This window comes from Rana temporaria, chromosome 3 (assembly GCF_905171775.1).
Source record: "Rana temporaria chromosome 3, aRanTem1.1, whole genome shotgun sequence".
NCBI lineage: Eukaryota > Metazoa > Chordata > Amphibia > Anura > Ranidae > Rana > Rana temporaria.
The window spans coordinates 190,811,211-191,099,568 of record NC_053491.1 but is presented as its reverse complement, the minus strand read 5'-3'; the positions used below and the strand labels follow the sequence as shown (position 1 = coordinate 191,099,568).

The 288,358-nt window shown below is 40.8% G+C and overlaps 1 protein-coding gene across 1 annotated transcript; it reads left to right on the top strand.

Moving 5' to 3' along the window:
• The first annotated feature begins 58,213 nt into the window (after nt 1-58,213).
• On the top strand, nt 58,214-285,559 carry LGR5 (leucine rich repeat containing G protein-coupled receptor 5). The gene is made up of 18 exons (XM_040343997.1): nt 58,214-58,563; nt 164,621-164,692; nt 210,610-210,681; nt 213,348-213,419; nt 227,111-227,326; nt 233,173-233,244; nt 238,174-238,242; nt 239,296-239,367; nt 243,419-243,490; nt 246,499-246,567; nt 246,658-246,729; nt 262,934-262,999; nt 263,186-263,257; nt 263,972-264,043; nt 266,715-266,840; nt 281,288-281,433; nt 282,770-282,853; nt 283,135-285,559. The coding sequence occupies exons 1-18, from the start codon at nt 58,331-58,333 to the stop codon at nt 284,214-284,216; spliced, it is 2,739 nt and encodes a 912-aa protein (XP_040199931.1). The 5' UTR covers nt 58,214-58,330; the 3' UTR covers nt 284,217-285,559.
• Nucleotides 285,560-288,358: the final 2,799 nt, after the last annotated feature.

The window sequence follows — 288,358 nt, the reverse complement described above, 5'->3', positions numbered from 1 at the left end:
TGACAGGATATGGCTATTATTAATGATCCACTTTGTATTTGGGCATCATATTCCAACCATATGGGCTTTCGAAGCAATCGTACTGTTTCAGGTACACCTCTTGCTGTGTTGTTGTTTGTTACTTTCTCACTATAGGTTTATTCTGCATATTATTGTATGATGTAGAAATTGTATGGGACCAGGAATTATCCTTTTCTATCTTTATTTTACAAATTTTTGTAATTTATGTTTCATACACATTTTTATTTGCAATATGTACTGTGGGTAATGGTGATGTTTTTCCATAATAGCGTGTTTCTTCCTACTCTGATGTGTACCTTTCATGGTAATAAAACTGATTTTGAATAGCAGTGTTATGATCTCCTGGGAGCATGAATTGTGAGTGAAGGCAATCTTGGGCTTCTCCACTTCATCACAAATTCATGTTTCTCACTGCTATTGCCCACGTGTACAGGCTTTGCAGATGTTTGTGTATTAGCATTAGCAGCTATTTTGAAGTTTTAATACTTACATTTGATTAGGTTTTGTATGAATTATTGCTCCTTTGAATACTCTCATGATTGTTGTTGGGGGTTACAGCCAGGGCTTTTTTTCAGGGGGAACTTGGGGGAACTCAGTTCCACCACCTCTGGCTCAGACCCTTTGCTCCCTGCTCACCACAATCGCTTGTAAACACAGAAGTCTGGTTTCTGTGTTTACAAGTGACAGCTTTGTGACCCCCTGAACTCTGCACTCTGTATGTAATGCAATTCTGGTATTTAATGCCCCTTTAAGACCCTTCTACTGTTTGTGAAATCTGAACGGGTCGTGGTTGAGTTCCTGCACCTGTTTTCTGAGAAAAAAAGCTCTGGTTACAGCCATAGACATTTGTTTTAAATTTAGACAGCCGGTGTTTTTATTGCATGGGGTGGACCCTCTATTGAGGTCAATGGTATAGTAGACCCTGCTTTTTGTATTGTGAGTCACCTTAAGAAAGTATGAAATGCACACCACAGTTCCTTTTAAGTGCCTCTCTTTTTTCTATACTATTTATTTTTTGCAGTGTTTTCATTTTATCATGTGAAGGAATCAAATATAAAATATATATATATACTGAATATACATGAGCGTCTGCAGGGGGGAAAGTGCTCAGGGATCAGCAAGGTGTCCGCACACGGACACTGCGGTCCATGAGCTGTTCTTCCAGGGTACGCTGTGGCTGCTGCTGACTTACCTTACTGAGACCATCCTTCCCTTACCCCTGATGCGATGGCTCGAGCCTTGGATCGGCTACTCAGCTCCAGTCTCTCCTGTGTACTGTGTAGAGAGAGATATACATCCGGCCAGTGTGGCGCCAGAGCCGGGCACTCAAGTGGAATGGAGGTGAAGTCCTGCCTGTGTGTGGAGTGATCTGTGGGACTGTCTGGAGGAGGGACTGTGCTGTGCAGCAGTCGTCCAGTTTGGGAGAGCGAACTGGAGAATAGGCAGGCAGCCTGAGCCAAAGAGGAAGAGGAAGCAAGGAGGACTCGTGGAGTGGAATATATATATATATATATATATATATATATATATATATATATATATATTCTTTGCAGGGGGAGAGGCTGGAGAGCCTGGAGTGTGGTGCTGCAGGAAAACCTGGGGATTCTATTCTATATACAGGTAAATAAAAGTAAGAGTAAAAAGACTAAGTAAAGGGGGATCTATTATATGAAGGACCTACCCTGGCTTGGCCTGCTCTAAAAAGGGATCATTATGGGTGACCCTGACCTGGCCTGCTCTAAAAGGGGATCTAAGGGGGACCTGTCTTGGCCTGCTCTAAAGGAGGATCTATATGGGGGACCCTGGCCTGCTGTAAAGGGGATCTATGGGGGACCTGCTCTGGCCTGCTCTTAAGGGGGATCTGTATGGGGACCTGCCCTGGCCTGCTCTAAAGGGGATCTATGGGGGACCTGCCCTGGCCTGCTCGAAATTCTACCAACCAAGCCTTCAATTTCACCTAATGTTGCTACAGAAAATAATTTTCGTGGCTGGGAAACTTCTTTACTTTTCTTGCACATGAGCAATTCTTTTTCAATTAAATTTCTCGCACGATTCTCCCATCATTGATTAGAAAATCGTTTTGTTTTCAAAAAAATTCCAACATGTCCAATTACTCAAATTCGATGGCCGCATGAAAATCTGCTGCTGCTATAGCCCACTAATGGTGTGAAATACGAACGAAAATTCTTAGATAAGATTTTCGAAAGACAATTATTTGGAACTTCGACCCATGTATGGCCTGCCTTAAGGGGACATGGCAGGGGGTGTGTCCTATGCCTAAGTACGCTTGCTAATAAGTGTTCCTCGATCCCATCTCAAAAAGTTGGGGGTGGGAGGTATGTACACATAGGTGAGAAACCTAGGTGACATATTTATATTTATTACAAAATCCTGCCAGCCAGTGCCTCTCAATATATTTATTGTAAGGAGGGCAGACCCAACTGGTATTAGTAGTGGTAAATCATACATTAGATAGGGACACCCAGGAACAGTCCAAACAGTTTGCCCTGCACTTTTATTCAGTAAGGCAGCAAGCAAACACACTTTCAATGCAGGAGGGCTTTATACAGCATGTCCATAGTATGAAACAAACAAAACACCAAGCCACAAACTTAAAGGGGTTGTAAAGGTTTGGTTTTATTTTCTAAATATGTTCCTTTAAGCTAGTGCATTGTTGGTTCACTAACCTTTTCCTTTGATTTCCCTTCTAAATGTTTTTTTTCTTTGTTTTCTTTGTCTGAATTTCTCACTTCCTGTTCCTCCTCAGTAAGCTGTTCCGTAAGCTGTTCTGGCTGACTAACCACCGCTCGGAGGATGGTGTGAAGTTAACTGAGGAGAAACAGGAAGTGAGAAATTCAGACAAAGAAAACCATTTAGAAGGGAAATCGAAGGAAAAGGTAAGTGAACCAACAAGGCACTAGCCTAAAGGAACCATAATTAGAAAATAAAAACAAACCTTTACAACCCCTTTAAGTCATATCATATCAAGACTAACATGCCCCTCTTAATGGGTTTCCCAAAACAAACAGACGGCTCTTGTAATTTTTAAGTATTCTGTTAGCACTCAAGCATTTTCCCTCAGCAGTAGGCTCCCACAGCAAAATGAGTGTGAGAGAGAGCGAGCTCTGAGGATCACTTAGTTCACATATGTAAAGGCCTGTGCACAGCTGAGACTAATAATGGGATCTTGCTGCCAGGTAAGATGTAAACCTAAGAATAGAGACTTTATCCCACCCAAAGCTCCTTGAAAGCCTCAGGGCTCCAGGACCTAGTCCAGAACCTTTTAAGATTCTAAGAAAACAAAATGTTTCTTTTCTCCATATAGGCAATAAACCCTGGATCTCCTCACCATATGTATGTGAGAAATTAAGGTGATGCATACACACTGTCCACAATCCTGTCAGCCAGTGCCTAACAATATATAATAATACATATCATAATCATCATTGTCAGTTTTTCTAAAAAATACTACTCATAAAAAATTAACAAGTATAAGAGAAGACTGTATATTCTATATAAATTCTTTAAATATTCAGAACGGTGCAGTTTCAGTTTCATCTGCCAACAGAAATTGATAAAATACTGGTAATAAATTGCAGTTCTCATAGGGAAAAATGTGGCTCATTGTATTTTAAGGGTTGGTGATGCATGAAGGCCACAGTAACAAGCATGTGGTGCATAAACTGAATGGAAATGGATTGGCCCACATTTTTAACAAAGGAGATCTAAGGGTAATTTTTGACTATGGGCCAAATTTGAGAAGATCTTGCCAGATTTGGTTGCTAAGGCTTGTAATGTGCTAGCATGCATTAAATGAGATACATATTGTCAAGTCACAGCAATTTCCCTTCAATGTGCAATGTCAATGGAGCACACTTAAAAATAAAGAATCCTGGAGAATTAGCAATGACACTGTAATAAGAAAAAGATCTTTGTATGGTTTTCATCAAACCACTTTGGTTCATCAGTATTTCATTCATGATAAACAGCCAGGAATTAGAAAAATTGTAAATTCACAACTTCAGCACATTACAGCTGTAGAGGAATTTGTTTTAACTTACCTAGTTTGTTACAGAGGAAAAATGAAAATAATCAGTAAAATGTTCAGCTAATAGAAATGATTACAATCAAACAATTAAATGTTTATTTTGATATTGTTACTATATTGCTTGATTAAAATAAAGATGTTGTATTAGGTATGCCTATTTATCATAATTGTTTTGTAGTTGGCAGTAGAGAATCCACAGACAGTGGCGTAGCGTGGGTTGTCAGCACCCAGGGCAAGGTAAGTAATTTGCGCCCCCTAACCTGTGGACTTTGAGCACCTAAGAATGGGGGCCCAGGGACTGCTCTGCTGCTGCTTACGTGCTGTGGCTGTCGAAACGCAAAGGGTTCCTCCACTCACAGCCTGAGCCTGATTGCCTGCCTGCAGCCTTTTATTATTGGTTAGACCTGAGATATCTCTTTGACTACAGTAGTCAAAGAGATATCTTCTCATTGGCTACCCGCAGCCTTTTATTATTGGTTGATAATCAGATGCTCAGGTTGTAAATAATGAGGAGCATTTACAGGGAGTGCAGAATTATTAGGCAAATGAGTATTTTGATCACATCATCCTCTTTATGCATGTTGTCTTACTCCAAGCTGTATAGGCTCGAAAGCCTACTACCAATTAAGCATATTAGGTGATGTGCATCTCTGTAATGAGAAGGGGTGTGGTCTAATGACATCAACACCCTATATCAGGTGTGCATAATTATTAGGCAACTTCCTTTCCTTTGGCAAAATGGATCAAAAGAAGGACTTGACAGGCTCAGAAAAGTCAAAAATAGTGAGATATCTTGCAGAGGGATGCAGCACTCTTAAAATTGCAAAGCTTCTGAAGCGTGATCATCGAACAATCAAGCGTTCCATTCAAAATAGTCAACAGGGTCGCAAGAAGCGTGTGGAAAAACCAAGGCGCAAAATAACTGCCCATGAACTGAGAAAAGTCAAGCGTGCAGCTGCCAAGATGCCACTTGCCACCAGTTTGGCCATATTTCAGAGCTGCAACATCACTGGAGTGCCCAAAAGCACAAGGTGTGCAATACTCAGAGACATGGCCAAGGTAAGAAGGGCTGAAAGACGACCACCACTGAACAAGACACAAGCTGAAACGTCAAGACTGGGCCAAAAAATATCTCAAGACTGATTTTTCTAAGGTTTTATGGACTGCTGAAATGAGAGTGAGTCTTGATGGGCCAGATGGATGGGCCCGTGGCTGGATTGGTAAAGGGCAGAGAGCTCCAGTCCGACTCAGACGCCAGCAAGGTGGAGGTGGAGTACTGGTTTGGGCTGGTATCATCAAAGATGAGCTTGTGGGGCCTTTTCGGGTTGAGGATGGAGTCAAGCTCAACTCCCAGTCCTACTGCCAGTTTCTGGAAGACACCTTCTTCAAGCAGTGGTACAGGAAGAAGTCTGCATCCTTCAAGAAAAACATGATTTTCATGCAGGACAATGCTCCAGCACACGCGTCCAAGTACTCCACAGCGTGGCTGGCAAGAAAGGGTATACAAGAAGAAAAACTAATGACATGGCCTCCTTGTTCACCTCATCTGAACCCCATTGAGAACCTGTGGTCCATCATCAAATGTGAGATTTACAAGGAGGGAAAACAGTACACCTCTCTGAACAGTGTCTGTGAGGCTGTGGTTGCTGCTGCACGCAATGTTGATGGTGAACAGATCAAAACACTGACAGAATCCATGGATGGCAGGCTTTTGAGTGTCCTTGCAAAGAACGGTGGCTATATTGGTCACTGATTTGTTTTTGTTTTGTTTTTGAATGTCAGAAATGTATATTTGTGAATGTTGAGATGTTATATTGGTTTCACTGGTAAAAATAAATAATTGAAATGGGTATATATTTTTTTTTTGTTAAGTTGCCTAATAATTATGCACAGTAATAGTCACCTGCACACACAGATATCCCCCTAAAATAGCTAAAACTAAAAACAAACTAAAAACTACTTCCAAAAATATTCAGCTTTGATATTAATGAGTTTTTTGGGTTCATTGAGAACATGGTTGTTGTTCAATAATAAAATTAATCCTCAAAAATACAACTTGCCTAATAATTCTGCACTCCCTGTATATACAGCAGAGTAGGCAGCCAATAATAACCCTGACCTAAGGGTTGTGCATAATATTTAGTGCTAGACATGATACAGGAGATGGTCAGAGACTGCAGACATGATACAGAAGATGGTCATAGACTGCAGACATGATACAGGAGATGGTCAGAGACTGCAGACATGATACAGGAGATGGCCAAAGACTGCAGACATGATGCAGGAGATGGTCAGAAACTGCAGACATGATGCAGGAGATGGTCAGAGACTGCAGACATGATACAGGAGATGGTCAGAGACTGAAGATATGATGCAGGAGATGGTCAGAGACTGCAGACATGATACAGGAGATGGTCAGAGACTGCAGACATACTATAAGCAGGGCTGTTTTTCTGAGGCCTTGTACACACGACCAGACATGTCCGATGAAAACGGTCCGCGGACCGTTTTCATCGGACATGTCTGCTGGGAGGTTTTGATCTGATGTGTGTACACACCATCAGACCAAAATCCCTGTGGACAGAGAACGCGGTGACGTATACGACACCGACGTTCTCTGACGCAGAAGTTCAATGCTTCCATGCATGCGTCGAATCAATTCGACGCATGCACGGGATTTTGGGACGCTGGTTATACGTCATAACCAGCGGACATGTCCGATGAGTCATACTAACCATCGGACATGTCCGACGGACGGCTTTCCAGCGGACAAGTTTCTTAGCATGCTAAGAAACTTTTGTCCGCTGGAAACCTGTCCGCTCGGCCGGAAAAATGTCTGCTAGGCACTACACACGTTCGGACATGTCCGCGGAAATTGGTCCGCGGACCAGTTTCAGCGGACATGTTCGGTCGTGAGTACAAGGCCTCAGATAATAGGTGCACGAACTTAACCATTCCACCACCGCCTAACAGTGAGAGAGTCTTAATGGGGCATTGTTAAATACCATTTGTTCATTCTGCACAGGGTGCAGAGTTCAGGAGTTTGCCACATACAGAATGCAAAGATCAGGAGTGTGCTATATACAAAATGCAAAGATCAAAATTGTACTACCTATAGAATGCAGAGTTCATGAGTGTGCTATGCAGAGAGAGCAGAGTTCAGGAGTGCACTGCATACAGAGTGCAGAGTTCATGACTGTGCTACATATAAATTGCACGGCTTAGGAATGCATATCTCACAGGGCAGTTTACAACCCCTCTTACAGTACAGAACTCTCCTCCCACTCCCAAGTCTTCTCTTAGCCACCTACATAGTATCAGAAAGAGGGGCTGCTACAGAAAGGCAACTACGACTTACAGTAGGAGTGCAAAGTTAAGTGCAGAGAGGGGGCATTAGTGCAAAGAGAGGAAATAGGGGATGACATTGGTGCTAAGTTAATGAGGCATTGGTGCTAAATGGGGAGGGGCGGCAATGTGCTATTTTCTAACTTGGGGGAGAGTTGGAATATTAGAATATAAAAGGGGAGTGATGAGCGCAATCTCAAACACACTAAGTGTATTAAATAAACAAAGCACTGCTAATATCAAACAGTGTGTGTACCAATAACGTGCAGGTAACAATATAATGAACCACAGTGAAAAGCAATTGAGCTTTCAAATCTATTCACTTTTAGATTTGAGCAGTACTTTCACTTACGACAACACACAAGTTTTTTCCTTTTAAGATTTTCTCTTTGTAAGATTAATTTGGCTAGCGCAGAAGATCCCCCCTTTTTTTTAGAGTTGGAACATTGTTGCTAAGTTTGGGGAGGGGGCATTGGTTCTAAGTGGGGAGAAATTACTGACATTTGGAATAAGTGGGAGAAGCGGGATATTGGGGATAAGTAGAAGAAGAAGGGGGGATGTTGGGGATAAGTGGGGGATATATGGGAGGAGAGAAGGGGACATTTGGGATAAGTGGTGGGACTAGAGGGGTATTGGAGATTAGTGGGGGAGAGAAGGAACATTTGGGATACATGGGGGGAGAGGAGGGACATTTGGCATAAGTGGGGGGGGAGAGGAGGGACATTTGGGATACGTGGGGGGACAGGAGAAATATTGGGGATAAGTGGGGGAAGAGGAGGGACATTTGGGATAAGTGGGGGCACAGGAGAAATATTAGGGATAAGTGGGGGGAGAGGAGGGACATTTGGGATAAGTGGGGGGACAGGAGAAATATTGGGGATAAATGGGGGCAGAGGAGGGACATTTGGGATAAGTGGGGAAATGGGTAACGCTCTGTGTATGTGTGTAGTGTAGACTGTGTGAGTTTAGTTTGTCCTATGTGACTCTGCTATAAATGCTGAGTGTCACATACCACAGATGTCCATGTCATTACATGTTGGGTACACCAGCACACATGTCTATGGAGCAGAGCTCTGAGCAGTTTGCTGCATGGAATGGAAGCAGCTCAGTGTCCCGAGTCTCACAGCCAATAGGAAGCCAGGAAAGTTTGTGTGCACTTCTTGTGAGGAGAGAGGCAGAACTCACAGTGCTGGCTTTGCCTTGCAGATAATGACTAGTTGCAGTAGCAGCTGCTCCCTAGTCTCACCTGCTTTTTTTCTCCACTATCTATCTGGCCTCTGTCAGATTGAATGGTTGCCTGCCACAACCCACGGGTAGTGATGCGAGTCACAGATGCTGCGCTCAGGAGGAGAGGAGGAGAAGAAGAAGATGGCGGAGGCGGGACTCTAGGAGCATCAAGGACAGGCCAGCCCCGCTGCCTCACATGACCCCATTCGCCCAATCACAGGGCAGCAGCCGCCCTGCTGATATTAACCTTGGCGGCCGGATCGCAGGAGACACAGGAAATAGTAATTAGGACTACAGAGCCAGAGTGGCACACACTGGCACAGGATTTCACCCCCCCAAATGTTACGCCCGGGGCCACGGCACCCCTCGCACCCCCCACGCTACGCCACTGTCCACAGAACACACAAATAAAGTACTGCAAAGACCAATAACTAAAGACGCACAAACAGAACAGCGACCAAACTAATTTCATTTTGCTGAAGCCCAATTATTAAGTGATACTAAACACACACTGTGTTTACATTGTCCTTTCTATTTCTGTATATGGATGATGCCACTGTAATTATTTTAATTAAATAGAAACGTCTTAATACCTTTTTCCTAATCGATATACCGCTGTCACATGATCTAGATCTTTCCCAGCCTGTCTGCAGGGAAACATAAGCAGGAGGAGCTTCTAGTCCTCTGCTACTGGTCATATGTTAAGAATAAAAAAATCTGCCTTTGGAATACAGAGTAAAAATAAATAAATAATATCAAAAACTGTTTTAAATTGGCATTCAAACATATATTTGAAATCAACTTATTATTTTTTGGCAATAACAGGTATGGGCATTTCTGCAAGTCACAGGCTGTGTCACGCCCTTCCAGCATGTGTCTTATAATAAGAGGGAGGTGAAACCACCATGAATCTACATTAAATATCAGACCAATTTTAGTCAGCCACAGTGGGCCAGATCCACATACATTTAGTTCCACGCAGCGTATCAGAGATACGCTACGCCGCCGTACCTTACCTGGCGCATTTTCGAATCTTCAGCGATTTTGCGCCGTAAGTTACGGTGGCGTAGTGTATTTCTGGCGGCGGATTTGAAATTTGGCGGGCTGGGGGGCGGGTTTCATTTAAATTCCCCGCGCCGAATGAACTGCGCATGCGTCGTCCAGAAATTTCCCGCCGTGCTTTGCGCGAAATGACGTCGCAACGACGTCCTTTTTTTAACTTAGACGTGAGTTACATCCATCCCTATTCACGGACGACGATTTACGCAAAAAAAATGCAAATTTCGACGCGGGAAAACGACGGTCATACTTAACATGGCAATTCTATCTATACGCCGCAAAAAAAACAGCTTTAACTATACGCCGGAAAAAGCCGACTACAGACGACGTTAGAAAATGCGACGGCTGCGTGTATGTTCGTGGATCGTCGTAAACCGATAATTTGCATACCCGACGCGGAAAACAACGTGAACGCCACCCAGCAGACGCCAAAGTATTGCATCTTAGATCCGAAGGCGTACGAAGACGTACACCTGTCGGATCTAACCCAGAAGCCATCGTATCTTGTTTTGAGGATTCAAAACAACGATACGACGCGGGAAATTTAAAAGTACGCCGGCGTATCAGTAGATACGCCGGCGTACTTCGTCTGTGGATCTGGCCCAGTGTCTCTAATAATCACACCAGTATAGTGTCTCCAGACCAGTGAAAGCCAGCCACAGTGTTCCTAAGACAATCAATGCTATAGATACTGTAATATTTTTCCTTCTTTCATCCGCAACTTTTCTTTTTTTAGGTTCTGTTTTCTTTTGTGATATGGATAAAATAAATAATATATTAGGGGATTGGATTTTAACTATATATACACTATATGCTGTGTGTGTGTGTGGGGGGGGGGGGGGTAGAGGGGAGGTTGTAGGCAAAAGGCTTTGGGGGGCACAACTGAAATCTAGGGGGGCACCGCCCACCCCAGAACCCCCTAGATCAGCCATGTAGCATTTACTTGCTACTGGGCATTCCCTCAGATGTGCCAGTGTCTGGCTTTTCATTGTCGCTTGCCATGGAAGCTATGCTTGTAGGGCATCCACACATACATGCATTTCTCTAGCTTGTCCCTGTCTACCGTCGTGGCTTCTATGCTTGCACAGTGTCCCTCCAGACATGCCTGGGCCACAGGTTGGACACCCCTGCTGTATACCATAGTTTGTAGACTGTACAGACTATAACTTTTACACAGTTTTGGTGATAAAGAAATCTGTATCTGTCTAAAAAAAAATGACCAAATCATTTTCAAGCATCACAGTGCCAAAAATTGAAAAAAAGTCTGGACAGGAAGAGATTTTAACATGCTGATTAACCACTCAAGGACCGCCGCACGAGGATATACGTCGGCAGAATGGCACGGCTGGGCACATGAACGTTTATATGCATCCCCTTTAAGAGCCCAGCCGTGGGTCACGAGTGCGCCTATTTTGTAAACGCTATAAATTTTGCGCAAACCAATCGATAAACGCTTATTGCAATTTTTTTAACAAAAATATGTAGAAGAATACGTATCGGCCTAAACTGAGGGGGAAAAAATGTATATCTTTTTTGAGTATATTTATTATAGCAAAAAGTAAAAAATATTGATTTTTTTCAAAATTGTCGCTCTATTTTTGTTTATAGCGCAAAAAATAAAAACCGCAGAGATGATCAAATACCACCAAAAGACAGCTCTATTTGTGGGGAAAAAAGAACGACAATTTTGTTTGGGAGTCACGTTGCACGATTGTCAGTTAAAGCGACACAGTGCCGAATCGCCAAAATTTATACTTCTACATATCTTTGGTAAAATTAAGTACAAATTGGTGCATATTATTTGGTCTTTGTGAAAGTTATAGAGTCCACAAGCTATGGTGCCAATCTCTGAAAATTGATCACACCTTAAGTACTGACAGCCTATCTCATTTCTTGAGACCCTAACATGCCAGAAAAGTACAAATACCCCCCAAATGATCCCTTTTTGGAAAGAAGACATTCCAAGGTATTTAGAAAAGGGCATGGTGAGTTTTTTGAAGTTGTCATTTTTTCCCCACAATTGTTTGCAAAATTCTTTGCGGTCATTACAACTTTTTATCTCGCACGGTATTTGCGCAGTAATTTTTCGAACTTGTTTTAAAAAAAAAACTGTTTTGTGATTAAATAAAAACAAAACAGTAAAGTTAGCCCAATGTTTTTTCATAATATGAATGATGAAGTTACGCCGAGTAAATAGATACCCAACATGACGCCCTTCAAAATTGCACACGCTCGTAGAATGGCGCCAAACTTCGCTACTTAAAAATCCCCATAGGCGACGCTTTAAATATTTTTACTGGTTTCATGTTTTGAGTTATGGAGGAGGTCTAGAGCCAAAATTATTGCTCTCGCTCTAACGTTCACAGCGATACCTCACATGTGTAGCTTGAACACCGTTTTCATATGTCGGCGGGAATTACGTATGCGTTCGCTTCTGCATGCGAGCACACGGGGACAGGGGCACTTTACATTTAAAAAAAAAAAAATGATTGTTCATTTTACTTTATTTATTTTAGTTTGACACTTTTTCCCCAAAAATACATTTTTTGATCACTTATATTCCTATTATAAGAAATGTAAACATCCCTTGTAATAGGAATATAGCATGACAGGTCCTCTTTACAGTGAGATGTGGGGTCAATAAGACCCCACATTTTACCTCTAGGCTGGGAAGCCTGAAATAAAAAAAAAAAAAAAAAATGATCCTGGCTTTGATCGTAGCGGTGAGTCAGTAGAAGCACCGGAGGGTAGCGGGAGGGGGGACGTATTGCGGGGTATTGTGGAGTATTGCACAAGGTATTGTGGTGTATTGCCCAGGGTATTGCGGTGTATTGCCCAGGGTATTGTGGTGTATTGCCCAGGGTATTGCGGTGTATTGCACAGGGTATTGCGGAGTATTGCACACGGTATTGCAGAGTATTGCACAGGGTATTGCAGAGTATTGCACAAGGTATTGCGGTGTATTGCCCAGGGTATTGCGGTGTATTGCCCAGGGTATTGTGGTGTATTGCCCAGGGTATTGCGGTGTATTGCACAGGGTATTGCGGAGTATTGCACAGGGTATTGCGGAGTATTGCACAAAGTATTGCAGAGTATTGCACAAAGTATTGCAGAGTATTGCACAGGGTATTGCGGTGTATTGCACAGGGTATTGCAGAGTATTGCACAGGGTATTGTGGTGTATTGCCCAGGGTATTGCAGAGTATTGCACAGGGTATTGCAGAGTATTGCACAGGGTATTGCGGTGTATTGCCCAGGGTATTGCAGAGTATTGCACAGGGTATTGCACAGGGTATTGCACAGGGTATTGCAAAGTATTGCACAGGGTATTGCACAGGGTATTGCAAAGTATTGCACAGGGTATTGCACAGGGTATTGCAGAGTATTGTACAGGGATGGCTGAGCATGGTGGGATCGATGGCTGGATCTGTGACTGCAATTGTCACAGATCCAGCCCACAGCACTGCTGCAGCCATCCGATCCCTCCCCCTCTCCTCTCACACTGTACCGATCGGTACAGAAAGGGGAGGGAAGAACCGCGTCATCACATGACACCAGTTTGTTAACAAGTGATCGCTCCATCATTTGATGGAGCGATCACGTGGTAAACGGCCACTTTCAGCAGCAATTTACCGCGATCCTTGATGCACCCCAGGGGGGTGCGCGGGAGCAAGATTCTGGGAGGACGTCCATAGACATCCTCCCAGAATAACTTGACCGCGATGTAGACGTATTTTGTCTATAGCGCGGTCGTCAAGTGGTTAACCTGCTTATTGGTCCGGGTCTTAACCGGTTAAAGAGTACCAAACATTCCTACTACTAAAAAAAATCTTACCACAGTGTGCACATATACTGTAAATGCAAAAACCACCCAGCTTTACAAACATTACTTTACAATTAATTTTCAGTGATATACATATGTTTATTAGGAAATAAATACTTATTTACTGTGATCAGCAGCTCCATCCACTGGCCAAAATGTGATATGTTTCTGTTTCAGTCTATTCTATATGAAGAATAGCATTCAACCTGGTGAGAAAAAAGCCTAATAACATGCATTTTGCCCCCATTCACACAAAACAAATGTACATGCGGTTTGAAAGATGATTCGCTCTACAAATTTACTAAAAAAATATATCCCATTTTTGTATACCCTTACAGTTTCTCTGAAAATGTCAAGGCAATTTCAATAGCAACTTGGGAAAATGCCACCCAAAGAACCTACATACGATCCCTTCATATGTTTCACTTAATGTAGACAAAGTAGAGTCTACAGACAACCAGGGTTCATGGTGGTATCACGTCAAGAAAAACTATGATGAAAAGGTGCACTATAATAAGAAAGAATAGTGAAGTTTATTTAATGACTGCAGTTGAATGAATAAACTGTTTTAAGATGTTTACTCTCCCCAAGATATTATACATAATTCAAATGTTACCAATCGCACTACCGGGTGCTTACTTCAAAATACTAAAACAGTTATTAAATAGGTTTATATGGCGGAACAAAAAAATGCGCATTAGTATGGAGGTGTTAATTAGAGATAAGGAACATGGTGGTTTGGGGGGTACCTGATATTTACACATATTATATGGCTATTCACATGGCACGGGTGGTTGATTGGGTCAGAGACAAAAGAGAGAAAAGATGGGTGAGATTAGAAAGCTGTTCAAATAACTCACGGTTAGGAAAAGAAATTTGGATACCGCCACATTTTAGACAAATAAATCCGCACATGCACAAAATCACATTGGCATCCATGTCTATTTGGGATAGGGCACATAAAAAACATAGATGGGGTTATAACTCCCCATTAATCCCTCTATTTGACACAAATTTCTTTGCACCAGGGAAAACGGACCTGTTTGGTAAATGGATTAAAAAATCAGATGTTCAATTAAAAGACATATTAAAAGACGGCAAAATTCTTACCTATCAGGAACTAAGTAAAAAAAAAGAATTGTTTGAGTTGAACAGGTGGCGATACCTTCAGCTGACGCATTTTGTGGATTCCCTCCCCTCCCCCCTGAGGTCAGATAGATACTTGCTCCCTTTGGAGCGTGTGTGTTTGGCACCAGGGGGAAGGGGCGCGATATCCGCAATTTATAAAATATTAATGGGATTGAAAGACCCCGGTTTCCCTCCTTATATTAATAAATGGGAAGAGGAATTGGGAACGGGAAAAACCGAGACAGTGGTCAGGAAAATATTAAAAAAGACGCATTCAACTTCATTCAATTGTGCATTGATCGAAATGAACTTTAAGTGTTTAGCACGATGGTATATAACCCCGGCCATAGCACACCGTTACCAAGACGACACTTCCAAATACTGTTGGAGGGGCTGTCTTGAAGTGGGCACTATGTCACATATATGGTGGACTTGCCCAAAAATTAAAATATACTGGCAGGATGTACTATTAATAATTGAGGAGATTACCGGAATTAAAATACCTCCTGATCCATGGGTCTGCTTGTTTCATGGGACAGAAATGTCAACTAAACAGTATATGAGAACCTTACTTCCACACGTACTAGATGCAGCAAAGAGTCTGATCCCCAAACAATGGAAGGACCCTATGAGCCCGACAGTAAAGAGCTGGTTTCGCAGGATTAACGATATATATTATGCTGAACAGCTCAGGTACATGGGAGAGGAAGGAGAATGTGGATTTAAACGGAAATGACAGGATTGGGCTAATTTTAAACTTGCACCAAGGTATAGTGATAGGATGATATAGTGTAGGAAGGTCAACGGGCAAAGAGTGATTCAATAGGAGACAGAACTCCGGAGATAGGGGAGGGTGGGAGGGTGGGTTCAAGGGTTGGGGGTGGCTTGAGGGTGGGATGAGGGTTTGTTCGGCTAGGGGACACTAATGTATTTATTTATGTACTTAAGAATTTTTTTTTCCTTTATCCCCTTTTGTATATTTATTGACATATATTCGGGGGGAAAAGAGAAAAGAAAAGAAAAAAAAAAAAAAAAAGAAAAGGGGGGGAAAAAGAAAAAGAAAGAAATTTCCAACCATGATGCGAACAAAGGAGACTGCAAATTGAACGCTAAAGTGATTGAGTATCCTGATAGTTCTCTGAGGCGGAAAAAAAAAAAAAAAAAAAAGAAAGATGATTCGCTCTACAAATTTACTAAAAAAATATATCCCATTTTTGTATACCCTTACAGTTTCTCTGAAAATGTCAAGGCAATTTCAATAGCAACTTGGGAAAATGCCATCCAAAGAACCTACATACGATCCCTTCATATGTTTCACTTAATGTAGACAAAGTAGAGTCTACAGACAACCAGGGTTCATGGTGGTATCACGTCAAGAAAAACTATGATGAAAAGGTGCACTATAATAAGAAAGAATAGTGAAGTTTATTTAATGACTGCAATGGGACATTATAAAAAAACATAAACCCATCAAAATATTTACAGGAAAATGCACAGTGAAATTTTGCAGCACACCAGTACATCTTCCAATGATATATTGAGCAGACAAAAGTGGGACCACACTGTAAAATGTACATCAAAGCTACAATACAAACAGCACTATAAGTGAACATTAATGTACTGTATCTAATGCTATAAGATGTGAACCACATAGCTTTAACAGCAGAATATAAAAATTGCTAAATAGCTTGCATATTAAGCAATTTAGAATGGACCAGAAGTGCTGGAGGTGGTGTAGTCTTTTACTGAACTGTATGGACATTGACAATGAATTTAGACTCATGTGTTAAAGTGTATATTTGGGGGGGGGGGAATGTAAAAATGTATATATATATATATATATATATATATATATATATATATATAAGAAGGCCAGTATGGTGGCCTGAGTTTATGGGAGGAGCCCGGAGGGTATTTAAGAAGCCCACTCACACATGCTCTTTGTCGGTTCAGTGTGCGGTACTACACGTCACTGGGCCGACTCTTTCCAGCTCACCTCATGTCCGTGAGTCTGCGCATTCAATCGCATTCGACACCCTCCCGCCCTTCCCTTTTTCAGGGCACTTCTCAGCATATCCTTCTTCAATTAACTACCCATTACTTACCTTGGGTATGCCCCCTTTTCTTGGCATACTGACCAGACCACCAAGGCACACTTCAGGTCTATTTATGTTGTAAGTCTTGTCGCGTGTTTATGTGATCCACATCTCTCTCGGTCAGAGGGTAACGACCATAAATATATATATATATATACAGAGGATATGAAAAGTCTACAAATGTCAGGTTTCTGTGATGTAAATAAAATGAGACAAAGATAAATAATTTCAGAACTTTTTCTACCTTTAATGTGACCTATAAACTGTACAACTCAGTTGAACAAAAAAAATGATATATTTTAGGTGGAGGGAAGTGAAAAATAATATATGGTTGCATAAGTGTGCACACCCTCAAACTAATACTTTGTTGAAGCACCTTTTGATTTTATTACAACACTCAGTCTTTTTGGGCATGAGTCTATCAGCATGGCACATCTTGGCTTGGCAATAATTGCCCACTCTTCTTTGCAAAAACACTTCAAATCTGTCAGATTACGAGGGCATCTCCTGTGCACTGCCCTCTTCAAAACTCCCTATAGATTTTCAATTAGATTGAGGTCTGAGCTCTGGCTGGGCCAATCCAAAACTTTAATCTTCTTCTGGCGAAGCCATTCCTTTGTTGATTTGGATGTATGCTTTGGGTTGTTGTCATGCTGAAAGACAAGGTTCCCCTTCATGTTCAGCTTTCTAGTGGAAGCCTGAAGGTTTTGTGCCAATATTGACTGGTATTTGGAACTGTTCATAATTACCTCTACCATGACTAAGGCCTGTGTTCCAGCTGAAGAAAAACAGCCCTAAAGCATGATGTTGCTACCACCATGCTTCACAGTGGGTACAGTGTTCTGTTGGTGTTGTACAGTGTTGTTTTTGCTCCAAATATATCTTTTGGAATTATGGCCAAAAAGTTCAACCTTGATTTCATCAGACCATAACACATTTTCCCACATGCTTTTGGTAGACTTCAGATGTGTTTTTCCAAAATTTAGCCAGGCTTGGATGTTTTTCTTTGTAAAAAAAGGCTTCCATTTTGCCACTCTACCCCATAGCCCAGACATGTGTAGAATACGGGAGATTGTTGTCACATGTACCACACAGCCAGTACTTGCCAGATATTCCTGATGCTCCTTTAATGTTACTGTAGGCCTTTTGGCAGCCTCCCTGACCAGTTTTCTTCTTGAATTCACATTAATTTTGGAGGGACGTGCAGTTCTGGGTAATGTCTCTGTTGTTCCATATTTTCTCCATTTGATGATAACTGTCTTCACTGTGTTCCATGGTATGTCTAATGCCTTGGATATTCTTTTGTACCCTTCTCCTAACTGACATCTTTTAACAATGAGATTTCTCTGATGCTTTGGAAGCTCTCTGCAGGCCATGGCTTTTGCTGTAGGATGCAACTAAGAAAATGTCAGGAAAGACCTACTAGAACAACTGAACTTTATTTGGGGTTAATTAGAAGCACTTTAAATGATGGCAGTTTTGTACGGATTCCTATTTCACATGATTTTGAATGTAATTGCTTTATCCTGAACACAGCTACATACCCAGTTATAAGAGGGTGTGCACACTTATGCAACCACATTGTTTTAGTTTTTAATTTTTACTCCCCCCCCCCTAAAAGATTTCAGTTTGTCTTTCAATTGAGTTATACAAATTTTAGGTCACGTTAACCACTTTCATACCAGGCACTTAAGCCCCTTCCTGCCCAAGCCAATTTTCAACTTTCTGCGCTGTCGCGGTTTAAATGACAATTTCGCGGTCATGCTACACTGTACCCAAGCAGAATTTGTATCATTTTGTTCGCACAAATATAACTTTCTTTTGGTGGTATTTGATCACCTCTGGGGTTTTTATTTTTTGCTATACAAATAAACATAAAAAAAAAAAGTTTTTATTTTTTTCTGTTATAAAATGTTGTAAATAAGAAAGTTTTCTCCTTCACTGATGGGCACTGATAAGGCGGCACTGATGGGCACTGATAAGGCGGCACAGATGAGGTGGCGCCAATGAGGTGGCACTGACAATGGGCACTGATATGTGGCACTGATGGGCACTGGTAGGTGGCACTGATGGGTGGCACTGATATGCAGCACTGATGGGCATTGATAGGCAGCACTGATGGGCACTCATGGGTGGCACTGGTGGGCACTGAAAGGCTGCAATGATGGGTACTTATGGGTGGCACTGATAGGAGGCACTGCTGGGCACTGATGGGCACTGATAGGCAGCACTGCTGGGCACTGATACATGGCACTAATGTGCACTGACATTCGGGCACTGATATGCAGCACTGATAGGTATCCCTGGCAGTACTGGCACTGGCAGGGATTTGAGGTGGGCACTGGTTGGCAGCTGCCTGGGCATTGATTGGCAGCTGCCTTGGCACAAATTGGCATTCCGTGGTGGTCTAGGAGGCATACCTGCTGGTCCAGTGTGGATTCCCATCCCAGGTGGTCCTGGGCGGCATACTGGTGGTCCTGGGCGGGATCCGAGGGTGGGCTGCACTAATAAACTATCAGCACAGACCCCACCTGTCAGGAGAGCAGAGTGAAGAAAAGCCGATAAGTGGCTTTTCCTGTTTACATCGTGATCAGCCATGATTGGACACAGCTGATCACATGGTAAAAAGCCTCCGCCGGTCAGACTGAGACACAGCACCACTGATCACCGTGATGCACACCCCCACGGGAAACCACTTCCCGGACATCAATTTGCTATTGACCGGACAGGGAAGTGGTTAAAGGTGGACAAAGTTCTGAAATCATTTATCTTTGTCTCCATTTTTTTACATCACATAAACCTGACATTTTAGCAGGGGTGTGTACACTTTGTATATCCACTGTATATATATAGTACATGCAATACATATTTGCAATACATGCATTTTTTTTAAGTTTTATCTCTTTAATATTTTGGAATGTTCAGACATATATTTGTGAAAGCCTTCCAGAAATGCTAAATGCTTTGTCTGCCACACTGAAATCTCAGCCACTGATGTCAACCCTGTCCAGCTCTCTTGGACTGTAATACATCCCCACTCTCCTCATCCCCATAACTCAAAGGGAAGGTGTGCTGTAGTCCAGCAGGGGAGAATTCAGGTAGCGTAGCAGATGTCTTGTTGTCAGCTCAAACAAGAAGTTAGGAGCTCACTAGATTTCTGGCAGGACCAACAGGTATATTCTGTACTTTCAGCATTTTTAAAGAGACAAACTTGTGAAAATGTGCATATATTGAGATGCACCAAATATATATTTTTTTTATTTTGTACAAACAGACACTTTAACTCTTGGAACTCCATTATCTGTATTGTTTTGCAACACTATTTCCCAGTGTTTAATTTATAGATATACTGAGTCCCTAATCACCTGGTTTTCTCTGTTCCCAAAATTGCTGGCTGCTGATGAGGTCTAAAATCATAGCTTCGTCCGTTCTCATATACTGATGCTCTAAGTGCTCTCTAATGCCTGATTGGACACTTTGGGGTTAATTTACTAAAGGTAAATAGACTATGCACTTCGCAAGGGTGGTTGATACAAAGCTTAGTAAATGGGTTAAAGCAAAGAATACCCAATCACGTGCAAGGAAAATAACAAAACTTAATTTTTGCTTGCAAATGATTGAATGATGGAAGTCAGCAGAGCGCCTCCTTATTTACTAAGCTCTGGAGCAACTGCTCTTGCAGAGTTTATTTTACTTTAGTAAATCAACCCCTAACTGTCTGTTTTTAAAGAGGATGTAGGTTACTTTATTACTTCAATGGATTGATCAGAAACATCTGTAGGGTTTCCATTTAGCAAACTTTATTTCAAAAGTATTTTTGATTTTCCCTTTGCAATTTAGTACTAGGAGAGAACTACCCTTCATACTTTCAGCTTGTTGTTGCATATAGTATAATTTTCACATATTTTGTTACTTTTGTTATAAAGAAGTAACTTTCTGGCAATGAGTTGCCTTGCACCAGTCCTCTAGATAGATCTAGGGATGTCAGGTTAATATTATGTCACCTAACAAATAATGATAGCCTTCTGGCACCATGCTGCCTGCCACGAACAATACTGAGTTAGGAAACAAAACCATAGGTAACAATTAACTGTGACAGAGATAGATGGGGGACTCCAGAAGCCTTACATTAAAACAAGCTGCGACACAATGAATTCAGCATTGTCCAAGAATGGAAGAATGTGTTCCTATTTTCAGATAACTGAGACAGCTGCTAACAAAAGATAAATTATAATGAATCTTTTGCATTGTATTTTTCAGCATGCTTGTTGCCTACATATTACAGGTGACCATACATTGACCAATATCCCACCAAAAGATGTGCCAATCCATCAAACCATCATACACCATGACGACTTTTCTTGATTCAGCAATCTTTACTATGCAGAGAAAGCACATCGGAGGGAATATTTTCTCTTCTGTGGACAAAAAGGGAATGCTGCAGTGAGAAAAATCCAAATGCTGTATATTTCAATCACAAACAAGCAACAGCAAAAGTAAAAAATGCTTAGCATCACTATTGGATATCTCCAATGATGTTTGGAAATGTCTGAACATGAATGTGAGATGTGAACTACGCTGTATAATAAAATTGATTGCAGAAGGCGTAATTTTTATTCCAGTATCCAGGGTAGCCAATGGACTAAGATGCTGGCTCAGAGATGACATGCAAATCCTTGTGATGGCTTTACACTCTGGGCCAGATTCTCGTACAGCGGCGTAATTTTGTGCGGGCGTAACGTATCCGCTTTATGTTACGCCTCCGCAACTTAGACGGGCAAGTGCTGTGTTCTCAAAGCACTTGCTCCGTAAGTTGCAAGGCGTAGCGTAAATCGGCCGGTGTAAGCCCGCCTAATTCAAATTTGGATCAGGGGGGCGTGTTTTATGTAAATGTACTGTGACCCGACGTGATTGATGTTTTTCCCGAACGGCGCATGCGCCGTCCGTGGAATTTCCCAGTGTGCATTGCTCCAAAGTACGCCGCAAGGACGTCATTGGTTTCGACGTGAACGTAAATGACGTCCAGCCTCATTCACGGACGACTTACGCAAACAATGAAACTTTTTCAAATTTCGACGCGGGAACGACGGCCATACGTAACATTGGTACGCCACAGTTATCCCTCATACAGCAGGGGCAACATTACGCCGGGAAAAGCCTAACGTAAACGGCGTATCTTTTCTGCGTTGGCCGCGCGTACGTTCGGGAATTCGCGTATCTAGCTAATTTACATATTTCAACGCGTAAATCAGCTTACACGTAAAAATGCAGTTAGGCTCCGACGGCGTAAGAGACTTACGCCAGTCGGATGTAATAGAAATCTATGCGTAACTGGTTCTAAGAATCAGGCGCATAGATACGACGGCTAGGATTCGGACTTACGACGGCGTCCGAGAATCCGGGCCTCTGTGTACAAATGTGTGACACAAATTAGCCCCCTTTCTAACAAGTCACAATGTTATCAAATTGATTGGAATCTGGGGGTTTCCATTTTCACTTGCAACTTTGGCAATTATTATTCCTAAAGCATAATAATGACATCATCTTAGCCTAGACGAGTGGTTCTTAACTCCTGTTCTCAGGACTCACTAACAGGTCATATTTTAAGAATTACCTTGGGGGGATGCAGACTAGAATACTGCAATCACTGAGTAGCAAATTATATCACCTGTCATATATTTCAGTAATCTTGCAAACCTGGCCTGTTGGTGGGTCCTGAGAATAGGAGTTTATAACCACCGGCCTAGACTATATCACCTTCCTCTAGCTCAATGATAAAGTTCCAATTGATTGAAATACTATTGCTGTGGGTTGGGAAATGTCAAGAATGCATTTCTACAGACTGGTAAAATTATTAAGAGGTCCACTTTAACCCCATTCATTACCAGGTGCTGAGATAGTTTGACAGGCAATTACTCAATCATGCAATAATGCACCCAATGAATTTTATATACATTTTTTAGATTGTCATTTGGTAATATTAAATAAACCTCCCAAGACAATCCTACAATCGGGGAATTGTCAGTCGCACTTTAACCCCCCCCCCCCCCCATCACCGATAGTCAGTGGCACTGTACACCCCTAAAACAATCCCATAATCATTGTTGGTCAGTGGAACTTTAACCCCCACCATCACCACCACTACTCCCCGAATGCAAAGTAGCCTTCCCTTAAGTAATATTTAATAACCACTCCCCTTCCTCAGTGGTGGTCAGTGGCACTTTAACCCACACCCATCATTGATGGTCAGTGGCACTGTAAAAACAAATCCATTGTCATTGTTGGTCATTGGAACATTAACCCCCAACACCAGCTTGAATGTAAAGTTCCCTTCCCTTCAGTAACATTTAATAACTACCCCCTCGATCAGTGGTGGTCAGGGGCATTTTAAACTCCCCAAAACAACCCCCTAATCAGTGGCAGTCAGTGGCACTTTAAGCCCCTTTGAGGGTCAAAGTCACTGTATACCACCAAAACAATCTCATAGTCATTGTTGGTCAGTGAAACTTTAATCCCTCCCCACAACCAACACCACCTTGAATGAAAAGTAACCTTTCCTGTGCTGCTGCTTTTCTCTTCCTCTCCTTCCTTCCTTCCTCCCATTCTTCTTTTAATCTGTAGTAATGTGAGAAGGAGCTGAATTGCCATTGTGAGAGTAAGGGGAGTGTCAATGTTTGTAAACACAGCCAGTGTTTACATTTGTGATCAATGTGATTGGTTCACAGAGATCACAAAGTACACAGACACTCTGATTGGCTCTTTTCATTCTGCAAGTGATCTGTGCTGTCTACTGACAGCGCAATCACGGGCAAATGTGCACTTTGACAAGCTGTAAACACAATGCTGTGTATAAATGGCGCAAGGATAAGAATGACAGCCCTCCGCATGCACCCACAAAAAAGTCAGCAGTGGCAGCAACCATATCTTTATGTTGATGAATTCCTTTAACCATGCTGCTTCAAGCAATTGCTCTGCATCTGTGCAATATATCAAGTTAAAGCGGGGGTTCACCCTATCGACGGGAAAAATTTTTTTTTTTTTTATTTTACCTTAAAATCAGGCATTGTAGCGCGAGCTACAGTATGCCTGTCACGAATTTTTTACCGCCGTACTCACCTTGTAGTCGTCCATCGAAGATTCCGGGGAATGGGCGTGCCTATGGAGACGGAGGATGATTGACGGCCGGCTCTGGCGCGTCACGCTTCTCCGGAAATAGCCGAAATAGGCTCGGTCTTCACGACGCGTGCGCATAGCCTGTGCGCAGGCGCCGTGAAGAGCCGAGACCTACTCCGGCTGTCTTCGGGGAGAGTGACGTGCCAGGGCCGGCCGTCAATCATCCTCCCTCTCCATAGGCACGCCCATTCCCCGCGGGAGCCGGAATCTACGATGGACGACTACAAGGTGAGTACGGGGTTAAAAAAATCGGGACAGGCATACTGTAGCTCGCGCTACAATGCCTGTCTCGATGGTAAAATGTGTCGGGGGGGGGTGAACTACCGCTTTAAGGTACATTTATGATACAGTGTCACACACATCTTTACCAAATGCCAAACACTTCTGAACTTTGTTACACAGTTTGTAGACTGCCTTCTTAGAATATATACTTAACGTATCTATTTCAGAAGCATTACTATTATTTCCACTGAAGCTAAAGCAAACATTTTAAGGAAAATGTGTCAGGGTTTAATTGGACAGCCTGGGAAGCTGGTTTAAAATGCATTATACTTAATACACAGAAAGGGGTAGTCATAAAAATGTCACATTAGTATATAAGAAGATTAGAAAATGTATACAAATATTCTTTACCATGTGCATATATAACATTCCTTTTCTTATTGCATTGACTGTCTCACCTGCATGTAGCCAATAGTCTGAAATATAATAGCAATAGCTTCAAAAATGGCCTGTCTTACCCATTCTATCAAATATTACCCACTTCAGCCCTGGAAGGATTTGCCTTTTAACCTCCCTGGTGGTATGATTATGTCAGATTTTTGATGCTGAAAGCGGTACAATTGTTTTGTACAATGGAATTTTGGCGTTTTATATTGTAGGCCTGCAATTCTTAGGAATAACACACTTAAATCTGTCCAAACAAGAGACTAGTAGACATCCCGGGTATGATAAATTTTAAAACACGAAATCATAAATTATAATATAATAAATAACTATAAATAATTATAACAAAGAATAATATAATAATAATAAAAATTATTCAATAATGTAATCAAATCAAAAACACTGAAATTTGCTCAGTTGCAGAATTGTCGCTGTCATTACTAGTGATTCTAATTTATTATCGCTGTTTTCTAGCTGGTCTAAAACCACTTTTGACATAAAGGGACATTTTTTGGTTGCTATGGACAATCTCCAGTTTCCAGGCAGAAAAAACTGTATTTATAATATAAAAGTGCATGCAGGACACTGGACAGACCACTAGGGACAAAGGGTGTGTGAAATTATTTTATACAGTACTGTAATCTGTAAAATTACTGTATACTGTATGTGTACTGTGTTTTTACTTTTTTGAATTTGGCGCCGACATCCACCCTGTGCGTCGTAACGTCGCAGGGAACGGAGCTCGGCGGCACTCGGCCACTGTTTGAAGCGAGCGAGGAGACAGCTCGCTCACACAGTGGGGAGACATCGCAGGATCCAGGGGACAATGTTAGTAACTCTGCCTGGAATACTGCAATGCGATCCTGAGTCTGGCTCGGGGTTACTGCTAATGGTACTGAAATCTTACCCCAAGCCAGACTTGGGAATACCGCCAGGGAGGTTAATGACGAGGCCATTTTATGCTGTACAGCACTGCTTTGCTTTAACTGAAAATTGCGCGGTCGTGCGATGCTGTACCCAAACAAAATTGATGTCCTTTTTTTAACCACAAATAGAGATTTCTTTTGATGCTATTTGGTAACCTCTGCGGTTTTTATTTATTACGCTATAAACAAAAACCGACAGGAGTGTCCTCCTGTGCCGCCGATCTCCGTTCCCTGCGACGTTACGACGCACAGGGGCGGAGATCGGCGCCAAATTTAAAAAGGTAAACAAACCCTATACACACAGTATACTGTAATCTTATAGATTACAGTACTGTATGTAAAAAATACACACCCCCCTTGTCCCTAGTGGTCTGCCCAGTGTCCTATATGTTCTTTTATATAATAAAAACTGTTCTTTCTCCCTGCAAACTGTAGATTGTCCATAGCAAACAAAAGTGTCCCTTTATGTCAAAAATGCTTTTAGATCAGCTAGAAAACAGCGATAATAAATTATAATCACTTGCAGAATTGTGCGATATCGATTTGTGGGGAAATTCGTCATAAAAAATAAAAATAATGACAGCAACAATTCTGCAACTGAGCAAATTTCAGTGATTTTGAGTTGATTACATTGAATAATTTTTATTAGAATTATATTATTATTTGTTATAATTATTTATAATTATTTATTATATTATAATTTATAATTTTGTTTTTAAAAAAATGTCATACCCAGGATGCCTATTAGACTCTGGTTTGGTCAGATTTAAGTGAGTTATTCCTAAGAATTACAGGCCTACAGTATAAAACGCCAAATTTCCTTGCAAATAATGGTACCGCTTTTAGCATCTTTTTTCTGAAAGAATCATACCGCCAGGGAGGTTAAAAGCAAAATGGAAGGATGAGGTAAGTGAAGGAGGACTGCACTATGGTAAAGGAAGCTATTTAGGGAAAAAAATAATCCTTTACAACCCCTTTAACAGACAGACTACCGACACGGTGGATTTCCGCAATATCACGGTTGTTGTCATGCATACATATTTATGCTTCATTTCAATGCAATTGTGTAGTAGATTTGATTCTTTTGTAGGTTATATTATCAGATTTGCTTGATTTACCTACCCAAAGTATAAAATGTAATGTGTAAAAAAGCTGTAAACCTGAAAACATTATTGTGCTTTAGCTGTAAAAAAAAAACAAGAATGCAATCTATGACAGCTGGACAATAAATAAAATAGGAATATGGAATTCCCATGAGCACATACACAGCATGTGAACACTTTATCCACTTGAAAATATGATAAAATTTGAAAGAACTCCCCAATGAACCTTCCTAATTCCTGTTGTTTAGAGTCTGATCCAAGAGTTCATAGGCCTGCTGAACTTCTTTCATTGCTCTGACACTCTCAGCCAGAAAGTTTTTTGTTTCAAGGATTTACGTCTATTTGGCATGTAATGTGCATGCAGAGCGTTCCACAATCTTTTAGAAATATGCTTGCTTTTATGTTGTATATAAGCAGAATTTTTTTCAAAATGTTATATAGTTCAACAACAGATCAAATTAGCTTGTTTTATGTTGTTGAGAATGTGTGCACATAATTATTTTCATATTACAATCATTATTTTAACCTAATCTTCAGTTGTCACGTTATTTCAATGCTCTGCTCTATAGGGCACATAAAAAATGATATCTTAATTCACTATGGATTTAACACAAAGCATGCAGAAAAAAGATTACTATAAACACACCCAGCAATACATATCAGCTTTAAAATGTAACTTTTAGAGGAATTTATTGTTAGATATATAAGTTGCCACAGTAGGTTTTCCATAATGTAAAATAGACAGATAATTTGGGGATTAACCGCTTCAGCCCCGGACCATTTTGGTGGTCAAAGACCAGGATACTTTTTGCGATTCAGCACTGCGTCACTTTAAATGACAATTGTGCGATCGTGTGACGTGGCTCCCAAACAAAATTTACGTTCTTTTTTTCCCACAAATAGAGTTTTCTTTTGGTGGTATTTGATCACCTCTGCGATTTTAATTTTTTGCGCTATAAACAAAAGAAGAACGACAATTTTGAAAAAAATTCAATATTTTTTACTATAATAAATATCCCCAAAAAATGTATAAAAAAAATCATTTTTTTTCCTCAGGTTTGGCCGATACGTATTCTTCTACATATTTTTGGTAAAAAAAATCACAATAAGCGTTTATTGGTTGGTTTGTGCGTCCACAAAATAGGGGATAGTTTTATGGCATTTTTATTAATATTTTTTTTTACTAGTTATGGCGGCAGTCAGTGTTTTTTATCGGGACTGCGACATTATGGTGGACACATCGGACACTTTTGACACCATTTTGGGACCATTGTAATTTTTACAACGATCAGTGCTATAAAAATGCACTGATTACTGTAAAAATTACACTGGCAGTGAAGGGGTTAACCACTAGATGGCGCTGCAGGGGTTAAGTGTTCCCTAGAAAGTGATTCTTTTTGTTAGTAAGCGTGGCTACATGTGACACGTCACTGATGACCGTTCCCGATCACGTTAATAGTTAAAGTTCCAGATTCCGATAAGCCCCCCGACCGCAAACCCCCACAACCACCGGGCAAGGGTTGTGGGGATGAGGCCCTTTTACCCATTAACATGGGGACATCCTCCCCATGTCGAGGGCATGTGGCCCTCTTTCACCCCGCTCTTTTCCTGCGGCCTGCCAGGTTGCGTGCTCGGATAAGGGTCTGGTATGGATTTTTGGGGGGAACCCCACGCCATTTATTTTTTCATTTTGGTGCGGGGTTCCCCTTCAAATCCATACCAGACATGACGGGTCTGATATGGAATTTGGGGGGGCCCCCACGTTTTTTTTGTTCGGGGTTCCTCTTAATATTCATACCAGACCCAAAGGGCTGTTTTTTTCAATTACTTTGATCTGTATTTCCGGGACCGACAATTCATTAATAGCTGCAAGTAGTTTTAAATGACTTATTTTTCCTTTAGAAATTACATTTTGCACAATTACAGTTCAAAACATGGGAAACATGTGCTACTTTACAGGCATACTATACACCCCCAGGTACGAAATTTAAAGGAATATTTCACTTTTATTGTTTCACTTTAAGCATTAAAGCATCTGCTCCCGAAAAAACTAAATTTTTTAAAACTTTTTTCTTCATTGATACATGTCCCCTGGGGCAGGACCCGGGTCCCCAAACACTTTTTATGACAATAACTTGCAAATTAACCTTTCAAATTAGCACTTTTGATTTCTCCCATAGACTTTTAAAGGGTGTTCCGCGGGTTTTCAAATTGTTCGCCGAACATAAAGCTCATCTCTATTCATAAGAAAGGTGTGACAATTTTTTTAACTAAATAAGCCTAATGCCCCCCCTCATGTAATGCAAGATTACAGGGGATAATTTACTAAAACTGGAGAGTGTAAAATCGGGTGCAGCTGTGTATGGTAACCAATCAGCTTCTAACATCAGCTTGTTCAATTAAGTTTTGACAAAAAAAAATAACTTGGAAGCTGATTGGTTTCTATGCAGAACTGAACCAGATTTTGCACTTTTTCAGATTTAGTAAATCGACCCCATTGTGTTACTGAGAGAATTAGTGCAATTTCAGATTTACTTTTGTTTAGTTAAATCATGCTTCCTTTCACAAGTTTTCTGTTTAAATTTGCACAGAGTTGGGAGCTCTTGACAATGCTCTAAGACAGAACATTGTAAGTATAAATGCAATTTTGTCACAATTTTGAATTATATTCAAACATGAATTGTATTTGGTGGAAATATTACTTGCGACTGTTGCATATCCAAAAGCTTTCTTCTGAAAGCCAATTCAATTAAAGTCCCTTTGCAATTTAGCACTTTAAAAAAATGCCCTCTGTATTGAATTATCAAGTAGATGCAAATTTATAAAATTATTTAATAATTCATATGTTTTCTTAAAATGTGTCAATCTGAGGATGTAATGCCCGCAGAAATCGTATTTTGGCTTGTGCTATTGGCTTGCTGCTTTCCAGAGGTCTGTGTTGAGATCCAAGTCATATTTCTGGCATCCCCTGCAAGTCAGTTTTATATTTGGTCAGATACACTTGAAGACTTGTCTGCTTCTAAAAAGGATGCAGGCACTGTAGCTCTTATCTTTACAACACCGAGACGGCACCAGTTGGGTATATATAGTAAAGAAAGACCATCCCATGTATAAATAAATTTGTGAACATGGTAAAGCAAACAGCAGTTTATTAAAAACAGAAAAAAAATGTATAAATCAGCATAAATAATTTACTTAAAAACCTTGAAAAGTACAATATATGGTTCACCTCGAATATGTAACTGGAGTTACACTTTAAAGAAAGGAAATTTTTCTCAAAGTATGCCTTTGGCGGAAAAAAAAATCCTGTTTATCTCTGTATAGCTTTTATTCTTAGCATTTGTCTTATTGCCCTATATACACAGAAGAAAGAAAAGAAAGCAGACAAAAAAGATGGTAAAAAAAATACAACTCAAACAAAAGGTATAACATAAAACTCAAACCCTCAAGGCGCATATTTTGGCTTTGTTCTGTTTTGAATTGAAGAAAATCTGTGGTAAAATGTAAGAATATGAAAATGCTTGGTGAAAAAAAAAATCCTCCTACTTCTTTGTTTCACCCTGCATGCAACACTATGCTTTTGCTTCCAACTGTTGCTTGCATAAATGTAAATGTAAATAAACAAATGTAAATTGTGTGTAAATACATCATACGCAAACGCAATAAAATATGCCTTCAAAATATATCCATCATAGTAAACATTTAGAAAAAAAAATGCAAGTAACAAAGGTTTGTGTGTGAGGCCTCGTACACACGACCGAGGAACTCGTTGGAAAAGACACATTGTTTTCCTCGACGAGTTCCTTGTTAGGCTTGTCGAGGAACTTGACAAGCTTGCTTTGCGTACACACTGTCAAGACAAAATCTCCTTGTTCTCAAACGCGGTGACGTACAACACATACAATGGCAGGGGGAGTTTGATTCCACTGGCAAAACCCTTGGGTCTGTTTTTGCTAATCTCATGTTACTGCGTGTTAAGTAAAAGTTTGGTAAGAGGCGATTTGCACTTTTCAGACTGTTACAGCGTAACAAATGTGCTATCTCCATTACAAACCCTACTTTTACCGAAGGTGCGCTCCTGTCTCATACTTTATTCTGAGCATGCGCGGGTTACTTAGCATACACACGATCGTGTTTCTCGTCGAAAATCAGCCCGACGAGAAACACGACGAGGAAATTGAGACTCCCATCGAGGAAAAAGAGAACTTTTTCCTCGTCGCGTTCCTCGACAGTTTCCTCGATGAAAAACATACACACGACCGGTTTCCTCTGCAAAAAAGCCCTGCCACCAAGTTTCTTGATGGATTCTGTCGAGGAAAACGGTCACGTGTATGAGGCCTAAGAGTACTAAGATTTCAAGGAGCAATAACATAAAAAAATGCATTTTTGTTAAATTTTAACATATTAAATTCTTATCCTTTGGTGTAGATTTTTAAAATATATAGTCCAATTTTAGTTATAAAAATAAATCTACATACCTGTGAATTTGTGTAAAGAGAAAGGTGCTTTAACTCAATATATAGTCTGAATAAAATTCGACCGCACTATTTTTTATTTTTTTTAAATAAATGGTTATAACTCTTGCGTACATTTTAATTACAAAATCAAGTTATGGCAAATTTAGTATTCTACAAAAAAAAACTGTTTTATTGAGTACGAAAAGTGAAAAGTGAGTAAAGATTTGGGTAAAAAAAATCACTGTTAAAGTTTTTTTTTTTTTTTTAATCCAGTACTTTTTTTTTATTGTTTTCCATCCATATACATAACAAGGAGTATGAATTCATATTTTACACACAGTGCATTTTATGTGCATACAACAAAAATCTATAATAAACACTAAAAATCTCCAACCATCCCAACCCTCCCCTCCCACCCCCACCCTATCTTACATTTAAAGTGCATACACGTTTTAAAACCTATTCTTGTCCTTAAATTAAATTAAGTTGTTCTTTACTGATCTATACATAATTAAAGTGAGTGGCCCATTTTCACTAACCAGTGCTCCCATATTGCATTACATTTTTTAAGATTGCCGCGTCTAATCCATGTTCCCCTCTCTTTCCCTATTGTGCTGTTCATTACATTAAGCCATTCTGCTACTGTAGGTGGATTTTGTGCTTGCCATTTTAGTGCAATTAGTTTCCTCGCCTGGAACAGACTTCTTGTGGCTGCTACTAATACATCCCTCTGCCCCGTTCTCTCCTCAATGCATCCTAATAGGCATACCCTGGCTTCAAGTTCCAGAGTAATCCCAAAAGTTGCATTTATAATGTCCAAAATCTTAACCCAATATCTATGCAATCTTGGGCATTTCCACATCATGTGGATGAGGTCCCCTGTGTTTTGACATCTGGGACAGTTATCATTTGGCTTCCATCCAAATCTGAATAATTTCTTGGGAGTATAATAAACCCTGTGGAGAAGGAATAAATGGGAGACCCGTTGTGACGGGGCTAGTGAAACCACTGTCCCTAATTCCAGTATCCTGTCCCACTGCTCATTCGTTATTGGGCCAATATCCTCTATCCACCTCTGTTTGTTCCTGCAAAGCCTCTCATTTCCTCCCGACTGATCCATGATTCGTTCGTACAGATCTGAGATAAGACCTTTCAAGACCCCTGTCTCGATTAGTCTTTGAAAATGCGTTAACTTTTGCCATCTTACCGGCTGTAACTTGAATTGAGCTTGTAGTGCATGTCTAACCTGCAAATAAGTAAAGAACATGGAATTTGGAATACCATATTCCCTACTTAGCTCTGAGAAGGGTTTTAATGTGCAACCTGTGTACAGTTGTGCCACTCTGGTTATCCCACGTTTATCCCATTCTTTAAGTTTCCCCATAGCCAAAATGTCTTTTAAGTTCTTATTTTCCCATAATGGGGAGTATTCTGTTAATCCTTGATAGCCCAAAGCTACTTTTCCTGCTTGCCATACTCTTACCATCATTTTTACTGTTGGGCTTCTTACCAAAAACGAGTTGGCCTCTAAGGCCTCTATTATAGAGCTATGTGGGGATCCTCTTAGCATCATTTTCCCGCTTGCATTTCCTCCCCCCTCTGTACCACAGCCCCCCAAATGCTGCAACTGTGCCGCCAAGAAATAACTGTGGGGGTGCGGAACCGCTAACCCTCCCCGGTTTGTTGGTAATTGCAGCGTTTGGAGACTGATCCTTGCTTTTCCCTTTTTCCAAATTAAGGTCCTAAAGAGGGTTTCTATCTTCTTAAACCATTGATTATCGATCCATACTGGGGAGTTGTGAAGTATATACAACAACTGTGGCAACCAAATCATTTTAATGAGGTTGCTACGGCCGGCTACCGACAGTGGCAGATGTCCCCATATATCCGCTTTGCGTTTAAACTTAACCAGGAGTGGTGCTAGATTGTCATTTACAAATTGTTCTGGGTTACGTGCTACCACAATTCCCAAGTATTCCATCTTCTCCCCTATTTTTAATTGAGGGATTCCTATCCCATCAATATTTCTTACCGGGTCCACAGGTAAGAGTGTTGATTTTTCCCAGTTTATTACCAGGCCCGAGAATCGTCCAAACGCTTCTACTGTTTGAACTGCAGTTTTGAGGGAGGTTGTAGAGTTGCCCAAGAAAAGGAGGATATCGTCCGCATAAAGCGCGACTTTCTCCTCCTCTACTCCTCTCTGGAACCCCTGTATTTCCTGCCTAACTCTAATTGCAGTCGCCAAGGGCTCAATTGCCAGGGCAAAGAGGAGGGGGGACAATGGACATCCCTGTCTCGTTCCCCTTTCCAATTCAAACGACTGTGAAACTTCATTATTTATTTTTATTTTGGCCCTTGGGGAATTATACAATAACTTGATCAATTTAATAAAAGATGGGCCAAACCCAAACTTCTCCAGGACATACCAGAGATAGTCCCACTCCAGACTATCAAAGGCCTTAGTGGCGTCTAATGCTAGGATAGATCTATCTCCCGTGTTCTCTACCGGGGTCTGTAGGTTTAAGTACAGCCTTCTTATATTTATACTCGTGGACCGATTTGGAATAAATCCAGATTGATCTGGGTGTATTAATTTCTGAATATATTTATTTATTCTTGTTGCCAATACCTTGGCTAGGATTTTTACATCTGAGCAAAGCAAAGATATCGGTCTATAAGATGATGTGTCTAATTGATCCTTTCCTTCCTTTTGGAGCACTATAATAATTGCTTCTAGCATTGAGGGGGGTAACCTTCCTCCCGCTATCGCCCAGTTTAGTGTTTTTAGTAATTCCGGGAGCAGCACCTCACCATATTGCTTATAAATCTCCGCTGGCAGGCCATCTGGCCCTGGGGACTTTTGATTGGAAAGTGCTTTAACTGCCTGCTGTAGTTCCACTAATGTAATTGGAGATTCCATAGCATTCCTTTCCTCCTCTGATAAAACTGGGATTCCTATTTCGCTGAAGAATTCTTCCATTTGTACTTTGACTACCCCCTTTTTTGACCTATATAGATCTTTATAATATACTGCAAATGTGTCCACTATTTCAGATGTTACGGATGATATCCCACCTCCTACCGTCCTAACTGCAGGCACACTAGAGGGCGCCGCATTCGTTTTCGCTAGGAGGGCCAAAGTATGACTCACACTCTCCCCCTCCGAAAAAGCGCTCTGCTCCTGAAATAGGCGCTTATTTTCAACTTTCTTAATCACCAACTTATATTCCTGTTGCTTCTCCAGCCATAGCCGTTGTTTAGTCGGCGTCGGATTTTCCACATATTGCTTTTCTGCCTCTAGAACCTCACCCCTGATTTTCTCCTCCCATTCCCTAGAGTTCCTCTTGATCTTAGCTACCTGCTGGATCAATATACCCCTAAGAAACGCCTTTAGGGCATCCCACACCACTCCCTCTGGTGCTGTCCCTGTGTTGAAATCCAGGAATTCCCTTAATTTGATATTAATCTCTACTGGCTTCCCTATCACTTCTAGCCAGAAGGGACTAATTTTCCAGTTGCTTGGAGGACATTTTTTCCCTGTATTCAGTGACAACACCAGCGGGGAGTGATCAGATACCCCTCTTGGATAATAGGATATTTTACTGACTGCTTGTAAGCTTGCACAGTTACCCAGGGCCATATCTATTCTTGATAGTGTAGAGTGTGTACTCGAAAAACAGGAATACTGCCGCAGGTCTGGATGTTTCACCCTCCAAATGTCCCACCAGCCAACCTCCTCTAAAAATTGACTTAAATGCCCTTCTCCTGGCCCTGGGCACCGAGTCCCCGGTGGGAACCTATCCATCGTTCTATTTAGTACGTTGTTTAAATCTCCCACCACTAATATTGGAATATTTATCTTATTTACCACAAATTCTGTTAACTTATATAGAACCTCCATCTTGAAGGGGGGGGGGTATATAAATATTGGCCAAAACATACGGTGCATTCTCTATCAAACAGTGCAGAAAGACGTAGCGGCCTAGTTCATCTATCCTTGACTCTATACATGCAAATGATACGCCTGTTTTTACCATTATGCTCACTCCTCTAGAATAAGAGGAGTGAACAGAATGGTACTGGCTTTGATATTTTTTTTTATTGACCAATTTTGCCTTTGTTTCTTTAGTCAAATGGGTTTCTTGAATGCATATCACCTCCACCCCATACCCCTCCAAGGTAGTAAAGATTGCGGCTTTTTTCACTGGGTCCCCCATCCCCCGGACATTCCAGGAACCTATGTTAATCATTTTAGGTCTCATACCCAGCTTTATTGATAAGGTCTACACGAATGTAAAGCTTCCCGATGGGAGCTTCAGTTTCCCAACCTATCCGAGGAACTATGTGGGTAAAACCATAGATGCATTTTGACATTGTAACCGGAGAGAGAGCATGTCGAGCAAAACAAAAAAAAAAAAAAGAAAAGGGGGAAAAAAACCCCTACCAAGGAGCAAAAAAGTAGAGACAGGAGTATATACTATTTTGAATATACCTAAAAGAGAAAAACATTTAAATGTGCATTCAAGTACTTTTCCTTCCCTAGTGCTTAATAAGTGATACGTGATACTCGTGATACTCGTGTACTGATACAACTTTACCTCACCCTCCACCCCCTCCCTACCCCCCCCTTGCCTATCTAGGCCTACCCTTGGGGCTGTGCTTGTGACCTCTCTCACCCATCCTTCCCTTGCATTCCTCTTACCATCCATATCCACTGTGATCTCACAAAGTCCCTTCTCTGACCCCCCCCCCCCCAGAAAAAAAACACATAAACACAAACAGAGGAAGAAAAAGAGAAAGAAAGAAAAGAAAAAAAAGGGGAAAGAAGTGAGAAAAAAAAAAAAAAAGAAAAAGGAGGGAGAGGGACAGAGGAGATTCCCTCCCATCCTCCCCCCCACCCCTTTAATTCCCATCCATATCTGTCCATATCCTGAGTTATACCTTTTAATGACCTGTTTTACTCTTAACCAAATAAGTGTTTCCTTTTCTTTATATCATACTTCCCTAGTGTTTCAATAATAACCTCAATAGTGACCTCAATAGTGACCTCCCATTTCTACCACCCACCCCCCCAAAAAGAGAAAAAAAAATTCCTTTTCTTTATCCTTTCCTCTTCCCCTCTCTCCACCCCTCCACCCTCCCCCCCATAACCCTAGTCCAGTCCAGTCTTTTCCAGATTATCCAGTCCGTCCATTCATAATCTACTCCTGTACTTTATTCTCTTCCAGCCACTGTGCTGCTTTTCCTGGAGAGTCAAAGAGTCGGGGGCCTTCTACTGTCATTACTCTTAAACGTGCAGGGTATAATAGAGCGTATTTAATTTTATTTTTTATGAGATTACGTTTAATAGGTGTAAACTCCGCCCTGCGTTTACTGAGTTCTGGAGAGAAGTCCTGAAATAGTGAAATTCTTGATCCATTGTAAAAAATGTCCCCCTTCTCCCTTGCTTTTTGCATTACTGACACCTTGTCTGTAAAATTAAGAAACTTCAGAAGCAGGGGCCGTGGGTGTGCGTCCTTAACATGTGTTCTGAACGGGACTCTGTGGGCCCTTTCGATTGCAAAGAATGGTGAGAAGGAGTTTTCCCCAAAAACGTCTCCGAGCCATTTCTCAAAGAACGTTATGGGGTTGGTGCCCTCACTGCGTTCCGGGAGACCCACCACCCGGATATTATTTCTACGTAACCTATTTTCAATTTCATCAAGTTTAGATGCCTGCCATCCATTTTGTTCCTTTAATTCTTGCATCTGTTGTTTTAAAGAGTACACCTCGTCTTCAACTTGACTCACTCTCTCTTCCGCTGATGTTATCCTTTGTACTGTCTTTTGCACTTCCTGGCCCATTGTGACTAGTTCTTCCTTTATTTCATTCATCCGTTCGGTTAAATTATTTAATGACCCCTTGCATACATTTATAGCGTTTAATATCTCCTTCAATGTTGGCTCTTCCTCCCGCTTGGGGTCATCTGCTATGCCTGCCAAAGGAATTTCTATCAGGGTTTTTTCCAATGCCGCCCCCCCTTGGGACTCTACCACCGGGTGTTTTTTGCTTTTAGAAACTGATATCCCCTGACCAGTACTTTTCCTGTCCGTTGTCACCCCTATTTGGTTTTTAACCTGTGTTTGTGAGTGCTGGGTTGATTTTCCGGGAGATTTTACTGAAGTGTGTAAGACAGCTTCCGATTTGGCTGCAGCTGCTGCTGCCTGTGCAACTTTTTCCTTGTCTTTAGCGGCTCGCGTTATTTGAGGGCCACCGCTGTCCTGATTCGACTGACCCTTTTTTGTAGCTGCTGCCATTCTTTAAAAAAAATGCAAAAGCAAGTCAATGACCAGCCAAAAAAAAAAAAAAAGAATAGAGAGGTGAGGGGAGTAAGGAGTGTAAAAATACACTACTCTATGGACAGCTAGTTCACATAGCTTGTTCCACCGTACTGCGCTTAAACCTGTCCCGTTATCAAACAGTCCTATAGATTTCAAGCATCAAAGGAACTCCTGATACAGGATTTCAGGATACCTTGAGCACAAGCAAATTCCTGATGATACGTAATCCTTCAAAAGTCTTTTAAAAGAGACATGCATATATTTAATATGAAGGGTATATAATATCCCTGTAATAAGCGTGTAATAACGCTGGGCTTGGCTGCCCACTACCGGTGCACAGGGAGGACAACAAAAAGACAATAAGCGCACACGGAAAAAATAAAGTTTAGCTTGTCCCACTTATTCCGGCACGAGCTCAGTATCAACACAGTCAAATATAGAAAGGCAATTTCTTACCCTCTCACCTCCCTATGCAGAGGGGGGGGAGGAAGAAAGTGTAGTAAAGTGTTTGGTGCAGTTTTTTAGTTCAGTCAGTTAGAATAATACATTGGATTAGTGCACCGTTCCATACATACTGCACCCAGGTGTTAATGTTGTTTTGAGCTACTCACACTGTCCTTGCTTTTTGTACACATCAAATGAAAGCTGCTGCAGTAGCCATCCTTCTCTCCTTACTGCTGCTCCCCGCCGCTTTCAATCGCTTCTCCCTTCCTCTCCTTCACCTGCTCCCTTTTCCCGGGATAGGTGAAGGGCAATGTAATAGCCTAAGGTACCTTTAAGATACGAGGGGGGAGTATAGGGGGGAGCCTCCAGGAATCCCCCGTTTGTCCCCGATGTCTCCTCCTCTAGCCACCGGCCAGGCACGCTGAGATTCGTGGGGGCCGATCACGTGGTCTCTGTCAGCTGACCGCCGTCCGCCAATCACGGACCCGGACCTCAGGGCTGCAGCGCTGGACTTCTCCCCGTCGCCAGCCTCCGTACCGTGGGGACCCTCCGGACAGCTCCCGATCACCCGACCTCCACAGCGCTCTCTGTCAGTAGATATATCAGGTATGTCCTCCAATGTCCGTGGTGTTTGGCGGATCGCGGCGAGGCCCGGCTCAGCAAAATTCCACAGTGTCCACAGTATGTGCACAGCTGGTTTGCATACCGGATCACCAACAGGGCTCAAGCGGGGGGATATGCAGGGGTTTTGAGGTTTTGAGACAAGGCAACATGCTGGGGGTAGTGGGGCCGTAGGAGAAGCGACTTGCTCCTCACCTCATCTCACATGCTGCCTCAATCAACCGACACCACACACCTTCATCCGGCCACGCCCCCACTGTTAAAGTAAATGTTACAAAATAGATGGCAACCTTATCTAACAAGAGACAAAAGATAAGAAATGCAACTAACTTTAATAACATTTCTTTGACATAACTACTTTTAAAAAACAAATATCATATGTCTCTTTTGGACGATCCTGCATCCTAAAACCTAATGCCGTGATCACTCCTGTTTGTTGTTCATTCCTCATGGATGGCCCCCTGGCAGCATGCAATGCTTTGTTTTATAAAATACTTAGGACGGACATGTGATGTGCAGAGCGGTCTTCCTTTTCTTTGGCAGTGGGGGGCCCTCAATGATGCCTTACTACACTGTGAATGCAGGGTGATGTGACACTGGCTGTTAACAACTTACCGACCGCTGTACGCAGATATACGTTGGCACAATGGCAGCGGTGGGCAAATGGACGTACAGGTACGTCCCCTTTAAGAAGCCGCTTGACGATCTCCATGACTGTGCCCGCGGGCCCCGTGAACTCGCCTAGTGACAGAACAGTGATCTACTGCTCCCTGTCATCGGGAGCAGTGATCAGAGTCATGTCACTTGTAGCCCACCCCCGCACAGTTAGAATCACTCCCTAGGACACACTTAACTCCTTTATCGTCCCTTATTGTTTAACCCCCTTTCCTGCCAGTGTCATTTACACAGTAATCAGTGAATTTTTATAGTACTGATCGCTGTATAAATGACAATGGTCGCAAAATAGTGTCAAAAGTGTCCGATGTGTCCGCTGCAATATCGCAGTCGTGATAATAAAAATCTCAGATCGCCACCATTACTAGTCAAAAAAAACATTGACTAATAAAAATACCATAAAACTATCCCCTATTTTGTAGATGCTATAACTTTTGCACAAACCAATCAATCTACGCTTATTACATTTTTTTTTACCAATAATATGTAGAAGAATACATACTAAGGAAAAAATTAGTTTTTTTATATATTTTTGTGGGATATTTATTATAGCAAAAAGTCACAAATATTGTTTTTTTTCAACATTTTCGCTTTTTTTTTTGTGTTTATAGTGCAAAATAAAAACAGCAGAGGTGATTAAATACAACCAAAGGAAACCTCTATGGGAAAACGGACATCAATATTGTTTGGGAGCCACGTCGCACAATTGTCAGTTAAATCGACACACTGTCATATCGCAAAAAGTGATTTGGTCAGGAAGGGGGTAAATTCTTCGAGGGCTGAAGCCCAGAAGACTGAGGACATCTTGTGGTTAGGGATGAGCCGAACACCCCCCCCCCCCCCCCCCCGTTCGGTTCGCACCAGAACCTGCGAACAGAGCAAAAGTTTGTGTGAACTTTAGAACCCTGTTAAAGTCTATGGGACTCGAACGTTTGAAATCTAAAGTGCTAATTTTAAAGGCTTATATGCAAGTTATTGTCCTAAAAAGTATTTGGGGACCCGGGTCCTGCCCCAGGGAACATGTATCAATGCAAAAAAAGTTTTAAAAACTGAAGTTTTTTCGGGAACAGTGGTTTTAATAATGCCTGAAGGGTCTGGAATTGATATTTGGGGGGAACCCCACGTCTTTTTTTTTTTATTTGACGCAGGGTTCCCCTTAATATCCATACTAGACCTGAAAGGCCTGATAATTGAATTTGGGGGGACCCCTATGCATTTTTTTTTTATGAATGACGTGATGGTTTTAAATGACTTTTTTTCCTTCAGAAATGACACTTTGTGCAGGGACAGTTCCAAGCACGGGAAACAAGCGCTACTTTTACAGGCATACTATACACTCCCCCTAGGTACGAAATTTAAAGGAATATTTCACTTTTATTGTTTCACTTTAAGCATTATTAAAAACACTGCTCCCCAAAAAAATGCAGGTTTTAAAAAAAAAATTGCATTGATACATGTCCCCTGGGGCAGGACCCAGGTCCCCAAACACTTTTTATGACAATAACTTGCATATTAGCCTTTAAAATTAGCACTTTAGATTTCAAACGTTCGAGTCCCATAGACTTTAACTGGGTTCTAAAGTACACACGAACTTGCCGTGAACACCCCAAATTGTTCGCTGTTCGGCAAACAGGCAATGTTCGAGTCGAACATGAGTTTGACTCGAACTCTAAGCTCATGCCTACTTGTGGTAATAAAAAATGACACTGAGATACAGTGCCATTTTAAAGGTGAGTATTGCAGTGAGCAATTGCAACTTAGCTTGTTGCCATTTTTCTTAGCTTTTTTTTAAATAAAATATTAATTTTACAAATAACCTTAATACAGGGTGCACCTGCAACTCTCCTAGGGCATTTTCTGTTTTCTATAAATGGAAAACAGCAGCAGCTTCTCTAACGAAAGCTCTATACAGAGTCATAGAAGCACTGAGGATTAGTCATTTAACATTCAGCTGTGTATAATTTGAGCCTCATCTTTGTAAACAAGCGTTTTTAGAAAAGCAATTAGGATTAGCCTGGTATACATGTAAAAAGGAATCCAGAGCTCCACTTTCTGGCTAGAAATAGTACATTAAAAAAACATGCATATATATATATAGATAAACGTATCTATCTAAATCAATATAGATATATATATATATATATATATATATATATATATATATATATATAGATATATATATATAGATATATATCTATCTATATATATATCTATCTATATATATATATAGATATAGATAGATATATACACAGGTGACCCCACAAAGTCACGGTTTAGAGCTTGCAGCCTCAGTCATTCGCAGATTTTTTCCAAGCCTAGCATACCCACACTTTTGGCGCTATTTTGGGACCATTCACATTTATACAGCGATCAGTGCTATAAAAATGCACTGATTACTGTGTAAATGTGACTGCCAGTGAAGGGATTAACCTGTGGGGGGCTGAATGGGTTAAGTGTGACCTAGGGATGTGTTCTAGCTGTGTGGGGGTGGGGCTACGCGTGACACGACACTGATCACTGCTCCCGATGACAGGGAGCTGTGATCAGTGTCCTGTCACTAGGCAGAACGGGGAAATGCTTGTTTCCCCGTTCTTCCTCTACGTGTCCCGCGGTCATACTCACAGAGCTTGTGGCAAGCGCGAGTGCGCCCGCAATCCCGGGACTTAAAGGCGGCGTATATATACGTCGATCTGCCCAGCCGTGCCATTCTGCCAACGTATATAGATGTGCAGCGGTCAGCAAGGGGTTAATGTGGAATGTGTGTAATAGGAGGAATAGAAGCTAGGTCACAAGGTCATTGTCAAGCAGAGGTCAGTCTCTCACTAGTTATGGTGAAATGATATTTTTTTGGGGTTGTTTAAGCATTATCAATTATGCACTAAAATGCAAACCTAAATTGAGACTTTACCCATAACATTTGATAGCAATTTGGTAATGTAGAGGAACATACATCCCACAATGATAATAACGATGCTACCAAAATTAACGTGTGCTGTCAATTGCCTCCAGCAATGTTCCTGTTTCATAAGGTCATAAGTGGAGGCCTCCATGATCCTCTCATGAATGTGTCCGTTTAAAGAGTAACTCCCCTTTTGTTGAGAAAACAATCTCTGTCTGGTTTACCCATGTACATTACAAGGATTTTAACATACGGTACTTTGTTGTAGATTCTTACCTTTTGTTATTCTGAAGAGATAGCTGCTTGTCCCCATGTGCAAAATTATTGTGATTTTATAATAATTAATCAGCTTCTGCACTTGTAGGGTTCTAATGAAAATTACAGGGTCTGCATCCTTTGAGATGCGATTTCCCCTTGGGAGTATCTCACCAAAAATGTAATTTTTGTTGCAGGAGATACCCAAAATTGTACTTTTATCTTAGTGCAGACTTCTGGGAAATAAGTGAGCCAATCACGCAAGAAGGAAATTACATTTCTGGGGGGGGGGGGGGGCATTTCACACACCATATTTGTATAGGATGCCTCCAGGTTGCCATAGTGCATTGCATTTTACAGAAAATTACAGTGCTGAAGACTGAAAAAGAAAGTACATTTTTTATATTGTTCAATGTTCAGAATCATGACTTATGAAGTAATTGTATATGCTATATTATTTTTAATTTACAATTTTTTCCCCATGAAAGAGGAGTTGCCCTTTAATCATTCCATAGTGTAAAGAAGACTATATATATCTATATATTATTATTATTATTTTCTTTTCTTTGAGGCAGTCGGGAGGGATGCAACACATCAGCTGGGAGGAGCCTATGTGACAACATTATGCAGGAATGCCCTTGATCTCCTATCATGTGAGTGCATTTTTAACTTGTTGAATACAAATATTTCTATGGTTTTACACTATGGATGTTTCTCTTTACTTATGGAATGGCCTGCATGAAGTCATGTATAGAGAGAGGTGGGAATCATTATAACTCTTGCTTGATGGATCACTGAAGAGTCTGCAGACTGTCCAAGGGGTGAATCACCTATATCAAAAAGCACTGTTTGAATGAATGAATGAATGAATGAATGAATGAATGAAAAACTTATATAGCCCGGCACATGCGAACTGAATCGCCTCTGGGCGCTTGTTGTTTGTGTCTCATGCCTTTCAGAAAAGCAGGGTTTTGATCTGCCTTCTGAAAGACAGGTGGTCTTGCTCCAACCGAATGCTGGTTGGTAAAGCATTCCAAAGCCTGGGGCCCTGGAAAGCAAACCTTCTTTCTCCTTTGGACTTGCATTTGGTTTTAGGAACCTTGACCAGATTTTGGTCGGTGGATCGCAGCATGCGATTGCAATTGTGCGGTTTGATCTTGTCGCATAGATATCTAGGAGCCTTCCCTTGGATGCACTTATGTGTCAGGCAGAGTGCTTTGAATGCAATTCTGTCTTTCACTGGCAGCCAGTGAAGGGATCTCAGTGAAGGTGAGATTGATTCCCAAGATTTTTTCCCAGTCACCAGTCTAGCGGCCGTATTCTGTACGACTTGAAGACGAGCGATTTGGTACTTGGGTAGCCCGAGGTAAAGGGCATTTGCATAGTCCAGTCTGGAATTCACGATAGTTCCCACCACGACTGCTACGTCTTCTTTGGGGATAAATGGAATTAGTCTGCGTAGAAGGCGCATCAAATGGTGCGCCCCGCTGACTACTGACCCTATTTGTGCGTCCATTGTCATGAAGGTGTCAAACGTGACTCCCAGACTTTTGACTTTGGAGCTAGGGGCGATGATTTGTCCCAGGATGGGAGATGGTGTCCAGTTTGTTGTCGGTGGTTTCTTCCGACTGGCATCGAAGATAAAGAGTTCTGTTTTAGCACTATTGAGTTTGAGATAACTCTTAGTCATCCAGTTTTCTATTGAAGAGAGACATTTCTCTAATCTGAGATGATGATCCTTTTTATGGCAGATGCGAAAATACAACTGCGTGTCGTCTGCATAAGAGTGATAAAGTAGTTCATGGCTACTGATAATATCAAAGAGAGGACGAAGATAGATATTAAACAGCACTGGTGATAGGGGGGATCCTTGGGGGACCCCACATGACACCGTGCGTTTTTCTGACGTGAAGGATCCCAGTTTCACTGTTTGTGATCGGTTTCCAAGAAAAGAGGAGAACCATGGTAAGGTATCTTCTGAGACTCCGGCGACTTCTGTTAGTCGTCTCAGTAGCAATTTATGGTCTACTGTGTCAAAAGCTGCGCTTAGGTCCAGCAGAACCAGGAGACAGGATTCTCCTTCGTCTGCGGCCTCGAGTGCATCGTCCCATATTTTCAGTAAGGCCGTTTCTGTCCCGTGTCCGGGACGGAACCCGGATTGAAATGGATCGAGTAGGTTGTGGGTGTCCAGATGCTGTTGCAGCTGATTTACCACCACTTTCTCCATTATCTTGGACAGAGCATTTAGACCTGTTATGGGACGGCGGTGAGTTGGGTCCATAGGATCCAAATTAGGTTTTTTCAAGATCGGCAAGATTGTGCCCTCTTTCAACAGGGAAGGCACTATGCCTTCCTTAAATGACTGATTTATAAGCTGCGTGATCGGAGGCGCCAGGATGTCGGCACATTCCTTCAGTAGCTTAGTGGGAATGATGTCATTTGGTGCTGTGCTGTTGCGCAGCACACCAATGAATTTTTTTGTTGTATCAATGGAGATGGGTTCCAAAGTGAACTTAGTTGATTGTAGAGGCGTTCTGTCGTTGTTTTGATTGAAGACGGGGCTGAGTGGAGTATTGTTTTGCCGAATACTTACCCGAATTTTTTCAATTTTGTTGATGAAGAAATCCGATAGTTCGTTGCAGAACTCTTGGGTGTCTGAAGTGGGGACTTCTAGACATCCAGGGTTCATGGTCTGGGTGACCATCCTGAAGAGTTCGCGTGGGCGATTCATTGCGCTGTTAATCACCCTGGAGAAGTGAAGTTTTTTGGTTTTGAAAATTTCCTTGTGGTAACGCGTTGTTACTGCTTTGTAGAAGTTGAGGTGCTCTTCTGACGGACTTCTTTTCCAGGCGGCTTCCGCCCTCCTGCGCTCTTGCTTCAATAGCGACAGCTCGTTATTGAACCAGCTGGACTTTTTTTCCCGGCTGCGGAGTTTACGCTTTGGTGCTGCTAAGTCGGCTGACTGTAGCAGAGCTGCATTAATGGCATCCAAAGTATCTGAGGCTGCTAGCTGGGGAGGAATAGCCCCAATTTGGTTTCCCAGGGTAGATCTGAAGAGTTCCGAGTGGAGCTTCTTGTGAGATCTAGCCCAGTGTATTGTCACCGGCTTGGGTACTTTCATGACTAAAGGAGTTCTGGGGATTATGAAGCTAATTGCATGGTGGTCTGTCCATGGCAAAGGTTCATTTCCCAAAATGTTTATTTTCAGATTTTGTCTGAAAATTAGGTCGAGTGTGTGACCTGAAGCATGAGTTGGTCCGCGTATAAGTTGTTGAAGTCCTAATCCTTCCAGGTGGTCGATGCAGGCATCCGCGATGGGATCCTGTGAGGAGTTAGCCCACAAATTGAAATCCCCGAGCAGCAAAAGATGATTGCTGCTAAGGGAGTAAGTGGAAATGAACTCCGTTAATGCTGAAATCAACTGCGATTTGGGCCCAGGGGGCCTATAGCAGAGGAGAATGTGAACGGTCTCCTGAGAATGAGCTTGAAGTTGAAGCGTAAGGGTTTCCATAAAAGGTAGAGGATTTTGAAGGACCGGTTTAGTGATTGCAATATGCGACTTATGAATCACCGCCAGGCCTCCTCCCCTTTGCCCTATTCTATTTTCCGTTAAGATACGATAGTTTGCTGGCACCAATTCTCCAAGAATGGTGTTGCAATCGTCCGACAGCCAACTTTCCGTAATAAAGAGGCAGTCTAGATCGTTTTGTAGTAAGAAATCATGGATTTCTGATCGGTGTTTAACTGCTGATCTAGTATTAAGCAAGGCACAAGATATGTGCCTGAGCTGTATTGAATGATTGAAATTTTTGATGATCGATCGATGATCGAACCTCAAAAGCTGATCTGATTTTAAGGCTATTGTGGTGGCGGCAGGTATTGTAGTTGCGAATTGTCTCAGACCCCAAATGGTTTCTGCAGAGTATCGCAACTTAACCATTGTTGCCCGTCACCGAGGGCTGGAGTGCGGGCGTAAGGTGAGAGAGGATTCGAGAATCCTAGCTCAAGGGGAGTTTAGGTTTTTTGGTCCAGAGGAAGGCAAAAAAAAACTTGGCAAGCTGGCCAATGTGCTGCGGCAGGGAAAAAAATTCCTCCTGATCCCTGAAGGCGATCGGCTCAAAACCCTGGATCAAAAGACAGACGGCTAAGGAGGGGAAAAAAAGGGGGGGGGGATGCTGGGTGTCACTGCTGCTGGGGTAAACCAAAATACTGGCCGCCAGGCAAAGTACAGGACCCGGGCTGGGGGGGGGCTGTCAGCTTGGTAAAAATAATATTTACCGATGAAGTTGCTGAACAGGGGGCCTCTGGGGGTGTGGGGGTTGAAAAACTAGAGCAATCTATACTTAGGAAGTTAATAAAGAGAGAAATGAACGGCGCGCCGGTAGGCCGCGGCTGAAGCCGCGGACTTTCCTAAGGTGCGGCGGCCGCGAGAAGGAGCAGGCTGGCGCGGGGGTGAAAAAGCACCAGAAAATGCCGGAAATACACCCAGGGGGGGTGACTTGGGATCACCACAAGAGCGGGTGGCCGTGCGGGCGATGATGCCGGCGAGAGATTGTATAGAGAGCCGCAGTGTGGGGTCAGAGTGACGGCTGCCCTGATAAGGACGGCCGTCCGTGGATCCCCAGGATGTCGGGCCCTGAGAGACAGGGTCTTACCTGCGGAGGTAAAGAGGAGTCCTTGTGGAGAGCGAGGTGCTGTTTCCTGGTTCCAGGGAGCTGTTTCAAGGAGCGTCTAGCCTAGCAGCTGCCTAGCCTCTGACTGCCAGGTCTGGGTGTTTGACCTCCTATACATATACGAGTAGTTGGGTCAATCTTAAAAGGTAAGAGTACATCTGTTGAGGTATGTGGTGTTTCACAAACATATGAATAGTATAGAACAGAGGTGTCCAAAATGTTTTCAAAGAGGGCCAGATTTGATGAAGCGAACATGCGTGAGGGCAAAACCTTTTAAAAAAAAAGGTAACTTTTAACCTTAGATTGATGCTCATTTTGTCAAGGGGAATCGGGTAGTTTTTTTAAAATCGAAGCCGTACTTACCGTTTTAGAGATGCATCTTCTCCGCCGCTTCCGGGTATGGGCTGTGGGACTGGACGTTCCTACTTGATTGACAGGCTTCCCGACAGGCTTCCGACGGTCGCATCTATCGCGTCACGATTTTCCGAAAGTAGCCGAACGTCGGTGCGCAGGCGCCGTATAGAGCCGCACCGACGTTCGGCTTCTTTCGGCTACTCGTGACGCGATGTATGCGACCGTTGGAAGCCTGTCGGAAGCCTGTCAATCAAATAGGAACGCCCAGTCCCGAAGACCATACCCGGAAGATCGCTCTCTAAAACGGTAAGTACGGCTTCGATTTTAAAAAACTACCTGATTCCCCTTGACAAAATGAGCACCAATCTAAGGTTAAAACATTTTTTTTAGGGTGAATTCCCGCTTTAAGAGGGAAGTATCAGGGGAAAAAAACGAAATTAAAATAATGAACTGATAAGCAATAAGGGTCAGTGCCCATCAATGCAGCCTAATCAGTGCCCATCTGCAGCCTCAATATTACCATGAATGCAGCCTCACTATTGCCATGAATGCAGCCATGCCAGTGCCATGAATGCAGCCTCACTCTTGTCATCAATACAGCCTCACCATTGCCATTAACGCAGCCTCACTATTGACATGAATGCAGCCTCACCATTGCCATGAATACAGCCTCACCAGTGCCATAAATGTAGCCTCACGAGTGCCATGAATGCAGGCTCACCTTTGCCATGAATGCAGCATCACCATTGCCATAAATGTAGCCTTACCATTGCCATGAATGCAGCATCATCATTGCCATGAATGCAGCCTCTCCATTGCCATGAATGCAGCCTCTCCATTGCCATGAATTCAGCCTCACCATTGCCATGAATGCAGCCTTACCATTGCAATCAATGCAGCCTTACCATTGCCATGAATGCAGCCTCACATGTGCCATGAATGCAACCTTACTATTGCAGCCCGATCGATGCACATCTGCAGCCTCGGAGGGGACAAGGAGGGGGTGGGACAAGCGCAGACAGATTACATACAGAAGAATCTCCTGTTTACTCAGCGGCCACTTTAATTCAAAGTCCTGCCTCCTATGATAGACAGAACAGTCTTCCAATGGCAGCCCAGGAGACGGAACTTCCTATTACATATGCAACCGAGTAAACAGGAGATTCTCCTGTATGTAATCTGATAGCACTCGTCCCGATGGCACTCGTTCTTGTCCCTTCCGAGGCAGCACCGATAAAAACTCTTGACACAGTCACAGTATTTTCATTGCTTATATATAAAAAAATAATTGGGTATTTTTTTGCTTTTAAGAACTGTTTTCTGATGAATGGGACTTTCTTTGTTTAAATATTGAAAAATTATACTGATTCACTTATCACTTGCTGTATATAGTTTCAGAACTCATGACACAGTATTATTTATATTATGTTTAGTTTAGTCATATGTTTGTCATGCGTTTCTTAAATGGAGCGCTGCACCTTACTTTTTGGTTCATAGTGTAAAGAACCCTTTCTCAAGCAGGTCCTGTGAACCCCAGGTTTCCTCCGGAGGTTGCTTAGGGTGCTTTGAGCAAAAAGCTATTTCTGGCTCTAACATAAGCAACCACTAACCTTAATGATCTTTTTAGCCTTCCCCCTGGCCACCAGACTTTTCAGGCCCTTCTCTCAATTACCAGCCAACTAGCTACCAATCTTTTGGAGCCTGTATCCACTGAACATCTATGTAATAGAGGTTTCACTGACCACTAATAAAAGGGGTCATGTCTTAAAGTGGATCTTCACTGCATCTAAGAACCACAAACCAAAAACACTATTTAATTTATTTTTAATTTTCAAAGCCAAATCCTCCATCTCTCCATGTCTCTGTGCTTTATTTTATTGCAAAATCCCTTTGAGAAACATGCCCTAGCATTTATGTCTGTGGCCATCTTGAGTAGAGGCAAATTATTCATGTAGCCTATACTCTCTGGAATCTGCCCTTAGCTCAAGCATGCACGCAGGAGAGGGTGTGCTTAACTGAGAAAACCCTCCTCCTCTTTAACCCTCCTGAAGACTCCTGGAATGTTTGACATCATTTGTCTAGGCAAGAAACCAGGAAGTAACTGAAGAAATGTAAAAAAAAAAGAAGCTTAACCACTTAACCCCCGGACCATATTGCTGCCCAAAGACCAGAGCACTTTTTGCGATTCGGGACTGCGCCGCTTTAACTGACAATTGCGCGGTCGTGCGACGTGGCTCCCAAACAAAATTGGCGTCCTTTTTTTTCCACAAATTTTCAGTGCTATCAGCGATCAGTGCTATAAAAATGCATTGGATTACTATAAAAATGCCACTGACAGTGAAGGGGTTAACACTAGGGGGCGGGGAAGGGGTTAAGTATGTCCCTGTGTGTTATCTTACTGTGGGGGTGGACTCACTAGGGGAAACACTGATCCTCTGTTCATACATTGTATGAACAGAAGATCAGCATTTCCCCCGCTGACAGGACCGAGCTGTGTGTTTACACACACAGCTCCCGGTCCCCGCTCTGTAACGAGCAATCGCGGGTGCCCGGCGGCGATCGAGCCCGCCGGGCACACGCACGGGAGTCGGGGCGAGCGGGGGGCGCTCGAAAAGCGCCGGTGGCTGGTCGGCTAGTAGTTAAGACATGTAGATATGATATACTTTGCTATCTATTTAGTAATGCTAACAGCATGAGGATTAACAATAATTAATGTTGATTGGGAGAGTGAAGTTCCACTTTAAATGTCTTTGTTCAGGCTGAAATACCAGATTGCCCGTCTGCAAGTCGTCCAGAACACGGCAGCGCGACTGATAACAGGCAAAAAACCCTGGGAATCAATTTCCCCCTCCCTGAGGTCCCTCCATTGGCTGCCTGTCAAGGACTGAATCACATTCAAGGTCCTCTGCCTGACGCACAAAAGTTTACAAGGCATCGCCCCCCAATATCTATGTGGGAAAATAAAATTCCACAAGCCCAATCGCGTTCTCTGATCAACCAACCAAAATCGACTACAAATCCCCAAGGCCCGTTACAAGAGCAAAGGAGAACGAAGATTTGCAGTCCAAGGACCTCGACTGTGGAACGCATTACCATCTCATTTATGAACGGAAGAGAATCACCAGGCCTTCAGGAAAAAACTCAAGACCCACCTTTACTAAAGGCTAAATAGAAGGAAATGCATACCAAGCGCCTTGAGGCGATTCAGTTCGCATTTGTAGCGCTATACAAGTTATTCACTCACTCACTCGCTAATGTGCCATGAGCTGTAGATACAGAATTTACAAGGGTTCCCTTAAACCTGAAAATTATTTCAAGGGTTCCTTTGTGTTAGAAAGGATGAGAAAGGTTGGCATAGAGCAATGTAGGATACTTGGAAACCTGCATTCAAGTTTCTGCCTTGCAGTCCAACAGACTTACAAGGATGTGCGCCCACATGCACAAACACACGTGAGCACACACACAACACACTCACTCGATTCCTCTCATTAGTATGTTATTTGCACTGTAAAAGACACCTGAAACACTCAGAAAAAAATCTGTGCAAACATTGGGAGAATATACAAACTCTATGGGGAATTGCTCTTAACCAAACAGACATTCAAATCCTTTTCATGTTGACTCAAGGACTGATCCATATATAGGCTGCAGCAACACTGTTAAAGGCTTTGTAAAGCTAAAGTATTTTTTTTAGTTATAGATAGAGTAGGGAAGGGTTACACCCCCAATCAGGGTTTTTATTTTATTTTTATTTTTTTGTTTATTTTTTGCTGGAGATATTTCCCTTCTCTTCTTAACTGGTTAGACAGCAGAAAATGGAGGGAAAATCTCTCTAAAGTGAATACAATTCCCACCTTTGAGAGTTGTTACTGGAACAGGTGTCCCTATTGAAGGATTTGTTCTTACATCTTGCTCTGGTGGCAACACAAAAAATGGCAACACAAAAAAAATGGTCTTCCTGTTACTGTTACAGTCACAATGATCACCATGATAAACAGAACAGTGAATCTTCCCAGCAGGGACACGACATTAAAAACTTGACAGGAAATGTAACCCATCCCCACTTTATCCAAAAGGTAAAAAAAAATGTACTGCTGGACACAGCAATTATTTGAATGTTTTCTATAGACCAGTTTTTCCCAAATTCACAACCCCTGTCAAACTACTTTTTCGAACTTCCTTTATTTTGCATTCATTTAATTTAGGGCTTATTGGCTTCAATGCCTGCCTCCACCCTGCTCAAATGTTGGCTGCGTGACATCATACAGCCTCCTTACTTATGGGTCCGAGTCCTCCTGTGCATGTGGTCTTCATTTATACTCTATTTCCTGTATTTCCTCTCCACCATGGTGCTGAAGTCTTTTCCTCTTAGCCTCTAAAGCTAGTTCAGTCTGTGGAAATTATACATCCCACAATCCTCCACCCTTTTCTCTAGCAGTCCACATCCTCAGTACAGCCCTCAGTGCAGGGGTAGGCAACCTTGGCCTTCCAGCTATTTTGAAACTACAAGTCCCATGAGACATTTCAAGACCCTGACAATCACAGACATGACTCCTAGAGGCAGAGGCATGATGGGAGTTGTAGTTTCACCTCAGCTGGCGGGCCGAGGTTGCCTACCCCTGCCTTAGTGGATGGAGGGTGGTTTAAAACTGATTCGCACCTGAACCGGACCCAAAGACGCACCGCATCCTATTTCAATCCAGACCGTGGCCGCCCTGGACATGTGTGAACCAGCTCCGTTGGGACTTGCCTGTCATCCTGCATTCAATTTGCATATGTTTGAACCCGACCTTAAAGTCTCTTCTGCAGCACAGGTTCCTTTTCCTCCCAAAGCTGCAAACTGAGCTACACGTCCTGTATATCCCTGAAAACGAGTTACTTCTGTTTGTGTCTACAGAAAGAAATTTTAAAAGCATGACCATTTTGGGGTGTTTGAGGAAATGATTAGAAAAGTACTGTTATATGGTCTTTTTACACTACTGAAATTACTTATTTAAAGCTAGACTATAAGTGAAAAAAACTCCCCTTGCAGCAGAGGTTCCTCCCACTGCAAAGGGTAAATGCTTGTGTATGCCTAGGGCAGTGATGGTGAACCTTGGCACCCCAGATGTTTTGGAACTACATTTCCCATGATGCTCATGCACTCTGCAATGTAGTTGAGCATCATGGGAAAATGTAGTTCCAAAACTTCTGGGGTGCCAAGGTTCACCATCACAGCCCTAGGGGAACAATAACAAAGACTTTTACTTACCAAATCCCTGGCTCCTGCAGCCTCCCTTCATGCTGAAACATAGTCAAATACAATGCAGTGCCAATAGCCTTCTGTTTGTGTCTACAAATACATTTTGAAAAAATGACCACTCAGGGCTATATGAGGAAATAATTAGAAAAGCACCATTGTACATTCTGCACATACAACTAAGTTACTTACTTAATGGACAAACTAAAGACTTACTCAAGGGACTGCCCACAAACAGTGCTTTACCGCTCAAAGGGGTTGTAAAGGTACAATTTGTTTCCCCTAAATTGCTTCCTTTACCTTAGTGCAGTCCTCCTTCACTTACCTCATCCTTCGATTTTGCTTTGAAAAATGTCCTTCTTTCTTCTGAGAAATCATCACTTCCTGTTCTTCTGTCTGTAACTACACACAGTAATGCAAGGCTTTCTCCCTGGTGTGGAGTGTCGTGCTCGCCCCCTCCCTTGGACTACAGGAGAGTCAGGATGCTCTCTATGTTGCAGATAGAGAAAGGAGCTGTGTGTTAGTCGGCGTCCTGACTCTCCTGTAGTCCAAGGGAGGGGGCGAGCACGACACTCCACACCAGGGAGAAAGCCTTGCATTACTGTGTGGAGTTACAGACAGAAGAACAGAAAGTGAGAATTTTTCAGAAGAAATAAGGACATTTAAAAGCAAAATGGAAGGATAAGGTAAGTGAAGGAGGACTGCACTAAGGGAAAGGAAGCAATTTAGGAAAAAAAATTGTACCTTTACAAACCCTTTAAAACTGCCCCACGTACATATACTGCGGCAGGGTGGCCCTTAAGCACAAAATCATGTACCTGTACCTGATTTCTTCTTCCTGGTCTTGGTTGCCGCCGAACAGTGTTGCCAACCGTCCATATTTTTACGGACAGTTCGTAAAAACTGGCACTTTTTTCCCCCGTTCGTAAATGTCCGTGGTTGCGGGAATGTGCCAGTAAAGATAGCCGAGATTGGTTCGGCTTGGAACTGCGCATGTAGATTTTAGGCAGGGGGTGATGGTGGCTGCGGTGGCACTGCAGAGGGGGATGGAGGCAGGGGGCAATAAAGGCAAGGGGGAGATTGGAGGCAGGGGGTGTTAGTGGCAGGGGGTGATTGGAGGCAGGGGGTGTTGGTGGTACCGCAGAGGGGGATGGTGGCACCACAGAGGGTGGGGGATGGAGACAGGGGTTGTTGGTGGCACCGCAGAGGGGGATGGAGGCAGGGGACGATGGAGGCAGGGGGTCTGGGGGAGATTGGAGGCAGGGGGAGATTGGAGGCAGAGGGAGATTGGAGGCAGAGGGAGATTGGAGGCAGAGGGAGATTGAAGGCAGGGGGATACTGTGGCACCGCAGAGAGGGGTGAAGGCAGGGGGTGTTGGTGGCAGAGGGGGATGGAGGCAGGGGGTGATGTGACTAAATAATTTGCCCTTATTATATCGAAAATAACAAAAATATGTTTTTTACCTTAATATCTACCTTAAATCACATTGTTATTTGCCTAGCGTACTTTTTGTAGCCTAAATACTGAATTTTGCACCTAAAAATGTAATTTAGTAACTTTTGTGAAATGCCAGTAAAAACTTGGCTGCGCCAGAAAATTTCGGGTGTCTTACCAGTAAATTTCAATCTGGTAGGTTGGCAACACTGCCGCCGAAGACCCGTTCCTGCTGTGATTGGACACAGCAAAAGCCAATCAGCGGGTCCGGCTATAATTCGGAGAGAGGCAGAACGGCAGTCTACCTATGTAAACAAGAAACACGGATCTCTGTTTTCCTTTAGTCAAAGCACATCCCCCACTGTTAGAAAGCACTCATAGGGAACACACTTAACCCGTTGATTGAACCAATGTTAACCCCTTCCTTGCCAGTGTCATTAGTACAGTGGCAGTGCATTTCTTCTTAGCACAGATCACTGTATTGGTGTCACTGGTCCCCAAAAAGTGTCACTTAGTGTCAGATTTGTTTACTGCTACAGGGTGGGACCTCTGCACTGGAATACGTATATATATATATATATATATATATATATATATATATATATATATATATATATATATATATATATATATATATATATATGTATATATATATGTGATCTGGGTAGAGCGGCTTGCTCCTGCTGTGTTCACACACACACACAACGGGAGCCCTGCAACAGGTACCGTGGACTATATGTCCGCCGGTATCTGCCGATCATCGAGCAAAGAGGCAGAACAAAACAAGGCAAATCACCTTTCTGACAGTAGGGTAATCATGAATCCTATGTCAAAAGTGTCAGACTGTCCGCTGCATAACACCCATTACTAGTAAAATAAATACATAAATAAAAATATCCCATAGTTTGTAGACTCTATAACTTTGGCGCAAACCAATAATTATATACTTATTTTAACCAAAAACATGTAGCAGAATACATTTTTGGCCTAAATTTATCAAAAAAAATTGATTATTTACATTTTATTATTGGATATGTTTTACAGCGGAAAGTAAAGTTTTTTTTTTTTCAAAATTGTTATTTTTTTTGTTTTTAGCGCAAAAAATAAAAACGCAGAGGTGATCAAATTCCACCAAAAGAAAGCTCTATTTGTGGTAAAAAAAAGAAACACACATTTTATTTGAGTACAGCTTCGCATGTCTGTGCAATTGTCAGATAAATTAACGTAGTCCCATATCGCAAAAAATGGACTTGTCATGAAAGGGGGTAAGGCCTCGTACACACGACCGAGTTTCTCGGCAAAAACCAGCAAGAAACTTGCTGGGATTCTTTTTTTGCCGAGGAAACCGGTCGTGTGTACACTTTTCGACGAGGAAACTGTTGAGGATCCCATCGAGCCAAAAAGAGAGCATGTCTTCTTTTTCCTCGACGGGAATGGAGAAACTTGCCTTGTCGAGTTCTTTGACAGCCTAACAAGGAACTCGACGAGGAAATCGATGTGTTTCGCCCGTCGAGTTCCTCGGTCGTGTGTACGAGGCTTAAATCTTCTGGAGATCAAGTGGTTAAAGAGTAACTCCACTTTTGTTGAGGAAAAAACTTTCCCCTCTGGTTGATCTATGTACATTGCAGGGATTTTAACAAACTTTGTTGCAGATTCCTACCTTTTGTTATTCTGAATAAATAATGACGTGTTTGTTTGTGTCCATCTGCTAAATCTAATGGGAGTGGTTTTATAATTACCAATCAGCTGTTGCACTTGCAGGATGAGGAAAGTGGTGGGACCTGCATCCCCAAAGCTATATTGCATTGAATTTTACAGAAAATCATAGCACTGCAGGTAATTAGTACTAACAGTTAATTGCAGTGTGACTTTTGTAGCAATTGTATAAGCTAGATTGTTTTCTGTTCATTTGCTATTTGTTTTCCCAAAAAAGTGAAATTACCCTTTAACCACTTCAGTATCGGACACTTTCACCCCCTCCTGCCCAGGTCAGTTTTCAGCTTTCAGCAGTGTTACAATTTAAATAACAATTGCGCGGTCATGCAACACTGTACCAAAATGAAATGTTTACTTTTTCACACAAATAGAGCTTTATTTTGGTGGTATTTAATCACCACAGTTTTTATTTTATTTTTGCTAAACAAAACTTGTGTCCTGGTTTCTGTTATACAATTTTGCAAATAAGTAATTTTTCTCCTTCACTGATGTGTGATGATGAGGCTGCACTGATTGACTGCCCTGCTAGGCATTGATAGGCTGCACTGATGGGCACTGATAGGCATTAATAGGCTGCACTGATGGGCACTGATGAGGTGGCACTGATGGGCACTTATGAGGTGGCACTGACATTTGTCTTAGTTTCTGTTAAACAATTTTGCAAATAAGTAATTTTTCTCCTACACTGATGGGTGATGAAGAGGCTGTACTTATTTGCACTGATTGACTGCACTGATAGGCATTGATAGGCTTCTCTGATGGGCACTGATGAGGCGGCACTGATCGACTGCACTGATAGGCATTGATAGGCTGCACTGATTGGCACTGATGAGGCAGCACTGGTGGGCACTTATGAGGTGGCACTGATTGACTGCACTGATAGGCATTGATAGGCTGCACTGGTGGGCACTGATGAGGCAGCACTGATGGGCACTGATAGATGGCACTGATGAGCACCGATAGGCAGAACTGATGGGGCTGCATTGATTATCAGTGCCCTGATTATCTGTGTAAATGTCCCCTATCACAGTGGCCAGTTACCAACTCTCCTATCCTCACACTGTGACAGGGCATGAGGAAAGGAATGCCAATAACCAGCAAGTTTATTTACATGTGATTGGACACAGCTGATCATACGGTAAGGGGCTGCTGTGATTGGCCCTTTACCTGTATCTGTGAGGACACAGTAATCACAGAGTGTGCCAAATGCACGCCCCAGGGGGCAGTGCCGGCCCAAGACATTGTGCTGCCTGGTACCAAAATGAAATGCTGCCACCCCCAAAAAAAAATTACGCCCACCAAAATGCCCCCACATCTATTATTTTATATCATGATAACTAAAGTGGACCTATCATGGCTCTTTACATGTATATAGGAGTATAAAAAGGACCTGTTCTGGCTCTATTCATGCAATTAACCCCACAGTGGAGCGGAGCGCGTAACGGGAGGAGCGGTCGGGCGGCAATTAGCGCCACAGTGGAGTGGAGAGTGGAGCTGGTGGAATGGGATGGCGTGCAGGCAGGAAATTTGCTGCCCCCCTGAAAGTTCTGCCTGGTACAATGGTACCATCGGGTCCCATGGTAGGGCCGGCCCTGCCAGGGGGTTTGCAGGGAACATGGATCTGGGAGGACATCCATGGACACTCTTCTAGAACAAGAGAGCCGCACTGTAGCCATGTTTTGGCTATAGTGCAGAAATGAAGTGGTTTGGGTCATGATGGACCAAATGATCTATTGACATTACTAATAGTGTACATGTGGCTGCTGTCAGCGCTGTATAAACTGTATGAAGCATCACTATATTCAGTGTTCTGACCTCAGTATGAGGACTTCCCACCTTGCTCCCAGAAGAAGTGCAGCTCAGCCATTCACAGAAGGGTTTGTATTGTATCAGTGAATACATTGCTTCCTCTGATTGGCTGAGGTGGAGAGACAGGTGAATGACATCACATTCCGCTCCTCAGCCAGTCAGAGGATTCCTTGTATCCATTCAAAAAATACAAAGCTTCCTGTGACTGGCTGAGCACGCAGTGATCTTGTTGTGGGATCAGGGTTGGAAGTTATAGATTTTTTCAGCCAGCTTGTCCAAAATGAACTATTTAAAGTGACGGCAATGCTGCAATTAGGCTTTACCTGAAGGTCCATACCTGGAGGAAGAGTCTACAGGATCAAAAGCATTGCACACATAACCATATTTGCAATGCAAACTTCAAAGCAAGAAAAAAAATCTATAAATTCCAATTTTTGCAAATTGGGTGCATTTATTATTGTTTGCAAAAGCCGGAATGGTCTTTTATAATTGTATAGATATCAGCAGTAAAAGCAAATAAAGCACTATAGACGGTATTTATATACAACATGGGACACCTTTCCTACAGCCTGGGTGTGGAGAGCATCCCATGTAGTGTGTAGCGCCCACCTGGTCAGGAGCGGAGCACACAGGTCTCCCCGTGCTGTGAGTGGCTGTGCAGCCCGTTGTGACGTCAGCGAGCGCGCAGTTCAGGCTTGCAGCTCTTTAATAAAGCAGCGTGAGATGGTCGGGGCAGCAAAGTGAGAGGAGAGGAGAGGAGAGCTGTGTCACCTCCGCTCCGACACCGTCTAATATTATTCCAGCCAGGCAGAGAGAGCCATGTATACAAGGCACAGCACCGACACCATGGACACCTCCAGGACCAGTCTGCTCGTCTGTTCTCTTCTCTGTACCGTACATGTTATCAGTGCAGCCAGACCGGGGAAACAGCAACACCGGAGCTGTCCCGACCCGTGTGTGTGTGAGCAGGACGGCCTGATCATGAGAGTGGACTGCTCCGACCGGGGACTCAACACACTGCCCACCAACCTCAGCATCTTCACTACCTACCTGTAAGTCACCCTGGATATACCTACCGCAGGGGGGGCTCTGCTACACGGGAGGGGGTAGGTGACTCCAGGATGTCACTTCTGGGAGGGAGGGAGCTTTTATTACAGGTGACTAGAATGGAGTTATAGGATTACTAGTATTATTATTATTATTATTATTATTATTATTATTATTATTATCTGTGACATCGGTCTTGTCTGCGGACCAATTCATGTCTGCACTGCTAAGGTGTAGCTCGCTCCTTCTTACTTTTTTTCCTCTTTAGTTCTTTCATTATTTTCTTCTCATCTTTAAGATGTCCATTGCCTGCATTGATAATGGGGATCCTTCTTTCTTTCTTTCTTTCTTTCTTTCTTTCTTTCTTTCTTTCTTTCTTTCTTTCTCCCCATTTTATTTATGTTTTCCTTCCTTTCTTTAAGATGTCCATTGCCTTCATTGCTAAGGGTTATCTTTCTTTCTTGCTTGCTTCCTTCCTTCTTTTTCTCTCCTTCATTCCTTCCTTCTTTCCTTCCTTCCTTCCTTCCTTCCTTCTCTCATCTCTTCCTTCCTTCCCTCATCTCTTCCTTCCTTCTCTCTCGCTCTCTCTCTTTCTCTCTCTCTCTCACTTTCTTTTCTCCTCTTCCATCCTTAGTTCATGCTTTCCTTCCTTTCTTTCTATTCTCTTATTCCTTTCTTCCTTCCTTCTCTCCTCTCTTCATTCCTTCTCTCTTGCTCTCTCTCTTTTTCTCACTTTCTTTTCTCCTCTTCCATCCTTAGTTCATGCGTTCCTTCCTTTCTTTCTATTCTCTTATTCCTTCCTTCTTTCGTGCTTTTCTTCCTTCCTTTCTTTTCTCTTCTTCATTCCTTCTTTCATGTGTTCCACCTTGTTTAAGGTGTCCACTGCCTGCATTGCTAAGGTTTATCTTTCTTTTTTTGCTTCCTTCCTTCTCTCTCTTTCTCTTTCCTTTCTTCCTTCTTTTTCTCTCTCTCTTTCTCTCTCATTCCTTTCTGTCTTTATTACTTCTCTCTCTCTCTTTCTCTCTCCATCATTTCTTCCTCCCTTCTCTCTCTCTCTCTTTCTCTCACTTTCTATATTTTCTCTCCTTCCTTCCTTCCTTCTCTCATTCTTTATGGTGTCCTCTGCCTGCAATTACATTTCTTTCTGGCTTCCTTCCTTCTCTCTCTTTCTCCTTCCTTCCTTCCTTCTATCTCTCTCGCTCTCACACACACACACCTTCCTTCCTTCTCTATCTTTTTCTATCTTTTCAATTCTTCATTCCTTATTTCATCCCTTCCTTCATGTTCACTGTCTGCATTGCTAAGGTATATCTTTTTTTACTTTATTTATTCTCTCTTCTTTTTTTCTCTCCCCTTTCCTTTCCTTTTCTTTCCTTTCCTTTCCTATCTTTTTCTTTCTTTTCTTCCTTCCTTCCTTTCTTTACGATGTCTACTGTCTGCATTGCTTTCTGTCTTTTCTTTCTTTATTCTCTCTTTCCTCTCTCTCTCTCTCTCTCTCTTTCTTTTCTTCCTTCCTTTATTTTCTTTAATATGTCTACTGTCTGCATTGCTAAGCCCTATATCTTTCGTGTCCTTCTTTTCTTTTATTTCTTTCTTTCTTTCTCTCTCCCCCTTTCTCCTTTTCTCTCTCTTTCTCTCTCTCTCTCTCTCTCTCTCTCTCTCTCTCTCTCTCTCTCTCTCTCTCTCTCTCTCTCTCTCTCTCTCTCTCTCACTCTATTTATTTTAAAACTTAAATTTAAACAATAGCAGAGACCTCTTTTTTTCTCTTCAAAGGTGGTTATCAGGAGTTTCTTGCTATAAACACATTAGAGAGCTGCTTATATGTATCTAGTCTTTACTGTATATAGGATATATGTATAGTATGCACTGTATATAGCACTATATGTATATGTGTATAGTCTAGATATTTAGTAGAAAAGATACCATGGCTTCTATACATGTGGTATGGGTGATGTTGGTGCCTGCCCATGGCTTGGTTGTAGGAAGCACTTGTCCTGGGTTCTCATAGTGACACTGGGCACTGTCAGGCTGATTGACTAAGGATTTAGAGAATGCTCATCCAGATTCACTTCAATCATCCAATCATGTACAGATGAAATAAGAAAACAGGGATTTTCCTTTTTCCCTTTCATTGAATAAATGAATTGAATCTTAATACAATTTATTTAGTTTAGTGAATCTGCCTCAATATGTCAATGTTGTATATCATGCAGAAACAGTGTGGACAGTAGCTGGTGATTCCTTATTTAAATATGGTAGTGAACTTGTTATATGCTGAGAGCTTATCATTCGATTTTAAGTTGGTTAGTTTGCACATGTCTGTACACTGCAGAAAATGTGTGTGCCCTTACCCATGCAGATCATGGTGTTCAGTGGCACTGACTGCAGTATGTGTTTGTATGGATACAAGTGCATTTGTACGCCACAGTGAGAAAGTGATGGGCATCCAGCAATACTTAGTACTGACACCAAAGGCATTATTATAAATCAAGAGGGCATATTTACTGCACAACAGCTGCCCTGCTCTAAGACAGGGATCACAGACCAGAACCAGGAGAAGTGTGTGATCAAACCAGGAACCACAGAGTGTGACTACAGGAGCAGTCTTGTTGTAAATCAGGGATCAGTCAGTGAGATCAGAAGAATACTGGTGCTCTGGGGATGAGCCAGATAAATCAGATAGTCACATGAAATAGCAGTAACTAGGTAAGTTACTAAACTAGGGTCAAGTTCAGTAGCAGCCCCTGCGTAAATAAACAGCCCATGTCCCAAACCCTGCTGCAAGGAATCTCTTTTTTTTTTTTTTTATCTTTAACATTCTTTGTAAATGTAGCTGGCAAGAATTGAGCACCGAGTTGAGCAGTAGATCTGCCAGCTTATGACTATTTGGCAGCGATTTACTATGTATACTTTAGTTATGTGCCTTTTATCAAATCAAGTTATTGAGATCCCAGACAGATTTCCGAGAAGAGATGTATTATTCTTTAATAGCTTTACCTTTCTTATGCAATCTCACAGTGCATCTGTTAAAAATTACACAGTGGCCTAAAGTAATTGGGAGATTTATCCAGTGAGATTTCTACATTAGAATTAGGAAAGTCAATGTAAAAATAAAAAGAAAAGGAGTATCTGATAATGTAAAGAGCACACATTTCAAATATGTCCTATGTAGTATTTAATACCAACAATGAAAACAATGTGATCGCTCCCCTTTTCTTTTTTTGTCAGCAGGGTCATGGCGTTTTAGTGTACAGTAGCTTCACAACTCCTCCATGGTATAGGGAGTTAAAGCCCAGAGGACTGATATGACAGTGTTTGCTCTAGTAATGTTGATCTAGTGTGAAGTTTCCCGATGAGCCGCGGTCTTTCCTTGTCGGGACTAATAAAAGCGAGGCAAGGGGAAATATTGATTACAGTTGCAAAAAGTTTATCTCTACCTTTGGTTTATGAGACACGTCTTTGAAGTGCGCAAGTAATCTTTAACTGGGGAAGGAAAACAAAGAATAAAATCAAGGCTCTGTGCAAGTGTGCTGTAGTATTTACAAAGTAGAAATGTGGCAGGCAGCCTCATTCATAGAGTACAGGTGTACAGTGTGCAGCCTTGTGAAGTCATTACCAGTGCTGGTCACTCACATTAGTCAGATCACTAATGCCCTGTACACACGATTGGACCTCTGTCCGACCAAATTCACATCGGAATTCTGGCGGAATTCTATCGGAGGAAAAGAGAACATGTTCTCTATGTAAACTCCGATGGAATTCATCGGAATTTCCGATGGGGTATACACACGGTCGGAATTTTCGATGGAAAAAGTCCGTCAGACTTTTTCCATTGGAAATTTCCGATCGTGTGTACGGGACTTTAGATTTGATCTTTCAGATTTCATTCTGTTTATTGGAATCGCACACTACAGGTCAAGGTGCCTAAAAAACCCTCTACTTCTTCATTTAATTAACTTAGGGGAGGATTTACTAAAACTGGAGCGTGCAAAATCTGGTACAGCTCTGCATAGAAACCAATCAGCTTCCGGGTTTTATTGCTTAATTAAAAAAAAAATATGAAATTAGAAGCCGATTCACTATCATGCACAGCAATTGTAGCATGTTTAGCAAAAACAAGCACTTAAGCCTCATACACACGACCTTGGAACTCGATGGGCGAAACACATCGTTTTCCTCGTCGAGTTCCTTGTTAGGCTGTCGAGGAACTCGACAAGGCAAGTTTCTCCATTCCCGTCGAGGAAAAAGAAGACATGCTCTCTTTTTGGCTCGACGGGATCCTCGACAGTTTCCTCGTCGAAAAATGTACACACGACCGGTTTCCTCGGCAAAAAAAAAAATACCAGCAAGTTTCTTGCTGGTTTTTGCCGAGAAACTCGGTCCTGTGTACGAGGCCTGAGCCTAAGACCAAATCCGCACTTGAAGCTCCAAAATGCTCAATGTCCTAAATTCTATGGTTTTCAGTTATGCCTGTTCACACCTGAGTGTATTGTGGCTTAAAGCTTGTAGCTTGAGGATCCGTTAACACCTCAGCATATTGGAATCGCAAGCAGAACAAAATGTGTGATGGCACCCCAAACACAGTGTGATTTTTCCAGGATTGTTGCGTGTCAAAACGCACGAAATTGCAAAAAAGTACACAAGCTTCTTTTGAGCTACAAGCTTCAAGGATTCTTGGCCTCAATAGACTTCAACGGAATCGACTGAAAAAAATGTGTATTTTTTTTCACTAGTAACTGACTTTCCACTGGCTAGAAATGTTTTACAAAGATGCTCAAGCCTGAAATGCCTGCAAAACCATTCAAAAAAAGCCTGTAAAACACCAAAAGACGCTCAGCCTTAAAGTAGTTGTAACCCCACCCAAAAAAAAACCCTGCAAGACAAAGGCATATTGAGCTAGTATGCATAGCATACTAGCTCATTATCAATTACTTTAGATTGAAGCCCCCCGCAGCAGTCCTGGCACACCGCAGTGGCCGGTGACATGTCTCCTGGAGTTATTTCCGGGTATCGTGTCTCCGGCGCTGTGATTGGCCGGAGCCACGATGACGTCACTCCCACGCATGCATGTGGGAGCCGACGGTAACGGAAACGCAGCTGAAAAAAATTGCACGAGCAAGCCGTTCCTTCAGTCCTAAAGACGTTGGCGTATGCTGATACAATGAATATCTCCTAAACGGTGCAAGTTTAGGAGATATTCACGGTACCTACAGGTAAGCTTTACTATAGGCTTACCTGTGGGTAAAAGTGGTGTGTAAGGGTTTACAACCACTTTAAAGTGGCAGCATATTATAAAATTCTATGTTTCTAGTTATGTGTCACATTGACAGATTGGCAGCCAGCTGCTGGGAAACCACAAGTCCCAGCATGCCTTGCTAGCCAAAAGTTTAGTAGTTCGGTTTGGTAGCTGTCAAGGGTTGTGGTCCCAGTTGATTGCCTATCACTGGCTACAGAATGAATTCTAATGTCTAGACAAGGTGGGGGTATATTCCTTGACATTGAGGACTATTTCAGGATCACAGCTTAGACCCAAAAATAAAGTTCATCATTTATAACCATGCTAATATATGAAGTGCATGTACTTTTACCATTGACTAAAAAAATGTAGTAACCCATAGCAACCAATTCTTAGGTCTCTTCCTACAGTAAACCGAAATCTGATTGGCTGCGGGTTTTTTACACTTTCAACGCTCTTTCCTCTGCTTTCCTATGTAAACCCCATAGAGCCAGGTTTCTTCCGTCCAGCACAGTTACAAAAAATGGTGATGTGAGCTTTTACAGATCGTCTGCAGCATTTTGGTGACGAAAATGTGTTCTGTGCAAACCAATAACGAATATGTATGGCTTAGAAATGTGTTGCAAACCATATTTTGGCCCTTGCTCATCAAATATAACAAAACACACATTTACAAACACAAATGTTTTCCCAAAATACTGTTTCTTGTTGTTGTGCTTTGTTACACTCTTGTGCAGATGAATTTGTGGTTTACCAGGCACATTGCTGGGATCATCTGGGAATATCTATTTACATAAGAAAAGTAGAGAAATTGATTTGGTTAGTAAATGAGACTAAATATGATTGTATAAAGAACACATCGGAATAGCACGACCCACCCATGTGTCATCAGCACAGGTAGTTTATATATATGGGATAAGCTAGTTCCTATACTAAACCTTGTATGTGTGTTTACTGTGCATTGCTTGGACCCAAACTAAGTGCAGTACAAGGCTGGGTCACCAACCTTCTACAATTATAGCATAATATAACACAATCTTGGTTTCCTTGAAACCTTCTGTGTGAAAGGGTGATGCAAAAGCAAAATTATAATTTTTTTGCCTTTTTAACCACTTCCCTACCGCCCCATTGTAATATGACGGCCGCGGGAACCCTCTGTCCCTCCAGGCAGCTGTCATATGACATCCTCGGCCTCCCGGAATTGTAGAGAGCGCGTGCTTGCTGCATCACTCAGTAGCCGATGCGCGTGCCCGACGGAGGCAATGTCCGCAGGGCAACCTTGTTTGTTTATCACAGAGCAGGAACGTGGATCTGTGTGTGTAAACACACAGATCCACGTCTTGTCAGGTGAAAGGAGACCGATCGGTGTATTCCTAGTACAGAGGAACAACGATCGGTCTCTTCCCCTTGTAAGTCCCAGCCCCCTAAGTTAGAATCACTCCATAGGTAACACATTTAACCCCTTGATCGCCCCTAGTGTTAACATCCTTCCTTGCTAGTGACATTTATACAGTAATAAGTGCATTTTTATAGCACTGATCGCTCTATAAATGCCAGTGGTCCCAAAATAGTGTCAAAGGTGTCCGATGTGTCCGCCACAATGTGGCACTCCCGATAAAAATCGCAGATCGCCTCCATTACTAGTAAAAAATAAATAAAAATGCCATAAATCAATAATTCTATTTTGTAGATACTATAAGGCCTCGTACACACGGCCGAGTTTCTCGGCAAAAACCAGCAAGAAGCTTGCTGTTTTTCTTTTTTTTGCCGAGGAAACCGGTCGTGTGTACACTTTTCAACGAGGAAACCGCCGAGGATCTCATCGGGCCAAAAAGAAAGCATGTCTTCTTTTTCCTTGACGGCAATGGGAAAATTTGGCTCGCCGAGATCCTCGGTGGCTTTACAAGGAACTCGAAGAGCAAAATGATGTGTTTCACCTGCCGAGTTCCTCGGACGTGTGTACGAGGCTTTAACTTTTGCACAATCCAATCAATATATGCTTATTGTGATTTTTTTTACCAAAAATATGTACAATACGTATCAGCCTAAACTAAGGAAAATTATATAAAAAAAAATTGGGGATATTTATTATAGCAAAAAGTAATAAATATTGTGTTATTTTTTTGTTTATAACGCAAAAAATAAAAACCACAGAGGTGATCAAATGGCACCAAAAAAAAAACTCTATTTGTAAGGATTTTTTTATTTTTTATTATTTGGGTACAACGTTGCAGGATTGCACAATTGTCATTCAAAGTGTGACAGCTAAAAATTGGCCTGGGCAGGAAGGGGGTGAAAATGCCCTGTATTGAAGTGGTTAAACCAAACTCCTGTTGTCTTGGGCAGGTTGTGAACAGGGATGACATGTACTGTTTGTTACATTATGCACACTTTTTGTTAGTTGTATTATTTCATACAGTTCCTGTGGTTTTCTGTGAATACATGTTCTCTTTGGGAAGCTCATTGCTCACATTTAAAGAAGAGCTTTCATCCCTGCCTCTATGCTTGTGTGGTCGCTCCCAACATCCTATTTAAATGTTATGTGTTTATTTTGATGCTCTAATCCCAGAGTCCTGTTTTCTTGTGCGAACAACTTTGAAACCTCCAGATGCACATTGGCTCGCTGTTGACACAAGTTTATTTAATTTCTGCTTTAAATTCTTCGCCACAGATGAGGTGCTATTAAAGCTGTGCAAGGTTTTCATTTGTTAGCAGAGAAACAACAGGGACTTGAGTAAATATGATACCTTTTTGGCTGGTTACTTATATTTAGATCAAAGCATCTAAGGCTACTAAGGTGTCTCCTTAGAAATTCTGCTTCACAATTTTATCCTGTTCAACAATGATTGCATTGTCTAAACGGATCTTGCTGTACTGACACATTTAAAAATAAATGGCCCAAGCTTTTTTTTGCGTGTAATAGAATATATTTATTGCTAATGCGTCCTTCTTGGAGAGTAATCTTTTAGGTGTAATCCTGCAGCTTGTACAAATTAATTTTTGGTGCCCGAAGCAATTTGAGACAAAGTGAATTGCCAAAGATGACAAGAAGCTGACTGGGATTGTAAAGCTTGTTTAAAGTGAAATAATCCTCACAATATACCATCTAGTTTCATGCGTCTTAGTATGATGTGATATTTTTTTTTCGGCTCATGGTTAAAGCCCGTGGACTTCGAAGGTTGTTTATGTTGTAAGAAAACTCTGATGGCTTGATTTGATTTCTTTACCGGGGATTCACTCGTTTCATTCAGAGGATACTGTGGATATTTCTCATACACTACATGCTTTTTTTTTTTTCCAGAAGAGGAACCTTGGAAAAAATGTAGCTGCGCTCTGTAGAATTTAGCAGCAAACCCAATAATTCACAGAGGTGAAATGCAACAGCAGAAATGATTGAGTGCATAGTGTGGCTTTCAAACAAAACAACAAAAACACCAACATTAACCAAAAAAGAAAAAAATCACAAAAGCTTCATCTACTTGCATCTACTTGAAGTATTTGAAGCATTGTGCTATTATGCCTTCTACAAACAAATCATCCATAATATGTGACAGTCAACTATTTGGGAAGGTTACATCAATGTATGTTTCGATGCTTTACTGTCAAGTGTCTGTGAATATTATGAGCACATGACTTCCCATGTAGGTGGAACATTTTGGAAGGATGAAATCACTGATCTTTATAGGCTAAATTATTAAGGCAATGTGCAATGTGCAATAACCTATAGCAACAAATAAGATTAAAGTAAATTATGTCAGCAGGCTGGTTGCCATTATATGTGCTTATCCTCCTAGCCATGATTTTTTTTAACCACTTTAATACCAGGCACTTTTACACCCTTCCTGCCCAGGCCAGTTTTTAGCTTTCAGCGCTGTCGCATGACAATTGTGTGGTCATGCAACATTGTACCCATATTAAACTTTTATCATTTATTTCACACTCATGAGGCTATCTTTTGGTTGTATTTAATCACCACTGAGGTTTTTTTTTTTTTTTTTGCTAAATAAATGAAAAAAAATTATTTTATTTGTTTATGTTTTTTTCACATAATAATCGTTCTTCATAAATGTAGGCCAAAATGAATTCTGCTACATTCCCTTGATGAAAATAACCCAAATTAGTGTATATTATTTAGTCCCTAGGAAAGTCCCTAGGAAAGTTAAAGAGTCCAAGAGTGGTATATATATATATATATATATATATATATATGTGTGTGTGTGTGTGTGTGAAAATCAGTCAATCCTGATGTACTGATTTCTTGAGATCTGAACATACCAGAACAGTATAATTATCTCCCAAATTAACTTTTTGGAACGTAGACAGTCTGAGGTATTTAGTAAGAGGCATGGCATGTTTTTTGAATTTTTGGGAAAAATAAATATAAAAATTCTATTTTTTTTTTTTTACACACTATCACCAGTGCAGTATAGTGTTATTAAATAACTGGTGTGGCGGTGACCAGGGACACTGATTGGTGGCAGCATGTAGAAACAAAATTATAATTTTTTCATTTTTTTGAATATGTTTTCCTTTTTTACATACTGTGGCCATACTGATAAACTGGGTAATTTATCAGGTTTTGTATTTATTTTTTGTACATGCTTTGATTGCTTATAGCAGTGAATTTCACTGCTATAAGCAAATATTTTTACCGAATGACAGTGTGTGAACACTGTGGGGGTTATTTACAAACTGCAAATCCACTTTGCACTTGCAGTGCACTTAGAAGTGCAGTCGCTGTAAATCTGAGGGGTAGATCTGAAATTAGGGGAAGCTCTGCTGATTTTATCATCCAATCATGTGCAAGCAAAAATTCTATTTTTTATTTTCCTTGCATGTCCCCCTCAGATCTACAGCGACTGCACTTCCAAGTGCACTTGCAGTGCAAAGTGGATTTTCCTTTAGTAAATAGCCCCCTGTGTATTGTTGTGATTAGCTATGATTGGCCACAGATAATCACATGGTACAGATGGGCTGTGATTGACCCTGTCTGGACCATCTGATCACTGTGACCAATCACAGCTAGCAACACAATTGTACATAATACATGTTTACAACTGTCATGTGATCTGCTTTGATTGGCCACAGCAATCATGGGTATAGGCAGCGGGCCAGTACAGTGATCAGTGTTTGGTGGACATGGCTGGTGACAGATGGCACCACTGTGTGACCCCACGTTTTGGGCAGACGTCATATGACGTTCTCCCAGAACAATGGGATTCCTGCCCCGAATGTCAGTTTACAATGGCCTAGGCAGGATGCAGTTAAAGCACAATAATAATAAGTTGGAATCTGATATGTCGGGTTTTAATAGATTTTAATATTTTTAAAGATTTATTAAACTTCTAAAATGCTCAATGAATCGTTTTCAAATTGCTGTACACTCTAATACACCTCTTTTTTATTTTGCATTGAAAACAATGACTCTTGGGGGGTTGATTTACTAAAGGCAAATAGTCTGTTCACTTTGCAAATTATCCCCAAAGCTTAGTGAATGTGGTGAAGCTTCAATTTGCAGAGAAAATCCCCAATCACAGTCAGCAGAGTTTCACTCTGTTCACCAAGCTCTGGGGATAATTCCCTTGCAGAGTGCACTTGTACATGCAAAGTGCCCAGTCTATTTGCCTTTAGTAAATCAACTCCTTAATTTGCACTTATTGAATTGAATGTTCGAGATGGGCAGTTACATGAAACCCATAATCAAATCCCACAAAATTTTCTGCCACTTTTCATAGCCTACATGTGAGTTGTCACTAAATCTACAAATATTTGTGAACATTTTGGAATGCTAATCCGTTTTTTTTTACTCTTGAATACACCAGCTCCATCTTGGCTAATTATTATGCTAAACTTTCCTATGTAGTATGAATTTATCCAATATGCACTAAGCCCTAACTTGGGTAATTGAAAATTGAATTGCAGATTTTGCTAACTCAATATTACCAATTTGAATAGAACTGTTTGATTTGAAAGAATGGTCTATTATAAAATGAACCATAATAGGTACAGGCAATACAATGCTGTTTTTTGCTACAAAACTCCCTTTCACATGTGGCTTTAGCAGTCATCCTGCACCTTTAATGTACATAACTCTTGTATTGTAAGTGAGTGCATTTTCTTTTTATAGTAAACATTATTGTAATATATCAATGTCTTCTGTCCACAATGTTCAGTGGATTAACTTACTTACTCTAAATGGACTTGGGTTTAGAGGAGAAAACCTCCACTTTACTTTCTCATACTGTAAGGTGGCAGAAAAGGTTAGAACGTTGCAGGAACAATGAGATCCAACATTAACGAAATGTGATATCACTTCAAAGAGGACAAAATAGGAAGTCTCAGTGTGACAGCTATTGTACTGTGCCCACACCTTTTAGCAGCACTTTTCTTCTTGCTACTACATACAAATGCCATTTTACTAGCTGACTAGGCTGCTCTATTTATTTATTTTTCTGAGCAAGTGTTTGTGCTCATAGTAAGTCTGGTTGCATAATCATTTACTTTGTAGTATTTTCATGTGCCTGTAGGAGAAAGGAGAGGCTCTGCACGGTTAATCATCATACTAGAGCGGTAGAGATTAATGTTAATGAATGACAGTTTATTACTCAGTATTTAGTTTATTTATTTATTTTTTTATACGGTCTGCAATAGTAGGATACAGTTTACTTTCTCCACATGCTGCAGAGAGTCATAGTAATAGAGTAAACATGAGTACACATGGGTGGCACATTCCTAATAACAGGGGTAGAAGGCACACTAGTATTTCTGAGCAAATATGATGACATAAAGGGGGTTATTTACAAAAGGCAAATCCACTTTGCACTACAAGTGCAAACTACAAGTGCAAAGTGCACTTGAAAATGCACTGAAAGTGCACTTGGAAGTGCAGTCACTGTAGATCCGAGGGGAACATGCAAGGATAATAAAAAAACAGCATTTTAGCTTGCACATGATTGGATGATAAAATCAGCAGAGCTTCCCCTCATTTCATATCTTCCCCACAGATTTACAGCGACTGCCCTTCCAAGTGCACTTTGAGTGCAATTTCAAGTGCACTTTGCACTTGTAGTTTGCACTTGTAGTGCAAAGTGGATTTGACTTTCGTAAATAACCCCTATTGTGTCCATAGACACACACGGCGCTGCGTCACCATGCCCCACACTCCATATGGCTATAAGTGACGAGTGTGGGGCTTCAGACAGGACAGCACTGGTTCAGTTTAGGGGTCAGGTAAGTGTTAAGGAGGGGGGTGGGGGAAACAAGTAGTGGTACTTAGACTTTAGAACCACTTTACTAAAAAGGAAGGCATCTAGAGATATCTCACTTTATCAGCCTATCATTGTTATGGGAAGCCTCTATGACCAGTAGGTAGATAGAGAAGGCAGGAGAGGATAGATCAGCTCTCATTTTTACCAGGAAGTGTTGGAACTTGAACATTAATACACCCTTGGATTTCAGAGTTCCTAAGGTGTCTGTAAAGCTATTTGACAGTAAACAAACACTCCTTGTATGTTTTATTCATGTAGTCAGTTTAGCATGCTTTACAAACAGACATCTATGTTTGAAAGTGAAATTAAAATGAAATTTATAAAGGATCCCCTTACCTTTCCACCCTTTTGCTATTCCATTAAAGTTTTTTTAAGCGTATAGAAGATCTAGAATACCTTTGATGCATAAACTCCTGTTCTGGATCCTGTGGTGGTTAAACTGGCTTGATTTTTTTATATTCCACCCAACAGCAGCTGAAGTCAGGTGCCACTGTCAAAATACATTGTCCTGGAGGGGGGGGGGGGGGGTTCCTTCATCTACTTTGTGTGGAAGGAGGTATCTGTAAAACCAGTCATATACAGCCACGTTCGGTCATGTAAACCATATGCCTTGGTATTTGGTAATGTGATCTATGCTGCATCTGCCCCCACTGCTTCTAAGACTAACAGTTGAGTGATCAAAAAACACAAATCGCTCAGTTCTCTGTCTTCATTGAGCAGAGAACCGGTGGCTGTCAAACTCTGGCTCTCTTCTCTGCCCTTCCAGCCCTCACTGGAGTGCTAGGCTGCGGAGGCGGTGGGAACGGATGGCTAAGTCTCCTAGCAGCTCACAGAGAGGCTGAACCAACTGCAGTTTCGGGCATCTGGGTGGATCCTGACTGTAAAGTTGGGATCTTTCCCTAGCCTGGACCGACATGATGCCAGCCAACAACAGACTTTAGCTTTAACAGTTCACAGGAGTGCAGAAAGTCACTAGATTCAATGTGATCACTTTATAAATGTGTTTTAAAAACTGAACTCTGGACATAAATGATGAAGCACATTTCCAAAAGCCATTAGATTACTGTCTACCAAGTACTTCTTTTTTATTAACTGCAGCAACCATTGACAGATTGCTGTGTGATTCTCTCCTTTCCAGGCTCACTGTTTCTTATATTCTGGTAATAGGACTGTGGGATGCTATGTCATTTCCTTCCCAACAGCTCTTTTTTTAGTGTTAGTATATGAGCGATGTCATAATTACAACACTAGAGAACAAGGGCTGCTTAGACTCCCAGGCTGTCACTCCCACCATGACAGAATAATCTGATGAACAGGCCAGGAGACTCCTGGACTGTCTTACACTCCAAAAGTTTAACTAGATAGGCCAGAAGACTCCCGGTCCTCCCACCCATTAACACCTGCTTGAACTGATTGTCAGGTTATGTAAATGAGGCCTAAGAACACTGTTAATGAATAGATAGATGATAGCGCATCAGTAATCCCTTCTTCTGCCCCTGGGCATGCCTGCACTTTACTAAGATAATATTGTCAAAGGCTTTTAGAATGTAATTTCCAATGAAAATAGGTAGGGGAGAAAAATATTGCTAGTTTTTGCTGTTCCTGTGGAAAGAAAGTTTTGATGGGATATTTGAATGAAAGTATTTTGGTGTTGAGCTTTAAAAACGTCAGAGAGAAAGCACCAGTGTTCTCTAGGCATATTATTAGGCCAGGCATTGTTACACTTGGAATTTACAGGTCTTGAGGTATATGAAAAAGGAAAAAAGAACTTACTGTACATATCACATTACAGTTTGAAACACATCCCTAAACATCGAATTATCTTAATAATGAGGAGATATTTAGAATCAACTGCAACCCAGAATTAAAAAAAGTTGGGACGATGTGTTATATCTACATAAAAACAGAATGCAACGATTTGTAAATCTCAAAAACTCTAATTTTATTCACAACAGAAAATAGAAAACAGTTCAGATGTTGAAACTGGGTAAATGTTAAGAAAAAAAACAAGGTAATATTGAAATTGATAACAGCAACATATTTAAAAAAGTGGGGACATGGCAACAAATAGCTGGCAAAGTAAGTGGTACTAACAAAGAAGAGCTGGAATAGTTTTGCAAACTATTTACGTTAATCAGGAACAGGTCAGTGACGGGATTGGGTATAAAAAGAGCATGTTAGAGAATGAGAGCGTCTAAGAAGTAAAGATGGGCAGAGGTCTGTGAGCAATATTCCTCAACGTCAAATTGCAAAGACTTCAAATAAATCATCATCTACAGTACATAATATCATCAAAAAGGGACAAGGCTGAAACATAATATTGGATGCCTGTGATCTTTGAGCTCTCAGATTGCCCTCCATTAAAAACAGGCATGATTCTGATATGGACATCACTGCATGGGCTCGTGAATACTTCCACAAATCACCGTCTGTGAACACAGTTCACCCTACCAGCCAAAAATGCAAGGTAAAGCTATATCATGCAAAGAAGAAGCCATAGCTGAACATGATCCAGAAATGCTGCCATCTTCTCTGGCCCAAAGCTTATATCAAATGTTCTGTGGTCAGATGTATCAAAATTTAAATGTTTCTGCGAATTCAAGAGGAAAGAGACCTTCCATGCTTATTGTTAGTGCTCAGTTCACAAGCCTGCATCTTTAATGGTATGGGGGTGCATTACTGCGTATGGAATGGGCAGCTTGCATATCTGGAAAAGCACCATCAATACTGAAAGATATATCCATCTTTTAGCGCAGCCTATGCTCCCATCCAGATGACATCTTTTTCAGTGAAGGCCTTGCTTATTTTAGCAGGACACTGCTAATCCACATATTGCATCTATGACAATAGCATGACTTTGTAGCAGAAGAGTCCAGGTACTTAACTGGCCTGCCTGCAGTCCAGACCTTTCACCAACTGAAAATATTTTGCGCATCTTGAAATGAAAAATACCACAAAGAAGACTCAGGATTGTTGAACAGTTAGAATCCTATATCAGGCAAAAATGGGACAACATTACTCTGCCAAAAGTTCTGCAGCTGGTATGCTCAGTTCCCAGAAATTTACAGACATTCCCAAAGTGTTGTTAGAAGAAGGATGTGGTAAACATGGCCTTGTCACAGCTTTTGTGGAATTGGGGTTGTACTTTGCCAGCTTTTTTTTGCCAATTTTATTGAGACCTGTTGCTGTCATCAATTTCAAAATTACCTTATTTTTTTCTTAACCACTTATGGACCGCCCACCGTCGTTAAACGTTGGCTATTTGAAGAGGGACATTGTTGTTATGGCAGCAGCTAGCTACCATAACCCCGGTATCCTCTCCTTCAGCGGGAGGTTCACTTTCAGATAAAAGTGGTCTCTGCAGCAGATTCGCCGCAAGATGACTTTTATCGGCGGCGGCAGAGGGCCCCACTGCGCTCTGGTGCTCTCCACCGCTTACCGGAGCCACCGGCTGCAGAGGAGATGATCGCATCTGCTCCCGTGTGAGGGGAAGATGACCATTCTTAAACTTCTGCCCATAGCTCTTAAAGAGACATTTGTCTATTTTATTTTTTTCAAACAACATTTTTATTTTATTTTTTTTATTGCATTTTAGTGTAAATATGAGATCTGAGGTCTTTTTGACCCCAGATCTCATATTTAGGATGTCCTGCTTTTTTTCTATTACAAGGGATGTTTACATTCCTTGTAATAGGAATAAAAGTGACACCGTCCAGCTGAACTCGTGTACAGAAGCGACCGCATACGTGAGTAGCGCCCGCATATGAAAATGGTGTTCAAACCACACATGTGAGGTATCACCGCGATCGGTAGAGTGAGAGCAATAATTCTAGCCCTAGACTCCCTCTGTAACTCAAAACATGCAACCTGTAGAATTTTTTAAATGTTGCATATGGAGATTTTTAAGTGTAAAAGTTTGTCGCCATTCCACGAGGGGGCACAACTTTGAAGCATGACATGTTGGGTATTAATGTACTCGGCATAACATCATCTGTCACAATATAAAAACAATTATTCTAACTTTACAGTTGAAAAAAGTGTGTTTGTAAGACCGCTGCACAAATACGGTGTGACAAAAAGTATTGCAACAACTGCCATTTTATTCTCTAGGGTGTTCAATATCAATATGCTTCCCATCCTATAAGTATACACATACATTCATTCTTCTTTGTTTTCATGATATACTTCATAACCAACAAAGGCTGATTCTCTCTTATTGGCCATTGGTGCATGGGCATGTGCACCCCTGTTTCTTGTCTTTCTAGTATAATTACTTGCCAGCTTAAGATAATTTTGTACATAACAGTAGGCAATTTGTTTAGTAGTAATTTTAGTACAGAAAAATACCTGTTGATCTTTCTAGAAATTCAGTACCTTGTAATTTCCTGTGCATTAAAAAATAAATAAATATCAAATAATATTATCAGTTTCCCCAGCTGTCTTCTGTGAACTACATGTAAAGGAGATGATGTAGGGAGGGGGTGTTTGTAGTGTAAGTCTGGAAAATAGCCTAGGGTAACAATGTTGCTTTGTTCTAGCTACAATACAATGATGCCGCGTACACACGACCGTTTTTAATGTCATGGAAAAAATTAAGTTTTTCTCAACGTGATTCTTGTCAAGCCTGCCTTGCATACACACGATCGTGAAAAAAATGCTCTAGCAAAGCGCGGTGACGTTCAACACGTACGACAACACTATAAAGGGGAAGTTCCATTTGATTGGCTTTTGGGCTGATTATGCAAATGTCCCTTCTCATAACCTGCTTCTGAGCATGCACGTTTTTTTCCCTGTCGTTAAAGCCTACGTGAAAAACGACAAAAAAATAGAGCATGTTCTAAATTTTTAATGGACATTTTTCACATTGAGGAAAATGCTCTGGAGCCTACACACGGTAATTTTTAATGACCAATTAAAAAAATTGCATTTTTCTCGTCATGAAAAACGGTCGTGTGTACGCGGCATGAGTGATTGTTATCGTCCTAAGATGGAAAGTATATTACTGGAAGGAAGAACAGGTAAAAATAAAAGAAAAAAACTAACAAATTCCCTAATGCATCCAGCACATCTAAAGACTGATTAGGCTGCCTGTCCTTAGGTTGGGTAGGCACAGGCTGAAAATCACCTGAAAACTGTAATTTTCCCAGAAACCGGACAATTTTCAGCCCGTGTGTACAGCTGCTCATTGAACAAAAGCCGGTCGAGAAAATGAGCATGCTGGGGGGGCAGAACCAATAGCTCAGCAGGGAGGTCTCCACAGTAACATCGAATGTGTTAGTACAGCAATCTGTACATTATTCTTTTTTTTTTGTTATTCATCTGCTGGGTTGAGCAAAACAAACTCCCCATGTGTAACCAGCATTAGGCTGCATTACATTTTTGTTTTTGGGTTCAAATTTGCCTTCATACATGTTTTAAAAAAATGTGTTTGCAATTAAGACAGAAACACTTTGGCTCTTAATTGTTGTACATTGGCCATTTCATTTACATTGGAAATGACTGACCAGATCACCTGGTGAAATAAGGGAAAGAAAACCTAAAAAAGAAAATGAATGCAGCCACATCTAATGCCTCGTACACACGACCGTTTTCCTCTGCAAAAACCATCAAGAAAACTGCTGGCAGAGCTTTTTTGCCGAGAAAAACGGTCGTCTACATGTTTTTCAACAAGAAAACTGTAGTGGATCTCGACGAGAAAAAAGAGAACATGCTCTCTTTTTTCTCGTCAGGAGTCTCAATTTTCTCGTCGGGCTGGTTTACGACGAGAAACACGTTGGTGTGTATGCTTAGAAACCCGCGCATGCTCAGAATAAAGTATGAGACGGGAGCTCACCTTCGGTAAAAGTAGCGTTCGTAATGGAGATAGCACATTCGTCACGCTGTAACAGACTGAAAAGCGTGAATCGTCTCTCACCAAACTTTTACTTACCACACGGTAAAAATGAGATTAGCAAAAGCAGCCCCAAGGGTGGCGCCAGTGGAATCGAACTTGTCCTTTACGCGTTGAAAACAACAAGATTTTGTCTCGACAGTGTGTATGCAAGGAAAGCTTGACAAGAACCTCGTCGAGGAAAACGACGTGTCTTTTACAACGAGATTCTCGGTCATGTGTACGAGGGATAAGAATCAATAAGCTGCAATATAATAAATGTTTGCCTTTGGGTTTAATACAATTTGAAGTGAAATTGTTTAAAAACTTGGGTGTTACTATGGGTTCATGTTAGATATCTCCTTAGTCATAAAAAATCAACACACTTCATAAATCTACTTTATTTGAATTGGAAACTAGCCAATACATAGACTGTAATATCAATTAAAAGAAAAAATCAATACCATGGGTATATTTGTGATTCTGAACACACCAAAGAGTTGTTGTTTTTCTACGATTTCTTCAATATTCCTATGGAAAGCAATGATAATGGATCCTGTATATTTGATTTAAAAAAATGTCCTTACTGAGTGTTATCTTCATTGTGTTGTTTTTAGGGATCATATCAATACAATGAAAAAAGTTACCAATATAAAAAACGTACTCCGAGACATTGAATTCCAGTTTTGAGAGTTAAAAAGACAAAAGTATCTCCAAGTCAGTTTTGGGGCCTGAAGTGCGGAGGACAATTGTCTTGACATAGGGAGTCTGTTTCCAGCTGCTAACGCGTGCACCAAGCTGACCCTTTCAGTTTGCATGCCAAACTAGATTAAACTCTTTTTTTGAAATGTTCCTCGTTAACCTAGCGTCACTTCCCTATGGTAAGCCTGTCTTTTGACATCTTCACTTCTTTTTCTTGTATGAATGTTCTGCTGGGAATTTACACCTGCTGTGGAAGGATGCTTTGTTTTTTAAGACCTTTCCTTCTCTCTGCTTTTGAAGGAATAACTGCATCAATAGGTTAGAGATTTGATGTTTACAAAGAATTTTTAAGATCACACTATGTAAGAATTAGCTTTTTTTCCCTCTGGAAGAACTGTATTTACTATGTAGGGGTTAAAAAAATGGTACCAAAAAGTTGTGCTATTGCACTGTTAGAGATTCAAAGAAAATTAAAGGTCACATCTGATAGTGGTGGCCCTTAACCACTTAAGGACCGGACCAATATGCTGCTACATGACCCAAGGGGTTTTTACAATTCGGCACTGCGTCGCTTTAACAGACAATTGCGCGGTCGTGCGACGTGGCTCCCAAACAAAATTGGCGTCCTTTTTTCCCCACAAATAGAGCTTTCTTTTGGTGGTATTTGATCACCTCTGCGGTTTTTATTTTTTGCGCTATAAACAAAAATAGAGCGACAATTTTGAAAAAAATGCAATATTTTTTACTTTTTGCTATAATAAATATCCCCCAAAAACATATATCATTTTTTTTTTCCTCAGTTTAGGGCGATACGTATTCTTCTACCTATTTTTGGTAAAAAAAATCGCAATAAGTGTTTATCGGTTGGTTTGCGCAAAATTTATAGCGTTTACAAAATAGGGGATAGTTTTATTGCATTTTTATTAATTTTTTTTTTTTACTACTAATGGCGGCGATCAGCGATTTTTTCCGTGACTGCGACATTATGGCGGACACTTCGGACAATTTTGACACATTTTTGGGACCATTGTCATTTTCACAGCAAAAAATGCATTTAAATTGCATTCTTTATTGTGAAAATGACAGTTGCAGTTTGGGAGTTAACCACAGGGGGCGCTGTAGGATTTAGTGTTCACCTAGTGTGTATTTACAACTGTAGGGGGGTGTGGCTGTAGGAATGACGTCATCGATCGAGTCTCCCTATATAAGGGATCACTCGATCGATGCAGCGCCATAGTGAAGCACGGGGAAGCCGTGTTTACATACGGCTCTCCCTGTTCTTCAGCTCCGGGGAGCGATCGCGACGGAGCGGCTATAAACAAATAGCCGCGCCGTCGTCCCGGATCGCTCCCCGAGGGGATCCGACCGCCGCATGTAGCAGGGGGGTCCCGATCGGACCCCCGACCCACGTCTAGGCAGGCACGTACAGGTACGTTGATGTGCCTGTCCGTGCCATTCTGCCGTTGTATATCTACATGAGGCGGTCGGGAAGTGGTTAATATCCAGGATGTGTGCCGGTGGGGTGTGCCCGAAATCTGGTCATCTGTAGGTAGAATGAACAGAGAAGACTATAGACAGCAGTAATTGAGAGCAAAAAGGAATCAGGCAGCAGAAAATAGCATAACTGAGCCTCAGGCAAGGGTCAGGGCAGACGGCAGTATGAAATTACAGAGGCAGGTAACCGGTCAGAGCTGAGTATCAAATTGGCAAAGTAAAGCATTGGTGTAAAGGTCCAATGACAAACACAAAACCTTGGACCTGTGAGGTTTAAATAATAGCATCCCTGGCTATTCAGTACAGAGGAGGTATTGCTTCAAGATCTAGGCCTGTTTTTGGTACTAGACATGCAGCCTGAGGGTGTGTTGCAGGTGTGTTCATCCAGCTACATTGTAAAGACTATGCTAAAAGGTGCTGGGAGACAGTGACAGGTGCCACGTGATTGCGTTGTAGCAGTAGGTGAGATGTGTTCCTAACAAGCACATAGTAAAGTTACCTTTGTTTAGGGGGCTTGGCCAAACATACATTGCCTAGTTTTATAGTGATTGCTTTGTTTGCACCATTGTTCTCTCTTCATTTTTTCCTTGAGCTTCAGTTGCATGATAACAATCTCTGTGTAATATCAGGCAATCAAAGTTTCTTGTTGCTTAGCACTGAGTTTTAAAGAGCTAATTTTCATTGGAAAATAATTTATGTATTTGTTTAGCCTCCAGGTCAATCACTGGTGCCCTAATGGTGAACAGGGAAGGAGTGTTGCCCCTCAGACCCCAGGTCAATGAATTGCTCAAAATGGTTTGACCTTTCTTATGTAAAGGGAGCTTCTAAATCTGATTGAAAGAAAATCACCCTGAGGTCAGAGCTGTGTCACATAAAAAAAAGCAACCGAGAGAACTCCGGTAGCCTTGGGAACGTCTCTTATACTGTCTTGAAACAACAGGTCAGTGGAGGTCCAAGAAGGGCAATCCTGTTGTTCAGCAACAGAGCACCAATAAAGTTTTTTTTTTTATATGGTTATCGAATTTAAAAAAAAAAATTTAGGGATTAATTATGAGATATTTTATTTGTAGCCCATGTTGTCACCAGTCCTGATAAGGAAATCCAAACATTCCAGATGTACTGTTTAAATTTCCAAAGCTAAATAACAGTTAGAGGGTGATTCTTGACAGAAATTATTTGTACGAAAAATATGAAAAATATAAAAAAAAATGCTTTGTACTTACTACTTGATAATAGAAAAAGTAAATAGGCGTTGTACCAAAATAAATCACTACTCCATAAGCTTAGTGCTTGATCAGTTTTGACAGAGCAGTACGTTATACATGTGGATGTACTATAATGATACAGTATTCTGCTTTTCCATTCTACCATTGAGGGTGGCATGAGGCTTTGTAGAAGCTGACAAGTGTAAAGAGAATATTTTAAGTACAGTGACTTGTAGAAAAATAGTAATTTTCAGCACAAAAATAAATTCACAAATACTATAATTTATCTCCAAATATAACCAGACTTGCTTGACACTGGATACTTTTCGTCCTTGAGTTTCTCCCTAATGCTTTCTAGAAAAACGTTTTTTTTTTCCACTTGACAAAGTATGGTTATACACTTGCTGCTTTCACTTTTTTATGTAGCTGTGTCAAGTTTTATCTTGATCGTCTTGTCATTTTTATTGTTATCTATTAGTATGTAATGCATAGTTTTGGTATCATTGAAATTATCTGTGGTTCACTTATGATTACCTTGTGTTCTTTATATTGATTTATTACATCAAATACTTTGGATAAAAGATAAAAAATTATCTTTCAGAAATACAAAATCAAAGCTGAAGATTGCAGTCAATGTTAGAGGACTGTTGTTTTCTTTGCATACATAGGTAACTGGTGAAGTAAGTTTAGGACTTCAAAGAAAATGAGTCCCACTTACATTTTAATCTTTTAACAAGTCTGCCACTAGAAAATGTGAAATTATCATACCAGGCTCCCAACTCTCTTTCTTTGCACTCAAACATGTTGGAGCTGATTTATTAACGCTACAGAAAATATGAAAAGCACAAAACTGGGATGGTTGTCAATAGCAATCTAATAGATTTCACCTTTTTATTGCGTGGAAAAATATTGCGCCATGTTCTTCTCTCCAGTATTATTGAAATGATGATGAAGACCTGTACCATGGTCTTGTAATTAAATGAACACTGCTGTGAAATTACCATGGAGGGAGCCTTTGCTGACCTCTCTTTCTGAAATCGCTAGTTGCCTGATTGCTATGCAGATGCTTTGTCTTCATTACAGGGTCAGTGACCCAGGAGAAGTATATAGATAAGGACATTTTTACTTTTCTCTCAAAATGTATCTGTTGCATGCTAAAAGATAGACACAGCTAGGCAACTAGCATTTTCAAGTGGAGGCCATCATCAACCGCTTTTATATTTTTTCCAAGGTGTTTGAATGATAAGTCAGTGATAATTTTACACACATGATGAAACTTTTTTCCGACACATTAACCACGTATATAGACATAGCAATAAGAGGATAGATTAATTAAATTATATAAAAGTGTGATGTGTTTGTTCAACCAAAAGTGGCATCAAAAAAATTCAATGCTGCAAATCCCACATGTTCCATCCTGTCACCATATGCTCTCACCTGAAGATATGAACCTATAGGTCTCTCTATGCCTCTTCACCCTACGTGTTTCATCACTCGTCATCGCAGATACCCGGAAGTGGAGGTCTGCATTGAGCTGCCGATCTGAAATCCATTTTGGAGCAACGTACTTTTAAGATGTTTTACACTGTTTTAGTGTTCACTGTCCCAAGTGAGTGTAATTTCATTATTTATATTAAAGAGTTGTTTTAATTAGCAGATAGCACGATGATGGTTTTATTTCCTTGAGTCACGTGTTCGAGAGTCTTCCACTGGGAGGAGGTTAATTGCTCTAGTTGGTCCAATGAGCCTTAAGAGAACAAGGCACATTGTCTATTCCAGAGGTCTGGAAGGTGAAGGACTATTTTTCCATATAGGTCAATATCTCCAGATGAGAGTATATGGTGGCAGTTGGTGGAACACATGGGATTCACAGCATTGGATTTTTTCTCACTGGCACTTTGGTTGAACAAATTGGTTTATAATTTAATTAATCTAACCTCTTATCACTCTGTCTATATACATGATATATGTGTCAAAAACAAGTTTTAGCAGGTGCATTATTATCACATTGATGTGAATGATATTGCATTTATCTTCTAGCACAAAGGTCTTTCATATTTTTTTAATTTTATTTTAATTAAAACAATTGTTTTGGGGTTAATAATTATTTGGTGTGGTTGTGCGGCACTCTCAGAAAATACTAGGGTTGTCACGATACCACTTTTTTAGGACCGAGTACAAGTACCGATACTTTTTTTCATGTAGTCGCCGATACCGAATACCGATACTTTTTTTAAATGTCATGTGACAGTTTTCAAACCACAATACAGACTAAGGATATTTTCTTTAGAATTATGAAGAACTCTAACTCAAGACATTATAAAAGAATAAAAATGAGTAAAAATGAATAAAAATGTTTTATTTGCTTGTCACGCAGTAGTAAAAAACTCAAAGAATTTTCATAGAACATGTTGATAAATACAAAAAAAGTATTCTATTTAGGTATCGGGAGCATTTGCGCGAGTACGAGTACTCCGGCAAATACTCGGTATCGGTCCCGATACCGATACTAGTATCGGTATCTGGACAACCCTAGAAAATACATTTTAGATGTAGCTGTGTAAACACATATCAGTGCAGGCTGCAATCTATAAACATTCAATAATATGGATTTTGTTGGTAATTGCGCAAGAGAGTATTTTGCTTATTAATGGATCCGATTGGAAGCAGGGGCTGTTTGTCTGACAATTTTTCGCCCAGCTCTTTACATTTTTCAATCAAAAGATGTAAAGCATGAGTGGGTGGACAGGGCAAACCGCAAAGTGAATTTTGAATAGTTTGTGAAGTACCAGGCAAAATTCCAATAGTGTTTGGCTAGCTTTACAAAGGCTTGGAGTTTCACACAACATCGGACAAGCCAACTGTCGACTGTCATATGAAATAGATACGACTGTGCTGTCCCTGGATCACTTCCACACATGGAATGTGTTGCCACCCTCTCCTCCCAGCACGTGCCCACGTCATGCCCCACTTGCCCATCAGCATACCCAGGACAGGCATGGCAGATGCTGCTAGCTAGAGGGGGGAAGATCAGTAAACATCCATTTGCTGATCTCTCCTTTCTATTAATGACCTAGGTAGAAGTGTAAAATGGCACTTCCAGGTTCTGGTATCAGGCCAGAGTGAGATTAATAATTCTAGGCCCATTATTCCTAGTTAACTCTAAACTAATGACCTGGTTTAGGGTACTGAAGTTTTTTGTCATTTCACAGCTGCACGCAACTTTAAGGCTTGAATGTTGGGTACGTTTCTACTCTGCACAACCTAATCTTTTATATTTTACCAAAAGATTGTGGTTGTGTGCCATAACATCAATTTTAGTGTATTTTTACTGACATTTTGCATTTCATAATCCGTTGCGTTAATATTATGTGGCATAAAAACGTGTATTTTTACTGACATTTTGCATTTCATAATCCGTTGCGTTAATATTATGTGGCATAAAAACGTGTATTTTTACTGACATTTTGCATTTCATAATCCGTTGCGTTAATATCATGTGGCATAAAAACATTGAAACTGCCAGTGTTTTAATCTCTAGGGCAGGGGGTATCCAAACTATGGTCCTCCAGTTGTTCAGAAACTACCATTTCCATCATGCCTTAGTCATGTCAGAGTTTTACATTGCCACATGGGACGTGTAGTTCTGCAACAGCTGGGGGGGGCGTAGTTTGGAGATGTCTGCTTTCAGAAAACATATAATATTTTGGGGAGTTTACGTAATCTTCAGGCCTAAAATGATAAAATCTTGCTCTGTTCTTGAAAGGGAAGTGATCTCAAGGCTTGAGGGGTACATTATATATTAACGCACTTTCGTAAAAAAAACAACTGTCCCTACATTTGTCCCTCTAATTGCACTTTTAAATTGTTCAGAATAGCTTAGTCCTATGTATATTCCTGCTTCAAAGAAACTATGTAAAATGTAAGAAATGCTTTTTAAAAACAATTTTTAGGAATGGGAACACATAACAAACATAAAGGTTTTCTCAAATTTGACTGCAAAAGTGGAAATACACATTAAGTATTGTTGCATTAATTCAATCGTTGTTCTACTTGTATAGAAAGAAAAAAAAGCTTTTAGTAATAAATATCATGACCAGTTCTTTTTAGCTAATTACCTTCAGTTTGCAAATGCTTTGTCACTAATTCTCTTTTATTGCCATTGTTTACTATTAGAAAGACACAGTGAACTAATGAGGCACAGTGTAACAGAACTAACAAATTGCCTTCATTGTCTATCATGATACAGAGAGTGTGAGTGACACTGTTAATGCTGCTTAGTCAGTCTTACCTGCAGCACATTATATTGGATAACAGAAACCATCAGTTTTTAGTAGGAGTTTTAATCAGTACAGCTAGAACATTTTCACTGTGCACATGTTTTCCGTTTTATTATAATGGTAATGTATTTAGAATAATTATAAAGTGCTTGGAACTTCTTGCTAAAGATGTCATGTCAAGAATTAATGGGAGGAATCTTGCAAGTAATTATTCAGAGTAACATTAATCACAGAATGTGTTTACAATTGCCTTACTAGCGAGTAGAACTTAACAAAAAAAGGATAAATGCATTTCACTTTTTCAGTATGCTTAATATGCTCCTATTTTAGCAAACCTGTGATTATGTTACCCAGTCAGATTAAGTAATCATGTATTTTCATGTGAATACATGAAACAAGCTGCTTATAACTGTTAGTGATTTAAGACCAGGATGTCTCACATTTCTCTGATAACTTTTGTTGTTGTCACCAGAGACCTGGATTTTTCAATAAAAAGGACTAATTTCAGACTGGTGTATGCAACATTTTTAAACTGTAAAAAGCATTGAAAAAAAAACTGCTTTGCATTACATAGCTGTCAATCATGAGAAGGATTAGTATCAGCTGCTACAACACGTTAAGTGCCTACTGTCAAGACCTAGAAGTTATTGCTTTTGGTGTAAAGTGTTACCAATGCTATATATTATATGGATTACCTAAAAGGAAACTATAATGCTTTTGAAAAAGTTTATGTTATAATTTGCTGCGTTTTTTAAACTAGTGCTTTAGAATTATTATAAAAACATATACATAGCTAATTGTGAAACATCTTTTCAAATCAGCATTTAGGTCTCTCTCATACAGGAGTAAAAAAAGTCACATATTTTACTGATCTGGATATAGATGCTTTGTAGTCTGTGGAACCATACACAAAGTTGTTAGAGCGATGAGTAAGTTGTAAAACAAAAAAAAAGAAAATTTTACGTTTGAGTGCAGTAATTGACACACATATGCATGTTTACAAGCCTATACCCATGTATACGAATGTATATACAAGTATATTTCAATACTGGCAATGAAGTAGAATTTTATGCTTGTATACCCTTACCTGCCTTTACGCTCCTTTACTCGCATTTACACAAAGGTCTTTATGAAACATTTTACTCTGGATCTTTTTGTGAACAAGATCATGAGTATAGACAACAGTAAATTCTTACATCCATGTGCAACTGGCCTTATTACAGGGTGCACCCATACCACTAGTTATAAGACCCAGAGTGTTGGGTGATAGCAGAAGGAAGAAAGCAGAAGCTGCTTGCTTTTAGTCTATCTCTCCCTATGAAAGTCTTTATGCAACTGCACAGAACAGAAAAAGAAGGATAAGAGAGGGGGTACAGTTTGCAACCCTGGACAATTTTTTTGCTGGCAATACTGTACATTTAATTTTAACTGACAGTGTATATTTTTTTACCCATAACCTGACATAAACTCCTAATAGAAATTAAAACATTTGATTTAAGCAGTATAAATATGTAAACATTAACAATAAGTACAACAAGTAATTTGTTTGGCTTTACAATTAAGAAAGTCAGCAGATCATGACATAATATGTACAGGCATACCCCACCCTAAGTACACAATGGGGTTTATTTACTAAAGCTGGAAAGTACAAAATCAGGCTCACTACTGCATAAAAACCAACGAGTACAAGGCAATTATAAAAGACTTAAAGGGGTTGTAAAGACAAAAATATTTTCCTCTTAAATTAAAGTCTGACAGTAGCTGATAAAGTAAAAAGTCATGTTTTGCATTTATAACTAGTTTGATACCTGTTGAAATCTAGCTGTTTTATTCACCTCCATCACTCCTGAATCATTATTCTCACTGACTTCCTGGTTTGCGGTGCGCATTTATTGTTGCTACACCACGGCCTAATGGGAACTACAGTTCCCATTAGGCTTAGCCTCCATGCCTGTGAGGGATAAGAGAGCATCTTCACGCAGGGCTGTAGTCATAAGGAGGGGGTGAGCACATTCTGCTTTCCACCATGCAAAACGCCTCAGATGCTGGTGGAAAGCAAGAAGAGGAGAGACAGGAAATGGCATTTTCAAACCTGGATTACGGTATTTTGGAGGTCAAAAGGAAAAACGAGGTAAGTGATATTTAAATGCTCTAGCTTACAGCAATCAATTGATCTAATAAAAAACGAACCTTTAGTGTTCCTTTAAAGCATGGGTGTCCATGATGCAGCCCTCCACCTGTTGCGGAACTACAAGTTGCATCATGCCTTTGTCTTTGGGGGGGTCATGCTTGCAATTGTCAGCCTTGCAATGTCTCATGGAACTTTCCTTGCAATGTCTCATGGGTCCTGTAGTTCCACACAGCTGGGGGACCGCAGGTTGGGCAACCCTTGACCTAAAGCAATTTTGGATACAACAGAGAAAATGCTTGTGCTCCACAAGTAGCCTGCCTTGGCAAACAGTTAAACAGATTTTGCAAGTGAGTGTGAATTAAACTATTAAGCAGAACCCATGCCTATTGATTGTATGGACTGCATCCATATGCCACAGTCCTTGTGCTCACAAAGTACCCCTAATTACTGTGCCACAAGTGACAATTTTTTCAGACACACATAAAACTACATTCAAAGGCTCTTTATTAAAAATGTAACTCTTCAGTTACATAAAGAAAGCAATTAAATCTGTGCCATGGAAGACTAGAAAAAAACTATCAAGTGTAGCAGCTATGAATATTGTATATTGTGTTAAAGTGACACTATAGGTTCATTTTTTTTTTTTTAAATAACAAACATGTCATACTTACCTCCACTGTGCAGCTCGTTTTGCACAGTGTGGCCCCGAATGCTGTTTTCTGGGGTCCCACGGCTCCTCCCCGCATCAGAGAACCCCCTCTGGGAAACGCTCTCCCAAGGGGGTTACCTTGCGGGCACGCTCCTGAGTCCTGCATTCTGCGTCCATAGCTGCATACTGCAGGACTCCACCAATGGCTGCGCTGCTATCAATTTATCCAATGAAGAGCCGAGAACCGCGGGCAAAGATCCAGCACATTCTCAACGTAAAGTAGACCTTGATTAGAAAAAACCTAACCCCCCCCCCCCCCAAAGTTCCCCTTATTCAAAAAATCTAAATATACTATTTTCTACATAGGGTATGGTTCAAATGTTAATTTTTTTAAGGGTAGATTCACGTAGAATGGCGTATCTTTGTTCGGGCGTAACGTATCCTTTTTACGTTACGCCTCCGCAACTTTTACAGGCAAGTGCCATATTCTCAAAAGAAAGTTGCGGCGGCGTAGCGTAAATAGGCCGGCGTAAGCCCGCCTAATTCAAATTGTGAAGAGGTGGGCGTGTGTTATGTAAATTAACCATGACCCGACGTGATTGACGTTTTTCACGAACGGCGCATGCGCCGTCTGTGGAATATCACAGTGTGCATTGCTCCAAAGTACGCCGCAAGGACGTATTGGTTTCGACGTGAACGTAAATGATGTCCAGCCCCATTCACGAACGACTTACGCAAACAACGTAAAATATTCAAAATTCGACGCGGGAACGACATCCATACTTAACATTGGTACGCCGCATGTACGCCACCATATAGCAGGGGTAACTTTACGCCGGGAAAAGCCTAGCGTAAATGGCGTAACTGTACTGTGTCGGCCGGGCGTACGTTCGTGAATTCGTGTATCTAGCTGATTTACATATTTCTAGGCGTAAATCAGCGTACACGCCCCTAGCAGCCAGCGTAAATATGCAGTTACGATCCGACAGCGTAAGAGACTTACGCGGGTCGGATCTAATAGAAATCTATGCGTAACTGATTCTAAGAATCAGGCGCATAGATACGACCGCCCAGACTCAGAGATACGACGGCGTATCTGGAGATACGCCGTCGTATCTCCTCTGAGAATCTGGCCCATAGAATTTACCTTTTTAAATCAGTATTTTAACATTAGGACACCATTTTTTTCAAAGAACTGCTGATAGGAGATTTGGAAACATGAGCATGTTCCAGCCCTCACAACACTACCCATTTTGACCACAGCCATAAAATACAGCCATATCTTTGCCTTTTGTCCCCATTTTAATTTCTCACCCCTGGGGGAACTAGTATAACCACACCCTGACATATGTGATGGTTGTGTAAACCTGTTTATACAGATTAGTGATCTGCATCAAATTTAGCTGGCTGTTAAATAGTGGAAAAATACAACAATTGAAAACATATTGCTGTAGTCTGCCATCATATTTCCTAAAATGAGAAAAAAGACATAAGCCAGACATATTGCTCAGTTCCCAAGTTGGTGTTAACATAAAATTACAAGAACTTGGAAAAACAAGCTTAGCATGTGTGGTCCCTTTCATCTCTCCTTGTGGGTCAGCCAGGGAGTTAACAATGGATCAACAGGTGACAAAAGCAAGGACAGAAGACATGACTGAAAGCAGCTCTGCTTCTCACTGGTGCAGACGATCATTTAAAGGAATGTTACTTCAATTAGCCATTATGATTATTGCACTTATGTTTGTAGAGCTGCAAGAGATTTCTATTTCTAGTGCAATATATTAAAATCACTCGGTTTATGTCTATTCTAACATTGTTTTCAAGTGGGGTGTGGACTAAACAGGCATGTGAGCAGACGTGCTGCACAGAGCTCCCCCTGATGATCCTACACCGATCCTTCCCTCGCCGCTTTTGACGTCTGATTTCACCGCCGAACGGTGCATACTGACCCCCGGGCACCTCCGGAACATATCCCCGCCGGAAACGCGGCATGATGACCGCGGAGAAGCCGCGGAGAAGCCGCGACTGTGGCCTCCCAGGATTTCCAAGATGGTGCCTGGATGTCTCAGCACCAAAGACACCACGAGGCCAGGAGAAGAAAATGGAGCAGGGGGGAAGTCTGCTAAGCCCCCTAAGACCAAGGACCAAGACAGGGACATGCTTTACTATGCCCAGAAGCTTGCAGGCCCCACAGACTCCACGCAGGCCGGAACACAGCAGCGAACAGCACCCACAGTACAACCAGACAATGACAATGCAGGAAGGATGGATGACTGTGAGCCTATGGAGGCAATCCTTGATCCCTTGCAAGCTATGCTGGATACTCAGTCAGAGGACAGTCCCCAACCCACACTCAGTGAAATCCTGCATGCTGTCCATAAGTGCACTGCCTCTGTGAATGACTTAAAGGAGCGCTTTGGGGGGCTGGAGGAGAAATTGTCTCTCCTCCGTCAGGACATACAAAAGATAAGGGAGCGGACCACTGCCGTGGAAGGGAGGGTGGGTGACATTGAAGATCAGATGCCCAATGTAACCCGGGAAGTGTGGGTTGTTACCCAGCAGGCTCGACAAGCCTATGATTAAACTGATGACATCGAGAATCGCATCAGACGCAACAATGTTCGCATAATGGGACTTCCTGAGAAAGTGGAGGGCAGGGACCCCACAGCTTATGTTGAAGGTTGGCTGCAGGAGGTGTTTGGGAAGGAAGCATTCTTCCCTTTGTATGCGATTGAAAGAGCGCATAGGGTGCTACCGCGTCCCCTGCCGCTTGGTAACCCTCCAAGAGCAATGCTGGCAAGACTCCTGAATTACAGGGACCTTGAAGTGGTGCTGCGACTTGCGAGAGAAAAAGGCGCTGTGCTGCATAATGGTACAAAAGTTTCCTTCTATCCAGATTTCTCGGCAGAGGTGCAACACCGACGCTCCAAATTTGCTGAGGTCAAGAAACGACTACAAAAACTACAGCTCCCCTACGCCATGCTATTTCCTGCAAAACTTTGCATAACGGCCAGAGACCAGAACCACTTCTTTGAATCTGCACAGGATGCAGCCGGCTGGTTGGATCACAATGAACAAGCTCTACGCCTTCGAGGCCAGGACGAGGGAGAAGGTTGATGCTGTTTTGACCGACTGCACCGGACATGAAAGGCGCATGCTTTTCCATTTGGCCAGTTGAGGCCCTTTACCTAATTCCTACTTAAGGCAAGTGAAATTTCCACAACATTTTTTGTTCCTTGTTATTTCCCATTCTTTTTCTAAATTTTTTAAGTCCCTGTGATAGGGCGAAATGCGACTGTATACATTGTACAGGGCCTTGTATATGTGATAGTGTGGTTCCAGTGTTGGTGCCCTGTTGGCACGAGTAAGGTTTTTTCATGCCCAGCTTCACAAAATATGGAAGGCCCCTGTTGAATCCCTTTGGTGGCCGCATGTTGCCGTAATACCTAGGGTTGTCCAGATACCGATACCAGTATCGGTATCGGGACCGATACCGAGTATTTGCGGGAGTACTCGTACTCGCGCAAATACCCCCGATACCTAAATAGAATACTTTCCTCCCCCTTTCCCCCCCCCCGCCCCATCGCGCCGCCGCATCGAGGGACATGGCTAGAGGGACATTGCTGCATATGTGAGGGACATGGCTAGAGGGACATTGCTGCATATGTGAGGGACATGGCTGCATATGTGAGGGACATGGCTAGAGGGACATGGCTGCATATGTGAGGGACATGGCTAGAGGGACATTGCTGCATATGTGAGGGACATGGCTAGAGGGACATTGCTGCATATGTGAGGGACATGGCTAGAGGGACATGGCTGCATATGTGAGGGACATGGCTAGAGGGACATGGCTGCATATGTGAGGGACATGGCTAGAGGGACATGGCTGCATATGTGAGGGACATGGCTAGAGGCACATGGCTGCATATGTGAGGGACATGGCTAGAGGGACATGGCTGCATATGTGAGGGACATGGCTGCATATGTGAGGGACATGGCTGCATATGTGAGGGACATGGCTAGAGGGACATGGCTGCATATGTGGGGGACATGGCTGCATATGGGGGGGGGGACATGGCTGCATTTGGGGACACATTTAAAAAAAGTATCTGTATTCGGTATCGGCGACTACTTGAAAAAAAGTATCGGTACTTGTACTCGGTCCTAAAAAAGTGGTATCGGGACAACCCTAGTAATACCTGTTTCCATGTGTTTTTTGATGCGATGTTGAGCGTGCTACACTTCCCCAGTTTTTTTACTTTTATGTGCTGCGCCCCTTGTTGGTTGCCCCGCTCTTCCCACGACTCAGAGGAGGAAGATATTTGGGACTGCTCCCTGGGCATGAGGGTCCCCCCTGTCCTTACGAGTGGATGACTGTATTTACACAATATCAACTGCACCCATAGTGACTTGGAATGTCCGAGGGGTAAATGATTCCCTGAAAAGGACATTGATCTCTGCGGGTTTAAGGAAGTTCCATCCGGCCATAATTGGCTTGCAAGAGACTCATTTACAAAAGGATACAGTGGGATTTTTGCAGTTTGCCTGGGTGGGGCAGGCATATTACTCCACTTACTCTGCGTTTTCGCGCAGAGTGAGTGTATTGATACATAAGACGTTAGCCTATCAGGAGCTGGACTCCCTAATTGACATATGTGTTAGATTCGTGTTCTTGTACTGTAAGATATACATGATAACATTGATTTTAGCTTTTGTATATATCCCCCCCCCCCCCCGTTTTCGAGGGAGGTGTTGCAGTTGCTGCTGTCTTACCTGGCCAATGAACCTGATACCCCGGTTCTAATTATGGGTGACTTTAACTGTTATTTGGACCCCAGACTTGATAGGCACCCTCCGGTGACCCCCCCTGGGGGAGGCCGGGCACTGCTCTTAGCCGGCTGCTGCATGAGGTGGGTTGGACTGACATTTGGCGTATCCGCAACCCCGATAGTAAACAATTCTCGTGTTTCTTCAAAACTCATGGGTCCCTGTCCCGAATTGACTGGCGGACCCGTTGTGTTGCCGTTGTCAGCAGCACAATGGGGACCTTATTCATCTTCTGTGGCGATGCCTGAAGCTGCACAGGTATTGGAATGGGGTGGTGGGCACAATTAACTCTGTATTCCAGACCAAGATCCCTGTTGACCCTATGTGCTGTCTATTGGGGGTGCTGGAAGATGTGGTTCATGAGGAACTGACTAGGGTAGCAATTTCTAGAGCGCTGTGCCAAGCTAGGAAGCTACTTTTAATGGGATGGAAGTCTGCCTCTCCGCCCGCCCTTTCCTCCTGGATTACTCATGTGGGGAATACTCTAGTTATGGAAAAATATATATACCAGCACCAGGGATGTCCGGGCAGGTTTGAGTGGATATGGTCAATGTGGCTGGATACGCAGGGTTTGAGCCCCAGGGAACTTGTCATGACTAGACTTTTACAATGTTTATAGGTGGGTGTAGAATTGGTGCCGTGATGGAACATGAGCTGAATTCACGTGTATGGGGGCAGGTTGGAATAGTACCTGGTGGAGTGGGGAGGTTGATGGTTGTGGGTGGAGTGAAGGGCAACTGTCTATATATGTATGCTGTACATTTCAATGGGTTCATTATTTGTCTGTGCATTGGAAAGTATTGCTGTTTTTATTTCTGTATGTTCAATAAACACCTTTTTGGTTTAAAAAAAAAAATTGTTTTCAAGGCATTTTTATTGTATTCTCAGTAGCCAATGTGATCAGATAAAATAAAAAAATGAACAAGAAAATAAATGCTATACTTAATGTTTTCTGCAAAAAACAGCATTGATACGTTTTCATTTGCTAGTATTTCTTTTTAAGCAGGTGTCTTGTGGACTTACAAGTAAATTCATTTTCCCTTGAAATACAGTACATACATATTACATAAAATATATACACAATTTGCCAAATTGTGGGGTGAAGTGAAATGAACCTGTGTTAATTTCGACAAAAGTGCACGCTGGCTTATTTTACCTCAATATATCTATCGTAAATTAGACCCATTATGTTCAAGTTTTTGTAGCTGCTGCCTTTTAATTTTCTCACAGGAGACTGGGCAATCGCTTTAATGGCAGTGCAGGCTGTCACTTTAAAGGCATTCTGGGGGTTATTTACAAAAGGCAAATCTACTTTGCACTACAAGTGCAAACTACAAGTGCACTTGAAATGAAACTGAAAGTGCACTTGGAAGTGCAGTCGCTGTAGATCCGAGGGACATATGCAAGGAAAATAAAAAACAGCATTTTAGCTTGCCAATGATTGGATGATAAAATCAGCAGAGATTCCCCTCATTTTAGATCTAACCCTCAAATTTACAGCGACTGCACTTCCACGTGTACTTTCAGTGTAATTTCAAGGGCACTTTGCATTTGTAGTTTATACTTGTAGTGCAAAATGGATTTGCCTCTGTCTCTGAGTTAGAAATTAAGCAAAATATCACCTTTAAAAAAGAGACTTGATTTTCTTATTGAGTTTAAAAGAAAGTTTTAATCCTCGGTACTGTTTTGTGAAAATATATTTCTGCTTCTGTATAGGAAATAATCAATACAATAATAAATCAATGTTACAAAGTCACATAGTTACATAGTAGGTGAGGTTGAAAAAAGAAACAAGTCCATTAAAGCGGAGCTCCACCCAAAAATGGAGCATTCCGCTTTTCGGAACCCTCCCCCTCTCCGGTGTCACATTTGGCACCTTTCAGGGAGAGGGGGGTGCAGATACCTGTCTAAGACAGGTATTTGCACCCACTTCCGGGAATACGGTACTTCGGCAGACACGCCTCTACCCGCAGCCCCCGCTGTCTTCTGGGAAACACACTGTTCCCAGGAGAGAGTGGGGACCAGTGATGGCACAATGCGCTACTCGCGCATGCGCAGTAGGAAACCGGGCAGTGAAGCTGCAACGCTTCACTTCCCGATTCCCTAACCGAGGATTGCGGCAGGTGCAGCCGAGGGACGTCATTGCGAGCGAGCTGGACAGGTAAGTGTCCATTTTTTAAAAGTCAGCAGCTGCAGTATTTGTAGCTGCTGGCTTTTAAAAAAAAAAACAAATTCGGCGGAAGTCCAACTCCGCTTTAAGTCCAACCTATTATGTTCTGCGCAAGACACATTTACCTGTTATAATACTCACTTTTGAAATTAGAAAAGAAAGACTTATTTGTTATTACTTTTACAAATTTAGCATTAACAAACAAGACACACAAAAAGATTTAGAAATAAACTTAGCGGAATTACAGGGAAAAGACTATATTATAGCACCATTGAGGAGAGCCGCGTGCAAACAAGAATGTCTCGATTATCAGAAGATCCAATGATTTGAAGAATGCCTAAATTTGCTTTAACCCTGGCCAAGACTCCAGATACTGTATTTAACAGGATCCTGTACTGGAAGGTAAAGATAACATGCCATTGACCACACTTGGCAAACGGTCTTGTCCAGCAAAACCTGTAATTAAATATGTTCATATGGAAAATCCTACACTAGGGGAGGGCAGAAAAACATTTAATTCAATTCAAAGATAATTATTCTGTGTAAACCTCACTCATTCGTCAACAATGCTCTGTCTGTAACAAGAGTAAAAGTGCAGAAATCAGAAATCAGGAAGTCAGCTATTGGTTGATTTTGTGTCAGTAGACATCAATGATGACAGAAATAAATTTGCCTTTACAATGGTACTGTAGTATGATGGATGTGCGTCCTTTGGCATATGATTACCTTTAAGTCTGTCAAGCCCTGAAAAAAAAAAAAATGGATGGAAAGTAAAAGGTTGTGAAAAAATGAATATCTATTTACATATGCCTACCCTTTAGACCTAACATGGGTCTGTTAAGCTCCATTTTCCCCCCATCATAAGATGGAAGGAAAAAAACCTGAATGGACATAGAGGTGTGTTCATGGATCCCCTGCTAATCAAAAGAAAGGCCTCCTGTATAGAAAGACCCTATGGATGCTCAGTGCTTATAAGGTGTAATAGCAAGCAAACATTTCTTTATTTTATACATCTTTAGATCTTTTATGTTTAATATGATTTTATTAAAGGACAAAAATACATGATATAAGAAAAAATTGTCGCTGATAAACATAGCAACTGCAAGTAATTATTTTAAAAAACAATAAAAAGTATACATATTCATTGTAGTTGAGGTCACCTGTTGTATTAAATGGTGAAAAAAATACATATTATTATTAATGACAATTTAAAGACAATTAAAAAAGTAGAAATTTGTACCCGTAACGCTATTCCAGACTAACATTGGAATATGTATATACAGGGTAAAGTTCAGGGGCGGACGTACAGGGGTCGCAGGAGTTGCCCCATGCGGGCCCCTTGTATGCCTAGATAGGAGAAACTGCAAAGACGGCTGAGATCGGTCGCACTGTTTATACCTGAAGTGAAAGCACAGTGTGTGCTGTGCTCTCTGCCTCCCACTATAGTGCAGTACCCGGCAGGAAGGGTTAGACCCCTTTCACGCTGGGGCATTTTTCAAGCTAAAAATAGTGCCTGTAGAGCGCCTGAAAAACACCTCCCCTGCAGCCCCAGTTTATTCCTGACCCCTATATATGTATAATCATTTTTTTTTTTTTACTACTTATTCACAGTACCAGGCAGAAAATGCTGTTCCTCTAAAAAGCGATCCATGCTCAGATCGCTTATTCAGAGTCATTTGACAGGCAGTAAAGAGGCAATATGTTGTCTCCTTACCGCCTGTTTTAACCGCCTAATTTCCTTCATCACTGCATGCAATGCACATAGTTGCGGGGTGGTTGCAGTGCAGCCCCATTCCCCTAGGGGTATACTTCAAGGGTGCCCTGACTGAAAAAAGATTGAGAACACTGGCATAGAGGGATGATCTCTCCATTTTCCTCCTGCAGGAGCAGAATGCCTGCGGGAGGTAGAGGAACAGAAGCAGGGGGGGGGGGGGAATTAAGAGATTGGTTCCTTTATATGCAACCATCCCCACAGCTTCTCCTATGTAGCTTCTTTCTGCTGCCCCCTGTGTTCTTCTTCCTGCCTGCCCCCTCCCCCCTCGCCTTCACAGCTCTTTAGGGGTCTTCCCTCTCCCACCGGCTGCTGCAGGGGATCTGTCAGGGTGAAGCCTTTTCTGAAAAGAGAGTCAGTGATCCATACCGATCACAGACTCTGTCTATTCATAACTTATACATAGTAAACTATGTTTCCTGTGCTTCAGTTTGTGAATGAACAGGAAGCTCTGTACAGAGCTATCCTGTCCATTCAGTCTGTGCAGCTGAGGCTGCCAAGATGGAGATTGAGGGTTGTGTCCTTAATCTCCTTTCTCTGTCTCAAAGTTGAAACATCAAAGGTCTGTTTAGATCCCAGATATCTCACAAAAAAATAAAAATAATAATAATAATATTGTAAAAAAATTATGAACAAGTGGTTGGAAAAAAAACTACTGACACCAGTGGCAGAACTACCACACAAACGTTGCACTTGCGTTTCGCCACTGTGCTCGGAGGGAAGGAGGGGCTACTATTAAAGACTGTGTGTGTAACCAAAGTCTCTGGGGAGAGCAAAAATACTCCCTTGCAGTGGGGCTACCCCCACACTGAGGCCTTGTACTCACGACCGGATCTGTGCGCTGGAAACTGTCTGCCCGACAGTTTCCGGCGTACAAGGCTGATTTGTGTTTTGATCCGCTGGCGTGTACACACCAGCGGACCAAATTCCCGTCGTACCGGAACGCGTGCACGTAAACTACGTACGACGTCACTATAAAGGGGAAGACCAAAGTTAATGGCGCCGCCCTCTGTTCCTCTTTTGCTAGTTACGTGTTTGCTCGTGTTAGTGAAGGTTTGGTTAGAGCTGATTCGCGCTTCTCGGTCTCCAGGCTTTGACAGCGTGTATTCACGGGTTCAGTGCGTGTGCTTGCGGTAACGTAGTTGTCATTCGGCTATAGGCAAGCAGGTTGTTTCTGCTTTAGCAGTTGCATCCTGTGCGCTCGTATCTGTTTGTCACGCGTTTGTCGCAGGTAGTGCTGGATTTGCGAGTGCTTTCTGTTTCAGTGTGTTCTTGACTGACCAGCCGGCCGGTTTGAAGCCATGATGGAGCAGCAGCGTCAATTTTCGCGAGTTGGTGCTGTTTATGGGATGGCTGCTGGATATGTTCATTTGTCCAGTACTTTGGCCAGAAACAGGGGGCGGAGGCGTTTCTGGACCAAGAATTGGTTGCGCCAGCGTGACCAGTTCTCACATATGCCTCTGCTTAGGGAACTCCAGGAGAATAATCCTAATGACTTTAGGAATTTTCTCCGCATGACGGACCCCGTATTCAACCGTCTGCTGGATCTTCTGTCCCCCTATATCACGAGGCAGGACACTGTGATGCGCCAAGCCATCACGGCCGAGCAGAGGCTTATTGCCACGTTGCGGTACCTGGCGACTGGGAGGAGCCTGCAGGACCTCAAGTTCTCGACAGGCATCTCTCCGCAGGCGCTTGGGGTCATCATACCGGACACGTGTGCTGCCATCATCAAAGTTATGCATGAGGAGTATATTAAGGTAAGTTTCCTGGCTCTAATAATGTGGCCAACTAACTTTATTTTTATTTTCCCAGATATGCTGTGTGTTTAACTAACGTTACCTTTTCTCCCTATGCATGTTGATATCAGCTTTACATGTTTTATTCTTGGCCTACCTGCATATTTGTCCCTTACCCAATATTAACCTGTCCAGCATGCTATCCTAGGGACAAACCCACCTTGCCATTTTTTCAAACAGGACTTTTTGGTTTTTGTGTCCCCCCCTTCAAACTTTTATTGTCCCCATCAGAGGGCTGTGGAGTCTCTTAATGAAGTGGCCCTATATATTTCATTTCCCAAATTCTCCATGCACATTTTTCTAATGCAATTTTAATACTGTGAACTGTCACAAGGATGCTTGTAGGATGTATTTGTTACAAAGTACTAAATCTCTAATTTTGTTTGTCCCCACAGCTACCCTCCACACCACAGGAATGGCAGTCTGTGGCTTCCCAATTTGCCCAGCGGTGTGATTTTCCAAACTGCGGTGGAGCAATAGATGGGAAACACGTCCGCATTGTGCCCCCACCCCGCTCGGGGTCCTACTATTATAATTACAAGGGTTATCATAGTATTGTGTTGATGGCGGTGGTGTCGGCACAGTATGAGTTTCTATATGTGGACGTGGGGAAGAACGGCCGGATGTCTGATGGGGGAGTGTTCGCACGGACTGATTTCTATGATCGTCTCCAAGCTGGTGGTCTGGCATTGCCACCAGATGAAGATAATGTGGAAGGACTTCCGTTTGTGTTCCTAGCGGACGAGGCTTTCGGGCTTGGTCCTCACCTCATGCGGCCTTTTCCCCAGAGGACCCTCACCTCAGAGAGGAGTGTGTTTAATTTTCGGTTGGCCAGGGCTCGGAGGGTAGTCGAGAATGCCTTTGGGATACTCACCAACCGGTTCCGCCTGTTCAGGACATCGATACATCTGGCGGAATATAAATTGGACACCGTTGTATTTGCCTGCTGCATTTTGCACAACTTTTTACGCAGGCACTCCCAGACGTACCTACCCGACATCGGTTCTGAGGCAAGACTACCCTCAGATCCCCTTCCCGGGCTGGACACTGGTCGCGCTGGCTTGGCCCCCCAATCAGCTCGTGAGGTACGCGACAAATATGTTGAGTACTTCATGGGTCGGGGGGCCATTGCTATGCCAGATCATATTTCTTTCTAATTCGGCCCCCAAAGAAAGGAATATTCTAAAAAATAATAAATAATTAGACCATTGGACTTTATACAGTTGTTTGTCATTAATGCTTTTTCTCTTTTTCTGTCTTCCTGGTTCTCTAACTAACTTCTTCAATTGTAATGCATAATTGATTTCTCCACTTTTAGTAACTAACCACATTTTGCACAGTATTCACTCATCTACAAACAGGGTATTGAGTCTAGAAATAAGAAGCAACTCCATTTGTAAATGTTGAGGTCAAGTTTTTTTAATTTTTGCTTGTTCATGACCCCAAAAATAATTTTATATTTTTTTCATTACTCCCTGCTTTTGTACTTAGGAGTCTTCAAAAATTTTTTAAACTTTTTTTTTTTTTTCAGGTAATTCAACCAAAAATATTATGCAGATTATACATTTATTAACAAGTTCACTTTTTTTTTACTCAAATATAGTTAGATTTATTGTTTACATATATATATATATATAGATTATATTTGGTGGGGTGTTTACCGCCTTAAATTTTTTTTTGGCCATATTTTTTAGGCACAAAAAACAATAATTTTTTAACCATTTTTTTTGTTTTTGGTGTGTTTTTCTAAAAGAAAATTTTTAGGTGAGAATTTGGAGTCAAATCTCTACTTCACTAAATTCAGTGATTAGAGAGATTTATAATTCTATATATATATTTTTTAAAATTTTTGGCGTTGTTTATTCTTTATGGTCTAAACTTTATAGTATCCCAAAATGTTCAACATGGTCAAAAAGTAACAAAATCCAATTCCAAAAATATAAAAACTCACAACAGCAGTCAGTCATGGTGTGCTTTCACACTGGAACACGCCAAAATTGGAAGATACACACATTCAGTGCAAACTCGCCAAATGTCATTGGTTCAACAGACAAATGGCCACATGTGCTATCTGACATCATGGGTGATCAATGTCTGTGTTTTGTGGGAGCAAACCCTTCCTCTCAACTACTTGAGGATGGAGGAGGGGGTTGGACCCACAAAGCACAGACATTAGATATTCTGTGATGGCAGATAGCACATGTTGGCACACTGTGTGTGTATCTTCAAATTTTGGCGTATTCATTATTCAAACTGTAAAAATGTTTGTGGGGGCGGGGGATGGGCGGGGGGTGTTTCAGTCTTTGACACGGCCCATCATGTCAATAATGTTCTTAAAATTAGATTCGATGACCATCATTCTTTGCCGCATATTGTCCATTTCCGTGCTGCATTCCAAAAGGACATTTGTTACATTCTGTTCCATGAGAAACATCCTTTCACGCATATTGTGCATTTCAGTGCTGCACTCCATTACCTGCTGAATAATTATAGCAGCACTTGCACGTGAAAATATTGGCACACCATCCTCCTCCCCTAAAACAAAAAAAAAAATGGCATTTACAATATTATTTTTCAATGAGGCCTATCTACATATGTTTTTTTGAATCAAGCTAGGGTGACACTGACCTGATGGGCTTCTCCTTTCCACCTCTTCGACATCTTCTATCACTCCTCCTTCTTCCACCACCTCCCCATCATCTTCAATCACTCCTCCTTCTTCCACCACTTCCCCATCATCTTGGACTCCTCCTTCATCCATCAATCCACCTTCTTTCAATTCGCCAAATTGTTCTTCCGCCACTTGCCCTTCATCTGCTATGACTTCTAAGTCCAAAATTACTTCTTCCTCCTCTCTTCCTTCCTCCTTTCTTCCTTCCTCCTCTCCTTCCACATCCTCCTCTCCTTCCACATCCTCCTCTCCTTCCACATCCTCTTCTCCTTCCACATTCTCCTCTCCTTCCACATCCTCCTCTCCTTCCACATCCTCCTCTCCTTCCACATCCTCCTCTCCTTCCACATCCTCTTCTCCTTCCACATCCTCCTCCTCCTCCACATGTTGAGATGGCAGATTTTGGCCTTGTCTGGCCCTCTCTGCCTCCTCCAAATGCTGGCGACTTCTTTCCCCTGAAATAAACCAAAAAAAATGTAGACTCATCAGCACACAGATATTGGAGAGCATAAATCGCACACATTGCTTAGAAGATGCTTTCATTTAGTTACTTTTATCTTTCACCAAACCTACATTTTGCAATTACTTCTATATGGCAAGCTCTGATCCTGCCCCTTTTTAGCAAAGTGACACACATGGATGTCCCCCCTAAACTGTATTTCTGGGAGACCCTACCAAAACCCATTTTTGATTTGGGGAGACACAGGTGCTCTGCATTGCAGATGTGAAAACATCTGCTTTATTACCATATTATTTCTAGAACTAGCTTTTACACAATGTTTACAAACAAAGTTTTTGGCCAGTGAGCCATGTCCAGGTGTGTTGTTCCTGGAATAACCGAGCCTTTCTGATAAACTATGTGATGTTACGTTGTTTACTAAGAACACTGTTTGTAAATATGTAGTTATTTATGTTCTAAAAAATAAAGAACAACATGTCTTTAAAATTACAAGCAGGCCAAGGAGGCAGATGGTGAAATATACATGGCAACACATTATTGCAGACAATCACCACCCCCCCCCCCCCCCAACCCCAATATATATTTACTTACTTTTACGCAGAATTTTAAGTATTTTCTTCATCTGATGTGGCTCCCTCAATTTTAAGTCTGACCAGCGTTTCCTCAGCTGTTCCTTGGACCTGGTGATCCCAAACATCCTCTGCATTCTCCTCGCCACCTTGTCCATAATATGTGCCTTTCGGCGGTTAGGGGTCTTGTATGGCCCTAATTCACCATCATAGTCCTTTTTTCGCATGATGTAAACTAACTCCACCATTTCCTGGAACCGCATATTAGTGGCTTTATATCTTCTTTTCCTTGATCGGGACGTCCCTGCCTCTGTCCCTTCACTTGTGGCATGAGAGCATCGTGCCCGCTCGTGTGACATCGCCATCTTTCCTTTCCCACAGAGATTATGGGCGTGGAAAAGATGAATTCTTACGCCATGGGCGGAGAAGAGGGCGGCGTTTAATACATACGCGGAGTGTAGAGAATGCAAACAACGTGTTTACGTCCGTTACGCGGAGAATCTTCGAGCGCATCCAGAACATACACAGTTAACGCCATATTTCCTAAACTCATTGATTAGGGGCCTCGCAAAGGTGACGAGGGCGGGGTTTCATAAATACGCGGAGTGTTTAAAAGGTTTACGCCGTGATTACGCATCTTACGCGGTAATTAGGCGAGCGTGAGAAACGAGGAGCGAGAGACAGGAAGGTAAGGAAATTAAAAATGTGATCAGCAGAGGCCTTGAAAATGTAGACACATGGGATGGGGGTTTGGGCTGTTGGTTGCACCCTTTTTAAGCTATTCTGTCTATGGGGTACCACAATGTTATTTTGGTATCCAAATGCTTTTGGACACCTCACAAAATAGAGATGTGAACAATGCTGTACCTCATTGACAAGTTTTTGAATGGTGTATTCAGATCAGGCAAAGTATTGTTCAAGTGTTGGTTGTACAGAGGTCATTAGGAAGTGTCTTTTATGTCATCCATTGTCAGGGGTATGAGATTTACACATGAAAGAGTGCCTAGATGAAAACTGTCATTTGTAAGCATTGTTTAATTTAATATATTTAAAATATTTACTGCAATGTGAACAATGGCTCTGCATCTAGCAAATCAATGTTTGGTACAAGCAATGCGGCCGAGCTGCCAATCATTGTTTAAACAAGAGAGACTGTGTTTGGAATTAGATATAGGTAATAAATTTGAAGACACATATTAGATCAAGGTCAACGCTGATCCTTTGGAATATTTATTTTTCTGTGGTTTATGTTTTTGTAATCTAGACTCAAAAAGAAATATAATTTTGCAAAAATTGCAATGGACCTCCTACAAAGCAAGGAATCTATAGAGGCCTTACTTCAAAAATACCAGGACACGCCCATCCTGTGGAATTCAAAACACTCGTTATATTGCAATAAAGAGGTACGAGCGGCAGCACTAGAAGAGCTAGCAAATTATATGCAAACTTGGGTGCCAGGATGCACTGCCAACATGGTGAAGGATAAACTTGCCAACCTCAGAAGCACATACAGGAGAGCATACAAAGCTAATAAAATCAAAAAATCGGGAGCAGCAGCAAGACAAGCAAAGGAACCCAAACTGTGGTATTATAAACAGATGGCTTTTTTGCGGGACGAAATGGAAGGCAGGAAAACGATGTCCAGTCTTTCTTCCAACCTTTCCTCCATGCTACCTTCCAGCGGACATTCCCCAGATGACCACAGCCCTGCAGAGTCGGAGGAAGAGGGCCTGGCTGACAGAGATGCAGATCTGCCACCCTTCGATGAGGAGGTATAGTAGTTTCCTCTATATTTATGGCGTAAATAATTCTTGGTGGATTAATGATTAGATATTGTAAAAAAAAAACCAAGCTGGAAAAAAGCAAACAAAAAGGTGTACAGACAAATAGGTGTCAGGGATGACAACTGCAGGGGTCAGAAGTAGAGTGTATTCAAGTAATAATGAACAGAAAATACTGAACGAAAAACATGAAAATGAGTGTGGTTTTATTTAGCGAAATTGTAAAAAAAATCTTTTTTTTTCCACACAGGAAGAAGAGATCAGCCAGGAGGTGGCAGATCCTCAGGTGTCTGTCAGCCAGGAGGAGGCCGGGGTCAGTGGCAGCCAGGAGGAGGCCGGGGTCAGTGGCAGCCAGGAGGAGGCTGGGGTCAGTGGCAGCCAGGAGGAGGCCGGGGTCAGTGGCAGCCAGGAGGAGGCTGGGCCCAGTGGCCTGCAGCAGGTCCACCCGGCCAGGAGAACCACCACCAGCCAGTCTTCTCCCCCCCAGGTGAGGCCATCAGGCCGAAGGAGGCAGTTGAGGCCTGTGGAGGAGGCAAGCCTCCGCATGATCCAGGAGGCAAGCGCCATCATGAGGGCCCCCCTCAACCCCACAGAGGCCTTCAGTGCCTCATTGGCCCATGATTTAAATGAAGGGGAGGAGGACCAGAGAAGACTGGCAAAGGCCCTGATGAACCAGGTCCTTTGGTGGATGCAGAGGGGCCTGCTGACCCCAGACACTGGGCTATGTGACCCGGCCCGGCTTGCGGAACACCATCCTCCTGCTGCCACATCAACCCCACCTGCAAGACCCCGTGTTCGATCCGCTGGAAGGCTGCCTGGAGGGAAGGCTGGAAAGAGGAGGAAACGTTGATTTTCTGCCTTCCATTTCCTTCCACATAAAGGACATCTTGTTTGTACTACCACAGTTTGGGTTCCTTTGTTTGTGTGCTGCTGCTTCATATTTTTGTGTTTGGCTCCTGAGGCTTGGAAGTTTATCCTTCACCATGTTGGAAATGCAAGTTTGCATATAGTTTGCTATCTATTCTAGTGCTGCTGTTCTTTTTATTTTTTGTGATGACATTTGCCTGAATAAAAGGCCTTTTGCTTTCATTTGAAAACATGTCTATTGTTTGATATACTGTGGGGATTATTAGGCAGCAAACCTTTAATAAATATACAATGGGTAATTTACAAAGGACACACTCCTTGGGGGGGGGGGGGACATTTGGTGTGCCAACATGGTTTAATATTCTCTAATGAAACACCAACAAAAAAAAAAAAAATTTAAAAAAACATGTAAAAAAAAAAAAGTTTAAATGGTGACATAACTAGAAACAAAAAAAGAAATTAAAAAAATGCACATTCCTTTACAAAAATGACTACTCTAAATTATGGAGGACCACCAACCAAAACACACGTCTGGCATAGAAAACATTATTAAAGGATTACATCACAAGCAAGAAATGTGACATTTCAGTATGGGACAACTCTATTGAAATTGCATCAGCAAGAGAACGGGGTTATTCTAGCAAGAGAAGAATTAATAAAACGAGGCTTTAAAATGTGGTTTAGTGCGCCTTTTTAAGACATTGTTCTCTTGCTAGAATAAAAGGTTTCTAATGACGAATGTGCCATATCCCAAAGAAACGCGAGTTTTACCTGAACGAGCGCTCCCGTCTCCTCATTTGGACTGAGCATGCGCGGGGTTTTTGTACGCTGCTTTTGTGTACAGACGACCGAACATGTCTGACGGACACGATTCCAGCAGACTGTTTTAAAGCAAGACCAGGAAACAGTTGTTCGTTGGAAAACGGTCTGGCCGACGATTGTTTGCTGGAATTCTGTACGTTACTGCCTACACACGAACGAACATGTCCGCTGAAACTGGTCCGCGGACCAGTTTCAGCAGACATGTTTGGTCGTGAGTACGAGGCCTGAAATGGTAAATGCTTTTTTATGTCTAGGGGCACAAAAAGTGGTTTTACCTACCAGACCCACTGTTCTCCTGGCAGCCAGTATTCTCCTCTGCTATCATATAGTCCAACAGTGGACTGTCCCTCTGCGTCTATATGTCCAGTGCAGTGTTACAGACTCTGCAATGAACTTGATGATGTACGAGAACATGCAACCACTGGAGCAGAGTAAGTACATAAAACTGGTGAAAGCCTTTATAGTGCTCAATGTGACTGATGCCAATTATGCCATCTTGAGGTGGATCGCTGTGTTACAGTATATAGCAAATATGTCATAAAACATTCTATTACTTCTATTTACCAGGATAAATATTATAATCTGAAAAATTTGTGCTAATTTCTCCTTTTATCGGATACTTTGTTTTCTTATGTGTTATTTACATTTTGACAGTTATTCAGAGGGACTAAATGTGTTTTTTTCATTTTGAATACTCTGCGGGTAGCTTCAGATGTCTACTTGGTTTGTTAACATTAAATCAACAATTTGAGCTCCTTACAGGCTGGAGTAATAGGCTTTGGCAGCACCGTTGCAGTGTGCAGTACAACCACTCACTGTGAAAGCGAGCAAGCTTGACTAATTCCCAGCGGTGATAACTTCATAACTTTATCTTCTGCTTTCAAGTTTAAAGGTAATGGCTTCATGCTGTTACCTTTGGTTGTGTGATACTATGAAGAGGGATCAAATATTACTTATGTATGCATAAATAAACAGATCCGATTAAAAGTGTTCTTTCAGCAAGACTTTCATCAGAAGAAGCCCGTCTTTTTGAGGATGTGAAAACTTGGAATATATTACCTAGAAATAGGAATACAGAATAGCTCTATTGTACATTTAATTAATACATTTATACAATATTTACATTTTAAAGCATTTGTTAGCTTGGTTGGCTTTAAGTAACACTCAAAACATCTAACAAATATTCAGTTCAATTGTAAATGTATTTATTGCATAATGGCTGTACCAATAGATATAGGATCACCTAAGAGACCTAACCAATGGATTATCTCAATTACGCCTTTTGAAATTAAGGTTATTAAAAGTTTCTATAAATTACTAATTATAAACAATGTGCACAAGTTCTGTTATTTAAAATTCAGCTCTACTGGTAACTGTTCTTGACAGGAATGTCAGTTTTATGTCAGAAATTAATAGAGAATACAAATAGAAAATTAATTTAAACCACTTCAGTTAAATACGAAAATCCACCCTTGCATTAGGAACAACCCTCCCTGCAAAGATTAATTGCTTGTTGTGTCTAGAGAGGATTATAGAACAGCATCTTTCACTCTTTTCAGTATTTGGCTGGCTCTAGCAGTCTTCTCCTCCACCCAAAGCTCAATTCTGTGATGGAGCCTCAGCATCATCACATACCATACAAGGACATTAATATCACCCCCCCCCCCAGCAGAACACTCCGGTTAGGGCTTTTAGCCACCAGGAGTCGGTCAAAATACCCTTTTTGGTTGTGACTTTTCTACAAAAGCCAGATAAACCAGCCCATGCATACTAGACTTAATTTTCTGCCTTTACACTAAACAAGCCTTGAAACAAGTTCAACTTTGTTCACGTCTTTTGTTGAGTGTCCGTCCCTGCTCCCGCTTCCTTCTTCCTCCCGACAATTTGACTGATGGCAGCAGGAACCTATTGCCGATTGCTCTGCTGTCCCCAGTTCCAAAACTGTACTCAGAGCATGGACCAGAGGTAACTGTTTGGGGATGGGGCACACAGAATGGTATGCTAGTGGTTTTTGCCTTAATGCAGTAAATGCATAAAGGTAAAACAAGTCTAGCATTTAACAAGACTTTTCCTGGTTCCAGCATCGGAGTGAGTGAGTGAGTGAAAAACTTATATAGCACAACACATGCGAACCGAATCGGCTCTGGGCGCTTAGTATGTATTCCCGAAGTGAACTTTTATCCCTCAGAAGAGATGGGTCTTGATCTTTCTTCTGAAGGCCAAGTGGTTCACCTCCAATCGGATGCTGGTTGGTAGAGCGTTCCACAGTCTAGGTCCTTGGACTGCGAATCTTCGTTCTCCTTTGGACTTTGTAGCTTTGTATCTGGAGTAGAAGTTCTGTTTTTGAACCGTTGAGTTTGAGGTAACTCTTCGTCATCCAGTTTTCTATCAAGGTAAGGCATTTCTCTAGTCCGAGATAATGATCCTTTTTATTGCAGATGCAAAAATACAGTTGTGTGTCATCTGCATAAGAGTGGTAAAGTAAATTCTGGTTACTGATGATTTCAAAAAGAGGGCGGAGATAGATGTTGAACAGAACGAGAGACAAAGGGGAACCCTGAAGGACTCCACAAGACACTGTGCGATCTGAAGGACCTTACACTGTAATAACCCTATCCTGTTAAGAGATTTATGTCCGTCCATGACACAAAGCTAAAGCAACCCTGTTGCTAGTCTAACAGAACTCAATGAGTGACATCTTGTAAAAGGAAAATTTAATATTTACCTGCTTGGCAGGCAACAAGGGAAATCGTTCCTGTCTTTCAGATCCTTGGACAACACTCCTATCTGACACTTATGGGTTTGTCAGAAGGTGTGCCCCCCATGGGTAATGTGGTTCTTCCTGCCAACACCTACTTTATTACATGGTAGTGACATAAGGGTTGTAAGTAGGAAGCACAGCACCCAGCGGTATCCAACAAACCCAAAAGTCCCAGATAATAGCTGCATCTGGGGTTTTTAAACAGTATGAAAATTTCCTTCACCACCCACAGAACAGGTACATTTTTACAGGGTGACATTCACTGGGTCCTGTTAGGGTAGCAACTTCTCGGAAACCACCTTTACTGGGTAACAAAGTGCATTTTAAAATTATTTTTAGTCCCTGCGGCTATGCTGTTGTGGTCTTTAAATATTATTTGTGATGATGACCATGTTGTACAGGACTTTTCCTGGCAACTAGTCAGGTCATCTAAAAAAAAACAACTGGAACATAGCATTTTGAACCCTTTTGTCAATAAAAACACATGTGTCTGGGATCTTGAAAATATCCACTGCTTCATAAATTGGACTTGCAGCTTCTACATTTAACAGCTATCCAGCCATCTCCATAATAAAAGCAAATTTCTAGGAAAGATTTGAAATACTGGAAATACTTTTATGTGAAGAGTTTATTTTATTCAGACAGGATCGTCATCCATCTACCCTTGATGACCAGCATATCCAGGCAGGTAACCTCAATTTTCGCAGTTAGGCCTAGTCTCTGCCCCCCCCCCCCCTCCCCCAACTTGCTGATGGGACAATGAAGGCACATCACACAACACTGATAAGGCTGTTGCCCTGCTCAGTCTGCAGATATGCTTTTCTTTGGCTATAGTAGGTTACTAGCTGGAAATAGATTTTTTTTCAAGGAGAAGGGTTGCAACAATATATATATATATATTTATACTTTTTTCTACGAATAAAAAACTATAGATCAGAGTGTGGCGACAAATAACATTTTTTTTATCCCTTTGTCAAGAAAACCTTCCCTGTAAAAACCTGCAGAAGCTAGTGAAAAAAAGCTTGGCAGGGCTCTATTCTTTGATTCCTAATTAACACCTTCAGTGTAGGAAGAAGACTAACAGAAATACCATAAAATGTTGCAGCTGCATTGTTATTCCGCTTGGTTGGTTTGTTAAAAGTCAGCAGTAGAAAAGAACTCTCAATAGATGTTTTGTGTTGTGCCCAAGGAGGTGGAAAAAGGCAACCATTTTATTTCCAAATAGGCAGCTGGCAAGATTGTGTTAAGTACAGCTAAATGTAAGATTTACTATTAATTTCTAGTAATTGATTATAAATAAAGAGTGGGTAACCTAGCTCACTTCCTCACAGTTACTGCACGCATTCTTTGGCTAAGTGATTTCTGGGGAGGGCAAATTTTTTTTGTGGTTGGTTTTATGGCATGAAATTCTGATGGCATAAGGAAAAATTTTCTCCTATAAAATTGTAATGATCCCATGAGTCTCACATAGTAAAAACAATCATTACAAATGCATAGCTTAGAAAAGTACGGCTAAATATTTATTCTTTCCAGTCTCGTGCCTGAACACCTCACACAAAATTTTTTAGGTGAATAAGAAATAGAATGACTCTGACTCTGCTTCTTACATTTGTAGATTTGTAGGGAGATTCTATGAAAAGTTACAAACTCTTTCAGCTAGTGTTCTTGGGTGAGAGAAGAAAGGGAGCTTTTAACTCTGAGCAGATAAATCTTACTCACATTCAAAAAATGCAATTAGAGAAATATGTAAATCTAGATGGCTCATGAAATGCTGGCTAAGGGGTTACCAGTTCTTTGCTCATACAATGACTGAACTATAGAACCTTAGTGTCTGTGTAAGCACCATTGTCTCAAAGGCAGGGCTTGCTGGAAGCAGAGTCCGCTTTGGCCGTGGGAAATACCTATATATTTGACACAAGGCCTGTTACTAAAAGAAAAGCCAGCAGAGCCAAAAAAAAGTATGGAGATTTTACTGTTGCATTCTAATCAGCCATGATCTGTGTCATTTGCTTTGATCAGGAGGATAAACTAATTTTTCCATGTACAAGATCAAAGTAATTAGCAATCCAATGCTTTATGCAGCCTGAAGAAAGTGCAGAAAAAGAGAAGAGAGATTGAACTGACAGGAGCAATGTAAGTGGTTTCTGGTGCATCTGGGACCGTAATTTATAATGTTTAAAATGATGCCAAAATTATAATTCTGGTACTAAGCATACCAAAGTTACTTATAAATTAAATCAATAACTTTTTTTTTTCAATGTTGCACTTTTTTTGAGGTGACACTCAAAATTATTAAATATAATGAATAAAAATAAAATTTAAATATTATTGGATAAAAAATATCAGAATGTCCTTCTTTTTTCTTGTTTTTGTAATATTTAAAATGTCATTAAATACGTTTAAAAAAAATATATAAATAGACATAAAAGCATCAGCCGCAAAATAATAGTTATGGGGAAAAGTGTTAAATATGTCTGATTTGGGTAAACTAAGGGGTTAAATAGGGTTAATAAGAACAAATGTTATTTATTATAACTTGACAGGATGATTTAACTCACATCATATGCAGATGGAAGCCCTCGTCCCTTTCATTTGCAGATGAATTTAAAAAGTGTTATTTTGTACAGTATCTTTCTGTCTTCTGGTAACAGTGTTTTCAAACATTGTGTCAGATGGTCCTTTCTGACAGCAGAGGTCTCCACAACTGTAGTATTTACAGAGCAACCCCGACTGTTAAAATGAATTGCTGGCAAGTTCAAGGAGGAGTGGCAGCAGAGGGACAGGGTGAACAACACACATCCAGTGTACTTTGATTACATTTTGTTTGGCCAGTAGAATGCCCAGTGTGCACAACTGGTTAAATTGTTAGTAACATTAAAGTGTATCTAAAGCCAAAACTTTTTTAGGCTTTTGCAGCGTTGTCAGTCTACCATGTGAGCACCTTTAGTTTAATGTTGGTCTGTCTATCAGGTCTACCAGGTAGCCATCTTAACATCCAACTAAAGGAGTGCACTCGGGCAGGCTGACAATGCTGCTGCTAACTGCAAGGTAGGCATTTAGCCATCCAAGTGGAAGTGCTGAATACAGTGTGGTCTGTATGTGTTTAAACACATTTTTTGTTTGTTTTTTATTTTTTACTTTATTTTTTGTAGGAATAATAAATAGAGAACGGTATGTACAAAATCACGATACATTCAATGTAAAATAGATATATACAGTACTGTAATAAATTCCCTCTATTCTGAACTTCCTTCCCAAGTATACATACAGAATGTAGATTTGCAGAAAACTCAACTTAACTTTCAGTTTAAATTAGGTAAACACATTCTAAGTGCAATAAAACTAAATATATGAAAGGTTTTACAGTTTGTTTCTTTAAAAAACAGCCACAGCCTAAGTAGAAAAGCTTGCCCCTTGCCAGCTATAGAGTGGGACTTTTGTTTCCTGGATCGAAGCAGTGGTACCTTTGCTGATGTCAGACAAACCCCTTGCTGAGTCAGAGCTAGGGCTCGCCAACTGGCAGGGAGCAGAAGCTTTGCAGATTGAAGAGCTGTAGGTTTGATTCATCAGGAGGATGGTTGGACTCCTGAAGAGATACCACCACTTCAACAGAGAACAAGGGTCTTTCTCTTCAGCATGGTCACAGTAAACAGACTTTTCTAATTACTCTGGCTTTTTCTACTGAAAACAAACTGTGACATTTCATGCACCTTTTTGATGCACCTGAAATGTATTTAATTGATTTAAACTGGAAGTTTAATTTGGCTTTAAAGGCTCATCTCTTGTGAACAATCCACTGTTCCTAAATTTCTCCAACACTAGTTTTGGAACAAATGCCAAGTCATTGGTAATACGATCAGGCCATAATATAAACGGGTCTTGAACGTGACCTAGTGGACTGGTGTTCAGACAAAGTCAAACCATCTGTGTCACAGCTTTAAAGTATAACTAAAGGCAGAGAAGAGAGGGATTAGAACCCCTGCCAGTTTTTATTGATGTTGGTGTCCCTGTTTACCATCTCTATGTGTCCTGTTTACCATTATCCTTGGAAGTAAAAGTAAATGAAAATCACAAATTTTGGTTTGTCCCCAGAAAAGTATTAGAGGGTAAATCTTCCAACGGGGACATGAGTTCTAGTGACCTGGGAGGCCCCAAGAAATTCCCTTAATTTGCAGGGATTTCTTCTCACTTCCTGTTTTGGCTATGGGACAGGAAGTGGAGATAAATCAACCCAATAGGAAACAAATGGCAAAAATAAACCTTACAGGTGTTAAAATCTTCCCTTACTCTATCCAAAATAATATAAAAAAAAGGTTTACATGTCCAAGGTTTTCACATTTAGGTTCCTTTTGCACCTAGCTGTTCCAATGTGATACATTAATGCATGAGCATTAATACGCAAGTCACCTGGAAATGTGCCTTTGCATCACGGCAGCACATTCATTTGCATGGGTTCTCAGTGTACCACCACTGACCTAAAATTGGTGCGTTGAAAGTGCGTTGCTGCAGTATGTTGGGGTGGAATGTCTAAATGGCACCAATCCACAGTACATGCATTGCTCTAACGTCAAGGGTGGCTGCTTCTGTTTTCTTTTATTAGTGTGCCATGGCTGCACAGACCAAATAGGAGCAAAGGGAGCCCTGGAATTAGGCAAAATTCATCTTTGCAACAGGGATCCTCTGCACTGTGAGGGTTACCTGCTTATTAAGCCTTGAGAGCATTTCTTACCCTACTCCCTACTCCAGTAGGCTCCGTCAATGTGTTTGCGACCAGTTGCACACTGCCTCCTCTCTAAGGTGCTTTGGTCATGTACAGTGCAGCTGACTGGAGCTTTGGGGAGAAGAGGAGTGTACCAGAGGCGACTAGAGCTGTAATCAAGGTAGGTAATACTGTCTGTTCATCTCCCCCTAGGCTTAACAGAAATGTAATTCTTGCAGTGGGGGGGGGGGGATTCCAAGGGTACATTTCACCTAGTCCCAGAGTTCAGCTTTAATGCATAGCTCATCAATGTCTCCTTTTTTTAAAAGGGGGCTTGCTGCATTAAGGTAGACCTATATCTTCCCACAAGATGAAGTAACTTTTTTTGTATTATTTCTTTATTTGTATTATTTAATCCACTAAGCCAAAACTTTTCATTTGCTTTTTATTTTTATTTTTTCATTTTGGATGGACTGTGAAAGAGTTAGCAAGCATGTTTATTTCTTTATTGTTGTCTGTGACCCTATTGGGGAAACCACCCTCTCTATTTAAAAATTTGAAATCCCAAATTTGTCATCAGAATGATATTAGAGGTAAAATCTTAAGACCCCATGTACACTGCTGTTGCTAAACTAAAGTTTTGGAGCATTTTTTTTAACTGCTCCTGAACTCTCCTCTGTGTTATCTTATCAGTACATCAGTACACAGGGTCGTTTACAATCGTTTCTAGGCAGTTGAGTTTAGAGGCTTTTTGAAACGCAAAAAAATGGGTTCAGAAGCTGAGTTGAGAGGCATTTCAAGTGTCAAACGCTGCTAAAAACGGTAACTCTCATTTAGCCGTGTTTCGTTTACAGGCATTTTTCATTTTTGAATATTTTGAAAAAAAACTATATATATATTTTTTTAAACGCTTCTAAACGCAAACGTGGCAAAACGCGGCAAAATGGACGTTTTAAATGTGGGTTTACTATCTGTCAAGTTAAATCATTCAGGAGAAGTTGTAAAAACGTTCCGTGTACATGAAGCCTAACACTTATGGTGGCAGCAGCTGTCTGAGAGAATATTTTCTCTTGTCTTTTGTTATAAAATAAGGACTAAAGAGAAATCTTGCTTATGGAACGCAGATGGCAAGGGGTTTAAACATTTTTGATATACCTTAAATGCAGTCTTATACGGTACTGAACCTTCTGATACATCCCAACCATTTTCCTTCCAGCTGGGTTTTGTACTTATAATCTTGGTGGGCCCATTCACTGTTCCAATGTGCTTTTTTCATTTTTTAAATGTTTAATAGTAATTGTGGCCAGATTAATAGATTCTTGGGAAAATGGTATTTTCATCTTATCTAAGTTGTTCTAAAACAGTGACTCTCAGCCTTTTACACAATTTAACATTTGTTATGATTAAACACGAATAATAAATGTTACTGGACCATAAGGTCTTTTTATTGCTTTTCTGAAAATGCACATCTTAAGTGCAAATTCATTTTTACTTTGAAGGATGGAAAATCCAGGTGTTGGAGGAGGGTTGACAAATGTAACTTGATTGGGTGAATGGTGGACAAATGGGGCAATAATTGTATATTAAAAACTACTATTTTCTGTTTAAAAATATGCCTCTTAGTTCAAAGCTGAGCTGCTTGTGTCCCACACATACTTGATGAAATAGGATAAATGTCTTGAATGAGTATATAAGACAAACTTAAATGAGGCATGTAAAATATTGGTGAGTTATTATACCACAAGCACTAGTTGTTTTGTGTGTCGGAGACACACCAATGCACAAATACTAAAAAATAAACATAGTAAAACCATATGTGCATAAAAAATAGATGTTAGATGTGGTGTTAATAGTGGAGTACAGTAGTTACATTAGGAGCAATGTGCATATAACTATTTAAGGTTTTGATGCTCACCTTATGTAGTCACATGAACAGCAGCAATACTATAAACAGTGCATTTGTAAACTTTGCAGATTTATGAATGCACTTAAAAATCAAAATGTCCTACTCAATTTGAAGGCTCTTTAAGGCCGGGTTCACACCGTCCCCGCATGCGGCTCACAGCAGGGGTCTGGTGTGTGCTGGTTCACTGGTTCAGGTCCGATTTCAGCCCGAATTTTTGGCTGAAATAGAACCTGAAATGCACCAAAAAAAGGCACGCCTTTTCCGACACACCGCACCAGACCCGCTGCGAACATATGTGAACCGGCTCGATAGAGAGCCAGTCACATTCTCCTGCTATGCAAATTGAATTCAGGGAAACGCGCATTCAATTCGCATGGGTGTGAACCCGGCCTAATACATAGAATGCCAGCCTAAGCAAACCCTATGATTTTAATGGCTGAGCTGTTGCTCTGAGTATAAAACATTAACAATTACGGTCTGAATATAAATGTTGACAAAAGAACATGACCACAAAACTGGCATTGCCCTTAGTGAAAGATCAGATTTTTTTTTTTAGATTTGTGTTTCTTTAAAGGAAAGGGGGAAGTTGATTGGTTGCTTTTGACAACAACACTAATGTTGTTTTGTTGATGAGTTTTGAAAAATAAAGAAAACTCAAGCTGTCTTACAAACTAAGCAGACAACAGTGACATTTAGTGAAACAAGTTGCAAGCTCTTACATTTGTATCTGCTCTTAAACCTGTTCAGTGTGGAGGATCCTTTAAGGCTTTGTTCAAAAATACACTCTCGGGTCATGCCATTACACAAATGGTCATTGTCCTTCACCACTATCTGACATTGAGATGTCCATCAACTGTTAAATCCCCACTGGGCCAAGTGTGGCTGAATCTTCATTTGGCTGTTAGTGACAGATAAAATGAACCATGGTAAACTAGTATTTATTTTAACATGTTTTTTTATTTATCTCCATTTTAATCAGTTGTTATTATGTTTCAAATAGTTAAGATCTTGTGCCTTGCATACGCTACTGCATGTAAGGCTAACCATTGCAGTACCAGGTTTTCACTGGCACTAGCAACATTGCCACTGATATTTGGGTATAGACATCATGGCATGGTAAGACTTGTTGGGATTGATTTACTAAAACTGGAGAATGCTAAATCTTGTGCAGCTGTGCATGGAAACCAATCAGCTTCTAACTTCAGCTTGTTCAATTGAGCTTTGATGAAAAAAAAATGGAAGCCGATTGGTTTCTATGCAGAGCTGCACCAGATTTTGCACTCTCCAGTTTTAGCAAATCAACCCCACAGGGACAATCTAGCCATGTGAATCACATGTCATTCAACACAACTTAAGACATTAAAGTGGAAGTCCATGCAAAAATGAAAATCCCTGCATCTATAGACACAACGGATCTAACACTAACCTCTCTACCCCAGTAAAGAAACAATTTGTATACATACCTTTTTGGAAGCCAATTTGACCTGCTCCAAGCGGAACCCACGCTGAGCTGTCAGCCAGGGCTTCACTGTAGAGGCGGTGCAGAGGAGACCGACGTCAATGGAAGCCCCATAGTAACTCTATGGGTAACATCACTTGCCATTCATTTCACAGGTGTTGTCAGCCGTGTCCATTGCAGAGCTTCCGCCACTGGAGATGTGGTCAGAGCGGGTCATATCGGCTTCCAAATAGGTATGTATACTCATTTGTTATTTACAGGGATAGAAAGGTTAGTGTTAGATCCGTGGTGTCTACAGATGCAAGGATTTTAGTTTTTGCATGGACTTCCACTTTAATGTGAACATAAAAAGTAGATGAAAGATGGATAGCCGCACTCCAAAAAAACGTCCAGGTTGTCTTTTATTCAAATAAACAGCAAATACATCACCAAATCATAAAAACAGGAACAGGGGAACAGCCGACGTTTCGCACAAGATCAGTGCTTATTCATGGCTAACATGCAATGAAAACTGTTTAGTATATATAGAAAACAAAAAGGGAGACATGTGACCTCTATTGGTAATTGGCTAGGTGTGGCCCATGATAACAGGACACACCTGAAGACAATTAGGAGTCACAGCCTACCTGTGCATACCAAAAAGTGTACAAGTGAAAAAATACAAGTGAAAAAACTACATATATATAATTTTTCCTGAAATCCAGAAAGCATCAAAAATAACAGTGAATGTATGTGAGCTCAATGTGTGTACATATGAATAAAACAATAAAGAAACATACAATCATACAATGAAAAACTATCAAATGCTTATACCAATGGTCATAATAAGCACTGATCTTGTGCGAAACGTCGGCTGTTCCCCTGTTCCTGTTTTTATGATTTGGTGATGTATTTGCTGTTTATTTGAATAAAAGACAACCTGGGCGTTTTTTTGGAGTGTGGTTATTCATCTTTCATCTACTTTTTATGCTTGCCTAGTGCACTGCCAGCACCCTTGGTATCCTGTCCTACACGTGTGGCCATATAGTAGACCCACCTGGAGCGGTGACTCTCTTTCTTTTAATGTGAACATGTTTTAGGCATACATTCAGGTCAGACTCCTGAACACTAAACACTTTTGGCCAGTGGATGGCTGTGGACCAATAATGAAGTGAAGGAGACAGGAAAGGGGGGACCTTAAATAATGAGACACAGTTTGTATAAAAGATTGCTCCAGGATTCAAGATGCTAAGGTGCCCAATAGCAAAACAAAAGTGACCTTTGTTTCCCTAGAAATGCAGGGATGGTTGCTATTCCATGACAGCAGTATATTAGCAACCTTGTTAGAATTTCAGGTAATCCTTAATTATTACATTGAAAGCATTGAAAGCATTTGCTAATACTAACTTACTTTGGAATTAACTAACTTTCTAGGTTTTTCTACAAACTCCTGAAATGGTATTGTAGCAGTTGGTCCTTTTCAAATATTTTTTAATTGCTAATTAGTTAATGGGGAGAACAGTGCAAATGATATGGAGAGAAAATTAATATGGCCCAGATTCACGTAGGACTTGCGCCGACGTATCTTCTGATACGCCGCGTAAGTTCTCGGATGCGCCGTCGTATCTGTGCGCCTAATTATCAATACAAGATACGCCTGAATTTTGGCTTAATCCGACCGACGTAAGTCTCCTACGCCGTCGTATCTTGGGCGCATATTTACGCTCGCCGCAAGGGGCGCTTTCATTGATTTACGCGTCGAATATGTAAATGACCTAGATACGCCGATTCACGAACGTACTTACGCCTGTTGCAGTAGTCTACGCCATTTACGTAAGGCGTACGTCCGGCGTGAAGTTATTCCACATAAAGCAGGGGTAAGTCATGTTAGGGTATGGACCAGGGAACAGCCGTCGTATTTTACGTCGTTTACGTAAGTCGTATGTGAATGGGGCTGGGCGTAGGTTGCGTTCACGTCGTAGGCATTGAGCTGTCGTATCTTAGGGAGTATATGCAAAGTGATTCTGAGCATGCGCGTGCATGCGCCGTTCGTTCGGCCCTTCATTTACATGGGGTCACCGTTAATTTAAATGATTCACGCTCACTACCTTCCTACTTTGAATTAGGCGGGCTTACGCCGGCCAATTTACGTTACGCCGGCGCAAGTTTGGGAGCAAGTGCTTTGTGAATACTGTTCTAGCCTCACTGATTTACGTTGGCGTAGCGCATATGAGATGCACTACGCCGGTCTGAAGATGCACCGCTCTACGTGAATCCGGGCCTATGTATTTAAATATGATTTTAATCATGAGACACAGTCCGTAAGGTGAGTATGTAAACCTGGTGGACATCGGCTCAGAAGAAAGATAAATGTTACTGCAGCACAGCAGTATCAATTCACTGCTAGGGTTTTAAGAATATCCTTTCCTTCCTCTAGATTAATTGTGGTTTAGGGTTCAAGGGATGCAGGTTTTTTTTTTATTATTATTCTTGTCTGTTGGTAGAAGTCAATAGGTATGTCTTTGTTTCAACCTACCAATGTAACTACTGTATGCAAATTTAAATTAATATGGGCTTACTATTTCAATAGAAAGAATAAATCTAGATAGGGATACCATACCCTAAGGCACCCGGTAGGAGAGTACCGTAATTTATTTTTGTTTAACAAGTGGGTTGATCAAACACTCAATGTGGATAGGAGAATCCTCATACTTAGCTATTTTATTCTGACAATGGGGAGATTTCTCTGCCATCAGAACACACTTGTCAGCACTGTCGGGTATAGCTGGTGGTGCTGATCGAGTGGTGAAAATCAGACAGGGTTGTTTCGACTTCTGTACAACCTCCCTGTCCATACATGGATCAAAATTCAGCCGGTCCCCAGCTTAATGTAGACGGCATCCAGCGAGTCAGAGCACATTTTGGACTTCAGTTTTCTCTTTATGATACATAACATTTTTTATAATTTTTTAGAGCAGCTGTGGTAGTATCGTGTAGCATGTAGTTTTCTTTACTAAGCTGCATAGTTTACCAATTTGGAAAAAGACTGCCAGAATGCCACATTTCTCATCACATCACATCATCTCATCAAGAATCTGAAATATCTTTCTCAAACTCCTACATTTCTATCCTGCTGTCATCTCAAATCTTATCTCTCCTTTGCCTCACATATTCCCTTGCTTTCTCTATTGCCCACTATCGCATGCTACTTCTTGTACTTTCTGTTTACCACTACATGCTGCATCTCCCACGTTCTGTCTGCTGCTGGCTTTTCCACCTCCTGCCTTCTGCTAATCAGTTTACCATACTATCTGCCCTGTGTCTGCTTTTGCATGCAGATACTCCTTGTGATTGATGCTGAATTCTGCCTTGTGCCCACTAACCCTAGTGGATTCTGAGCTTTCTGCCTTCTTCACATGCTCAGTGTCCTCCTCTATTTACAACCCTGCTTGAACTGCTAGATTCTAAGTGCACCATATTAACCAGTGCTCTACCTATCATTAAAATTAAAACCTTGGACATGAATCCATTGGGTAAAGTTCAGTGTTAACAAACCTGGTTATTATTTTGATTAAAATGTGTTTGAACCACTGTAAATAGATCTGTCACCACCAGTAGGTTAGGGCATGGCAAATGCACTGCTGACTAGTGGTGTAAAGTTCACCCCTTTCCCCTGAAAGGGTCAAGCCCTATTCTGGTCATTGCATTTTGATGGTAATTTTTGGTGAAGATCTAATGTTGTACAGCGCTGTTTTTGTTCTACTTTGATATGAGTTTTTAATCCTTTTAAACAAATTGGTTATACGGATTCACACTATGTGTTGGCTTCTATATATCTTTACATGGATCCATTGAATTAAAGTCTGGTCTATGTGTATTGGGCCTGGCCTCAGTGGACAGCCTAGATGAGTACACCTGCTCCATGTCCAGCTAATGTGAGATCTCTCCAGTGATCTGTTCTCACACAGGTCTGTTTTGTCTCCCTGCCTAACAGGTACTGGAGTCCACTTGTTCTGGTAAGCATAAACTGATGTCTTTGGGTGTGTGAAGTCTTTGGGCACTGGTGACATGTGGTACTATTTGGAGTCATGATTCTGGAGTCACATTTAGAGTACTTATGAACTGTTGTCATTTGCAGTGACACTTTTGGAAGCACTTCGCACTTTATTCTTTATATACACTGACAACTTGTTGTTTATTTTTTTTATGTACCATATTTGCCGGCGTATAAGGCGACTGGGCGTATAAGACGACCCCCTAATTTTCCAGCTAAAAATTTGGTTTTGTGATATACTCGCCGTATAAGACGACCCCCTTCCGACACTGTACTCATTGCATATCTCACTGTGTCCATTGCATACCTTACTGTGCTCATTGCATACCTCACTGTGCTCATTGCACACCTCACTGTGCCCACTGCATACCTCACTGTGCCCATTGCCTACCTCACTGTGCCGATCTCCAGATCTCCCTGTATGCAGAGTCAGACTTCGGGGCGTCCATTGTTGAAAAGCCGCGCCGCCTCCTCGTCCTGTCCCGTGAAAGGCGGAACACTCAGTTTCCCAGCAGAGCCTGTGTTTGGTGTTCTGCCTATAATGGAGGTCCTCTCGTCCGAGGCCGAGGATGAGAGGACCTCCGTGATAGGCGGAACACTGAACACAGACTCTGTTTGGAAACTGAGTGTTCTGCCTATCACGGTCAGGACGAGGAGGAAGCGTGGCTTTTGAACAATGGACGCCCGCAATCTGACTGACTCTGCATTACAGGTACCGGCGTATAAGACGACCCCCGACTTTTGGGGGATATTTTTAAGTACAAAAGGTCATCTTATACACCGGAAAATATGGTAAGCACTATTTATGCCTATATATAGGCTCTTATGTTTGCACATAATCATTTATTATGGGTGGCATTTCATACTTTTTACTTCTAATTAGTCATCATGTATATAAGTCAGATAGGAGTGTTGTCCTATGTATTTTGGGTCCAATAAAATTGGCAGTGCACCAATAAAATAGCACAGGATGCAACATTTATACTAGTGCTTCAAATAAAGTACATCTCAATGATGTTCCTGTGGGATGTGACATGTTAGAAATAGGGAAATCTATATTTGCAACACTGCAAAAATATTGCTAATTAAAAAAGATTGCATATACTTTATGTACATAGAACAAACACATTAGTGTGTCAAGCAGTTGGCGGTGCAGGACCCACAGTTACAGTATGTACTGCTATAAATGATATACTCTATAATGATATATTAATGATGTATAATGGTGTATTTGTGCTGCTTTCGGATTTAATTAATTGGTACTAATATGGTAATAGAACTTCACATACATCCTTCTTATTTGCTATTCCACTGACACCTAGCTCTTCTTCTAAACCTTGCACTGGGTTCTCTAACTGCTGGCTTTTCATGAATTCCTCACAATTCCATTGTTGATTTTTCTGTCATTAGCTAACAATCATAATTGTGTCTGTGGAAAAACAATTGCAATTTACAACAATGTTGCACAAAATTTGCTTGTCACAGTTTCTCAATCTACACTGTCCATAGTGTACCAGGCCCTTTGTATTCATATTCATATCAGAACATCATTTGAAATACATAAAGAAAAACAATAATTAATTCAAGTTGAAGCAATTCAAGCTGAAGCAATTAATTTAATGTTGTTTCGGCTGATTGCCTCTGAAAAAATAAAAACAAGAAATAACAAATTCCTAATTCACAAAGGAAATGGCCCATCCATGCTTTTGTAGCAGAATGTCTTGTTTGCAGCCAGGCCTTCAGTTGAAATAACAGTCCATGGATGCCACTGGTGAAATGGCTATGTACACAAGAGGAATGCTAAAGTGCTCTTGCTGAATGGTCCTATTAATCCGGGTATTATTCTGGCTTTGAAAAACTTCTCAGTGGCCCTATGTACAGATTAATGGAAAACGCCAAAGCTCAAAGTTAAGCTGTTTGCCAAAACAGGTTTAAAAGTCCACTGATGGTTGACGAATGCCGTTGGCTTTCATTGCCATCAATATCCCATTGAAAAGGATTTGAAGGGATGTCCTCCCACTGTTGAGGAAAGAGAAGACCTTGAAGGATCTTTGTGACTTTCTTTTTCACTGGCTACCATCCTAATGTAGGCATTAGAACACGTGGCTCAGGAAGAAGGAAAAGGGGAAGCTTATTTTATTGAGGATTTTTCTACTACATTTAAATTATTAGTATAACTTTTTTTTAGCTCTAGGAAATTGTTATGCAGCTGTGTGAAAAAAAAAAACACATACACTTTCAAATCATTTCATGCAGACATTTGTTTTCTTGTTTAAATACTAGGAAAAGTCATGGCCAAAAGGCAGGCAAAATGTCAAATATGCAAATTAATTATACTACCCGCAGCCCTGGCTAACCCACCCGGAATGCACAGCAAGCATTTAATCATCGTTTCTCACCCTAAACTCCTGCACTTCTTAGGTATCCCAAAGAGGTTTACAGAATAACTTCACTTATCTCTTTGTACCTGAAATAGCTAACTTGCCACTTTTGCACCCTCCAGCTTTTAAAAATGTTGTGCTCTTTTTTTACTTTTCATTCTTTCCCGATTATGTTACCCAATGTTGCCTTCCAAAGACAGACGTACACGTCCAGGTACAGTTTTAAGATGTAATAAATGTCCTTTTATGACTTTTTGTATCTTTGGGCTATCTCCAAAACATATGAGCACATGTTTTTGGACCACTTATGTACTTTCCCAATAATATAAAAAAAACTCTAGTAAAAAATATATATATATTTATACTACTCACTATACTTATATATACTACTATATTTATACTACTTAGAACAACAGGAACAGGACTTTAGAAGCGTCCACATTTCTTCATCTCTATAACATAGGTGAGAGTGGTTCTATAGTCCTCAGAGTTAACTGGGGATAATGTAACTGATAAGAATACAGCACAGGTAGAGAGCTTTCAGAAAATTTTAGGCAACAGGCATTTTTTTCACGTATAAAACAGATATAACAATTTTTTTTAAATTGGTTATCTAACAGACAAAAAGGAACCAAATAAGTAAAGGTTAATATGGTTAGTATTAGAATTTATACACTGAATAATTAAAATGTCAGTGTTTTGGTGGACTATCACAAAAATATGAATATTTTTTTTTTCTCATGAGCATCCTAAATCAATTTTTTCAGTAAATATCTGTAATAGGACTGACTGCAGTTGAACAGGTTTTACTTTTCCTAGTCTTAGTTCCTTTGTGAAGTTCATTAACAACAAAGCAAGTGATGACTGATCAGGTCCAGAAATGGAAATGATAAAGGTACATATTGGGAAGCCGATATTTTGTTGATGAGACATTGCACTGACTTGTATAATCTTTCCCTGAGCTCTCATGCAAGAAAAATGCCTCAAGGGTTTGCATATGTCAGGGATCTAGCAATTTAAAGATAGATGATGTTAGGAAATGGAGTTAGACTGTGTGTGTGTGCCTGATCTGTTCTATGATGAACATTTTGATCTATTACCCTTTGCTGTTTACGGTACACAAAAAACTTCACTTATCCTCTGTGTAACTGTTGAACTTTACAGAAGAAACACAAAAAGACTTTTGTGTGAGTGTTTCATGACAACATAGGAGAAATTGCTGCGGACCAGTCAGCTCATGTCCAAGCTATACATACAGTATAACTACAGCTGACATGCTCTTATTATATCTGCACATGTTATATGACTTCATAATCACATTTGAACATGTTCAAGTACCAGTTTCTCAAGTACTGTGAGGAACACAGAACTCCAGAAAATGTTTTTTGGGGGCATACAGCACCAGTAAAAAAAAATGACACCTAATGAAGAATACCCTATATCCTGGTGGCTGCTGGTTACTTTACAGTTCCTCCCTTCAGTGAAGCCTGATACTACCAACAGCGGTGGTCTACCAGTGCCACATGAAGGAGGGGCAGTAGAGGTGACAGTGAAGCATCCCATCATGTGTTATTCCTTTCCTCTCTTCTCATCCTTTCACAAAACTCCCTTTTTCCTCACAGAATGACAGATGTTCTGTGAATGGACAAGGGTAGAGGAGGGGCAGGTGAATGACAGGATCTCCCCTTAACCATTAACAGAAGGCCTTGTGCCTGTTTTCACAGAAGAGAAGTTTGGTAAATGAATGAGAAAAGGGGGGGGGGCATAAAACGGGATCTCTTCACTGTCACAGTCACAGCTATTCATCCCGCAACACCAAAAGATCACCACTGTGTGCAGTATTCAGCTTCTCTAAAGGAAGGATTTTTACAGTAGCCTAGCCAGCAACTGGCAGGACATAGGGTACTCTATTCGGCTGGTACTGTATCCTAAAAAAAAAATCATTTTTTTTTTACTGGAGTTCAGCTTTAAGACTTTTACGTTAATCTAGTGAAATGATCATGATTTGGGCAGAATTTAAAGCAGAGCTGTACCCAAAAGGGGAAGCCCTGCTTGTTCACACCCTCCACTGCCGCCGCATTTGGCACTTTTTTTGGAGGGGGGGAAGTGGGTACCTGGTTTTGACAGGTACCCGCTCCAACTTCCTGGTAAGATGACCTCACGGCGATCTCCATCATTTCTGGCCCCTCCTCTTTCCCTTTCCCCAGAAGACAGCGGGACCATTCAGAAAGTGCAGCGCGACTCGCACCTGCGCTGTAGGAAACAGGCTATGCAGCCGCAAGGCTTCACTTCCTGTCTCCCTTTCTACATATGCCGGTGCCTGCACCTGAAGTCAAATGATTAATCGGCTAGGGGTGCCGACATTGCGGCATTACAGCATTTGTAGTTGCTGACTTTTTTTTTTACAGACTGGAACTCTGCTTTAAGCATATTTGGGCAGGGCTTTTTTTTATTATTATTATTATACAGGATTTATATAGCGCCAACATTTTGTGCATCGCTTTACAACGTTAGACAAACAGTACAGTTACAATACATTTCAATAGAGGAGGACTCAAATGGCCTTGCTCGTTAGAGCTTACAGTTTAGGATACAAAAGATAATAACTGTGGGGATGAGCTTATGGAGAAAATAAAAATGCAGTTGTTAGGTGGAGGCAAGATAGGCTTCTCTAAAGAGAAAAGATTTCAGGAATCACCTAAAAGTGGATAGAGGCTTCACTTAACCTGTGCCTAGAACATGCACACTAAAGTATTTATATATTCTGAACAAGAAGTAAAAGCACTTTAAAGTAGCCAACTGGGGGGACGAATTGCATATCTGAGTGTCAGGTCACTTGTGGCCAGGTGACAAGTGCACCCCATTGGGGTCAGGGATGCACCCCAGGGTAGTGAACCCTATGACCGACTGCTGCAATCAGAGAGGAAACGTGAACCCAAGATTCCCCAGGGCGCGGAGTCTAAGACCCAGCTTTGTGCTCACCAGAGCCTCTAGTGGTGAGGATGGCCTTCGCTGCAGCTGGATCCAGGTCACGACCCCTGGGATCCCCTAGGTCACGCTCCGCAGGGAGAGAGGGGAAGCAGCAACCAGGACAAGCGATAATGATGGGTAAGCCGAGGTCAGGGCAACAGGCAGACAATGGTAACCGAGGGACAGGCAAAAGGTCAGGGTCACAGGCAAACAGGAGAAGTCAGGGATGAGCCAAAAACGGTACACAGGAAGGTAGATATAGCAGACTGCAGACAGGAACTTAAGCTAACAACAAGGTTGAACAGCACTGCAGACCTGTAGTGCAACAGTTAATATAGACTTCCTGGGATGGCCTGGGTGGGGCCATACAGGAAGGAGAAGTGATTAAAAGGCAACCAGAACAGAGTCAGGCCTCTAATGAACAGATGGAGACAGGTAAGCTGCCAGACTTTATTGCATATTCATGACACTGGGAGACTTGTGCAATTCTGAGTATATTCTTGACCAAAGCAGTTAAAGGGGTTGTAAAGGTAAATGTTTTTTCACCTTAATGCATCCTGTGCATTAAAGTGAACAAACATCCAAAAATACCGGCCCCCGAGCCCCCATTTTACATACCTTGAGCCCTCGAAAGTCCCACACTCGCCCCCGTCATCCTCCTCGTTTCTTAGCCTGGCCGTTGATTGGCTACACTGGATGGATTAAAAGCAGCGCAGCCATAGGGTCGCGCTGCTGTCAATCACATCCAATGATGCGGGGCGCCGGGGGCGGGGCCGAGTGAAACAGTGAGCGGCAATAGCCACCGGCTGTATCACGGGAGCACACCCGCAGGAAATCAACATCATGCAAGCTCGCTCGCATGAAGGTGTTGAGTTCTTGCGGAGAGGAGCCGAGACAGCCACCGAGTGACCCCAGAAGACCAGGTTCAAAACGAACTGCACAGTGGAGGTAAGTATAACATGTTTGTTATTTTTAAAACATTTTTACTTTACAACCCCTTTAAACTTTTGCAAACCTTATCTCTTTAGGAGGTCCCTGGCTTGTGTCAGACAGAGCATAGACACATTTTTCATTAATGGGAAGCTCAATAGTATACTTCTAGATATGCAAGAAATTTTTGACTGTATAGACCCAGTGGATCCAAGATGCACACCCCTCACTCCCGTTACAAAGATTTACTTCTTTGTTAAGCTTTTCTATAGAAGGGACCCAGTGTTTTTGCCCCTTCATGCTGTTCCTTTCCCTGTTCTTCTCTGGACTTCTCATTATTTGCCTTTTTCTCTGCCTCTTATATTACAAAGTTGTTATGGCAAACTAGTTTTCTCTTTTCCCCCTTTTCTTTTTTACATTTTATAAGTTAGCATCTTCGACCACATGTCTTCACCAGAGAGAAATTCCTTCCTCCAACTTGTAAGATGTAGCCCTAATGAGTTAGATTAAGGCCTTGTGCTTTTGCGTACGGCTTTACCCTTTTGCATACTCTATCACCATTCAATAGGTTCAGGGCCTTTAAAGGTCCAGTAATAATGAAGATGTACACTTGGTTTAGTTTGTACTGTTTTTATTGCATGCAGGCTTACAGCCGTTTCATGAAAACACAAACTTTTGGAATTTCATTGTAGTTTGTTCTTTCAAAACTTAAATAGAAATCTTTTGAAAATTAAAAAAAGCTTTCATTCATTTCATTTTCTATAGGCATTGAGGAGAAATCTAAAATTCAAAGTTCACAACATAGGCATTGAAATCTTAGCTCTTGCCCTATTATTTTATTTTACTCCAGAACCTTGTCAGGCTGCCAGTCCTGAAATGTAAACTATCAGCAGGTGTTTCTAAGCTGTTAGAAGCCTACTAAAACCCAACTCCAGATTCTTTGTTATGATCTTTGAGGATATGAAATGAATAACTTCACAATTAAAATGCTTGTTTTAAAGTTCTTTTACTGCTTGTTAAGAATATGTAAATAGTTTAGGCTAGGTTTACATATAAGCGGTTGCTGGAATGCAGCAAACCGAACGTACAGGGGTGCCACCCCCACGCATCTGAAAATGCAGCTAGTTTTTGGGTGCAAAAGCATTGTGTGGCTGTGATTTTAAAAATGGACAGCGACTTTTTTCCGCATTTCCCACAGGTACAGCAGGCCATTGAAATGAATGGGCTCCTGTGCCTGTTCAAACACAAGCATCAATTGCATAGGTGTGAACCTAGCCTTAATTTCCATTGTCTGGACACAGGTGCACTTTAAATAAACCTGTACTGTGAGAATAGGATGGCAAACATTACTGAATTCTTTTGATGACATGCATGATATCTGGCTGTCATGCTGATCCAATGACTGCAATGCAGTATATAAGTACGTATGCTTTCTAATTTATATGTCTGTGCTAAGTCACTGACTTGCAAAACACTAACTCCAGACACAACCAAGCAATTATCATTCTTAGGAGGTTAGCAGTGACAGGTGTTGTGCTTTCTCTCTTCCACAGGTTTCCTTTAAAATTTCCATTTTTATTGTAAGGTATTTATAGATATGCCCTTGTGTGTAATTACAACAATTTTATATGTGTGCAAACAGTGTTTTTGATACACTGGTAATGTGTTAACTTTACCTGCGTTACTTATACACCAGCACTTGCCAACATGCAGCCTAGAAGCTATGCTCACCACTCAGCATGATTATAATAATCTAATATTAATCTACTAGCTATTATTTATAGAATGGTTCCAAATTTGTATATACTTATAGAGCTGTCATTTGAGGAAAGAGTGTTTACAAAGGGTTTTTCTCCATGTATTTTAACCACTTGACACCCGCACGCCGTCATATGACGTCCAAAACGGGGACCTGTTATCCTGGGTGGACGTCATATGACGTCCTGGGCTTTGCGGGGGGATATCTCAATGATGCCTGCACCCGGAGGCATCATTGAGATATCATTTTTTAGCGGCGGCGATCCTGCGCACCGTAAGAACGATCATAGCGGCGGTTCCGCCGCTAGATCGTTCTTACAGGCGGCGGGAGGGGACATCCCCCCCTCCCGCCGCCATCCGGTGCTTCTCCGGGCTCTCCCGTCCCACCGGGGGCCCGGAGAGATGATCGCCGTCCGCCGGATGTTTGCGATAGAGAAGACTGGTGACCATCTGGTCACCAGTCATCTCTATGACCGTCGGAGGCCCGGGCGCGATGTGATGACGTCACGCCCGGGTCCCCGTAAGTAAACAAACCGCAATTGCGGCTAGTTTGAATGAGATCTGTGAATTTTTTTTCACGATCTCATTCTTTCCAGCCTGGAGGAGAGATGTGAGGTCTTATTGACCCCGCATCTCTCCTTAAAGAGGACCTGTCACACACATTCCTATTACAAGGGATGTTTACATTCCTTGTAATAGGAATAAAAGCGATTGAAAAAAAAAAAAGTGTAAAAAAAAGTGTAAAAAATAAAGAAATATGTAAAATAAAAAATAATAATAAAAAAATTAAAATGCCCCTGTCCCCGGTAGCTCGCGCTCAGAAGCGTACGCACACGTAAGTCCCGCCCACGTATGTAAACGTCGTTCAAACCACACATGTGAGGTGTCGCCGCGTGCGTTAGAGCGTGTGCAACAATTCTAGCACTAGACCTCCTCTGTAACTCTAAACTGGCAACTTGTAAAAATTTTAAAGTGTAGCCTATGGAGATTTTTAAGTAACGAAGTTTGACGCCATTCCATGAGTGTACGCAATTTTAAAGCGTGACATGTTAGGTATCTAGTTACTCGGCGTAACATCATCTTTCATATTTTACCAAAAAATTGGGCTAACGTTACTGTTTTGTTATTTTTTAATTTATGAAACCATTTTTTTTACAAAAAAAAGCCGTTTGAAAAATTATTGCGCAAATACGGTGCAAGATAAAAAGTTGCAATGACCGCCATTTTATTCCCTAGGGTGTCTGCTAAAAAAACATATATAATGTTTGGGGGTTCTGAGTAATTTTCTAGCAAAAGAATGATGATTTGTACATGTAGGAGAGAAGTGCCAGAATAGGCCCGGGAAGGAGGTGGGTTTTAAAGCCCGGTATTGAAGTGGTTAATGGATATGTTTTCCAGTGGAATTTGGTTAGGTGCAGGTTCCTTTTGTTTTAATTGTTGAAAAAATATTCTAAATTGCTATTTTTTTTTATTGTCTATGGCATTAAACACCCATTGCAATTTCTGCTACAGTCTACTGCTGTAGAATAGACATCCAAGTTAATTTGCATCTTAGGGGAAGGAAAGTTAAAGGTGGCCATACTCAAGCAAATCAAGGTTTTTATAATTTTTTTAACAGACAGCTTCATCTGCAAATGTTTGCAAACCTATCTGAAATGGCATATAGTATGTGCACCAACTATTAATATGACTACTGGCTATGCAGGCAATAATATTGTTTATTATTGCTGAAGTCTTTATATTTATTGAATATTAATACAAATATGAACACTGCAGAAAGTTTAAAATGAGATGGCAAAGATGTCTTGTTTTTCAATAGTTCCAAATGAAACACCATACCAGCCTCTGATGGTTGTTGTCTGTAAATCCTAATAATGGTATTGGTGCTCTTACTTTATTTCTTTTTTCAGACATAGCAGATATAAGGGCTTAATTTTCCTTTCAAAATATTTTATTTTCAAAGTATATAGAAAAAATGTAATACAATTAATTATTGTTTTAAAGTCTTATTAACAATAAATCCTGGATAATGACAAAATTAAAAGAATAAGTACCGGTACTTAACAGTCATAAAAAATAATATAGAGGAAGGATACATCCCTAAAGCAACCGGCCTGGGGAGGGACACCCAAGGGGTAGAAGTATTCTCGATGCCCAGGCACCCCTAAAGGGATCATACTGTGTCGGCAGAGAGAACCCCCCCCCCCACAATGACCCCAACCCCCGACCGAAAAAGTAATTTTGTCATGAATATCCAGCCCAATAGGTAAAAACATAAGATAAATGTATCTATAACTTATATGATAATAAAAGAACATGGGAGATAAGTTTCCCTAGTGTCATTTCCAGGTATCCCCCAGAGCAGGGGATAGAAAAAGAGAGGGAAAGAAAGGGATAGAAACAGAAGGAGAGGAGAAGAGGAAAGGGAGGGGAGAATACATGTCTATCTTAATGTTGTGGAAGGGTGAGAGCTGGTGAGACACCCTTAGAAATAGAAATCCCTACATATTTAGCCCAGGGTTTCCATTGTTCTTTCAAACTGTAGGGTCATGTCAGCTAAGATGCTGAGTAATTTTTCTTGGACCATTATCCAAGATTTTTTTCTTCTAACTTCCGATAGAAAGGGCTTAGGTTTCTTTCAAGCTTTAGACACAGTGAGCTTGACTCCTGTGAGTATGAAGTGTATCACTTTTTATGTGTACTTGGAAATGAGAGGTATATGGGCATTTTGAAGAGCTACATAAATGGACTTAAAGCGGTGGTTCACCCTGTTTTAACACATTCTGTCTATGCAAATGCTATGCATAGACAGAAACCAAACGATTTTTTTTTTTTTTTTGTCCTCCTTACCCCGTTTCAGCTGCTGTTTCCGACCTGTCAATCAAAATCCCCCGCGGGGAATGGGCGTGTATGTCCATTCTCCCCAGTCCTGTCAATCTTGTTCTCTAACTCCTCCGGAGACGCGCTGTGCTATAATCGCGCGAGATATCTCCGGTCACGTGAGTCGTCAAGCGTGAGCTGCAGCTGATAGGCCAGCATTCGCCGTATCCCGGAAGAAGACCCTGTCGGCTTCACAGTGCCAACAGATAAGATGGAAACGTCCATCGGATTAGAATCAAAAATATAAATTAACGAATTACAGCGCATCGGATGGCTTAAGGAGTGGGACACCCTGTTAGTGCGGGAGTAAAGGTAAGCGCTGTGGATTAGAGGGGGGAAAAAAAACGATATCCCGCGGAACCCCCGCTTTAAGAACCTGACAACCCGTCACCTTAAATATCATTTTAAAGACTTTGTTCTGGAAGGGACGGATCCTAGGACATCCCCACCGAATATGAACCATCTACCCTAATAGTTGACAACCTCTGAAATAAATTGGATCCACAGTTGGGTAAATGGCTGCAAGTTTAGTGGGGGTTAAATACCACCTGGTTAGAACCTTGATATTAGCTTCCATCAGGGAAACATTAAGAATTCCCCTGAAAGACTTTGAGCAGGCTTTATGCCAGGTTTCCAGATCCCAGCTACACTGGAGATCATTTTCCCAAGCTTCCATAAAATAAGATTTTGCTGTAGGGTGAGTGAGACACGAGTAAATCACAGAAATGCCTCCCTTTTGCTCCATGGCTTGTTTACACCATATCTCAAATTTTGTGAATTGGAGCAGAAGCGGCTTGTCCTTTCAAATTTGGTGTAAGAATTTTGAGATTAGATCATAGCGGATTCTTTCAGAGTCTGGAAGTTTCAGCTTTTTGACGCAATAGTTAAGGGTTATGGGCTTCCCAGATCTAAAGAAATGTCCTATATGGTATAGTCCCTTGTCTACCCACCATTGGAATATTTTTCTATCTAAGCCTGGAGGGAAGTCCGGTTTGTTAAATAGGTGTGTTAGGGGCCGTCCTGTGGAAATGAGGGCCGGATGATTTCTGAGGCCGTCCCAGAGTGCACAGGATTGGGACAGAGATGGGGCCAGTATGGACAGTCTTTTTTTTGGTGGACACCATAATAGATAGTCTAGGAGGGTAAAAATTATTCATTTTATTACACTGACTTATTCTAGGATACATGTCCATTTCTGGATGATATATTTAGAAATGCAGGATTCAGAAATGTACAGTAAAAATTATTTGTAATAAACATGTCCTAATCTTCTTCACAGGGTCTTCCACCTTTGCAGAATGGTTATAGGTCAAGGTCACTCAGGGCGTCACCTATAGATATTGGGATATAGATTCTTCTGTTTCTACACTTTTTGAACAAAACCTACACAGAGGCTGTAGTACAGACCCAAGTAAACTGTAACCAACATACAACTGTACATATATGAAATTCGAGTTACCTGTATAGTAAATTAAAGTATAACTAAAAGCAAAACTTAAAAAAAATATAGAGTATAGAGGGATTGTCATGTTTTTATTGCTGTCTGTGGCCCGGATTCAGAAAGCCCGGCGTAACTTTGTGCGGGCGTAGCGTATCTCAGATACGCTACGCCGCCGTAACTTAGTGAGGCAGGTTCTGTATTCAGAAAGAACCTGCGCCCTAAGTTACGGCGGCGTAGCGTATGTGGTCCGGCGTAAGCCCGCGTAATACAAATTATCCAGGCAGTGGGCGTGTTGTATGTTAATGAATGGTGACCCCACGTAAATGACGTTTTTTACTAACGGCGCATGCGCCGTCCGTGGACGTATCCCAGTGCGCATGCTCCAAATTACGCCACAAAGTCTCATTGGTTTCGACCTGAACGTAACTTACGCCCAGCCCCATTCACGGACGACTTACGCAAACGACGCAAAATTCTACGCTGGCCCGACGTCCATACCTAACATTGGCTACGCCTCATATAGCAGGGGTAACTATACACTGGAAAAAGCCTTACGTAAATGACGTAAAAAAATGCGTTCGGCGCACGTACGTTTCTGAATCGGCGTATCTACCTAATTTACATATTCTACGTGTAAATCTACGGAAGCGGCACCTATCGGCAAGCGTAAATATGCAACTAAGATACGACGGCGTAAGAGACTTACGTCAGTCGTATCTTAGCCAAATTTCGGCGTATCTTGCTTTCTGAATACAGAAAGAAGAAACGCCAGCGCATCCTAGAATTTACGCGGCGTATCAATAGATAAGCCAACGTAAATTCTTTCTGAATCCGGGCCTGTGTCTTCATTAGGAAGATTAATAGAGGGGAAATCTTCCAATAGGGAGACTAGTTCTGGTGCCCTGGTGACACACATCTTTGAAGGGATTTTCTTTCCCTTTCTGTTTTGACCTTGGGACAGGAAGTGGAGGAAAATCTCCCCAGATGTGACAGAAAAAAAATATTAGGGCAGTTATAGCCCTACCTTACTCTTTTCAAAATGGCAAAAAATAAATAAAAAATGTGCCTTTAGTTACACTTTCACCACTTCAATACCAGGCACTTATGCACCTTCCTGCCCAAGCCAATTTTCAGCTTTCAGCGCTGTCGCACTTTGAATGACAATTGCGCGGTCATGCTACACTGTACCCAAACAATTTTTTTATAATTTTGTTCCCACAAGTAGAGCTTTCTTTTGGTGGTATTCGATCACCTCTGTGATTTTTTTTTTTTGCGCAACAACTAAAAAAAGACCGAAAATTTGGAAAAAAATAAAGTTTTTATTTTTTTCTGTTCATTTTTTTGTAAATAAGTTTTCTTCTTCAATTACGGGCACTGATATGGCGGCACAGATGGGCACCGATGAGGTGGCACTGATGGGCACTGATGAGGTGGCACGGATGGTCACTGATAGGCAGCACTGATGGGCACTGATAGGCGGCGCTGGTATGCGGCACTGATGGGCACTCATAGGCGGCACTGATGGGCACTCATAGGCCGCACTGATGGGTACTTATGGGTGGCACTGATAGGTACTTATAGGTGGCACTGATGGGTGGCACAGATGGGCACTGATAGGTGGGCACTGGGCATGGATGGGCACTGATGGACACTGAAGGGTGGCATTGCTGGGCATCACTTGTTTATTTATTAATTTTTGCCAGTCAGTGCCAATGTTGCCAGTCAGTGCCCATTTGTGGGCACTGATTGGCATCTATTGTGCTTATTTTTTTACATGTGGATGGCCATGGGGGATGTACCTTACACATGTCGGATCTTCTGCCTATCTATGGTAAACTGATTCTGTGGATCAGTTCCATAGATAGAAACAGGGATACGACGGTGTATCAGTAGATACGCCGGCGTATCCCTTTTGTAAACAAAAACAAAATAAAGTGGCATAATATACATGATTTATGATTTATTACTTTTCTGTTTACAATCACGTTAAGGTTAGTTATGCTTTATAATATGAACCCTGATTGCCATTGTAGTTGCACTGCATTTCCCTGAATGTGCCAAACATTAGTGATCAAACACTAGTTTTACTTTTTACAAGTTAGGCAAAAAAGTGTTCTATTTAACCTATTTTTTTTTTTTTAGATTCTTTCTTTCTTTTCCTTAACTGTTTGCCTGCTCCCTCTGCTGGAGTCTTGGCTTAACTGAAAGAGAAAACTTTCCTAAAGATTAACCAGTTAGGTGGTGTTTGCTTTGCAAACAGATCACACGTCCGCTGAGCCCTACAAGTTCTTTGATGCAAATAGTCTTTCATGTTCAAAGGAAGTGTTTTTTTTTTCTTCCTTTTCTTTATAATGGATTTTACAAAAGGTAACCTGAGCAATCCTCTGCAAAGGCAGACAGTTTTACTAGACGTCTTTGGATATGCCGTTTCTATCAAAGTCTAGAAAACATTAAATATATGCCAAGTGGAAGGAATTTAGGCTCAGTCCAAGAGTCTTATGCTAGAAAAAAGCATTTAGGTGCAGCCACTTGGATTCAGTGTAAAAGTAATCTTTTGTTTCCATTCATAGAGTGGGGATCACATTTTAGGGGCTACTTATTGTTGCCCGTTTGCAAAGAGTAGAAATGTAAGCCCTATTTCATGAATATATATTAATTGTTTACTGTAGGCATACATGTTTCAATGTTAAAATCTGGCTTTGCCCAGAAAAGGCTCTCTGAAAACCATAGTTTGCAACTTGGATGTGGAAGGCACCCAATAGAGTGTGCATGTGGGAATGTCCCAACCTGTCCCAACCCTTTAAGAGCCGAATGGGGGAATGGATGCGTATAGCTGCCCTCTGGTATTGTATGTTATGTCTCATGTCTTTGTATCCTCTTTGGCCAGCCTTAAAGTGTTACTAAGCCCACAACAGTAAAATCAGAGTGTATATGCAGTAAAGCATGCTTGTTATACTCACTGTGGAACCTAAGGGGTTAATCCTGCGCATTGTGTAAAAAGGCTCCTTAATCCTGTCTTCTTAGATCATCTGCTTTTTCCACAGTCCCCAATCCATCTCCTGATAGTACAGAGCCTTGGGGGCACTCTGCACATGCACAGTTCAGTGTGTATTTCTAGAGAGTTTTTTGTTGATTTATAAGGAACTGGCATGAATTCACAGTGTTATGGCCAGCTTTGGACTTGTAGTTATGGTGTCAGTATAGAGCTTTATTCCCATAGTTATAGCCTGTAGTTTATATCTATCCATGAATAAATCTACCCATAGTATTTTTACTATATTTACTTGTACGGCCTAAAGTCCATTTCATTAGCCCAGCTTAATTCCTAGTTACATATTATCGGGACGTTGGTACACTGTTACATTGGCATTCACAGCATTAGTCGCCCTGTGCTTTATGCACTTTTTGGAGCAAGACCCATCTATATATATCTGTCCATAGTCCCAATCTCTTTTCTGCCTACTCATTAACCAGTTCAAATAAAAATGTTGTCCTTTTTTTCCCCACAAATAGAGCTTTCTTTTGGTGGTATTTGATTACCACAGCAATTTTTATTTTTTGCGCAATAAACAAGAAAAAAAAACACAATATTTTTTACTTTCTGCGATAAAACATATCCATTAAAAAATCGAATTTCTTTATTAAATCCAATATGTATTTTGCTAATTTTTTCTTAGTAAAACAAAATCCCAATAAGTGTATATTGTTTGGTTTGCGCAAAAGTTATAGCGTCTACATGGGATATTTTTTATTTATTTAATTCTACTAGTAATGGCGGTGGTCAGGGACTTATAGCAGGGCTGCAATATTGCGACAGACAAATTGGACACTTAATTGGGGACCATTGACACTAATACAGTGATCAGCGCTAAAAAATATGCCCTGTCACTGTACTAATGACACTGGCTGGAAAGGGGTTAACATCAGGGGCGATCAAAGAGTTAACCGTGTGCCTAATCTGTGCTTACTTACTGTAGGGGTGCTTTGCAGAAACACAGGATCAATACCTTTGCTTCTGACAGAGCGGCAATCTGCCTTGTTTACATAGGCAGATTGTTGTTCTGCCTGTGCCCTGTGTAATTGGTGGGTGTCGGCGGACATCAAGTCCACAATACCCTGCTCTGTGTGATCACAGCGGGTAGCACACGTGCCCCAGACCCAGAAGTGTCAGATCAAATACTAGGTACGTGATCTGACGCAGAGTGGCCACCCTGCTGCAGTTTATCTACGGTGGGCACTTGTGAAGCGGTTAAATAAAAATAAATCTGGCCATACACCAATCAAGTTTAGACTGATTCCTGATGAGCTGGATTAAATTGGAGCTGTGGGTGGCCCTGTTCACACCCTCCTGCCCAACGTCCTTCAATCAGAAAATTGTTGACTGAACAATAGCTGCTTCCAATCAGATGCAGCCACTGTTTGTGTATTCCGACAGTCTTGGGTGCTGGCTGTCAAACCTCAATAGCTGGCATTGGAGATACCTCTATCCACACTGGGCATGCTGAGTGGGAGAAGTCTATGGCCAGACAAAACTTAAAATGACTCTAAACCAGGGGTCTCAAACTCAAATTACCTGAGGGCCACAAGACAAGTTTTCATATGCCATGGGGGGCCGCATGCAAACTTTCAAACTTCAAAAACAACAGTACTGGTGTCAGCGAACGCATTATTAACCTCCAGCACTGGTGTCAGCGAGCGCATTATTACCACCAGCACTGGTGTCAGCGAGCGCATTATTACCACCAGCACTGGTGTAAGTCAGGGTTTGACAAATTTGCTTGGAATCTCGGAGCCAGCTAAAAAAGTTAGGAACCAGAAAACGCACCCCGTCCCGACGAGCTTGCGCGCAGAAGCGAACACATACGTGAGCAGTGCCCGCATATGTAAACAGTGTTCAAACCACACATGTGAGGTATCGCCGCGATTGGTAGAGTGAGAGCAATAATTCTAGCTCCTCTGTAACTTAAAACATGCAACCTGTAGATTTTTTTAAACGTCGCCTATGAAGATTTTAAAGGGTAAAAAAGTTTGTCGGCATTCCACAAGCGGACACAATTTTGAAGCGTGACATGTTGGGTATGAATTTACTCGGCGTAACATTATCTTTCATAATATTAAAAAAAATGGGGATAACTTTACTGTTGTCTTATTTTTTAATTAAAAAAAGTGTAATTTTTTCCCAAAAAAGTGCGCTTGTAAGACCGCTGCGCAAATACGGCGTAACAGAAAGTATTGCAACAATCGCTATTTTATTCTCTAGGGTGTTAGGATAAAAAATATATATAATGTTAGGGGGTTCTAATTAGAGGGAAGAAGATGGCAGTGAAAATAGTGTAAAATGACATTAGAATTGCTGTTTAACTTGTAATGCTTAACTTGTAATACCAACGGCCACCACCAGATGGCGCCAGCTCACATCTGGTGGTAATAGCTTGTAATACCAACGGCTCACCACCAGATGGCTCCAGCTCAAAAAAAAAAAATTTTTTTTTTTTTTTTTTGCTCCCCTCACTTCCACCCTGCCTGCGGGCCATTTATAACTGGTCCGCGGGCCGCAAATGGCCCGCGGGCCGGTACTTTGAGACCACTGCTCTAAACCTTTATTTTTTAAATGATAAACATGTTACACTCACCTGCTCTGTGCAATGTTTTTTTGCTGGTTCATAGGAGGAGTTATACAAATATGAAAATACCTTGATTTGTGGCTGTCAGACTGGAGCAGTAGGCATTCCTATAATGAGTGGGATAACAGAAAAATCATAAACCCACTTTCACGGCTCTAAAGAGAGTAAGAATTTAGCCTGTGTGAGGTAGTGGCTGCAGCTAGCACTGAGACTGACAGTGGGAGCCACTTGCACGTGGTTAGCTGTATCATTGTTTTTTCTTATGATGTGGCCCTGACAGCTCTAGTGAGAGGCTATATAGTACTGCCAGGGCCACATGATGACAGTATGACAGTACTGGGTCTTTTTAAATCAAGTACAGTAAGCTGTGTGCATATATTGTGTGTGCCTGAAAAAGATGACCTGTTCTCACGCATGTCACATAATAAAGTGTGGTTTCACTAACCTGGATGGCAGGTGTGTACCTATAGAAGTGTCATCTGAGGATACAGCCCTAATTCTCATCATTCCTTTTGCTGACATTTACTACAAGCTGAATCTGTGCGTCTTCCGGTTTATTGTTTAAATTTCAACTACAGCATAAAGAGCTTGTTACATGAACAGCTCGGCTGCTTTATTTAGCTTTCCTTGACTGAATATAAGGGTGTGAACATTATTGTTTTGTCTTATTAGGGTTTGTGACTTATTTCCCATTATTCTTGAATGAGAATGTGTAGTCTATCTGAAAGCTGCACTAACCTGGTTCTCACAGAACAATAATGTTTCCCTTTGTAAAAGACAAAACGGGGTGGAGATAATGTCCTCTCTACAGGATATACCTATGTATTGCTGTTGTATTAGATTTCTTAATGAAGAAAGACAACTTATATTACTAGCTTGTGAGAGGGCAGTGATATGGTGATCACTTTGTTTGGTTTACAGGGAGACCTAGGGCATTTTGAAGGGCTTAAATTGCATGAAGATCGTCCATTACAGTGAATATGAACTTAAAGAAATAAGCTAAAAGTGTATATATTGTATGACTTTTAGTGTTCAGGGGTATTCTAGTATCAATGACAAGTTTTATTGGTTCTTTAAATTTAAATTGACTCACATTAAAATAAATCTGCTGTACGCTCTGATCTAACCTGTTCTGAAAAAAAAAAAGGTTTGGACTAAGGCCTCGTACACACGACCGAGTTTCTCGGCAAAAACCATCAAGAAACTTGCTGGGAGATAAACTCGACGAGCCAAAAAGTTCTCTATTTCCTCGACGGGAATGGAGAAACTTGCCTTGTCGAGTTCCTCGACAGCCTAACAAGGAACTTGACGAGGAAAACGATGTGTTTCCCCTGTCGAGTTCCTCGGTCGTGTGTATGAGGCCTTACATATATGTTATTCACATTCTAAAACTCGGCTTTCTACTCTCTTTCCCATTATCTCATAGCTGTAAAAATCAATCAATGTCTTAGATGCACCAGAACACCATGATAATATGGATTATAAAATAATGTATCACATATGGAAAATTACACTTAATAACCTTAGAGAACACCTTTTCCATATTCATGTGAATGGTTCACAGTACAGGCGGTCCCCTACTAACAAACATCCGACTTACAAACATCCTATTTATAAACAACTCTTAGGCCCCGTACTCACGACCAAACATGTCTGCTGAAACTGGTCCGCGGACCAGTTTCAGCGGACATGTTCGTTCGTGTGTAGGCAGCAACGTACAGGATTCCAGCAAACAATCGTCGGCCAGACCGTTTTCCAACGAACAACTGTTTCCTGGTCTTGCTTTAAAACAGTCTGCTGGAATCGTGTCCGTCAGACATGTTCGGTCGTCTGTACACAAAAGCAGCGTACAAAAACCCCGCGCATGCTCAGTCCAAATGAGGAGACGGGAGCGCTCGTTCAGGTAAAACTCGCGTTTGTTTGGGATATGGCACATTCGTCATTACAAACCTTTTATTCTAGCAAGAGAACAATGTCTTAAAAAGGCGCACTAAACCACATTTTCTTGCCTCGTTTTATTAATTCTTCTCTTGCTAGAATAACCCCGTTCTCTTGCTGATGCAATTTCAATAGAGTTGTCCCATACTGAAATGTCACATTTCTTGCTTGTGATGTAATCCTTTAATAATGTTTTCTATGCCAGACGTGTGTTTTGGTTGGTGGTCCTCCATAATTAATATTAGTCATTTTTGTAAAGGAATGTGCATATTTTCTATTTTTTTTTGTTGTTTCTAGTTATGTCACCATTTAAAATAGTTTTTTTTTACATGTTTTTTTTATTTTTTAATTTTTTTTTTTTTTTTTTGTGTTTCATTAGAGAATATTAAACCATGTTGGCACACCAAATGTCCCCCCCCCCCCAAGGAGTGTGTCCTTTGTAAATTACCCATTGTATATTTATTAAAGGTTTGCTGCCTAATAATCCCCACAGTATAACAAACAATAGACATGTTTTCAAATGAAAGCAAAAAGCCTTTTATTCAGGCAAATGTCATCACAAAAAATAAAAAGAACGGCAGCACTAGAATAGATAGCAAACTATATGCAAACTTGCATTTCCAACATGGTGAAGGATAAACTTCCAAGCCTCAGGAGCCAAACACAAAAATATGAAGCAGCAGCACACAAACAAAGGAACCCAAACTGTGGTAGTACAAACAAGATGTCCTTTATGTGGAAGGAAATGGAAGGCAGAAAATCAACGTTTCCTCCTCTTTCCAGCCTTCCCTCCAGGCAGCCTTCCAGCGGATCTAACACGGGGTCTTGCAGGTGGGGTCGATGTGGCAGCAGGAGGATGGTGTTCCGCAAGCCGGGCCGGGTCACATAGCCCAGTCTCTGGGGTCAGCAGGCCCCTCTGCATCCACCAAAGGACCTGGTTCATCAGGGCCTTTGCCAGTCTTCTCTGGTCCTCCTCCCCTTCATTTAAATCATGGGCCAATGAGGCACTGAAGGCCTCTGTGGGGTTGAGGGGGGCCCTCATGATGGCGCTTGCCTCCTGTATCATGCGGAGGCTTGCCTCCTCCACAGGCCTCAACTGCCTCCTTCGGCCTGATGGCCTCACCTGGGGGGGAGAAGACTGGCTGGTGGTGGTTCTCCTGGCCGGGGGGACCTGCTGCAGGCCACTGGGCCCAGCCTCCTCCTGGCTGCCACTGACCCCGGCCTCCTCCTGGCTGCCACTGACCCCGGCCTCCTCCTGGCTGCCACTGACCCCGGCCTCCTCCTGGCTGACAGACACCTGAGGATCTGCCACCTCCTGGCTGATCTCTTCTTCCTGTGTGGAAAAAAAAGGACATTTTTTACAATTTCGCTAAATAAAACCACACTCATTTTCATGTTTTTCGTTTAGTATTTTCTGTTCATTATTACTTGAATACACTCTACTTCTGACCCCTGCAGTTGTCATCTCTGACACCTATTTGTCTGAACACCTTTTTTTTTGCTTTTTCCCAGCTTGGCTTTTTTTTTACAATATCTAATCATTAATCCACCAAGAATTATTTACGCAAGAAATATAGAGGAAACTACTATACCTCCTCATCGAAGGGTGGCAGATCTGCATCTCTGTCAGCCAGGCCCTCTTCCTCCGACTCTGCAGGGCTGTGGTCATCTGGGGAAGGTCCGCTGGAAGGTAGCATGGAGGAAAGGTTGGAAGAAAGACTCGACATCGTTTTCCTGCCTTCCATTTCGTCCCGCAAAAAAGCCATCTGTTTATAATACCACAGTTTGGGTTCCTTTGCTTGTCTTGCTGCTGCTCCTGATTTTTTGCTTTTATTAGCTTTGTATGCTCTCCTGTATGTGCTTCTGAGGTTGGCAAGTTTATCCTTCACCATGTTGGCAGTGCATCCTGGCACCCAAGTTTGCATATAGTTTGCTAGCTCTTCTAGTGCTGCCGCTCGTACCTCTTTATTGCAATATAATGCGTGTTTGGAATTCCACAGGATGGGCGTCTCCTGATATTTTTGGAGTAAGGCCTCTATAGCTTCCTTGGTTTGTAGGAGGTCCATTGAATTTTTTGAAAAATTATATTTCTTTTTGAGTCTAGATTCCAAAAACATAAACCACAGAAAAATAAATATTCAAAAGGATCAGCGTTGACCTTGATCTAATATGTGTCTTCAAATTTATTACCTATATCTAATTACAAACACAGTCTCTCTTGTTTAAACAATGATTGGCAGCTCGGCCGCATTGCTTGTACCAAACATTGATTTGCTAGATGCAGAGCCATTGTTAACATTGCAGTAAATATTTTTAATATAGAAAACTAAACAATGCTTACAAATGACAGTATTCATCTAGGCACTCTTTCATGTGTAAATCTCATGCCCCTGACAATGGATGACATAAAAGACACTTCCTAATGACCTCTGTACAACCAACACTTGAACAATACTTTGCCTGATCTGAATACACCATTCAAAAACTTGTCAATGAGGTACAGCATTGTTCACATCTCTATTTTGTGAGGTGTCCAAAAGCATTTGGATACCAAAATAACATTGTGGTACCCCATAGACAGAATAGCTTAAAAAGGGTGCAACCAACAGCCCAAACCCCCATCCCATGTGTCTACATTTTCAAGGCCTCGGCTGATCACATTTTTAATTTCCTTACCTTCCTGTCTCTCGCTCCTCGTTTCTCACGCTCGCCTAATTACCGCGTAAGATGCGTAATCACGGCGTGCACCTTTTAAACACTCCGCGTATTTATTAAACCCTGCCCTCGTCACCTTTGCGAGGCCCCTAATCAATGAGTTTAGGAAATATGGCGTTAACTGTGTATGTTCTGTATGCGCTCGAAGATTCTCCGCGTAACCGACGTAAACACGTTGTTTGCATTCTCTACACTCCGCGTATGTATTAAACGCCGCCCTCTTCTCCGCCCATGGCGTAAGAATTCATCTTTTCCACGCCCATAATCTCTGTGGGAAAGGAAAGATGGCGATGTCACACGAGCGGGCACGATGCTCTCATGCCACAAGTGAAGGGACAGAGGCAGGGACGTCCCGATCAAGGCAAAGAAGATATAAAGCCACTAATATGCGGTTCCAGGAAATGGTGGAGTTAGTTTACATCATGCGAAAGAAGGACTATGATGGTGAATTAGGGCCATACAAGACCCCTAACCGCCGAAAGGCACATATTATGGACAAGGTGGCGAGGAGAATGCAGAGGCTGTTTGGGATCACCAGGTCCAAGGAACAGCTGAGGAAACGATGGTCAGACTTAAAATTGAGGGAGCCACATCAGATGAAGAAAATACTTAAAATTCTGCGTAAAAGTAAGTAAATATATATTGGGGTTGGGGGGGGGGGTGATTGTCTGCAATAATGTGTTGCCATGTATATTTCACCATCTGCCTCCTTGGCCTGCTTGTAATTTTAAAGACATGTTGTCATTTATTTTTTATGACCTAAATACCAACATATTTACAAATAGTGTTCTTAGTAAACAACGTAACATCACATAGTTTCTCAGAAAGGCTCGGTTATTCCAGGAACAACACACGTGGACATGGCTCACTGGCCAAAAACTTTGTTTGTAAACATTGTGTAAAAGCTAGTTCTAGAAAATAAAATTATGAGAATGGGAAAGGCAAACAGGATTCATTCTAAAAACAGTGGTAATAAAGCAGATGTTTTCACATCTGCAATGCAGAGCACCTGTGTCTCCCCAAATCAAAAATGGGTTTTGGTAGGGTCTCCCAGAAATACAGTTTAGGGGGGACATCCATGTGTGTCACTTTGCTAAAAAGGGGCAGGATCAGAGCTTGCCATATAGAAGTAATTGCAAAATGTAGGTTTGGTGAAAGATAAAAGTAACTAAATGAAAGCATCTTCTAAGCAATGTGTGCGATTTATGCTCTCCAATATCTGTGTGCTGATGAGTCTACATTTTTTTTGGTTTATTTCAGGGGAAAGAAGTCGCCAGCATTTGGAGGAGGCAGAGAGGGCCAGACAAGGCCAAAATCTGCCATCTCAACATGTGGAGGAGGAGGAGGATGTGGAAGGAGAAGAGGATGTGGAAGGAGAAGAGGATGTGGAAGGAGAAGAGGATGTGGAAGGAGAAGAGGATGTGGAAGGAGAGGAGGAAGGAAGAAAGGAGGAAGGAAGAGAGGAGGAAGAAGTAATTTTGGACTTAGAAGTTATAGCAGATGAAGGGCAAGTGGCGGAAGAACAATTTGGCGAATTGAAAGAAGGTGGATTGATGGATGAAGGAGGAGTCCAAGATGATGGGGAAGTGGTGGAAGAAGGAGGAGTGATAGAAGATGATGGGGAGGTGGTGGAAGAAGGAGGAGTGATAGAAGATGTCGAAGAGGTGGAAAGGAGAAGCCCATCAGGTCAGTGTCACCCTAGCTTGATTCAAAAAAACATATGTAGATAGGCCTCATCGAAAAATAATGTTGTAAATGCCATTTTTTTTTTTTTTTTTAGGGGAGGAGGATGGTGTGCCAATATTTTCACGTGCAAGTGCTGCTATAATTATTCAGCAGGTAATGGAGTGCAGCACTGAAATGCACAATATGCGTGAAAGGATGGTTGTCATGGAAGAGAATTTAACAAATGTCCTTTTGGAATGCTGCACGGAAATGGACAATATGCGGCAAAGAATGATGGTCATCGAATCTAATTTTAAAAACATTATTGACATGATGGGCCGTGTCAAAGACTGAAACACCCCCCGCCCATCCCCCGCCCCCACAAACATTTTTACAGTTTTAATAATGAATACGCCAAAATTTGAAGATACACACACAGTGTGCCAACATGTGCTATCTGCCATCACAGAATATCTAATGTCTGTGCTTTGTGGGTCCAACCCCCTCCTCCATCCTCAAGTAGTTGAGAGGAAGGGGTTGCTCCCACAGAACACAGACATTGATCACCCATGATGTCAGATAGCACATGTGGCCATTTGTCTGTTGAACCAATGACATTTGGCGAGTTTGCACTGAATGTGTGTATCTTCCAATTTTGGCGTGTTCCAGTGTGAAAGCACACCATGACTGACTGCTGTTGTGAGTTTTTATATTTTTGGAATTGGATTTTGTTACTTTTTGACCATGTTGAACATTTTGGGATACTATAAAGTTTAGACCATAAAGAATAAACAACGCCAAAAAATTTAAAATATATATATATAGAATTATAAATCTCTCTAATCACTGAATTTAGTGAAGTAGAGATTTGACTCCAAAATCTCACCTAAAAATTTACTTTTTGAAAAACACACCAAAAACAAAAAAAATGGTTAAAAAATTATTGTTTTTTGTGCATAAAAAATATGCCCAAAAAAAAAAATTAAGGCGGTAAACACCCCACCAAAAATAGTCTATATATATATATGTAAACAATAAATCTAACTATATTTGATAAAAAAAAATGTGAACTTGTTAATAAATGTATAATCTGCATAATATTTTTGGTTGAATTACCTGAAAAAAAAAAAAATAATAAAAAAAATTTGTAGACTCCTAAGTACAAAAGCAGGGAGTAATGAAAAAAATATAAAATAATTTTTGGGGTCATGAACAAGCAAAAATTAAAATACTTGACCTCAAAATTTACAAATGGAGTTGCTTCTTATTTCTAGACTCAATACCCTGTTTGTAGATGAGTGAATACTGTGCAAAATGTGGTTAGTTACTAAAAGTGGAGAAATCAATTATGCATTACAATTGAAGAAGTTAGTTAGAGAACCAGGAAGACAGAGAAAAAGAGAAAAAGCATTAATGACAAACAACTGTATAAAGTCCAATGGTCTAATTATTTATTATTTTTGAGAATATTCCTTTCTTTGGGGGCCGAATTAGAAAGAAATATGATCTGGCATAGCAATGGCCCCCCGACCCATGAAGTACTCAACATATTTGTCGCGTACCTCACAAGCTGATTGGGGGGCCAAGCCAGCGCGACCAGTGTCCAGCCCGGGAAGGGGATCTGAGGGTAGTCTTGCCTCAGAACCGATGTCGGGTAGGTACGTCTGGGAGTGCCTGCGTAAAAAGTTGTGCAAAATGCAGCAGGCAAATACAACGGTGTCCAATTTATATTCCGCCAGATGTATCGATGTCCTGAACAGGCGGAACCGGTTGGTGAGTATCCCAAAGGCATTCTCGACTACCCTCCGAGCCCTGGCCAACCGAAAATTAAACACACTCCTCTCTGAGGTGAGGGTCCTCTGGGGAAAAGGCCGCATGAGGTGAGGACCAAGCCCGAAAGCCTCGTCCGCTAGGAACACAAACGGAAGTCCTTCCACATTATCTTCATCTGGTGGCAATGCCAGACCACCAGCTTGGAGACGATCATAGAAATCAGTCCGTGCGAACACTCCCCCATCAGACATCCGGCCGTTCTTCCCCACGTCCACATATAGAAACTCATACTGTGCCAACACCACCGCCATCAACACAATACTATGATAACCCTTGTAATTATAATAGTAGGACCCCGAGCGGGGTGGGGGCACAATGCGGACGTGTTTCCCATCTATTGCTCCACCGCAGTTTGGAAAATCCCACCGCTGGGCAAATTGGGAAGCCACAGACTGCCATTCCTGTGGTGTGGAGGGTAGCTGTGGGGACAAACAAAAAAAGAGATTTAGTACTTTGTAACAAAAACATCCTACAAGCATCCTTGTGACAGTTCACAGTATTAAAATTGCATTAGAAAAATGTGCATGGAGAATTTGGGAAATGAAATATATAGGGCCACTACATTAAGAGACTCCACAGCCCTCTGATGGGGACAATAAAAGTTTGAAGGGGGGGGGGGGGGGGGCCAAAAAAAACAAAAAGTCCTGTTTTAAAAAATGGCAAGGTGGGTTTGTCCCTAGGATAGCATGCTGGACAGGTTAATATTGGGTAAGGGACAAATATGCAGGTAGGTCAAGAAAAAAACATGTAAAAGCTGATATCAACATGCATAGGGAGAAAAGGTAACGTTAGTTAAACACACAGCATATCTGGGAAAATAAAAATAAAGTTAGTTGGCCACATTATTACAGCCAGGAAACTTACCTTAATATACTCCTCATGCATAACTTTGATGATGGCAGCACACGTGTCCGGTATGATGACCCCAAGCGCCTGCGGAGAGATGCCTGTCGAGAACTTGAGGTCCTGCAGGCTCCTCCCAGTCGCCAGGTACCGCAACGTGGCAATAAGCCTCTGCTCGGCCGTGATGGCTTGGCGCATCACAGTGTCCTGCCTCGTGATATAGGGGGACAGAAGTTCCAGCAGACTGTTGAATACGGGGTCCGTCATGCGGAGAAAATTCCTAAATTCATTAGGATTATTCTCCTGGAGTTCCCTAAGCAGAGGCATATGTGAGAACTGGTCACGCTGGCGCAACCAATTCTTGGTCCAGAAACGCCTCCGCCCCCTGTTTCTGGCCAAAGTACTGGACAAATGAACATATCCAGCAGCCATCCCATAAACAGCACCAACTCGCGAAAATTGACGCTGCTGCTCCATCATGGCTTCAAACCGGCCGGCTGGTCAGTCAAGAACACACTGAAACAGAAAGCACTCGCAAATCCAGCACTACCTGCGACAAACGCGTGACAAACAGATACGAGCGCACAGGATGCAACTGCTAAAGCAGAAACAACCTGCTAGCCTATAGCCGAATGACAACTACGTTACCGCAAGCACACGCACTGAACCCGTGAATACACGCTGTCAAAGCCTGGAGACCGAGAAGCGCGAATCAGCTCTAACCAAACCTTCACTAACACGAGCAAACCCGTAACTAGCAAAAGAGGAACAGAGGGCGGCGCCATTAAGTTTGGTCTTCCCCTTTATAGTGACGTCGTACGTAGTTTACGTGCACGCGTTCCGGTACGACGGTAATTTGGTCCGCTGGTGTGTACACGCCAGCGGAACCAAACACAAATCAGCCTTGTACGCCGGAAACTGTCGGGCAGACAGTTTCCAGCGCACAGATCCGGTCGTGAGTACAAGGCCTTAGTTACAAACGGAGGAAGACAACAGGAAGTGAGAGGAAATCTACCTCTAGAATAGAGAGATTCATTCCTGTAAGAGTTATTATGGGAAAAAGATGTCTCCACTGATGCTTTATCACCATTCAGTGTTTCCCTAACAACCCAAAATTTTCAAGATCCAATTGTCTTTGGGACAGAAAGTGAGGTGGAATCTTCTGGGGAACAGACAGAAAAACAAATGTATGAAATTCTTGCTAATGTAGTTTTTTAGTAGTACTGGTATATACATTTTTAGTGTAAGTAATTCTAACAGACATCTTCAATGCTCAAAGGCTTTAACATCACATTAAGTACTAATTGCTTAATTGAAATCAGTTATCCTACGGTACACTGGATGGTCAACCAAACATGAAAACGTAAGCCAAGCCAAAGTGCACCCAACAGAGGCAATGATCGGGATTGAAACTGAACAGCTCAATACGGCCTTGCATGTCAAGCAGATGGGAGTCCCTTTTTAGCAACTGTAGACACATACTTTTTTTTGTTTAAGAAGAAGTGGATTAGAGAATGATCACGCATGGAGAGATAGATAGATATACGTTACATTAAGAAACCTGTTTTGAGATAAATAAGGCTTTCCATTTGCTGACCTCCTTTGTAAATACTGATCTCCTGGATGTCTTTAGCTTCAGTATTCTGAGTCAGTGGGGTGATCCACTAAAGACAGATAAAGTCTTCACTTTGTAGGTGAAGTTTCACTTCACATGCAAGGAAAACAAAAACATTTATTTTTTATTTTTGCTTACACATGATTGGATGATGAAAGTCTTCAACATGAGCTTTAACTCATTCACTGAGCTATGGGGCCAATTCCCTTGCTAAGTAAACAGTCAATTTGCCTTTAGTTTATTAACTCAAATAACTCAAAACAAGCATGCAGATTACAAGTAGGAGTGAAGTTATAACTTCTAAACTGCACACTTGTCCTATGTAAGTGATTTAGAAAGTACTAGCATTTTTAAGAGGGTGATATCAGTAATGGTAGCCATTGCATTCTCTCACTACAGTTTTTTTTAAAGGCCAGATTCACATCTTTCCATGTTCACTCCTTTCAGTTTTTAGTGTATTTTTTTGAATGAGCATTGTATCATTTTTATTATTCTGTTGGGCATGACGGCACATGAAGATGCACAAAAAAATATTTGTATGCTTTACTACATATAAATTTGCGAAGGTGTATATGGAGCCTTAAGGCTGACCATTATGTGCATAACCCATATAATGACGCATTATGATGGTTAATATCCTGCTATCAGAGCTAAACATTTTTATTTTCTTCTAAACATTAAAAGTATTAAAAAAAAAAGTCATTAAGGGTCACACACACAGACAGATATATATATATAAAATTAAAGTGAAATTCCAAGCTAATCCCTAACTAATTTTGAAAATACTCATACCCCCTCCTAACACCTACTTTGAGTAACCTGTGTAAGAAAGATCTGTATACTTACCTTTTTTCAGGCCGCTCTGGTCTGGTCATGTGATCTCCCCTGTGTCAGCAGCAACAGATGCAGAGGATCAGTGACATTACCCATCTGTTCCTATGGGCCATCTGTTGTCGGTACACGCTACTCTCCCCTGCAGCTGCTGCTGGCTGACACAGAGAAGCTGGATCATGTGACTGGACCAAAGGGGCCTGCAAATCGGTAAGTATATACATCTTTTTAATACAGGCTAGTCAGCATAGGTGTTAGGAGGGGGAAGGAAGCATTTTGAGGATTAGTTAAGTTTAGCCAGGATTTCGAAGTAAACTTTCAATATTTTTTAAATCTATAGCTTTCATAAAAATAATACCAGGTAATCCTGTCATTTTTCAGACGCTTCCTGAAGATTTACAACTGTAAATTGTGTTTTCAGATTTATGTGCCTTCTTTCTATTTTTCAGGCTGTTTGTTTAAATAGCATAATTATAACATTTTATCATCCCTGTGACATTGTAAAACAGAAGAAGGCTGAATTAAAAGTGTTACAATGGATGGCAACCTACCAAGAACTCTCAATATGTTGTTTCTACCTTTAGGGCACTGAAAACTTTCTATCAACCCCATTAAGTCATTTCAAGACTTTCAAATTTCTCAATTTTCACATATACATAGTGTGTTTAAACTGTTACAAATCAATATGTAGCTCTTAAACTAAGCTGTTTGGAAAGAGAAGTGCATGTACTTGATTTTTTTACAATTTCCTCGAGATAAGGGAATGTGTCTAAGGAAAGATATCTTGAAAATACAATCTGGCATTCCACCATAAAAATCATTTCCTGCAAGAGCTGTGACCAATATAGGAGGATTTGGATTTTTGGCAGGCACTTGTCAGTATACATTATTAGACACAGACACATATCAAACCCTGTACATCAAATTATGCACCTGAAATGTTCAGTATGGTCCTCTTCAGCAAAGCTTACTTATTATTGTACTTGTTTAAAAGAGAAACATTAAAGTAGATCTAAACCTTAACTACGTTGGGTCTGTTTAATAACATGTTCTCAAAAGATTCACAATTTTTTCAAAAATAATCTTATGGTAAAAATATGTGAATCTTGAGTGAAATTTGTATGAATTTTGGGTGTAAACATTGATCAATAAAAATATTAGCTTGCTGAAGCATTATGTATCATAAAACATTTTTTTTCCTTAACCACTTCAGCCCCAGAAGGGTCTACCCCCTTCCTGACCAGGCCATTTTTTGCAATAAGGCACTATGTCACTTTAACTGACAATTGTGCGGTCGTCTGACGTTGTACCAAAACAAAATTGACGTCTTTCTTTTGGTGGTATTTGATCACCTCTGTGGTTTTTATTTTTTGTGCTATAAACAAAAAAAAGGCTGACAATTTTGAAAACAAATGCTATATTTTTTACTTTTTGCTATAATAAATATCCCCAAAATATATATATATATATATATATATATATATATATATATATATATATATATAATTCTTCCTTGGTTTAGAACGATATATATTCTTCAAATATATACAAAAAAGGGGATATATTTATGCCATTTTTATTACATTGTTTTTACTAGTAATGGCAGCAATCTGCGATTTTTCAGGACTGCAACATTGTGGCAGACAAATCAGACACTTTTCACACTATTTTGGGACCATTTATATTTATACAGCGATCAGAGCTAAAAAATAGCCACTGATTACTGTGTAAATGTCACTGGCAGGGGCCGATCAAGGGGTTAAGTGTTCCCTAGGGAAGTGTTTCTAACTGTGGGGGGATAGTACTGAGTGGTGGAGGAGACCGATTGCTGCTCCTAAGTACTAGGAGCAGACGATCTGTCTCTACTCCCCTGCCAGAACAGAGATTTGTCTGTTTATATTGACACATCTCCATTCTGTCCTTCTCAGGAGCAATCACGGATAGCCTTTGGAAGAGATCTGTCTGTTAACATTGACAGATCTCCGTTCTGTCCTTCTCAGAAGCAATCGCGAGTAACCTTTAGACTTCCTATGCTGCTTGCATAACACCACCTACATATTGTTGCAGAAGTAGTTTTTAGTTAATACAGTGTTAGCATCTAGCTACTCATCATTACCTCCCACTGGTAGCTGCTGGTTCTCTGCTCATGCTCAACACTGCTTCCAGCATCTTCCTATTGTGGCCAGGTCTGCTGTTTCAAGCTGTTTGTCTAAACCACCTGCTGGTAACGTTTGAATACAACATGTTGAGGCATGCTTGTGATGTCATATCAGTTCCTGATATTCCATCTACTGGTCCTTTGGCCTTCTTTGGTATTCTGATCTGACATTTTGGCTATGACCTCAACTGCCTTCTAGATTTTGGTGTTTGTCTGCTTTTTATTTAAAAAAATACCTTCCTGTCTGTCAATCCAGTATTTTGCTTTGACTATTATCTTTCACGCCATAATTTGCTAAAGGGACAGCCCTTAAAACCATGGCCAGGGAGAATCAGCAAAAACATACCTTCTTGGAGGAGTTCAGATACAGGGCTTTGGAGGAGTCAATATTACCATTACCCAATGATGACAAATAACACGTGACATACAGTACCTGGTCAGAATACCATGAATTTAGGCTTTTCCATACCAATAAAAGTTTTTTTTTTTTTTTTACAATACAAATTATTTTGTCATAATAATATGGTGTGAAGGACACCATCATATCTGGTATTCTCTGTTGCTGATATTTTTTTTTATTTGAGTCTGCTTGGTTTTCAATTGGAAATATTATTACATAGCAAATGAAAAGCCCAACATGGCCTATGGAAGCTTGTATGAAATTCTGTATATAAGTCCCATTTTGAAATATAAAGATTGGTTCAGTGGTTAGAACTTTTGCCAAATAATTACTTTAATCTTACCATATATGGCAACCTTAACTGGAGGATGCAATTGATTCTTCCCTATTATGTGGGGCATAATAATGACTTGGCTGCCAACTTCTAAATTTGGATCATAAAGGCTTCATAAAGGGTAGCAGTTTGATCTTAGTTACAAATTAACTTTCTTTTGTTTGAGGCTTGCTCATTTCTTACAGTGAAATGTTACCTGGTCGTTTCTTTCCTCTGTCTATTGTAAGAAAAGGTGTTGCTTAAGGAACTTACATTTTTTTAGTTACCTATTAACAAAGTTTTTATGATGTCTGCAGCAAGTGCCCAGGACAGTTTCTGAACATGCACAGCAAGTGTTTAATAAAGGAAGCAGCTTGGTATAAGCAGCATGTTTTAGTGAGGTTTATGACAACGGATTGTGCGTGCCGTAAAGTTATTGCTTATGTTACAAGGCAAACACTGTGGGAAACTTTCCAATAAATCAGGAAAAGACTGCAATCTTTGTTCGTAGAACTAAGTCCAACCCAGAAGTTGATTGAGTCCTATAGTCTCTTGGCTTCCTCTGCCAGGAACTACTGTGCAGTCCCATTAGTGCTCTCCAGTGCAGTATCTCATTACACTGCTATTTTATGGGTCATTTCACATATTTAATGTGTCTAAAAACCTTACGAAAGGTGAAAGTGGAAATATGTTTTATTGTAGTGTTTTTTTTCATGGGCCACTTGAAGGGGCAAAAAAACAAACTGTAAAATATGCAAAGGGAAGCCAGTATGTAGAGTAAAGCCGAGCGTGCTAATAATTTTACAACCACGTTAATGGATAGGCTTCCATTTTTACTAGTGGACTGTAAAAACGTTTAACCTTCTGGCTGCAAGTAGAACTGGACAGTGGGTTTTATTTGTCAAATTAGGGCATGGAATTTCCATCATGAATATTGCACGTGCTGCTGCTCGACTCTGCTGTCACGAATTGAAAATAATATATAAGATCAGTTTCAAGGTTTATTGTTCCCTTCAGAAACAAAGCAGCTATAGATTTTTTAATAGCCTTTGTTTCCACTGTTATGCAAACCTAAGGAAACTCTTGCTGAAATATTCTAGAAAGTGTATTACAGTGATGCCAAATAGGTGCTCCAAAGGCTGCATATGGTTTTGTATTGGTTTTCTCTATTACTAGAGCAGGAGTTGAATAAAATGTTGTTTTGTTAATGCCTGAGAACGCTTAAGAATGGAATGTAGCTACCTTTTTATTGTTCCTGTTGATTGAATAGCTGGTAGGTGTGTGATAGAGCAATGTGGGTAGATGTAAATTCAAACGCATCAAAGAAAGAATGCATATTCTGCACCAGAGCCTGGTTTATGGTAGTAAATGCAGATTTGGGCTTAGGCCTTTCTAATCACGATTCCAACCACGATAGTAAATTTTCTTAATATATAAAGAACTTCTAAGTATGTGGTTAGGAGTGCCTCATACATAGTTTTGTCTTACTTGAAATTCATTTAAAATATTTATTCATTAGGAACAACAGATACTTATATGAAATGTGATATACTTTATAAATCTTTTTTATAAAAAAAATATATATATTTTGTATACTACTTACTACATGCACTATGAGATTTTTCTTTTTTTGTCAATACTAGCGCTAGATGCCAAATGCTCACAATGTGGATCATGTGATACAAGACAGTGTGTTTTTATATGTATGTAAATGTTTGTGTTTATATATGTACAGAGGATATAAAAAGTCTACACACCCCTGTTAAATTGTCAGGTTTCTGTGATATAAAAAAATAAGAAAAAGATAAATCATTTCAGAACTTTTTCCACATTGAATGTGACCTATAAACTACACAACTCAGTACTCTAAAAATCAAAATCTATAATAACGTGGTTGTATAAGTGTGCACACTGTGTTCAAAATTAAGTAATTACATTCAAACTCATGTTAAATAGGAGTCATCATTTAATTATCATCATTAAAGAGGTGCCTCTAATTAACCCCAAATAAAGTTCAGTTGTTCTAGTAGGTCTTTCCTGACATTTTCTTAGTCGCATCTTGCAGCAAAAGCCATGGTCTGCAAAGAGCTTCCAAATCATCAGGGGAATCTCCTTGTTAAAATGTTTCAGTCAGGAGACGAATACAAAAGGTATTCCAAGTCATTAGGTATACAGTGGAACACAGTGAAGACAGTCATCATCAAGTGGAGAAAATTTGGCACTACAGTAACATTACCAAGAACTGGATGTCCCTCCATAATTGAAGAAAAGACGAGAAGAAAACTAGTTAGGGGGGCTGCAAAGAGATCTACAGCAACATTAAAGGAGCTGCAGGAATATCTGGCAAGTACTGGCTGTGTGATACATGTGACAACAATCTTCTGTATTCTTCACATGTCTGGGCTATGGGTAGAGTGGCAAGACAGAAGCCTTTTCTTTCAAAGAAAAACATCCAAGCCCTGCTGAATTTTGCATAAATTAAAGTCCCTCAAATGCATGTGGGAAAATGTGTTAGGGTCTGATGAAACCAAGGTTGAACTTTGTGGACATAATTCCAAAAGATATGTTTGGTGCAAAAACAACACTGCACATAACCAAAAGAACACCATACCCACTGTGAAGCATGGTGATGCCAGAATCATGCTTTGGGGCTATTTCTCTCAGCTGGAACACAGGCCTTAGGCAAGGTAGAGGGTAGGGTTGTCCCGATACCACTTTTTTTACTGATCCTTTTTTTCAAGTACTCGCCGATACCAATTACCGATACTTTTATTTAATCTCATGTGACAGTGGCACATGTGTCAGTATTTATTTATTTATTTTTATCAATCATTTTTTTCAATTTTTTTTGTGTTTTTTTTTACAATGCTTTCAACCCCATGCTGCAATGGGGGTGAACAGTGTCAGTGTGTTTTTTATTTTATTTTTTTATTATTTTTTACAATTGATTTTTTTATTATTTATTGTAATTCTTTTTTTTTTTTATCAGCCCTGTTGGGTTGCTTTGGTGCGATATCAGGGGTCTTAACAGACCTCTGACATCTCCCCTTTGAGACAGGGAAAGTAACTAGGGACACAGATTCCCCAGTCCCTTTCTCAGCAGCCTCAGCTGCACTGAAAATGAATGGAGAGAAGACAGCGGCTCCTCTCCATTCATAAACTGAAACATTGTAAACACAGTTTACAATGTTTTAGTTATGTGAATGGACAGAGTCAGTGATCACTGACTCTAGTCAAACAAAGGATTCGCCTGGGATCACTGACTCTGTACATTCAGAAAAGTAAGGAGCCAGATTTACCAGTTCCTACCTCTGCTTTCCATCCTGACAGATCGAGGGGGACAGCAGCACAGAGGAGGAGGAGAGAGGGGGACAGCAGCAAGGAGGGGGACAGCAGCACGGAGGGGGACACGGAGCAGCATGGAGGGGGACATGGAGCAGCATGGAGGGGGACACGGAAAAACATGGAGGGGGACATGGAGCATCATGGAGGGGGACACGGAGTAGCATGGAGTGGGACATGGAGGAGAACGGAGGGGGGCACAGAGGGGGACAGCAGAAGAACAGCGGGAGCTGGAGGAGTCAGCGGTAAACGTGTGTAGGAGAGCTACAAGCACCGATCACCGCTGATTTCACTAAAGCAGCTGAAAGCTGCGGGGGGGGGGGGGGCGAGAGAAGCGGAGAATCTGACTGTCAGACTTTGAAATCTATACAGGGTGATCAGTGCTTGCAACTTTCCCACCGCACTGATCACCCTGACTGCCCAGGTATCGGGTGAAGCATCGAAGCATTTGCTCGAGTACAAGTACTTGGGTAATGCTCGGTATCGGGACAACCCTAGTATTATCGGTACAAAGCGCCACTGTGAATCATCAAACATTATCTGTATCAAGTACACCATGTTCAATCTTCATATTTTAAGTGCATGGTTAGGTCACCTAGTACAAAATTCAGTCTCACTTGCAACTCAGTAAAAAAACTTTATTTGTTAGGAACAACAGATACAGCCAACCTGTTTTGATGAAAAGGGACTGCCTCGTTTTTAGGGCTACCATGTAAAAAAAAAAAAATATTGTAAAATAGTAGTGATAGCTAAAAGACATTACAGGGGTTGTAAGGGCTCATGTTTTTTCACCTCAATGCATTCTATGCATTAAGGTGAAAAACATTCTGCGCTGCAACTGCCCCCCAGAGCCCCCCTTTTTCTTACCTGAGCCTGTTCGTTCCAACTATGAGCACGAGCCCAGAGGCTCCAGCCACTGTCTCTGTCCTCATTGGATAGATTGATAGCAGCAAGAGCCATTGGCTCCCGCTGCTGTCAATCAAATCCAGTGGCACCAGAGTGGGGACGAGTCCTGCTGTCTGTGTGAATGGAATCATGAGCATGCTCTCACAGGTGCCCCCATGGAAAGCGACCCTCCGTGGGGGCACCCGATAAAGAGGAGGAGCCTGTAGCGCCGCCGGGGAACCCCAGTAGAGGCGGATTTGGTCTGCTCTATGCTAAATCCTTGCACAGAGCAGGAAAGTATAACATGCTTGTTATATATACTGTATTTATTGGCGTATAACACTCACTTTTTTACCCTGAAAATAGAGGGTAAACTGTGCCTGCGTGTTATACGCAGGGGGCTGTGGAAAGATTTTTTCCTGAAGCTTCCCTCTTAAAGTTAGAGTGCATGTTATATGCCTGTGCGTGTTATACGCCGATAAATACGGTATATATATATATATATATATATATATATATATATATATATATATATATATATATATAAAAACAGTGAATATAAAATGTATACAAACCCATGTTAATATGTCAGGTTTCTGTGATGTAACAAAATGAGACAAATATAAATAATTTCAGAACTTCTTCCACCTTTAACGTGACCTATAAACTGTACAACTTAGATCTTTTTGATCGAGGGAAGTAAAAAATAATAATAATAATATGGTTGCATAAGTGTGCACACCTTTAAAATAATATTTTGTTGAAGCACCTTTTGATTTTATTACAGCACTCAGTCTTTTTGGGTATCACCATGGCACATATTGACTTGGCAATATTTGCCCACTCTTCTTTGCAAAACACTCCAAATCTGTCAGATTGCCAGGGTATCTCCTGTGCACAGCCCTCTTCAGATCACCCCCACAGATTTTAAATGGGAGTCAGGACTGGGCTCCGGCTGGGCCATTCCAAAACCTAAATTTTCTTCTGGTGAAGCCATTTTTTGTGGATTTGGATGTATGCTTTGGGTAGTTGTCATGCTGAAAGATGAAGTTCCTCTTCATGTTCAGCTTTCTAGCAGAAGCCTGAAGGTTTTGTGCCAATATTGACTGGTATTTGGAACTGTTCATAATTCCCTCTACTAGGGTTGTCCCGATACCAATACTAGTATCAGTATCAGCACCGATACCAAGCATTTGCCCAAGTACTTGTACTCGAGCAAATGCTTCGATGCTTCACCCAATACCTGGGCAGCCAGGGTGATCAGTGCAGTGGGAGAGTTACAACCACTGATCACCCTGTATAGATTTCAAAGTCTGACAGTCAGTTTCTCCGCTTCTCTCCTTCCCCCCCCCCCCCCCCGCAGCTTTCAGCTGCTTTAGTGAAATCAGCGGTGATCGGTGCTTGTAACTCTCCTACACACGATCACCGCTGACTGTCCTCGTATACTCCTCCAGCTCCCGCCGTTCTGCTGCTGTCCCCCTCCGTTCTCCTCCATGCCCCCCTCCATGCTACTCCGTGTCCCCCTCCATGCTGCTCCGTGTCACCCTCCATGCTTTTTCTTGTCCCCCCCATGCTGCTCCATGTCCCCCTCCATGCTGCTCCGTGTCCCCCTCCGTGCTGCTGTCCCCCTCCATGCTGCTGTCCCCCTCCTTGCTGCTGTCCCCCTCTCTTCTTCTCCTCCTATGTGCTGCTGTCCCCCTTTCTTCTCCCCCTCGATCTGTCAGGATGGAGAGCAGAGGTAGGAGCTGGTAAATCTGGCTCCTTACTTTTCTGAATGTACAGTCAGAAAAGGGCGAATCCTTTGTTTGACTAGAGTGAGTGATCACTGACTCTGTCCATTCACATAACTGAAACATCGTAAACTGTGTTTACAAAGTTTCAGTTTATGAATGGAGAGGAGCCGCTGTCTTCTCTCCATTCCTTTTTTGCGCAATGGAGGCTGCTGAGATAGGGAATGGGGAATCTGTGTCCCTAGTCCCTTTCCCTGTCTCAAAGGGGAGATGTCAAAGGTCTGTTAAGACCCCTGATATCTCACCAAAGCCCCCCAACAGCTGATAAAAAAAAAGAATTGCAATAAATAATAAAAAAATAATTGTAAAAAATTAAATAAAAAACACACTGACACTGTTCACCCCCATTGCAGCATGTGGGTGAAAGTATTGTAAAAATAAACACAAAAAAATTGAAAAAATAAATAAAAAATACTGACACATGTGCCACTGTCACATGAGATGAAACAAAAGTATTGGTAATTGGTATCGAGCGAGTACTTGAAAAAAAGGATCGGTACTTGTACTCGGTCTTAAAAAAGTGGTATCAGGACAACCCTACCTAATTCCCTAGTTTATAATAATGTACATATCCTCTATGTGGTCCACTGCTGTGATGTTTTACTAGTTTTCTTATTGCATTGTCAGGTGTCAGTTCACAGCACTGATGCAGGCAGCATATGCTTTATAATAATAAAACGCTTCTCTTTTACTTTTCATTACTGCTAAGTGCTCCAGAAAGATACCTGTGCAGGTAAGTGCTCCAGAAAGATACCTGTGCAGGTAGCAGCAATACCCTGTGCTAGTGGGAGATAGGAAAGTCTCACGCACAATGCAGCAAATCAGCTCTTCAGAACCAAGAGCTCTGAGGTTTTCCAGCTCGTAAACTACCAGATATTACATTTTGGTTTTCAGTTGAATGGCTGTCATCCTTTGACCTAGAACAAGTACATAGGTCAAGAGTTCTGACTTTTCCCTGACTTTACTGATCCAAATGCTTTTTTTCTTGCACATCATTGCACAACGCGTATTCTTTGCAAAATAAAGCTTTAACTCAATTACTAGAGCACCTGCTCTTGCAAAGTGCACAGTCTATTTGTCTTTAGTAAATCAACCCCTTTGTATTTCATGACTCCAATTTCTTGCTTTTAGGAGAGCAGTAAATCTAGGTGCACTGTTGGTCATCTGACATCTGTGAACTGACACCTGACAATGCAATAAAAAAACTAGTAAAACATCACAGCAGTGGACCACATAGAGGATATGTACATTATTATAAACTGCAGAACAGGGAGAGGTAAGTGTAAACATGCCTCTCCCCGTTCTGCCTAGTGACACTGTCACTGATTGTCTGTTCGCTGTGATCGGGAACAGCGATCAGTGACGTGTCACATGTAGCCACGCCAGTGTCATTTTCACAGTAATCAGTGCATTTGTATAGCACTGATCGCTGTAAAAATGACAATGGTCCCAAAAATGTGTCAAAAGTGTCCGTTGTGTCCGGCATAATGTCGCAGTCACGATAAAAATTTCTGATCGCCGCCATTACTAGTAAAAAAAATAATTATTAATAGAAAATGCCATAAAACTATCCCCTATTTTGTACATGCTATAACTTTGGTGCAAACCAATCAATAAACATTTATTGGATTTTTTTTATACTAAAAATATGTAGAAGAATATGTATCGGCCTAAACTGAGCAAAAAAAAACGTTTTTTTTATATATATTTTTGGGGGATATTTATTATAGCAAAAAGTAAAAAATATTGCTTTTTTTTTTTTTATTGTCGCTCTATTTTTGTTCATAGCGCAAAAAATAAAAACCGCAGAGGTGATCAAATACCACCAAAAGAAAGCTCTATTTGTGGGAAAAAAGGACATCAGTTTTGTTTGGGAATCACATTGCACGACCGCGCAATTCTTAGTTAAAGCGACGAAGTGCCGTATCGCAAAAAATGCTCTGGTCTTTGGCCAGCGAAATGGTCCTGGGCTGAAGTGGTTAAAGACCAGGCCTTTTTCTGACACTTTTTGCTCACAAGTTAGAATCAGAATTTTCTGCTAGAAAATTACTTAGGACCCCCAAACATTATATATATTTTTTTATCAGAGACCCTACAGAATAAAGTGGCAGTCATTGCAATATTTGATGTCACACTGTATTTGCGCAGCAGTCTTTTAAATACAATTTTTGGGGAAAGAATACATTTCAATGAATTAAAAAAAGCTAAACAGTAAAGTTAGCCTATTTTTTTTATAATGTGAAAAATGATGTTACGCTGAGAATCGTGATCATTATTCTAAGCAAAAAAATCACGATTCTAATTTTTTCCAGAATCATGCAGCTCTATTGTACGCATACAGTATACTTTAGTTACAAACCACAACCATGAAAACAAAGTTTTGTTTTTTTAACAGTAACAAACAAGAATCACTTAATTTACATCAATTTTTTTTTTTTTGCATGTACATCTAAAAAATGATTATATTAATGTACTATTGACTGACTGACTATTAGATTGGACTGTCTGGCTCCTGAATTCTACATGAATTTATCCACGTTCGGCTTTAAATGTTAAAACAGAGAGATGAGAGCAGCTTTAAACACTATGGCGTTGTGGGTTAATGTAATGTTATGCATTCTCTTTTTCCTTTTCTTTTTTTTTTTTTTCTGATCCGCTAGCAACCCATATAAATGTTGATGTTGAATTATATTGTGGATTTCTTGTAATGCCCATCACCATGATAGAATTGCTTTAAAACCTGACCTCATTCTTTCTAACCATTTCCAAACACTAATTCCCCATATGTTATATATTCTCTGGTATCTGGGAAAGACATCAGACACAGGAAAACATTTAACTTGTATAGTCAGATAGCTATAATAATAAGAATCTTCCATGGCTATAATAATTTGTTAGCTAAATATCTATGACGTGTTACATTTCAGTGAAAAGCATACATCTCAGAAGGGAGGACGAAAGAGCTTTGTTTGACAGTTCTATTCTTTTTATTATTCTAATTTAGAGCAAACATTGTCCGATATTAAAAGAACACATTTTCATTCATTTAAATGAGGTCTATATGTCAAAATAGATTGTCAACTAAGTACAGGCAAGTGTTTAGATAGCTATATAGAAGTCCAAAGAATTCAGCAGAATGCATTGGATTGTTCTCATCTTGCTATATGTCATTTTTTGCGGGTCTCCATATCATAACTCGCTTCTTTATTGTGAGCCTTGTAAAGTGAACCTGGAATCTGTGTCCTGGTCTCCCACTTGCAACATTTACAATATATTTTTCAAGTAAAAATACCTTTTAGTGTCCATGAACAGGCATCTGTATTTATCAATGCAAATAGCAAAGGCTGGTTCACATATATGGGTAAAGTAGCTATTCCTGCGTTACAGTGGAAACTATGGCCCGGATTCAGGTAGCACTTACGCTGGCGTATCTCGAGATACGCTGTGTAAGTGTCAATGTGCGCCGTCGTATCTATGCGCTGTGCCCATAGAACTAGATACGCCTGAAATTAGGTTTCACCCGACTGACGTAAGTTTCCTACGCCATCGTATCGTGGGCGCATATTTACGCTGGCCGCAAGGGGCGCTTCCATTGATTTACGAATCGAATATGCAAATGAGGGAGATACGCCAATTCACGAACGTACTTTTGCCCGGCGCATTCATATACGCGGTTTACGTAAGTCGTACGTCCGGTGTAAAGTTAAGCCTCATAAAGCAGGAGTAAGTCATGTTAAGGTATGGACCAGGGAACAGCCGTCAGATTTTACGTTGTTTACGTAGTAGTACGTGAATAGGGCTGGGCGTAGGTTACGTCACGTCGTAGGCAGTGATTCGACGTATCTTATGGAGTATTTTAGAAGTGATTCTGAGCATGCACACTGTGATGCGTCCACGGTACGGCGCATGTGCCGTTTGTTCGGCCCATTATTTGCATTGTGTCACGCTTCATTTAAATGGATCACGCCCACCTTCCAGCTACTTTGAATTAGGCGGGCTTAAGCTGACGAAATGACAACGTTGGGAGCGAGTGCTTTGTGAATACTGTGCTCGCCGCTCTGCTATACGTCATACGCTACGCCGGCATAACTATGCGCCGCTCTTCCTGAATCCGGCCCTATGTGTGCAGAGGGTAAAGGTGCTGCAACTACCGTATGGGCCAACCACTACCCACAGTGAGACATGGAAAAAAATCAAGAGATGGTATTGCACTCCAATAACATAGAATGGTGTAAGTGGTAAAATTTATAAATAACCAAAATAATATAATTGAACAAATTGGTAGTAAAGAAAAAGGCCGCCTGCTTAACCAACCCCACTGCGCTCAGCTGGAGAAAAAACTAAGCAATACTAGCTGCTGCTATTAGGTGAATGAATTGAGATAAAGTATATATGCGTATAGTGACACCTATCTGTGAAACAGTGTATCAATAAATATATAAAGCAGCGCTTAAAATAAGTAAATAAATAAAAATGCACATATAACCTAAACTTAAATAAGTAAATTGGTGAATATACACCCTATATGTGAATCCAAAAACATACAGTGATAAATAGGACGGTTATATCTAAAACCAGTGAACTAAATGAATGTTAGTGAAACTAAAGTTCATAAGTGTTGGTTTCTTTTAGGATCTTCAAAAAATCTTCCACCACACCAGAGTGTTTAGTGAATCCTCCACCCTTCAGAAATGCGCACTCACCACAACAATAGGCCTCACTCTCACGTGCTTTGGCATAAAAGCATACACAGGACCACTCGGATCAATTGATAGGAATCCGTTCCAAACAGTGTAATCCAAGAATGTTTCCACATAAATGATGAAGAAAAAGGTGCACAATAGTGTAATACAGTAAAATGCAGTGTCATCTATGGTACAAACCTTTCCCCTGCCTGTACTCTTCCTCTTTGCTTTTTCAATAAAGAAATTCTACTATATTTCATGTGTGGGTATGCTGCCAATCCAAAGTATCCTGTTCCATGATTGCTACTGCAGTGGCATGGCATGCACCCCACCCTACAGCATCATCTTGGAGTAGTAACTGATTGTATCACCTCTGAGCAGTGGTCTTTTTTTTCTAACTTACCTTACCATATTAAAGCTTGTGTGAGATTTTAGTGACTGGATATAGGTATTCTTTAACCGCTTAAGGACCGGTTCACGCATATATACGTCACGACAATGGCTCCTGTGGGCAGATCGACGTATATATATGCGCCCTTTAATATGCCGCAAACTCAGATCGCAGGTCCTGCGATCGTCTCACAGAGGGGAAGAACGGGGAAATGCTGATGTAAACAAGCATTTCCCCATTCTTCCTAGTGACGGGACACTGATCACAGCTCCCTGTAATCGGGAGCGATAATCAGTGTTGTGTCACACACAGCCCATCCCCTCTACAGTTAGAAGCCCTCCCTAGGACACACTTAAACCCCTCAGCGCCCCCCTACTGGTCAATCCCTTCACTGGCAGTGTCATTTTTACAGTAATCAGTGCATTTTTATAGCACTGATCGCTGTATCAATTACAGTGGTCCCAAAATGGCATCAAAAGTGTCCGATGTGTCCGCCATAATGTCGCAGTCACAGTAAAAATTGCTGATCGCTGCCATTAGTAGTAAAAACATATTAATAAAAACGCCATAAAACTATCCCCTATTTTGTAGACGCTATAACTTTTGCGTAAACCAATCAATAAACGCTTATTGCGATTTTTTTTACCAAAAATACGTAGAAGAATACGTATCGGCCTAAACTGAGGAAAAAAAATATTTTTTTAATATATTTTTGGGGGATATTTATTATAGCAAAAATATAGCTTTTTTTTTAAATTGTCACTTTATTTTTGTTTATAGCGCAAAAAGTAAAAACTGCAAAAGTGATCAAATACCACCGAAAGAAAGCTCTATTTGTGGGAAAAAAAGGACGTCAATTTTGTTTGGGAGCCACTTCGCACAATCGCGCAATTGTCAGTTAAAGCGACGCAGTGCGAATCGCAAAAAGTGCTCTGGTCATTGGCCAGCCAAATAGTCTGGGGCTTAAGTGGTTAACATGGAGCAATCTGTCTCTGGACAGCTTTAGGTTCGTACCATAGATGACATGGATATATACACTGCCATAACAACTACAATTATAATCTGCCGAAGATTTTATGTAGTATTTGTGTCCAGGTTTACATTCTGGGGTCCACATCTTGTCCCACACCTTTTTGCTTTTATTGTCACATCGTTGTCTGAGATTATGCATGCCAGTTTTTAAAGATGTTGCCATTTTATATGTTCCAGATGACTGACTATATTTTTTTTTTATGCCTACAGTGATCTCAGCATGAACAACATTACCAAACTTTCCTCCGGTGCCTTACATAACCTGCACTACCTTGAGGAATTGTAAGTATGTTCTCTAAAGTTGCTGGGCAGTGTGAGCCCTTGCTCTTGTCTTTGCTGTGGGAACCAGATAGAACATTTCATAAACTGTCAGCACTAACAGATTTACATGACACATGGGAAACATTCCTTTAAAAATAATCATTTCTGGTGATTTGTAGGGAAAAAGTATGGAAAGGACAAGGATATAGATTTTTTTGCAAAGGGCTCAACGATAGAAATATAAAGTTATACATAAGCTGGAAAGCTTCTTGGAAATACTTATGCAGCAGGATATTAAAAATTTCAGTACTTGGTCATGTTTATTAAAATAGACAGTAAAGTTATAATGAAAAACTGTTGTTTGGGTTTGATTGTGTCAGAAACTATGAAGAAAAAGTTTTATGACAGCATTACTCAAACTAATTGCTTTTAATAAAGACGTTTCTCTCTATAAACATGATTTCTGTAGAGCCCCATGCTAATTTTATATAGACTTGAACACTTTGGTTTGATTTACTAAAACGGAGTGCAAATTCTGGTGTAGCTCTGCATAGAAACCAATCAGCTTCCATTTTTTTGGTCAAAGCCTAACTGAACAATCTGAAGTTAAAAGCTGATTGGCTTCCATGCACAACTGCACCAGATTTTGCACTCTCCAGTTTTAGTGAATTAACCTCTTTGTATTAAATGATAAACTGTATAGCGTATGAATCATAATGAATACCTGCAAATTACCGCATATGTGTGTGTGTGTGTGTATATATATATATACATATATATATATATATATATATATATATATATATATATATATATATATATATATATATATAGTATATGTTGTCATGTACAGTGCCTTGAAAAAGTATTCATACCCCTTGAAATTTTCCACATTTTGTCACGTTACAACCAAAAAAATTTTTTATTCTATTGGGATATTATGTAATAGACCAACACAAAGTGGCACCTAATTGTGAAGTGGAAGGAAAATGTTTTTCAAATTGTTTTACAAATAAATATGTGAAAAGTGTGGCAGGCATTTTCTAAAGCCTCGTACACACGACCGAGGAACTTGACGGGCGAAAAACATAGTTTTCCTCGTCGAGTTCCTTGTTAGGCTGTCGAGGAACTCGACAAGGCAAGTTTCTCCATTCCCGTCGAGGAAATAGAGAACTTGCTCTCTTTTTGGCTCGTCGAGTTTCTCGACATTTTCCTCGACGAAAGTGTACACACGACCGGTTTCCTCAGCAAAAATATATCTCCCAGCAAGTTTCTTGCTGTTTTTTTCCGAGAAACTCGGTCGTGTGTACGAGGGTTTACACATGAATATGCTTTGATCTAAACCATTCCATTGTAGCTCTGGTTTAGGGTAGTTGTCCTGCTGGAAGGTGAACCTCCACCCCAGTCTCAAGTCTTTTACAGACTCTAACAGGTTTTCTTCTAAGGCCTCGTACACACGACCGTTTTCCTCGACAGAATCCATCAAGAAACTTGGTGGCAGAGCTTTTTTGCCGAGGAAAACGGTCGTGTGTATGTTTTTCATCGAGGAAACTGTCAAGGAACTCGACGAGAAAAAAAGAGAACAAGTTCTCTTTTTCCTCGACGGGAGTCTCAATTTCCTCGTCGTGTTTCTCGTCGGGCTGGTTTTCGACGAGAAACACGTTTGTGTGTATGCTAAGAAACCCACGCATGCTCAGAATAAAGTATGAGACGGGAGCGCACCTTCAGTAAAAGTAGCGTTTGTAATGGAGATAGCACATTCGTCACGCTGTAACAGTCTGAAAAGTGCAAATTGTCTCTTACCAAACTTTTACTTAACACGCAGTAACATGATATTAGCAAAAGCAGCCCCAAGGGTGGCGCCAGTGGAATCGAACTTACCCTGCCGTTGTATGTGTTGTACGTCAGCGCGTTTGAGAACAAGGAGATTTGGTCTTGACAGTGCGTACGCAAAGAAAGCTTGTCAAGATTCTCCACAAGCCTGACAAGGAACTCCGTCAAGGAAAATGATGTTTCATTTACGATGAGTTCCTCTGTCGTGTGTACGAGGCCTCAGATTGCCCTGTATTTGGCTACATCCATCTTCCCATCAACTCTGACCAGCTTCCCTGTTCCTACTGAAGAAAAGTATCCCCACAACATGATTCTGCCACCACCATGTTTTACATGGGGATGGTGTGTTTAGGGTGAAGTGCAATGTTAGTTTTCCACCACACATAGTGGTTTTTTTTTTTTGGCCAAAAAGCTAAATTTCGGTCTTATCTGACCAGAGCACCTTCTTTCACATGTTTGCTGTGTCCCCCACATGGCTTCTCAAAAACTGCAAAAAGGACATTGTATGGCTTTATTTCAACAATGGCTTTCTTCTTGCCACTCTTCCCTAAAGACCAGATTTGTGGAGTGCACGACTAATGCCGCGTACACACGGTCGTTTTTTGGCATGAAAAAAAATGACATTTTTAAAAAAGTCATTTAAAATGATCGTGTGTGGGCTTCACATCGTTTTTCAGCTTCTGAAAATCGAACATGCTGCATTTTTTAATGTCGTTTTTTAAAATGAAGTTTTTCCAGTTGTAAAAAATGATCGTGTGGGCTAAAACGATGTTTTAAACCCGCGCATGTCCAGAAGCAAGTTATGAGACGGGAGCGCTCGTTCTGGTAAAACTACCATTCATAATGGAGTAAGCACAATTATCACGCTGTAACAGACAAAAAAACGCAAATCGTCTTTTACTAACACGGAATCAGCTAAAAGCTGCCCAAAGGCAAATAGAACTTCCCCTTCAGAGTGCCATCGTACGTGTTGTACATCACCGCGCTTTGTTCATCATTTTTCAAAAACGATGACGTGTGGGCAACATCGTTTTTAATGATGAAGTTGGAAAAACTTTGTTTTTTGGACATGCTGAAAAACGACCGTGTGTACGTGGCATAATAATAATATTATAATATTTTTTTTTATAATATTTTTTTAAAACCTAACCATGCTTTAAACTTCTCCATAATGTTATCCCTGACCTGTCTGGTGTGTTCCTTGGCCTTTATGATGCTGTTTGTTCCCTAAGGTTCTCTAACAAACCTCTGTGGGCTTCACAGAACATCTGTATTTCTACTGAGATTAAATTACACACACAGGTGGATTCTATTTACTAATTAGGTGACTTCTGAAGGCATTTGGTTCCACAAGATTTTAGTTAGGGGTATCAGAGTAAAGGGAGCTGATTACAAATGCACGCCACACTTTTCAGATATTTATTTGTAAAAAAAAAATTAAAACCATATATCATTTTCCTTCCAATTTACAATCATGTGCCACCTTGTCTTGGTCTATCACATAAAATCCCAATACGTTTTTGGTTGTACCATGACAAAATGTGGAAAATTTCAAGGGGTATGAATACTTTTTCAAGACACTGTATGTAAAATGCTGATGCAAATTTGTGAAGTTTTTTGTTATCACCACTTTTAGCCAAGTATTAAAGGATAAGTTCACCTTTGTTTAACAGCGCCCTGGTAGTTCATTGAGAACTACAAGCCGACAGCTGCAAATAGGATCCCCTGCCTGCTGTCACAGAGGCAACTTGGGGGGGGGGGGGTGCGAGGACAGCTGCAGTGTTGACATGTTACACCCTGAATACAGTTGTAGCATGCAACATGTTATACAATTTAAACCCTTTCCCGCCGAGCGCACGCATATATGCAGCCTCGGCTTTCGGGGGTTATACTGGGAAGATGCCCGCAGCTGCAGGTTACCTGTACTGTTGTTTAGATCCGGCGATTGGCTATCCAGCCATAACAAACGATGCAGCTAGAAGCTGCTCGGTTGTTATGCCGGAGTAGCGGAAGGGGACATCCCCGCCTCCCGCCGATCTGACCGGGCCTCCCATCCCACCGGGAGACCTGATCCATGATCCGCCGCCTCCAGTGTCTCGCCCCAGACTGGAACAAAGCCATAAACAGCTTTGATTCAGTCTCCGCAATGTAAACACGGAAGCAGCGTCATGATGTCACTTCTGGGTTACTCAGCTGCCAATGGCGCCAGATTAAAAAAAATATACAGCATTCAGAATCACAGTTTTTGGCGATCTGAATACTTTGAAGTGCAAAGGAGGGATCGGGGGTCTTTTAGATTCCTGATCCCTCCATAAAGAGTACTTGTCTCCACCTATTACTGTCACAAGGGATGTTTACATTCTTTGTGACAGCAATAAAAGTGATACAAAAAAAACACAATTTAATATTATTAAAATAAATAAGAAAACATTATTTTTTTAAAGCGGCCCCCTCCCCGCGAGCTCGCATAACAAAGAAAATGCATACGTAAGTCGAACCCGCATATGTAAACGGTGTTCAAATCACACATGTGAGGTACTGTATCACCGCGATTGTCAGAGCGAGAGCAATAATTATAGCACTAGACCTCCTCTGTAACTCTAACTTGATAACCGTAAAAAAAGTTTAAACCATCGCCTATGGAGATTTTTAGGTACCGTAGTTTGTCGCCATTCCACGAGTGCATGCAATTATAAAGCATAACATGTTTGGTATCTATTTGCTCGGCGTAACATCATCTTTCACATTATACAAAAAAATTGGGCTAACTTTACATTTTCATTTTTTTTAAATTCATGAAAGTTAATTTTTCGAAAAAAAGTTGCTTTTAAAACACACTGAGCCGGCGGATGACAGGTCTGTCTCTGCTCATCGTGGAGAGACGGACCTGTCAGATCTCTGCTCTCCACTATCAGAAGAAAACTGATCCGTCTGTCCATTTTCATGTGAACCGATCCACCAGACAGATAGAAAATATGGTTTCCATCCGTCTGCATTTAGCGGAGCAGAGCGGGTCGAATGTCAGCCGACATGTCACAGCTGACATCCGTCGCTCCATAGAACTGCATTGATCGTCTGTTCATGTGATTGCACTTAGGCTGGCCATACATTATACAATCTTCTTGTACAATTTTCCTTTACGTTTACCAAAACCATATAATATGAGGTCATATCTAAACACTTTCAATTTGTATGCAACCAGGCAGGACCTAGCACTACATAGTTGTAGATAAATCTAAAGTAACATGAATTGGAAAATTGTATAATGTATATGTGTAATATATGTATGTATGTTTAAGCTGATAAATTAAAAGTATTTACACACATATACTCATAGCAGCTAGAATCACAATATCTATTATGTGGAAATCTCCTGAAGTTTCAAACGTATCCAAGGTTATCATTAGAGTGAATATACAAGCACAATATGAGCTTATGCTGGCATATAAAAATTATTCTACGACTAGTTACAAGAAAAAGTGGTCCACCATAAAGCTTCTAATTACCTAAAGATGTGAAACCTTTAATTTAAAAAAATGGAAAGTTACTTAAAGGTGAAGAGTGAATTATCTTTTCAATAATAAATATAGTAGATTAATAACGGAGCTCCGCTTACTGTTTGAACCCAATTGGGGTAAGCGGGGACTGATATTTTAAGCTTGATATCATCTTGTTACCTTCTCACCTATATATCTTGGTTATGTACTTTTAGATGGATGTATTACCCCCCCTTTTTTTCACCCCCCCCCCTCTTTAATCTTTTAAACATATACTATTAAGGAACTATGTTAATATACTGTCTATTGCTCTGTATTTATGCTTGTGTTATCATAGACATGAATAAATAAAATATTGAAAGTTCAAGTATTTACACAGACTGAGGCCCTGTACACACGATCAGTCCAAACTGATGAAAACGGACTGAAGGTCCGTTTCATCGGTTAACCGATGAAGCTGACTGATGGTCTGATGTGTCTACACACCATCAGTTCAAAACCGATCGAGTGCAACGCGGTGATGTAAAACACAACGACGTGCAGAGAAAAATGAAGTTCAATGCTTCCAAGCATGCGTCGACTTGATTCTGAGCATGCGCGGGTTTGGAACCGATGCTTTTGCATACTAACCATCGGTTTTGACCGATCGGTTAGGCGCCCATCGGTCAAATTTTAAAGCAAGTTCTATTTTTTTTGACATAAGGATAACTGACCGATGGCGCCCACACACGGTCGGTCCGTTTTCATCAGTTTGGACTGATCGTGTGTACAGGGCCTGACAGTCTGACAGACATCTGTGCAGGTTCCTTCACAGATGTCTATACAAATTGCCCCCCAAAGTCGCCAAAAGTAGTACATGAACTACTTTTGGGAATCAGTGTGGCGCTGAAAGTCGGCCGCGCACTGATTCGGACGGTACCATTGCTGGCAATAGCCACTGATTTTGCATGTGATTTGACACCAATGTAAACCTAAATGTGGGTTTTGTGGTAGGGAATGTTATCTGTTAATGCAGGTACTGTGGCCCGGATTCACGTAGAATCGCGTATCTTTGTGCGGGCGTAACGTATCCTATTTACGTTACGCCTCCGCAACTTTTACAGGCAAGTGCCGTATTCTCAAACCAAAGTTTCGGCGGCGTAGCGTAAATAGGCCAGCGTAAGCCCGCCTAATTCAAATGTGGCAGATGTGGGCGTGTGTTATGTAAATTTTATGTGACCCCACGTAAATGACGTGAAAGTATCCCAGTGTGCATGCTCCAAATTAACGTGGGAACGACGTCCATAATTAACATTGGTACACCTCATGTACGCCTCATTTAGCAGGGGTAACTTTACGCTGGGAAAAGCCTAATGTAAACGGCGTATCTGTACTGCGTCGGCCGGGCGTACGTTCGTGAATTGGCGTATCTAGCTGATTTACATATTTCTAGGCGTAAATCAGCGTACACGCCCCTAGCGGCCAGCGTAAATATGCAGTTAAGATACAACGACGTAAGAGACTTACGCCGGTCGGATCTAATACAAATCTATGCGTAACTGATTCTAAGAATCAGGCGCATAGATACGATAGAGTTACGACGGCGTATCTGGAGATACGCCGGCGTAACTCGTACGTGAATCCGGGCCTGTATGTCTTGTATTTCAGCATCATTTCAATGCATTCCAGTATTCTGTTTAAAAAGTTTAAAATGTATGAAACTTCATAAGCGGAACATACTGACTACATATATTAAGTGTGTATATTAAGAGATAGAATTCTTGTTTTAATTTGTTTTAACTATGTAATTCGCTCAACATTTTCCTTCAGGAAAGTAAAAAAAAACACAACAGCTATTGGGTTTAATAGAGCAGTTTAGAACTGCCAGTAAATAACAGTCTGAGAGTGATATTTTTTAGATATAGTTTGTATGATTGTTTTATGTAAGAAATATCCTTGAGACTTGTTCCTCCCCTGTCAAGTTTTTGAGAAATGATAGCACATAAGGTTGAATAAACATACAATTATAGATGAAGCCATGACTTATTTTCTGCTGCACTGATAGAGATAATGTGCTTCTAGCATGTAGATCAACAGATGTGTCCAATTTGGAGTACTTGTAACTTTGCTTTAACTAGGTACAAGAAATAGTGCACATGCTTGTCCTGGCTTAGGAAAATACATTAAAAGCAAGTTGCACATTTTACCACACACCAGTGTTTTAGTTCAAAATCTTTGCTTTACCCAATATAAATTTGACAATTTTTATATATTTTTTTCAATATATATCCCCCTTTCTTTGGACACACTGACACTCGGGCAAAGCTGGGAAAATGTTGTGAATGCTGAAAAAGAAGAAATTGAAAAAAACTCCAGATAGACAGCTGAATTCACATTTGAAAGACAATAATATATACTTATACACTGCATTTGTGATTGTTTTCACACAACTTTCACCAAGGCTTTACACTTTTTTTCCCAATTGAATCCAATAAAAAAAAGTGTGTCTTGGCTAAAAGCTCTGTGAATTTTGTGTGAAAATGTGTGCGAAATCCTAAGCCTGGCTAAAGTGAACTTCTGAGCTATGCAGGTTGACCTACATGTGCAAAATACAAAAATAAGCTGATTGAAATTGCAAATCCCTTTGTGGGTAACAGCATTCACATATGTGTAAAAGTGTATTTATCTAGATGATTAGGGTTTCACTTTAAGAAAACTGTTAAGTCGCGCACACACAACCATTTTTCATGACGAAAAAAATGCAATTTTTTTAATTGGTCAATAAAAACGACCGTGTGTAGGCTCCAGAGTATTTTTCTCGACGTGAAAAATGGCCATTAAAAATTTAGAACATGCTCTAATTTTTCTCGTCGTTTTTCACGTTGTGTTTTTTTCACGTCGTGAAAAACGGTCGTGTGTAGGCTTTAACGACGGGAAAAAAACGCGCATGCTCAGAGGCAAGTTATGAGATGGGAGCACTTGTTCTGCTAAAACTAGCGTTTGTAATGGAGATAGCACATTCGTCACGCTGTAACAGACTGAAAAGCATGAAGACTGAAAAGCGCGAATCGTCTCTCACCAAACTTTTACTAACACGAAATCAGCAAAAGCAGCCCAAAGGGTGGCGCCATCTGAATGGAACTTCCCCTTTATAGTGCTGTTGTACCTGTTGTACGTCACCGCGCTTTGCTCCAGCATTTTTTTTTTCATGGTCGTGTGTATGCAAGGCAGGCTTGACAAGAATCACGTCGAGAAAAACTTTGTTTTTTTTAGGACATTAAAAACGGTCGTGTGTACGCGGCATTTCAATCCGATTGAGCAGTTTTCTGTATACTTTGGTTAATTCTGTGCCATGGAATCTCCCTACTGAAGCCCTGTACACACGGCCCAGAATCTCGTCAGGAAAAAAAACGTTGTTTTTCCTGACAAGATTCTTGGCAAGAATCTCTTGCCGGCCTAGTGTACAGACACTCCATTCAAAAGAACCGCCGTTCTTTTGAATGGCAAGAAAGCGGTGACTGCACCCTACACTGCCCTTGGAAGCTACCGCGCATGCGTCAAAGTCATTTTGAGCATGTGTGGGTTTCCACGGCGACAGGTAAGTATACAGATGCTCGGGTTTCTCGGCAGGAAAACACTGCAGAGAATCGCGACGAGGAAAATAGAGAGCAGGTTCTCTATTTTTCTTGTCGAGATTCTGGGCAGTTTTCTTGACGAGAAACCTGAAAGCCTCATACACACGCACGGTATACTCGGAAAGAAAGCTCGGCCAGCAGTTTTCTTGCTGGTTCTTGCCTAGAAAACCATGCGTGTGTACGAGGCTAGGAATCCTCCCTAAAAACTGAAGAGGTGGATGGACATATAAAGGGTATTCCTGATTTTTGTCTGTAGGGTCCCTTAATCCACACATAACTGGAAAATGGGTGAATTTATAATTATGAGGGTTGGGAGGCTTGGGAAAAAAGTAGTTCCAAAAAAAATAAAAAATTCTAGAATAGGTGGCCACATTCTTGGTGGAGTGAAGAGCAGATACACTGATATTGGCTTCATTCACAAAAAAATCACATGTGACTAAGTCCATGTCCTCTGAAAATATATTTTTTGTTATATTTTTTCCCTTTGTGAATTGAGACGTATGTACTTACTTTGGTGTATCCTAATGAAATGCTCAAGCTTGAATTGTGTGCCAGCCAATGTAGAAAGGTTTTCATTTGGGAACAAAGTGATACAAGGATAGGACCTTTAATCCATAATAGATATTGTAAATATTTTTCCACTAACTTTCCACCTTTTTCAGTGTTAGCACAGTCAAAGGGTGCATGTACTACTGAATCTTTTTTTAGTAGTTAAAAAGGGACAACAAGATAGGATAGTCAGTATGGTCCAACAAGGAGGCAGTTTCTACATTTGAATCTGTACCTAGCCCCGTCTCAGGTTTATTTAGACAACCTTCTTCTTATGGTGAGTTGTTTTGTTCATATTATGAAGACATTTAATTATAGGTATGAGCAGTTACTGTGCCATTTGTACGGAGTTCTGCAGAACTTACTGACCTACATGTTAATGTTGTTGCTCTTCTAGGAAACCCATCTTGCTTTTAGTAGCAACCTTAATTCCTGAACTGACATTTGACAGCAGCGCACAATCAGTCTGCTACTCCAGGTGGCGATTATAGATATCGGCGTTACATGGTTCACGTTACACAAAAGGGAGATGATCTGTTTGATGTTAAACCAAGCAAAATATTTTTTGCTATGGGCTTTTAAAACCCCTTTCATTTAGGGTGTCATCTTACTTTTACTTAATGTATACATTTAGGTAACTCCTTACCGTTGATAGTGTACCTGGCTATCTATATCTGCATACCTGATAGGAAGAGTAGAACAGCCAAAAATACCTTAAGTTATTCTGGCTGTTAGACATAAAAACATGAGTTTACTTTCCGAAAAAACATTGCTATGATGAAATCCTATAATGAATATCATAGGATGTTTTGTACTGAAAGGTCTAGCCACCTGAAGTAATGATTAAATCGTGGTTAGGCACTGTGGTTAAAATCATCTGCTGACTTCCTATATTTCTTGCAAACACCAGTACAGAGATCACCACACTATGCTACATCGCTCTGTCCTTCACCTCAGCAATGATGAGGACAAGCAAGTTTGGCTTCACTCTCTATTGGATTTGTATAACAATGCAGCTGCATATCTTGATAACAGATCAGCAAGGGTGATACTACTCAAAATGGACACAACCGGTAAGTGATTCCACCTGTAAGGATTCTTCAAAAAGTGAACTATGACGTTATGTAACTTTTAATAATAAAAAGGTAGTTCCAGGTAACCGTAATGGTATTATTAAAATAGGATGAGTTAAGGGAGGAAGCCAAACATCTGCGTAAGTTGCCTCTCACTCGAGGATAACAAATTACACTCAATGGCCACTTTATTAGGTACCCCTGGCTATTACCGGGTTGGATCCCCTTTACCTTAAGAACTGCCTTAATTCTTCTTGGCATAGATTCAAGAAGGTGTTGGAAACGTTCCTCAGAGATTTTGATCCATATTGACATGATAGGATCTCGCAGTTGCTGCAGATTTGTCAGCTGCACATCCATGATGCGAATTTCCTGTTCCACCATCCCAAAGGTGCTCTATTGGATTGAGATCTGGTGACTGTGGAGGCCATTGGAGAACAGTGAACTGATTATCATGTGTGGTTGAGATGTTTTGAGCTTTATGACGTGGTGCATTTTCCTGCTGGAAGTAGTCATCAGAAGATGGGTACACTGTAGTCATAAAGAGGTGGACATGGTCAGCAACATTACTAATAAGATAACCTGTGTCATTTAAACAATGCTAAATTGGTACTAAGGCCTCGTACACACGACCAGACATGTCTGATGAAAACGGTCCACGGACCGTTTCCAGCGGACATGTCTGCTGGGTGATTTTGGTCTGATGTGTGTACACACCATCAGACCAAATTCCCCGTGGACAGAATACGCGGTGACGTGGCAGCGACGATGACGTGGCGACGTGCGCGAACCCAGAAGTTCAATGCTTCCACGCATGCGTCGAATCACTTCGACGCAAGCACGGGATTTCGGGCCAGCGGACATGTCCGATGAGTCGTACTGACCATCGGACATGTCCGACGGACAGGCTTCCAGCGGACAAGTTTCTTAGCATGCTAGGAAACTTTTGTCCGCTGGAAACCTGTCCGCTAGGCCGGAAAACTGTCCGGTAGGCCCTACACACGGTCGGACATGTCCGCGGAAACTGGTCCGATGGACCAGTTTCAGCGGACATGTTCGGTCGTGTGTACAAGGCCTCAGAAGCCCAAACTGTGCCAAGAAAATATCCCCTCGCACCATTACACCACCAGCCTGAACCATTGATACAAGGCAGGATGGATCCATGCTTTCATGTTGTTTTTTGCCAAATTCAAGCGGTGTAACTAGATACCAAACATTACTTCAAATTCACTGAAAGCCAGCGAGGTTGAAAGTCCATACTTAAAGAATAACACTTGCTTAATATAGGAGTGAGTGACCCTGCCTGTCCTGATGTAACAATATCTAATAGATAACCCCACCAAAAAGCTCCATCATGACTCCACCCTTGTGATATGATTTTGTTAGTTTAGTCCTGTTTTTATTTGACAGGCGTTTAACCCTAATGGTCTTCTCCTGCTGTTGCCCATCTGTTTCAAATTATGATGTGTTGTGCATTCAGAGATGGTATTCTGCATACCTTGGTTGTAACAATGTTTTTCAGTTACTGTTGCCTTTCTATAATCTCAAACCAGTCTGCCTTGTTCTTCTCTGACCCCTGACATCAGCAAGGCATTTTTGTCCAAACAACTGCTGCTCACTGGATATTTTCTCTTTTTTGGACCATTCTTTGTAAACCCTAGAAAGGGCTGTACATGAAAACTCCAGGAGATCAGCAGTTTTTGAAATACTCTGACCAGCCCGTCTGGCACCAACAACCATGTCACATTCAATGTCACTTAAATCCCCTTTCTTCCCCATTCTGATGCTCGGTTTTAACTTCAGCAAGTCGTCTTCACCACATCTAGATGCCTAAATGCATTGAGTTGATGCCATGGGATTAGCAATGTGGGTTACCAAGCAATTCAACAGGTGTAACTAATAAAGTCGTCTGTGAGTGTAAGTTAGAGGGCAATTAACCTATTCCCTAAGTCACTGCACCAGAACTAGAATGTGGCACATAAACCAAGGAAAGACAACAAGAGTACTCTCTCTGTTGTATTTCTGATAAGTGTAGGCCTGTGTAAGTAGCTTTTAAATGATTATTTCGTTTTTCTACAGGACCAGGTCTGTCTTGGTGGTGTTGCATGAACAAACTATTTTTTTGCACCAATGAAATACTGGACTTATCTGGACATTTTTTTTCCTGAATAATTGTTACTCTATATACAAAACCATCAGGAGCTACCTTACTGTCTTGCCTGTTACATTATGTTATGTACTATGTATGTCACTACCTTTAGAGCAGAGTGGCGCAGGCTCTAGAGCGCAAATAGAGGGTATCTGTGTGGATCTCAGCTTCTATACAAATCTGTGTTTCCTGTGTTTCAACAAAGCACAGATATCCTACCCGATAAGAAAGGCAGTGAAAGAAAATGGCTGTGGAAACAGGCAAGGAGTGTTTCTGATAGTAGTAACTCAAGCTTTCAAACGGTGACTGTGAAAAACTTAACTAAGCGAATAAGAGTATCTGTGAAGCCAGTGAAGAAAGCCAAAAGAATATGCTGCCAAAAACAGTTGATCATTGTTCATAGCGGGACATATCCACTTTCTTTGAGATATTGAAGAGTTTGTTCTGCTCACACAAAGGTAGGGCAGAGCTGGCAGCATACCAAGCCATTCTACGTTCCTCATCTCCATTGTGCAGCCAGTGGGAGCAGGTGCTTTCACAAAACAAGGGAAAAAGTGAAAACACATGCTTGTAGTGGCTTTAATAGGTAGGTGTTATGGATGATCCTAGTACAAATTAGCTTTAGTCCACTTTTAGTCTTCCTCCAAATTAAAGGAGACAGGGGACCTTACACTTAATCTGAACTGAACGCAGGTGCAGAGAAATCAGTTGCTTAAAGACTATAACTCACGTTTTTTATGTATTGGTAAATGCATCATATTGTTTCCAGTGTTTTGGAGATTACGTATATGCTTGTTCTCAAAGATATCAGTTATACACATAATTGCATACTACAATATAGTCAGTCTCTGCAGAATGAAAAAAAAAACATATGGTTCACACATTTCTTATTTTGTTCAAGGATTTGTAGGAACCCATTTACACCTCTACGTGTGCATTAACTCATTGTTTAAAGATAGTTTACTGGCTAAATTCACCCAAAATGTACTTGCTTTGAGTGGATGTATGTAAGTTGAATCACCCACCTACCTAATACGTGTCTAAAAAAACTCTGTGTGATTTATGTGAGGGTCTCATTCTTGCTGCTAGATTATGAGGCATGTATTTAACATTATGAAGAGTGAAACTGGACATATGTGAAGCCTCGTACACACGACCGAGAAACTCGATGGGCGAAACACATCGTTTTGCTCGTCGAGTTCCTTGTTAGGCTGTCGAGGATCTCGGCGAGCCAAATTTCTCCATTCCCATCGAGGAAAAAGAAGACATGCTCTCTTTTTGGCTCGACGAGATCCTCAACAGTTTCCTCATCGAAAAGTGTACACACGACCGGTTTCCTCGGCAAAAAAAAAATACCAGCAACTTTCTTGCTGGTTTTTGCCGAAAAACTTGGTCGTGTGTACAAGGCCTAAGACATTCATAAGTCAGCAGTTTTCTGGCAAACACATTTTTAACATAGATTGTTAGTGGTTAAAATATCTGGTCAGGTATACAAGAAGCTTGTTGATAATAACAGTTTGAGCATCCCAGCAATAATGTGCTGGAATATATTAAAGAATTGATTAACGCCTTGAGTGTGGATAAGATAAAAAACAGATAATTCAGCAGAGGAGTTGTAGCTTACATTAAGTTGGATGTGTCCCTTGTACTGGGGGTTAATACAACTAAAGGGACTGTCACAGGCTCTCATCATGAAAGCTTGACTATGCCTGCCCCTTCCGCCCAGCTCCTCCAGTCAAAGACGCAGTACTACAGCTTCTATGCATGAAACAGGACCTATGAATGGAGAATGGACAGATGGTTTTTAGCATCACCATCTCTGTTTATCCTGTTTCATTCATAGAGGCTGTAGTACAGCTTCTATGAATAGAGGAGTTGGATGGAAAGGGCAGGCATAGTTGGGCACGCTTGATGAGCGCCTGTGACATCCCCTTATTTGTAGTAACCCCCACAACACACGCACCCTACTGACTGTAAAGCCGGCCATACATGGTTTGAAATATGACCTGTTCAGTAGGGACTGGCCAAATTTAGATCCATGTATGAGCACCCTGGTTTTAAAAAAGTCGATCTATTGATCAAATTGTGTACAGCCAGCCTGTCAGAATGTTCCCAAAAGATTAGTGCCACCGGCAGTGGCGGCCCATCCATTAGGGGTGCACAGGTGCCGCCGCCCCTATCCATGCTTCCGGCCCCCTAATCTACATACAGGGTGCCGAATGCATGGATTCCAATAAGGGGGGGTTTGAAGCATGTGATTAGAGCCAGAGGCTCTCATAGGCATTAAAAAAGGGTGGGCTCTAGGGGCGTAGAGCATTGCGCTCTGAGCCGACCCAGTTGTGTCACAATAGCTAATAAATATTTGCTATTGTCACACTGATCCTCCTTCCGGCCAATCAGGAAGTGGGTCATGAGACCCGTTACCCGATTGGCTGAAAAGACATGCAATCCTATTGGACGCCTAGGAGGAGGAGGAGGAAGGAGACGCAAGGTGGAAGCTGACGTTATACAGAGGAGGAGTAGACACCCGGAAACCTAGATGGGGTAAGTGCTGCATGACCGACCGGGGGGGGTTGATGAGTGACGGAACGGGGTGTCATTGGGGGGGATGGTTGTTTTCCAACCCCCCAAAAAGAAAAAAAAACGCAACGTTTATCATTGTGAAATGCTGTCAGGGAAGGCTCTTTACACTCATGCGGGCAGAACAAAAAAGCGCTGCCAGGGGAGAGGAATCAAGCAATTTGTTTTGCTTCCACCGTTGAAGGAAGGAAAGAAAATTGCAAAGCCTGTGGCCTGCCTAGCCTGAAATTTTCCTTAGGCAGTACATCCTTATATGTGCTACTGTCAAAGGGGTACTGGATGTTGCCTTTATTTAATTATTTCCTAGGTTTCATGTTACATTTCACAAAACTGTAGCACAGACTTCCTAAGTGATGCTATAAAGTTAAATCTGGCCACTGCCTGCTACTTCAGCCACCAGTAACTCTGCACACCATGCAGGCATGCAGCTGCACCTCCAAGCAGTGCTGTTCTGAAGGTACACCAATGGGAAGGGTAACAATCTCACCTGTTTTCGATGTAGTGGTCATGATAGAGAGCTCTAAATCCAGATCTACTATCAAATCAGGTGTCCGTTGGAAAATAATATTTTTGCCTTTACTGTTTATGTGACAGGCTGCATGATGTACGGTGATGGTACGTCTGCTTTTAAACTCGTCTTTGACATGAAAGAATATATAAAAATTATTAAATGCACATGATTTTCAGTCAAAAAACAACTTCTAAGTGGGCAGATATTTTTTTACAGGCACTATATTTATAACAGACCTAAAATAAAAATATGATTTTGTTTTTGGGTCTACCTAAGGTCTGGTCAGTTCAGATTTTCTGTGCCTATACTTTCCTAATGCCTCGTACACACGATCGCGATTCCCGAAGAGAAAAGTGTGATGTGAGCTTTTTGTCACAAATTCTGACCGTGTGTATGCTCCATCGCACTTTTTCTCTCAGAATTCCGGCCAAGAAAAGATTGAGAGCAGGATCTCAATTTTCGTGACAGGATATCTGTGTCTGTATGCAATTACGTCACGCAAAAAAATGCGCATGCTCAGAGTCAAGCAGAAGAGCCAAACTGCCTATTGAACTTCATTGACCCCGGCTCGTCGTACGTGTTGTACGTCACCGTGTTCTTGACGTTCGGAATTTCAGACAAGATTAGTGTGACCGTGTGTATGCAAGACAAATTTCAGCTGTTTTCCTGCTGAAAAAAAAATTGGTTTTCTTGTCGGAAATCGCGATCGTTTGTACGAGGGATAAGATGTAAACTCGGCCTTGATCATGGCATTTAGTCTGTGCTATAGGGGAATACTTTAGTATTTAAAAATAGAGAAGAATTTGAAGTTGTTTGCATTTGGTGCTGTTATCTTTAGTTGAGTATGGGAGCAGGTTTCAGTGCTCAGTGGAGTCATGGAAGGACAAACTGGGTGCCCCCACTTAGAAGCCTACGATGATTACTCTACCTATCTCCTAAAACACTCTTGGCTCATTATCTCCTGGGCTATCTTGCTGGCTATAAAAGGCAAATTCTTATATTAAACTGCTTTTCAAAACATACTGAAAAATATGCAACAAATTATAGTCTCATCTTAAACAGTAAATACATTTTCTCTTTCTGAATACTACTTTACCATATTCTTAAATAACCTCTATGACAAACACTGTCAATTTTAGTTGCCAGGTTTTACTGGTCATTATATACAGATTTTTACAGACAGCACTGAAAATCTGCAGATATCTTGAAAAAGTTACTATGAGCATTTGTTGAAATATTTATTTCTTTGGTATTTAATCCAGAGATACACACAAATTGGAGAAATAAATATGGCTTAATATAACATTGTTACTAAAAGTAAACTTCCCTAGACTGGATGGATGGCCTATTAAAGCGGAGTTCCACCCAAAAGTGGAACTTCTGCTTTATCCACTCCTCGCCCCTTACATGCCACATTTGGCATGTCATTTTTTTTGGGGGGGAGTGGGGGCTTCAGGAGGAGTGGGACTTCCTGTCCCACTTCCTCCTTCTGCCGAGGGGCTGCTAAGGCGTGCCTATACTTTCCTAATGCCTCGTACACACGATCGCGATTCCCGAAGAGAAAAGTGTGATGTGAGCTTTTTGTCACAAATTCTGACCGTGTGTATGCTCCATCGCACTTTTTCTCTCAGAATTCCGGCCAAGAAAAGATTGAGAGCAGGATCTCAATTTTCGTGACAGGATATCTGTGTCTGTATGCAATTACGTCACGCAAAAAAATGCGCATGCTCAGAGTCAAGCAGAAGAGCCAAACTGCCTATTGAACTTCATTGACCCCGGCTCGTCGTACGTGTTGTACGTCACCGTGTTCTTGACGTTCGGAATTTCAGACAAGATTAGTGTGACCGTGTGTATGCAAGACAAATTTCAGCTGTTTTCCTGCTGAAAAAAAAATTGGTTTTCTTGTCGGAAATCGCGATCGTTTGTACGAGGGATAAGATGTAAACTCGGCCTTGATCATGGCATTTAGTCTGTGCTATAGGGGAATACTTTAGTATTTAAAAATAGAGAAGAATTTGAAGTTGTTTGCATTTGGTGCTGTTATCTTTAGTTGAGTATGGGAGCAGGTTTCAGTGCTCAGTGGAGTCATGGAAGGACAAACTGGGTGCCCCCACTTAGAAGCCTACGATGATTACTCTACCTATCTCCTAAAACACTCTTGGCTCATTATCTCCTGGGCTATCTTGCTGGCTATAAAAGGCAAATTCTTATATTAAACTGCTTTTCAAAACATACTGAAAAATATGCAACAAATTATAGTCTCATCTTAAACAGTAAATACATTTTCTCTTTCTGAATACTACTTTACCATATTCTTAAATAACCTCTATGACAAACACTGTCAATTTTAGTTGCCAGGTTTTACTGGTCATTATATACAGATTTTTACAGACAGCACTGAAATCTGCAGATATCTTGAAAAAGTTACTATGAGCATTTGTTGAAATATTTATTTCTTTGGTATTTAATCCAGAGATACACACAAATTGGAGAAATAAATATGGCTTAATATAACATTGTTACTAAAAGTAAACTTCCCTAGACTGGATGGATGGCCTATTAAAGCGGAGTTCCACCCAAAAGTGGAACTTCTGCTTTATCCACTCCTCGCCCCTTACATGCCACATTTGGCATGTCATTTTTTTTGGGGGGGAGTGGGGGCTTCAGGAGGAGTGGGACTTCCTGTCCCACTTCCTCCTTCTGCCGAGGGGCTGCTAAGGCGAACAGTCAGATCGCCTTTTGGCAGCCCCTCCCTGTAGGCGATCGCCTGGGACACGTGACAGGTCCCAGGTGATCGCCTGTCCAATCGGAGCGCTGCTCGGGCATGAGCAGTGGGTGCCCGGCCGTGAAGCCGAAAGCTGTCACAGCCGGGTGCCCACACTTAGAATGAAGACGCCGGCCGGAGAGGGGGGAGGAGCGGAGCCCCGACCGGCGCGTCGCTGGAATGTGGAGCAGGTGAGTGTATGTTTATTAAAAGCCAGCAGCTACACTTTTTGTAGCTGCTGACTTTTAATAAACATAAAAAATGACTGGAACACCCCTTTAATGAACACAATGGTGGCACAAAGAAGGATAAGCAGCCTCTTGGCCTTCATAATAACAGTCTTTAAAATGTGATGTGATGAAACACATTGTGCAGGCATGGTCCATCATTGTCATTATCAGCAAGGTGGTCCAGAGCAATGATGTGCAGCCAACACAGAAATAAATGCATGTAGACAGGAAGTGGCTGGAGGAGATCAAAAAGCATAGAAAAAAAGGTGAAAACAGTATTTTATGGAAACAAACAATGGAAAATGTTTGCAATATACAGTGCCCCAACAAGTTAAATATAATTCTTGTTAGGGTTTAGATATACTTGAATTTATTAGCATGTTTTCAATTGCACAGAATTAAGTCCAGGTCCAAAGAAATTTCACAAGTAAAAAGAAAATGTTGTTTTTAATATTGTAAAGTCGCAGGCACAGCTTTACATGGCCTAACTCTTAATACACATTCATATTTTTTTTATACATGATATCGCCTAAGACGATATATGAGGTGTCACAAGAGAAGCCATCATTTTGAAATGACATATCAAGGGCTTTTTATGTCAAGAATCTTGCAGGGCTGTTGGACGCTGAAAAATATGTTCCAGATAGTTGGTGGAAGATGAATGAAGCACTTTGGATTCCAGTGTATGACTTCATCTTTTCTAGCTAGTGAAGAACGAGCAGATAATATCTCACACTTTGTGATGATAAGTGTTGCATTTAGGATGTCCACAGCTTTATCCAGCTGGATGTGACCTTTTTTTCCCATCGCAATTATTCATTGTCAGTTTGTAATGCAATTATGGGGAGATTATTTTCAAGTGCAGCCCTTTTACTATAGAAAGATTAGAGAAACTTGAGGACTACACATCTTACAAGAGGCAATGATCATCTTGTAATAGTTAACATCTTAATTTATTTCAGAGAAGCATCAATTCATAAAAGCACAGAATAAAACCCTGAATGGCTTTAAATCCCACATAACATGATAGGTTTTCTAAAACATTGTGCTGTCAAAGTTGAAATTTACATATACATATCAATACATTTCTAAATTATATTCTTTGAAGTCAACCGTTTTTAATTCAGTTTTGTTTCTCCTCTCCTCTATAAATGATAAATGCTCAGGCAACCTGAACGTTCATGTGTATGCTGTAGGCTTCATCCATGAACTACATGGCTGCGTTTATGTCTGGGCATCTTTAAAAAAAATATACAATAGTCTTGCCCATTAAACTTATTCTAAAGTCTCCTTTTTATAATAAACATGTCTTACTTACCTGCTTTGTGCAATGGTTTTGCACAAAGCAGCATTTAACCTCCTTTTCTGGGGTACCCCGCTGGCATTCCTTGCTCCTCCCTTCCCTTGCTATGGGGGAACTCATATAGGGTCAATTCTGAGCTCCTGCTGCTGCCTCCATGTGAGGAGGGAGAGAGCTGCTGCTATCACGCACAGTGCTGGATTGAGAGTGGGCTCAGATAAGTATAAGGGGGGCTAGGGGCTGCACACAGAAGGTTATCACCCTAACCCCCTTGCGTCTAAGAGTAAAACAAATCTTAATGCCTAAGCACAATTTTACAATTTTGACATGTGTTAGTACAAATTGAGTTTTGCTTGCTAGTAAATAGTTATGGATATCTCCTGATTTTTTTTTTATTATCAAAGGAAAACTATCCCAAAATAGTAAAAAAAAAACAACATATTTTTTTTTTAAGTTAGCTGTATATTTCTTGTTACTAACATAACCTACCACCAAAGAACAACCCAAAATAATAATTGCAGTGATACCGCATATGCAGGTTATTTGTTGTTTGCACCCGTGGTACAGCCCAGAAGCAATAGCGTGCATTTTGCTGGTTTTTTTTTGTTTGTTTTTTGTCCTACATCGACACTGATTCTAATTTAAAAATATACTGACTCTGACCTTGACCTTTGACCCTTACCTGACTCAAAGACTAACCCCTGGCACTGACCTATATCAAACCTTGATCTATGTATTTTTCTTTATATTTTATAATGTATTTATTAAAAACATTTTTGCAAAAATGTTTTACTTTCTGCAAGGAAAGAGAGAAATACATTGCATCTTTCCTCTCGATTCACAGAAATAAACTAAACAGAGACAGGCTTTACAGTGACTGATCACTGTGGTAGCCAATCAGAGGCTACCACAGTGATCAGGTGACCCAGAATAGGGAGATCCGGGTCCCGATCATTAGTACAGGGCCCAGGGCTCTTAGTGAGATCCTGTTCTCTGTGCTTGGAGTGCGCTGTGTGGCGCGCTCCCATCACAAATGGAGATACGCATATATGCGTCCCCATGGAAAAAAGCCCACTTCCGTGAGTCCGCATATGTGTTATGTCAGCATGAAGGGGGTAATGAAGAGAATGCATTTATGTAAAAAACCTTCTATGTTTACAACCAATTTCAGGGCAAACTGGCAGTGTGTGTGTAAAGGGCTTTCTCCTATCCCATTGACACTCACCTTGCCAGTGCTCTCCCCCCACACCATTCCTCCTTTGTTTAATGCAGCTGGCACCAGAATCCCCAATGTCAAGGGGAGTGGTGGTGACACTCTCCCATTAAGTGACAGTGCTCAGGCCTAGTGATGATCACGTGCTCCCTTAACCCAGAACACTGAATAATTTCACTTGCTGTGACAGTGTGGTGGTGGGGAAGCACTAGCAAAGTGAGTATCAGTGGGCTAGGGGGATCCCATTACACAGACATTATCACTTCTCCCTGAATTCACGGCATCTCTTTACGGTGCAGAGAGCCATGACATGATATTTAGATCATGCTATTATTTTATGAACATGTGCACTTGGTCCTGTTTCTTTTTTTTTCTCCAAAATCAGTTGGCCATGGGGGTCTCTAAATAGTTGTAAACAATCATACAATTGTGTCCCCAAGCAACCTTAATTATTCTATAGACATCCCTAAAGTGATACTAAACGCACACTGTTTAGTCTACATTATCCCTTCTTTTTAAGTATATGGATCATTTTTCTGGAGTGTATACACACACGTGTGACTCTATAGTCATGTGGGCTACATAAATAAGGAAAAGGAGAAAATGAACAGCCTAGAAGTAAACTGAAACTGGAGCATGCTCAGTAGATGTGGCAATGTCCGGTCTACACAATTTCAGGCTGCAGTGGGGACACAGACAAGGATGGAGGGACAGTGAACAGCAGGATCAAAAAGGTTTGTGGCAGAATACACAAATTAATCCCATATTGACTGATTGAGTATGAACAGCATGAAATACAGCATGTATTCACAGTTTTTAATGAGAGGGGTTTATTGACACTTTATAAAGCAAATTAAGCATATCTAATAGGTTTTTGCAACAAAGAAGAGTGTTAGTTCTTACGAGCAACCGGTCAGAATTCACTGAAGTCAGATGATAGATCAAGATTCTGATTGTTTGCTATCAATTTTAGCTCCTCAGAATTAGCATTCTATTGCCTTAGGCTGTTGGGTTGCATTAGTTGACCTTTTTAAGCATGCACAACAATGTAAGTGTAATCTTACAGTATAAGCCCTCTTTGGAATATGTGCCTCGATAAGCCACACTGCAGTTACATAGCAGGCAATGTGCCAGGCACACATCGTAAATACTTTCATCATAAGGCAGGGAATGGTGATGCTGCAAGGGCTTCTAGTGCTTGTCTTTGAACAGAGAGCACTATCTAGACATCTGTACCTCCTAAAATACAGCAAGCGTTTTTTTTTAAGACCAAACAGTTCCTACTATTGTAATGAGAGATAAAACTTTAATCATTTCTATCTGACTTTAAGGATTTTGAAGTTTATATGTAAGTATTGTATTTAAAATGGTTTTACTATTGCTAGTACCCCACATGAAATATAACCAAACAACAACAGACTCATGGTTGTTTGTCTTCCGTAGTAATCACAGATATAAAAGGTATGTTGTTTGATAAATGCCATTATACTAGTTTTGAAAGTAAATTCTTCATTATATATTTTGTATCCTACTAAAAGACATAAACTACAGGCATTTGAGCTGTACTTTTTTCCCACGATTCTGAGGAGAAGCAACCCAGTGTAGCTGGCCTTAGACATTCTACTGATCCTGCTGCATTGAACGACATTGTGGGTATGTCCAGCAATCATTACCCAGCTAGATAAAAATCAATAAAAACATTGACTGGTCCTGTTGGAAAACTATTGGCCAAAAATGTATTGCATCATATCAAATGCAGTCACAGTTTGACAGCACCATGGTATTCAGGCAGCTGGGATGCTAGAATACAGTAGGTGACAGTGGAGATTCCTCCATTAATGCTGTTTAGCATGAAAGCGGGAATCAATTGATCTTCTCAACCTCAGCCCATGAGCTAAAAGAAAGAAAATCAAGCCGTGTATGGCTACCTTAAAGCAGAGTTCCACCCAAAAATGGAATTTCCGCTTTTCCGGTTCCTCCTGTGTCACATTTGGCACCTTTCAGGGGGGAGGGGGGAGCAGATTCCGGTCTAATAGTATTTGCTCCCACTTGCGGTAATAGACCCCTCCTCCGTCCACCCCGCTGTCTTCTGGGAGACATACCGGTCCCAGAAGACAGCAGGGACCAGTGAGGACGCGCAGAGCGACTTACACATGTGCAGTAGGGAACCAGGCTTCACTTGCCGATTTCCTTACTGAAGATGCCGGCGCCTGCACCTGGGAGCCGAGGGACAGATCAACTTCGGGTGAGGATATCGTGGGTGCCCTGGACAGGTAAGTGTCCATGTTTTTTCAGCAGCTGCAGTATTTGTAGATGCTGACTTTTATTTTATTTATTTTTTCGGCGGAACTCCGCTTTAAGCAATTAGTTGCTTAAATTGGTTGTAAAGTAATTTTTTTTTTTAAATAACAAACATGTTATACTTATCTCCACTGTGCAGCTCGTTTTGCACATAGTGTCCCCGAACCTGGTCTTCAGTCCCTCAGTGGCTGTTTCGGCTCCTCCCCGCAAGAACTCAACACCTTCATGCGAGCGAACATGGTCTTGAGTTCCTGTGGGCGCGCTCCCGTGATACAGCCGGCGGCTATTGCTGCTCACTGTATCACCCAGCCCCGCCCCCGGCGTGCTGTATCATTGGATGTGATTGACAGCAGCGCGAGTCTATGGCTGCGCTGCTTTCAATCCATCCAGTCTAGCCAATCAACGGCCAGGCTCAGAAACGAGGAGGATGACGGGGGTGAGTGCGATGGGTAGGCTGGTATTGTCGGATGTTTTTTCACCTTAATGCATAGGATGCATTAAGGTGAAAAAACATTTACCTTTACAACCCCTTTAAGCATGGCTGGAATTTATGAAAATCTGCAGATTCTTTCCCTATCCCCATATGGCAGCACAGAATACCTCAGCAGCCAAATGCCAAACACTGGCACTATCACATGGGAGGAAGCAGAGTCAGTCAGATGCAGCCCCATACCTGGAAGTAGCAGGCATGTCACTTAGCTTCTCGGAGAGAAAAGAGCAGTGGGGGAGCAAAAAGAATGTGGCAGTGTTGACTGCAATCTGGATTTGTGGTCTGTGATTTAAAGCAAGACAATCATTTTGTTTATACAGATATTAAAATTTTCTGCAAAACATCAAAGAAATATCCTTGTCTGCCTGTGTGGTTACAGATTCTTGTTGGTCTTTTATGGCACGTCTGGTGTTTTTGTCTCAGTTTATGACCTATCTTTCTTATGGTTTTCATAAGGTCATTATCTTAATTTAACGAGTAGTTAGTAAACTATAGCAGGAGCAGAAAAGATGTATGGCATCAATCATTACTTAGTTCAATAAAAGCCTATCACTTTGATATTTTGTGTTATGAAATCCAAGATGATGGTTGTAAGTTGTCTGGAAGAGGACTGGAATATGTGTGTGTATAAATATGCATGACCGTGAGACATAAATACGTCAAGACATGGAGCAGTATAGGGCAAGGTACTTTAAACATCCAGGCATTTGTAAAACATTTTCTTTAAACATTTCAGTCAAAATGTCTACATTAACAATTCTTGAAGCAGTCAACTATTGATGGATGTGCATAAGTTACCGTATTTATCGGCGTATAACGCGCGCCGGCATATAACGCGCACCCCAATTTTAAGAGGGAATTTTCTGGAATAAACTAATAAGTTTAGCTTGTAGCTTCAATAAGTTTGCCCCATTTAAATCGATAGGTAATGAGCGAAAATAATACAACACTCTAGGTAGCAACAGCAATTTAATAGAAATAACGCTGCCAATTGAGGACAGATCATATACTGACCACATTTGGAGATCAATCTCAAGTTTCTTAGATAAGGGGGAATAATTTGAGTGAACAACACTCTAGGTAGCAACATCAATTTAATAGAAATAACCCTGCCAATTGAGGACAGATCATATACTGACCACATTTGGAGATCAATCTCAAGTTTCTTAGATAAGGGGGAATAATTTGAGTGAACAACACTCTAGGTAGCAACATCAATTTAATAGAAATAACCCTGCCAATTGAGGACAGATCATATACTGACCACATTTGGAGATCAACCTCAAGTTTCTTAGATGAGGGGGAATAATTCGAGTGATATCGAAGAGGTCAAGCGGCTCTCACACATACCTCACATACCTCAGAGTGTGATGAGCGCCCGCTGAGCCGTCATCTCCTCTCACTCGGCTGTCACGTCACACATGCACAGTCCCGCTTCCGCCATCGGCATTGGATCATCTCCTGTGACAGACAGAACACTGGTCCAATGCTAGTGGTGGAGGCAGGACTGTGCATGTGTGACGTGACAGCCGAGTGAGAGCCGAGAGGAGATGACGGCTCGGTGATTTCCGGCGGGCGCACGTCCCCCTCCTTCCCCTCCGAGGTATGCTATCGGAGTATATCACGCACCCACGATTTTCCCCTTATTTTGTGGGGAAAAAAGTGTCCGTATACGCCGATAAATACGGTACATAAGTCCAAACTGCATGTAAAACTATCAATACGCTGGTCAATCAACTTTTAGTGATTCCATTTTAGCAAGCTGAAATGGTAATATCTGTCATTGTTTATTGCATGTGTTTCTGTAGCCATGCCTCTTAATACTGCTTTTCTTAATGGGCAACTTTAGGTATGCAGGTTTTATCAGTTTTCACAGGACCTGCTGATCCTCTAGATCAGCCTTTTTCAACCAGGGTGCAGTGAGGTTTCTTCTTGGGGGGTGCCTTGGCAAAATGACCAAAAAATTGCCAAAATTGCATACAGACCGGCGTGTGGATGAAGCCTGCCTTTTAGTTACACAGGTTTTCATTGTGCACAATTGCAACCTTGTAAAAACTGAGGGAGAAGAGAAACATTGGTATACTAGTCAGCACCAGTTTGCAAAAGTGTATTTGCTTTGGAAGAATAAATCACCTCTAATGTTGGGTGTCCTACTTGTGTGGCTGTTGCTGCATTATGTAAAACTATTAGAATAGTTAGAATGGGGTGCCTCGAGACTGTCCACAATTTTTAAGGGTGCCTTGAGATTGTCCATAATTTGTAAAGGGTGCCTCGAGATTTGCCATAAATTGTAAAGGGTGCCTCGAGATTGTCCATCATTTTTAAGGGTGCCTCGAGATTGTCCATCATTTTTAAAGGGTGCCTCGAGATTGTCTATCATTTTTAAAGGGTGCTTCGAGATTGTCCATAATTTTTAAGGGTGCCTCCAGATTGTCCATAATTTTTAAGGGTGCCTCGATATTGTTCATAATTTTTAAGGGTGCCTTGAGATTGTCCATCATTTTTAAAGGGTGCCTCGAGATTGTCCATCATTTTTAAAGGGTGCCTTGAGATTGTCCATCATTTTTAAGGGTGCCTCGAGATTGTCCATAATTTTTAAGGGTGCCTCGAGATTGTCTATAATTTGTAAAGGGTGCTTTGAGATTGTCCATAAGCTTTTAAGGGTGCCTTGACTGAAAAATGGTTGAGAAACACTGCTCAAGATTACGGTACCCATCATAGACATGTGCAGCTTTTTATCATGATGGCGGTGCTAGGAAAGTATTTGTGCTTCCCTGAATCTAAATCCTCATCTACACAAGCACCTAAAAGAACACTGACAGTACCTGATGTACACCTTTCCTTATTAAACTGAATGATGCAGTGCAGATGTGTACTCAATAAAACATTTTCTTCGTATGGCACTATATAACACTGAGAGGGGCTAACAGCATTGGTCCCGATTGATGCTGCATCCTTTTCTCCTCTCAGTAGCATTACAGTGAAGTAATACATCTGCCTTGTTTTTATGACTACCAGCAGCCATTGCTGAGGTGTGTAGCCTCGTGACAATAAAATTGCAGTACTTTGACGATTTTATATACCCTGTGTGACAGGAAGTCAGGTAAATCTGTGGGTGTTGTCACAGACGGGACATACATTTCTGCCTTGTTTAGACAATACACCAATTGTTATTAGGCGTCAGCTGCAAAAGTAGCCAGAAAAGGTCTAAAGGTGTTGGAAAACTTCAGCTGTTCAGAATGAGGCAATTAAGGCCTCTATAAGTAATCCAGAGGATTACCACTGATTTGCTGCATCCTGTTTTTTTTTTTTTGTTTTTTGTTTTGTTCCGCCTCAGAGAACTATCAGGAGACTTAATCAATCTGCGTTCATTCGCAGTCTCCTAAGTTCACATCATGGTTGGAATAGTTTTGTTATTGCAAAAGTGCATTTAAATGTAATATATCAATAAATATACAAAAAAGAAAAAAAAAATATTTGAATACGTGAATAAATACGTTAATTTCCCCTAGCCGAACACGCCCTCCTCCCACCCACGTCCCACCCCCATCCCATGACCCTACCCTCCCACCCTCCCCTATCTCCGAAATTCCGTCTCATATTGTATCTCCTTTGCTGCATCCTGAGGCTTTGTGAGCAAGGAGAGCAGTGTACTGAAAGTCTTCTGAGGAGGTGAGGAGAGGATTGATTTTTCTGTGTGACAAAAATCAAAAGACTATTGTTTTTCTGCTGTATGACCAGCAGTGTCTGCCCAGCACTAGGCTGTGCCAGACTCCATAGATAGGTTCCTGTGTGGTGAAGATAGACGCCCCAAGTGGCCAGGGTTTATTTTATGTTTGATTTTGTTTATGCTGTTTGGATGCTTGCACTTGTTTCCAGCAAGATGGAAGAATAAACCAAAATCTTTGTTTTCAACCGTCTTCGACTGCCTGTCTGTATAAATTCAGTGTGTAGTGAACCCATCCAAGGGGTCACACACCCTTCTACCAAGCTAACCCCTTACACCTGCTATGAACTGCTAGTCTACAGCAGTTTGAGCATGTACAAATGCAACAACCAGTATGCGTGATCTCTCATCTTTTACCCATTGGAATAGTAAATCCAAGAAGGTAACGCCGCTCCAAGTAATCCCAATGAAATAGATCCGGATATGCTGGGTGCAAGCCACGGCTCACCACGCAAAAGTAATAAGAAAAGAAGAAACTGCACACTGGTAATATCGATCCAACGTAGATTTATACTGGTTAAAGAAGCTCTATTGCAGTGTGAAACACGTCACCTCTCCGTTCTTGTCTTGGTTGGCAGTCATGTGTACCAGTTTTTGCCCAAAAATCTACATTGGATTGATATTGCCAGTGTGCAGCTACCCATTGAAATAGGTTAGGTGTATTTTCAATATTCATATAATCCTGATTATTATGGATAATACCAACAGTCTTCAGCAAGAAGAGAGGTACCAACAGAATCCTAAGATAACCTGTACTTGTAATTAAAACATGTTGCATTCATCTCATTAGAATGCAGAATATACTGTATGCTGTAGTGTTGCATAACTTTGGAACGAACATAAATCACTGTTATTTAAAGAAACATAATCAGACATCTTGATCTTTGACTCCAACCCTTTCTCTGCTGACAATGAAAGGGTTAAACCAGGAAAATTGTCCGTGATTTTTCTTTCTAGTAGAGATTATTATCATTATTGCTGATTACTGTATCGGAGAATGGTTTCTGTCACTACACCATGGATGCACTAAAGTGAGCAGCTGTTTTATCCAGTCTTTCCTCCTATTAGCTAAGGTCATTTTAGGTTGAGAAAAACAATATGTTTGGTCTTGTTCCAAATTTGGACTCTTACCCTGTGTCAAAACCACTGGAATTTCATAAGCAATCCATGTGGCATGAAAGATTTTTTTTCTCCCTTCTGTATTCATCTTTTTTGGTCTATCCCATTTTCAAGCTCAAACTGTCATTCAAAGTGATGAAGAGGGTTTGAGGAGAGTGATAAAGTATGTGGAATAGTGAAATCCCTCAAGTAGCAGTACAGGCGGCTCCTACGCTACTTTCCCACAGTGCTGTGACAATGCACATCAGTAACCGACCAGCAGCACACGAGCAAGGAATGGCCAATACCAGCTGCATGCCTTGCTGAAGTGTACTGAAAAACAACACAAAGCTTGTAAAATGATTTTACTATTTACCAGGGTACTGTTAGGAAGTCAGGGAATGTCCTTTATTCTGCTATCCTCCTCGATGGAAAACTTTCTGCTTACTGGGCTAGATTCAGATAGGTTAGCGGATCTTTAGATCCGCGTAACCTATCTGATTTACATTACGGCGCCGCTATTTTTTTGAAGCAAATTCAAATTCCGCGGCTAGGGGGCGTGTACTATTTAAATCAGGCGCGTCCCTGCGCCGATCGAACAGTGCATGCGCCGTCCGCAAATTTACCCAGCGTGCATTGCTCCAAATGACGTTGCAAGGACGTCATTGGTTTCGACGTTCGTCCGGCCGTATTCGCGAACGACTTACGCAAACAACGTAAAAAATAAAAAACTCGGCGCAGGAACGACGGCCATACTTAACATAGGATACGCCGCACTTACCCCTGCTATAGCAGGGGTAACTTTCCGCCGGAAAAAAACGAACGCAAACGGCGTAAAAAAAAAGCACCGGGCGGTCGTTTGTTTCTGAAATCGGCGTAAATGCTCATTTGCATATCCAACGCGTAAAAGATATGGAAGCGCCACCTAGCGCCTGGCCTGGAATTGCAGCCTAAGATCCGACGGTGTAAGTCACTTACACCTGTCGGATCTTAGGCATATCTATGCGGAACCTGATTCTATGAATCAGGCGCATAGATACGACGGCCGGACTCAGAGATACGACGGTGTGTCAGGAGATACGCCGTCGTATCTTCTTTCTGAATCCGGCCCAATGTTTTTATTTTAAGCTCCTTGAGGGTAGGGACTGATGTAAATGTGCAATATATATGTAAAGCGCTGAGTAAATTGATGGCACTATATAATTACCTAAAATAAATAAAAAAGGGATAATAAAAAAGAACTATTATAAGATTAAAGTGGTATTAACCACTTAACCCCCGGACCATTATGCAGGTAAAGGACCTTTAACTGACAATTGCGCGGTCGTGCGACCTGGCTCCTAAACAAAATTGATGTCCTTTTTTTCCCACAAATAAAAAAAATATATATATTTTTGGGGGGTATTTATTATAGCAAAAAGTAAAAGATATTGCATTTTTTTTTTAATTGTCGCTCTATTTTTGTATATAGCGCAAAAAATAAAAACCGCAGAGGTGATCAAATACCACCAAAATAAAGCTTTATTTTGGTGGTATTTGATCACCTCTGTGTTTTTTATTTCATTTATAAAAAAAATGCAATATCTTTTCCTTTTTGCTATAATAAATATCCCCAAAAAATATCGATTTTTTTGTCTCAGTTTAGGCTGATACATATTCTTCTACGTATTTTTAATTAAAAAAATGTATTAATAATTTTATTTTTACTACTAATGGCGGCGATCAGTGATTTTTTTCATGATTGCGACATTATGGCGGACACATCGGACACTTTTAACACATTTTTGGGACCATTGTCATTTTCACAGCGAAAAGTGCTATAAAAATGCACTGATACTGTAAAAATGACACTGCCAGTTAAGGGGTTAACCAGGAGGGGGCGCTGTAGGGGTTAAGTGTGCCCTAAGGCAGTGTTCTTACTGTGGGGGGGGGGGGGCGTGGCTGTGCGTGTGACGTCACTGATCGTCATTCCCTAACACAGGGAACAGACGATCAGTGACAGACACACTAGGAAGCACGGGGAGAGGTTTGTTTACACTTACACGTTCTTCCTCTTTGTGACCCGATCACGGGACACCGGCGGCGATCGGGTCCCGCGGGCAAGGTCAGGGAGGACAGGACGCCGGCGCGCTCGTGACCCACGACTGGGCATGTTACAGGTGACGTACCTGTACGTCCATATGCCCAGGCGTGCCATTTTGCCGACGTAAATAGTCGCGCGGCGGTCCTTAAGCGGTCAAACCTAAATGGAAAGATTTATTATATCGCAGGTTACCAATTCTTTGTGTTGGTTTCCATTTTTTTTTGCCTTTCTTCTGTTTTCATCTGGTGATCCACCCAGTAAATCTGTTGTTTTTCATCTGAACAAGCTCTCCAGCAGAATGTATTAGTTAGAGTATAGAGACATCCCATTTATCACAGCAGGGGTGCTTACAATAATCAGCTTTATTGTATTTATAAAAAAAACTTTATCTCAAAAGGGAAAAAAAACGGTTTGCTGTACCTGCTTATAAGGTACTAGCTGGAGTTTTGCTTCAATTTGTTAGTGTATTTAAATCTGATTGACAATACAGCTGTCCAAAGGTGCCCTCTGTGCTCATTCATCCAGAGTGGGGGCACTCCAATACAGGACGTGTTACTGGTCATATCACCAGATGAAATCAGAGGGAAAATAGCCTAAAAAAGAAAACTGATGCAGCCACAAATTAATGATTGGTAAGCTGCAATATATTACATTTTTGGTTTTGGGTTTAATACAGCTTTAAGTAAAACCTGCTTAAAAGGAAAGAAGTACAATTAAATGTACTATCCAATTATAATGTGTAAAAGAGAGCGTAATCTTTAGATGTACGTTTTAAAGCTGACCATACACTAGTAGATCTCCAAGTACACATTTGTATGCATTTGTACAAAAATCCTCAGTACATTCAATGAGGATGTACTGAAAGTGAGAAAGTACTTCAAAATGTATTTTTATTTTTTTCATTTTTAATGTAAAGTGAACAGTATAATTTGGCGGTAAAGCGCTGCTATTTTTAGTGGCGCTTTACCGCCGTTTTTGCGGAGGCTTTCGGCTGCTAGCGGGATGCTTTTAATCCCTGCTAGAGGATAAAAAAGGGTTAAAACACCCGCAAAGCGCCCCTGTATTGGCGCTTTGCCGGTGGTATAGCTGCGGTGCCCCATTGATTTCAATGTCCAGGAGGAGCGGTATACACACCGCTCCTTCACCGCACCAAAGATGCTGCTAGCAAGATTTTTTTTACCGTCCTGCTAGCGCACAACTCCAGTGTGAAAGCCACCAGAGCTTTCACACTGAAGAGACAGCAGCGGCTGTTATAGGTCACTATTTTAGCGCTATAGCGCCTGCAAAGCGACCCAGTGTGAAAGGGGTCTAAGAAGATTATTAACATACCGTACAGACAACTAATACAAATATATTAATTACTGAAAACTTTAAAAAAAACATTTGCCATGTTTTGAAAGGACATTGATTCTTTCTTAAAAAAATGGGGGAGGGGGGCGCAGTTTGCCATCTTCGCCCTGGGCACCAAATGGCCCTGTCCCAACACTGAGTATATTGATGTAGTCATACCTTCTTTGTTTTTCTACAAGCAGGGCTCTACAAAGTCAGACCCTTGTAATGGTGTACATAAAGTGCCAACATGCTCCTGATGTGACCTAAATATGTACCCTGTTTCTCCAAAAATAAGACCTACCCTGAAAATAAGACCTAGCGTTATTTTCCAGGAGGGCTGCAATATAAGCCCTACCCTGAAAATAAGCCCTAGTTAAAAATGCTTGTAAAATCCTATAATCTACTATATTACAGTAGTTTATAATGTGCAATGTGTGTGTTTCTGTAATATAATTGCGGGGAAGAGAGCTCTGGCGGGTAACAGAAGTGCAGAGCGGCACTATAACAAAGGTATTTGGCACAATTATATTACAGAAACGCACACATTGTACATTATATACTACTGTAATAGAGGGGATTATAGGATTGTACAAGCATTTTAACTCAGTTTACACTGGGGATTCCTGACAGGCAGGGAGGGAGAGGGGGAGAGAAGACAGCACATTACATGGTAAGACCTACCCCAAAAATAAGCTCTACTGTGTCTTTTGTTGGCATAATTAATATAGGACCCAGGCTTATTTTCGGGGAAACACGGTATGTAGCCTGTGGGGACTGAAAACAGCCCTGAGTTTTTATTGCACAGAATACAGGACTAAAACTGATTACACCTTCAATAATTTGTGTGCTGTTCAATTAACCCTCATTGTATAGTGATGTGACTTTTACCTGTACTCTTCTTTATTCAGTTTAAAGGAAAAAAGGATTACCAGTTTCTTTACACAATAGCTGTATTACCTCAGCATTCCTGAGTTATCTCTTGCAGCTGCGTGTCTCAGTTCTTCTCTGGCTCCATGTCATGGCAATCACTGCGCTAAACGGAGCTCAGAATGAATTGGAGCTGTGCATTATGTGGGTTGTCGCCACCTGGTCTGGTATTAAAGTTCTGCCTAATACAGAATATGGAGGATCTGAGGACACTTAGTAGATTGAACATAAAACTTTGACCACTTTTTTGGCTATGAACCCAGAGAAAATATTTTTACAGACCAAAACAGGCCAATTTTGCTGCAAACAAGCTATGCTATATCTCTAAAACGGGGATGTGTTCATTTCATACCAAAAGAGTTCACTTAACATTAACTTAATACAGATCATGTTCTGGTTGTGCTTTTAATGTCAACCTGGGAATACAGAATAATTTTTCTATTTTTTGGCCCCGATGTGTAAGATATCCCTGCTTTTGGCAGCCCTTTTGCAGTGTTGTAACTAACGGCGTTTAAATAAACGCCGTTAGGTAATGATGGGCCTCCTGAGGGTAACGAGTAATCTATCAGATTACTTTTGCCCTCTCGGCAACGCCGTTCCCATTACTGGGCGGCGTTACCAAAATTACTAAGGGGCTTTCTTTTTCCAGGATTGATTCACTTCATTTGGACTTGATTTGCTTGTATGACTGGAGATTGATTTTCATTTGACCAATCATTATTTCTCTTATCGTCCATGGACGGACACAGCTCCTTAAGTCTTGACAAGTGGGTTATGTTCCCTGTTTACAGGAGAGGACTAGGCAGAAACATGTTAAATAGTTAAATACATGTTACATTAACAGAGTTGAACAGCCCCGCCCAGGGGGCGGTCCCTCCAGACATAACCCTCCTCACTGCAGCTTGCAGCCTCAGTTTCGTTCTGCCTAGCAAAGGAGAAGGACGTATGGCTCCCTTTGGGCCCAGCGCCCTGAGGAGAAATTTTATTTTATTTTACTTTTTCTTGAATCTTCTTTCAACTGTTGGCTGAGAGACAGGCTGGATAATATAGATCCTTGTAGTCTACTCAGTCCGACCAGCAAGCGTGGGCACACCTTTGCAAAGAGGCTTGGTCTGCCACGCCATACCTCATGACTCCTGAGGTGGCCGGTGAGCTTTGCTCCGAGGTCCACATATGACTGGGCTGTGGTGTTGTCTCACTCACAGTGGACCGGGCCGACAGCTACCTCCATTTCGGTTGTAGTTCTGTCAGGAATGCGTCAGCGAGTCCTCGCTTGGACGGGTTAGTACAGTCCCTCCTGCTTCGGTGGGTTGGCACGGCTGGGCATTCCTGGGGTTCGGGGGTCCCTTCCCCTTACTTCCCTGCTCCTTTCCCTTGCTGCATTGCTAACATTGCCGCTGTCAGGGGGCCTTCCTGAGGGGACTGTGTTATCTGGCCTGTGTTTTTTCTTTTTTGTATTGGGCTTTCCTGTGAGGTAAAAAGCCCTGTGATGAGCACAGATGTTTATGATTATACTTCAGCAGACGCTGACTGATTGGTGACACCTGTAACGGTTTTGCTTTTTATGCTGTATCTGTGTCTTATCCTTAAATAAAACAGCCCTAGGGGGCTTTTCCTGTTAAAACACAGGTCCCTGCAAAAGTTACCTCACGGTTCTTTTCCTCACAGGCAGCGCTGGGCAGTCTCCTCCTGAGGGAGTCCCCTGGTTACCCCTGGTCAGCGCAGCAAGTGGGTGAGAGGCCCTGAATAGGGCTCTAGGAGCTTTTGTCAATTTGTATGGACAGGTGTGCATATTATAATACACACTATATGTAAATATTGGAGTCAGTATCTGGGTCCTTCCCCACATGCAAGTGGTGGCAGCAGGTGTTAGCACCTGGGATTCCCACAGAGTTTTTATTGTTAGTCCTGGACACAGTTTGTGCCAGGGTGGGGGTGGACTGCGGGCGGGCGGTAAAAGAGTGCCCCCTTCCCCGTTATCCCCTGGGGAATGCTCTGTTATGGAGCCATGGACCAGGTACCTAGTTAAAAAAAAAAAAGGCAGAATAAGGCATTTATGGGTGCGCTTTTTACTGCTGCAAGGGACTCTCCTAAGCTGCATAGTGCAGCTGGGTTTCCGCCGAGGGCTCGGTCTTTTTTGGATCACACAAATCAGACCGCTGTGTAGGTTTTTTCCTTCTGTGCCCTTCTTTGATCATTTCTGAGATGCGGAATGAGAAAAGCCACTGAGAGCTTTTGTAGTCCCTCACCGCCGGGCGGGAACCCCCGCTTATATGGATCTGACTGATAGAAGATCCGAAGTACTGACCCGTTCCATGTTTACCATGCTGGGGTCTGGCTTGCGGCCTATTGTGGCCACTACACTGGGGTCTCAGTGGTCGCTGGCGCTATTTTTTTGGGAGGTTTTTCAATTACATTGAAAACTCCCATTGGTGCCCATTTTGTCGTAGCCACGCTATGGCGCAGCTTACATTGTGCTGGCCATTTTCCTGTGGCCGCGTTCTGAACGCTCGGCGGCCATCTTGGAGTAGTCCTGACCCCTAGTGCTGTATACAACTCACAGAGTGAGCATTTTGCACCAGACAGTGGAGGAGCACCGACTCTCTCCTGAGGTTATTAGCCTAGCGGACCAGCTGGTCCAGGGCCTCATATAGGTCTGTGATGCTTCATTGAATGCTGCGCCCTTGTTATCCAGGGCGTCTGTTTCAGAATGGTTTTATGCACACGGTGGTGTAGTGCTTAACTCCATTACTTGGCAGCAAAAGAGTCATTGGTTCGAATCTGCACACTGACGCCAATCTGCCTGGAGCTTGCATTGTCGCTCCCTGTGTCTGCGTGGGTTTCCTCCGGGTACTCCGGTTTCCTCCAAAGACATGTGTGCATACACCTACATAATATACATACACACGATGTGTGTGTATTATTTAGGGGCAACCCTCCCAGGCCGTCAAAGGCCCAGCTGGGGGACTAATCTGTCCCTGGGTGCATAAGCCGATCACGCCGGCACCCAAATCCTGCCAATGTATATAGCCTTCCCTCCCTGTCTCTAGGTGGGAGGGGCGGCTTGCAGGTTCACAATTCAGTGAAACCTCCCTGCTCTCCGACTAGTGGGTCTGCGAGGTGGTCTCTTCGGAGTACTAGATAGGGTTTCCTCCTATCCACAGAACAAAGTTCTGTCCTTGTGTCTTCCCCTCCCGGCCCGTCGGTCTGCCTTGGGCAGTGTGGGATTTGCTAAGCTGCAAGGTAATTTTACCTTTCCTGCAGGACGAGAGTTTTGGGGTTTTCTATGGGCCTCAGGCCCTAAATACCTTTGTGAACGTCGGGTAGTTCCGCATGGAATCCATTTGTTCGGTGGTAGCTGCGCTTCATCCGGGGGATGTCCTGACGTCCTCGGACATCAGGGACGCATACATGCATGTCCCGTTTTGCACATGTCACAGTGTTTTTTTTCTGTGCTTCGTGATGAGAGAAGGGTCTCTGTCAGCCTGTGGCCCTCCCTTTTGATCTGGCGTCGGCACCATGGGTTTTCAGCTAGGAGCTCGCACTTATTTGAATTTTGTTGGGACAGCGAGGCTTTGCCTCATTGGCTACTTTGACGACTTTCTTCTGAGAGCAGCTTCTGTCTCCGACCTAGTGGATGGGTTATTCCCATTCAGACCCTCCGAAGATTCGGGTGGATGTTAAACGTTTAGGCCAGAAAGTGTAGCTCAGTGGCAGCAAGCCTGCCCTCCATGTGTGCGACCCAGGGTTCAAATTATGGGCATGCTGGGTTCCGACTCAGCGTTGGAGTATCTAGTGTTGATCCAGACTCCTCAGTGGCAAAGGTCCTTCTTCCCCTGGAGAAATTGCAGACTCTTCAGTCTGCGGAGAAGGAATTGGCATCACGCAATCGGTCTTCTCTCCGGGCGCCTGCTGGTTCGCGGTCTGTGGGTAGCCTCCTTCAAGGTGGTACTGTATGCCCAGTTCCACACCCTGGTTTTCCAGTGGAACTACTGTCCAGGTGGTAAAAATCTCTTGTCTCTGAAATCATTAGATTCCTGTGCGCCACCTAGTCAGAGTCTCTCTGAGTTGGTGACAGAGATTCCCGACTCTTCGGTCCGGGAAGTTGTTCCTTCCTTCCAGTGGTCGGTGTTTACGACGGATGCCAGCTCACGGGTTGTGAACCTGGAGGTTCACAAAACTGGGGGGTCCAGTCGGCCCTGAGTCGCTGGACTTGCGTGGACCTATGACCACACCTCCTTGAATGTGTCTGGTCTCAGTAGCTACCCAGGGTCGGGCCTGGCTAGTGCCTGGTGGGAGACCGCCTGGGAATACCAGGTGCTGTCTACTGTTCATTGTCCTACTATTTTAGGCGATCAGGCTATGCTTCTCCTTGTGGTCGACCGATCTGGTTTCAGCCGGACAACGCCACGGCCGTGGCTTCAGTCTACCATCAGGTATGCCGGCAGGCGGACTACTGGAGTCGCCAGATGCTGGACCAGGGCGACTGGTCTTTGTGCTTGGGGTGTTTCGGCTCCCTTGCAGGAGGTGAGCCTCACATGGCATGGATCTCCTGGCAGCTTGTCTCCGCTGCAAGGGTGTCAGTTAGTGGCCAGGTCTAGTGATCTTGTACAGACGCGTCAGTCACGCTGGTGGCCCTGTGTTGTCTGTATCAGTGATTTTTTGCCATTCCTCCATGGTAGTTGCTTCCTCGGCCGCTCCACAGAGTGGATGCTGAGGAGATCCCGATGATTCTAATCGCTCCAGATTAATCTCGGCGTCCTTGGTACGCTGATATCGGGCGCCTGGTAGCGGAGGCACCCTGGCGATTGCCAGGGCAGGAGGTTCCTGTCTCAAGGTCCCATACTTCCTCCTGTTGTACAGTCACTGACTTGCTTAACATGGTTATTGGAAGCCAGACTTTAGGTGACCAGGGTCTGTCTGACTCGGTCATCTCAACAGGGCACCGTAGTCTTCTTCCGGAGGATCTACCGTCGCACCTCTCTTGGTGCGAAGGGATGGAGTGACGTCCACGGGCGTACTCTCGGTGTCCAGGGTCCTGCTGTTTTTAAAGCTTGGATTGGATCTAAAAATTGCTTAAAGCACCGTTTGGGGGCAGATTTCAGCCTTGGCTGTGTTCTTTTAGTGGCCTTTTTGCGGCCCGTTCCCTGGTGGGTCCCCTTTTTTTGTGTGCAAGGGGTTTGTCATATACTTTCCCCTCTTGGCCCATCTCTTCCCCCATGAGTTTTGACTCTGGTGCTCTCGGTTCTTTAGGAACCTTCCTTTTGGAAACATCAGAGAGATTTTCTCTTGACACTATCTCAGAAGGTGGCCCCTTTAGTGGCCTTTACCTCTGTTAGAAGAGTTTCTGAGTTGGCGGTCTTGTCTTGCAAGCCGCCATGCTTGATCCCCCATAAGGATTAGGTGATGGTGCGCCCGCAAACTTCCCTTCTTCCGAAGGAGGTTTCGGCCTTTTATACTTTAGGCGTGGTACGTGCTTTGCGGGTATACCAGCCTACTACGGCTCCATTTCGGAGCTTCTGACTCTCTTTTGTGTCGGTGTCTGGTCCACAAAAGGGCCTGGCGGTCTCGTCGACCACCATTTCTCGGTGGATCGGTCAGGCCGCCATACAGGCCTATGCTCCTAAGGGTGGGCCCCCCTTTCCGGTCACGGCACTTTCGACCAGGGCAATTGGAGCTTCCTGGGTTTTTTTTTTTTTTTTCCGACATCATGCGTCGGTCTCACAGGTGTGCGAGGCGGCGATTTGCTTGTCCGTTCACGCTTTTTCCAGAATTTACATGGTTGCTGTGAGTGCATCTTATGATGTTTTTTTCAGCCGCTAGTTTTTGCCGGCGGCTGTTTAAAGTTGCACCTCCTCCGTTGAGGAGCTCTGCTTGTTTTGGGGTGAAGTTAAAATTGTTTTTACTGATATATTTCCCACCCCTCGTTTTGACACTGCTTGGGGACGTCCCACTTGTCAAGACTTAAGGAGCTGTGTCCGTCCATGGACGATAAGAGAAAATAGGATTTTTTGTACTCACCGTAAAATCCTTTTCTCTGAAGTCCATGGACGGACACAGCTCCCACCCCTCCTTTTTAGGTTTGTACTGCTTGTTACGAACTGAGGCTGCAAGCTGCAGTGAGGAGGGTTATGTCTGGAGGGACCGCCCCCTGGGCGGGGCTGTTCAACTCTGTTAATGTAACATGTATTTAACTATTTAACATGTTTCTGCCTAGTCCTCTCCTGTAAACAGGGAACATAACCCACTTGTCAAGACTTAAGGAGCTGTGTCCGTCCATGGACTTCAGAGAAAAGGATTTTACGGTGAGTACAAAAAATCCTATTTTTATTTGTATTCATTTGTGTTTACAGCACATCACGTTTAGCGCTATATTCCATCCTCCTTCTTACTTTGAATTTTGTCACATTCTTATGTAGCTGCTCTCATTCTTATTTTACCTCTCAGGTTTTCACTTGTTGGTTAGCGCAATAATTATCCATACACTTTCCAATTCTAGAGAGGGCTAAGCTTGATTCTGGAGAGGGATGAGGATGATTCTGGAGAGGGATAAGGATGATTCTGGAGAGGGATGAGGATGATTCTGGACAGGGATGAGGATGATTCTGGAGAGGGATGAGGATGATTCTGGAGAGGGATGAGGATGATTCTGGAGAGGGATGAGGATGATTCTGGACAGGGATGAGGATGATTCTGGACAGGGATGAGGATGATTCTGGAGAGGGATGAGGATGATTCTGGAGAGGGATGAGGATGATTCTGGACAGGGATGAGGATGATTCTGGAGAGGGATAAGGATAATTCTGGAGAGGGATGAGGATGATTCTGGAGAGGGATGAGGATGATTCTGGAGAAGGATGAGGATGATTCTGTAGAGGGATGAGGATGATTCTGGAGAGGGATGAGGATGACTCTAGAGAGAGATGAGGATGATTCTGTAGAGGGATGAGGATGATTCTGGAGAGGGATGAGGATGACTCTAGAGAGGGATGAGGGTGATTCTGGAGAGGGATGAGGATGATTCTGGAGAGGGATGAGGATGATTCTGGAGAGGGATAAGGATGATTCTGGAGAGGGATGAGGATGATTCTGGAGAGGGATGAGGATGATTTTGGAGAGGGATGAGGATGATTCTGGAGAGGGATGAGGATGACTCTAGAGAGGGATGAGGATGATTCTCAAGAGGGATGGGGATGATTCTGGAGAGGGATGAGGATGACTCTAGAGAGGGATGAGGATGATTCTCAAGAGGGATGAGGATGATTCTGGAGAGGGATGAGGATGATTCTGGAGAGGGACGAGGATGATTCTGGAGAGGGATGAGGATGACTCTAGAGAGGGATGAGGATGATTCTGGAGAGGGATGAGGATGACTCTAGAGAGGGATAGGGATGATTCTAGAGAGGGATGAGGATGTTTTAAAATGTTATTACTAATAACATTTTAAAATATGCATTATTTGTAAAGGAATTTTGTAGTGCAGTTATACAGTATAGTACAGTACAGTATATGGCAGGCCCAGCAAATGCAATACTGTGTACAATTATTAATATCATCATCACACTCCACCTGCCCAGGCAGCAATACTGTACAATATAGATTCAGTGTGCACTGCAGCAGTGTCACTCACACTGCACACTGAATCTATATTGTACAGTATTGCTGGGCAGGTGGAGTGTGATGATGATATTAATAATTGTACACAGTACGAAATGTTCTAAAATACTGTATATAGTGTTTTTATTCTTCAATCAGTTAATATAAACATCTTTGATACTAAAGATGTCATAGAACGTAATTGCATTGTAGAATATTAAAAAAAAAGTCAGTTACTTTGCTGAGTAACTAATTACTTTGCCAATGAAGTAACTGTGTCACTAACTCAATTACTTTTTCGGACAAGTAACTTGTAACTGTAACTAATTACTTTTTTAAAGGAAGATGAGCAACACTGCCCTTTTGTACTGGGGTCTTGCTGTGTCCTTGTCCTGGTGGCACATATGCCATAGTAAAATGTCTTCATTAACTGTGCCTATGTCATTGTTTTCCATACAGGACATTGTGTAAGGTGCCTATCTTACAACAACTAAGCATTTGATTGTTTGTCATGGCAGAATTACTGTTTCTTAGCAGTAACAAGTTTGGGGTGGAGGAATTTGACTGGCCTGCACAGAACAACTTTGGGAGGAATTAGAGCGGAGACTGCGAGCCAGGCCTTCTTGTCCACATCAGTGCCTGACCTCACAAATGCTTCTGGAAGAATGGTCAAACATTCCCATAGACACACTCCTAAACCTTCTGGACAGCCTTCCCAGAAGCGTTGAAGCTGTTATAGCTGCAAAGGGTGGGCCAGCCCAATATTGAACCCTACGGACTATGACTGGGATGCCATTAACCACTTAAGCCCCATACCATTTGGCTGGCCAAAGACCAGGCCACTTTTTGCGATTCGGCACTGTGTCGCTTTTTTGACAATTGCGCGATCGTGCGACATGGCTCCCAAACAAAATTGACGTCCTTTTTCCCACAAATAGAGCTTTCTTTTGGTGGTATTTAATCATCTCTGCGGTTTAAACAAAATCGAGCAACAATTTTGAAAAAAATTCTATATTTTTTCTATAACAAATATGCCCAAAAAATATATAACAAATATTTTTTTCCTCAGATTGGGCGATACGTATTATTCTACATTTTTGGTAAAAAAAAACACGCAATAAGCGTTTATTGATTGGTTTGCGCAAAAGTTATAGCGTCTGCAAAATAGGGGGTAGTTTCATGGCATTTTTTATTAATAATTTATTTTTTACTAGTAATGGCGGTGATCAGCGATTTTTATCGTGACTGTGACATTATGGCGGACACATCGGACACTTTTGACACCATTTTGGGACCATTGTCATTTTTATAGCGATCATTGCTATAAAAATGCACTGATTATTGTAAAAATTACACTGGCAGTGAAGGGGTTAACCTGTAGGGGGCGCTGAAGGGGCTAAGTGGGTCCTAGGAAGTGCTTCTAACTGTTAGGGGGCGTGGCTACGAGTGACACATCACTGATCATTGCTCCTGTTAAGAGGGAGCATTCGATCAGTGACATGTCACTAGGAAGAACGGGGAGATATTGTGTGTACACTGACATCTCTCCATTCTTCAGCGCAGTGACACAATCACGGGACACCGGTGGGCATCGAGTCCTTTATTTTGGTTGCAACGCCAACACACATCTGAAGTCTGTGGAAATCAATGTTTTAATTTTGTCTTTGTAGCATAAGATACACAGAACTTGTATAACTGTAGATACAACAGTCAGGTGTACTTTCTTTAGTATAATTCAACTTGACGCTCTTTAGGAAACTGGATGTTGTTTCCCATCTAATCAAAAGTCCAAACAATCTCAGTTGTACCTGGGGTTTACCCAGCTAGTGTGCTGTGCCCCTCCAGGGTGGGGAAACACCATCTCACCATCACATGGTAGGCTTGATTTATTTATTTTGCCATGTGAAGATTATACTCCTGAACCAGAAAAAGCTTTCCTCATCTGACCTATCCTCTCTCACAAATAGAGGATAACTGAACCAATCAGAAGATAGGCTGTTGAAATGCCATTTACTCTTAAGACCTGTTACAATTACAATCCAGGACACATACTGTATATTCATACCTTTTTTAACTAAGCAAACTTGGGTTTGTAAATTGTTTCTTTTTGACTTTTGGCCTTAAAGTGTACCTTTTGATGATACTGGTAAACAGGACAAAAAGAGAAGTTGAATCTCCCTAATGGGGGCACAGACAGCAATACAAACTGACAGGTGTTCTATTAATCTCCACTCTATCCAAAGCTTAAAAAAAAAATTGCCTTTATTGGCATTTTAACTGGGCTTTCATAGTAAAGCATTACAAAGTGCTACCGCGTTTCCCCGAAAATAAACCCGGGTCGTATATTCATTTGAGCTAAAGGGTAACAGGGTAGGGCTTGTCATGTGCTGTCTTCTCTCCCCATCTCCCTCCCTGCCTATAAGAAATCCCCAGTGGCCAGTGGAACTGAGTAAAAGTGCTTGTAAAATCCTTGCATGCACTGTATTACAAAATTAAATAATGTAAACTGTGTATGTTTCTGTAATCTTTTTGTGATAAATACCCTCTTGCTTCCGTGACTTGCCGGAACTCTCTCCCCCACTCCGAGCACTGCAAAAGGATGAGAGATCCCCCGCTGACAGCTGGAAGAAGAGAAGTAGAGCAGCGTGAGGTCAGCTGAGCGCCGAAACTGCGCTTTAACTAAGGCATTTATCACAAATAGATTACAGAAACATACACAGTTTACATTATATAATACTGCAATACATTCTAGGATTTTACAACCTCTTTAAATTAGGGCTTATTTTTGGGGTAGGGCTTATATTGCAGCCCTTCTTCTGAAAATCAAAGTAGGGCTTATTTTCGGGTAGGTCTTATTTTTGGGGGAAACGGTATGATGACGTACAGGGTGGAGCCAGATAGATTACTTATCAGCATGCCAAAGTCATATCAATGTAAGAATAATTTAGAAACCAATATCTAAAGGTAAGTAGCTATAGGAGCCAATGAGGAGTCATTGTTTACTGACCTCCATACAGGAACCAATCTCATCTAATGATATGGGCTAATGCATTTTGGATATTAATCAGTGATTTATTACTTAACCGTAAGGCAATGCAAAATTACTATTTAGTATTGCATATTGGAAACACTGAAATGCCTTGTTTTGCAAATGTACAGGGAGTGCAGAATTATTAGGCAAGTTGTATTTTTGAGGATTAATTTTATTATTGAACAACAACCATGTTCTCAATGAACTCAAAAAACTAATATCAAAGCTGAATATTTTTGGAAGTAGTTTTTAGTTTGTTTTTAGTTTTAGCTATTTTAGGGGGATATCTGTGTGTGCAGGTGACTATTACTGTGCATAATTATTAGGCAACTTAACAAAAAAAATATATATACCCATTTCAATTATTTATTTTTACCAGTGAAACCAATATAACATCTCAACATTCACAAATATACATTTCTGACATTCAAAAACAAAACAAATCAGTGACCAATATAGCCACCTTTCTTTGCAAGGACACTCAAAAGCCTGCCATCCATGGATTCTGTCAGTGTTTTGATCTGTTCACCATCAACATTGCGTGCAGCAGCAACCACAGCCTCCCAGACACTGTTCAGAGAGGTGTACTGTTTTCCCTCCTTGTAAATCTCACATTTGATGATGGACCACAGGTTCTCAATGGGGTTCAGATCAGGTGAACAAGGAGGCCATGTCATTAGTTTTTCTTCTTTTATACCCTTTCTTGCCAGCCACGCTGTGGAGTACTTGGACGCGTGTGATGGAGCATTGTCCTGCATGAAAATCATGTTTTTCTTGAAGGATGCAGACTTCTTCCTGTACCACTGCTTGAAGAAGGTGTCTTCCAGAAACTGGCAGTAGGACTGGGAGTTGAGCTTGACTCCATCCTCAACCCGAAAAGGCCCCACAAGCTCATCTTTGATGATACCAGCCCAAACCAGTACTCCACCTCCACCTTGCTGGCGTCTGAGTCGGACTGGAGCTCTCTGCCCTTTACCAATCCAGCCACGGGCCCATCCATCTGGCCCATCAAGACTCACTCTCATTTCATCAGTCCATAAAACCTTAGAAAAATCAGTCTTGAGATATTTCTTGGCCCAGTCTTGACGTTTCAGCTTGTGTGTCTTGTTCAGTGGTGGTCGTCTTTCAGCCTTTCTTACCTTGGCCATGTCTCTGAGTATTGCACACCTTGTGCTTTTGGGCACTCCAGTGATGTTGCAGCTCTGAAATAAGGCAAAACTGGTGGCAAGTGGCATCTTGGCAGCTGCACGCTTGACTTTTCTCAGTTCATGGGCAGTTATTTTGCGCCTTGGTTTTTCCACGCGCTTCTTGCGACCCTGTTGACTATTTTGAATGAAACGCTTGATTGTTCGATGATCACGCTTCAGAAGCTTTGCAATTTTAAGAGTGCTGCATCCCTCTGCAAGATATCTCACTATTTTTGACTTTTCTGAGCCTGTCAAGTCCTTCTTTTGACCCATTTTGCCAAAGGAAAGGAAGATGACTAATAATTATGCACACCTGATATAGGGTGTTGATGTCATTAGACCACACACACACACACCTTCTCATTACAGAGATGCACATCCCCTAATATGCTTAATTGGTAGTAGGCTTTCGAGCCTATACAGTTTGGAGTAAGACAACATGCATAAAGAGGATGATGTGGTCAAAATACTCATTTGCCTAATAATTCTGCACTCCCTGTATACTTACTGTGGGATAATATTGACAGGCTGGGTTCTAGTATTGAACATGTATCTGTGAGTTGGTTGTCCCCTATAGGGTTGTTACTGAGTGATACCAACATCTCTGTTAGCAAACAAAATGTGCAAGTTGCAGCATTACCGTAAGATTGAAACATTTACTTTATTGAGTCACTGCTTTTATTAGAGGGGATTATTTGTGTTTTCTTACTTTGTTTTGTAATAAAAAGATGGGGAAACAACTACACTTGGCATGTCTATTTAATCAATAGTTTTTGATGCACCTAGATGAACCTTGATTAAATGTGTTGCATGCAAAGAGAATAGATTTACTTGTATTTTTTTGTCTCTACAGACGTCTTGCAGGAAATGACTTGACATACATCCCCAAGGGAGCTTTTGCTGGACTCGGTAGTCTCAAAGTTCTGTAAGTAGGCTAAGCATTTGGAGTATTCAGTATACTTCTGATTACTGTTCTCAGTTGTTGTCCGTCTCTAATTGCACTACTATAGATAACATTGTTTGACTGTTTCTCCAAAGCTATATATTAAATATACTGTAAATATATTTTATGCTGGTCACAGAGGAGTCCATTTTTGTTAAGATTCATTCCGAAGACTTGTGTGTTTTCTACATTTCCATTACAGTGTTATTAAACCAAAACAATAAAAATAACATCATATAGCACATTTACACGTAAGCTTGTTTGATAATCTATGTTCTTTTATTCAGCTCAGGATAATTTTTTTTAAATTCCCATCAACACTCCTGTTTCTTGCGGAGGCTCAGAGTGCTGTCTATATTGAGCCTGCGTGCTCCCCCTAACCAAAACACTGATGTGTCCATTGGACTTATTACACTTTTAGCTTTGCCACACAAGGAGCACCAGGAGACTGATGCCGCGTACACACGACCGTTTTTCGGGTTCTAAAAAATGACGTTTTTAAGGGTCTAGAAAAAGCGTTTTTTTTTCAACCCGATCATTAAAACGGCCTTGCCTACACACGATCGTGAAAAAAAAATGCTCTAGCAAAGCACGGTGACGTACAACACGTACGACGGCACTATAAAGGGGAAGTTCCATTCGGATGGTGCAACCCTTTGGGCTGCTTTAGCTGATTTCGTGTTAGTAAAAGACGATTCGCGCTTTTCTGTCTGTTACAGCGTGATGAATGTGCTTACTCCATTATGAACGCTAGTTTGGCTCCTGAAGCTCAGCCAATCAGGAGGGAGAGACCCGGGAAAGCCTTGGGTCTTGTGCACATCGCTGGATCGAGATTGGGCTCAGGTAAGTATTAGGGGGGCTAAGGGGGGAGCTGCACACTAAAGTTTCTTTTTATCTTCATGCATAAAATGCACCTTCAGCATTTACAACCACTATAAGACATAAATCCTAAAACTTTTGTTCCTTTTTCTGAAAATAGTTCATAATGCCGTATGCATCCCTAGTTGTGAAAAATCCCCTCATTTCCTGTCCTGGTGACTTTATGGTTAGTCATGGGAAATCTGCTAATGGTGATATATTTCCAAAATTGTGATATAGACAAAGGGCCAGATCTGTAACTTCTAGTTTGCTCCGGCGTATCTTTGTTTTGTATCCACAAAACAAGATACGCCTGAAGCTGGGCTAGATCCGACTGGCGTACGTCGTAGTACGCCGTCGGATCTAAGGTGCATATTTACGCTGGCCGATAGGTGGTGTCTCCGTTGATTTCCGCGTAGAGTATGCAAATTAGCTAGAAACGGCGATCCACGAACGTACGTCCAGCCGGCGAATTTTTTTACGGCGTTTCCGTAAGGCTTTTTTCGGCATATAGTTACCCCTGCTATATGAGGCGTATCCTATGTTAAGTATGGACGTCGTTCCCGCGTCGAATTTTGAAAATGTTACGTTGTTTGCGTAAGTCGTTCGCGAATAGGGCTTTGCGTAGAATGACGTTCACGTCGTAAGCATTGGCTTGTTGCGGGTTAATTTCGAGCATGCGCACTGGGATACCCCCACGGACGCGCATGCGCCGTTCAGAAAAAACGCCATTTACGTCGGGTCAAGACGTATTACCATAAAACATGCCCCCATCTCATCCATTTGAATTGCGCGCCCTTACGCCGACACAGTTACACTACGCCACCGTAACTTTTAGATGTTTCTGATAAACCCATGGAGCATGTAGGCAGTTGCTTACATTAATGCACATCTCCAAAAAAACACTTTTCTTTTGTATTGGATTAGTGGAGAAGAGAACCTTCGTTAATTTTCTCATTTGCTTTCTGTGTCTTCATTGTGGAGGTTTGCTGTCACTTTCTGTTTATGTGACGGATGTCAAAGAGCAGGAAATGAGGGGTAATCCCCTAAACAGGGGCACATGAAGCGATAGAAAGAACATTTCTAACAGTGAGAAAGGTTAAGAAACGCCTTAAAGGTTTAATTGCTTTTTAAGTCCCTGTGAAAGAGATATTCCCTTGTTTCTTGTCCACATGACAGAGATGTCAGACAGAATTGGAAGAAAAGAGAAATCTCCTCTGCGGAGAAAGACAATATTACAAATATGTCATAATGTCATGTTCTGGACTGGGCACTGAGAGTACTGCTATGCAGATCTATGAATACCAAATTTAACAGAGAATTGTTCCGGGCTGTAACCTCAGACATATTAACATTTGTGTAAATAAATCATACAATAACACCGGGACACTGACTGTGAAACTCCTATTATGCAGCAGCTACTGCCACAGTCTTAAGAATATTTTCCTTTGAAAATGCAGCTGAGTAAATATGTCTATATGGTGTGTTGTCTTTGCCATTGTGCTTCTGGCATCAGCTTCTAAACACATCTTCTAAACAGGTGAGTGCCTGCCGACCTACAGGAACATGCATGTTAATGCACCCCCCTATAGTTTATCTTTAGCTCCCAGGACCTTACAGAGAGTTCATAGACTGGTGTTTAAACAATTAAAGCCGAGACTGATCCTATTGTTAGCTGGTCTAAATATCATGGTTTGGATAATGTACAGGAAGAAAGCCACAAAGACTTCTCTCTGCATTATTGTATAGTAATTAAAGAAAAAAATACTTTTTATTTTTATTTTTTACAGGATGTTACAGAATAACCAGTTAAAACAGGTCCCAAGCGATGCATTTCATAATCTCCGTAGTCTCCAGTCTCTGTAAGTATGTTTCATAGTTTGTAAAATGCATAACAATTAAAATATTTCTCATCCTTTCCGTTTTATGTTCTGCACTTTCCTTATCACTGTCATAGAGAGAGAGAGAGATTCTAAAATAAAAGTGCCTATGAAATACCTTATTAGACAAGCAAATCAAATGTCAAAGTCACAAAGAATTTTCATGTAAACTTTGCAAGATCATGAAAATGTGTACTAAAAACAAATACATTATAGTTTCTCTTTGAGGCTGGGTTCACACTACTACACTACTTTCATCCTACTTTGCTCTGTGTTCAATGTTTCCCTATGAGAGCGTCTTGTAGCGTCCTACACAAGTCGGTCCGACTTTGAAAATGCTCCCTGTACTACTTTTGGTCCTACATTGATCCTACTTCAGGCCCATTGAATATCATTGAAGTCGGACCAAAGTAGTATCCTGTTCATGAAAGTAGGATGGATGTAGGACCAATGTAGGATAAATGTAGGACCGATGTAGCAGAGCAAAGTAGGATGAAAGTAGTGTAGTAGTGTGAACCCAGCCTCAAGCAGCTTTGTCACTGTAATGGAACAATCAGACCCGGAGACGCCCACAGATACTTGCAGCAGATCCAGTGTCCTTGCTATTAAATTTAAATATCAGGCTGTTCTGACAAGCAAAGTTCCAGCACTTGAAGTAGAATTAAACGCAGTTATTTTTACGTTACCACTTTCAGATCAAGCACATAACCATTTCCTAGCAGCTCTGGGCATTACAGGTTGCCTGCAGTAAAATACAGGAGAGGGCAGATATGGGGAAGACTGGTCACCCTGCATAAGGAGAGGGGGCAGTCTTCACTACAAGAAATTCCTGCACAGAGGCAAAGTGTAGGAGTTGTTTCATATTGGTTTACTGCAGAGGTTTGTATAAAATACACCAAAGATGCCAAATTCAAATTCATTTGCAGATGCCTCAATAAGTTTGTGTTTTAGAAATATAGGGCCAGATCCACATAGATCGGCACCGGCGCAGCGTATCTAAGATACGCTACGCCGCCGTAACTTACTTGGCTTTGTTTCAAATCCACAACGAATTTGCGCCGTAAGTTACGGCGGCGTAGTGTATCTCTGGCGGCGGAATTCAAATCGGCGATTAGGGGGCGTGATTCATTTAAATGAAGAGCGTCCCCGCGCCGAATGAACTGCGCATGCTCCGTTTCTAAATTTCCCGCCATGCATTGCGCGAAATGACGTCGCAAGGACGTCATTTTTTAAACTTAGACGTGACTTACATCCATCCCGATTCACGGACGACTTACGCAAAAAAAAGTATTGCATCTACGATCCGAAGGTGTACGAAGCCGTACGCCTGTCGGATCGAACCCAGATGCCGTTGTATCTTGGTTTGAGGATTCAAACTAAAGATACGACGCGGGTTATTTGAAAGTACGCCGGCGTATCAGTAGATACGCGGGCGTACTCTCTCTCTGAATCTGGCCCATAGTGTGGTGCTCAGTTTAACCACTTGCCATCCAGTATATATATATATATATATATATATATATATATATATAATCCTGGTGGTATTTTTCTCAGCCAGCGATTGACTTTACTGTAAAAGTGATCCGGGCAGCTCTACAGCCAACTGATCACTTTTTCAGTGCTGCGGAGCCCTTATCTCTCTTCTGTAGCCACCTGGCACCACTGTAAACGGTTAGGTCAGCTGCCCACAGAGGAGACAGAGGAACATTAATTCCCCCATCTCCTCTGTGATGAATGAAAACAGAAGCCACAATATTTTTTCTGCCTTTTAGAGCAGAGGAGAGATCAGGGGTCTAATAGAGTGCCTGGCACTGTCCAAAGCTGTGATAGCAACAAAGCTAAGCGAAAAATTTAAAAAAGGAAATAAAATAAATATAATTATTTTTAAAGCATTCCAGTGCTGACCTGCAAATGTAATTGTATTGCCCCAAACATCAGAGGGAGAGTAATAATTGTATCACCATAGCTCACATTTAACTCTAAACTGCTAATCTGTAAGGACTTTTAAACCGTTGCCTATGGACAATTGTAGGTATCGTAGTTTGTTGCCATTTCACAGGCATGCGCAATTTGACATCTTGACTTGTTTGGTATCTATATTTACTTGATGCGACATCAGCTTTTATATTTTACCAAAAATTGGGTGTTATGTTGTGTTTGTGTGCACTAAAATTAATTTAAGTGTATTTTTTCCTGAACACTTCTAAATGGCTGCATAAATATTGTGCAACATCAAAAAATTAAAACAACCACTGTATGGTTTTCCAGGGCTTCTGCTTTCAGAAAATTTATAACGTTTGAGGGTTCTAAGTAATTTTCTAGCAATAAAACGCTGATTTTAACATGTATATAAAAAAAATTAAATCGCCCCAGACAGCGAGTGGTTAAAACATCTATCAGTATTAAGAAAAAACTGTTAAGCAGTAGTTTATACTATATTTAGTTGCAGATTTTTTACTTTGTTTCATGTTTTAAGATGCAAGCTCTGTTGTTCCTATTTTTCTGTCACCACTGATGCTGCGTACACACGATAGGTTAGTCTGATGAAAACAATCTGATGGACCGTTTTCATCAGACCAAACCGATCGTGTGTGGGCCCCATCGGTTATTTATCCATAGGTTAAAAAAATAGGAACTTGTTTTAAAATGATCTGATGGATAAAAAAACCTATAGAAAAAAACGATCGTCTGTGGGTACGTCCATCGGTTAAAAATCCACGCATGCTCAGAATCAAGTCGACGCATGCTTGGAAGCATTGAACTTCATTTTTTTCAGCACGTCATTGTGTTTTACGTCACCGCGTTCTGACACGATTGTTTTTTTAACTGATGGTGTGTAGGCACGACTGATCATCAGTCAGCTTCATCGGATAACCGATGGAAAAATCCATCAGACCGTTTTCATTAGACTATCCTATCGTGTGTACAGGGCATTAGAGTTACTGAAATGGAACAAGTCTGTGTATATCAGGTGTCCTGGCGTGTTTCAGGCTGTATGCTTGTTCTGGGTCAGTTGCTCAGGAAGAAAACAAGTATAATAATCATCACCCCAAAGTTTGCACTTTTATATACAAGTCATTGGTTGCAGTTTCAGTATTAAAATCCTGATCAGTTCCCTTTAAAGCCCCAGTGACTCCACTCTTGTCTCTGTACAACAAGTCCTAGAACATGTGACTCCTCTTCTGTACCAAGATACCCCTCTAGTGTGTCTCCTCAGTGTGTAGTACTGCAAGTCCCCAATTCTCTACTGGTAATTTTGCGTTGTCCATAGCAAAATTGGTCCCACATGCTCCACTACTCACTGTAGAAATACAAGGCCCATGAATATCCCACTGGCATGCTTCTGTCTCTGTAGCCCACAGGTGTCTGTTCTGTACATACAGATACATAATTCTCAGTTTGCTTGCAGTCTCTGACTTGCTTCTGTGGAAGTACATATCTCACTGAGCATGTCCCATTTGCTGATCTCGCTTCTGTAGAACTAAAAATACCAGAATGCCCTCTTGATATATTTTCTGTGTCTCCCCTTTTAAACTAACAGCTACATCCTTTGCTAAGAACTGGAGACCAAAAACCACTTGTAGAAATCATTTAAATCACATCAATCTTCAAGAAATATATATTTGACTTTTTTTTAAGACCTCTTTCACACTGAAGGTGTTTTTTAGGCGCTTTAGCGCTAAGAATAGTGCCTGAAGTCCCAGCGTGAAGTGCTTTCACATTGTATGCATTAAGGTAAAAAACCTTCTGGGTGCAGCCCCCTCTCCTTATATTTGCCTGAGCTCCAGTGATGTGCACGAGAGCAGCAGCTCTCCTGGGTTTCTCTGTCCTCATTGGCTCACACAGCAGCCAATGTTAATCACAGCCAGTAACCAAATGAGAGAGTGGGGGCATGGTCGAGCCAAGCTCTGTGTGTGAATGGATACACAGAGCACGGGAGCGAGCCTGCTCGAGTGCCCCATAGCAAGAGGCTAGGGGGAGGAGCCATGATGACTGTCAGGAGGCCCAAAAAGAAGGAGATCCGGGCTGCTCTGTGCAAACCTGCTACCACTACCTGCACATAGCAGGTAAATATAACATGATTGTTATTTGTTTTTTAAATCTTTCCTCTAGAAACACTTTATATGCAATTTTGTTTTTTCTAAGGCTATATCTGACATATATAATATAAATAGCCGCGCCAATCTAAATACAAAATAAATGTCAATCAATGAATGAAAATTGGTATAATCTCCTTGAAGACAATAATATCGGATAGAGCCTTTGGTTTGCTTGATGAATGACACTAAGTTCTTAAATTTGGTCAAACCACGAACACCCAGGTGACATGCATGCTTTTAGTGCAAATCCTCCACCGTAAGAATAAGCTGCTTACCAAACGGCAAGCCTTTATTGCATTTGGCTATAGCCCAGCCACGGCCTTTCAATCCTCTGGATACTCAGGGTGGAAACACTTGTATTTAAGCAGCGAGATCCAAGCCTCAGCATTGGGTTGGAAAGGAGTTGCGGTTCACTCTCGTTACCCCCCGCTCAGGACAATAGCAATCAAGCGATCCAGACACATATATCTTTATTTCTTGCTCAGCAAACCTTTTAGAAAAGCAATGATGAACTGGACTGACCTCCAGTGGCTGTCTGGTCACTCAGGAAATGACCCTTGATTTAGCTTTCTGATGGTTTGTATGTGATGTTTCCCTGGAAACATCACATACAAACCATCAGAAAGCTAAATCAAGGGTCATTTCCTGAGTGACCAGACAGCCACTGGAGGTCAGTCCAGTTCATCATTGCTTTTCTAAAAGGTTTGCTGAGCAAGAAATAAAGATATATGTGTCTGGATCGCTTGATTGCTATTGTCCTGAGCGGGGGGTAACGAGAGTGAACCGCAACTCCTTTCCAACCCAATGCTGAGGCTTGGATCTCGCTGCTTAAATACAAGTGTTTCCACCCTGAGTATCCAGAGGATTGAAAGGCCGTGGCTGGGCTATAGCCAAATGCAATAAAGGCTTGCCGTTTGGTAAGCAGCTTATTCTTACGGTGGAGGATTTGCACTAAAAGCATGCATGTCACCTGGGTGTTCGTGGTTTGACCAAATTTAAGAACTTAGTGTCATTCATCAAGCAAACCAAAGGCTCTATCCGATATTATTGTCTTCAAGGAGATTATACCAATTTTCATTCATTGATTGACATTTATTTTGTATTTAGATTGGCGCGGCTATTTATATTATATATTGCTTTGTTTTTCCAACGTCAGCTGCTGCCTATAGACTTTGTGTGTGAAGCGCGGTTTTTTGTTTTTCCATATATCTGACATATTTGTTAAGAATTTTAGAGATAGTATATTTATATTTTTGCATTTTCTCAAACACTGATGGCATGCCGTGCTGAAAATCAGTAGGGATGATAAGGGTCACTTTGTAAAAGTAATTTAATATATGTTTAGCTTAGTGTTGTGAATGGCATAATAATCCCTTTCCTGGAAAACCACACGTCCCAATACTATTTTTCCCGATTTTTTAAACACTGGGGGTTCCTTACACAAGGTTGTATCATATCTTTAAATCACAAAATGAAGACCCACCATTGGTGGTATAAAAAGCATGGTGTCCAATAACTGCATTAGGGAAGAATGACAGTAATCAGTGGGAATGCTAAACAGCTGGGTAGCAGCCGTGAGATGGAATGATAAGGCTTAGAACAGAAAAGGCACTATGGCTAAAGGAGGAATATGGTGGAAAACTAGGATTGCTTTGTTCATTCAAGCTGGACTGTGCCCCTCACATAAAGGTGTGTGATTTTTAGTTTCCTGTTTCATGCTGTTCACCAGGTGTCTCTTGCATTACAGATTTGCACAAGGAATGCAATTTCTGGAACAAGTTAAACAATTAGTAGGATAGTGGATGGGGTTAAGAGCTTTAAGGCAACAAAGTAACCTTCACAAAACTTCCGCCCAAATGGATGCTTTTGTTAGATTGTGCATTTGAAGTTGGCATGGTTTTGTGTTCATTGTGTAGTAGGATATGAGAAGATCAGGTAACTCCCATTTAAAGACAAGAGCAGCTGTGAAATGGTAAATGGTAAACGGCAGTTAACTCACTATCTCCGCTGCTATCTTGTCCTTTGTTACTCCCAGAAATTAGCTGCATTTCTCTGGTATAGAAACATTCTTTAGTGCAAATGAGCTCCAAACTCCCCAAACAGATACAATGTAGCCTGGAGAGAAACAAGTGTAAGTGATATAGGAAGTGCATTTCCCTGTTGCACTTAAATAGATTTGGCATACTACCCAACCTCTTTTTAATTTATGTTAATTGTTAGCAATATTATGTGTGCTGATAATGACGGTAACAATAGAAATATCTTCAGCTCTTTACATCTATGGTAAATATAAACTAGAATAGATGTAGAAGTGATAATGTTAAAAGGTGGGGCTACCCAAAAAGTGCTCCTTCAGTTACATGGAGTATGGAAGATTAGGTCACCCAATGACTTCTCATTACTTTTTCATGTCATAGCTCAGTTCTTGCCCATGCTGTAATCTTGCTTCTTTTTTTTTACTACAAGAGAGGTGGAACACCTCTCCTCTTCTTTCATTATTCTAATTCAATTAAAAATCCAACAGGGGAAATAAGATCCTGATGTAATTGCTGCATAAGGTCTGCAGGTCTGGCAGCTGTATTCCAGAGATCATTCATCATTGGAGTCCATGAGAGACAAATCTGCAGCAACTGAGTGATACTATCATGTTAATATGAATCAAAATCTCTGAGGAATGTTTCCAACACCTTGTTGAATCCATGTCATGAAGATTTAGGGCAGTTCTGAAGGCAAAAGGTGGTCTAACCCGGTACGAGCAAGGTGTTAATGTGTGTATATATATATATATATATATATATATATATATATATATATAAATATATATATACACACTAATTGTACATTTTATTAGGCACACCTGATAAATTGATAGCACCAACCCGGTACTACTAGCAAGGTGTTAGTGTGTGTGTATATATATATATATATACATATATATATATATATATATATATATACATATACATATATATATATATATATATATATATATGTATACACTAATTGTACATTTTATTAGGCACGCCTGATAAGTTGCTTGGTAACACAATTTACTAATCAGCCATCCGCTGATAGCACCAGTCACTGCCAGCCAGCCCCGTCCTGACTAGCACCATCTGAATGAGCATGCAGAATTTTGCTCATTCACAAGCGAGCTCTGACAGGAAACAGCCTTCCAGAAATGACGCTCTGCAGCTCTGCTGTAGCTGTAGCTCTGTACACGCCCACCGGCCACCTTTTATTTCACAATGCACGGGGATCGCTATCGCGTGACGGGGAATGCTTCAATCCGAAAAGGGTAGAAGAACAGAGATTTTTGTATTTTGGGGGATATAGATCCTGTTGTATCCTGTTGTATCTAACAATTTAGGGCAGTAAGAGTTTACAACCACTTCTGTGGACTTTGCTTTTGATGCTGTGGGGTCTCATCTGGATGACCTACATACTCAGGTTTAAAAAGAGAAATATGCTTAGGAACAAGCAATACCAGCAATTTAAGCGCTTTACAAATAAAGAGAGACAATACAATTACAATAGAATTTAAGACTAAAAAGGTTAGGGAGAACCTACTCATGAGAGCTTACAATCTATAGGGAAGAAGAAGTGATACTGTAGATTACTCTGCATCATAGGTGCACAACCTGTGAGCCAAGACGACAAGTAGTCTACATAGTTTTCAGACTGATAGAAATGGAATTCCTTCAATAGCTTTTAATTAAAAAAAAAAGAAATAGCTTAGGGATTCAATAAAAAAAATTAAAAAAAATAGGCTTGATAAAAGCCTATGCCCATCTCACACTGTCTTCAGTTTGAGATGGGACAGGGACACAAATGACAATGAAGACCTAATAGAATACAACTAGTCCATTCTTTAAAGCTTTAGTTGGAGGTCCACTCTAAGTAAATTTATGTAAAATTAGACTTTGTGAACTTTTTTAGCATATACTTCAGACATTCCCGTAATAAGCATTGTTGTCCCAGGTTTCATTGTGTGCAAGGGCTATACTGTCGGCAATTCACATTTCGCATTTTGGTGTCAATGTGAGCTCATATAGGGAGTTCAAAATGATGTGGAAGTACAACAACATTTTGGATATGAGATGTAGCACCTGAATTATGATAAATCCATGAGAATTGTGGTGGATTAAAAAGAGGTATCTTATGATTAATCATTAAAACATTTAGAAACAAATTATTACATTTGTATGTACATATATAGTGTCTATAGTTGTCTATTGTTGGAGCACATAGGGAAATCCTAATCAATTCCAAGGCTTGATACACAGAACACAAGTTTTTTATTGTTAATAGTTTACAAACATAACCTAAAGTGGTTGTGAAGGTAGAAGTTTTTTTTTTTACCTTAGACACAGACCACACACATATATGCGGCCACTCGGCGGCTGGGCATTAATGCTGAGCGGCTGCATACATGCGGCCCTGTTAAAACTAATTACCATGCTTAGAGCGCACTCACAGCAAGGTAGCTGCTGTGTACTGGAAAGCTTCCGATGCATACTAGCGATTGGTAGCTTTCTGATTATGTGACCGATGTGACCGCCAATCACAGCAGTCACATGACCTGAATGCCCGCCTCCCGGCCTTTTAAGGGTTTTAAAGTCCTTTACGGGTCGGCGAGAGGGGGTTAATGCATTCTCTGCGTTAAGGTAAAAACCTTTTGTGTGCACCTCCCCCCCAGCTCCTCCTTTTACTTACCTGAGCTAGATCTTGATCCAGTGCTGTGCCCAAGAGCTCTCTCAATTTTCTCTCTCCTTACTGGCCATAGAGGAGGCAGGGGGAGCCATTAGCTGTTAGAAGAGAGCAGGACAGGGCCGAGTCAAAGGGCCCACAGAGCGCGGCTCAGGATTGAATCTGCTGGAGCGCTCCCATGGCAAGCAGCTTGCTATGGAGCACTGGCGGGGGATCCCAGAAGAGGAGGATCGGGGCTGATCTGTGCAGTGGGTTTGCAGGAATGTATGACATGTTTAGAATTAAAAAAAACAAGAGAGAAAGACTTTAGAATCACTTTAAAACAGAAAATGAAATGCTCACAATGCTCCATGTAGTGATGTAACAGAGATTCCTGCCTTGGGGTACATCTGATGGAAACATTTAAACATTTCGGCCTGTCCTTGACCACTTTGTTGACAGAACATTGACTTGTTTAGATTTATAATCTGCATTTTAACAGCAAACACTTGTCAGATTTTTGACACCTATATTTCAACTGCTACAGAGACCTTGTGAGTTTTCCATAGAGTTGGTGTTACAGGAGCTCTGTTACCAGCTGTGTTTTCTGCATTTCATGAGTGCTTCGACTACAAGATTGAATCAATTAGTTGCTGATTCAGTCCTTTTACAGTTCTCTTTAAGCCTCTATGAATTTTCATTGTATATGTATTGAATACATGCACTATGTATGTTAAATGTTCTAGACACATAAACTACTTATATGCAATGTTTAGTAGGTTTTACAAATTTAAATTAGTTAAATGTGTTGGTATTTGTTACCAGGACGTATAGCGGTTACCGAAACAAATACTCCAAGCTGGAGGTTTAGGAGCACAGGTTACAGCTATAACAGCTGTTCCTTGGTTTGATAGGAACAGTGACCAGAAACACCTTCCCCAAATCCTGTTACCACTTTGCAGCCCATAATCTCTCTGTTGTGTAACCATAAAAACACCAATACATGCTTAAAAGACTTTCATTCTGTTTTATTTAAGTCTCTGAGAAGAGGGAAGGCTCTGTGCAACTCTATTCCAACATTTGGTTCCCTGTTCTTTCAATTAAAGTGTTTGTAAAAAAAAAAATCAGCTTTGGATAAAGTAAGGGGGTTAGACCCTTTACTAAGTTATTATCGATGCCTGTGTCCCCGCTAGGGAAATTCACCCTTTGTCCTGGTGGCCATTGTCCCTGAGACAGATAGTAAGAGATGATCCAATATTTTACAGTTGTCATGAGCACAAGTGGTAAGGAGAAGACTTCCAATGGGGACACATGTCCCAGTGACCGCTGCCTAAGATGATATTTCTTCTAGCTTTGGGGACATTCCCTCTGTCTTCTTGTTGCATCAGCGGACACCATTATAGGCGCTAAAATGGTCACCATCCACCATAACAATAAAAAACCTGCATGAATGTCAATATAAATTATTTTCCTGTGCCCCAAAAAGAGTAGCTCTCTTATGTGTTTACTGAGCAAGGTTAGACCTACAATCTTATGCCTATCTCGGTTTTTCACTTTGGGCCTCTGAGACTAACTAAGCATTCTATTTAACTTTAAATATCCTCATAGTCTTTTGACACCCATATTAAACAATCCGGTCTTTACCCCAGGTCTTACCCCCAACAATTCTAAATTGTGGATAAATAGGGGGGTTCTTAGAATATGCATTTTTTGTATTGGCCAGGGCAAGTTGTCCAAACATACTTTACAAGACAAACATCAGCAGCCAATAGCTGAACACTCATTACAGGCAAATAAAGCATTTAATTCAGACCCTTCATTCAGTCACTCAGATGTGACTAACATTACATCAACGGAACAGCTATGCGAAAATATCTACAAGATTCCAGGACACATTTCTGCAATATACTCTATCCTTACTCTGAGACCAGATAAATTACCATGTTTGGTAAAGTAGGAGCTGGCCCTTTTGGCATCAAAGTGCTTTATAAATTCTTCCCTTCTTGAAGCCAATGACAAAGTGCTTTTAAGATGGCATATGGAATCTACAAAAATTGCTTCTTGTGTCGTAGGTGCCCCCCCCCCCTATGTGCTTCAGGGGATGTAGATAGGAAGGCACAGAATATCATATATGGTGGACATGCCCGAGAGTTAAGAGCTTCTGGATTTGAGTCTGTAACTTTATATACTCCTTGACTCAGACCAACCTCAAAAAATACCCCTAGCAAACCTCATTAGCCAACCAATAGAGGAGGTACTGAAACATGCCAAAAAATAGATTTCCTTTATATTATAAGCTGCTAGCATAGCAATTGCTAGATCATGGGGGTCTTTGCCTGTAACTTTCACACTGCTAAACATGAAGCTATCGTGGATAGTGGTAAATGAAAAATTATCAGCCACTTTGAATGACAAGATGTTTTTATTTGAAAAAATATGGGACCCAGTGGACACAGTGCATTTCAGGAGAACAATGACTAGCACTGTAAGCTGGACCCATGGGATAGATGAAGATGTGGGACAAATCGCTTCACACACTTTTTCTTGTTTTCTCCCCTTTTTTTTCTACCTTTGTTTTTTCTTTTGTTTTTCTCTTCTCATTTTAAGTATATCTAATCATGTATACTGTATACTAAAGTTTATTCCAGTTTATATATTCCATTGTATATACTGCAAATCCTTTTGATATAATGGCTTCCTTTCTACATTAACATGAAGAATGGTTTCCTAATATTGTTATGATCCTGGGACAGGATGTGAGCTTTGACTCAAGAAACCTTGTGTCACACGTGTTTGCAAAATTTAACAACAACAGCAAAGGTATATATGTTATTTTTTTGTTTTTAAACTGCTGTATTCAAAACAATGGAAATTATCGTAAAGGGAAATGTAAACTTCTGAGCAGGGCCTACCTGCTAAGCTGTTTCATTTTTTTTTTTATCCAGATATTGCTGTAGCGTGCCAGTGCACTCAGGACCAGGCAGAAGGGTAGGCAGAAAAGACAACCTCTTTGGATGTTTGGCAGTGGAGGGGTGGTCATGCAACAATACTGCTAAAGTGATTCACACCTCATGTGGGGATGGCACACTTTGGTCTTTTTACCTTGGGAGCTAAAGGACCTTGTTTCGACACTGACCCTTTAATTTTGTCTGTAATATTTGAATTCAACTTTTGGTGATGTGGGAGCTCCCCATTCCAGGCTCACTACTGCCCATCACATACATAAAGCCTGATGTAAAAAATGCCAGTACTAAGAAGCCAGTCCACCAATCAGATTCTAACCTGCCTTGGAAGTTTTTAATGTGATGCAGAATTTAGAGAGAGAGGAAGTTTAACAGAAGATTTAAGTGTACATGTTTCTCTTCTACTGACCCTCTATGGAGCTGTGTGTGCGTATTCTGCAGAAACTTTTGCAGAACTCACATTAAGAAACATTGAGTGAATTTTTCTGACTTTAACTCAGTTATGTTTATCCCATAGTATTATTACCTCACTGAATATGTTTATATGTTGCCTGGGACTGTTTTTTTTTAAAGCCCAACTAACACCTTCCACCTCTTGGTCTTACAACATTTTGCTGCTTTGGCAACATTTCCCAGTGAGCCAAAAGTGGGAGGCCCTTGGTGCTCTAGCCTCCCAACAAATAGGGTGAACAATGCTGGGTGTCTTCTACCTGGTTAAAATTGGTAAGTGGGTGAGTCTGTGGGGCACAGTACCAGAAATGGGATGAGTATTGCAGACAGAGCTATTTTATTATTTTATACAAGAGGTTGGGCAGTCCTTTATTTATTTATTTTGCTCAAGCTAGAATAAGTTCACATAAAATAGTAGACATGCTTTCTGCAGTTGTATTGCGAACGGAAGTAAGTCTTTTCATGAACCCCGCATTTTAATGAACCCCAACAAATAAAAATACACCCATCTGTGAACATAGATAAAGTGGAACGCACATTTAAACTTTATCTTTTGCTTGAAGGTGCTCTTCACTGCTTCTAAACAAAAAGGCAGTTAAGCATCTGCCCACATTTGAAGCTGTAATCCTATTCATTTTAATTGATCTTTTCAACGGGTCCCCTGGTATGACAATATCTGATAATGGGCTGTGTTGGGGAGCCAAAAGCACACTTGCTGGATCCTCTTCTGCTTCCAGGACCTGTGGGTATATGTCATGAATGCATTGCCATACTATCATACATTTGCTCTGCGTTTTTTCCTGTTTTGTTTGTTTTTCTATGGAAAAAAAAAACTCAGTGGGAGGCTAGTTTGGAATCATGGCCGTTGGTCCTCCTTTGAAAATAATGTCTTAACTAATTAGCTTCTTCCATTGAAAAGGTCTTTGCTGGAGTTCAGGTCAAATGTCTTCATTGTTGTTCTTTCATGACAGAGACACATAGTGGGCACTTATTGATACAAATTACTCCATGCAAACTCACATTTCATGAGTAAATAATCATTCTGCCATGTGTGACAGTTTACATCTATGTCTTTGCAACTAAAAGTTTCAGAAGTCAAAACATTGTGTAGGAGTGTAAATTTTTGTTTTATCCAGTCCCATAATTTTTAATGGTTAGCTGCATCCAGTATCACACAAAGATTGTTTCACTGACAGGATTTTGACAGTGCCACAGATAGTGCTTGATTAAACAAAATAGACACAATAATATAGCTATTCAGTCTCCACATGTTACTATAATTTTTGCTTGGTTCTCTGTTAATAGCTTGTTGGTCTACCATGATGCAAGAGAACAATGCAGAGATCGTACTGTATTTATCAATGTATTTAAATCCACAGGGCATCCATTGCTCTGTTTACAGTTATGTCAACACATAAGTATGTTGTTCTGATCTTTTATTAACATTGGGTATACTTTGTTCTTTCTCTAGGCGACTGGATGCTAACCACATCAATTATGTGCCACCCAACAGTTTTAATGGTCTTCTTTCTCTCCGTCACTTGTGGCTGGATGACAATGCCCTGACAGAGATTCCAATGAGGGCGCTGGAAAGTCTGTCAGCCTTGCAGGCCATGACCTTGGCATTAAACAAGATTCACCACATACCAGACCATGCGTTCAGAAACCTGTCAAGCCTTGTAGTCCTGTGAGTTTACTTTAATATATTTGCATTTCAGATCAGATATAATTACTGAAACATAATTCTCTGAAGAATTTGTAAAAACAATATATAATATTGCTCTCTGATCGTGATGACTAAAGGATTACCACTGAATCAATATCATCAGGTGTCTAGAGGAAAATTAGTATGTTACAAAACCAGCAGTCATTAAAGAATAACAATTATATATGAAATGCCTTTTAAACCACCAGTGTGAGCAAAAGAAAATAATAATAACCAAATATTTAAATTTATATTTAATAAATAAAATGTTTCTGTTGCATTAGAACTCAGCTAAAAGTTTTTTCTTTTTTTTTGTGCTGGAAATAGCATGGAAGGCTAACAAATTCTAGTGTTTATTGAAAAAGTTTCTCCTCACTTCATGCCAAGTGAGAAGCTTGTCACTAGGACAGAACACAAGAGCATAGGTTCTAACCCTTTCTCAGTATTTCCAAAACTATAAAAAAATGAGATGAAATTTCACTTTCTATCATCCATCATCTTGTAGAAGGGATATGCATACTGGATGACTATATGCCTGGATAAGGTTGTGTATTTAAATATGAGGGGTCTTCAAAAAAAATTCTGCACTAATATTTAATAGAGTTCAAAAAAAGCGCAGAAACTTTTTGGAGAACCCTCGTAATAAAAATCAGTTGCCCTTTCTTCAGGTAATTTCAGAACACTTGATAGTGCTCTGCTTGATACTCCCACTATTTAAAAATGTTAAACCCAAAAGTGGAACCTTCGCTTTTTTGCCCCCCCCCCCCTTCTGGTGCCACATGTGGCACATTTCAGTGGGGAAAATGGAATGGGCACCATCCCCACTTCTGGGCAATAGCACCACGGCCCTGTCCCTTGGAAGGTCGACCCCCCCTATCTCCTTCCTCCACCGCCAGGCCAATTAGAAAGCACATGTGCAGTAGGGCACCGGCAGTGAAGCTGAAAGATTGCACTGTTGATTTCCCTTAGTGGAGATGGCGATAGCAACACCCTGACATCTGATTAAAAAATATGGTATGCTCCCTGGACAGGTAAGTGACCATATATTAAAAGTCAGCAGCTACAGTATTTGTAGCTGCTGACTTAAAAAAAAAATCCCCAGGTGGAACTCGTCTTTAAAGTAATACTCCAAGGCAAAATAATATCAATATCCTATTAAAAGCTAAAATAACAAAAACAGATTTTACTGCAAAATGTTGCTTCAATCCAGAGATTTCCCACACAGTACTTTTTTGTCTGATGTCTGGCATCATTCAGCCAACTTCTCTTGAGCCCAAACGATCATGGGCGCTGGACAGTGAAACGAAAAGCAGTACAGTAATGAGCTCAAATCCCCCTGACTCTGCGTTCTCTTTCTACCAGCATGCTTCTTGTCAGTACATAACCTGATTGGATCCTTGTACTCCTTTTTCCTCTCATACTCCAAAATATACAGGGACTGCAGCAGGGCTGGTACCAGGTCAAAATTAGATACCTAAACTGCTTGCATTTAAAAAATGCATTTTATAATGTATTAAACAATTACAGAGCTGTTTAATCCCTTATTAGCGCTTAATTTACCCTCAGCCGTGATTAATTCCTCCTTAACCTTCTCCCCTTAACAATTTATTTTTTTATTCCCTTTGTTGATAATTTTTTCTAATGTTGCCTAGAAAAGTCTTTGCTACATTTAAAAAAAAAAATATTGCACATAGCAGAACCGTAATTTTTGCATTATTTTAAATAGGACAAACTATGTAATAAAACTATACTTTTTATCTACCACTTTTTATTTACAGTGATTTTTTTAGCTGAGACCTTTAAATATTGTATTTAAAGGTTAATTAATTCAGATTTGCAAGACAACACCCCCAAAAGAAAGCCTTGTTTGTCCAAAAAAATTATATATTTTTTCTTTGTTATGTCAACCCATTGATGCAGGTGTCACATTGCAGTATACACAGTGGGCCAGATTCAGATAGATTAGCGGATCTTTAGATCCGCGTAATCTATCTGATTTACGATCCGCCGCCGCAATTTTGCGAGGTAGTGCAGTATTCACAAAGCACTTACCTCCAAACTTGCGCCGGCGGATCGTAACTCCCCCGGCGGAATTCAAATTCCGCGGCTAGGGGGAGTGTACAATTTAAATCAAGCGCGTTCCCGCACCGATTTAACTGCGAATGCGCCGCCGGAGAAATGTCCCAGTGCGCATGCTCCAAATTACGTCGCTAGGACGTCATTGTTTTCGGCAGCAACGTAAATCCCGGCCATCCGTATTCGCGACCGACTTACGCAAATGACGTAAAAATTTGAAACTCGGCGCGGGAACGACGGCCATACTTAACATTGGATATGCCGCATATAGCAGGGGTAACTATCCGCCGGAAAAAGCCGAACGCAAACGACGTAAAAAAAAAGCGACGGGCGGGCGTTCGTTTCTGAATCGGCGGAAATCGGAATTTGCATATTTGTCGCGTAAACAAACGAAGCGCCACCTAGCGGCCGGCGGGATATTGCAGCCTAAGATCCGACGGTGTAAGTCACTTACACCAGTCAGATCTAAGGGAGATCTATGCGGAACTGATTCTTATGAATAGATCCGACCGTCCGATCTCAGAGATACGACGACGTATCAGGAGATACGCCGTCGTATCTCTTTATGAATCTGGTCCAGTATGTGCATCACAGAAGTAGGCTTCTTCTGGCACAGAGACTGAACTATCACTACTAATGATCAGGAGCCTGGAGTACCAGCTCTTGATCACATAATTGCTGTGATAGCCTGTCATTGGCTATTACAGTGATCATTCAGCAAAGCTCACCCTGTACTCTCTCTTCTGAATGAAGAAAAATCATTTAATCTTTTTCTCCTAAGTCAGGGGAGAAGAATGTAAAATAAAATAAAAATGTCTGTGTATAAAAAATAACTAGAATAAAGATAAAATAGCTATATTAGGGCTTGATCCAGGTTAGTGATTGGGTCAGGGTCAGTATGTTTTAGGTAGTAGGTAGTTTAATGGTGATTTGTTTGGGATAGGATTAAAAATAAAAAAAAGGGGGAAACTATGGTTTCCTGCCTCTACTACGGGTATATCAACAAATAATATACACAAATGTGGATTTAATTTTTGGGTGTTTTTTTTTTGTGGTGGGTAATGGTAACAGAAGCCAAAGAAATTAGGATATTTTTGGAAAATTATTTGTTTTATACTGAAAGTGAAATACTGAAAGTGGAAGCATAGTCACATACTAACTAAGCCTAAATGTACTCCCACCCCCATTCTAATCCTATTATATCTACCCTGTGAAAGGAAAGATCTTTATACCTATTTATTCTGAGGGCGCTCCAGTCTGGTCACATGATCAGGTCCCAGCGAAGGCTTTAGTGTAGAGAAGGGACAGCTGAGAATGGATGTCCCATAGTAAGCCTATGGGTGACATCATCATCCAGGCTCTGCAGCCATTGTTGGTGACCTCTCCTCTTCACTGAAGCCAGTTACTGGAGAGATTATGTGACCGATTCCAGATTTCCTTTAGCATAGGTAGGTATGGACTTCTTTCCTTTTTACAGGGTAGTTAGAATAGGCTTAGAATGGGGGTGGAAGTAGGTTTAGGCTTAGTATTTGACTATACTTCCACTTTCTGCATTTCAGTCTGCCCAGATTGATATTACAATATTTAAAGATGTATTGCAATATAATATATCTAAAACAAGTGCAGTAGCCCGATCAGGAGATTATTTCTGAGTGGGCTACTGCAGTTTGTGCATTGCTTTTCACTTTATTAAATGTGCCCTTGGTTTCTTTGCACTGTTTATATGTTAAAGTTCTTACGGATGTCACTGATTTTAGAGAAAAGAATAAGCTGCCTGACTGTAATAATTATTTTAGCTTACAAAATGTCTGCCAGTTTGCAACAGGTGCACTTAAAATGATACTTACTAACAATACATACGTTGTATTCCAAATGTATTTTCCTTTTTTTCAAATTCTTCATCACGTAATAACTTTTATAAGGCACTGAATCCATCCGGTTTGGAACATGTACATTTTCACTTTTTGTATTTTTAATACAACCTTCAGGAAATTGTGTGGCAGCAGGAATTTCCATCCCTTTCTGGCGGAAATATTTGCTCAAGTAAAATGTGCCGCAGGCAGACGTTACATTGTTTTTCTTGTTGCATGAAGCCTCAAGAGACACATAAGACCAGGTCGCTTATTAACATTCACTTACAAAGTTTCTTCTATATGTCCCTAACTTATTGAGGATTTTTTCTTTTACTCAAATTTAATAAGTTGTTATTAATGCATGTAATTTTAAGACTGACCTAGCTTTATGGGTTTATGTTTAAATTTAAATTTGAAGACAGCTAACATTGAAAAGGTAATGTCTCTAACATATTTCCCTGTCACTATGAACACATATTGAAAAAGCACCTGTCAGTATTATCCAAGTAGAACTCATATAGGAAAGTTTCTGAAAGAATAACTGTTTCCCATAGGGTCCAACCTGGGATGTCTTTTTCTTAAAGAGACCCTGTCACCAGACCATTCATTTCAACAACAATGTTCCCTTAATATTATATGTGCAACTATCACATTTTATGCCTGGTATTTACCTGTAAAAGCCCCTATTGTGTTAAAAATCCAAAGCTCTACAATTTTTGCTGGGTGCTGCCATCTTGTCAGAAACCTCAGCCAACTTAAAGCTGTCACTCAAATAATACTGTAATAAAAGATTATGTAATGAGGTGAAAGGAGGGGTGGAGGAGCTGGACCAGCACAGAGATTAATCAATCACTCCCAAAATAGTGCTATGACATGGCACGAGGGAGAGGTATTGTGGCTGTGCCAGGGAATTGATTTATCCTGAAGTGGGTAGCATTGAAAGTGGATAACATGTTTTATGAAAAGGAAAAATGCTTCAAGCAAGCAATAGAATATTTGATTTTTCTGTGCTTTTACCTGCTGGTGACAGGTTCTCCTGAACCATAAGGCCGCGTACACACGGTCATTCCAAACCGATGAGAATGGTCCGACGGGCCATTTCCATCGGTTCACCGCTGAAGTGGTCTGATGTGCGTAAACACCATCGTTCCAAAAACCGGGTCAGAACGCGGTGACATCAAACACACGACGTGCTGAATAAAATGAAGTTCAATGCTTCCAAGCATGCGTCGACTTGATTCTGAGCATGCGCGGGTTTTGAACCGATGCTTTTCTGTACTAACCATCGGTTGCGACCGATCGGGCAGCGGGCCATCGGTTCAATTTTAAAGCATGTTTTAAAATTTTGGACCGAAGGACAACAGATCGATGGGCTATACACACGGTCGGTTTGGACCGATGAAACTGAACCTCGGTCCATTCTCATCGGTTTTGTCCGACCGTGTGTACGCGGCCTAAGAGTTTAAAACTGATTGGTTGCTATGAATAAGTCTTTTGAATCACTTGTTTTTAAATTGTTTTGAGGCATGACTGATCCCTTGTACTGCACAATGGCTTATTTTTTTTTTGTTTGTGCTCAGTATATTAATATGCGTGCCCCTCATAAACTAGCAGTATATGGAGGTCCCGGGAACAGCGATGCAGAAAAGAGTACAAATAATACAGCACATCTTCAGTACTCGTTTCGGGCCCCTATAACAGCTGCCAATCTTTTTTGAAGGAAGAAAGTGAAAGCCTTGGGAGCATGCCCTCCAATAAATTCTTTGGCACTGCTTGACTTGTATACAATAAGTGCATGCTTAAAAACACGTTTCTTTAGAAGCGCTCATTGAAGAAGTTTGCCTAGGTTCACTGTGCGCAGCGTGCTGTCCTGACTGTGCTTTTAATGTTCCCCTGCAGACATCTCCATAACAATAGGATCTACTCCCTGGGAAAGAAATGCTTTGATGGGCTCCACAGTCTGGAGACTTTGTGAGTTGACCTCTTATTTGTTTCAGTCTTTTCACTGTTTTCATTGATATTCTAAAAAGAATAAAAATAGCTGAAAAGCCAAACATGCTTTTTGGCTTGCCTAATTGCCAAGCGGTTAGTGCAATTGTTCTTATGATGACTGTATAAAACAGATCCTGTATGTAGAAAGAAAAGCTCTGAAATATGGTTTCTGGATCTATTTGAACCATGATTAATGTATAGGAAGACCTTTGAAAAAGCTTGTACAAACTCACCACTTACAGTGATTTACAATTCTGGCTTTTTTGGGTGTAATTATGCTTATCTGACATTTGAGATTTAGGAAGGAAGCGTTATCTTAACGTGTATGTAAACCCTAATCAATTAACTTCTATTTGGTCCCTTTTGGGTTATTAATCGATAGGCATTTTGCGTTATGTTGCCAGTTGATAACTACCTGTGCTCTCTGCTTGTGCTATCAATTACAAGGTTCCCAGTGATCTCTAAGAACTATAGAATCTCTCCCTTCAATGTTTGTAGTCTTGAGCTAGGCGACTACATTGCTTTTCCATAGATATACTATGGTGAGTAAGCATTATTACCCTAGGATAGGAAGTGTGTTGCTGGCAAGATCACCTAGTAAGAACTCATGCTGCCACCACATCTTACAACTGGTAAGCTGCCATATAGGAGATATTAAATTAAACATTACAGTGGTTTTAACCCTTACCCAATCTATTGAAATCTATAAAATGTTTCTGAAAATTACAATAATAGTTCATAGAAACAAATTCTGAACCATTGATTATCTTGTTACAGTAGTAGTAGTAGTAGTAGTAGTAGTAGTAGTAGTAGTAGTAGTATTAAAGAAGCTAAAACGTTTACTAATGCAAATGTGTTTTAAAGATGCAATAGATATGAGTGGTTCAGTACTTGCAATTGTGACTGGCTAGATTGACAACTCCTGCTAAATAAATCAAGCACATGATATTAAAAATAAAGGTACTTACTGGTGGCTTAAATAGTGTCTGCTTGGAGCACGGGAAAGAACCTTCTACTCTGTCACCTGCATAAAATGTAAATGACCCCACTGGTACTACATATCTGAGTATGTGGGTGTAAAATCATACAGGAAATTGCCTCTGTGAAAGGAGGTTGGTGGGGCTTAACACTCTAGTTACTACTTCAAGGCAAAGTGAATGAAAGGTCCCATATATGTCATATATTAGATCAGTGTTTCCCAACTCCAGTCCTCAAGGCACACCAACAGGTCATGTTTTCAGGCTTTCCATTATTTTGCACAGGTGTTTTGATCAGTTTCACTGCCTTAGTAATTACCACAGCCGTTTCATCTGAGGGAAATCCTGAAAACATGACCTGTTGGTGTGCCTTGAGGACTGGAGTTGGGAAACACTGTATTAGATGAAATATTATTTAAAGTGTGCACAGCATACAGTTTAAATGTAAAGAAAAAAGTTTAGGGGGGGGGTAGGTAAGTATAAATATATATATTTTTTCTTTAAAGCTACCTTTTCATATAGAAATTGCAGCTGATTTTATGGGTGCAGGGAGGAGGCAGAGATTATAAGAAGACCATGCATTGTACTGCAAGTACTGCTTTAAAGTCAACCTGTCATATTGAAATTTTGCTGTCCTCCTTCTGAAAATGTTAGCTACCTGGCTGTACAGCCACCCTACTGGCCTTACTGCAGCCTCCATGTATCCCTTATGACAGCTTGCCTCTAACTACAAATGTGTACCTGCTTTTTTTTTAACGAAGAAACTCTGAAAGTGGAACTTGTTTTAAGCCTGCTGCGATAATTTTCCATCTTTTGCTCATAAGTGGCACCAGTCAGCTTAGAAAGGCTTAAACAAAGTACATATTTTTTGTTTTTCTGGCAGTTCATCCTCAATGGCAGAACTTTATTTTAGAAGGATTACACACATTAAAGTCACTGACAGATTCTTAAAGTGATTTAGAACTATGTTTATAATAACATGGTTATTAAATCTAAAGATGAAGCACAGTTTCTTCCCTAGTAAATAATACAGTGATAAAAGAAGACCATAGATTCTAGATTTAGACCTTTCATTTAGATACAGAGAAGTCAGTATTTACTATACCATAGAGAGCACATAACAAACAGATTTCTGCATAACATCCAGGTAGACAGTAGTGTCATGAGTTATGGTACAATCTGTTTTGGATGTAGATCAATCACTTTATGTCGTATCTGGTAGAAAAGACAACTACATGTGTGAATGTTTACCCCCTTTTCTAATCAGTGATAAATCAAATATAGAAAGTATTATGAATGGTTCACTTTTCTATTACTGATATCATGTGTGTCAAACACAGAACTATATATCTAGTACTAGTATGATGGGAACAATGTATCCTTACTGCAGAATACAGTATAAGGGTAATAATGGAGTAAACACAGGACAATTTTCAGTCTTCCTACTGATTGAAAAAAAAGATGTCTGACCACAGAATCACTGATTGATTACTACAAGACAAAACAAGTGAACATAAAGAAAAAAGCTAGCTGGCAGTTGGGTAATGTGGATCTCAGTAGCTATCACTAACCATATAAGTTAGATGAGTGTTACCTAATCTACGCCATTTACAGTGGATACACCTGGCAGATCTGTCTTGAAGAATTTACTTTTCCCAGGAAGCTAGTATTATTCCCCAGAGAACATGCTGGGACCAGCAGTGGCTATTTACCATGTAGACATAGACATTACAGTATTACTAAAGGCAAAATGTTTTTTTGAGTGGAGAGTGGTTAGAACGCTTGTCAGTTTTTCTTGCTGTCTGTTCCCCCATTAAGGAGATTCATCATCTCTATTTGTCCTGTTTACCAGTATCATTGAAAGTAAACGTAAAATAAAAGTAATAGAGGAGATATCTTCCAATGGGGACACTAGTTTTGGTGATCTGGGGGTCCCCAAGGAATTCTCTTAATTTGCAGTGATTCCTCCCACTTCCTGTTTGGCTATGGGACAGAAAGTAAGGTGAAATCTCTGCGATGGGACACCGATTTAAAAAAAAAATCGAACATTTGTTATAACCATCCCTTACTCTACCCAAAATGAGAAAAAAGTTTTGCCTATTGTTCTACTTTAATGCAGTATAAGCTTGTGTTTCTGTATTTTCCAAAAAAATGAATGTTCAATCTTAACATCAAACCACACATGCATGATGCTACTGCTGCCTGATGTTTATTCCAAGCTTTAATTCTTTTAGGTAAATAATTTGAACATAGATTTTGAACGTGGCTCACTTGCAGACACCCATATAACTTTCATTTTACACAAATCACCTGATATACTATAGTTTTTTAATTTTATCAGGTGCAAAATGTTTTTTTTTTTTTCATATAAGTATGTTTTATTTTACAGTGCAAAATCATTACTCTTCATATAAGACTTATGCCAGTGTTTGGTCGAGTCCCACCAACAGTTTATGGATATCTACTCTTGGATCCAAATGGCATTGCTGCATATAGTAATCAGATTACTATGCCTGTGTTTAGGTGAGGTTACCTATAAAATCTATTCTGTTGTTGGGACTCGAGGACAAGATTGAGAACATCATACCAGGATTTTAATATATTTGTGTTCACTCACTTGTGCATTTGTAAACATTTTTTAGATGTTATTGACAAGAAGACAATACACAATCCACATACATGGGTTGATTTACAAAAACTGGAGAGTGCAAAATCTGGTGCAGATCTGCATAGAAACCAATTACAGTATCTCACAAAAGTGAGTACGTCCCTTTACATTTTTGTAAATATTTTATTACCGTATTTTCCGGCGTATAAGACGTCTTTCTGGATGCAAAAAAATGCATCCAAAGTCGGGGGTCGTCTTATACGCCGGGTACGGTCTCCGTGCTGCGAGAGCGTCAATGATTTAAAAGACGCTCCTTCTTCTCAGCGTGTTCTGTGGCAGGTGATGGCACAGTGAGGGGCAAGTGATGGCACAATGGGGGCAAGTGATGGCACAGTGGGGGCAAGTGATGGCACAGTCGGGGCATGTAATGTAATGGCATAGTGAGGAATGTAATGTAATGGCACAGTGAGATTTGAAAAAGCCTGTTTCTGTCAGCGGTTCTGGCTACCCCTCAGCTTCCAGAAAGACTAGTAAGAAGGGGGTAGTCTTATACAGTGAGTATATCCCAAAACCAAATTTTTTTCCTGGAAAATTAGGGGGTCGTCTTATACGCCCAGTCGTCTTATACGCCAGAAAATACGGTATATCTTTTCATGTGACAACACTGAATTGTGAAATGACACTTTGCTACAATGTAAAGTAGTGAGTGTACAGCTTGTATAACAGTGTAAATTTGCTGTCCCCTCAAAATAACTCAATACACAGCAATTAATGTCTAAACTGCTGGCAACAAAAGTAAGTATGCTCCTAAGTGAAATTTCTTCAGTGTTGTCACATGAAAAGAATAAGATATAATAAAATATTTACATAAATGTGAGGGGTGTACTCACTTTTGTAAGATACTGTAGCTTCTAACTTCAGCTTGTTCAAATAAGCTTTGACAATGAAACCCGGAAGCTGATTGGTTTCCATGCAGAGCTGCACAAGATTTTGCACGCTCCAGTTTTAGTAAATCAACCCATAGTGTATTAAAAAGTATCACAACATGTTCAAGAATCCTGGTCTGATATTCGTGTTCAACAAAATTGTTACTTAGACAAACAGAGACTGTCTAGTTACCTGAAATCTTATTTTAATTGAATTAATGGCTAACTTAACTTAAGGATGGAATTATAAACCTACTAAACCACAGGCAGCTGATTATGGATGCTGAGTATTGTCTTCTGAGAACTCATACAATGAGCATTATTTTCCTGGTAGCATTAAAACACCCTCTGCTGGGATTATGTGACACGGCATTTATCGGTTCTTTTCTCTCTTTAGAGATCTGAACTACAACAACCTAGATGAATTTCCTGCTGCTATCAAAACTCTTAGGAACCTTAAAGAACTGTAAGTGAAGCAAATGCTGAATTCTGCAACATATGTGCTAGTACTGAACCTTAATAAAATGTACTGCAACTTTAGGGACTGAAAACTCTGTTTTTGAAGGGATAAATATAAGAATGAATTTTCTCATAGAAATAAACTTTCCACTATATAGAGAAATCAAAATGGCTAGCACTGATGGATTCTAGCTTTAAAAAAAACAATACAATACTACCACTGTTATTTGAATTTACGTACATTACTTAAAGTGTTACTAAACCCAGGACCCTGCATTCATTATATCTGGTCTCTCACAGTACAGTACACAGAACATGAAAATGCAATTATTTTAGTAAATATAAACTGCTAAATACCTTTTCGCAACAGCAGTATATAGTCTTGTGACTTCTATCAGTTTGTAGGAGAAGTTTTCATTCTCCTCTGACTGTCATATGAGGCTGCATGACCCCTGACCCTCTGTTTGGAGATAAATAGGCATTGTGGTAATAACAGGAAAAAAATGGACAAGATAACTGAAAAAGTTAAATTACATCTATATATAATGTAAAACATAGCCTGAAAGGAAAAATATAGATGAAAATATACACAGTAGTACATGAGAAGATGCATTGAAGATGTGGAGGAAGTCCTAGAAAAGAGAGGTACTATCAACATATTCACACCTGATGTTTTCCTCTTCTGTATTGTGTTTGTTTTGCATTTTTTAAGGTGTATTTACTTGGTGCTTTCAAAATTAAAGGAAAAACTAAATGTACCTGAAATGCCATTCTAATACTCTGTAAATGCTTGTAATACAATCCCATACATGGTTATTGTTCAGTTTTAGGTAGTATGCACTGAGCAAAAAAAAAGCTATGCTGCTTCCTCAATGTATTATGGTACAACACAGTAAAGAATAAAGAAATTCTCGGTTTAGAATATATTGGAAGGCAATTGTGATGTGTTCAGATGTTTTCTTCAAATATAATATGGATGCAAAATTGCAGTAGAAAATTATCTAAAACATTTTTTTTTATCATACTTATTCGTAGATATATTTATTTTTCTTTATTTAAGGGGCTTCCACAGCAACAATATCAGGTCGATCCCAGAACATGCATTTATTGGCAACCCGTCACTTATCACTATGTAAGGTTACAATTCTTTTTATCAACGTGAATATTTGTAATGATTTTACATATACATTTTTTAAATCACTGTGTTCTGCCAACTATTGTATTGTATTGCTGATATTTTAATTGTTAGAATTACCGGTAACTGAATGACATGGAATCAGTCTAAAAAATCAGCAAATCTGAAAATTTAATTTGTGATTCTCCTAAATATATGCTTGAGGATTTGTCTCTTCTAATGCCCCGTACACATGATCGGAATTTCCGATGGCCTAAAATCCGATTGAATTTTTCATCGTAATTCCGTTCAAGATGTCTTGCATACACACTGTCAGACCAAATTCCGACCGTCCAAAACACTATGACGAGCCGAGAAAAATGAAGTTCAATGCTTCCGAGCATGCGTCGACTTGATTCTGAGCATGCGTGGGTTTTTTCTCCGTCATAGTTGCACACAGACGATAGGAATTTCCTAACGTTTTTTTTTCCATCGGTTTTATGATACTACCACCATAAGTAAGTTGAATAGTAATGAATATAAATAACATGAGTAAGGCTGTCCATATACATTTTTTTTGATCAGTCTATGGGCTGATGAAAAAAAAAACAGGTTTCCCTATCCACACAAGCAAGGTGGATGGAAGGAATCCTCCCCACTGTGACATTGTAATCTGACAGCGGGACTATCTTGCTGTCGGAATACACTGATTAGCGGCTGCCGCCATTTGGTTGCAGCCAACAGTCCTGTTTGAGGTAAGTCGATATTTAGATCAACTTCTGTCAAGCAGGAATAGCCAGCCATACATGGATTGATATTCACTAGTCCCTGCTTAACCAGCTGAATTTTGATCCATGAGTGAATTTGAACTATGGGCAGCTTAGGTCTGCTGCTGCACAGATTTGATCTAGGTGGGTTTATCATAAGAATATGAAATAGCTGAAACATCTGCATCAATGGAAGTAGAGTATAGTGTAAAAAGGAAGAAGGAAATAAAATTGACATGTCCCAGCCTGACATAATCCCATCATACACAAGCCATAAACTATGAATGAAGAGTACCGAGACAGTTTTTTCAAATAGTAAGAACCATTAAACAACAAAAACAAAGTTTTACCACAGTGTGGCCCTATAATCCTGTAACCAAAACCACATTTCACACTGGAATGATTGGACAATTGAGCAAGACATAAAACAGTTCACAGTGCTGGCAAATCAAAGAAGACAATTAAAATTCACATGCCAAATTGCACAAAACATTAAACATCTAACCCAAGGGTCAGAACACCCAAATATACAGTCTATCTCTTTTCGTAATACGAACATTCCTAAAAAAAAAAGGGTCTTTGGCATTGATCAAATGACAGCAAGGTCTGGGCATTACCTCTAACAATGTGCATTTTTCAATTAACACCTAGTGAATGTCTGTTTTCTGAAACAGACATGAATAAAGCCAATTATGGTTAGTCACATCATAATTGGGTATAGTGGTTTTTCTGATGTTTCTCCGGTGATTGGTGATTATGTTAATTAACCACAGACATTGCCGTTCCCATGCATATAATACAATGATGAAGGTACTAGGAATATGCATACATATGCGCTGGAAAAAGTATTGCCTAGTTAAATTTTCTTGCAGTGTTATTTCTATAGTTAGCATGTTAGCCATTTATTATATTTTTTCCCCTTTTACAATAAAACCTTTTAATTGTGTAATTTTAACCGAACAGCTTAAGCTGGTCAAAGATTATTCCTTTTTTGTTTTTGATCAGCCAGATAAAACAAATGGATTTGCCCCATCTACACATTCGAAGTGGAGGTGGTATTTCTCTCCACTGCCCTATTGTATTTTGACAGCGGGACTTCTTCTAATCAAGAAGAGTTGATTACTACATTGACTCTTCAACTTCTTAAATAGAAAAAGCCATAGATAGATAGAAATTCATCTGGTCCCTGTCGTACATGCTGAATTTAGATCCATCTATAGCCAGCTTAAGTCTTATGCCCTGTATCTGATGGAATCTAATCCGATGGATTTTTTCGTCGGATATCCGATGAAGCTGACTTTCATCAGTCTTCCCTACACACCATCAGTCAAAAATCCAACCGTGTCTAACGCGGTGACGTAAAACACTACGACATGCTTTGAAAAATGAAGTTCAATGCTTCCGAGCATGCGACGACTTGATTCTGAGCATGCGTGGATTTTTCTCCGATGGAGTTCCACACAGACGATCGTTTTTTTCCATCAGTTTTTTATCTATAGGAACATTTTAACACATGTTCTAATTTTTTTTCACCGATGGAAAACAAACCGGTCCATCAGTTTGTTTTCTTCAGACAAACTGATCGTGTGTACAGGGCTTTAATGTAGTGTCTTGCCTGATAGCTCTGTATTTTTTGATGTACCAACATCATAATTTTTATAACATAACATCAGTTTAATGAACCCTTCTCATTGCCAGTTTAGGTGGCCATGAATCTTCCAATGCTTTTTTTTGAGGCATGGAGATTAAATTGAGTTACCCAGAGAAAACCCATAAAAACACAAGGAAAACATGCTGATTCAGTGCAGATAAGAAAGCACAAAAAAAAGAAGGGTTCTACTTTAGCATGGTTATTTAAAATGTAGGACTAATGAAAGCAAATTTTCTAAACGTTTAACAAAACTCGTATGTAGGATGCGGTACCTTTCTGGAGGGTTATTCCAAATTTCTAGATATCTCCAAGTTTGTAGTGTTTTGAGCTTGACACCGTTGTGGCTTTGTATAGATTCCACAGTAGAAATTGCTTGAAAAATAGAAGGAAATCTGAACAAAACAGGAGATGATACCATTAGCACTCTTCACTTCCATTTTATGGAGACAAGAATTATATTTGATGACTATAAGCAACATTTTTATTTATTTTTTTCTTACTTATTTTTAATGAAACTGCCCCATATTTGCAAAAGTGTGCAGCTGAGGCTTCTGCATTTGCAATGCAGAGGTTTTCCAGTGGAGTTCAGGTGTTCTCTTTTCATACATTGAGCAGAGTTCAACAGAGCAGCCAGCACAAAAGGAGAGTATTGCCTCTCTTATTTTATCGGTATGTGCTTGCTTCATACGTTTTGCTGATATAACCAAGTTGCTTTAAATGTTGCAACAAGGTCTTTTAGTTTTTAGTTCCAACTGTAGCTCTTTTTGTTGGTGGTCTCATAGGAGTTGATTTACTAAATCTGCAGAGTGCAAAATCTGGTGCAGCTGTACAGGGTAGCCAATCAGCTTCTAACTTCAGCTTTTTACATTAAAGTGGATGTAAACCCCCCAAAAAAATATTTTTTGATGTCACAATGTAGAGTATAAGATTTCCTAGTTCATTGTATATTACCAGAATGTGTTATGTGGGGGAGGGGTGGATTTCTCACTTTTTATACTGTGGATCACCTCATATTATGATAAACATAACATAACATATGATAAACATGTCCAAGCTAGATATGTAAATAACCTGTCACTCAAAGCAAGGAGAGAGGAATGGACTTTGTATTTAGACAGGGTTTTATCTGGAAGTCTGTTAATTTTCACTGAACAATAAAAGAGGATTGCTCAGAGCTGGATTAACTCTGTGTGGCAAGACTGGGCACAGATGATAGGAAATCTTATACTCTACATTGTGACATCAAAAACATTTTTTGGGGGTTTACATCCACTTTAAGCGTTGACAAAAAAAAATGGAAGCTGATTTGTTTCTTTCTGATGTTGTAAAGTGCTGCGCAAACTGTTGGCGCTATATACGGTAAATCCTGTATAATAATAATAATATCTAGAGCTACACCAGATTTTTCACTCTGTAATTTTAATAAATCAACCCCATGGTGTACTAAAACTGCTTAACTTATATGATTCTCTTTAATTAATGAAAATCTAGAAAAGATGTTAGAATCCACAGAAGGATTTAAAGAAAATACCTGCTATTACCTAAACTCTATTAAGTGAAAGGAATGTTTTGCAGTGAAAGGAGATTTACTATAATTATAGATATGATTACTTGTGTGATTTAAATGGTGTTTAATTTTGTTTTTTTGCAGACATTTCTATGACAACCCGATTCAACATGTTGGGAGATCTGCATTTCAGCACTTGCCTGAGCTCAGAACGCTGTGAGTTTTTAGGACAATATAAAATAAATAGCTGTAAATGTAACATACACGTCTGTCAGGAATGTTTCTCTCTCTCTAGACATGGATCACCTCCCACATAACCAGGATGTCCGTGTATAGATAACAAGTATAATGAAATAAAGATTGCTTACTGTTGTCTGAGGAAAGAAAAAGGTGGTGAAAAAAGTAACTTTATGCTAGAAACCTTAGTAGGAAATAAATTACAATATATATCTATATATCTATATCTATATCTATATATATATATATACATATATATATCTCTATATATTTATATCTATATATATATATATCTATATATATATATATATATAGATATATATATAGATATATATATAGATATATATATACCGTAGATATATATATCTATATATATCTATAGATAGATAGATAGATAGATAGATAGATAGATAGATAGATAGATAGATATAACTATATACTTATATATTTTTTTTTCACAGACTGTAAATACTTCTGCCTATTCTTTTTGTTCTAATAGCTCACATTATTTAACCAGAGCAATTTTTACATTACCACAATAGGCGTGTTTATTTAGCGATAACTTTATTACTTCAGATAAAATTAAATATACATTTATTTATTTATTTATTTATTTATTCCAAAAATGATTTTATTTTCTATGGAAATTTTTGTCCAATTCAAAAGGACAATAAATAATGTTTCTGGTTTAAAAAAAACAGAAAAAGCAGCATTTTTTTTTTCATTCTAGTTCTTGTTTTGTGACACTGAACAAAGTAACAAATAAAATTAATGAAAATGAAAAAAAATCTGCAGAAAAATAATAGCTAAGTGGACAGGGGGGATGAAATAATAAGGGCTGATTAGGGTTAACTTAGGGTTAAATAGAAATACATTTTATTAATAAAAAAATAAAGAAAAAAGTTGTAAGGTCATATGCAGATCACACCTTTGATTTACATAGGAATGAAATAACAAATACAATGAAACAATACATTCATTCAGTTTATTTAATAAACCATGACTCCAGCGGACTAGTTAAAAGTGTAATTTTACACAGCAGCTGCTGTATTTTGACATTTAATTAACCAATAATTTTGAGTATTAGCAACAGGGTAGGCAGTGGCAAGGGAAGAACACCTGGATGTAATGCCGCGTACAGACGGTCGTTTTTTGTGATAAAAAAAACGACGTTTTGAATCATGAAATAAAACAACGTTTTTGAAACTTCATTTTCAAAAACGACGTTGCCTACACACCATCGTTTTTTTAAATGCTCTAGCAAAGCGCGGTTACGTTCAGCACGTACGACGGCACTCTTTTCCATTGAAGCTAGCTTCATAACTTGCTTCTGAGCATGCGCGGGTTTGAAAACGTCGTTTTGAAACGTTGTTTTGCCCACACACTATCATTTTCATTGACACAAAAAACAACGTTTTGAAAAACGACACAAAAAATTCGAGCATGTTCGAATTTTTTTTTTGTCGTTTTTCAGAAGATATAAAACGACGTTTTCCCCACACACGGTCATTTTAAATTACGTTTTCAAAAACGTCGTTTTTTTTCATCACAAAAAACGACTGTCTGTACGCGGCATAAGGAATGCAATCTAAAAAAAATGTTGAAGTGTTTTAGGATGTATGTTATAAATTCTAAATCCTCAAGTGGTTAAACCAGACCTCTACCCTCTCAAACAAAAAACATTTATGATGCATGCCCAAAGATAAGTAATTTATTAAACAAAACATTTTTGGTAAACTTGCATTTTTTTTCTTCTTCCAAATTTTACTGAAGCACTGGTGATATACCCAGTGCACCCTTGGGAGTCTCCGTCGCCAGTGCTTCAGGAAAATCTCACCTGGTCTTGCCCTTGTGCCATACGATTTTGGGAGGCTTGTACTAAACAATACTTAGCATGCAGCAGATCACAAGCACCAGACCACATACGATGCATGTGCCAGATCTCATAAAGCTATGCACCGAAAGAATTCTGGCACATGCATCTAGTACAGCTTGGTATTGTTTAATAACAAGGTGCCCTGCTGCCATACTGCATATGCATTAGCATTGTCATGGTGGGCCATCACAGAACAAAGAAGAAGATGTCAGCAACCAATAAAATTTTCTTGTGAAAATGGAGGTGTGGGACACAGAAGGAGGAATTTCCATGAGGCCAAACAGTAAAGGAGGAGGCAAGCAGTTCTCGATAAATTTGTTTATATATTTACAGTGCAGTAATGGTGTTGGTAACAGATAAAGGCAATATAATGCCTCCTCGCCACCTGTCAAATGCTCTCTGAAGAACGATCCAACACATCTTGTAAGAGCTCTGGGTTTTTAGACATTACTAAGAGGCTAGATGCAATCTGTAGATTATGGCCGGATGTAAATGTACTTGTACTTGTGTGAAATCTGAGGTTATTATATACAGGAGCACCTGTTTATTTATATCCAAATGATAAGAGCCGGTTCACACACAGGCGACACGACTTTGGGGGGGACTCGGCAAGGCGATCTCAAGGCGTCTTGAGAGGCAACTTGCAAAATGACTTCAGTATTGAAGTCAATGCAAGTCGCCCCGAATCGCCCCCAAAGTCATACAGGAACCTTTTTCTAAGTCGGAGCGACTTGCGTCACTCCTATTAGAACGGTTCCATTCACTACAATGGGACGCGACTTGTCAGGCGGCTGTGTCGCCTGACGAGTCGCCCCAGTGTGAACCGGGTCTAAAACCCTTGGTAGACTGCTATCGTCATCTAACAAGAATATCTATTTTTCTTAACATTTTTGGAAATTATGGTTTTGTTAATGGCAGCAAAATAATCTAAGCTTTATTCAGCTTGCTTCTCAGCTTTAATCGCCCTATTCATAAGAGTTTATGTTTGTGAGAAAACCTGCCAACATAATATAGCCATTTTCAATAAAATATTTAATGTAACCATTTTTCCTTGATTTGCCTGCATTTTGTTAAAGAATCGGCACTTGAATTTATATACTTTTTCTTGTAGAATTCTTAACGGAGCCTCTCAAATCACTGAGTTTCCTGATCTCACTGGAACCACAAGCCTGGAAAGTCTGTAAGTGCTCAGCAATTGTGTTCAATATTAGTGCCACTCTACTGTATATATGATGTGATTAAAATAGATTGACTTTTTTTTATTTTACAGAACTTTGACAGGAGCGCAACTGGTCAGTCTTCCCAATGTTATCTGTGATCAATTGCCTAACCTTCAAGTGCTGTAAGTGTTACTATGTACTGTTGTATCACTGAGCTGATTTTCTAGCAGATTAGATTGTTTTATGCCTGCCATCATCCAACATTTGTCTTGCTCATTCAGTGTTTACTTGGCAACCAATATGTCCAGCGATGACAGATCGTTATTTTTCAGCACTGCAATACTTTCTGTGCAGCATTTAGATTTGGGCACTGAAATTCTCATATCAAGAAATGTATCAGGCCAATTGTTTATGTGGTAATTTGGGATTAAATTATGCTTAGTGAAGACAACAAGTTTTTATACATTATTTTTATTTAAAAAATGTTTTGCTTAGTTTACGGTTTAAATTTAAATGTTGAAAGATGTTGGTGTTTAGTATTAGAAATAGATTTTAGGGGGGTAGCTTGGGTTGTTAAACTTACGTAAAGGTATAGGGCCAGATCCACGAAGCGTTTACGCTGGCGTATCTATTGATATGTCGCGTAACTTCTAGTTTGCTCCGGCGTATCTTTGTTTTGTATCCACAAAACAAGATACGCCTGAAGCTGTGCTAGATCCGACTGGCGTACGTCTTAGTACGCCGTCGGAACTAAGGTGCATATTTCCGCTGGCCGTTAGGTGGCGTTTCCGTCGATTTCCGCGTTGACTATGCAAATTAGCTAGATACGGCGATCCACGAACGTACGTCCGGCCGGCGCATTTTTTTACATCGTTTCCGTAAGGCTTTTTTCGGCGTATAGTTACCCCTGCTATATGAGGCGTATCCTATGTTAAGTATGGACTTCGTTCCTGCGTCGAATTTTGAAAATTTACGTTGTTTGCGTAAGTCGTTCGCGAATAGGGCTTTGCGTAGAATGACGTTCACGTCGTAAGCATTGGCTTGTTGCGGGTTAATTTCGAGCATGCGCACTGGGATACCCCCACGGACGGCGCATGCGCCGTTCAGAAAAAACGTCATTTACGTCGGGTCAAGACGTATTACCATAAAACACTCCCCCATCTCATCCATTTGAATTGTGCGCCCTTACGCCGACACAGTTACACTACGCCGCCGTAACTTACGGCACAAATTCTTTGAGAATACGGGAAATACGCTGTAAGTTACGGCGGCGTAGTGTAACTGAGATACACTACGCCGGCCGCTTTGTGGATCTGGCCCATAGATTTTAGGTGTTAGATGAGAATAAACATAATTAATAGGTGATATTTGAAAGAGCATGAATGTTTATACTTAATTCAAATCTAGCATACCATTTTATGATGATAGGCCTGTCTGGTGAAAATGGTCTGTATCTAGATCTTATATAGTATACCTTTTTTAAATGTAAAGAATTGAAAATTTTAAAGGAAGATATAAATATTTCTACCAGAAACAACATAAAATTCACTTACCAGAGGACAGCTGACCTTGACTTCTAAAAGTAAAAAGTGCAAGTTAATAAGATGGAAATATCATCTGTCCTGGGACTCCAGGCTTCTCTTAGGCCTAGTACACACAAGAGGATTTATCCGCGGATACGGTCCAACGGATCTCGAGGATTTCCACGGATTTGGATCCGATGGAGTGTACTCACCATAGGATCGAAATCCCATCGCGATGACGTGTCGCGCCGTCGCCGCGATGATGACACGGCGACGTGCGCGACGCTGTCATATAATGAATTCCACGCATGCGTCGAATCATTACGACGCATGCGGGGGATCTATTCGGACGGATTGATCCGGTGAGTCTGTACAGACCAGCGGATCAATCCGTTGGGATGGATTCAAGCGGATAGATTTGAAAGCATGTCTTCAAATTTTTATCCGCTTGAAATCCATCCCAGGGGATAAAAATCCGCGGAAACAGATCCGCTGGATTGTACACACCAGGGGATCTATCCGCTGGACCCGGTCCGCGGATCAATTCCAGCGGATGGATTCTCTCGTGTGTACGGGGCCTCAGGGCTATTTCAGATGGGCGACCAGGGGGCGATAAAAACAGCTGATCTGCAATTTTACCACTTTCCTGAATTGTAAGAGTACAGTTATGCTGCGTACACACGATAGGTTAGTCTGATGAAAACGGTCTGATGGACCGTTTTCATCAGACCAAACCGATCGTGTGTGGGCCCCATTGGTTATTTATCCATAGGTTAAAAAAATAGGAACTTGTTTTAAAATTATCTGATGGATAAAAAACCTATAGAAAAAAACGATCGTCTGTGGGTACTTCCACCGGTTAAAAATCCACGCATTCTCAGAATCAAGTCGACGCATGCTTGGAAGCATTGAACTTCGTTTTTTTCAGCACGTCGTTGTGTTTTACGTCACCGCGTTCTGACACGATCGGTTATTTAACTGATGGTGTGTAGGCACGACTAATCATCAGTCAGCTTCATTGGATAACTGATGGAAAAATCCATCAGACCGTTTTCATTAGACAAACCTATTGTGTGTACAAGGCATTAGGCAGGGCTGTATACATGCACCAGCTACAGTGCTTTGCTTCATGACCCTGGCATTTTTTTTTTCTCAGAGTTTTTTATTTAGGAAAGAAAGGCAGTTTCCATTGGAACATACATAGCAAATGCATTGGAAACAAAGCATCAGAACAAGAAACACATACCAAAAAAAAACGTAAATTGGAACAAATCTATCTATTAACGTTACTGAAACATATAAGTAGGACAATTAAAAAGTTACCCCGGTCCAACAAAGGAAATAGAGAGGGAGGCCCGGGGGAAAAAAAACTTGGGGGATTATTAGAAAGTGCGGCCCCAGCATTTTTAACGTGGGGTGCATAGTTTGACAGACCTCCGCTGCTGTTGTTTTCCTTTTATGAGCATAGTATCCCTTCATTCTGCTCTCCAGTGTCACTGAGCTAGCTAGTCAAATACAAGCAAAAAAAAAATACTGACTGGAACCTCACTTTAGACACAGGATTCATGTAAAATCGCAGCTTGGTCGTTTGGCTATATTGGATGGTAAATGGCATAGTTCAAGCCCTCTCATTGCCTTTAGTGTAAATATCAGACATCTACAAGCAGAATACTAGGCCCGGGGCTCTTATAATGACAGATCGTATAGATTTATTACCAGGATAACCTACAGTTGGCTTGTTAAACCTAATATTGACTGTAATATATAACTTAAAGGGTTTGTTACCCTAACACATCATCTACTTGATATGTCCCTGCTGTATCATGTACTTGTATGAGAAAGTATCCTGTTCTCTTTGTATTGCTTCCTTTATGTGAAATCCCTGGTGTCCCTACCGGTCCCTCTGCTTTCCTATAAAAAAAAATGACCACACTAAGCAGGAGAACACACTGTGGTCAGTTCTCTTGCTATTCAGAGAACCCAGCCTGCTCTCCTCCAATGATCAGACTTGTCCTAACACCCCCCCCCCCCCCCATGCTGCACAGCCATTCACTAGGAAGCTCAGTGTGCTGCTGCTTCTCCCCCTCCCAGCTCTGATGCAGCTAAGAATAGATGAAACAGGTATTGTGATCATTTATAAAAAGGGGTAAAAAGTTTTTTTTTATGTTTTTTTTATATATATAATTATACAAATGTTTGCCTTTCATTTCTATTTTAAACTGAATGGGTTGTTTTACATTGTGGTCGTTTACAATCACTTTAAGGCATATGTATATTTACAAATTACAATGTATTTGTAAATCTTTCAATATGCAGTACAGTAAAACCTTGGATTGAGAGTAACTTGGTCTGACAGCGTTTTGCAAGACAAGCTAATTTTTTTTATAAATTTTAACTTGATAAACAGGCGATGTCTTGATATACAAGTAGCGTCACGTCACAACTGAGTATAAAAGAGAAGAGAGGTCCTCTAAATGTAGCAATATGGTAACATTTAATGAAGGTACAATATTTAGCAACTCACATGGTTGATGATTAAAACAGACACATCTAAGTATGAAGGCATCCGGGGTAAAGTTGTCCACATAGACCATCCCCCACACCGCCATCGACATCATCCCATTCACGCTGCGTTACTCGAGCGATTCAAGTCTCGCTTTCAGATCGCTATACTGCATGGTAGTCTTCCTGTTCACGATTGCAGACTGACAACAGTGAGAGCCGGCGGTGCGGAGGACGGTCTATGTGGACAGCTTTACCCCAGATCCCTGCATACCTAGATGTGCCTCTTTTAATCATCAACCATGTGAGTTGCTAAATGTTGTACCTTCATTAAATGTAATCATATTGCTACACTTAGAGGACCTCTCTTCTCTTTTATACTCTGTAGCTCCTGCTGGATTTTGTTTCTAATCCCCTTGTGGAGGCTTCCATTTGTGGATGGACATTTTATGGTTACACAAATCATCACATTGCTATAATCTTTTTATATGGACTATAAACTGAAGGACTTATGAATAAATGACTGTGGAACGAATAATCTGAGTTTCCATTAATTGTTATACGGAAATGTGCTGCTTTGATATACGAGTGCTTTGGAATACAAGCATGTTTCCAGAACAAATAATGCTTGTAATCCAATGTTTTACTGTATTTGCAATCTTTCCAAAGATTTCTCTGTCAGTCATTACAAAACCATGTGCTGCTTATAACATTCAAACATTTTTGACCAAAGAAAAGATAAAAAAAGTTTGAATAATTAGTATATATGATTATTAAAAAACATTCAGAAAACCATTATTAAAGGAAAAGTATTTGCTACCAATAAAAACAATAAATCATGTGAACCAGAGCTGAGCTTGCCACGAAACTGACACTTGTTTTGATCTCATTGTTTGCTTGGCCGTTCATGTTGTGAGCACAGAGTCTTATGGGAGAAGGAGAGGGTCCGATTTCAGTGCACATTATCTGTACACTTTAGAAAGGAATTTAACAGTTTTCATTTTGCTGGCATATCTGCCCTACATTAAATTCTTCACCCAGCTCAGAGCATGCAATGTTTTAGCAGAGGGCGGGAGATCTTTTTATGGAATCTGTCTGAGCTTGTTAAGTTACGGTTCAAAGGTAGTGAATGGTCCAAGGAATATTGAGTGCAGCCATGAAAGGACAACGTTTGCTCTATCTTCCAATTAATTACAAGAGGGAAAGGCAGCAGCACATGAGGCAGAGCACTCAACTACTGCTCATTTGCTGGAGGCATATTGTTTGTCTGCAGCTCATTGTTTATGAAAATCATTGACTGCAAAAGTGTTTTCTACATACCATGACATTTTCTTTTTCTGTACACAGTGCAGTCATGTTGTCTTCTATTCAGATTTCCAATTAGCATTCACTAAGGACAAAGATTCACTGGTGAAGACTGCCCAGGAATCTGGGCACGCAGTCACTCAGTATGTTCCCAGGCTTAGCTGGCTTTGCAATACTGAAGCCTCGTACACACGACCGAGGAACTCGGCAGGCAAAACACATCGTTTTCCTCGTCGAGTTCCTTGTTAGGCTGTCGAGGAACTTGACAAGCCAATTTTCTCCATTCCCGTCAAGAAAATAGAAAACATGCTATCTTTTTGGCTCGTCGCGTTTCTCGACAGTTTCCTCGAAGGAAAATGTACACACGACCGGTTTCCTCGCAAAAAAATATCTCCCAGCAAGTTTCTTGCTGGTTTTTGCCGAGAAACTCGGTCGTGTGTACGAGGCCTGAGATGGTGTTCCCCTTACCTGCATTCTCAGACCTATCTCACACATATTAATCTACAGTATGTCAGTGGTTAGATTTTCATTGCGTTAAGTTCTATTTTGAATTTCTTTCCAGTACTAGGTGCACCATTTTGGCTTCCATGAATATAGTGGCGTGGAGTAATGTAATATAGTCCAATGCAGGTTCTATTTTGAATTTCTTTCTAGTACTAGGTGCACCATTTTGGCTTCCATGAATATAGTGGCGTGGAGTAATGTAATATAGTCCAATGCATGTTCTATTTTGAATTTCTTTCCAGTACTAGGTGCACCATTTTGGCTTCCATAAATATAGTGGCGTGGAGTAATGTAATATAGTCCAATGCAAGTTATATTTTGAATTTCTTTCCAGTACTAGGTGCACCATTTTGGCTTCCATGAATATAGTGGCTTCCTCTGGCTGAATTCTGCTGGGAAACTCGGTCGTGTGTACGGGGCCTGAGTCGCGCTGTGCTTTCTAAATGAACCCACAGCCTGGGGACATGTGACTTGTCCCAGGAGGTTGCGAGCGTGGAAGATGGGAGAAAAATATATTTAATAAACTGATAGACCTTTGGGTGTGAGTTGAAAGGTCTCTTTCTTACTTTCCTCATTCAGTCACCCCTTTAAATATTGATGTTGTGGATCACCTCGCCCTCTCTTTTTGAATGGATTTAGGATTTCTACCCCTCTCTTTTCAAATTTGTGGTTTCTTCTATCTCTCCATTTCGAAGACTGTCACCCCCTTACATATCTCTTGAGAGATTTTGTATCTATCAGGCAAATTGTTCATATTATTGACCCCTAGCTCCCTGAACTAGTTAGAAGTGTCTGCGTAATCCAATGGCCATTACCTGTTTAGTTGTTTTGTTTGGTTAAGGTTACTAGGAGTATAAACCTAGGCTTCTTGCTGTTACCTGGTTGGTCTTTTTGTTTGGACATACCTTGTTTATACAACCTTCCTTTCCATTTAGTCAGTTAGGCATTATAGCCTTGGACTATTCCCCGGTAACTCAATTTTTTGTTGACCACCTTAGCGGGTGGCTTAATGGTTTCTTTTGTTTAGGTAGTTTGTTACCATTCCACCTTTTGTCTTCATGGTGGATGTTTGTTGGTCCTCTGCAGTTGAGGTCCATAATTTTTCAGGTAGCAGTTTCCATTTAGTAGTGATTACCTGTCCTGGTCTGAAACACACGGTTGATCCTTTGCCTCCTTTTTTTAATCATGGCAATTTCCATATTTGCCTTGGTCCCCTTTTTAACTTGGCCTTTGCTAGGTTATTTGTTTCCTCCGATCACCTTTTAGCAAGATTCCACATTCGTTGAGTATTTTAGTGGTTGTTGTTCACCCCTCAGTTAGACTGTTGTGGCACATTCCAAATGGCTAAATAATTACTATCTTTCTGTGTCCTTTAATGTATGCTAAAGAAAATAAGATGTTTGTAATTACTATAAAAGCTTTTTTAAGTTTATTGAGTTATCACATACCTGACTGTGGAGCCCGGAATAATGAGGGTGGCCTCTTGCATAATTCCTGTTCAAGCACCCCTGGTGGTAAAGATAGGCACTGCTAGGGCAATGGAAGGGTACCGGTGCCAAAAAGTTGGTTCAGAATACTTGAAATTGGAAATGCTGAGGTTGGATGAGTAGAAGCAAGCAGTAAAGTCACAAGCTGAGTTCCGTAACTGCTAGGCAGATAGGCAGATAATCACAATCTAGGTCAGAGACAGGCAAGGGTCGGAAACATGCTGGTAGTGCAGTAGGCAGAAGCTTAGTCAAAAGTGCAGGCCAGGGTTGGCAACATGAATCAGTAGCAGACATAGCATGTAAAGGGAATCCAAAGAGACACATCAGATGTAGCCGGATCAGTGGCAAAATCAGCAGGTTTTCAGGAATACAGAATGCAGGGATCAGATCCGAAGACAATCCAGCAATGAGACTAGGCATACCTTAGCTTTAAATAAGCCACCGGGTGCCAGGATCTGTGGGTGTGCACACATGCACCGTGGTGTGTGCATGAGTGTGCGCTCTCGCATGAGTAGTTGCTGCACGATGTTCCTAACATGAGTACTGTTTCCTACAAACTGAGGTATGGCAGCTGAAGGCAGGGTTAAATTGGCTTAACGTTGTTTGTTGCTAGTGTCTCCTAAAGGTGACAGTTTGGCCCAAATGTCTAAAGAAATACTATCTTCCTGTGTCCATAGGTGAACTTTGAGAAAAATGATTTACAGTAAATACAAAAAAAATGTTTTTCTGTAATGAAAGCACTATTTGACCCTTGCATGCTAGTGTTTAGATAAGGTAGTTCATATTACAAGCCACCACCCGAGTGTGCCTTGGCTTGTTTTGTACTCTGTCTACTAAGCTAAGCATCCTCTGGAGTAACATGCCACATGCCCCTGTTTTGACATAATTTGTCCTGCAGTGCTTATTGTAGTACTGTATGTATATGCTTGAAGGGCACTTGTCTACACAAAAATAAAAATCTATTTGGAGAGGGCACTGGCAGGTTCAGTTACAGTTTACAGTATTATTCTGAGCACAGAAAATATCGAGGGCAATGTGACACATTGCTCAGCACAGCAGAAAAAGAAGCCACTGGGTGCATGAACCTGCCTTCTTGTGACAGTACAGTGGGAGTCTGTATACAATAATTGGCTGGCCAAACTTACTATTTTGTACTACATTAGTTGTTCAGTTAACCTACAAAAACAATGAAACAATTTTCTGAGATTATAGTTTATCCTGTTACTAGGAGTATAAACCACGACCTGTAGATAAGTCACTTTATACTCTGGGACTGGAAAGAAGAAAGAGAGTACAGTATGTGCATCTATCATTACAAACGGCATTTGATAAGAATGAGACATGCATGAGTTAGCTGGAAACTCTCAGTCTGTGCACTGGTTTATTTTCTTTTAAAATGCTCCAGGGAAAAAAATATTATAATTTATGATGGCAGCTATTAGATCATGGTGAATATATCTGATGTTTTTCCATTTGACATTTGGTGTATTAACACTGTTTGCAATTTATTGCTTTATTACCACTGTGAGTGCTGTAAACCATCCACAAATATTCTACGTACATTTTTTGTTTGTTTGAAGGGAAAAACAGTGGTAGTTATAGACTCTTCTTGGTTGTTTGGTCTATAACTTTGTTCCATGTGCAATGGGCAGGATCCAAGTTGATGTTCTAAATATGAAACAAACCTTCACACTGAAATGTTGGGCACATTGTGATACTACGCGAGCCAACAATGTGGAGCATTTACAAGGAGAAAATTATTAGGTGCAGATTCTGATTATATTTATTATATTCGTTATTTTACTCTGTCATTAGTGTTTGGACTTTTACCATCACGCTGTTGATAGAAGTTTGTCTATCTCCATAAACACTTAGGAAGATTAGTAAAAATACAGCCAGAATAGCTATAGCACAAAAGTTTTCTCTTTCCATTGTTTGTCTATTGTCCAGATGTCATGTTTTATGAACATACCTTGTTATTCCCTAATGTTCCATTTTATAGTATTGTATAAGGAAAATTCAAACCCTTCCAAAAAGTATTGTATTTAGCAATGAAACATGCGAGTAACATACAAAACAGGGCTAAAGCTGGCCATAGACAGGCAGATCTACTAGAAAATTACAATAGAGGCATTTTATTAAAATGATCAATAAGCACCAGTCATTTTTTCTGGCTCCTACACATGGGTGAAAAACATATTTTTTTCCATTTCTTGTACAAAAAGTTTTGATAAAATGATTGGCAAGTGAGAATTTCAGTCTATTCAAGGTACTTGGGGGCCAGATTTACGTAGACTAGCGACGGCGTAACGTATCGTAGATACGTTACACCGCCGCAAGTTTTCATCGCAAGTGCCTGATTCACAGAGCACTTGCAATGAAAACCTACGCCGGCGGCCTTCGGCGTAAGCCCGTGTAATTTAAATTAGGCGCGCTCCCGCGCCGGACCTACTGCGCATGCTCCGTTTCGAAATTCCCGCCGTGCTTTGCGCGCCGTGACGTCATTTTTTTGAACGGCGACGCGCGTAGCGTAATTCCGTATTCCCGGACGGCTTACGCAAACTACGTTATTTTTTAAATTTCGACGCGGGAACGACGGCCATACTTTAAACAGCAATACGTTTGCTGTGTAAAGTTAAGGCACCAAAAACGACGACTAACTTTGTGACGGGAAACTAGACTAGCGGCGACGTAGCGAACGCGAAAATCCGTTGTGAATCGCCGTAACTCCTAATTTGCATACCCGACGCTGGTTTACGACGCAAACTCCCCCCAGCGGCGGCCGCGGTACTGCACCCTAAGATCCGACAGTGTAAAACAATTACACCTGTCGGATCTTAGGGATATCTATGCGTAACTGATTCTATGAATCAGTCGCATAGATACTCTGAGAGATACGACGGAGTATCTGAGATACTCCGTCGTATCTCCACTGTGAATCTGGCCCTTGGTTCTCAGAGTAACCTTGTGTCCTAAGTTACCAAGTTAACGCTAAAAAGTCTCAAATTGGTTATATAGCGATTATTGCCTAGTGGATAGCAAATGAAAGACAATATAAAATCAAGAACTTGTTAAAATTTGACTAGTTATGTTGATTTCAAAATATATGAATGATGAATTTTGGGTGGAGAAGCTCAAAACAAGGCCAAACCATGAGAAACATGGCCTAATGGTTTAATGTCACTCACTCAGAAATAGACAATACCATAGCTTGTAAGAACTTTGAAACAATGGTATACTTATTGGCGCTATCCTAAAAAAAATGGCCTAGAGTTCAAATGAAAAATTGCTGCACACAGAGGTGGAGCTATATAGGGCAGCAAGAGGTGCTATTGCAGTGGTCTAATCACTGACTGAGGCTCAAGCTGTGACCCCAATTAATATGGGGTCTGAATCAAAAAAGCTCACCAAGAGCAGTGTTCATGGAAAGTCTCCAGCCACCAAGGGAAACTACACAGGCACAATGATGTTCATGTCTTTGTATATTCCATTTCCTACATGCGTTAAAGTTTCATGTACAAAAAATGTAGATCTGTGTTTGAATTAAAAAAAAAACAGGTAACCATGAAGCAATACACTAAAGTTCACATTATTCACCTGAAACCATTCACTGATATGACAACTGAGTGTGGTTATTGAGCATGTCCAATGTAAACGCAGTCCAGATGTGTGTTAAATTGTTACCTGGCTCATATCCAGTCTCCTAAAACTATGATTAATTGGGAATACTCATATTTATTTATTTGCTATAGTAAATTTTCTGTGATGCAAGGTAGCATTAGAGCACTTAAGGGGAAATGTAATACTCTTTGAAGATGCCGATGAAGCACAGAATGCTTTTCACCTAAGTCAGTGGGAGTTTCTGCAGGATGGGATTTCATTGGCTGCTTCTCATTTCTCTGTATTGAATTACCAACTTGAATTTCACTTCTTCACAGATTAGCATACCAAGATACACGTTTTTATATTACATATTCAATTTTAATAACTGCTTTACACATCCTAATATAGGCATAAATGTGCTATATTTTAAACATATACAAACATTTTAACCCAAAATGCTTAGTAGTTCTGTGTGAGTTTGTATACGTAAGCATAAGTTAAATATCACCAAATGTTCATGCTTGACCCCTTCAATACATGGCACTTCCCCCCCCCCCCCCCTTCCTGTCCAGGCCAATTTTCAGCGCTTTTACATTTTGAATGATAATTGCACGGTCGTGCAACACTGTACCCAAACTAAATTTTGATAATTTTTTTCACACAAATAGAGCTTTCTTTTGGTGGTGAAAAAGTGGTGATGTCTGCGCTGTGTAACAAAGGGGGGAGGGGGGTTACCAAATAATACACTCTAAGGCCCTGTACACACGACCAAGTTTCTCGGCAGAATTCAGCCAGAAACTCGGTTCAGAGCTGAATTCTGCCGAGAAACCCGGCCGTGTGTACACTTTCGGCCGAGGAAGCCGACGAGGACCTCGGCGAGGAAATAGAGAACATGTTCTATGGGAGAACTCAGCCCGCCGAGCTCCTCGGCGGCTCCAGGACTGAACACGCCGAGGAACTCAATGTGTTTGGCACGTCGAGTTCCTCGGCCGTGTGTACGGGGCTTTAGGCCCAGATTCTCAAAGAGCTTACGACGGCGCAACGCCATGTACACCGTCGTAAGTCCTAATCTGGGCCGTCGTATCTATGCGACTGATTCTTAGAATCAGTTACGCATAGATATCCATTAGATCTGACAGGCGTAAGGCTCTTACGCCGTCGGATCTTAAATGCAATTTTTTTTTGTCCGCTAGGTGTCGCCTACGTCGTTTTCCCTGTCGAGTATGCAAATTAGCTATTTACGCAAATTCACGAACGTACGCGAGGCCGACGCAGTAAAGTTACGACGTTTACGTTAGGCTTGTCCCGGCGGAAAGTTGCCCCTGGGTATATGAGGCGCAATAAATGTTAAGTATGGCCGTCGTTCCCGCATCGAAATTTATAAATTTACGTTGTTTGCGTAAGTCGTCTGTGAATGGGGCTGGACGCCATTTACGTTCACGTCGAAACCAATGATGTCCTTGCGACGCAATGCACCCTGGGATATTTTACAGACGGCGCATGCGCAGTACATTCGGCACGGGAACAAGCTTAATTTAAAGGCTACACGCCCCCTACCCGCCTAATTTGAATTAGGCGGGCTTGCGCCGGGTGATGTAAGCTATGCCGCCGCAACTTTACAGGCAAGTTCTTTGTGAATAAAGCACTTGCCTGAAAAACTTGCGGCGGCGTAACGTAAATGAGATACGTTACGCCCGACCTAAGTTACGCAATTCTACGAGAATCTGGCCCTTAACGTGTGAGAATAGAAAGACTAAGCCTTAAATATAACCACTGAGTGATCCAAATAACAAATCACAAATGCAACGTGAAACACAGTGAAATAAATAACACAATATAAGTAAATGGCATAAAAACATATAGGAGCCAAAAAACTGGCATAAAAAACACAAACGTGCAAAAAGTTTATAATGAATGGAGGAGAATAAATAAAAGTCTCTGAATGGTGATCCCAAAGCCAAGTGTTGAGGAATGAAAACACTTGGCTTTGGGATCACCATTCAGAGACTTTTATTTATTTTCCTCCATTCATTATAAACTTTTTTGCACGTTTGTTTTTTTATGCCAGTTTTTTGGCTCCTATATGTATTTATGCCATTTACTTATATTGTGTTATTTATTTCACTGTGTTTCACGTTGCATTTGTGATTTGTTATTTGGATCACTCAGTGGTTATATTTAAGGCTCAGTCTTTCTATTCTCACGCATTTAGAATGTATTATTTGGTAATCCCCCCTCCCCTTTGTTACACAGCGCAGACATCACCACTTTTTCATTCTCGATTTTTTCTACTTAGGATAGATTACTAGGTGTCTGCAGCAGTGCCCCCTAGTTTTAGTTTTTTGGCAGCGCGGGAGTACTTCTTGTTTACTTTCTTTTGGTGGTATTTAATCACCTCTGTGGTTTTATTTTTTGCGCTATAAACAAAAAAAACTGTCAATTTTGAAAAAAAAAACACAATATTATTTACTTTTTGCTATAATAAATATTCCAATTTAAGAATAATAATTTTTCCTCACTTTAGGCCGATATGTATTCTTCTACAAATTTTTGGTAAAAAAATCGAAATAAGGGTATACTGATTGGTTTGCGCAAAAGTTATAGCACCTACAAAATAGGTTATTGATTTATGGCATTTTTATTATTATTATTTTTTTTTACTAGTAATGACGGTGATCTGTGATTTTTATTGTGACTGCGACATTGCGGCAAACAGATCGGACACTTTTCTTAAAACATTGACATTTATACAGCGATCAGTGATATAAATAGCCACTGATTACTTTATAAATGTCACTGTCAGGGAAAGGGTTAACACTAGGGGGTGATCAAGGGGTTAATTGTGTTCCCTGACTGTGTGTTCTAACTGTTGGGGGATGGGAGTCCGATCGGTATTCCTATATACTAGGAACACACAATCTGTCTCCTCTCCCCTGACAGGATGTGGATATGTGTGTTTACACACACAGATCCACATTCCTGCTCTTTTACAAGCGATCGTGGGTGCCTGGCTGACATCACAGCCAACAGGCATGCACATCAGCTCCTTGGTAATGCATCGGGCGCATCCCCTATGCCGGCAGGAAGCGGAGGACGTCATATTACTCCCGCGTGGGATGGGAGTTTACCTCTGTGGATGTCATATGACTAAGAGCGGGATGGGAAGTGCTTAAACAGGACAGTACAATTAAGACAGGTGTATTTAAGGTTATTATGCACTTCAAGATTATTATTTGAGAAAGTAATGTGCATACATTTTCAGCTAAGTAAGGCATTACATTTTTTAATTTAGAGTGTTAGAATTGTAAAATATACAGTATATATAATATATTTATATTATTTTAATATGCCATTTTCAGATAAAATAGCCAATACTGTGCACATTATGGGCCAGATCCACAAAGAAGTTACGACGGCGTATCTATTGATACGCCACGTAACTTCTAGTTTGCTCCGGCGTATCTTTGTTTTGTATCCACAAAACAAGATACGCCTGAAGCTGGGCTAGATCCGACTGGCGTACGTCTTAGTACGCAGTCGGATCCAAGGTGCATATTTACGCTGGCTGCTAGGTGGCGCTTCCGTCGATTTCCGTGTCGAGTATGCAAATTAGCTAGATTCGCCAATCCACAAACGTACGTCCGGCCGACGCATTTTTTTACGTAGTTTCCGTAAGGCTTTTTCCGGTGTAAAGTTACCCCTGCTATATGAGGCGTATCCTATGTTAAGTATGGACGTCATTCCCGCGTCGAATTTTGAAAATTTTACGTTGTTTGCGGAAGTTGTTCGCAAATAGGGCTTTGCGTAGAATTACGTTCACGTCGAAAGCATTGGCTTGTTGCGGGTTAATTTGGAGCATGCGCACTGGGATACCCCCATGGAAGGCGCATGCGCCGTTCAGAAAAAAAATCATTTACGTCGGGTCAAGACGTATTGACATAAAACACGCCCCCATCTCATCCATTTGAATTGCGCGCCCTTACGCCGACACAGTTACACTACGCTGCCGTAACTTACGGCGCAAATTCTTTGAGGATACGGAAAATACGCTGTAAGTTACGGTGGCGTAGTGTATCTGAGATACGCTACGCCGGACGGAACAATGCGCCACGCTACGTGGAGCAGGCCCTATATATGCAAAGGGCTTCCTGCACTCCAGTTTGTTATAGTATATACTCCCACAGCTTGCATTGTCAATTGGATTGCAACAGGAATCCACTTGTATTATGGGCAGGGCTTTTACCGCCCCTTAATGCATTAGCTTTAATTCAGAAAGCTTTAACACAAGGACAAAAAACGTATAAGCTAATGCCAGATCCTGCACTCTGCACCACTCCTATCTCCAGAGAAGTTGCCCGTAAGCTCAGCCAAGCCATAAAGCATTCGGTGGGACCCTGTAGACTCAGAGCCTGATGTCTTTGGAATCATGCTTGTGCTTCCTAGTGCCCTTTGATGTCTATGGGCCACCTTAAGCCAGCCATAGTTGGAACAAAATTTAGCTCAGCAGAAATATAATTTTGATCCATATGTGAGCAGGTTGGTTGTACTAAAGTTGATCCATCAATCGACTTCAGTAAAACCAACCTGTTGGATTTTTTTCATGCAATCATTGGTTGCTATAGTTGGTTGCTATAGTTGCAAGCATTGATAATTTTTTTCTGACAGCTGGGAAACCTCCCACTATCAAAATACAATAGCTCCACAGGAGGGATTCAGTGTTGATGGAGAAATAGAGCAACCTTGGGTTGAAGGAAAGAACATTGGTTAAAATATGGCCTGCCTAAAGCCAGGTACACACTGTCCGCTCTGGTCAGAGCCACTGTACTAACCATGCTAGATTAGTTCAGTGATTTCCCCCGCTGAGCTGTTACGTTCTGACCGGGGGAGGCCCCCCCACCAGAACACTCTGATCAGTGCTCTCTGCTATTGGCTGAGAGCGCTGATTAGAAGTTGGTCAACTGCTGGTTTTCCAGCATGCATGTCCAACAGAAGACAGCCGAACAGCAGGCTTCTGTCAGACAGACCGACATACACATTGGCTGAATGTCGTATGTTATTTTTTTAACCAAAATTCGGCCTGTATGTACAGGGCTTTAGTCTTTGGCTATGGTTTACTAGTCACGTCTACAAACTTTTCTCTGTTTGTAATGGAAGTGCAGTTAGTTCAGTTATGAGTCATAATACTACCACATTATTTGAGGTTATTTTTATAGATAGAATCCTGCTACGTACTTTGGCCTGGAGCTCCTACATGGCCCTGATTTGTTTCTTGGTTGAAAGGCATAATTCCACTTTAGATCAGGAGAATGTCAGTGATCTGTTTCATAAATTGACAACACTTCATGCTTATATTGATGTTCAAAGCTTCTGAACTATTGGCATGTTTTAGCTATGCTTTCAGTTTTACAATTAACTAGTAATGCTTTCCTCTTTGTACTTCAACACACTGTTTATTATTTCAGAGACTTGTCGTATAATCGTATCAAGGACTTGCCAAGCTTCTCTGGCTGTCAGAGACTTCAGAAGATGTGAGTATGTATTACATATGCAGGTGTTTTTTACTTAAGCCTTCTACACCATATCACTTCAAACATAACATCTTTAACCCCATTAATACTACAATGTTTGGGTTAAAGGTGATCTGATGGTAGAGAAAGGTTTGTTATGGAATTTCATGCTTCTACAATCTACTTATCATTTCTCTGTCATTTCAGTGATCTTCGTCATAATGAAATCAATGAAATCAGATCCATTACCTTTCAGCAGCTGATTGTCTTGCGATCCCTGTAAGTGCTCTGCAAATCCCCTGCTTGTTTGATCCCATTTTACTGTGCTGTTTAAATAACTATAATTAAAGTAAACACAAAGCGCTGTACAGTGAATGCTTTTTCTATGCAATTCAAGAGACCAAATAAATTTGATGTAGCTTGCACTGTGTAAAATGAGGGAAAGGGAAACCATGTTACTTGCACTTATTCTGTTTAGATTCGTTTATTATCTATTTTTACATGGAGGAGATGCGACAAAACATCATACATATTCATAAAAAGTTAAAAGAAAAACTTCCAAGACAACAGAAGTATTTCTCCTTCATCCTACACACATACACACACACAATAACACAGCTCATTCACTTCACTAAAATTGGAATAAACTTTTAACGTAATAAACGGAATGATTAGATTTAACGGGGCAGACTGCGCCATTATACTGTCACTTTTTACAGTACTTGAAACTTTGGATTACTGTTCCAGTAAAGAATGTTGTGAGGTTTAAGATGGATAATCCACTTTGTTAAGGTAGATTTAAATTATCTGATGCATTATCAAATCACAATCTGCTATTGGTTTATGGACCATATTAATGTTACAGTTCAGTAAACTTTTTTTTTTAAATCATGCTAAATGTCACTATTAGCTGTAAACACTAAGCAAATCAATTCATGGTCCTAATACATGTCACATGTATAAGAATTTTCTTTTTTTCTTTTTTGCAACCAGTGACTTGGCATGGAACAAAATAACGTACATTCACCCAACATCATTTTCCTCATTACCATCTCTCATCAAATTGTAAGTAATTTTTAAAGCATTTTGTTATTCTGTCTTCTGCATTTTCACTTGTAATTGTAAAGTATTTATATATAAGGACACTAATGCCGCATACACACGACCGTTATTCATGTCATGGAAAAAAACAAAGTTTTTCTCGACGTGATTCCTCTCAACCCTGCCTTGCATACACATTTTCGTGAAAATAATGCTCGAGCAAAGCGCAGTGACATGCAACACGTGCGACGGTACTATAAAGGGGAAGTTCCATTTGACTGGCGCCACCCTTTGGGCTGCTTATGCTGCTTATGCTAATTTCCCCGTCTCATAACTTGCTTCTGAGCATGAGTTTTTTTCCCCCTCGTTAAAGCCTACACACAACTATTTTTCACGACGTGAAAAACGGCGAGAAAAAATAGAGCAGGTTCTAAATTTTTAACGTCCATTTTTCTCGTCGAGAAAATTGCTCTGGATCCTACACACGACCATTTTTCACGACCAATTAAAAAAATTAGAATTTTTCTCGTCATGAAAAATGGTCGCGTGTACGTGGCATAAAGGTTACACTTATACTGCAGATTGTCAATGCTACCAACACTTCATTCCTGCTCAATCAGAGCCAGTGTACAGCTACCAAATAGATAATACAGTATGCACAACATAGTCCAGATTAGTCTCATGAACCCTAACCTGATAATTGTCTTCTATCACAAGACAGAAAATGGGCTGTCCTATGCTGCTACCAGTGGCTTATTTTTATTTCAAGAAGAGAAACACATACCTTGTTTATCGGCGTATAACACGCAGAGGCGTATAACATGCACCCTAACTTTAAGAGGGAAGTTTCAGGATAAAAAACTTTCCACAGCTCCCTGCGTATAACACGCAGGCACAGTTTACCCTCTATTTTCAGGGTAAAAAAGTGAGTGTTATATGCCAATAAATACAGTATATGTAAAAAAGGTCAATGCAGTGAGGCTGCATATATGTGTTACGTTAGCGTGAAGGGGTTAAGGTCACTGTATGCTTTTTCATATCTCCGATGATATGTTCACCAGTCCCTAACTACACCCTTTTACAATAAACAGAAAAATATAACAGAAAACCTTTCCCAAAGTAGTGACTTTTTCAAGAGGGTCATGCAAGGCTAGCTATTTGGCACTGGTTTGCAGAAATGGTTTGCAGAAACGTAAAAGTCCATTCAGCCTAGTCAGTTTCTATAGGCAATAATTCACAAAGTAAATTGACTCCAGTCATGCTTAAAATTCACCCAAGCTCACTGCTGTAATCATGCCATTTTTGTTTGGCGTACAGAGATGTAAAAAAGTACAGTCTAGGTACTTGTATCAAAAAGCTGTCAGTCATAAAGACAAAAGCAAGGTATGCCAACCACATTCATTATCTGAACAGAAAGAGTTGTTTTGGTAAAGAAACATATAGACAAGTGCTAGACAACCATTTATTTCTTGGGAGCTGGCCTCCCACACATTATTTTACTTGATGAAATAAACAAGAACAAGTTGTATCTGCGTTTTGTAAAATTGCAGTGGAATGAGGACCTTCTATGAGTTTTTTATTTAAAGCGGAACACTCTATAGAGGTAAACTCGTGCTATAATGTGCAAGTATCCACAGCATGGCACACATGCTTCCTAGTGTGCAGTCATCCAGCAATGACAGGTCAATGGTCCAGTCACTGCTTTATCCGCTGTCACCTTCCTCTCTGCTTATTTTGGGTTCCATGGCGTATGGTCAGGGGTTGTGTTGTCCTCAGCTCTATTCCTGACATGCTGAGAATGAGCTGAGATGTACACTGCTGTGTTAGTAATGTATAGAGTGCATCTATGCTACAAATCCTGATTTTACTTTTATCTTTGTTCTTACAGACAGCTTGTTTATAAAGGAAGTAAATAAAACACTTATACTGCATATTTTTAGCCTGGCCAAGAGGGACTGTTTACTAGTAGCATTCAGTACTACTTTGTTACAGACATTAGCTACCCACTGGCAGCCTTTACTTACGTTGCTAACTTTTTTTAGTGCAAAATATACAAAACGTGTTCTGTAAATGAGCATTAAGGTGCTATGAAAGAGAAATTACATCTGTAGATCAGTGACTTTTGGCAACAATATTTTTCTCACGCTTACATTGTGTGCTTATTTCAGCTACAACCCAGCATAATCTCCTAATAAAACAGAACATCAGAACAACACGTATTTGGTGTTTGTTACTGAAAAGTAACTTTCACATTTTTACAATCACTATAAATTGTTTAAATAGTTTTTACAAGAGCAGAAATTAGGATGGAAAACTAAAAGATGTGTTGCATTCCAGCTAGGGGGTTCACCTTAAATGTGGTTTTAATATCTAGACCCATTGTTGCAATTTTTAAAGTAAATACCCTAAAATAAAATAAAAAAGTGCTTAAATTAATTTATTGTGAATGTCTAGGTTTTGTTGTAGTATTGCTGTAATAGAGTTTTTTAATCCACATTCCTTGGGGACTAACAGGTTTTTCTTGACATGCTTTTAGGTAGTAGCACAAGTGTAATATTAGTGTGACTTTAATTATTAAAGCCACACTTTGTGTTTGGGAGAACATTTGGACTTTTGATGGTCCTAAGGGTTAACTTAGAAAACACGTAAATATAGAAATATGTTGGTGACATGGTTTACTTAATTCTCTCCTCAGAGATCTGTCGTCCAACCATTTGGTGTCGTTTCCTGTCACTGGGCTGCATGGTTTGACTCATTTAAAACTGACAGGAAATTCCGCCTTACAAGAACTGATCCCTGCAGAGCATTTTCCAAAACTCAGGTGAGTACTTACATTTTTTTGTTAATCATACAAGAAGGATGACCAAGAAGAGATATCAACCTTTTTTGTAATTTATTTATTTTGTAAAAGGTCAAGTAAAATACAAATATTAACCAAATACATGCAATTATGGCATCAATACAATCTTTTTTTTTTTTTTTTTTTTTTTTTAATCATGTCATTTTTATTTGAACATTTTTAACCTTCTTACTCCTAAACACTTTACATATATAATTGTAAAAAATAATGCACTACTTTTACAGCTTTATATTTCTTAATTTTCGTTTACTACATTAAAAAGAAACACTTCATCCTTGCTATTCTATTTTTTAATAATATATGAAGAACAAGTGCAGTGCTAATCATAAATAAATCCCCCAAAAAATGTCAATGTCAAAATATAAACAATATGGTTAGGACACATAGGGTGAGTACAAATATTACAATAAAGCGTGAATCATGGGACACTGACTCATGTCCAACCATGTGTAAAAAAAACAAAAAAAAAATGTGATTGTGGAGCATCAAATCCATAGGTATAATGAAAAACAAGTTCATAAATCCCAAGTGAACAACCCAAAGGAAGATATGCAATATATATATATATATATATATATATATATATATATATATATATATATATATATAATATATATAAGAAAAAAAGTTCATATATATAACACAATAGACAGGCAGCAGTCTTTTCACTGGAGTCTGGAACAGGTAGTTATCCTAACGTTATGCAGATACTGTCGCCACTATAAAGTCGTGAATCCACCACCGAAAAAGAGAAGATGGGTACTCTTACCATGAGATGTAGACTCTCCCACCGTCAGTGGTGAGTCAAAACAGCATGTGAGTGATTCCAGCTTCTTCATACGATCATCCAAGGGACAGCTGAGAGGTGTCTCCAGGTGGTATATTGGAAATCCAGCCAATGCTTAGTATCAAAAGAAACTTTGTGGTAAGCAGGGTGAAAGGATGGATAACCCCTCACATGGACCACATCACAAGGAAAATGAGCAAAAAGCCTCCACATGGCGTAGATCAAAAAAGGTTTAATGCAAATAAAAACAGTGTACAAAAAACACCCTTCGTTGTGTACATAGTGATAAAATAGTGATCACAAGATAAAAAAAAGGGTTAAGCGCAATCGCAGGCAAGGAAACCCGATATGTTTTGTTCCATTGAACTTCAACTGGAGTGTATACGTGCCTCCAAACACTGCGCTTATATACAAAACTATCCATTACTAATTAATTGGCAATGAGGCTATGTTCCGTCCCAGGAAATGGCAAGTGGTTTGCATCCCAAGCCTCAATCTCGTCAGCCAATCCCAATAATGTAAAAAGACACTTGCCCCACCTCCACTCCATTAGTCAATGAGAATGAGACGACAGAGGGGGGTGTGTCTTACGTCCGCCGTCATGGTCATATGACAGGCGGCGTAACAAAGCATTTGTGGATAATGCCAGGCCTCCTTTTAAAAGACGGAAGTAACCCGAAGCCGTGTGTTCTCAAGCCTCGTAGAGAGGGCTGGAGGCACACATCCAACAAAGAAATATGCAGTGAGCGAAGATCGTTCACATGACCTTGTGACGTCAGACCTGAAAGTCAGAAAAACACGGGGGTCGCATAGCATTGTCTTTACGACTTCTGGGTCTGATGTCACAAGGTCATGTGAACGATCTTCGCTCACTGCATATTTCTTTGTTGGATGTGTGCCTCCAGCCCTCTCTACGATGCTTGAGAACACATGGCCCCGTGTTACTTCCGTCTTTCAAAGGGAGGCCTGGCATTATACAAAAATGCTTTGTTACTCCGCCTGCCATGTGACCATGACGGCGGACGTAAGACAAACCCACCCTCTGTGGTCTCATTCTCATTATCTAATGGAGTGGAGGTGGGGGAAGTGTCTTTTTACATTATTGGGATTGGCAGACGAGATTGAGGCTTGGGATGCAAACCACTTGCCATTTCCTGGGACGGAACATAGCCTTGTTGCCAATTAATTAGTAATGGATAGTTTTGTATATAAGCGCAGTGTTTGGGGGCACGGATACACCCCAGTTGAAGTTCAATGGAACGAAACATGTCGGGTTTCCTTGCCTGCGATTGCGCTTAACCCTTTTTTTATCTTGTGATCACTATTTTATCTATGTACACACCGAAGGGTGTTTTTTTTACACTGTTTTTATTAGCATTAAACCTTTTTTGATCTACGCCATGTGGAGGCTTTTTTCTCTTTTTCCTTTGATCCATGTTCCAACACGTGTGATGTTGATGTGAGGGGTTATCCATGCTTTCACCCTGCTTACCACAAAGTTTCTTTTGATACTGAGCATTGGCTGGATTTCCAATATACCACCTGGAGACACCTCTCAGCTGTCCCTTGGATGATCGTATGAGGAAGCTGGAATCACTCACATGCTGTTTTGACTCACCACTGACGGTGGGAGAGTTCACATCTCATGGTAAGAGTACCCATCTTCTCCTTTTCGGTGATGGATTCATGACTTTGTTGTGGTGACAGTATCTGCATAACAACAGGATCACTACCAGTTACAGACTCCAGTGGAAAGACTGCTGCCTGTCTATTGTGTTATATTTATGAACTTTTTTTCTTTTATATATATATATATATATTGCATATATTCCTTTGGGTTGTTCACTTGGGATTTATGAACTTGTTTTTCACTATACCTATGGATTTGATGCTCCACAAAATAAAATGTTCATCCAGGTTAACCCACGCAGGGGTTTTCAATCTTAACACAAAGATTAAATATCCAGCCTCTTGGATCACATTAGTAGGAAAATACAGACTGGTTTACACACACTGCATTGCTGCTCAGGCCTTCCACTTTAGACACTGGTCTGTCTCCCGCAGACCATTACCTTGTCTGACCATCAGGCTTTTGTCTCTGGCTTCTCCCAGTGCACACATGTACTCCCTGACTACTCCCTTGCAATGCCAGTCAGTGTGCTGGTGATTCTCAAAATCAGGGCCCAGGACTGGGGATTTCATCACACCCAGATCTCTAAGAAATCCCCAGGCTCCAGGTCCCAAAGTGGACCTTTCTAAGAAATGAGGAAACTAAAAAGCCAGTTTATTCCCAAATAAGCAAATCCCCTGGAGCCCCTCGACCTGCCAGGTTGAGACTCCTGCCTTGATGGTGTACCACACTGTCACACTACAAACACTGCTTGTAGACCTAGGTATATTTAAAAAAATATGAAGCATCATTTTATCACATAGCTTTATTTTTTTACATTGCATTATTATTTTATATTTTATTTTGCCATTATGTATTCAAGATTTTAGTTGACTTTATGTTCTAGAGCAGAGTCATCACATTGTGGGGGTTATTTACTAAAGGCAAATCCACTTTGCAATACAAGTGTAAAGTGCACTTTAAAATTGTACTGAAAGTGCACTTGGAAGTGCAGTCACTGTAGATCCGAGGGGGACATGCAAGGAAAATAAAAAACAGCATTTTAGCTTGCACAGGATTGGATGATAAAAACAGCAGAGCTTCCCCTCATTTCAGATCTACCCCTCAGATTTACAGTGACTGCACTTCCAAGTGCACTTTCAGTGCAATTTCAAGTGCACTTTGCACTTGTAGTGCAAAGTGGATTTGCCTTTTGTAAATAACCCCCTATGTGTTAATAATATACAGTTCTCAGAATTCTTTGCCTGTGTTAGTGTTCCTATTCATTTGTAAAGTATAAACTAATGTAACAGAGTATGGGTATTTACACTTTACTGGTAGGTTTTCATTTACAAAAATACAAACAGAAAACCTCACAACAACAGGCAAAGAACAGCCAAAAATTAAGGCTTTAATCAGATTTTACTATATTGCCAGAAATGTTTGCGACATATTTTATTGGCCTTACCTTTTGTGATGTCTTGCCAGATTTATTTCATGTTACCTTAGTGAGCAGTTACTTTTATACTCTACTGTATGTGACGATAAGAGGCATGTTTCTCTCAAATTGTACACCTTGTGTTTTTGTAAAGGCTGTCTATCATTAAATATTTTTTTTTCAATTTTTTTAAGCAGTAAAATACTTTATTGAAGTTTTTAAAAATTCAGTACAGTAATAACAAAGCACCACCGATCAAGTATCATACATTAGTGCAATACAAGCAGAGAAATATAATTTATATGAACCTCACAAAAAGTACAGTCCAGTGACAAAAATCTGAAAAAAGTGCTAGTATATACCATCTTAACGAAAATGTTTTCAAGGCACATAAAAGGAAAGAGGGGAGTGAAAAAAGAGGAGGCCAAGTGGAATCTAACCATGCAGACCAGATTGTATCATATTTGGCTGGACAACCTCTGCTCATATAAGTCAGTTGGTATAAGGGGAGCACAGATCTAATAGATGAGCACCAAACATTGTAGGAGGGTGGGTGATCTAGAGCCAGCAATAGTTTAAGGGCCTTAGCCAACCTGGATGTAACTTGCTTAGAATAATCAAAAATCAAAGAGCAACTCCACACTATGTGATAAAAAGTGCCAGCGACATTCAAACACTTGTTTCAGAATGAAGCATGAATGGGATTTATACGGCGCAACCTCTGAGAGGTATAATATATCCTATATAAAAAATTTAAGTGGATCAATTTATCCTTAGCAGATATCATCAATTTAGTATCCTGAGCTACCACATCTCTCCACTCCTCTTCAGAGAGGGTATTGATATCCGTTTTCTACGTCTGGAACAGTAGAGAGGTCCTAGCTCTGTAATGAGTTATGTGGAAGGCATAAATTTAAGAAAGGGGTTTGTCAAGATCGGAAGCCTTTAGAGGAGATTCTAATGAGTTCTGTTGGAGGATAGGTGTTTGGGGAAATTGGGTCCTAATGGCATACTGCAATTGTAGGTATCTGAAAAAATACTAGGTAGGAAGGGCAAATTCTTCTTTCAGTAAGTCATAAGAGTTCAATTCTCCAGTTGGAAAGATATGCCTCAGAGTGTAAATTACTAGTCTTTTCCAAATCAAGGAATCCAGGAGTCCATTCTATGGTAGTGGGATGTATCAGGAATGGGGAAGAGACTGCGTATAGGACTGTGGTGGAGAACTTTGTCACATGTTGTGAGGATAATCATCTGCACTTAAATGTGAATGAAAAGGGTGCTAGTTGTAGATTTGAGAAGGAGGAAGGCACTGGTGACCCCCGTCTTGATCCAAGGAGTGGATGTAGTGGAGAATTACAAGTATTTGGAACACTAAAGTGCTGTATAGAAAGGGTCAGGGCTACCTCTATTTTTTAGAGGAGAGTGAGGTCTTTTAGCATCTGCTGAATAATGTTTTATTAATCTATGGCGGCCAGGGCTCTGCTTTATGTGGGTGCATGCTGGGGAAGCAGACTGAGGCCATTAAATTATATAATTATTGTGTGACGTGTGAGTGATGGATGTGTGGATTTAATCTGGTTTATGATCCAGATTTTTATGATTTTTTTTTATTATGTTGGTATTAGGTTAACTGTGTGTAATGAATTTTGGGTAATATTACAGAAAGTGGTGTAATTTGCTTGTCTGGGGTGTTAGAGTTTACGTGGATGCTTTCTAAACTTGTCTTTTCAATTAAGCCTTTGACATTGTTTTTATCCCTTGACTACTCATGCCTAAAAATAAAAATTTGGGCTTTAAATACTTAAAAAATAAATCTTTCTTGTTATAGATAGAAATGATCATTAAAAAATAAATGTCACCCTGTTACTGCTGTGTTATACAGTTATACCGCTACCTGAATATACCTGAATATAGCATTACAGCGGTTGAGTTTTAGACTTTAGCTTACTATCAGAAAATAGCAGTCTTAGGTGCCCAAGGGCCCCATGAGGCCCTTTGGTACTTGTTGGGTGGCCCCAAAATTTCCAGTCAGTACTGGAAACACAGATTTTTAAATGGATTGCAATGACAGTGATCTCTAGCAGTGTCTTGTACCATTGTCTCCAGTCTATGTGTTTGTCCTACAGCATGTCAACAAATTAACAACGGCGCCTGTAGCATAGCAACAGTCTCTGACTATCTCCTGCTGTGTGTCCATAGACATTTAATGCACTGAATATTATGTGTGGTCCTTTGGTGATGTTACAGGACCACAGTCGAGGCCCCCCCCCAAATCTTATAAGTTGACAACCACTGCTCTATTCTCAGAGTACAGACTACATGCGAAATCCATGAAGTGAAGTCGTTAGCAGTGTAACTGAAATGGTTCAACTTTTCTTCCATTAGAAACTTCTCAAAGATTTTGTTCTGAGAGTTTAGGATAAAGTTGGGTTTTAATGGCTAACAAGTATAACAATATACAGAATACATAAAGTGAACCTGTGCTTTGTCCCATGCAAGGCAAAGAAACAGGCTTGTCTGAAAAGAACTTCGGAGCTCATATTATATATGCTTTGTAAAATTATTCACAGTGCTTATGTTCTCATTTTTGCACACCAAAGTGATCAAGTGGTTAATGATTTTTGTTCAGTTAAGTCAATCAAAAACTTAAATGCTGTGCTTGAGTAGTGTTACGACATTTAGGATGTGACCAGGTAGAGCTTTGAGAATATTTCCAAAGATAATAGATTCATAGGCATGTACAAGTACCTCGGAAGGGGGCCTGTCTATCACAGAAATTAAAATGCTGTTTAATAGGGTGGAAGGTTTGTAGCCTTAACGACCAAACAGATACTTAAAAGGAACACATTTTCTCTAGAGAATAATACAGCCATAAGAAGGATGAGGTAGTATAAAAGAGAACAGGAAATTACTTAAAAAATATAGGAAATAAGATTCAGCTGTCAATCTAGTAATGAAAAAAGTTAGATGGGCTCTTGATAATGCCTTGGGAAGAATACTGTAAAGAAAATGAAATTGTTTTTTAGTTTTGTATTTTCTTTAGTAACACGCAAACTAAGGTAAAGATAAAAATATGTTTGTTGTTAAGCCACCGCTGTGGTTTGAACTTTGCAAAATTAATGGACTTGTAACATTTTAATTCTGCAAAATAAAATTATTTATTCACCCATATTAGGCTTGAGTAGTGTGTGATTTTAAAAACCCTAAATATTTCACTACAATCAAAGCTATTGTCTTCCCTTTTCTTCTTTGCTTGAATTAGGAACAACAACATATCTAATGATAAGTTTAACCTAGCAAACAACTTCTGTTCACATTGCCCATGATACCCCACCAATTTCCATGTATAAATAATGTTCTAATGGTAAGGCTAACTGTACAGGGAGAGGGGAGTGGTTGTAAAAGCAGAATAATTGTTTCCTGTGTTCATTCATTGCAATTATCTGATGCCCCCCATAATTCAGAAAGGGAATGCAATGCATGTGACACATCCCTTCTGTGCCTTTGTACATTTAAATAAATAATAGGACACTAAATCAGCCACTTGCTGAAAACATGTAAAAGATAAGCCAGTAGATTTATATGAGTGTGGAACCATAATTGCAAGAGTTCTTAAAAGAAAAGATTACATAAAATAACCGCAATTAAGAAGGGCAAATAAAAGTCACATAGCTACGGAAGAATCAAAGAGAAGGCAGTAAAGAATGTGTTGTGAAGAGACAGACACTCAAAGCCAAATGATAGAATGCTGAATACATTCCACATAGCCATTTACTTCAATTTCCCAGTGGTGAAATAAGTAAATATTGTTTTCAGCTCTTTAGCATTGGCAAACTGTGTGTATAACCGCTGTGTGAACTTCTGCACACAGGTGACTGTGACAAACTAGCTCCTTGATATCAGCTCTGTAGTTTTATTGTTATTACATCTTACTACTGTACTTATAATCACATAATGCCATTTGGGTTTCAATAGCTAACAAGTATAACAATATACAGAATACATTTTGCTACACATAAAAAGAAAAGCATTTAGCAAACAAAGATACTTGTTTATTTGTACCAGTATTGTAACTCATTTACTTATGCCACAGCGATTTACTTTTTTTCAAAGCAGTGGTCTCAAATTACCTGAGGATCACTGGACAAGTTTTCATATACCATGGGGGCTGCATACATACATATTTAATAAAAAAAAGAATAATAAAATAATTCATATTTTTGTTATTATTTATTTAACATTTTAATATATTGATATTCATTAACAGTTAGCCCCTCCTTCTTACCTAAGGGGTTAAAACAGTTTTACACCCTGGTGGACCAGCGGACGAGCGATTTATGCACCTCTGGATTGAAAATAAAAAAATAAAAATTTCCGGCGCACATTTATCTGAGTCAGAACACAGCAACGCTCTGACTCCAGAGGTGCAGACTACAATGCTCCTTCATGGGACCACCAGGGCTTAAAGGTTAGTCCTCACATCCACAGAGACATATTTTATTTAATTTATTGCCAGTTCGGCAAAAGATTAAATCAGTGGTTTCCAAACTGCGGCCTAGGTGCCGGATGTGGCCCTTTGCTTGCCTCTGTCCGGCCCTTGGGGCACTGCTTCTCCAAATGACACCAATGATGGGACACCATCCCTCTCACTGACATTACCAATGGGGCACTATTCTTCCCACTGATACTAAAAAGGAGCACTCTTTCTCCAATTAAACCCAATGATGGGACACTATTCCTCCCACTGATACCCACCAGGGGCAATGTTATTCCCAATGAAACTAATGATGGGGAATTGCTTGCTTCCACTGACTACAGTTTGGCCCTCCCAAAACCTGGAGGACAGTAAACTGGTCCTTTAGTTTGGAGACCCCTGGATCAAATAAAAAAAATAAACTGTCGATGCACTGGCTTTCATCGGCCCGCATTCCACAGCTCACCAGAAAATGTATCAGTATCCTGGTGGATCAGTCCTGCGGGCCATTTTTAAATGGCCTGTGGGCCAGTACTTTGAGATCCCTGTTTTAAAGGGAATATGTCACAAAGCAAAATAAGTAGTCAGAAACCGCAGACAAAGTTGCATTTTTTTTTACTCCTGCGCTGCCTACTAAATTCAAGACAGTGAAATACTGTACATAGGTTCACCTTGCAGAAAGAACAAATATGCACTCTATGAACTAGAGCAGGGGTCAGCAACCTTTTTCCACTTAAAGGCCATATTCAATGTATGTAAATGCATGAAGGGTCACATTCACCTGCTAATAAATGAAGATAATAATCTAGACCCCTTTACATTATACAGCCCTCGCACTTCTGAACCCCTTTGCATTACACAGCCCTGCACCTCTGGACCCCTTTACATTACACAGCCCCCGTACTTCTGGACCCCTTTAAATTACACAGCCCCCCTGCACATCACACAGCCCCCCATGTTATGCTTTAAAATTGTGCACACTTGTGGAACAGCAACAAACTACAGTACTTAAAAATCTCCATAAGTGACGCTATAAAAATGTATACAGGTTAACAGTTTAAAGTTACAGATGAGGTCTTGCACAAGAATTATTGCTCTTCCTCTAATGATGTGTGGTTTGAACACTGTTTACATTTGCGGTCGCAACTTACGTGTATGCATTTGCTTCTTTACGCGAGTGCGGAGGAATAGGGCGCTTTTTATTTTTACGCTTTACCATTAAAAAAAAATCTGATCACTTATTGCTGTCACAACGAATGTAAACATCCCTTGTGACAGAAATAGGCAGTGGCAGCTACTCTTTATGGAGGGATCTGGGGTCTATAAGAACCCAGATCCATCCTTTGCACTTAAAATAATTCAAAACACCAAGTTTGGCTATTTTTTGAATACTGTAATTTTTTTTTATTTGGTGCCTTTAAGTCTTCTGTAAACCGGAAGTGATGTCATGACATCGCTTCCAGGTTACTAGATCCGAAACCCGATCGAAGCCCATTGTGGCTTTGTTCGGGTCACCGGCCGGCGGACGGGCCCTCCCGCTGTTTGGGATAACAGCCGACCGGCTTGCTTCTTAGCCGCATCCGTTGTTATCCCGGGAATGCCGACCAGGGTTAAAATGTCCACAGCCCGAGTGCACCTGAATTTATCACGTGCACTGATGGGCCAGACATTTAGCGATGGCGGGCCGAATGCGGCCTGTAGGTTGCCGTCCCCTGAACTGGAGAGTGGCAGTCTTGAGGGATCTCACAAAGGTATTTTGGTTTATGACAGTTTCCCATGGATGTCAGTAGATTTAATTTATTAAAGTAAGCAACAGAAAGCATGGCTAGAATATAACCGTACATACACTGTTACTAATTATTGGAGTAGCTGCAGCCTTCCAGTATATATACAGCATAGAAATGTAAGATGACCTATTGTTCAGCTGCAAGTTATGCTGTCAGTAAGTGATGGTTACTGATTGTTCATTTGGTACTAACCAGGACTTGGAATTGGCACAGTAGGTAGACAATGGCCCAGATTCAAGAAGCACTTGCGCCCGCGCAACCATAGTTGCGCGGCGCAAGTGCTTACTTGCTCCGGTGTAACGAGTGCTCCTGATTCAGGAACCTCGTTACACCGACTGCAGCCTAGGATGTGACAAACATAAGCCTCCTTATGCCTTCACATCGCAGGCTGCATTCTTGAGTTGGCCGCTAGGGGGCGCGGCCTTTGTGATCGGCGTGTAGTATGCAAATTGCATACTACCACCGATTCACAAAAGTTGCGCGGGCCCTGCGTACGCAAGGAACGGAGTTTCCGTACGGCGCCTTTAGCATAAGGCTGCTCCTGCTAATAGCAGGCGCAGCCAATGCTAAAGTATAGCTGCGCCTCCCGCCCGTGAAATTTAAATTTCACGTCGTTTACGTAAGTGAACAGTGAATGGCGCTGGACGCCATTCACGTTCCATTAGAAGCAAATGACGTCCTTGCGACGTCATTTGCCGCAATGCACGTCGGGAAAGTTTCCCGACGGAGCATGCGCTGTTAGCTCGGCGCGGGAGCGCGCCTAATTTAAATGATTCCCGCCCCCGGCGGGATCATTTACATTAGGCGCCCTTACGCAGGGCTAATTAGCATAGCGCCCGCGCAATTTACGGAGCTACTGCTCCGTGAATCGCTGGGCAAATGGAAATATTTGCGTGGGCGCAGAGAAAAATCTTTGCTCTTTGCCCACGCAAATATTGCTCCATTCTACCTGAATCTGGGCCAATGATGGTATTTATGTCATTGAAAAAAATAACTTGGAAAATAAGTCCAACATTAATATCCTGCTCAATCTATTTTTCTTTTCACCATGGCATCCTAAAATGAAGTGCTATGTTCACTTGTACTGTGTCCCACTTTAAAACAAAGGGACTTAAACTATTTACATCATACACTGATGGACTCCTGCAAAAGAGTTTTCTTGTATTTACAGTGAAAAGCATAAAATATTTATAAGGAATGCATCTTCTACTGTTGGCTTGCTTTCACCTAAAGCATTGTTTGTTCATGTTCTTTACCCCAATTTAGGTGTATTTCTTTGTGTAGATTTAACATTTCATTCTTAATATGTTTACTTTTGCTCAATAAATTTCTTTGTGTCTGGATTAATTCTATTGTAAGATGTTGAATACAGTCCATACTAAAAAGGACTGGTTACATTTAATGGACCCTGACAATCTTCCAGAGTATAGACAATGGAATTTGGTCCAACACCTAACACGTTCCTCATTTTTTCAGAAAGCCATTATTTTTCTTGCATTTCAGAAAGTGTTTATGACTTGTTTGTATTTTCTGGTTTCATAAAATGTCTGCACATATTGTATCTGACGTGTACACTGTGGCAAAGGTCATCCTATTTGTTCCATGAATTTGGGGATGATAGAGATTTGTAATGTGCTTTGGATAGCACAAATGGGATGTGTCTTGTCAGGGTAGCACCATGAAGAGCCTGTTCACAGTATAGTTATTTACCTTACCTGACTGGGGAAAAAAGTGATGACATGGAGTTGAACGGCAATTGTACCTTTAACATAGAGAAGCACAGAGACCTAGTGGTGACATCGCTGGGTCTAAAATAAGATATGCAGGTCTTATTTCAAACTGTTATTAGCATGTTGATGAGGGAGGGATCATGGAAGGAAAAATATAGGTAGATTAAACCTTTTAAGATTTAAGATGACCATAGACACTAAATGGCAGGTGTGTAGATTTCTCCCTTGGAAATTTCTCTTCATACCCACTAATTTCCTAACAATTTTAAATTAGCAAGCTCTAATGAGTACATTTATATCTAATCAACTCAAAACGGTAAAACAGAGTTTAGAAAAATTGCTAAAAATTTTATTTATTAGTCAAAGGTTGTTGATTTACATGTAAAAACGAATGGACTTAGAAAATTACTTACAAAAGATGCTCCCCCTTACTTCCAAAAACAGCCTACCCCAACTCCTAAAACCAACCTTCCCTCTAAACCAATATGGAATACTCCAATAAGCCCCCTGTCACCTCTATAGCTATACGTGCAGTAGAGAAATTAATCTTAAAATTTCACAACAGAGGTACTGAAATCACAGTTCCTTTTAACATATTTTCAGTGGAAGCAGAAACGTTGTATACTTCCAGCCTTCTAATAAAAATAAATACTAGGTGTTTCTAAGCTATTGGAAACTTGACTTCAGAGTCTGAGGCCTCGTACACACAACGGTTTTCCTCGACAGAATCCATCAAGAAACCTGGTGGCAGAGCTTTTTTGCAGAGGAAAACGGTCGTGTGTATGTTTTTCATCGAGAAAACTGTCGAGGAACTCAACGAGAAAAAAAGAGAACAAGTTCTCTTTTTCCTCGTCGGGAGTCTCAATTTCCTCGTCGTGTTCCTCGTCGGGCTGGTTTTCGACGAGAAACACGTTCGTGTGTATGCTTAGAAACCCGCACATGCTCAGAAGGGTAGCGCCTGTGGAATCAAACTTCCCCTTTACAGTGCCGTCATACGTGTTTTACGTCACCGCGTTTGACAACGACGAGATTTGGTCTTGAAAGTGTGTACGCAAAGAAAGCTTGTCAAGTTTCTCGACAAGCCTAACAAGGAACTCGTCGATGAAAACGATGTTTCATTTAGGACGAGTTCCTCGGTCGTGTGTACGAGGCCTTATGCCGGGTACACACGAGAGGATTTCCGCGGATTTTGATCCGATGGAGTGTACTCACCATCGGATCGAAATCCGCGCCGAAATCCCATCGCGATGACGTGTCGCGCCGTCGCCGCGATGATGACGCGGCGACGTGCGCGACGCTGTCATATAAGGAATTCCACGCATGCGTCGAAACATTACGACGCATGCGGGGGATTCATTTGGACGGATTGATCCGGTGAGTCTGTACAGACCAGCGGATCAATCCGTTGGGATGGATTCAAGCGGATAGATTTTAAAGCATGTCTTAAAATTTTTATCCGCTGGAAATCCACCCCAGGGGATAAAAATCCGCGGAAACAGATTGTACACACCAGGGGATCTATCCGCTGGAGCCGGTCCGCGGATCAATTCCAGCGGATGGATCCTCTCGTGTGTACGGGGCCTTAGTTGTGTCCTTTAAAGGCATATCCAACCTTTCAAAAAAAATTATAATAACTGTACCCATATTCAAAATAATGTGCATTTACTAATGTTTTGCTTTGCAACAGTAATCAGTGCATCATGGGTGCAATACACAGGCTCCTGTGGACAATTCATCCAGCCCAAGGTTCATTTGGAGGTTCAGACCTTCTTTTATGAAGCTGGAGGAAGTAATAAGTGGACTACAATTGTGGTGGTGTTGTCACATTTGTACTCCATTGCTATCTGAGTTTCTTTGCCACAATGGAAGATTGAACTTGTAGTTTTCCATGGCATAAAAAGGTTGAATTAGCCTTTACGGATACATTTGTTCACAGTACAAGCAGCTAGAAGGGTCACAGATACATTTTAAAAAATATATACATTTCTTTTGCACGTTAATGAGGAATTCATAGACTTATAGGTCCGGATTCAGAAAGGACTTACGACGGCGTATCTGCCTTGCTACTTTGAAGTACGCGGGCTTACGCCGGCCCATTTACGATACGCCAACGTAACTTTGGGAGCAAGTGTTTTCTGAATACAGTACTTGCCTCTCAATGTTACGTCGGCGTAGCGCATAGGAGATGCGTTACGCCCGCTCAAAGATACGACAATGTACCTGAATCGCGGCCATAATTTGTAAAATGTGCAACCTGGTCTAAATGCTTTAAATTTCATCAATCTTATTTAAATCAGTTTAGGAGGAAATTCAAAAACATATTGGTTGGGTATGGATTTCAATCAAGTATTGGCCTTATCAGATATGAAACTGTGTTGTATTTGATTGTCTGCTTTTTCATGAAGCACCAACTGATGTGAATGATTATATGTACGTTGTAAAGTGTTGTGCAACATCTTAATGGGAAAAATGATTTAAACAACCTGTGTGTAATTTGTAATAGCAGTTACTGCTTTGCTACAAATATTACAGATGAAATAAATTGTAAAAAAAGTAACACCCATTATGTTGTGCTAATCCTAGGGTCATGGAAATGCCTTACTCCTACCAGTGCTGTGCTTTTGCTATTTGTGAAAATGCTGTTAAACAATTAAACCAATGGGGCAAGGAGGACAACAGCAGCACTGATGAGTTTTTCCGAAAGGAAGCCGGCATGCTACATACACAAGGTGAGAATCAACTGTTTTACAGGAACCTTACACAAGTGTGTTTTTGATTGTTTTCTATTGTGCATTTACTCATGTGAATATGTTCATTGAGGTAAATTGGGAAATACATTGTGAAATGTTACTATGTGCTAATTATTGTTAAAAGAAGAATATCTCTTTTTATGGGTAACTGGTATTATTCGCATTCATGCAAATAACTGATATTAGAATGTTAATATTTTCGTGTATATATATATATATATATATATATATATATATATATATATATATATATATATATATATATATTAGTGTCTTGAAAAAGTATTTATACCCCTTGAAATTTTCTACATTTTGTCATAATACAACCAAAAACATAAATGTATTTTATTGGGACTTTATGTGACAGACAAACACAAAGTGGCACATAATTGTGAAGTGGAAGAAAAAGGATAAATCTGTTTTCATTTTTTTTTTTTTACAATTAAGTGTGGCGTGCATTTGTAATCGCCCCCCTTTACTCTGATACCCCTAATTAAAATCTAGTGCAACCAATTGCCTTCAGAAAGTCACCAGACATAGGAGTTAAAGTGATTGTAAAAGATCACCTTGTAAAACAACCTATTCAGTTTAAACTAGAAATGAAAGGCAAAACATTTTTTTTGTACAGATATAAAAAAAACAATATATAAATACCTTTTTTCCCTTTTTTATAAGGGATCACATTCCCTCTGTTCTCAGCTACATAAGAGCTGGTGGGAGGAGAAGAAGCAGCACACTGAGCTTCCCAGTGAATGACTGTGCAGAGGGGGCGTGTCAGGACAGGTCTGATCATTGGAGGAGAGTATACTGAGTTTCCAGCATAGCTAGAAAACTGAGGGTGTGTTTTCCTGCTCAGTTTGGTTGGTTTTTATTAGGAAAGCAAGGGGACTGGCAGGAGCACCAGGAATTTCACATAAAGGAAGCAATACAAAGAGAACAGGATTCATTCTCATACAAGTACATAGTACAGCAGGCACTTATTAGTAATATGAAGTGTTAGGGTAACAAACACTTTAACCTAAATTTGCTAATTCTTTGGTACTATACTATTTTAAATATAAGTTAAAGATGCAGCATCTCCGCAATTCTTAGCCTGCTCTTTTATAAGCACATTGACATAAGCCAAATATATTATTTTTCCATGTGGTGTACTGGGGCTTTTAGAACTCAGGCAATGGCATTAATTGTGTGATTTTGTCAAGTGTAGACACTTTTAATGCTGGATAAATGTTGGATCAATTACATGGTTGATTGCAGTTATAACCTCATAAGGGGTTTAATAATAATTTAATGAGAAAAAACATTTACACTACAGATGACCGTGACTTTGAAGATTTTCTCTTGGACTTTGAAGAAGATCTTAAAGTTCTTCACACTGTACAGTGTACACCATCTCCAGGTAAATAGTGAATTTTTTAATGCAATAATAGTAATAAAGTATATAACATAAAATATAATCTTTAAATATGGTGTTTATTGCTATTATAGATAAGGTATTACAGGTTTTTCTATAAACTATGTATATCATTTGAAAGTTTTTTATAAGAATCTTTACTCTATAACTTAAAGACGGTATTTTTTTTTAGTTGTTGGATCTTTTACATATTTAATTACAGTATGTCTGCTCTTGCAAAGTTAAATTGACAAATTACTGATGTACTGCATCTCTCTTTTCTGTAGGACCCTTCAAACCCTGTGATCATTTATTTGGAAGCTGGCTCATCCGAATTGGCGTGTGGCTTATAGTTTTTCTAGCTTTTATCTGCAACGGTTTAATTATTGCAACTGTCTTCAGACATCTCTCATACATTCCATCCATAAAGCTTCTGATTGGTCTTATTGCCATCATGAACACCCTAATGGGCCTATCTAGTGGTGTTCTGGCCACAATTGATGCTTTGACCTTTGGAAACTTTGCTCGGTATGGGGCTTGGTGGGAAAGTGGGGTAGGCTGTCAAATAACTGGCTTCCTGTCGGTTTTTGCTGCTGAATCTTCCATCTTTCTTTTAACAGTGGCTGCACTTGAGAGAGGATTGTCTGTAAAATGTTCTACTAAATTTGAATCAAAATCCTCTTTTATAAGTGTTAAACTGTCTATCGTCTTGTGCTTCATTCTTTCACTGGTCATTGCGGTGTCACCTCTGCTAAGTGGCAGTGCTTATGGGACATCTCCATTGTGTTTCCCATTACTGTTTGGTGACCCCTCCTCTATGGGTTTCATGGTTGCTTTAGTCCTCCTGAACTCGCTCTGCTTTCTTGTAATGACCGTAGCCTATACTAAGCTGTACTGCACTCTAGAGAAAGGTGAACTAGAAAATGTGTGGGACTGTTCAATGGTGAAGCATATAGCTCTGCTGCTGTTCTCTAACTGCATATTGTACTGCCCAGTGGCCTTCTTGTCATTCTCCTCACTTCTAAATCTCACATTCATTAGTCCAGAAGTGATAAAGTCGATACTATTGCTAATTATTCCTTTACCTGCATGCTTAAATCCTCTCCTATACATCCTCTTCAATCCACACTTCAAGGAAGACATTGGCACTTTAAAGAGTACAGACATGCTGTGGACCAGATCTCGTCAAACAAGTCTGGCTTCCATCAACTCTGAAGACGCAGAAAAACAGTCTTGCGATTCCACTCAAGCCCTGGTGACCTTTGCAAGTTCCAGTATATCATATGAGTTACCGGTCAGTTCCTCCTCATCGTATCGAGTGACTGAAAACTGTACATTATCATCTGCAGCATATGTGCCTTGTCACTGATGAGGCAATACTTGTTTTGGTATTTACAATGACCACAAGTCTCTTAATATTTGCTGTCATTGGGGGAATGTCAAATGCCTTTATTTAATAAGGCAAACCATAAAGCGCAGTAACCAATCAAACATTATCTTTCATTATCCTCCCTATATAAAACAACAAATGTTAAAATGTGTTTGAAAGATAGCCTTATGAACAGTATGTTCTTTGTTGCAGTTGTATCTATTTAATAATGTGGTACAAAAAGCAGTAATGGGCAGTAACATGTGCTAACCAATTGCAAATGAATTTCCTGCAGTTTATTGTATTGAAATTTAGGGAAAGGCTGTTTATAATTGGTTGGTTTGGGTACAGTTTGCACATTCCTCTTTACACTTATTAAAAACAGTTGAATATCTTTTTTTCCTTGAACCATAACAAACAGTGCTGTTTTAGCTGGACATTCTTTAAAGGATAAAGCTCTGGAATTGGTTATAATATTTCAAAGAGTTTTCTTGTATTCCCATCAAAATTATCTCTTTTAATTGATCCAAAAGAGCCCTGACTGAATGCCTAGGAAACACCCCGTTAGCTTCCAAGTGACCTAGTATTGTTCCTAGCGTGCCCTCCAAAATTGTAAATGTAAACATTTAAAAACCTTTCTTTTTAGGAAATTTACAATAATATCTACAACTCTATATTCTCCAGAATATGTAGAACATTTCTTACATTAAGAGACTTTACCTGCTCTTATAGCCAAGGTTTCAGAGATCCTTTGCAGTGATTCTATGCAGGACAGATGTCTTAATATCTAGTATATTGTTGCCCAGAAATCTACACTATTGTTTACTGAGAAATGTTTCATTTATGTTAAATTACGTAGACATAATGGAGACTCCAGGCATACAGCTCAGGTACCTAGATAAAATACATATTGTATATAGAGCTGTTTTACCTGCCAAAGGATTTATATTGCTGTCCATCCAGCTCTGCCGCACAACACAGCCCTGTATGGCAGTGCAGGGGACCTGATTTTAAGTAATTTAACTAGGCCTTGTTCCTCATGTTACATAGTTACATAGTTAGTCAGGTTGAAAAAAGACACAAGTCCATCCAGTTCAACCACAAAAAAAAAAAAAAACACAGTACAATCCCATACACCCAACTCCATACCCACATGTCATTGGACTGTGAAAGTGGAGCAGCAGACTGCTAAGCTTTCTATCACCCTACTCTTTCATCCTATCAGCATGTTTCTTGTTAACATATTGCATTATTCCTGCCTGGAGTACAGCTTTAACCGCTTCAGCCCCGGAAGATTTTACCCCCTTCCTGACCAGAGCACTTTTTACAATTTGGCACTGCGTCGCTTTAACTGACAATTGCTCGGTCGTGCGACGCTGTACCCAAACAAAATTTGTGTCCTTTTTTTCCCACAGTAGAGCTTTCTTTTGGTGATATTCGATCACCTCTGCGGTTTTTATTTTTTGCACTATAAACAAAAGAACAGCAACAGTTTTGAAAAAAACACGTCTTTTACTTTTTGCTAAAATACATTTCCCACATTTCCCCCCCCCCCCAAAAAAAAGGTTCTCAGTTTATGCCAATATGTATTCTTCTGCATATTTTTGGTAAAAAAATAAAAACGCAATAAGCGTATATTGATTAGTTTGCCCAAAAGTTATAGCGTCTACAAAATAGGGGATAGAATTATGGCATTTTTATTATTATTTATTTTTTTACTAGTAATGGCGGCAATCTGCGATTTATATCAGGACTGTGACATTATGGCGGACACATCTGACAAATTTTTGGGACCATTGACAATTTTACAGCGATCAGTGCTATAAAAATGCACTGATTACTGTAAAAATGTCACTGGCAGGGAAGGGGTTAAAACAAGGGGCAATCAAGGGGTTAACTGTGTTTCCTCACTGTGTTCTAACTGAAGGGTGGTGGGACTTACTAGGGGTGGTGACAGATCGCTGTTCATACTTTGTATGAACGCACGTTCAGTCATTTCTCCCCTGAAAGAACCAAGATCTGTCTTTACACACACAGATCCCGGTTCTCGCTGTGTCACGAGTGATCGCGGGTGCCTGGCGGTCATTGAGCCCACCGGGCACTCGCATTAGCTCCAAAAATGTAACAGTTATGTTCTTCTAAAAGCCACTTTACCATTTTCAACATTTTTGGCCTGTAATTGCTGCCACTTACATGCAAGCCAACAAGATATAGTGCATCTCTTTTGGTTTGTAAACTGACTGTGAAAATATCCTTACAGTTTTATTATCACTGCTGTGCTGATTTGTGGGAGGTCAGGAATTTCTGAACCGGAGATTACAAAAATAATTTCATACATTCATGTATTGCTTTAGTATATCCCCTTAGACTTGAATGAGCATATTCTAATTGTGTGAGAGCAAGCTGAATCCTTTTCATTTGTTTTGGCTCACCTGGATGACCTCACAGTATGAACACAAAGATAAAAGGGTATAATAAAGCCAGCTCAGTGGTTATCTTAATCCTGTATCTATTGCAGCTCCCCAACTAGGCTAGCATGCCTTCCAAGCAGGATTCCATAAACAAGTTTGGATTAAGTAAAGGCTCAGTAGACCATTGCACAAATGTGTTTATTTAGGTTGATTTTAACTGGCTTGGTGTGTGCTGTAATCTTTAGTATAAGTTCTGTTTCAGTTAAACATTTCAAGTGATTCAATTATATATATTTATATATAATTGAGATTGCAGCATTGCTTTTCACCTTTTTTTTTTACAACTGCTACTGTCCATGTACTTGAAAACTTAATTTGGAATTTAAAGGTATCATTTATCCCACAAGAGCCTGATCTTCCAGAACTGCACAAATCTAATTTCAAGTTCCATAGAATCTGTAAAATATTTAGAAGCTGGTTTCAGCAGTCCTTTATTTATCCAGGAATTTTCACTGAACCTCAGAGATATATAATTAGTTTTGCAGCGGAAAACCATCCGTCAATTAATGGTTAACACATGAAGCCCTAGACTTTGTCAAGACTGGCCAAGACACTTTTAGAGAAAACCACAGATAGAAAAACAAGTTTTACTGAAATACTGGATTAGGACTATTAAGTTGTAACACAACCTTTCCAGCAGCAGCTAAGGCATAACAGAGAATGGTATTTACTAAGTCAATGCTGGCAAAGACGAATGTAATTTTACACACTGCATTGGGAAATCATGTTTTATTAACTGAGATATGAGGCAAAATAAACAATTTTAGCCATCAGAAAAATTATTTTCACAAATTTGAAAACTCTGCAACATTTCCTTTGAATGATTGCAATCATTTTAAGGAGTATTTCATTTTGGCACCAACATATAGTATGTGCTCCGAGGTTCTATGTTTTAGGCAAATGTATTACTTTGGGGAAAATATGATTTTATATCATAAAATAGAATTGCTATTTTAAGCAGTCATACCGATGGAACAGGTTTGGTCACACATTTGTGATCATAGCCCCAAATACCAGTAAGGCCACTTTCAGACGTACGGATCCCGCGAGGATTCATTTGTTTTCTTATCCGCTTGCTTAGCGGGGATCGCTCTGTTGATCCCCGCTGAGTCAGCAGATGACAGGGCGGTCCCTGCACACTGTGCAGGGACCGCCCTGTCAGATCTCCGCTCTCTCCTATGGGGGGATCGGATGAACAAGGGCCGTCTGTCCATGTTCACCCGATCCACAGACGGATGGAAAAATAGGATTTTCCTCCGTCTGCAGAATCGGAGCATAGCGGACACCAATGAGATCGGGTGTCAACGGATCTTCATCCGCTGACACCCGCTATCCCATAGGGATACATGTATGTCCCGTTTTCATCCGTAAACAGATGAATAAAAAAACAGACATACGGTCCGCTGGTGTGAAAGGGCCCTAAGGAAGAGACTATACACCAAATGTGTACACGGACATACATATCCATGGCCTTGTTTATTTACACTAAGCTAAACAGGACTCATCTGTGCTTTACAGCCCGTACACATGATCAGAAAATCCTACGAAAAAATACAGCTTTTAAAGCAATTGTACGATAATCTGATTGTTAGCACACATTTTTTGTTTGAAATTTTCTGAAGGGACAAAACACAAAAAATTTTCTCATACGATACCAGATAGTCCGATTTT

Excerpts from the sequence above, each read along its gene's own strand:
- LGR5 (XM_040343997.1), top strand. The coding sequence starts at position 58,331 with ATGTATACAAGGCACAGCACCGACACCATGGACACCTCCAGGACCAGT. Across the intron at positions 213,420-227,110 it reads CTCCGTAGTCTCCAGTCTCT|GCGACTGGATGCTAACCACA; the intron begins GTAAGTATGTTT and ends TTCTTTCTCTAG. Across the intron at positions 239,368-243,418 it reads AACCCGTCACTTATCACTAT|ACATTTCTATGACAACCCGA; the intron begins GTAAGGTTACAA and ends GTTTTTTTGCAG.